The 288358-nt window shown below is 37.1% G+C and overlaps 8 protein-coding genes and 1 long non-coding RNA gene across 11 annotated transcripts in view; 3 read left to right on the top strand and 6 right to left on the bottom strand.

Moving 5' to 3' along the window:
- Positions 1-5312: 5312 nt before the first annotated feature.
- Positions 5313-14510, bottom strand: LOC140161650 (galactose-3-O-sulfotransferase 2-like). The gene is made up of 4 exons (XM_072184950.1): positions 14440-14510; positions 13601-13712; positions 9655-10036; positions 5313-7608 (listed from the first exon to the last, which is right to left on the bottom strand). The coding sequence occupies exons 1-4, from the start codon at positions 14508-14510 to the stop codon at positions 6842-6844; spliced, it is 1332 nt and encodes a 443-aa protein (XP_072041051.1). The 3' UTR covers positions 5313-6841.
- A 1396-nt stretch (positions 14511-15906) lies between these two features.
- LOC140162494 (uncharacterized) lies at positions 15907-26465 on the bottom strand. The gene is made up of 4 exons (XR_011860306.1): positions 26249-26465; positions 25979-26085; positions 21301-21526; positions 15907-15989 (listed from the first exon to the last, which is right to left on the bottom strand). It is a non-coding gene; the product is annotated as an uncharacterized lncRNA (long non-coding RNA).
- On the top strand, positions 26050-137182 carry LOC140162490 (uncharacterized). The gene is made up of 35 exons (XM_072185731.1): positions 26050-26160; positions 40347-40465; positions 48346-48600; positions 51245-51364; positions 57508-57759; positions 58758-58871; positions 59951-60061; positions 60372-60449; positions 100567-100635; positions 103679-103789; positions 105012-105122; positions 105908-105982; positions 106464-106577; positions 108345-108455; positions 108759-108893; positions 112757-112867; positions 113585-113671; positions 114655-114765; positions 116155-116265; positions 116523-116570; positions 116995-117108; positions 119241-119351; positions 121478-121534; positions 121640-121753; positions 122599-122709; positions 124809-124853; positions 126043-126156; positions 126328-126438; positions 127058-127156; positions 127830-127940; positions 130353-130463; positions 130731-130751; positions 132810-132920; positions 134540-134659; positions 135299-137182. Exons 2-35 carry the CDS (start codon positions 40363-40365, stop codon positions 135424-135426), a joined length of 3705 nt encoding a protein of 1234 aa, XP_072041832.1. The 5' UTR covers positions 26050-26160; positions 40347-40362; the 3' UTR covers positions 135427-137182.
- Positions 137183-138731: 1549 nt separating this feature from the next.
- LOC140161652 (uncharacterized) lies at positions 138732-139886 on the bottom strand. Its single transcript, XM_072184951.1, has one exon. It carries the CDS (start codon positions 139884-139886, stop codon positions 138732-138734), a length of 1155 nt encoding a protein of 384 aa, XP_072041052.1.
- A 12106-nt stretch (positions 139887-151992) lies between these two features.
- On the bottom strand, positions 151993-164399 carry LOC140161653 (schlafen-like protein 1). The gene is given in 8 exon segments (XM_072184952.1): positions 151993-154861; positions 155643-155750; positions 155753-155805; positions 157642-157782; positions 158488-158739; positions 159730-159877; positions 161271-161467; positions 164255-164399. Coding segments are annotated over 7 exon segments (969 nt in total). The 5' UTR covers positions 161376-161467; positions 164255-164399; the 3' UTR covers positions 151993-154699.
- A 271-nt stretch (positions 164400-164670) lies between these two features.
- LOC140162489 (phosphatidylinositol 4-kinase beta-like) lies at positions 164671-201436 on the top strand. The gene is made up of 13 exons (XM_072185730.1): positions 164671-164776; positions 177649-178282; positions 178705-178822; positions 181013-181254; positions 182459-182646; positions 182944-183034; positions 183622-183761; positions 185116-185352; positions 186259-186423; positions 189119-189301; positions 189727-189992; positions 197875-198128; positions 198967-201436. Exons 2-13 carry the CDS (start codon positions 177712-177714, stop codon positions 199152-199154), a joined length of 2643 nt encoding a protein of 880 aa, XP_072041831.1. The 5' UTR covers positions 164671-164776; positions 177649-177711; the 3' UTR covers positions 199155-201436.
- An 11009-nt stretch (positions 201437-212445) lies between these two features.
- LOC140162493 (vacuolar protein sorting-associated protein 11 homolog) lies at positions 212446-258253 on the bottom strand. The gene is made up of 26 exons (XM_072185733.1): positions 258189-258253; positions 247159-247233; positions 244978-245151; positions 243482-243532; positions 241810-241979; positions 240801-240945; positions 239242-239331; positions 238420-238556; positions 237720-237781; positions 236373-236452; positions 235697-235779; positions 235122-235275; positions 234533-234679; positions 233801-233845; positions 231609-231755; positions 230482-230587; positions 227388-227527; positions 225852-225992; positions 224920-225008; positions 224092-224166; positions 223640-223817; positions 219927-220048; positions 219491-219586; positions 218703-218829; positions 217367-217432; positions 212446-213629 (listed from the first exon to the last, which is right to left on the bottom strand). Exons 1-26 carry the CDS (start codon positions 258204-258206, stop codon positions 212988-212990), a joined length of 3360 nt encoding a protein of 1119 aa, XP_072041834.1. The 5' UTR covers positions 258207-258253; the 3' UTR covers positions 212446-212987.
- A 151-nt stretch (positions 258254-258404) lies between these two features.
- Positions 258405-280509, top strand: LOC140162491 (FAS-associated factor 2-like). Of its 3 annotated transcripts, XR_011860305.1 has the most exons (12): positions 258405-258509; positions 264702-264770; positions 268129-268250; positions 268817-269063; positions 269637-269722; positions 270583-270674; positions 272726-272985; positions 274175-274264; positions 275470-275613; positions 276193-278092; positions 278258-279826; positions 279862-280509. XR_011860305.1 is itself a non-coding variant. In XM_072185732.1 (10 exons), exons 1-10 carry the CDS (start codon positions 258447-258449, stop codon positions 276370-276372), a joined length of 1353 nt encoding a protein of 450 aa, XP_072041833.1. In that variant the 5' UTR covers positions 258405-258446; the 3' UTR covers positions 276373-280509. The 3 variants fall into 3 exon arrangements, 1 of the variants encoding a protein (XP_072041833.1); XR_011860304.1 differs by having other exon boundaries at positions 278258-280509; XM_072185732.1 differs by having other exon boundaries at positions 276193-280509.
- Positions 280510-287200: 6691 nt separating this feature from the next.
- Positions 287201-288358, bottom strand: part of LOC140161654 (uncharacterized) — a 3506-nt gene continuing 2348 nt past the window's right edge. Inside the window, exon 5 of the mRNA XM_072184954.1 lies at positions 287201-287658. Coding sequence (XP_072041055.1) covers positions 287453-287658 — 206 coding nt within the window. The 3' untranslated portion in view covers positions 287201-287452. The remainder of the gene's footprint in view (positions 287659-288358) is intronic.

Genomic DNA, 288358 nt, shown 5'->3' on the forward strand with positions numbered 1-288358 from the left:
ATTCCCTATTAAGAACTATTGGCAAGTTATACATGTACAATTTAACACATTGGATTGTGGCACAAAATAATTTCTCCAAAGCATATTTGTGAGTAAAATGCCACCACATGTTTTTGAAAATAAAATAAAAACGTAAAACCGTAACATATGGAATGGAAAGCATTTAGTTTATTATCGATTATTATTTTCAAGCGGGATGCCCTAATTCGTTAATTGAACATATGGCATAAGTTATATAGAACTAAGCGATACAAAGTTAATTAACACATGACATAGTGCTGTAAAATATGAATGGCCAAGTGGACCAAAAAACGTGTAAGATTATACGTGTAACCTTACACGTGTAAGATTGCATCTTATACGTGTAAGAAAGCATCTTATACGTGTAAGATCGCATCTTATTCGTGTTAAAATCTAGCGGGATGCTTAAATTGACGAATCATATATATATATAAAGAACCCATATTTAAACCCAAATAACCTATCATCTTACGCGTATTCATATTCGACCAATGAAATCTCGCCATAACATTTCTTAGACGGGTAAAATTGCCTATTAGGGATGGACGGTATTCCAGTGTGACTGGTACATACGACGTCTCAGACTGACACGTAATGTCATGAATGTTGACATGTGAAAGCGGCCAGAATATACATAATAAAAATGAGTCTCAAATTATATTACATGCCATTGTAATTTGTATTGTCAACACTTTTTATAGTATATACATCTGTACGGTACATCACTTCTATCAGTCATGCCTTACCCTTTTCAAGCGGACATAGTATATCGTCGTCCGTATTCCATAGTGGCGTATAGTGGGGCGCCGCGAATAAACAACTTTTCGAGAAAATCGGGTTTGAAGAAATGTCAATTTAAAATCGAGTTGTGTAAATCAGACATTCATTATATTTTGTAAATGATGTGAAATTTCTGTAGTAAACTAAATAGATTTTATTGTTATATATTTTTCAAAAGAAATAAATACATACTATTGCTGGCAAACTGACAATAAAACTATACGTCACTATGGAAAACGAACAAAACGCAATACCCTAACCTTACGTTAACCGTACGCCACCTCGGTCGCCGTGTAATCCCTATGGCGTTACTTTTCGTCGTTCGTATTCCATAGTGGCGTATAGGTCCGATACGCGTACGCCACTATGACATACGATGTTTTTCATTTTTGCCGATATTTCATAATTATAAAATGTGTATAAAAAAGTGGCGTATGGTCGATACGCCACTATGGAATACAAAAAATGGCACTTTGTAACTATACGCCACATTTAATTAATTAATTACTAATTAATTAGCTAATTATGACTGATGAGACTTAGAAAAAATGAAAGAGAACATCATTAAAAACATATGTGCCAATTTTCAAAAAAATGACCAAAAATCACTATACGCCACTATGGAATACAGCCGACGATATATCTTGTACTAACATTTGTTTAAGCTTAAATTACGAGTAGCACTCACACAAGTAAAGAAAAAAGTTCTCGTTTACTATATTACAAGCTCTCCTATATTACAAGCGGTACGCCGCCAATAATATCGCGTATCGTCCATCACTAAAATACAAATCTTACGCGTATAAGAAGTCGTGTATGGCAAGCCAAAAGCCCCATTACGTATTGCGACAACGCGTTGCTTTTGCCAAAGCAACGCGTTGCTTTCGAAAGCAACGCGTTGCTAAACCAGCCAATAGAAATAGAGCTTTTAGCAACGCGTTGCTTTCCCAAATCAACGCGTTGCTTACATACTCAATTCAGGGGCGACCAAGCCGAGTTTTTGATTAGCCAATCATATCGGCGCTTTGAAGAGCTGTTAGTTATGTCCATCCCGCCTTAGTGGTACTAGCTGTTACATGTTTTGTATTTTGCGTGTATCATACTATTATACACTCAATTGTAGACCTAAATGCTCAAAACTGGTCTGAGAAATTCCTTGAGCAACAACATTAATTTGTTCATATCATAAAACGAAATCCATTTCAGGCGTAAATTTTCACAGATATTATGAGAACAATATATAAGCTTATAAAGAGTTTCTTGCATGCTTGTGTGTATCCTGTAAGAGTCGCTGTGATTGGTTCTCGCCACAAGACGTAAAGAATGACAACAACGTGTTATTTGCGAAAGCAACGCGTTTACATATTATTGGTAGAACTTTGTTACGCGTGAGATGATTGACTGTTTGTGATTTTTACTCTATGATTCGTCAATTTGACAATCCCGCTTCAATCTTACACGTATAAGATGCAACCTTACACGTGTAAGATGCAATCTTACACGTGTAAGATGCAATCTTACGCGTATAAGATGCAATCTTACACGTATAACCTTACACGTTTGTCTTACACGTTTCTTGGACCACTTGACCATTCATAGTATTAGACCTATTAGCCTATATCCCGTCACTGGGTATGACGTACATTAACCTCGTACAACTCATCAGCACCAACTGGTCTGAATATAGACATAATGATTCCATTTGGATCATATCAATCGAGGTATCAGTTTGGCCTTTTTGACATCAATTTGTTGCATGTTTATTTATTTATTTATCAGTTGTCTGATGATCGCATTAGCGTGAAACTCAGAGTTACAACTTTCGTTCCACAAGTTCTACTCGTATTATTAGCTCTGCTTTAATGCATCGAGCACTCTGCACGAAGATAGTCACCTTTCTCCAAGTATTTATTTATTTATTTATTTATTTATTTATTTATTTATTTATTTATTTATTTATAGTTGAGTTGCCTGATGAAGACATAGTCGAAAGCTAGCAATTATCAATATCAATAAAGTTACTGCTACGTCCGTCATATCACATTTCTCCCGTGTATTTATTTATTTATTTATTTATTTATTTATTTATTTATTTATTTATTTATTTATTTATTTATTTATTTATTTATTTATTTATTTATTTATTTATTTGTCATTTAACCTGGGGTGACCAATCAATGCACTGGAACTGTTCTCCTTTGGTTCCCAGGTGACATGTTTTGATCCATGGGGGTCAAAGGCGGCATATTTGAAAGTAAGATAAAGGCAAAATGTGGAATGAAAAACACACAATAAAATACATAGGAATATAGATATCACAACTTCAGAATTTTAGAACCAAGTATCTCAACAAACACACAAATGTTCCTAAAACGCATACTGCAGTTACTGTCCGTTTTCCTATACACAATACACAGTGCTCTTTCCCATTGACGCGTGACCTGACAAATAGCCCTACGTTAACAGTATGGGGATATGACTAGTTAACGTCGCTGTGTGAAAAATAACCGGCCAATATTAAAAGTACTCTTCTAAAGTTCTAGAAAATATAGTTTTTAACATGTCCTAAATTTTAGCTAATTTAGATGTTTGGAAATATTCGTACTTTGGTGTTTTAGTTAATGTTATAGGTAATAGTACATTGCCTAGTTAACGTCGCTGTGTGAAAAATAACCGGCCAATATTAAAAGTACTCTTCTAAAATTCTAGACAATATAGTTTTGTAACATGTCCTAAATTTTTAGCTAATTTAGGTGTTTGGAGAGGGTCGTACTTTTGTGTTTTAGGAAGGACATGTAAACGACAGATAACACCAAAAATATGAAGAAATTATTTCCAAACCGCGTTAAGTCAAAAATCATTATGTTGCTCATTTTCAAGAATGCTGGTTTACAAAAAGCACGCCATTGTCTGGTTTCGTGAACAAAGCTACACATAACATTGTTTCCTTTCGTTTCCTTAATAATCGGTTACCCAACTGAAGCTATGAATACCAGCTTTATTGCGATATCGCACATGAAAACAGTCACTTGTGCACAACCAGAGAAGATCCGATTTAATCAGTTGAGCTGTTTCAATGAGTGTTATCTTGGTTTAATAGCTTTTAATGGGGTTAAGTACTGCAAAGGTCGAGATGAATTCTACTGTAGACATGACTGCATCATGGTTTATTTAAAACGATGTTGATTTTAGCAGTGGGTCATATACATGATCTAGGCATCACTTCCGGGTAACGAGGATGCGTCCTTAGCAACCAAGTCTCGCGGGAAAAGCAGTGGACCAGTTCATCTGTGATCAAGCCATCAGCCAAGATGGCGAAAGCTCAGATTCGTGAGTAATTTTTATTTGGATTTGGCTAACAAAAATACCAGTTAATGATTTCAACAATCCTACCAAATGAATCTCTTTACTGATGTATCTGAAATTGTACTATCTGCAAGGATTAGATATTGAATAAATGATTTGAACAAAAATAAAGCAATTTAATTATTTTCAGAAATAGATCTGTAACGATTTCCACATTAATCTTTCAATCAAAATATTTTGTCAACAGTTAAATAATATTCTGTTAGAATGTTTTGCATCACGTTTCAAAAATGTTTTATGAATGCTATTAAAACGTTTTTATACCCCTTATATAACCCGGCTTTTAAACCTTTTCTGAAAAACGTGTGTGTTTGCTGGGATGCTAGACCTTTCGTGTTTTCAATATGATATGATAGCCTAATGTTCGTATAAGGTAATAATATTAACAGAGGAAGAAGCTTACGCATCATACACTGGAACATGGAAACATTCAAACTAGCGCAAGAGATCAAATTAATGATGCTTAATCGTTATTCTTAATATATCAATATACAGGGGAAAGAAGAATTACACATCGCACACTAGCACAATTAAACATAAATTTACAAATGGAAACATAACATGCATAGGCAGATATACCAAAGAAAAAACTCCGGACATACCTGCCTGTGCGGGGACTTGAACCCCAGACCTCTCGCTTGTCGGGCGAGCGCTCTAACCACTGAGCTACACAGACTGTCCCTGATAAACAGGACTCAAGTCTGGTACTTATGGATACGAGCAGTCAAGGGTGAACAGTACAAACAACACATTACACACCAGTGCACGAGATCAATTAATGATGCTTACTCCCCAGCCTAATATAATCATACAAACAGAGGAAGAGGCTTACGCATCATACACTGGAACATGGAAACATTCAAACATTACAACTTCGAACGGAATGAATTCATTCATTAAAACTCATGTTTTGATCGCATACGGCATTTTATCTAAAATATATTTTGCTTAAACACGGTCACTTTACACACCTTTTTACAAGTTTTATTATGTGGGTAGACCGTTATTGCGTCATTCTTGTTATGCATATTATAAATAAATTAGCACGACTAACAACGGTTCTCCTGCAGTGTAGTGGATTCGTTACTGGGACTGTGATCAGGTGGTCTAGAGTTCGATCTCTTTGGTGCCGTTATTTTTTTTCATTTATCCCTTTTGAAATTTCAGATAACACCTACGACGGCAGGTTTATCGATTCTTATTTTTTTAATTATTATCCATTATAAAATCTGTGAGATAAATTAACAATGTCTCACGATACTGGTTATGGCTTACATTTTATATACACCTATTTGAACACAAACAACGTAATGTATGTGTTTTGCGTCAAAACAAAGTAATCATAATAATTTTGTATTAGAAAATGAAGCTCACTTTATTTCAGTGTCAAACAACCATTTGTTTCAGGTTGTTGACAAGTTAAATAGTATTTCTAATTCATTTGGATGAGAACGTTTCATAGAAATGAATTCCTCATTTAAAACAATGTGACAGTTGGTTGACACGTTTTTTACATACCTCCCTGATATGTAAATTTCCACTAGTGTATGTATAGCAACACTTTCCCATGCTTAACTCAATTTGGCCAAAGTATGGACTTGGGTGGCTTTTGTATTAATCATATATTCATATATGTGTATTCGTTTCCGATAATAACGTGTGTTTGAAGGAAATGTTACTAAAAACAGAGTCGATACTCCTCCACTGTTTATCTCTCAGTGGCCCGATCCCGGGGGCCCGATGTCATGGAGGTATTTAATGTATCTTTGATAGTAATAACTGTATAAAGGAATAACTATTATAGGATATAGCAAGCTAACTATTCCTGTTTACGCTGTAAACAGTGCCAAGTCTGGCAGAGCGGAAGTGGAATATCTTCAGGAACTCTCAACAAGAGATAATTTCCATAGCTCATAATCAACCTTTGACCCTTGACCCTAATATATCGCCCAATCATACTGCATTTATTACTGTTCATTTTCCTATACACAATACACAGTGCTCTCACCATTGACCTGTGACCTCTACAAACAGTGTATGTTAGAGGTATGGGGCATTTCCTAGTTAACGTCACTGTGTGAAAAATAACCGGCCAATATTTATTGTGCTCTCTGAAATTCTAGCAAATATAGTTTTGTAACATGTCCTTAAGTTTTAGCTAATTTAGAATATATTGGTGTTTTAGTAAACCTTGGTGTTTTAGTAAGGAAGGCACGGCATGGCCTGCAAAATTCCCTGTGTAAATCGAATGCAACTTTTAGTAACTATCACTCACTTGTTGACCGATCTCATCAGAAGGGCATTAAAGCTAAAGCACTAGACTGATATTTTTGTAATTGCTGTCAATCAAGAATAATGTATACATTACATGTAGGCTAAAAACTGAGTATCTGCAAATGTTCGTACCTCCCTGTTATGTAAATGACAGATAACAGCAAAAACAGCTCCCATATATGTCCATAACTTTGGTCAGTGCAGCGAGTCAGAGGATTTTAAGTGGGTGATTATTGATTGGCAAGAGCCATATTTGGGCATAAGTGCAGTCCACCATTCAATGTGGAGGATAGACTAGACTTTATCGATTGATTTTGCTGGAGTAGTTTCCTGTTAACCAGGTTTAAGTACTGCAAAGGTCGAATAATGTTGCTGTGCAGCATGACTGCACTATGTACGGTCACGTAAGATGGTATTTTGATTTCATTTTCCTTCGCAAGAGACCTGTATAAGGCAACTCGGTTCTTGTCATGGCTACACATTGTGAGTCATTTTGAGCGGCAGGATTCAGTTCAAAGCTTTCCACTTTCACTCCTGGAGGATGCCATACTCTGGCGCTGTTGTCTCTAACCTGAGCGATGCAGTATGTATAAAGCTGCTCATTCCGTTCTATAAGTTCTGTGATTTCTCTATTCATGCGCTCTTCTCCAAAGTCCCGCACTTTTTGCCAGAAAGTTTTGTTGAAATGATCGTATAGTTTGACATCTCCTAAATTCCACCGTCTAATTTGCTCTTTCATTAGAGGAGTGATATCATGTATAACAGAAGCTTTGCTACGGGCATTTAGCGTGAAATACACAATATCATCCATGGTCAAACACATGAGATCTTTAAATAAAATCAAACTTTCATGGAAGTATTCGGTCATCATGACAAGATCAAAACGTTTGTCCAGCTTTTCGATCATGGCATCAATAACAAACTGGTCATCCTTTTGATGGTTTTCCAGACCAAAATCAAACAGCATGGGATTTTTGCCGCGATCTTTTCCATCATATTGGTCGTAATATTTTCGAGGATTCTCCAGAAATTGTTTCAGTGGATTTATTTCATTCAAGTGGTAGATGGTATTGTATTTGATGTAAGTAAATATAGATTCGTACATGGCCACGGGTTCACGTAAGATGCTGACGTAGACAGAGTCTGTGGGCATCACTTCTTCCATACCTACAAAGAGAAACAGTGAAACAGTTCAGTACCTGCCTAGACCATGAGGCGTGGTTTTCTTTTAACAGTGGCCTAGCCAGCTTTTCGAGTGGGGGTGGGGTCACTGAGTATGACTCTTCTGTCTGATGGAATTAGACTTGGGTCTAGGATACTGACTGTGACTCTTCTGTCTGATGGAATTAGACTTGGGTCTAAGATACTGAGTGTGACTCTTCTGTCTGATGGCATTAGACTTGGGTCTAAGATACTGAGTGTGACTCTTCTGTCTGATGGCATTAGACTTGGGTCAAAGATACTGAGTGTGACTCTTCTGTCTGATGGAATTAGATTTGGGTCAAAGATACTGAGTGTGACTCTTCTGTCTGATGGCATTAGACTTGGGTCAAAGATACTGAGTGTGACTCTTCTGTCTGATGGAATTAGACTTGGGTCAAAGATACTGAGTGTGACTCTTCTGTCTGATGGAATTAGACTTGGGTCAAAGATACTGAGTGTGACTCTTCTGTCTGATGGAATTAGACTTGGGTCTAGGATACTGAGTGTGACTCTTCTGTCTGATGACATTAGACTTGGGTCTAGGATACTGAGTGTGACTCTTCTGTCTGATGGAATTAGACTTGGGTCTAGGATACTGAGTGTGACTCTTCTGTCTGATGACATTAGACTTGGGTCTAGGATACTGAGTGTGACTCTTCTGTCTGATGGAATTAGACTTGGGTCTAGGATACTGAGTGTGACTCTTCTGTCTGATGACATTAGACTTGGGTCTAGGATACTGAGTGTGACTCTTCTGTCTGATGGAATTAGACTTGGGTCTAGGATACTGAGTGTGACTCTTCTGTCTGATGACATTAGACTTGGGTCTATGATACTGAGTGTGACTCTTCTGTCTGATGGAATTAGACTTGGGTCTAGGATACTGATAGTCCTGGCCCTGTCCTACAGACCCGTATACAATTGTCAAAGAGGAAAGTTTGAAAGTTGATTCGAGTAGGGTATGCATAGGTCTTCCAAATTCTACTAGGTGGAAAATTCCAAACCCGGGCAAACTCTGTATATGGTCATTTTTCGAATTATTGTCATTTCACCTGGCTAATATGGTGATTTATGGTCGCTTTGGGTGGCCATCTTGGATTTCAGGTGTCCTGGACCTAAGATATCCATGAAACCTCCTTCATTCACTCAGCCAGCCTTGATTTAGTGGGGATAGACACCTCAATGACCCTTGTAGGTCAAGCAGATTCCGAATTATTGTCATTTCACCTGGATAATATGGTGATTTATGGTCGTTTTGGGCGGCCATCTTGGATTTCAGGTGTCCTGGACCTTGTACATCCATGAAACCCCCTTCATTCACTCAGCCAGCCTTGATTTAGTGGGGGTAGACGCCTCAATGACCCTTGTAGGTCAAGCAGATTCCGAATTATTGTCATTTCACCTGGATAATATGGTGATTTATGGTCGTTTTTGGCGGCCATCTTGGATTTCAGGTGTCCTGGACCTTGTACATCCATGAAACCCCCTTCATTCACTCAGCCAGCCTTGATTTAGTGGGGGTAGACGCCTCAATGATCCTTGTAGGTCAAGCAGATTTCGAATTATTGTCATTTCACCTGGCTAATATGATGATTATGGTTGCTACGGGCGGCCATCTTGGATTCCAGGTGTCCTGGACCTCAGACATACATGAAACCCCCTTTATTCAATCAGACAGCTTTGATTTAGTGGGGATAGACACCTCAATCACATCCCTAGGTCACGTAGTTTCAGAGTTATTGTCATTTTACCTGGTTCATAAGTACATTTTGGCGGCCATTTTGAAAAATGGCTATATACAGAGTTTGCCCGGGTTTGGAATTTTCCACCTAGTAGAATTTGGTAGACCTATGCATACCCTACTCGAATCAACTTTCAAACTTTCCTCTTTGAAAAATGTATACGGGTCTGTAGGACAGGGCCTGGACTATGAGTGTGACTCTTCTGTCTGATGGAATTAGACTTGGGTCTAGGATACTGATACTATGATACATGATGTATGGAACCTACCCTTTTCGCTGAATCTTGTATGGTGACACAAGATATTGTACTCCTTTGTCGGTAGCTGTAACATGAACATCTTATTAAAAGGTGATGACTGCCCTAGATGGTCCCCATCAGAAGGTATAACAAAGTCCAGATCATTCTTCTCTCCATATCGAAACAAGATATTCTGTACTGTACTGCTGCTGCATTTGTGCATTTTGAAGAAAACAATATTTTGACGAGGCAAGCACTGCTTGCTTGGTGTTAATGTTTGTGTACTGTGTGGTTGTGATTGTGGTACAGGTGTTTTGGAGACGACGGTCAAAGCGGGTTGGTTCAGATGACCTCCATGGTTCACATTTGTCCAAATGATGTGGTCCGTTGAAATAGTACTTCTGTTGGGTTTCTGTAGAAAGCGATCAAGAAGATGTTTTTATAATAAACAATTTGGAGCTGGTGTATTGAAGGTAAACATGCTTAACTACAGATACATTTACTGAAATATGTTTAAACATGTATTCATTAAGAATATGCCGTGACGAATCGTTATATGTGACCGGACACTACGAATCAGCCGTAAAGTTTTATTTCGTTTATGGAATATATATATCATAAATTAAACTTCAAAATGGTATATCATTTTACTTCAAACGATATCTAGAAGCGGGGTTATGGTTTGTTGAACTCTGCTCCTTAAAGAAAAATGGTACCCTTTTTGGTTCTCTTTTCTATATTGCTGGTAATAAATATTATACAGTTAAAATTGGTGGTCATTTCAAATCATCCCCGAGTCAACGAGGTTCAGGAATGTCCTTTCATTGTTAATTGTTGGTTTACAAAATACAATGCTTTGTAGTCCATCACTTAAACAAGATTTAGCCAATGCAAAGACTGGAGCTATTTAAGGATCCTATAGAAATAGGTAGAGTATTATTATCCTCTTCATCAACAGAATTATTGATTGGTTTAAACGCTATCAAATGAGAAACATATCGCAACATATTGAGGTACCTATGAATATGACCTTCACGCACATTTTACACTATAACTCAGAATACAATTTGCTGACTTTACGGCTCATTCGTAGTGTACGGCCGCATATAAATGGAAGAAGGCGGTATCTTCGTTTTCAACAACTCTTCCTATACCTTTGTACACGAGCCAACCGTTGTTAAACCGTGATGAGCCCACACTTTTACTGTAGCGTATACGCGAATGCGAGCGAGACTACGCGTTACGCGAGAGCCCGTAAAATTCGTCATGCCTGGAACCTTTGTGCGTATGCCAGTTTACAAGTTGAATTCAGTATTTTTCAGGTAGCGGCTAAACATTGCCGTTTTATTCTGTACTTTTATTGCTGATATCAAAAGAGAAATCATCAAAGTTTTTGTCATACTGCAGTTACTGTCCGTTTTCCTATACACAATACACAGTGCTCTCGCCATTGACGCGTGACCTCTACAAATGACGTATGTTGGAAGAATGGGCACTTGGGCATCATCATCATCATCATCATCGACATCATCATCATCATCACTTTCTACATTTTTTCTAAACAACATAGGGCCTACCGTTTTAATAAGATTTTTTTCTTGAAATGCATGTAACTATAATTATTGTTTAGAGCGTGATGAAATAAAACATCACGATTTTCATCACAAAACAAATATAATGCATAAGAAATCGTTTGTTTTAGAGCGTGATGATGAAATAAAACATCACGGTTTTCATCACGAAACAAGTAATACATAAGAAATCAATTTTTCGTGAGTGATGAAATAAAACATCAAAATTGTCATCACGAAACAAAGTAATACATGAGAAATCGTTTGTTTTAAAGCGTGATGAAATAAAACATCACGATTTTCATCACAAAACAAAGTAATAGCCCTACAAAAGAAATACATTTTTCGAGAGTGATTAAATAAAACATCACGATTTTCATCACGGAACAAAGTAATACATAAGACATCGTTTGTTTGATTGCAATCAACCGCGACAGTTCGTCTCACACACATAACAATGCACTGCGATCAAATAGGTTCAAATAAATAAATAAATAAATACCGGTTCAAATAAATAAATAAATAAATAAATAAAAATAAATAGGTTGATGACAACATTTGATTGAATGGACTGCACTGCGCCATGATTACGTGCACCGGTTCAAATCCTTTGTTTGGAGCCAATCAATAATTTCACGTACAGCCTCTATGCAAATTAGAGTTTACACACGCTGCAGCTGGGGTAATCGACCGAAGCTGGTTGCCGTTAGTGATCGAATGCATGAGCTTATTTGCTTTACTGAATCGATTTACTGGATTAATTTCCTGTTAACTGGGTTTAATGCCACAAAGGTCGAATCGGGCTTGCCATGGACCATAAGTGCATCATGTAAGGCTGAGTGGCAATGATTAACTGATATTCCTCGTAAAATAATCGTGAATTATACGATATTTTGCTTCTTTTCGTTGTTGAAAGGGATTCAATCATGTTTCGCCGTTGTTCATCACCGTTTAACAACTCGCGTCCGGCGCGTCTGCGTGGTTTACTTCGCTCGCCCTCGCGAAGTAAACCACGCAGACGACGCGGCCGCATCGTTGTTAAACGGTGATGAACAACGGTGAAACATGATTGAATCCCTAATACATCATTTCGCAGAAGAGGCCCTTTTTGTATTATATGGTGTTTTTGAACGTCAGAAATTGTAATGAACCAGTCAACTCCAAATTCTAAAGTCGTATTTGCACAGATACAGGGTGCCCCCTCCCCCCCCCCAAAAAAAAATGAGGAGCCTTATTACGTCTTCCTTTTCTCCTATTTTAGAAAAGTTGAGCAAATATATTTTGGTATGTAAAGAAACCTGTAATCGTTACCTTTAATGAACCGAAAAAATATTTCAATCCGTATCCGTTTTTCATTCTGTCCACGGATGTGGTTTGGCTAAATCAAGGTGAAAATGAGTACACGTCATCCTTGTGCGCCAGATACTTGCGAATGCAGCAGTATTACGTTTGCGAAAATCTTGGAGGCTAGCCGGTGGTCCTCCTTCATAGACGTCGCTTTGGATTTTGCCTCAAAGGAAGAAATCAAGTGGTGTGAGGGCTGGTGATCTTGCAGGCCACTCTACAGAATGACCCATCTCAACAACTCTTTTTGCATACGTAGACAGAGTTGAGAACGGATACTTTCCTTTAAAAGGTCATATTTTCAAAAGTTGTGAGCCGATTGATATAATTGTTTTTCTTTTATTAAAGGTTTCTTTACATACCAAAATGTATTTGGTCAACTTTTCAGAAATGGGAGAAAAGAGGGCACAATTTATTTTGTGCACTTTAATAAGTTCAGTTATAAAACTATAAAATTCTGAACAAAACATGTGGAGTTAACTACGGTATAGTACTAAAGAGATGATGTATTTCTGTTTAACAAGTAGAATATCCATGTCTTTTTCCTTCTCTGTTTTTGCTTCTAGCCTGCATTTCTTTACTCTTTTTTTTCAAACAACCTGAACTGAAGTGAAATTTTTTCCTTTTCTTTTTTCTTTTGTTTTTCTCTTTTTGTTCCTCCTGCTTTTTCGTTCTGTCTGTCTACAGTTTGAGTCAATGTCATATGCTTAGGCGGTGGAAGCGGGCGTTTTTTAAAAAAAAATTTGTACAACCTAAAATCATGATAGAAGAACAAATCAAGCAATAATTGCCGTTGCATCTTTCCTTTGAACACGCCGTGAAAATGCCGTGTTTTGGGCCCTAATATGGTAATATTGCAATATTTGGCTTGCCTTGTACGCAGTGGCTCATCAAATAACAAAACACTCCTGCATTTAGCCTCAAATAATCTGAAATTGATATTGTAAAACTTGAACTAAAAATATGCTCGTCCCAGACCCCCGCTCTAAATTTGAATGCTTTCGTCGCCATTGGTCACATGTGACATTATTGTAAGTCAGCTCATATCCTTATTCATGTACCTCTTGTGAAGCTGCTGGTTCACCTGCTTTTGAGTCTGTTTGTGTCTGTGGTTGATCGTGTAGTTGCTGAGACAAGAAGGTTCGTATACCCTGATGGGCATTTTCAACATTCCTGCAATTAAACAAAGGTATTTTTCAAGCAGATAAGTAAAAACATTCATAGGGTGTCATCGCTAGCTTTTGCAAGTTTAGTAAACATGACCTACATCACAGATAGATCTGTGTCTACATCAACTATCTGGTTTATCAGGTTTAGTAAACATGGCCTTCATCAACTATCATGTGTGGGAAATGCCATGTGTCAGTACATTTCATGTTATTTGTTAACGAACTCATATTTCTGGTAAGAGCCCGTAAATCGATGTTTGTCCCCGACATGGGACACATTGCAGCTTAAGAAAAATGATGTTTTGGTTTATTACACACTGCATTTATTTGATGCAAACTTTGTTATCAAATACAATACACCTGAAAAGTGACTTGAACGAAATGCGCTTCTAATCTACATATTCTTGGGAAGAATTGCTGACATAAAATTTGGCATGTCATTGGGTAAAATGATTCTTACTGTGAGTACATGCGTAAAAATGTTAGAAAACATTAAAATGCCGGAGATTTGGTCCGGCATTTTATACAAAGTGTAACCGTAAATCATGAAATTAGCTGATAGAAAAACCATACGGAAATAATTGTCTATTCATGTGTATAACAGATGTCCAAACAGCGGTTGTTTATATTTTATAAAAAAATGTGCAAAATATATACCAATTATTCACTAATTTTACCACATTTATAAAAAACTTTCGCGCATCTGCCTAATTACTAGTTTGCACACTTACACATGACAATTAAGCTGTGGATTTCCCACCGGCTGTTCTGTCCTTTGTTCTAATTTTCCCCCACAAATCATACCCTGATATAAAATTTCGTAAATAAATATTATACATGACTTGTATTGTCACCAATCCTACCAGATTAGGTAGTTTTTATTTTCGTTTGTCAACTCTATTTCAACTAGGCAATCTAAAATCCATTTTTATCCCAAAGTAGATTATTAAATCCAACATAATGCTATTTGTATCCGATAACAAATAATATTTATTTATCTTTTTTTGATAATGTTAAAAGGGCATTTCGTGATCCACAGCTTCATCCCCCCCCACTTTTCTCAAAAAAGTTGAGACTTTTATATCACTGGAAACCTCTGGCTACATAATGTTTATGTACAAAATATTTCTTGCAGATAAATTCGTTTAGCAGAGATATCGTTTAATTTGAATTTCGTTCTGGTGCACCAGAACGAAATTACAACGCATTGTCTATGGAGCAGTGTAATACACATAATCATGCATAACTCGCGAACGCAAAATCTGAATCAACTGAAATTTTGGGAATAGGTTTTTTTCGTGGATATCTAATGAAAAATGACATAAATAGAGGATGCTAGGATCACGAAATACTCCTTTAAGGTAATGTTTCACCCACTTTGGTTAGTAGCGACTGTATCCGTATTTTACCCGATTTACACTCTCTACAGGTGTCATTTTTGGGCGGGTGCGGCGTGCCGCACCCGCCCTGTATTCTCTGACTATTGACCTACTTTCTCACATGCCGCAGTGTTGAGAAAATATTCGTGCCGGTTATATCCCAAACACCCACAGAGGTGATAGTTTACGGCTAGTTTTGTAATTATTACTTGATTTTGATATGTAAGTAATACGATAAAGTCGTCATAGGCAGTAATGTGTTTGTATTAAAAGAAATAACAAAAATAATTATTTAAGTAATAGAAATACTATTTGGAATTTGCAGCAAGATTTGCAGATGTTTTTATTTGAACAGTACCAGTTCACCAGTTTTGCTAGTTTTCCTAATCTTTGGGCTAAATTAATAGCATCGTGAAGGTCATATATATCATTTTATACTGATAGCTTCAGCATGTACTTAAATATACAGCTTGTATGTGCATTGTGTTCAGTGTGTACATAAGCTATTTACTTTTCAAATCTTGTGACAAATAGTGCTTGCTAATGCTTGTATAAGGTATTATAGACAAATTATTAGAATGCATTTGCACCAGTAGAAATGGCCCAGGTTGAATAAAATAAATAAACATATGAATGAATATTTTATTCCCTGGATTATTTTTGTTGGGACAAAATAATGATATAGTTTGACGCTTTGAAATACAGTTATGTTAATCATAATAAAGTTACAAAGTTAAAAAATAATATCGAAATATTGTAAAATCAAACTTTTCCCCTCATAAGTTGTATCAAAACAACATATTGAGGAAATTGAGGAAATTGAGTCTGTTTGTGTCTGTGGTTGATCGTGTAGTTGCTGAGACAAGAAGGTTCGTATACCCTGATGGGCATTTTCAACATTCCTGCAATTAAACAAAGGTATTTTTCAAGCAGATAAGTAAAAACATTCATAGGGTGTCATCGCTAGCTTTTGCAAGTTTAGTAAACATGACCTACATCACAGATAGATCTGTGTCTACATCAACTATCTGGTTTATCAGGTTTAGTAAACATGGCCTTCATCAACTATCATGTGTGGGAAATGCCATGTGTCAGTACATTTCATGTTATTTGTTAACGAACTCATATTTCTGGTAAGAGCCCGTAAATCGATGTTTGTCCCCCGACATGGGACACATTGCAGCTTAAGAAAAATGATGTTTTGGTTTATTACACACTGCATTTATTTGATGCAAACTTTGTTATCAAATACAATACACCTGAAAAGTGACTTGAACGAAATGCGCTTCTAATCTACATATTCTTGGGAAGAATTGCTGACATAAAATTTGGCATGTCATTGGGTAAAATGATTCTTACTGTGAGTACATGCGTAAAAATGTTAGAAAACATTAAAATGCCGGAGATTTGGTCCGGCATTTTATACAAAGTGTAACCGTAAATCATGAAATTAGCTGATAGAAAAACCATACGGAAATAATTGTCTATTCATGTGTATAACAGATGTCCAAACAGCGGTTGTTTATATTTTATAAAAAATGTGCAAAATATATACCAATTATTCACTAATTTTACCACATTTATAAAAACTTTCGCGCATCTGCCTAATTACTAGTTTGCACACTTACACATGACAATTAAGCTGTGGATTTCCCACCGGCTGTTCTGTCCTTTGTTCTAATTTTCCCCCACAAATCATACCCTGATATAAAATTTCGTAAATAAATATTATACATGACTTGTATTGTCACCAATCCTACCAGATTAGGTAGTTTTATTTTCGTTTGTCAACTCTATTTCAACTAGGCAATCTAAAATCCATTTTTATCCCAAAGTAGATTATTAAATCCAACATAATGCTATTTGTATCCGATAACAAATAATATTTATTTATCTTTTTTTTTGATAATGTTAAAAGGGCATTTCGTGATCCACAGCCTCATCCCCCCCCACTTTTCTCAAAAAAAGTTGAGACTTTTATATCACTGGAAACCTCTGGCTACATAATGTTTATGTACAAAATATTTCTTGCAGATAAATTCGTTTAGCAGAGATATCGTTTAAGTTGAATTTCGTTCTGGTGCACCAGAACGAAATTACAACGCATTGTCTATGGAGCAGTGTAATACACATAATCATGCATAACTCGCGAACGCAAAATCTGAATCAACTGAAATTTTGGGAATAGGTTTTTTCGTGGATATCTAATGAAAAATGACATAAATAGAGGATGCTAGGATCACGAAATACTCCTTTAAGGTAATGTTTCACCCACTTTGGTTAGTAGCGACTGTATCCGTATTTTACCCGATTTACACTCTCTACAGGTGTCATTTTTGGGCGGGTGCGGCGTGCCGCACCCGCCCTGTATTCTCTGACTATTGACCTACTTTCTCACATGCCGCAGTGTTGAGAAAATATTCGTGCCGGTTATATCCCATGACAGATTTTTAAACTTTGATATGGAAAGATACCACAGCCCTGTTGTCTCACCAGAGAAGATGAGCAGAAGTCTTTCTATCTGATGATAAAAAAAACTCTAGGTATGATTACGAAAATGTTTTAAATAACTATTATCTACAAAAGTTTTATAACAATGTTTCATATAAAATGTTAACATAAAACGTCTTCTGTTATGATGTGAAGGGTTAATATAAAAACAGGGAAAATCTGTTCCAACTGACCAGCAAAATCAAGGAAAATATGACACAACCTCCAATGGGGGAATAACAAACGTATAAACGTATATAGTTAAAAACTCTTTTAACTTTGTTTATACGTTTTGTGTTATTCCCCCATTGGAAATCGATGTTGCGTCATATTTTCTCTGTTTTTAATTGTGAACTTGACTTACTCATTCTTTCATTTCTCTTGACAATTTTTCATTTGCCCGCCCTATTCCTTTTAAAGGAATTTTTATTTAGTTTACGACTCACGCACAACACGCTCATTTCACAATCACAATATATAAATATGTGACGTGCCATATCAGAAGGAGACACTTCTGGACAAAATGATGTTAGTATAATGTTTAAAATATTGTCTGATAGTTTCAGACCAGAATATAACCGACATCTTGTATTTTTGAGACATTTTTCATGGTGATTCCTACTCTCAGGCCGAAATCTTAATTTTCAATTTTATAATACCATAACTTTCGAAGTCAATATTTTCGCTTATGAATGTCCGATTTCATTGGGGAAAACGGCGCTATGGAGCAAAATATCTCTATGTTTAAGATATGTAAAAACCTCAAAATTGATAACCTGCCAAAATGTGACTCTTTTTGACATGGCACGTCACATATTAAATATCACTCCAATTAGAAAGTTGACAGAGTGAAATGCTGCGCTGCTCGTAGGACAATCAATCTCCGTTAGTTTGCAGAAAGAATCAATGAAACGTGCGTTCGGACCCCAATTAATAATTAATTAATAATTAAATTAATTTATTAATCTAGTGCTAATATCTTATATGGCATACTCGACATCTTGTATAATGGATCTACATGTCCTGGTTTCGAACCTACGAGTCTCATCTAAGAAATTTTGCTCATATATGTGGGCAGCATTGTCCCAAACATTAATATCATACTGGAAAGGTTTAATATGCCTGCATCCGTATTTTGCTCGATAGGCAGTCGTAACTGTAAAATCGAAAATAAACTAAGATAATAAACATCAATATTTTAATATCATTTTTAACATTAAATTTAAGGGAACTGAAATAAGCGTTTTGAGCGTTTCGACAGCATTTTTTGTGGAACATGAGAGCACATCAGACCTATCGAATTGCATTCTGAATACGAAGAATGTCTTTTTTAGGAACTTTCACGATATAATACATTTTATGACAAATTATTAAAATTTGATATAAAGTAAATTTTATAAATTTAATGATATAGTCTTAAAGTGTATGTAGCTGGGAGGAAAAGCCGACGATCAATTGAAAATTTTGATCTTTCATATTGAAGATATGGATTTTTTCCCCAAAAATACCTATTTTGTTTTGGTGTTTTGGGAAAAAAATCCATATCTTCAATACGAAAGGTCAAAATTTTCAATTGATCGTCGGCTTTTCATCCCACCTACATACACTTTAGGTAGAAATCATCAGATTTATTAAGTTTACTTCAAGTACTGTTAAATATCAAAAATATCAATTTTTAATGATTTGCCATAAAATATGTATTACATTGCGAATTTCAAAAAATCAAAAATATTTGATATCAGAAGTAGACATGATCACATTTTGAACATGTGAGAGGGCGGGCTTCGTTAAGCTTACTTGTGCACCAAGACCCTGTCTTAACTGTGTAATCCAATAGGAAAATGAAGAAAATTTGGATTTTGACCCTCAAAACTCCAACCTAGCATGATTTTAAAAAATCTGCATTTGAATAATATTTGATGCTATCAAGTAATGAAAGCTACATTTTATGAAACATTAGCACATTTTTGTAAAATGGCCCATCGTGCTCAAAAATTTAGCCATAAAATACATGTACACATGTTAAGACATAAGAAGCCATTGATAATGCTGGGCACACAATTTGGCCCATTTTAGGACATTCAGGCGAGCATACTTTTCCTCATAACATTGCCAATTATAGGCCTACATACATGATTGACCCCTCATTTTTTAAGTTAAACGATTCTCTTTTTCTTTATAATTCTCTTTTTAATGAAAGCAATTTTAGATGAATTTATTAAATTTCAAAATTTTATGAACATGCCTATCAGAAGGACATTCTTCGTATTCAGAATGCAATTCGATATGTCTGATGTGCTCTAATGTCCCACAATAAATACTGTCCAAACGTTCATACCAGCCCTTAAATGAAATTTCTCCACGCTTTATTGAATGGCAAGGTCACTGATAGCGTTCTGCCTATGTTCTTTGTAAAGCTGATATAAGAAAAGATAATTTATTCAAGTACTCTACTTGAATAGAATAAATCATCTTTTGATAAATGATAGTACTTGAATGGGTGTATTTTGTTATAAGATACTAGTATTTACTATAATCATTTAGTAACATTAAACAAAAATATGTGATGCGATCAAGCAAAATCAGTCGGCATTCGAAAATATTTAATTTTCAGTTTGTTATAGGATAGTAAAAAGCATTTACAAATCTGAATTTTGCAGAAAACCCCATTGAAATTAAACAACCAGTTCCAAAGATATGAGCAATTAAAGAGTTCCAAAACAACAGGAAACAAAAGGAAATATTTCCGTTGTATGGCTATATCTCAAAATCAATATTTCCCAGTTCCGACTGATTTTGCTTGATCGCATCGCATATATGGAAGCGAGCAAAGTCTGCGTGAAGTTCATCGTCTCGTTCCTTAATGTTACTCTTGCTTTCTTGCCATCGGTGGCCCTTGTATTGGGGTCTCACTTGAAGTGTTGGTCGTCATATGGGAGTCACCGGCCTTAGACTCACTCTCTAACACTTTTACGTCTTCCAGTCAATCTGGTGCCCTTTGCTCATGTCAATATGTTAGTTGATCATGTTGATCGCCTACTTGGATCTGACGACTTTGGGTTTATGTTTTGGAGTTTGCGTCCAGTTTCATCAATGTATAGGACATCACAGTCTTTGTAAGGGATGCTGTTTTGTCCTTTGGGGAGACAAGAGATCTGCGTAGGGCATTTTGCTGTTTAAAAGCTGTGCTGACACCTGCATTGAAGCGGCCAGTTCCAAGTCAGCGATCAAGGAACATATTGATAAGAGCAAAAGGCACCAGGGCAACTGGGCGAACGTTACAGTGTTAGTCTAAGGACTTCCCTCGTAGGATCTTGGAAACAATCCATATCAGAACTAAAAGACTGAACCGTGACAGATGGTTAGACATTGACCCTGTTTGGGACAACCTCCTGAACCCCCTGGAACCAAGGAGGCCCACAACATCTTCTTGTTTGACGTCATCTACATCTGAATTGTCTCAACAACATAACTAGCATCAACAAATCTTCAGAGCAATAACATCCCCTGAAGACGACGGTTGACCCACGCCATCCTTCAAGAGCAGAATGCATTTACGTCTCTGATGCTTTTCTGTATCCCTTCATTCTTGTTGTTCCTAAGCTGCTGTGAACCACTGATTGTTTTGATACTGCCTATATAGAATTGAGTTCTTGACCTGTGCCACTTCTCATAGGCTTTTGTTTACTCTAGCATGTTATAAAAAAATCTCTAATTCCTTACCTATTTGCATCCCTAGTGAGTATAGGCACATCTCTACGAATCATCTTTATTCCATTAAAGACTATTGCCACCACTGCCAAGACGCACAGTACCAGGAAGCACACTCGCCTGTACCTCATCATAACCATCATCTTTAGTAGCTACCAACTGCTACTAAAACTGCTCATAGTTTCTACAAATCAAAAGTAACCACGGTAACGATGATAAAATTCATATATCAGCGTAACTGGAAGTAGAAACAAGGAAACACGCGTTATTGAAATTTCAAAATATCAGGCCTTGCCGTTTGAGGCAAGCGATGGAGGTTATCCACTTCACTCATGTGTGACTTCTAACAAAAGGCGCTGGTTCCCATAGTAGTCCTCATTCAATCCAATTCAATGCATGACCTCGGAGTTACCTGCACTACTTTGGCTGGCTATTCTGAAACAGTTATGGTACTTCTTTTGAAACTCCTAAACAAGGTATAGTAGTCGCTGATAGGATATGCAGCTTATAGAACTGGGATAACCTATATTGCTCTCGCTCGCCTCCGCTCGCCGAAACATGATTTCTTGAGAGCGATTTTCTACTCGCCATTGACAATTGACACAAAATATCACTCGCTGCAAATCTTCCAAAATCCACTATTGAATCAGTCAATTCAGCGCTTCATCGATTTGGTGCCCCGTTCAAGCAGAGAAAGTAAAAAATTCAAAATGAATGTATAAGTACCCTTTTAACATATGGCGCTGCTTTTGCATGAGGTACTCAACAAAGTGTAAATACCATAGACTAATAAAATTATTTTCCAACAGCCAAAGTCCCCGTGCCGATGCTGTGAATTCTCGCATATTCGTGAGGGCCGATCATTCTATCGTGCGTTTCTAACAATCACGCCAGCATGTAAAAGAAAATGTAAAAGAATGGATCCAAATATTATAAGAATGGATTCAATTTGAGTTAACATGCATGAAAATTTAGAAAAAGAGTAGCAGTTAGTTGCCAGATTTGTTAGTCGTGACTGTAATAATCGAAAGATATACAACATATATCGATATTTTATTATCATTTAAAAGATTAAATTCAAGTCAAGATAAAGTGTACTTTTATTCTACTTGTCTGAAATTATCAGGACTGTTGCTTACTTTTCAGATATAAAACACGAGTGTTTCTTGGAAAAGTTAATAATACATTTTGCCTGACTTCTTCGCTAGGTGATTTGGCCTTGGATCAATCGACCGAAGCTGATGATATCACTCTCTCCCAACCCACGGTCCCAGTCTCAGCTCTCCAGGACTGATAATGCGGCAGCAGACCTTGGACTTATAATCAGTTTACCCAGAACAGAATGTATGACCATCAACTGTCAACCCCAGCCTCCTCTCCAAATGTACGGAACCCACATTAAGCATGTAACCGACTTCAGTTATCCAGGCTTCATGATGAGGACTGGGGTCTACTCCCTATTCCAGAAAAATACGGAACTAATTTTTATCCTGTTTTGCCAAATAAAATATAGCTAAATTATAATCCTTTAGTTTGTCCTAGCTAGCAATAACATGGGTTTTAGGGTGTTTTACGTATGCTGTGACAATCAAGCCAAAAGACCTGTACTAAGACTAATTTAAATTTATGCTTTGTTTTGTTTCATTCATATAACCAACCATTTAATTAAAGTAACACAAAAAAGATTTTGAATGTTTAGACTTGTTCCAAGTCAGTGATTTTTGTGACCCGATTGTCAGAAAACATGCAAAAATGCACGTTTTGGCTCTTTTTAAAAAAAAATTAGTAAAATAGTGAACTTTTTCTTTTATCTCCAGTTAGGACAAAATGAATGATTAAGATCGGGTTATGTTTCATTTGACATAACTTGATAATATTTTTTAGTCCCAAAATATTAGTGCTCTATTTTTCTGGAATGAAAAGTAGTAAGACACGGAAAGCTCTTGCTTGGACAGCCTTGGAAATTAGAGCACCTGTGGAAAAGTCCTACCATCCCGATTTCCACTAAGGTAAAACTGTTTCACACAACCTGCGTCACAGTTTTACTATAAGGCTGTGAGTCGTGGGTTATCTCTAAGGATAAGAAACTAAAATCAACTCACTTAGCACATCCTGCTACCGTATTATGCTGAACATCAAGAGAGTAGACAGAATACCAAATTCTACCATCTACAATCTGATAGAGACAGCACCACTAGTTGAGAAAGCCAGGGGTCGTCAACTGAAATTTGTAGGGCATATATTCCGCTTGCCTGACGATGAACCAGTATACATTGTATACTATGTCCCAACTCATGGCAAGAGGTAACCCGGACGGTAACGAACCTTGTTCTGGAAATACATCCAGTGTTTTTTGGGGGATAGGAACAGCATGCTGAGTCAAGGTCAACTATCAGCAATGGCTCAATACTGATATAGCTGGAGAAAACTTGTAGTTGCCTGATGCGCAGCCGAAGGATGATGATGATGAACAATTTTACGGGCTCATTAATATAATTTAAGGTCAAAGGTCAAACTTTTCAATTGATTTGACGGCTTTTTATCCTAGCTACATTAAGTACATATCATTAGATTTATAAAGTTAACTTCGAGGACAGTTAAATATAAAAATATCAAATTATCAAATTTTAATCATTTTGCCATAAAATTTGTATTACAGTCATGGACAAAAGTTTGGAATATGTTTATTTTTGTATCAAATGCAGTTTTTAATCATAATAGGATCAGGTTTATTGATCTGGTGATCAGCTCAAGGTCACGCGCGCGACGTGGCATTCTCTCGACCAGGTTTGCGACAAGAATGCCTGATGGATCATTGGTCAGGCATAAGAAGCCATCGTGCTATATTATGCAATATGTGACCCGGCAGCACAAACGAGCCGTAAATTCCCTAAATTGTATTCTGAGTTATGGTGTAAAATGTGTACGAAGGTCGTATTCATCGGTCACTTAAGCTGGCGCGACATCCGTCTTATTTTGATAGCCACAACACCAATCAATATTTTTAATCCTATTATTGAAGTGGATAATAAGCTTCTACCTTAGATGGCTATATAACTTTTAATAGCTCTGGTCTTTGTTTGCTTTTGCTAAATCATTTTCAAGTGGTGGGTTATTTGTATAGGTATGCATAACCAACAATTAACAATGAGAGAACACTTCTTAAACCTCGTTGACTCTGGGGATGATTTGAAATGACCGCCAATTATGACTGTTTGATATTTATTGCCGGCAATGTTGAAAAAGAGACACACATAGAAACGAAAAAAGCTATAATTTTGTTGAAGGCGCAAAGTTTAACTAACCATAACTCCGCTTCTGGATATCGTTTGAAGTCAAATGATATACCATTTTTAAGTTTATGATGTTGATTTTTAAACACGAAATAAAACAAAATTGACCGGGGAGGAATTTACGGCTCATTCGCCGTGGACGGTCACATATGTGATATGGAATGGTACCTAAGACCCGTGGTCCATTTTGCTTGGCTGATGGGTCGTTGCTGGTACGAAATCTGCACTTAAAAGCAGGGCTATGCAAAAAATAAAAAAATATTCCAAACTTTTATCCATGACTGTATGTTGCAAATATCAAAATAATCAAAGTTATCAAAGTTTTTGATGGAAGGAAATTAATACTAAGCAGCAGTAATTATTATGCCAATGCAATAAATTGATCATACAATTATACTTGTTTGTATACACTTGTTTCTGTATTTTTTTGCTCAAACCCATAATGTTATGATTTGCTTTATCACGAGTGCCTGCATTATTATTAAGCTGTCAATAAAAGCACTCTATATGCTTGTAGACGAGGTTTTACGGTGCATGCAGGGGTGGGGTGGGTGGGGTTGTGTGGGGGGGTGGTGGTTGTGTGTATGCCCTGACTCATTCTTTTGGGAGGGGGAAAAATTTTTCAATCATCCGTAAGAGGGTCAGTCATTTTCAGATCTCCAACTATCTCCCACCAAAGTATTTATGAACACTTCCTTTCTGCTTGAATCCACATGGGGGAAAGTATTAAGGTGTGTGGCCTTAAAAGTGGCGATTCTCCTCCCAGTATTCGCAGTGAAATTTGCAGTTTAAAAAATAAGGGTTAGCATGAAAGCCACTTTCGGATAATTACTATATCATTATAACAAGTCTGTCACCAATCTAACAATTGTTGTGGAGTCCCAAGTTCATACCCATTTGAGGCTGACGCATTTTTTTACAGACAGTCTGGAATTGCATATTTCGGTTTCAGCTATTTGCCCCGAAAATGTCACTGGTAAAGGGTTCCGATTGGAAAGCATTCCGCTTGGAAAAGCATTCCGCTTGGAATGTAGATAATTATTGTTGTTGTTGTTATATCAACCTTTATTCAGGAATGCAAAATACAAAATATAAGCAATGCAAGAATACAAGGAGGAACAAAAACCCAGGACAAAATCTGGACAAGATGCCCACATTAATGCAGGGTGACATATTATACATTAGCAAAAATACACAAGAATATACAAACAAGCAGAACATATTGTTACAAACGTTGTCGAACTGTCATCCGTTTCAACTCTTCATATTTTGCACTAAAATATTTGTCCTTGACTTTGCAACCTAATGTTAATCTAGTATGGTATTGAAGTATTTGGTTTTCAGGTGATTATCATGACCTAATGGTTAACAACAGTGTTGACTTTTATCCGACTAACCTGCTCAGTGATCCAGGTGGTGCAATCTATAGAAATTACGAATACCCTCTTTGTTACTTGTAATTCAGCAGATCGTATGATAGCTTGATGTATTACGTGGTGTATGTCTGCAATGGTATAATTATATACATATGATATAAGTAAAAAGTACATGTTCCTTCATAAGAGCCGAGAAGACAAAGGTAAGTCTATATAGATTTGCATTTGCAGCTTTATTTTCACAATTATTATATCAATGAAAGTCGATATTTTACATGGTATTTTTCTTACCGCGTTAGTCCTTCTCCTCATAAGTTGATCATGTGCAACTTCCTGCGCGATCACGTGTCCCCCACACGAAGTACTGCACGTCACCGCTTATCAAAGTGTCCATGACTTTCGGCGGCACTTTTCAAAGATGTGGGTGTAGTACGCTTGCATCACATGAAATAAACAAAAAAAAAAAAGGAACTAACCCCCTTAAATAATGACCATTATTCAAAAACGGGTGATTATATTACAAATCTGTAAAATGCGTTGGAAGCAGAATGTACTTATGCACATCTGGTCTTTCTATTTTAGTCATGCGTGTATTTCCCCAATGCGGCCCATACACGATCAAAATATTGACCAGTATTGAGGACCCTAGATGCATGAGTGGATACAAAATCTACCATTGTGCGTGTTCAATGGGTAGATTTTGTATCCATTCTTGTATCTAGGGTCTTTGATATTGATCAATAAGATTGAACGTGTATGTGCGGCATTACATCTCATTCAGGTTGACAATGTATATCAGACGGAGTGAAAATAATTTAGGGTGATACTGTGCTTCACATGCAAAAAATAGTATCCCATGATTCTCCGTAATGATTGTTCTGTTCAGCTACCTGTAGAAAATGTGTCAGCCCCTACCTCCATCAGCATGGATTGGATTCTGCCTTGTTGCAAGAACTCAATCAGGCTTGCATATAATCCATTCTATACTTTGTATGTGTTTTGGGCGACTGGTACCACTGATTGACGGCGCATACTTGGTTAACCTATTCAGTTTACTTGTAAACCGTTGGTAACAGCCTACATGCGTAGATTCTTGTCATTAAGTTGGTCAGGAATGCCATGGCAGATGTATGCCATTCTGTATCGTAATGTACCAGGTTCTTCCAGGCGGCGATCCCACACATTGTGAAGAAATTTGAGCCTTCCATCAGGGTCTGTCTGCCACCGAAGAATCTAAAAGCGCTTTCCTTGATATTGGGTGTATGAATTTTGCACAGTTCTTGTCTCTTTGCTGCTGGTCTAATGCCTGATAAACTCAAATATGTGCGTTTAGTCTGCATGGTCTCATAAAATTGTCATTCTGAGTAGACATAGACCTGAAAAAGATAAGAATCTCACAGGTTAAAACATAATTTAGAATGATGATGTGATAGGCACATATGTTGCAGTTATTTAACGCCAGGCCACATTCGATGCCATGTAGAAGCATTCATTCATTCATTCATTCATTCATTTTCATTCATTCATTCATTTTATTCGGCTGCGAAACAGGCGACTACAAAGCTTGTACCATGTACTTCGATCTGAAGCCAAAGTGGTAATGGCATCTTGCAGTAGAAAGTTGTCGAAATCCCCCAACAGTTTTTGCACATAACACAAGTAGGATATTCTTTGCCTTCCAGGTCTTCATTCCATGTAATGGGGTGTATAGAGCATATCTTTTGTATGGTTCATCTTCATGCATCCTCAAGATATGTCTCAAGCATCGTAGTTGTCGTGGTGTGACAGAGTTGATAAGAGGCACAGTGTTGGTAATGGTAATATAGAAGCATAGAAGTAAAAAATAATTCTAAATGTACAGAAATTCTTCAGGGTACAAACACCTTTACAGTGATGATGTATGGGAAGTACTTAAATCATGCTCTGCTTTAGAACATGTGTAGACAAACTACGGTGAATTATGTGCGATCGGCCTGACTCTCGGAGTTATTTAAAGCCATAATTCGTCGGCTGTATTCCATAGTGGCGTATAGTGATTTTTGGTCATTTTTTGAAAATTGGCACATATGTTTTTAATGATGTTCTCTTTCATTTTTCTAAGTCTCATCAGTCATAATTAGCTAATTAATTAGTAATTAATTAATTAAATGTGACGTTTAGTTACAAATTGACATTTTTGGTATTCCATATTGGCGTATCGACCATACGCCACTTTTTATACATATTTTATAATTATGAAATATCGGCAAAAATGAAAAACATCGTATGTCATAGTGGCGTACGCGTATCGGACCTATACGCCACTATGGAATACGAACGACGAAAAGTAACGCCATAGGGATTACACGGCGACCGAGGTGGCGTACGGTTAACGTAAGGTTAGGGTATTGCGTTTTGTTCGTTTTCCATAGTGACGTATAGTTTTATTGTCAGTTTGCCAGCAATAGTATGTATTTATTTCTTTTGAAAAATATATAACAATAAAACCTATTTAGTTTACTACAGAAATTTCACATCATTTACAAAATATAATGAATGTCTGATTTACACAACTCGATTTTAAATTGGCATTTCTTCAAACCCGATTTTCTCGAAAAGTTGTTTATTCGCGGCGCCCCACTATACGCCACTATGGAATACGGACGACGAATTTCTATTTATCTAGGCTATGTCAATCCTCTGTTGGATGTAGCCCTCCTAATGATTACTTCAGACATTTCTATCTACTGCTACTCTCGCCCATGTTGTGCCAATATATGTTATATAATATCTCCACCTCCTCTTCTCTCTACCTCTTCTTCTTCTATTTCCCATTCTTGGTTGCCTTTCTAATTTTTTTTGTCCATCTGTTATCATTTCTTCTGGCAACATGTCCGGCCCATCTCCTTTTTGATTTTTTGATTTTTCTCTGCAACACCGGTCAGCTGTCTGATGGTTGAGCGCCTTAATTTGTCTAGCAGTGAGATGTGTAACATTTGCCGTTCTATTGCTCGTTGGGCGGATTGTAGTTTAGTTTCTAAATATTTAATTAATGACCCTGTTTCAGAGCCATACATCATTGTTGGACGGACACACTGATTATATACTTTACTTCTGAGTAACATAGGTACAGGGTGAGTCAAAAAAAGTGCAATAGAACAAAGAATCGATATTTATGCAAGAGTCAAGTCGAACTTTCCCATTATTGAAAAAGTCTATAAATGCCACACTCAATAGCCCCCTTCTTTGAAAATATGAAGTGAATCGCGACTACCGTTTAATATTTATGAGTCCTTTTGCTGCGATACCCAATTTCGTTATTTGTCCACGAGGTACCATGTATTTTGAATGAGAGCACACAATGCAAGGTAAAGGCACCAGCTCTGAAACCGACTTTAACTTAAATAAGGTTGATTTTTGCCTTATTTTAATTTCTTTTTTCTGTTCAAACAAACTTTCTAACATTTCTTTAAGTCCTCCATACCTCACTCGACTCCAACTGAAGTGTTTTTATAATCCCAATATGTCCAATTTACTGTATATTTTGTAATTCACTCCACTTCAATTTCATTTTGACATTTGAAAAACCCGCCTAAAAATTTGTATGTTTTTGATAGAGAATAAACATCTTTAAAGTAAAAGTAAATTGAAAATAACAACAAATAATGTTTCTTCTCCTTAAAGTAGACCAAGGGCAATAACACTTTCGGTGTTTCATTTTATTCCAATGCCAATGTGGCAGTTGTTCCATATCTACCTTACACAGAGTGGGCTGACATTCAAATTTTAGATGTCTCTTGGACAAACATTGAAATTGGGTATCACTATAAAACGTGTCATAAAAAGAAAACGGTATGCTGATTCCTTGGTTTTTTCACACAAGGTCACTAATGGATATATCATATATAAATTGTTTTAAAACCTATACGATTCAACTCGGTTCTTAAATAAAAATGGATTCTTTTCTCTATTGCACTTTTTTTGACTCACCCTGTATATTTTTGCTGCATAAGATCTTCCAAATCAGCCCCATGCTGCTTTTATAGTTCTCAATACTTCTTCCTTCGAAAAATCCTAAAATATGTATACTCCTCAACTCTTTCAATTTCCTAGTCTTCAATGATGATATTTTAATCTGTTTTTTTTACTTGGTGCGTTTTCAATCCCACCTTGCTTTCATTATTCAAGTCATAAAGTTGTGTGTTCATGACTGTCACTGTTGAGATAGTAAGGGCAAAGTCATCTGCAAATCGGAGGTCTGTTAATTTTTCTCCATCAACATTGATCCCTGAGGTAGTTTTTGGAAGATAGCCTCCATAGCTTTTGTGAATATCTTTGGTGACAATGTGTCTCCTGGTCTAACTCCTCAGGATATCTTAATTTCAGAAACGTCACTATCCAGATGGATTCGAGATGTTGCATCTGTGTATAATTATATCATCCAGAATACAAACATACCCTTCATTTATACGTATTTCTCTTAGTGCTTGGAAGAGATCCTGATGTTCTATGGAATCAAATGCTTTCTCGTAATCAATGAATCCAATACATAGGTCCAGTTGATATTCGTTTGATTTTTTAATGAGTTGGTTTATTGCAAGTAGGTGGTCTATGGTGGCCTCTAAATCGCGCCTGCTCTGGTGGTTGATGTTCATCCAGTTCTTTCTTTGGTCTACGTTGGAGAATTTTGTGAAAATTTTGTAAAGATGTGAGAGAAGACTAATCGGTCTGTAATTCTTGATGTTTGCTTTGTCTTCCTTCTTGTGAAGAAGGATGATTTTTGCTTCTTTCCAAGATTGTGGGATGCATTTGCGGGTGATAATTTGGTTAGACAGTTTTGCTAGATGGGTTATTACTTCACTTTCTCCCTCCTCGAGAATATCCTTTCTAATCTTGGTGCCTTGTTTTTCTTCATCTCCTTGATTGCTGTTTATACTTCACGAAATGTGATGTCTGGTAATTCTTTTTTTTCTGGTGAAGTTATTTTGGCTTCTTGGCTCTTGGCCTCTGTGTGTGAAATATACAGTTGCTGATAGAAGTCTGAACATATTTTGAGGATTTTATTCCTATTCGAAGTTGGTGAAACATCTTTTTTGCGCAGTTTTTGGATTCTGACCTTCTTTCGACTTTTTTCATTAATTTCTTTGGGACCTTTTCCCATTTCCAGTATGTTTTGAATCTGTTTCTCCTTCCTCTTTCTATTTCTCTGTCTTCGTTTCTTTCTGGTTGTTTTAACAAGTTCAACATATTCTACTTTTTCTCTTGCTGACTTGTTATCTTTTTTCCCTGAGTTGCTTTCTGAGTTAAATTGGTCGATTTCAATATCCTCCTCTGTCTTCTGTTTGGAGTTTTTACTTGGGGATGCTACTCAGATGCTGCCTCTTCTGGGATGATGTTTGTTATCACATCTTTCATATATGTTGAGATGTTCATCTTCCAAGATATGAAATCTATTTGAATTATGAAATTCTTCCTTCCTTTCTCTTTAATAGTTTAAGCAAGTTAACTTTCTTCTTTCTCTGGCTCTTGATGAATTTAAGTCTGGCTAACTTTCTGCTGATGTGAATGCAGGCTCTCACCATTCTGTGGTCACTAGCAATATGTACTCTAGTAATGACTTCACAATTCCTCTCTGATTACTGAGCCATAATTTACGATCTTTTAAAATGAGTTTTAATTAAAGTTATATTAAGGCTTTACATTTTAGTTAAGATAGTGTTAAGAGTGAGTTTTCTTACATTTTACCTGATTAGTTGGGCCTAAAATGAGCAGAAAACTATCCTGATAGTTAATACTACTAGTTATTTACTTATTTACTTATTTATATATTTATTTATTTATTTATTTATTTATTTATTTAGTTAGTTAGTTAGTTAGTTAGTTAGTTAGTTAGTTAGTTAGTTAGTTAGTTAGTTAGTTAGTTAGTTAGTTAGTTAGTTAGTTAGTTAGTTAGTTAGTTAGTTAGTTATTTGGAGCAGAGTGCTCGATGCATTAAAGCAGAGCTAATAATACGAGTAGAACTTGTGGAACGGAAGTTGTAACTCTGAGTTTCACGCTAATGCGATCATCAGACAACTGATGGCTATACGCTACTTACCGTACGCCTTATCCTATTAATGCGGACGTGATAGAGAAATTTGGTCTGTCGTAGAGGGCGACATGAGATGGGTATTGCGGACATGAGAGAAATACTTACGTAATATCTTTGGTGAAATTTGCGAGGGTGAACTTGTTCTGGTGTCGGCACTTTGATACTAATTCCGATCTTCTGTTGAGTAGTTTTCCTTTGTCCCCGTTGATGATGAATAGCTTCTCCGTTAGACATAAGTCGCAGCGTTTGGTGCCATTGTCGTAGGCGCGTGCTTTTGCGGCGATAGACCATGCGATGGTGTATTCCTTCTCCTTCTTCTTCAGATCCCATACATACCGTGATAATTCAGTGCTGTACATGTGCTTCTTGTCCCTGAATGACTGCTGGTGGATATAATGTTTCTTGAAGGTTAGTTCAGTAAGTCCGATGTAGACCTTGGTGTTGTCCTCGTTGGCTGATTTCACTTCTTGTTTGTAGATCTAGATGATGCTAGGGGTCAGACACTTACCTTGTAGGGGACATGTTGTATTCCTGCGGCAATTGCATAACTTACCTGTCTTTCCAATCTGGTCTTCTTTCTTGGATGAAACCGTCTTGTTGTGAGACTTGATAATGCTGGACATACAGCTGTAACTTACCTTAACTGTGTTCCTGTTGAATATTTTGTTGAGCTGGGATCCTTCGGGAAAGTGTTTGTCGGTGAGCTTTAGGAAAGTTTTGCCGATGTTGGTTGCGACATTCTTGCTGTACGGTGGATTAAACCAAATGATGTTGCGTTTCCGGTTTCGCAATTTATTTTGTTTATTTATTTATTTATTTATTTATTTATTTCGACCGTAGCCAGGCTAAGCCCAATAGTGCTCAGAGGCTACTAAATGCAAGGGATGCCATCCGGAAATGACGGGACAGGGTTATGGGAAAAGGTCCGATTTTAGATGTAGGAGGAAAACCGGCGCACCCGGAGAAAAACCTGCGAGGACGAGCATATTGAATAACTTTTGGCATAGAATGAAAGCGTTTATTATGGCTTATATAGGGAAAATTACTATTGCTAAAACGCAAAAGAGCACGGTAAAATAAGCACTGTGCGTACGAGTGTACGTTGCGATTTAACCACAATTTCCTTATTTCAATATCAAATATTTTCTCAGAAAATTCAACTGGCTATGGCCCAGAACAGGAAAATATCTGAATTTCACTGCAATCCATTGACAAATACTATGTCAATTGTTGACGAGAATTGATTTATATGCCGGGATTTATCGGGACAATTCTTTTCAAAGGTTTCCATGGATACTTGATACATGTGACGATACATGAATAATTTCCTTTGTATTTTGCAATAATTTAATGACCCGTAAATTCTGCATAACTAAGAATTACTCCCCATTCCCGAAAAATACAGCACTAATGTTTTGGGATTAAAAAAATATTATCAAGTTATTGCAAATGAAACATAGCTCAATTCTAATCATTCATTTAGTCCTAACTGGAGATAAAAGAAAAAGTTCACTAATTTACTAATTTCTTGAAAAAAGAGCCAAAAACATGCATTTTCGGCATGTATCTGACAATCGAGTCACAAAAATCACAGACTTGAAACAAGTCTAAGCATTCAAAATCTTGAGTATATGCCGAAGTTTTGCTCTATTTTTCACTTTTTTGTATTACTTTATCAAATGGTTAGTTATAAGAATGAAACATGTCCAAAAATTAGAATGCATAAACTGAAATTAGTCTTAGTACAAGATTTTTGTCACAGCATACGAAAAACATCCTAAAAACGCATGTTTTTGGCCCATATTTCAAAAAAATGGCCAAATTTTAAATTTGACATTTATCGCTATTTAGGACTAGCTAAAGTATTAGGATTTAGCTATGTTTCATGTGGCAAAACAGGATAATATTTTTTATTCATAAAAAATAGTTCTGTATTTTTCTGGAATAGGGAGTAAGTTCATTACAGGTAGACTTAGGACTGTTAAATTTAGTTACGATGATAAAAATATGGAATGACTTCCTCTTTCAATTATTTGCAATTAACAAATTTGCAAAATTCATAACCATAGATTTGGGCCAAGGATTATAGACCTAAGCAGACATTCAAATATATACATTAATTTACATAGTTACCAAATAAATTCAGACAAAATAGGTAGGAAATTACTTATTTTTACTTCAAAATCGTCTAGAAGTGCTTTTAATAGTAAACGTTGAAAATAAAATTTGCAGCTCGTGCGGTCTTTCATTGGTTATGTCTAGCACGGTGAAATTTTGTGCCTAATTTTGCATTTTTCTCAAAAAATAACTACACACTGGTAACATAAGTTATGTATATTATAGGGGCAAGGAATCCAATAATACTTCACTGAAATTGCAGTGATGCAAGACAAGTGGTTCATTATATATGTTAAGAAATATTTGTTAAGAAATAGCGGTACTTCTAGCGATATCCCCACACAATAGCTAATTCTTTAATGAATTATTCACCAGTGTTGTTTTCACCTTAGTTGAGAAATTGTCTTCTCCAAAACATCTGTTCACTACCACCTTTACAGTTTTTCAGAATTTTTATCATGACAAATCTACCGGCTCATTTTCCTTGAAGTGTGTTGGTGAAGAGTTTATTGAAAAGGAGCTGCTCAATCTCAACCCAAATAAAAACACTAGGCTTGATAACATTTCATCAAGATATTTAAGGGATGGTGCCTTAGTTGTTAAGGTCCCTATAGCTCATATTGTTAATACATCCATTATGACCAACACGTCCCTACTGAGTAAAAATTGGCTGAGGTTACTCCTCTTTATAACAGAAAGAACAAAAATACAGATGCACGTAATTACAGACCAGTGAGTGTTGTGAGTGTAATATCAAAAATTCTTGAAATATTCGTTTATGTTCAGTTGGGAGATTTTTTAACTTCAATCAACATTCTGTATGAACACCAATTACGTTTTAGAAGTAAGTTTTCAACAGATTCTCATTTATTTGATGGACCATATCAAAACTCAATCTGCCCGTGGTTTATATGCTGGCATGATCAAGGTTGATCTCCAAAAAGCTTTTGACACGGTCAACCATCATGTGAGAAATTAAATGCAATGGGAGTTGCGTCTGTTGACTGGTTTCATAGGCAGCAAATAGTTCATATCAACAATGCTGATTCTCACTCTCTTAATATATCATGTAGTGTGCCCCAAGGTAGTATACTGGGGCCACTCTTATTTTTATGTTACATAAATGGTATGATCATAAGTATAGAGTCAGACTAAAAATTGCTGTTGTATGCTGACGACAGTACATCATATTTTCTCATAAAGATCCTAGTGTCATATCAAAAACATTATGTCAAGTTCTTGAGTCTTGCAGCAATTGGCTGGCAGATAACAAATTGTCTTTACATCTTGGCAAAACGGGAGGGCGAGTTGGCGCAGCGGTAGTTCCCTCGCCTTGCACCACTGAGGTCCCGGGTTCAAGCCCCAGCCGTGCCCAAGTTCAAGTCAAGTTCTTGAGTCTTGCAGCAATTGGCTGGCAGATAACAAATTGTCTTTACATCTTGGCAAAACGGGAGGGCGAGTTGGCGCAGCGGTAGTTGGCTGGCAGATAACAAATAATGGTCTTTACATCTTGGCAAAACGGGAGGGCGAGTTGGCGCAGCGGTAGTTCCCTCGCCTTGCACCACTGAGGTCCCGGGTTCAAGCCCCGGCCGTGCCCAAGGACTGTATGTGCATTTGGTTTATCCCGATTCCATGCTCGCTCTCGCAGATTTTTTCCGGGATATCCGGTTTCCTCCTGCAAAAAAATCGGTGATTAGTTGTTTGGTTATCAAAAACTTCCGTCACCCAATGGAATGTGGGGAGCTGCACAGAAAATTGGTGGATATTATAATCTAAGTGCGGATAGGTCTGCGCCAGGTTCGGCTGCAACTGGCCTAGTTGATGCGATCTGATTGTGATGATTCACCATTGCAGCGACATTACAGCGCTTTGAATCTGTCAAGATCTGGGAAAAAGGCGCTATATAAATCCGAAATTTATTTATTTATTATTATTAATGTATTATCTTTGGCTCCAAAAAGAAAATGAAAAATGTTGAAAATTTCCCTGTTGAATGCTCTGGCCAGATTATCAAAGGCCAGGAGTCTGTGAAATATATGGGTACTTACATTGGCCAATCTGTGTCTGGGGGAGCAATTGCAAACAATATTATTCAAAAGACCAATTCCAGGATGGATTTTGGGCATCACAACGGCAGCTGTCTGAACCAAAATTGTCCCAAAATTCTGTGTTCGGCTTTATTTCAATGCCACTTTGATTATTCTTCATCTTCATGGTATTCTGGTTTTAGCTCAAAAACAAACTTCAAATCACTCAAAATAAAATGGTGCGCTCTATTTTGAACCTGGAATCCCGGACACATATTGGCAAAGCCGAAAGTGATAGTCTAAGTTTTTTAATGTTGGGTATAGAGTAAAACTTTTAAAATTACCTCATGTGCACAAAATTTATTATGGTCTAGTGCCCCCTTCTCGTGTCAGTTTTTTTTATACTAAAACACTGAAATTCACAATTACAATACTAGAAGGCGGCTGTTTAATTTTCACGTGCCCAAAATCAACAGTTCAGCTGACACTACTTTCAATTACTGTGCAATACGTGATAGGAACATACTTCCAAATGATACCAAAAACATCCCCAATTTTAATCAATTCAAGGGTGCAATAAGAAATCATCCCAGTAATTTCCTGTGGGGTCTGTTCTCCAAAGTGTGCTCATTTCTTCTTTTGTTGCTTATTCTGCCATTTCTGTCTGTCTGTGTCTTACTTGAAGGTCGAATGACATTTACGTTAGTGGGAAAACAGAAGAGCCCTCTGACATAATATATTATATATGTCTCACTCTGACCCCATACACGTGACTTACCCGAGAGTCGTATGATTTTTGGTTTTGAAAGCCATTTATTAAAATTCAATGACCCTGATCGATTAAGCTTCACGGTATACTTTGTGAAAGTGCAACATTTTCGCGGTACATTACTTTTCGCGCATTTCACGTGCAACATAGCAACCACGAAAATAAAAACACACGAATATGTTCTTTTTAATATAGGGCCTTCAGGTCTATGTAAGAAAACTCAAAATCGCGAAATTAAAAACAAGCAATGCAGTTCAAAATCGGCACAGCGCGAAAAATTACACGCGGGAAAATCACCACTTTTATAGGCTGTGATAAAGAGTTGCGAAATGCAGTTCAAAAGCGTTAAAGTTCAACCTCTTGAGGTTCCCCATTCAAAACCACTCTGCCATGGAAGTCTCTGGAAGTCAAAGTCAACGTGTAAATCTATAGTACCAGTAAATTATGCGACACCAATAACAATAATAACAATAACAATAATTCAAGGACAATAGTTTCGACATTTCATCATGCACTGCAAAACGTGTTTTGTGAAATGAAATTGCAAATTTGAAGTGGTTTAACAAGGAGTATTTTGAATTAGTCTGGCCGTTGGTAAATATTTCAACCCCTCATGCATTAACACGTTAGTCCTGACTTTGCAACCTAATATCGCGACATGGTTATGAAGTATTTGGATTTTGTTTACTTGTTTATTGTGACTTGACTTTTATCCGAATAACCTTGCGATATTCTCTTCTATTCGACCTCGCGCTAAGACTAAGGTAAGCTTCTGATATGTGAGCTCCCATGTCAAAATTAGACACTTTTGGGCAGGATCATAAGTGGAGAAATAGCCACAAATCTGCCCGGAGTGATTTTTTAACCATTTGGGTTTGTTGCAATTTTGTGATATTATTAATGTTTAAAATAATGTCTGATAGTTTCAGATCGGAACATAACTGGCATCTTGTATTTTTTGAGACATTTTCATGGTAATTCCTACTCTCAACATTGTCAATAATATTTTATTATTAAGGCCGAGTCAATATCTTAATTTCCAATTATTTTATAATACCATAACTTACGAACTCAATATCTTCGCTTGGGAATGTCCGATTTCATTGGGGTAAACGGCGTTGAGCAAAATATCTCTATATTTAAGATATATGTAAAAAAATCAAGCTTGATAACCTGCCCAAAAGTGTCTGGTTTTGACATGTAACGTCTTATAAATAAAATGTTAACACGAACGACATTTGGCTTATAAACATCTACCAAAAAGTAATTATCCTCCTTAAATAATGGCCATTATTCCCTAAACGGTTCATTGTATGCCAAGTTTGAGATAAGCAGTCAAAGCAGAGGTTATTTTTATCAGTGTATCAGAATATCAGTGCCCGTGTTCATTGTTTACTAGTTCAGTGTTTTTGTGACCAAGAAGGTCACAAAAAGTGGAAGACCAATGGTTACATTTGTTGTGAACTCCTCGGTATGAGTAAATTTTGAATCTAACTTTACCACTGAAAGGATAACTTGCAAATGTAGGTCAATTATGACCTTGTTGGTCAAAAACATCTTAATGTTTGAATTTGATATTACGTGAATAACGATCAATGACGTAAAAAATTACGATTGTTATTGATTATCACATGTTTTGATCCACTCCAAATTGATGAAACCAAAAGGATAATCTAATGAGAGCTGAATAGATCTCCTTCAATGGATATACAAGGAAATAGGATTTTGCTGCAACTTTCAAATATTGCGTTTCTTTCATTAAATGTGCGCTACAACATCAATAATGTAGCCACTGCAACAAATAAGGTGTCATAATGTTTCGACTGCATATCCCATTATTTAAGGGGGTAATTACTTTATGGTAGATGTTTTCATGTTTAGATGTGAATGACAGCGTAAAGCATAGAAAAGAAAAACAGTTTCAAATATCCCCCACATTTAGACTACTTTAATTAAAACGATACAAGCATTATGTTGTTTGATAAGAGCAAGGAAACAATTAGGCCTACAGTCTAAATGAATATTGGAAAATTATAGAATACATTTTGAAGTCTGTGCAACTTTAACCAACAATATTGTACATAAAAAGTATATACATCAAATCGCTTAAATTTAGGCGTCATAGTGAAGCAAAATATGCATCTTACCAGGAGCACATCCCCAACTGACACCCCAGCTTCGTTTAAGTCTATTACACTTAACTTTTGAGGTCAATATGGGATTAAAATGTGCACCGACGCGAGTGGCTTCAATGGGTGTTTCAAACCTGTCGTGAAAGTCTATTAGACACACATTTTGAGGTGTGGTTATCTAATAACGGTTTTAATTGGATATTCGTTCTGAAAACAATTTCTGACGGGGATACATAAATCCTTAAACAACCTCACATTCGCATAATAGTAGAGAGGCCACGTTTTGCTGCACAGGGTCCCAGTTTTGGACAAAGGTGCCGGCTTGGTTAGAATTAATCTCTAGCGTCTAACTCAGCTCCCCTTTCTGAAAAGTGACTTGAATTGAGATATTTTGGTTGAAAATATATTTTTGTGACTACCCGCCCCCCCCCCTTAATTTTTGCTCTAAATAAAAGAGGGCATATGAATATTTTATATCTGTGAACAAAAATATTCTGTCATACCAAAATGTAACTTAAAACATGTATATGTTGGGTCTGTGTCCTCGTTGGTGCGTGTATGTTTGTAGGGTGGGTGGGCTGGGACAGCATGTCTACAGTCTTAATATTAATATATTTTGACCATGGGAGGGGGGGTTCCATCCCTTAGCGAATCAACGCATGCTATTTTTTCTGCTTCAATGATCAACATCTTTCAGAACTAGGTAATCCCTTAGCAAATTTTCAAAAAGTTCTAATTGTATTTCAAACAGCATCATGGGGTGACATTATGTTGTCATTATAATATTTTTATTTTCTATTGTAATATTTTACGTGATGCGTTATGACACTTGGGGGAAGCTAAGATCGTTATCAAAATTGAAAACCCGAGCGTAAGAAGACCGTAAATCCACTTGGCCCATCAACGTGTATACACTAAAGTTGCGTATAGTTTCGTATAGTTTGGTAATATTTTATACATGTTCAGGGGCTAAAACAAATCTTTCATAGCCTTTCAGGATGTTTTCACCCTGGAAAATGTATTAAATATTGTAAAACCCTATTAAGAAACTATATACATGTGGGAAGTGGACGTACGGTCTTCTTGCACTCAGGTCGTCAATTGTCAGCAGCAGTGAGACTATTATATAGATATTCTTGTAGTGGTACAAAGTATGTAAATGAGTTAATATTGAAGAGCCAAAGTGATACATTAACGTTCAGAAGGATGTAACTAAGTAAAATAAGCCTATGGTAAAAGTGAGTAACTCCCTCATACGTTCATTTTGTTTTAGCATCATTTCCATTACGATGGGTGGATTACTACGCTCTATAATGCTGGGTTTTCTGTTGTCGAGCTCTCAATACTGGCTTCAAGCAACCGGAGACAATTCCCGTCCAGGAACAGCACCAGGTACTTTCCAGTTTTCACCTAATCTAACTAATCTAATCTAATCTAATCTAACTAATCTAATCTAATCTAATCTAATCTTATCTAATCTAATCTAATCTAATCTAATCTAATCTAATCTAATCTAATCTAATCTAATCTAATCAAATCTAATCGAATCGAATAACTTTTATACAGGTTGTTGCTAGAATGCAACATGAGCTTTTAAGTGCACCTGTAAAGAATCTATACTGCGCCAAAATAGTATCCTTACAATTAGTCCTGGCCCTGTCCTACAGACCCGTATACATTTTTCAAAGAGGAAAGTTTGAAAGTTGATTTGAGTAGGGTATGCATAGGTCTTCCAAATTCTACTAGGTGGAAAATTCCAAACCCGGGCAAACTCTGTATATGGCCATTTTTCAAAATGGCCGCCAAAATGTACTTATGAACCAGGTAAAATGACTATAACTCTGAAACTACTTGACCTAGAGGGGTGATTGAGGTGTCTATCCCCACTAAATCAATGCTGTTTGATTGAATGAAGGGGATTTCATGGATGTCTGAGGTCCAGGACACCTGGAACCAAGATGGCCGCCCGTAGCAACCATAATCATCATATTAGCCAGATGATATGACAATAATTCGGAATCTGCTTGACCTACAAGGATCATTGAGGTGTCTATCCCCACTAAAGCAAGGCTGGCTGAGTGAATGAAGGGGGTTTCGTTGATGTCTGAGGTCCAGGACACCTGAAATCCAAGATGGCCGCCCATAGCAACCATAAATCATCATATTAGCCAGGTGAAATGACAATAATTCGGAATCTGCTTGACCTACAAGGGTCATTGAGGTGTCTATCCTCACTAAATCAAGGCTGGCTGAGTGAATGAAGGGGTTTCATGGATGTCTGAGGTCCAGGACACCTGAAATCCAAGATGGCCGCCCAAAGCGACCATAAATCATCAAATTAGCCAGGTGAAATGACAATAATTCGGAATCTGACTGACCTACAAGGGCCATTGAGGTGTCTATACCCACTTAATCAAAGTTGGTTGAGTGAATGAAGGGGGTTTCATGGATGTCTGAGGTCTAGGACACCTGAAATCCGCCCGTAGTTACCATAATCATCATATTAGCCAGATGAAATGACAATAATTCGGAATCTGCTTGACCTAAAATGGTCATTGAGGTCTCTATCCCTACTAAATTAAGACTGTCTAATTGAATGAAGAGGGTGTCGCGGTTGTCTAATGTCTAGGACACCCACAATCTAAGATGGCCGCCCATAGTAACCATATAATATTCACATTAACCAGGAGAAATGACAATATCTCGGTAACTATTTAATCTAGAAGAGCAATTAAGGTGTGTAACTTCGCTAAATCAAGTCACACCAAATCCAGATGGTAGTCAAAGCAACCACTATAAACCAAATGAAATGTCATCAATTAGAACCTATGAACCTAATCAAGGCTAGTTTCCATTGTTATCTGAGGTCTTGGACACCTAAAATACAAGATGGCTACCCATACCAACCAAATGCATATTTCCACAGTTATAACTCTTGCAAATGATTTGACTCGGGTAGAGGTACATGAAATGTCACCCACTTAACCAATGTTATGTTATTGATTGTTAATTTTGTTTGTTAATGTTACATTTGAGTAGAGATTTACAGACATGACAGAGGAAAAGGAAGAAAGTACATCTGAGATCGATGGACTTAATCTCCTTATTCCCAAGCCTGCTCATGCTCCTCCTGACCATGAAAAATGTATCATTTGTCAAAAGAAGAGCAAGAAATCACAGTCACTTCAGAGTGATGAAACTGGTAGGAAACGTGTACGAGCAGTGACTAGAGGTAGCTGAACTCAAAGATGATGATGTTCACAAAAAGCTTAAGGTTCTTGGACCTGATTATACATTCAAGTACCATAACATAATTGCATGTTATAAAAGGTATATACAAATACACGAAACGTCCACATACCACCAGAGCAACCTCAGGTAGATGAGGGTCCTTAAGCCCACCTCATGCCAGTCACGCGCAGCACCGTCGTTACCTGTGCAGGGCCTAGTAGCCAAACCAAACCTATATATATAACTGTGCGATATGTTGCTCTGATAGGGTACGGGTAAAAGAAACAAGAAAAGAAAAGACACATTTTCAGGGTCTGGAGGAGCATGAGCAGGCTTGGGAATAAGGAGATTAAGTCCATCGATATCAGATGTACTCTCTTCCTTTTCTCTGTCATGTCTGTCAATCTCTACTCACCTATAACATTAACAAACAAAATTAACAACTAACGTAACATTGGTTAAGTGGGCAACATTTCATGTACCTCTACCCCGAGTCAAATCATTTGCAAGAGTTCACGGTTGTTTGATGTATATAGAATTGGCTTCATTATTAAGAAATGCAAACTATAGGTGGCGCTACTTATCAAAAATCGTATTTCTTAATTTGCAAGGGGTAGGTAATCAATACTGCCATTAAAATAGATGGAATAGGTGAAACAATCAACAAAGAAATTTTAATAAACATGTTTCATCAAAAAATAAAAGGAATATTTTGTATTAAAAGCTTGACAGTGTAATTTCCAGTAACTAAATAGCGCCACCAATCTTGTCATAAATAGATTCATTTCATACCCCGAAAAAGCATTAAAAAATACTGTGAAAGTGAATAATATTGCAAATAAAGGGAAATTAAAGTTGAAAATGACTCGGAACCATCTGTATACATTAGCATGATACCGCTTTTAGTTGTTAAAGCCTAAATTGGGTTGTACATGATGTTTTGTTTGAAAAACTAATAAATGGTCACATCAAACAACCGTGAGTTATAACTGTGGAAATATGCATTTGGTTGCTATGGGTAGCCATCTTGTATTTTAGGTGTCCAAGACCTCAGATAACAATGGAAACTAGCCTTGATTAGGTACAGACAACCACGACACCCTCTTCATTCAATTATACAATCTCTTGATTTAGTAGGGATATAGACCTCAATGACCCTTGTATGTCAAGCAGATTCCGAATTATTGTCATTTCATCTGGCTAATATGATGATTATGGTTGCTACGGGCGGCCATCTTGGATTTCAGGTGTCCTAGACCTCAGACATCCATGAAACCCCCTTCATTCACTCAGCCAGCCTTGATTTAGTGGGGATATACACCTCAATGACCCTTGTATGTCAGGCAGATTCCGAATTATTGTCATTTCACCTGGCTAATTTGAAGATTTATGGTCGCTTTGGGCGGCCATCTTGGATTTCAAGTGTCCTGGACCTCAGATATCCATGAAACCCCCTTCATTCACTCAGCCAGCCTTGATTTAGGGGGGGATAGACACCTCAACGACCCTTGTAGGTCAAGCAGATTCCGAATTATTGTCATTTCACCTGGCTAATATGATGATTTATGGTCGCTTTGGGCGGCCATCTTGGATTTCAGGTGTCCTGGACCTCAGACATCCATGAAACCCCTTCATTCACTCAGCCAGCCTTGATTTAGTGGGCATAGACACCTCAACGACCCTTGTAGGTCAGTCAGATTCCGAATTATTGTAATTTCACCTGGCTATTATGATGACTTATGGTTGCTATGGGCGGCCATCTTGGATTACAGGTGTCCTGGACCTCAGACATCCATAAAACCCCCTTCATTCACTCAGCCAGCCTTGATTTAGTGGGGATAGACACCTCAATGACCCTTGTAGGTCAAGCAGATTCCGAATTATTGTCATTTCACCTGGCTAATATGATGATTTCGGTTGCTACGGGCGGCCATCTTGAATTCCAGGTGTCCTGGACCTCAGACATCCATGAAACCCTCTTCATTCAATCAGACAGCTTTGATTTAGTGGGGATAGACCCCTCAATCACCTCCCTAGGTCAAGTAGTTTCAGAGTTATTGTCATTTTACCTGGTTCATAAGTACATTTTGGCGGCCATTTTGAAAAATGGCTATATACAGAGTTTGCCCGGGTTTGGAATTTTCCACCTAGTAGAATTTGGAAGACCTATGCATACCCTACTCGAATCAACTTTCAAACTTTCCTCTTTGAAAAATGTATACGGGTCTGTAGGACAGGGCCTGGACTAAATCACAATTCCAAAACTGAACCATGTTGGAATAAATTTGTTTTTTTAATAGACGCAATCTAATCCTGCAAATTATGACACCACATTGAATCCAATGTGACTTCAAGAAGGAAAGTTACAAGCATATGGATAGACGGAGGTCCAGTTTTAAAAGTGACAACCTGGCCTATACAAGGCGCAAAAAGATTCCAACAAGCGTAACAAAGAGACAACACAGTTTCTACAATGAAGCATTATTTAAAGCAGTTTTTATTTCAGTTTTTACTTCTCTGTACTTTTGATAACTTTAATTTTATTTGTCAGTTCTTTTGTTTCAGTTTTCTTTGGTTCCATTTGATTTAGATTAAAGCCAAACGCATAAATTAGCCATTCACAACTCTCAAACCAGATGTCTAGTCCCTGGAGTTTTGAACAGGCTAGTTTGCCACTTTTAAAACTGGACCTTCGTCTAATCAAATGCTTGTAACTTTGCTTCTTAAAGTCACGTTGGATTCAATGGATTGTCATAACGTGCCGGATGAGATGGTGCATCTATTAAACAAATAAATTTACCCAAATATGGTTTAGTTTTGGATGTGATTATTTTTCCAAGTGTAAAGATACTTTTTGGCGCCGTATACATGTATTAGGGGTATTAAATAGATTACATGGGGATTCTGTTCATAAAATGTCCAATATCTATGATATATTATCTTGACTGGGGACTCCCCACACCCCAACTTAAATGGTGTTTATCAGTCTCTGTCACAGATATGGTTTCATCTATAGAGGTATGTATGATGACGATGTAGGCATATATGCGCCAGAGACGAACAAAATCTGCGTAAGGCCTAAAAATGGTTTGATTGGCGTAACATAACAAATTAGGGTAGGTCAGTCGGGATTTTTTTTTTTACTTTTTAAGCCGTAAATTTCGTATGTCAAAGGCTTTGGAACTTTTTTCTTCTTGTTTTTAAATTTATTTATTCTTTTAATCTATTATTTTTTTATATATTTTCTTTTGCAAAAAAAAAGAAGAAAAAGTCAGAGTAGGGCCTAACTTTAGGGTAGGTCGGGTTATGCCAATCAAGCAATTTTTTAGGCCTAAGATATCTGTGCATTTTTTACAGAGTGATCAATGTGTTGTCATATTCTCAGCATGCCAATGACAGAAATGCTGTTTGCTTACAAATCCTTGTTATTCAAACCCATGTCCCAACATACACACCACCACGACTTACAACCTAATTGGAATCAGTCAAGTTCGTTATCTAGAACAACTTTGATGCTTTATCAAGACATGATCCGCAATAGAACACCACAATTTTAAGCGGTCAAGATAATATTTTTTCTTTCAGTTTACCTCATTATTTATACTTCAAACAACCAGAAAACCTTCCTGACAGTTGTTTATTAATATTATAAATATTTTCATAAAGACAAAAAAAAAAAAAAAAACGCCATCACCATCACAACCGGCTACATTATATTCGTTCATTTTGCAATCTTATTTCAGTGTCTCGCTAAACAATAATCTTTTGTAAACGGTCTGTATGTTCAGTCAACTGAGGTGATATTTCTTTATATATTGAATTGTAAGACAAAATAAACTGATGCCTTATGAAGACATGATCCCCCATACAGGGTGCTTCAAAATGAAGTAAACACGAAATTTAGAAGGAATATCATTGAAAAGGGCAGATTCTGAACGTCTAAATGTGAATAAAACCAACAATATTATTTTTGTAGCTGCACACGGTTTCACTTACCATGCGTGTAGTGTATTGATTGTTGCGGCGCTATATTCAAATGCAAAATGCACGACGGTGCTGCAGTTTGTATGGATACCTCCTCGTATAACCATGATAACTCGTTTAATTGATAGTCTCCAGGATAGTCCGATTGAAACTTGCTTGGGAAATGTTGCTTGTTGGAAGGGTGTTGCGTCTTGAGCTGTGGATCTTTGGGTTTATTTGCATGGCATGCATAACTCCTGCAATGTTTACTTGTGATAAAGCAGTTTGCGGTCTTTCGAACCCTGAAGTTTCAGACTGTCGGATCATTAGAGTCACAAGATTCGAAGCTTATAATTGCTTACTTACATGTACTTGATATCCGATCAGCTGTGGCCCAGTTTCATTAAACTAATTGAAGAGTTTGTACATAATTCCATATCAAACGGATACACTTGTCGGCTGCTACATGTGTCTCTTTTACATAACAGGTAATAAGAAATACCAGATTTATCTCAAGTGCAGGTGGCTTCAAATCGTCCCCAAGTCATGGTTTGGGAATACAGGGAACATTCTTAAACCAGCATGTGACTTGAGGATGATTTTAAGTGATCTTAACATGAGACGAGTCTGGTATTTTATTCCTAGCTATTACGTTAAAAGAGACACATGTAGCAGCCGACAAGTGCATCTTTTTGATATGGATTTACACTATGATGAAATTGGAACTGAAAAATTAAAAAAGTTTTATTCTGCATTTGAATATCGCGCTATACCAGTCAACAGACTACAATGATCATGACTACATGCTTGCGAAGAGAAACCGTGTGCAGCTACAAAAATGGGTAGTTTTAATCAAATGAGTATAACTCCGGGTTAAGCAAATACAAAAATAAGCCCAATCGCCATTATAACTTCCGATTTTTGAGAGCAGTTTTGGGACACATTGACCTCTGACATATCGGGAAAATTGACGTAATTATTATTAATTTTCTTATAATTGTCGTAATGTTGATCATTAAAAATACTAAATAATTAATTTATAAAATACTAATATTTTTTATATTTGTTTTGATTATTGTAAAACATTTTAGATTATATTTTGTACGTACAAAAACCTAATATTTCAGAATTTTCTGAAAGGTCAAAGGACAAAGTGTCCCAAAACTGCAAAAACTGTCCTACAATGCATTGCAAACTTCCAATGCCGATTTGGCTTATTCTTCAACATTTTTTTTTTTTAGTTTAGACGTCCAAAATCTGTTCTTTTCATTAACAGCGGATTTCTTCTAGATTTCGTACAAAGCACCACAAACATGAGTTTACTTCATTTTGAATCACCCTGTATAACACCAAGTTTTAAGCGGTCAAGATAATATTTTTCTCTCATTTCCCTCATTATTTCTATTTCAAATAACCAGAAAACCTTCCTTACAGTTGTTTATCAATATTCGTGATTTTTAAAATGAAAAAAAAAACCCAAAAAAAAAAGCAAAAAAAAAAACAAACAAACAAAAAACAAACAAAAAAACAGTTGATTTCAATTTATATCTTGAACACAAAATGGACGTTTATTGTTCTTAATTTTTCCAAACAGTACCACCAGCATTCAATGGGTTGAAAAAATCAGTTTTTGTAATTGTTTTTACAATTATAATACACTAATAAAAATGTTGAAATATCTTACTCTGCAGCAGCCCCTTCCCTCTCACTTAGATTATTGAGCGCACTGTGCAAAAAATGGGGTCAACAATTTATTCACAACTTCCGACGGTAAAATATATTTCCGTCGATTCATTGACAAGTCCCCCCCCCCCCGTGTTCCGAGAACCAGCCTACGCAACTGGGGCTAGTTAGATTTATGATGACTACACAGATTGTATAGATGGCAGTGATGAAAAATCATGTGGTCATACTACTGCCAAATCTATGATAACAATATACCTATGGAACTATCAACAACCATATCAGCAAATGAAAATATTCAGCTTTAGTATTCTGCATATAATATACGTCAATTTAATTGACTGCCCGTATGACATTATAACATATGTTTAATAGTTATCACTTCTTACTTACAGATGGGTGTCCTGAAAATGAATACATGTGTGCTGATGGACGGACATGTATCCCTGGAAACTGGGAATGTGATTATATCAATGACTGTGGAGACAACAGTGATGAGTTTGATTGTGAGTGTGATCCAAGTATTGGTTTTCAATGTGTCAGTGGAGAGTGTATCGATGCTTTCTGGACATGCGAAGGCCATCCAGATTGTTCTGATGGGAGTGACGAGGCAGCAAACTTATGTGGCTCTACAACTACACATGCTCCAGGTATTTACTTTCAAGTGTTTTGTATCAGAGATATAGTTATATACAGTATAATCTTCGAAAAATTGCTTTTTGGCGTCCAAGTATTTGGCATGTTCCGTGGCATAATAGGTGTGTGACAAGACAAATGCAATCTCGCTGGGCATTATATTTGTCCTGTGTTACTGTGACAATAGTGTGCAAAGCGCCAAAAACTAATTGTACACTTTTTTAAACTCACAATTAAGATGAAATGTCTTGTTAAACAGACCAATTTAAAATTTTGCAAAATTTTTGCCTTACCGTAAAGTCAAATGTTTTTGCTTACGGGACACTTTTCAATTCTACAACAAGGGTGGGCGGGGGTGGCGACGGTTCGCTATCTCTGAGGACCGCTATCTCTAATTACGAAAAAGGTCCACTATACCTAAGGTTCGATATCACTAATTTTGAATACGGTCCGGTATTTCTAAGGTTCAATATCACTAATTTTAAATAAGGTTCGCTATCTCTAATTTTAAATAAGGTCCGCTATCACTAATTTATTGAAGGTTCGCTATCTCTAAGGCTCGCTATCACTAATTTAAAATAAGGTCCGCTATTTCTAATTTTAACAATCCCGGTATCCCTAAGGTTCGTTATCTCTAAGGTTCGCTATCACTAATTTCGAATAAGGTTCGCTATCTCTAATTTTAAATAAGGTTCACTATCTCTAATTTTAAATAAGGTTCGCTATCTCTAATTTAGATAGCGGTCCTTATTTGAAATTAGAGATTGGACCTTATTTAAAATTAAAGATAGTGGACCTTATTTAAAATTAGAGATAGTGGACCTTATTTAAGATTAGTGATAACGAACCTTAGGTATAGCGAACCCTAATCGAAATTAGTGACAGTGGACCTTAGAGACAGCGAACCTGAATTAATTAGGGATAGCGAATCTTAAAACAAAATTAGCGATAGCGAACCTTAGATATATTGGACCTTTATTGCAATTAGTGATAGCGAATCTTAGAGATAGAGAAGCTTCAATAAATTAGTGATAGCGGACCTTATTCAAAATTAGTGATAGCGAACCTTATTTTAAATTAGTGATAGTGAACCTTATTTTAAATTAGTGATATCGAACCTTATAACTAGCGAACCTTATTCTAAATTAGAGATATCGAACCTTAGAAGTAGCGGACCTTTTTTTAGATATAGCGAACCTTTTTCTCTAGAGATAGCGGGATTCTGATCTCCATAGACTTAACACGTTAGTAATAGCGAACCTTAGAGATAGCGAACCTTAGAGGTTAAATACCACTAATTATGTATTACACGGGTTTCAATGGGAAAATGCCTAATTTCGGGTGGAATTTTCTCATATTCAGAACTCTCACAGTTTAATGCCACTAATATCAGGTGAAACTATATGATTTAGATGCCAAATGATCAAAAATTCAACATAGGTTGACCTGAGACTTTTCTTGTTTTAACGCACTGAACCGTAAACACCTTAAAATGACAGTGCGCCCTCGAAGCTGAAAGTTACAATATGATAGGGCGAATATTTACTAAAAACCGAAGCCGTGCGTATGAATTTTGGTACTATTACAACAAAAATGTCATATAATGAGAGAAAATGTACCATTTTGAAGCATCAAACCCTAAAAAGTACTTTTTTGGCTATATAACTTGATCAATTTCAGCGATTTTAATGCAGTCTTTTTGAATGCCATGAAAACAAATAGTTACTCGTCGTATTTCAATGTATCGCCCAGGCCTATTGGTGGTATTTAACCTAGAGATAGCGGTCCTTAGAGATAGCGGAATGTCACGGTGGGGGTAGGGGTTGAAATTAACTTTTGGGAGGTAGGGTAAATAGGTCTAAAATTTTCTTGGGGTTGAGGTAGAAAACCAACTCATTTGGGGCTTGGTGAAAAAATACATTTAAAACTTATTTATGATATATTAGCAGATATAAATGACTGCAGAGAGGTGGTAAGGAGGATACAGAATATAATTTAAAACTCGAATATACATTTCAATTGTCATGTAGACGCAACTGGGGCTAGTTTGATTTGTGATGACTACACAGATTGTATTGATGGCAGTGACTGAAATACCTATAATGACAATACCCATACCAACAGCCATAGCATCAAGTGAAAATGTTCGGCTTTTGTATTCTGCATACTATACGTAAATTTAATTGACCACTGGTCATATCTGGTTACGCCACAACCTGTAATTTTGTTTGTTTGTTTGTTTGTTTATTTCTTCTTTATACTGGGTCCATATTCAGGGGAAAATTTAAGTATTCCCCTGTTCTTCCATATGGCCCAGTTAATTTTAATAGTTGACAATTAATTTCCTGTATACTTAATAATACAGCAATTCCATTCACATGATGGACAAAACTTTATTCCTGAAGACTTGAAATGTGATCAATTTGATACACCAGAAAACCAATCAAATTACGTGAATTCTTTACAAGACGCACACATTGAATAAGAATAATCAATAATTTAATCAATATTTATTTATTTATTTATTTATTTATTTATTTATTTATTTAGTTAGTTAGTTAGTTAGTTAGTTAGTTAGTTAGTTAGTTAGTTAGTTAGTTAGTTAGTTAGTTAGTTAGTTAGTTGGAAAGTCTTTTATTTTTTATTGTTCATTTAAAGATTCAACTACAAGGGAGAGGGGGGTAACGCAGCCTCCATTCACCACTCCTGTCAGCCCTACAACAACAACACGACAAGTGACGACTGAAGCCTTGACCCCATCTGCGCCACCAACACAAGGTACATTCAAACTTTGTAGTATATGGTATTTCTTCAATCATTTTATTTCACTAGATTTGCAGGGAGTATATACAGGGTGTCCCAGAACAAATTATCGTGTGAAAGAATTTGGACGTAAGTTCTGAAATAGGCATCATAATCAGATTCTGCATCTTATACGGTAATTACAAGCCGACGTCTCACAAAAAATGCTACTCCTTCCACAAATTACATGCAATGATCATGTGACGCATGCATATGAATCAACATGTGGCAGTGCTTAAAACTTATAAAAAAAATAGGTCAAAGGTCATTAAGGGGGTCATTTCCGGTCTGAAAGCTAAAAATATTCAAAAAATCACTGTTTTTACAGATTACATAGCAGAGTATTGTCATTAGCACATATGCATTGCTACTAACCAGTGTCTTTGGGGTGTTCACAGGTTTGGGGTCAAAGGTCATTAAGGGGTTACTTCCGGTCAAAAACCAAAAATCATCAAATATGTTCATTTTTTTAAATCTCAAAACGTAACCAGACCAGAGTAACATAAACTTCTTATATGCATTAGTGTTACTCGATGTATGCACGGATTTTTATTTTTTTGGTCAAAGGTCATTTAGACGTCATTTCCGGTTTTAAGCTAAATAACTTTAAGAATTTTTATCTCCATAACTAAGCATAGTAGATTTTTTTATTTAAACTGTAACAATGCATTTTCTCGGTGTATATGAGGTTTTTTTTATATTGGGGTCAAAGGTCATTAAGGAGGTCAAAACGTCAAATTTGCAACAAAAAAATGTTTAAAATTACGGAAAAGTAGCTGTATCTCAACCTACATGCTACAGTGATGCACCATTATTGGTGTGAGATGTCCATAATAGCCTCGACCCAAAAAGTCAAAGTTCAAGGTCAAAGTTCAAAAAGTTGAAAATCCATATACAAGTTCCGATTGAGCTGGAAATCACCAGAAATGTTCCTTATGGCATCCTAAGCATAATGCAAGTGACACAGGGGTCAAGTTATAGGGGTCAAAGTTCAAAAATTTTAATCGACCGACATGCTTGGATGAAGCTGAAAATTAATATAAATGTTCCTTGTGACACTCTGAACACAAGAAACATACATTTAATGACATTCGTGACCGAGGATAGGGGTCAATGGTTATCTAAGGTCATTTCTGACACGGCAAAATTGCGAAAACGAGCTCAAATTCAATAGGAACGATTCCTACGACATTCTAAACATGTTAAAAATATTTATGACACCCAAAGGTCAAAGTTTAGGGGTCGAAGGTCAAATTTTGAAATTGGTCTAAATTGACCCACGTTATTTTCTGTTCGGCGGCTTGTATTCAGATTCTATTGACTCTAGTTTTTATCTGAAATTCGAACCCATAAGCGTCGTAAAATTATGTTTATTTATATAGTTCCCGTCGAACATGCCACTGTTTTTCCATGTATTAATATTTCCTCAGAGGGAGTATGGCAATTTATTTCTCGTATTTACGGCCCTACAACCCAGGAAAAAAAGGTTGGCATAGTTTGCCTGTCTTTTGGTATATCTCTGCCCCCGCTCCCCCAATTCAATGTTGGACCAAGCCATGTTGTCAACAGGTCCAGTGAGACCTCTCCATCATTGAATGATGGGGAGTGGGGAAGGGTGAGATATAGGGGGGAGTCTGTACTACACATATTATTCTTTATTTAGAATATACAGGGGTAAACACAACTGCTACCTTAATTCTTTTGCTTACTGTATTGCATGCATGTTTCCCTCGCCTCCCCAATTTTAATAGGGCACGCATTTCCATTGTTTAGTGCAAGTGTGCCAACTATTAATTTCGCGGGTTGTAGCTTCTATGGGCTATTTGCTGGGAGGAGATCAGTTTAAGTGACCGCTTATGGGTTCGAATTTCTACCAGCCTATTCATGAAGCTCCCGTGGCCCATTGGTTAAGGCGCAGGGCTCGTAAACCTGTGGTCATTCCCAGGCGGGATCACTTTGCCTACTTGTCTCCTTTATTATTTACGACGGCGAACCTGGTGAAAAATTGTGTTTATTTATGTAATTCCCGTCGATCATGCCACTGTTTTACCAGGTATTTTATTGTATTTATTTATTTTATAAATACTATGTTCCGTAGTTATTATCACACGAGTAAACACAAAATGGTGTGCTCACTACATGTGGATGGTCGGGTCTGCAAATAATATTCAGTGTAATGAAATGCTATAATAATATCGAAGTTAAATCGTGATACATTCCTTCTTGTTATGGGCGACAAGTATTAATCCATACGACCACTTTAACGTAAATAGCGCGTAAAAGGAAGGTCGATTCGTCTGGTGGTGATCGGAGAAAAGGAATTGAAGAAAATTTGGTCTTAATAGAAATGAATTTTGGCCATAATTCTTACTAATTTCAAGGTTAAAGGTTAACGTGCGCGCGAAGCGCAAGAAACAATTCCAATTTCAGACAATTTTAGCTCAAAGGTGAATTTTGTCACGTGAAGGCCAGTGCGCGCGAAGCGAGCAAAATTGTGCAATATTACTATATTTTGGTCCAATGGCGTTTTGAGGCTAAAAGGGAACATACATTAGGCAATTTTTGGGGTCGGGTCAATCTGGCCCAATGGTAAATCCAGCCCTGCGTTTGAAACAGTTCAATGGTACATGACTAAATCGGCCAATTTTGTGTTCATACTCGGTTGGTGCCCCACGCAATATACAAGAAACGTGTCGCACACAACCTTTCGACCACCTTTTTCGACTTTCTGGGTTGGCCCTTTTATTGTTTTATTTTTATATATACTAGTCAATCTCTTAAAGGTGCAATTAGCATTTCAACATACAACAGCTTTCTATTTCTTTGCCTTCGAGAAATCAAAAACGATCTTGGGATCTACGGGTAATATTCGTATGGAACTACATATCGCATGGATTCCCTCTCCCCCTTCAAAAATTTTATTTGATAATAAAAACATAGGACAGTAACGGTATGTTCATAAATGAATTGTGGTTACCCAATGTATATGTGGTATTTTTCATTTTGGTTCAATGGTCATTAAGGGGTCACTTCCGGTATAAAGCGAAAACCTTCAGAATGCCCCTGCTGCCACACATAACATGGCAATGTGATGCCACATGCACACTTGCATTGACATTAGCCCATGTCTATGAGGTTTTCATAAATTTTGGGGTCAAAGGTCATTAAAGGGTCACAACACGGCTGTGCTCGTGGTCTTAGACCACAATTAATGCCTAGTTGTTTTTATTTCTGTTTTTGTTTTGTTTTGTTTTGTTTTTCACAGAGCAAATGCTACCTGGCTATTAAACGCTTTCTTTGTCAATATAGAAACAGTTAACCCGACATATTTGAAAGTAAATTAAGCATGAACTTGATACTTGCTATAGATAATACGTGTTACGTCTATATTCAATTTTGATGCAATATTTTGGGGAAAATACATTATTTGGGTGTTTTTGTTCAATTTTGACCAAACTATTTCTAATTTTAAATGAAGAATTGAACTTTTGTTCACAACACATAAAGTTGCTCACCTGAAATTTTCGGTTGTTATTACTACAACCTTCTTCAGCAGAATGATCCAGTTCGTTGATCGATTTGACGACTCTTGACTCTTGACGTCAGAACTGGATCGTAGACTCTTGCTAAGTTGTAGTGCCCCTCGTCCTTATTCAGAGAAGGTTGGTTAGCCCGGCTGTGGATGGCCTCTTTGACTCCTCTTTCGAAGTACCGAGGCTCTCTGTCGAGGATCTGCACTTTCTCTAGGTCCACGTGATGACCTGGGGAATCTATGTTTATATGCTGAGATACCTCGGACGAGGTAGAGCTAGGCCGCCTGTGCTCAAGTAACCGTGTTTTTAGAGACCTGCCAGTCTCTCCTATGTATGATTCCGAGCAGGGGCCCCGGGTGGTCTGACCCTGGCAAGGAATCAGATATACGGGACCCATGACGTCCTTTTTGTCCGTTTTGTCCTTAGGCGCAACTAACAGTTGACGCAGTGTGCGCGTTGGCTTAAAACACACTCTTATGCCATATGAGCTGTGATGAAAATTAAGATGGCCTAATCACTGCGCATTTTCAGCGCTTAATACGTCTGCAGTATTGTTATTGATAGATATTGACTCCGTGGAAAGGCTTGAAAATTAGAGAGTTTCGTAAAATTCTTTTCTTTCAAAAACGGAGCGGTCAATTGTCAAAATTATTTTAAAAAAAGTATGCTGACATATTTCTCAGTATCACAAGTTACTTAGTTACGTTTAGTTTATGCGTTAAAGTACCCACAAAAATCAGTTCCGACGATAGAGTTTTTTTCAGGGACACCCTGTATGCACCCCCCCCCCCCCTTCGGAAAACCTGGTTATGCAACTGGAGCGATTATGTGATGATTGCACAGATTGTATTGATGGCAGTAACGAAGAATTATGTGGTCATACTATATACTATACCGTGGAAACTTGGCATGTTGCCCAAGGGGGTCGACGCTAAGTCAGGTACCGCGTGAGCAAACTCAATAATAGCGCAAGTAGCGCGGGCGTACACAAAAGAAACTTCGCTCGCGCGATGTCACAAGGTCTGAACGCTGTACCGGCGTCAGCTGAATTCGAGTACGCTTAGAGGGCACAGGCATTAGACAGTTGCCTTTTGTATCTCTTTCCTTGTTGGAAAGGTATAACGTTGTGGAGATAGGAACATGTACGACCATCCGGGACCTACTCTGCCATGTTTGGCTGAGTAACGCTACGTTGAACACGGTCTTTTGTGCCTATGTAAATTATCCTCTGACAGGTATTGTGTTGAGAAATGACCTAACGACTTTCACGTGCTTGGAATTGTACCATTGACATTTATCAAATTTTGACGTTCGGACAACGATCGGATCTTTCTATATATGCAGATCATATTCGTTAGCCTGATATCTGGCCTTTAAACTTACCAATATTCTTCAGAAACTTGGTCATACTTCTTTACGGTATGAAATAGACGACATTTGTGTGATATTGGCAATGTCAAAGGTTACGATACTTTGGACTATTCTACTTTACGGGGGAGTCCGAAAATGAACTTTGGCAGGGGCTGAAATGCATTTTTACTAGCGCAATCTCTGTTTGTAACTAAAGCATTTGGAGTTCCAAGACAATCCAGCGTGTATTTTTTATTCCAACGGGCGGCCGGCCGGTCGGACATGCGTGAGTTATTCTCGTTTTATACAGGTGTTTTACGTTTCATGTTAATTTACTATTCCTAGTCCACTACTCCGTCATTTATCCACCCCACAAGTAAAATGGACATGACGACCCCGAGATGTGGCGAGGTCAGATGCGGTTGCATGATGGTAATTGAAGACCGAATTAAAAAGACTAGTTTGCGTCTGACGTCAGGGCAAAGGCGCGACGTGATTGGTTACTGACCTGCGCAGTACGGCATTTTTGGTCTGGTTGACAGGACGTCATACGCAAACTAGTCTTTTCAATTCGGTCTTCAATTATAGGAAGATTTCGCATCAGGTCAAGAGGTCAAATGATGCCAATGATGTAAATAACGGAAGAACTGAACAATTCCCTCCAAGTAAATGCAAGCGTTTTCACGGCAAATCAACAGGGATCGTCGTATTGAAGGTAACACAAATGGGTACAATATGTTGGTCAATATTGAGGTTCATTTAAATAGGTAGGGAAAGTGTGCATAAATATGAAAAATATGTTGTTTCAAATGGAATTTTACAGCTCTTGCGGTGACCCACGAACACAATGAAAAGGTCAATTTTCATCATTTATTTGTTCTGTTGCGTTCAACCATCTCCAACAATTTTTTCAATGTAAGTGCCTCTGGCCCTAGTGGAAGTAAAAACGGATACTATGGCCAGAGTTCTAGGGCTAACAGGCATGGAAAATTCCAATCTGTGTATTAATAATCTAAGCTATATACTAAAATACCATGACAATTATATCATCAAGTGAATATGTCCGGCTTTTGTATTCTGCATATAATATACGTTAATTTACTTGACTACCCGTATGACATCACTTGTATATTTTAACACTTAATTTCCTGTATACTTGATAATACGCAAATTCCATTCGCATCTTTGTGGTGTAAACGGATGGGTTTATTTTAGAGTCTGATTTCTCACTTACAGCTGTGTGTGCTGAAGATGAATACACGTGTGCCAATGGATCATGTATTTTTAAAGACTGGGAATGTGATTATTTCAATGACTGTGGAGACAACAGCGATGAGGCTGATTGTGTTTGTCTTCCAAGTATTGATTTTCAATGTGTCAGTGGAGGTTGCGTCCATGCTACGTCGAAATGCGATGGTGTACTAGATTGTTTTGATGGAAGTGATGAGTCAGCAAACTTATGTAGCTATACAACTACATATGCTCCAGGTAATTTTTGATTTTTGTTTTTGTATTATTAACTAATTAGTATAATATTGTGACCGGTTTAAACTTTTTGTAGCAATAGCAAAAATAATAATGGGATTCCCAGCAAACACAAAAATGTTTATAAAACGTTGTAAACGTACTTTGGGTTTTGGTTCAGATAAAAACGTTTTAATAACATTAATATCGGGTCATATAAAGGTCATTAAAACGTTTTAAAACGTTTTGTATGAAAGCACACTACAACAATTATACCATTCAATTATACTTCTTCTTCTTCTTCTTTGTTTGTTCTATGGTTCACTAATCTGTAAACAGTCACATGTTAAAAGAATCATCATCATCAGTCGGCTGCGGAGCAGGCGACTACAAGCTTTCTCCAACTGTTGCGATCTTGGGCAAACGAAACAATTTTGTTTGCCTGCAGCATCCCTTCAGTATCTCCCAGGAGGTGCTGTACATACTGTAAGTACAGTGTCCGCGGCCGTCCTGGTTTCCTCTTCCCATGTGGTGGAATATAAAGGGCATATTCTTTCACAGGCTCATCATCTTCAAGACGCAGTATATGGCCGAGAAATTTGAGTTGATGAATCTTGACTCTGGCAACCAGTGGAGTGGTGTTGGTCAGATTGTAGATGGTTTCATTTGGGATCCGATCCACACGCTTGATGTTTAACATGACTCTGTAGCAAGATGTTGCAAAGGTATTGATCTTGTTTTCCATGTCCTTGGTGATTACCCATGACTCGCACCCGTACAGAAGGATAGTGACACAAGTTGTCTCAAACAGCTTGATTTTTGTTTCGATTGGCAGGGATGGGCTTCTTCAAAGGTGTTCCAGTTTTCAGAAAGCGGCCCAGGCTAGTGCTTTTCTTCTTTTTAGGTCTCCAACACTAGAGCCCATCTTGGAACCCAAGTACTTGAAGTCTGTGACATGGTTGATGGTACTACCATAGACTTCAAGTGTTGAATAAAATAAACAAATTTCATTTCTATCCTAGGTTCATGCAATGCAGACCAGTTTGCCTGTTCAGATGACGGACCGTGCATTCGCGAAGAATACGTTTGTGACGACATTGTAGACTGCATAGAAACATTAAATGATGAAATAAATTGTGAGTCAAATATTTGTTCCAAGAATGATTACTTGTATTTTGAATAAATAGACCGATTAAAATATGCATTATTAGACCGGGCAGTCTGGGTGCTAGACTAAGAATCTAAAGCTATATAGGTTGCGTTTACAAATTAATGGGGTGAAGATTCGTTGTGTTAACTTAATTGATGACGAACACACTTCAAACAAGTGAAATATGCAATTGTAATAATTAAAATGATTTATAGATATAGTTTCAGACCTCCCTGACCATGAGCACTGATAGTGGAACGAGTGCAATTGGAACAATGGGACCAGGCGCTATACCATCTTATTTGAATTCCATTAGCTGCGTGAAGCTCTCGATAGTCATGATAATTATATTCGGCGAGCTAAATACACGCATTGTAGGCGCTGGAATGGGGAATTTTCAAGTCCAATCCTAAACGCATCATCAGCCCTACTAATCATCTGGCGGTAAAAGTTCATTGACCTGTGAAACAGATGTTGTAGTAGCACAGGTCACTACCTTTGACTTCAACCTGAGAGGTATCTTCCTGCTTTCTCTATCCAAGATTTTAACATCCTTCTCTGTCCAAGATTACCGCCAGATGATCAGTAGGGCTGATGATGCGTTCAGAATTGGACGTGAAAATTTCCACCTCAAATAATAGTAAGTCCAGTTGACTAGATTATAGTTAAATATTAATATTGTTTAATACCTGGATGAATGATAATCGTCACAAACGTACTAATGGTATGTCAGCGTAATTATAAAATTAGAATGATAAAATATGCTGAATCAAGTCCTATATTCCCCGCAAACACAAAACATTTTGCAGAAAACGGTTAATTGTCAGGTTATATAAAATGGGTACAACACGTTTAAATAATCGCCCAAAACATATTAGAAATCTTGCAGTTAAATTCTTTAAAAATAACTGTTAAATAAATGTTGTATTTTTCTATATGAAAGTTTTTTTAAACCAAGATACGTTTATTGGACGTTTGAGCGGTTTTCTTAACATTTTTGTGTTGACTCTTATGCTGTTGTAACAATGACGTCATTGCATGTCATTTCTGCTCCAACCCATACAGGTCCATGTCCAAATATAGACCATTTCCGATGTGCTAACATACGGTGTATTCCTCCTGAACTCAGATGTAATGGAAGAGATGACTGCAGAGATATGTCTGATGAGATAGATTGTAAGATAATCTTATACAAATGACATGTTCTTCGTTTCAATTGTACTTGGATTCAAGAGAAATGTGTATGTTAATGTAGTATACTACATGTAGTAGTAGTACTAGCAGTAGTAGTAAAACCAAACCAAAATTGTAGATAAGAAATTCGTTGATATCTCTCGTTTCGTAAAAGACTAGTGTGACCTTCTCTATCAATAGTCTACCAGCTTTAATAAAATAAGTGACTCGAACAACTCAGCTGGTAAAGGGCTTTTTAAAGAGATGAAAAAGAAAAGGGTAGCTAGTTTAACCGGTTTTTTTTTCAATTTAGGTCCATCCACACCAGTGGCGACCACTGAATCACCTTCTACGATATCAGCTACCACCTATGTCCCAATGACAACTGCAGGTAAGAATTGAATACATGAATACAAAACCCACCCAAGTCCATGGGAAGTGATTTTCAGAAAAAAACCGGTGTATCATTTTAATTCCTTCAGTTATATTTACCTGGTCAATATGGTAAGTTTTACGTGCAAATAAGTGGGTTAAACTGTATTAAGTATAACGATTAGCATTTCAGGGACTTCGTGGGGTTCATTTTAAATTTTGGACTTGGGTGGTTTTATGAATCATATACAAAGACAACATTGTTTGAATGAGATTACCACTAGTAAGATAATGCAAAATAAAGCACACAGGTATGTAAAATGTTGGTAAGCATTCTGCCATGTAATATAAACCACACAGTTTCCTTTATTAAACCCATTTCTTTTTCAAAAGTCAATCTCCAGCAATGAATGTGTTACAAGCGGACTTTTATACATACCGGATTTCAATCAATGTGCTACAAGACTCAAATCATGGACTTGGGTTATTCTTTCATACATGCTATTTTTCACATGCTCAATAGACACAGTGGATGAATTTGAGATGTTTTTTCATACATATGACAGGCCTATGCATAGCAACAAATTCCCATGCTTAACTCAATTTGGCCACAGTATGGACTTGGGTGGTTTTTGTATTCATATATTCAATTATTTGTCTCATTAATGCATTAACCTTTTCTACTGTTAGATGGAATTTCATACTATCGACTCCATTTTTGGATGATATACGTTGTAACAATTCTGCAAGGCAGCACTTCATACTGGCAACCTTGCCTGAAGTTGTTACCCTGGTTGCGCTAGACAATGATTCAAAATATTCGGTAAAGAAGTAGTTTCCCCTCATCTCTATTCATGTTGCCCTCGCCGTCTGATCTCTAATCTGTCGTCTGATCCTGTCGATCTCCCTTGATTTGATATTAGCGGCCTCCCAGGTTATGACAAAAAGGAACAGTTATCAGTCTGAATAAATGCTGTAACAAGGTATGCCATCAAAAATGGATTTTATACTATCAATTCCTATCAGACTGTCATGGAGTCATCATATTAAATAACTTTATGCCGTAAACAGCCTCAAAGCGCTTTACATTTATTCCGCCGTCATTAGAATATGTCGGAACCACGTTTGCAGCCTACAAGTGACGCAGGGTCCATCAGTATAACGACTGTGACTACCCCTAACAGCTTCCCATTGCACCTGGGTGGGATGAGGCAAGCGAGGCAAAGCGCCTTGCCCAAGGGCGCAACACGCTGGTGGGACGGGGAATCGAACCCACGCACGTCGACCAAGCTTTCGGATTATGAGTCCAAGGCCGTAACCACTGAGCCACCGTGCCATCTAACCAATAAGTGACATAACATTGGCAAGCTTGGACTTTAAGCTTTTAGAAAAACAAGTTTAATAATTAATGATGTAAATTTTATGCAAATTAGCTCATGAATAATTAATGAGCTCATAGCCAAATATGATGAAAAAAATATTTTGATTTACATTTTTGAAGTGTATGAGTACATAAAGGTGGCATTTCCATGCAGTTTTAAATATACTGCCATGTTACTACATAAAATAAAAAAGAAATCCGAGTTCATTTGGACTATATTAAAAACGTTTATGGACATTTTTAGGGCAACAACTAAAAATGGTTAATATATGCAAGTTTCCAACATTTTAAACCATTTTATGATGTGTAAATGGTAGTTATATTAGGAAAAAGGGTTTTATGTTGATAGTGAAGTGATAAATTATCAAAAACTGTTCAAAAGATAATACCTTATTTGTGTAAATTACTTTTACATGCATATTAAGCCATTTCGTGCCATATAGCATGAAATTAATGGGGGTAATAGAATAAGTTAAATTAACCCCGTGGACACTACTGCCAAAGACTGGGCTTTTAAATTATTTACGAGTATGATCAAACTTGTATTTGCAGATGTTTTTTTTATTAAAATACCTTCCTTGATTGGTTCAAAATTGGACACTGTATTAATTTTGGACAATCGGCAGGTAGTTCTCATTGGGTTAATTATTGCGATACTGAAAAGGGGTATCATCATCTCTTTCCCTTTTTGGTTTCCTTTTCAGGTCCTACAAAAGCCTAATTTTTGGTAAAACATTTGAATAAATACCATGCAAGCGACATTTCTAGTGTTAAAAATGCAAAAAAACGCGAATAGTAATATCAATAATAACTATCTACATTCCAAGCGGAAACGCTTTTCAAAAACATACCACCTTTTTTCGGGCAATCGCTGAAACCGAAATATGCAATTCCATGCCATCTGTAAAAATGTGTGTGCGTAAATGACTTTGAACTTGGGTCACCGAAACAAATGTTTACATTAGTGCCAAACCTGTTATAATGATACGATAATTAGACCCACAATAGTGGCTTTCATTGTAACCGTGATTTGTTAAACTGAGATTTTTACTTTTTGAGAAATTAATGAATTTATCGAAAAACTTTTCGGAGAACGCTATCTTAATGATCCTATGATATTACTGCATTAGAAGATCTCAAATAACATGTCACTAAGCAGGTCATAAGTGCTGGCCTTGTCCTATTGTACTTGTTCGTTTGTGTATGGTGAGATTCCTTTGAATGGGCACTACTCCATTGGTTTCAGGGGGTAGTTCATTGAACTCAACGGGCCGTTATTTGAAGTGCTTTTTTATTATTACAAAATGGATCGTGACGATATAGTCCCCCCCCCCACCTTCCGAAAACCTGGCTATGCAACTGGGGCGAGATGTGATGACTGCACAGATTGAATTGATTGCAGTGACGAAGAATTATGTGGTCATACTATACTGCGCCAATTAAGTATCCTTACACTTGGAAGGAAAATCCTAATTTTTATCTCATCCGGCACATTATGACATCCCATTGAATTTCAAGAAGCAAAGTTACAAGCGTTTGATTAGATGAAGGTTCAGTTTTAAAAGTGACAAACTGCCCTATTCAAAACTTCACTGACTAGACATCTGGTTTGAGAGTAGTGAATGGCTAATGTATGCGTGCCTTTATTACTTAAAACAAAAGGAACAAAAGAACTGAAAAAAAACCTGACAATTGAAACGAAAGTTATGAAAAGTACAGAGAAGTACTTGTATAGGCCAGTTTGTCACTTTTAAAACATTGAAATTTTAAAAGATGGTCATTAGGTGAGAGCGTGTGTACAGAAGTATTAAAAAGGGGGTCACTGGGTGATGGCAAAACCAAAAAGACGTCATTGGTTGGGAGGGAGTTAAACAATAATGCGTCAATGTGGTCACAAATCCACGTCACCAATTTTCATTGAATGCCCCCACGCCCCCCCCTTCCCTCGTCCATACAACATACTTACATGCATAATCTTCGGACAGATGCAGATATAGGTAGTAAAATAATAGTAGTATATAACTTCCGTCAGTTAAAAAATCAATATATAGTAAACTATTTTTAAAGAAATGAGTGTACACTCAAACTCTTGGATGTTGTTCTAATATTGGTCGTAGGCTTACCTTTTGTACCCCCCCTTCTGGTTGAGAGCATGAGGGGAAAAGTCATAAGTCCCTTTTTTGTCGAAATTTCGTGACCTTCAGCATGTTACGCTAAATTTGGTCATAGCAGGCCACTTTACAAAGTGCCCTTTTTAAAATATAAAGTACTTCTTTTTCTAAAAGTTTAAACTGACATTCAGCACAAAAATCCAACTAACCTTGAATTTTCGATGTGTGACACACATCTTCATCAGAAGAAGTCCTAGGATGTTGTGATGGACTTGCCCTTTTGTTGATCATTGGCGATGATCCTTGATCACGATTTAGTTCTGGCGTTTTCTTCTTGGAATTGCCAACTCTCTACAACGCCCTCATTCGACCAAAAGTCGCCAATGATCAACAAAAGGGCAAGTCCATCACAACATCCTAGGACTTCTTCTGATGAAGATGTGTGTCACACATCGAAAATTCAAGGTTAGTTGATTTTTGTGCTGAATGTCAGTTTAAACTGTTAGAAATTGTTTATCACCAGCACGTATGAACTTACATTCGAGTACTTCTTTTTCCTCTTCTCTTCTTCAACCTTTTCCATGTCATTCCTGTCTTGTACAGAAACACAAAATGATCTGGTAGCTTTGGGATATGTTACACCTAATACTGATTTTGCTGTCATATTCTGGTATTTTAATAACCTCAACAACGATATCTTGGGGTTTATCATCCGCTATAAGCGGCCTTCTGAGGATTGGATGCATATAACAGTGGGACCAGAAGCACGACTGGTAAAAATAACGGGACTGACGCCTGGTGTGCGATACGAATTTGAAGTTCGACTTAATTGTAAGTAATCCATATTTTTTTTATATTGGTAGTTCATAAACGCAAACTGTTAGCAAGTGGGTAACCGGTTAACCGATTTTATTAATCTTCCGGTCGATGCAGTTGACTACCTGAGCTGCAAAATAATAATAATAGTAATTTTTATTTGGTTATTTACAGTTACTTTTAATATTTTCTTCAAAATTATTTGTACATTAATATTGATTGCAAATGTGTTTTTAATTGAAATGAATAGACAACATTTTTTTTTTCAATTTTAATTATGAATTTGGTTTTAAAAAGGTTTGTATCAACATCGGAACTGTAAATAACTCATTTTGCCAAAATGTAATCGGGGCACTTTTGCAGCTCAGGTCTTCAGATAAGGCGACAGAGGTAATCAACCTTCCTCAGTCAAAGGTTTTTAATAGTAAATACGGGATAATTGAGACGTAAGAACCCCGGGATAAGAACACTGTACAAATATAACTAAAGAGATGGAAAGCAACAATTCATTTCCCTTCAACGCATCCAGCCAGCTCCTCCTCGGTATTGGTATTCACATATGACTATAGCTATGTATATTACGCTAGAGCGCCGGAGCATTCAGCTAGAGCATTGCGCTAGAGCTTTCAGTTCAATTTAGCGCATAACCCCGATGTTTGGGTTTTGCGGGCTATTTGAAAATGAGTATTCAAACGAGTATGTTATTTGTCTAAATAACATAAACAGACTTTTGTATTGGATGGTGAAGTAAAGTCAGGCCATGAAAGACTTAGTATTATAGAAGAACTTGTGCAAATCCTACTAATGACATTCTTGCAATGTACTATGATATCAAAACGCAGACTTCAGACGCAAGACATGCCATTGTCCCTGGCTTGCATGTAAACACAGTCAGCTCTTTGGTTTGGTTTCAAAGGCAAAAAAAAAATGAATGATAATTTAAGCTCTTGAGTATTCATAACATGAAGCACATTGCAAAACACAAAAATGCCTCTTTGAAAAAAGAACTGAATACCGTGCTTTCAACTTTGGCATTTATGTATATTTGGTGTTTAAAAAAATTCTGTGTATGTGTAGTAGCCCGCCTGATAAAATCTGATGAATACACTTTTTATAGGTTGTAAACACGTTTTATAGAACTTTTTAGCTTTTCGAAGTAATATAGTTCGTTAATAAAGGATAGGATTTTTCTATCTAACTATCTAACGCACATTATTGTGGGCTATATTTCATAGTTTTGTCAGAATTTACGTTTTGATTTCACCATTCTCTACTTCCGATTGATTTATCGCGGCAAATTTATATATCTATAGGCCGTAGTTTGGCTATCCAAATAATAATAGAATTACAATAAAAGCATTCTCATTCAACTATGTCCTTTTATTTTGTACTGGGCGCAGTGTTTTTTTTCTTCTTCTTTTTTTCCCGTTTTTTTCTTGTCTGATAATAATCAATAGTATATTATGTTCTTGCTATGCATAATATTACATTCAATGTTTTATACACTCCAGATATCGACGAATGCGCAAGTAACCCGTGTATGAGTGGTGGTACATGTACAGATCGATTTAATAGCTACACATGCGAATGTGTACTGGGGTACACAGGGCTCAACTGTGACACAAGTAAGGACACAAACGCAAGTGACAATGCCAAATAATATGTTTTTACGTAACATATCAAAATATTTCATCTCGGCTAATTTATATTTCTATAGGCCGTAGTATGGGTATCCAAATAATAAAGTATTCCCATTTAAAATGTATCGTTTTATTTTGTACTGGGTGCTGTTTTTGTTTGTTTTTGTTTTGTTTTGTTTTGTTTTGTTTTGTTTTGTTTTGTTTTGTTTTGTTTTGTTGTTGTTTTTTTTTGGGGGGGGTTGTCTGATAATAACTTAATAGTAAATAAAAGCGTCCAGAAATAACAAATGATTATTACGTTCTTGCTAAGCATAATATTAGATTCAATGTTTATACACTCCAGATATCGACGAATGCGCAAGTAACCCCTGTATGAGTGGGGGTGCGTGTACAGATGGGGTTAATAGCTACACATGCGAATGTGCACTGGGGTACACAGGGCTCAACTGTGACATAAGTAAGTACACATACGCAAGTAACAATGCCAAATAATATGTTTTACGTAACATATCAAAATATTTCATCGCGGCTAATTTATATTTCTATAGGCCGTGGTTTGGCTATCCAAATAATAAAGTATTCTCATTTAAAATATATCGTTTGCTGGGTTTGTTTTGTTTGTTGTTGTTGTTGTTGTTTTTTGTTTGTTTTTTGTTGCTTGTCTTACAATAACTTAATAGTAAATAAAAGGGTCAAGAAATAACAAAGAAATATTATGTTCTTGCTAAGCATAATATTACATTCAATGTTTATACACTCCAGATATCGACGAATGCGCAGATAACCCGTGTATGAGTGGTGGTACATGTATAGATGGGGTTAATAGCTACACATGCGTATGTGCACCAGGATACACAGGACCCAACTGTGGCACAAGTAAGTACACATACGCAAGTGACAATACCAAATATATGTTTTTACGCAATATAATTATCAAAATATTTCATCGCGGCTAATTTATATGTCTGTAGGCCGTAGTTTGGCTATCCAAATAATAAAGTATTCTTATTTAATATATATCGTTTTATTTTGTACTGGGTGCTGGTTTTTTGTTTGTTTGTTTGTTTGTTTCTTTGTTTGTTTTTTGTTTTGTTTTTAGTCTGATAATAACTTGTAAACAAAAGCGTCAAGAAATAACAAAGAAATATTATGTTCTTGCTAAGCATAATATTAGATTCAATGTTTATACACTCCAGATATCGACGAATGCGCAGATAATCCGTGTATGAATGGTGGTACATGCACAGATGGGGTTAATAGCTACACATGCGAATGTGTACTGGGGTACACAGGGCTCAACTGTGGCATAAGTAAGTACACATACGCAAGTAACAATGCCAAATAATATGTTTTACGTAACATATCAAAACATTTCATCGCGGCTAATTTATATTTCTATAGGCCGTGGTTTGGCTATCCAAATAATAAAGTATTCCCATTTAAAATGTATCGTTTTATTTTGTACTGGGTGCTGTTTTTGTTTGTTTTTGTTTTGTTTTGTTTTGTTTTTTGTGTTTTTTTTTTTTTTTGGGGGGTTGTCTGATAATAACTTAATAGTAAATAAAAGCGTCCAGAAATAACAAATGATTATTACGTTCTTGCTAAGCATAATATTAGATTCAATGTTTATACACTCCAGATATCGACGAATGCGCAAGTAACCCCTGTATGAGTGGGGGTGCGTGTACAGATGGGGTTAATAGCTACACATGCGAATGTGCACTGGGGTACACAGGGCTCAACTGTGATATAAGTAAGTACACATACGCAAGTAACAATGCCAAATAATATGTTTTACGTAACATATCAAAATATTTCATCGCGGCTAATTTATATTTCTATAGGCCGTGGTTTGGCTATCCAAATAATAAAGTATTCTCATTTAAAATATATCGTTTTATTTTGTACTGTGTGCTGTTTTTTGTTGTTGTTGTTGTTGTTGTTGTTTTTTGTTTGTTTTTTGTTGCTTGTCTGACAATAACTTAATTGTAAATAAAAGGGTCAAGAAATAACAAAGAAATATTATGTTCTTGCTAAGCATAATATTAGATTCAATGTTTATACACTCCAGATATCGACGAATGCGCAAGTAACCCGTGTATGAGTGGTGGCATATGTACAGATGGGGTTGATAGCTACACATGCGAATGTGGACTGGGGTACACAGGGCACAACTGTGACATAAGTAAGTACACATACGCAAGTAACAATGCCAAATAATATGTTTTACGTAACATATCAAAAAATATTTCATCGCGGCTAATTTATATTTCTATAGGTCGTGGTTTGGCTATCCAAATAATAAAGTATTCCCATTTAAAATATATTGTTTTATTTTGCACTGGGTGCTGTTTTTGTTTGTTTTTGTTTTGTTTTTTTGTTTGTTTGTTTTTTGTCTGATAATAACTTAATAGTAAATAAAAGCGTCCAGAAATAACAAAGGGTTATTATGTTCTTGCTAAGCATAATATTAGATTCAATGTTTTTACACTCCAGATATCGACGAATGCGCAAGTAACCCGTGTATGAATGGTGGTACATGCACAGATGGGGTTAATAGCTACACATGCGAATGTGTACTGGGGTACACAGGGCTCAACTGTGGCATACGTAAGTACACATACGCAAGTAACAATGCCAAATAATATGTTTTACGTAACATATCAAAACATTTCATCGCGGGCTAATTTATATTTCTATAGGCCGTGGTTTGGCTATCCAAATAATAAAGTATTCCCATTTAAAATGCATCGTTTTATTTTGTACTGGGTGCTGGTTTTTTGTTTGTTTGTTTGTTTGTTTGTTTTTTGTTTTGTTTTTAGTCTGATAATGACTTGTAAACAAAAGCGTCAAGAAATAACAAAGAAATATTATGTTCTTGCTAAACATAATATTAGATTCAATGTTTATACACTCCAGATATCGACGAATGCGCAGATAATCCGTGTATGAATGGTGGTACATGCACAGATGGGGTTAATAGCTACACATGCGAATGTGTACTGGGGTACACAGGGCTCAACTGTGGCATAAGTAAGTACACATACGCAAGTAACAATGCCAAATAATATGTTTTACCTAACATATCAAAATATTTCTTCGCGGCTAATTTATATTTCTATAGGCCTTGGTTTGGCTATCCAAATAATAAAGTATTCCCATTTAAAATGTATCGTTTTATTTTGTACTGGGTGCTGTTTTTGTTTGTTTGTTTTTGTTTTGTTTTTTTTTTTTTTTTTTGGGGGGTTTGTCTGATAATAACTTAATAGTAAATAAAAGCGTCCAGAAATAACAAAGGATTATTATGTTCTTGCTAAGCATAATATTAGATTCAATGTTTATACACTCCAGATATCGACGAATGCGCAGATAATCCGTGTATGAATGGTGGTACATGTACAGATGGGGTTAATAGCTACACATGCGAATGTGTACTGGGGTACACAGGGCTCAACTGTGACACAAGTAAGTACACATACGCAAGTGGCAATGCCAATTACATGTTTTTACGTAACATATCAAAATATTTCACCGCGGCTAATTTATATTTCTATAGGCCGTAGTTTGGCTATCCAAATAATAAAGTATTCTCATTTAAAATGCATCGTTTTATTTTGTATTGGGTTCAGTTTTTTGTTTTGTTTTTGGGTTTCCTGTCTGATAATAACTTGTAAATAAAAACGTCAAGAAATAACAAAGAAATAGTATGTTCTTGCTAAGCATTATATTAGATTCAATATTTTATATACTCCAGATATCGACGAATGCGCAGATAACCCGTGTATGAGTGGTGGTACATGTATAGATGGGGTTGATAGCTACACATGCGAGTGTGTACTGGGGTACACAGGGCCCAACTGTGGCACAAGTAAGTACACGTACGCAAGTGACAATGACAATTACATATTTTTGCGTAACATATCAAAATATTTCATCGCGGCTAATTTATATTTCTATAGGCCGTGGTTTAAGTATTCTGATTTAAAATGCATCGTTTTATTTTGTACTGGTGCAGTTTTTTGTTTTGTTTTTGGGTTTCTTGTCTGATAATAACTTGCAAATAAAAATGACAAGAAATAACAAAGAAATATTATGTTCTTGCTAAGCATTATATTAGATTCAATGTTTTATACACTCCAGATATCGACGAATGCGCAGATAACCCGTGTATGAGTGGTGGTACATGTATAGATGGGGTTGATAGCTACACATGCGAATGTGTACTGGGGTACACAGGGCTCAACTGTGACACAAGTAAGTTCACATACGCAAGTGACAACGCCAATTACATGTTGTTACGTAACGTATCAAAATATTTCATCGCGGCTAATTTATATTTCTATAGGCCGTAGTTTGACTATCCAAATAATAATGGATTTATAATAAAAGTATTCTAATTTAAACTGTATCCTTTTATTTTGTACTGGGTGCAGTGTTTTTGTTTGTTTGTTTGTTTGTTTTTGTTTTGTTTTTGTTTGTTTTGGTTTTTGTTGTTGTTGTTGTTTGTTTGTTTCTTGTCTGATAATAACTTAATTGTAAAAAAAGCGTCAAGAAATAACAAAGAAATATTATGTTCTTGCTAAGCATAATATTAGATTCAATGTTTATACACTCCAGATATCGACGAATGCGCAAGTAACCCGTGTATGGGTGGTGGTATTTGTACAGATGGGGTTAATAGCTTCACGTGCGAATGTGGAATGGGGTACACAGGACCCAACTGTGACATAAGTAAGTACACATACGCAAGTGACAATGCCAATTGCATGTTTTTACGTAGCATATCAAAATATTTCATCGCGGCTAATTTATATTTCTATAGACCGTAGTTTGGCTATCCAAATAATAATGGAATTATAATAAAAGTATTCTCATTTAAACTATATCCTTTTATTTTGTACTGGGTGCAGTGTTTTTTGTTTGTGTGTTTGTTGGTTTTGTTTTGTTTTTGTTTGTTTTGGTTTTTTTGTTGTTGTTGTTGTTGTTGTTGTTGTTGTTGTTGTTGTTGTTGTTTGTTTGTTTCTTGTCTGATAATATTTTTTTGTGTGTGTGTGCTTTTTTCTTTTTTGTTTCTTGTCTGATAATAACTTAATTGTAAAAAAGCGTCAAGAAATAACAAAGAAATATTATGTTCTTGCTAAGCATAATATTTGATTCAATGTTTATACACTCCAGATTTCGACGAATGCGCAAGTAACCCGTGTATGAGTGGTGGTACATGTATAGATGGGGTTAATAGCTACACATGCGAATGTGGAACGGGGTACACAGGGCCCAACTGTGACATAAGTAAGTACACAAAAGCAAGTGACAATGCCAATTACATGTTTTTACGTAGCATATCAAAATATTTCATCGCGGCTAATTTATATTTCTATAGACCGTAGTTTGGCTATCCAAATAATAATGGAATTATAATAAAAGTATTCTCATTTAAACTATATCCTTTTATTTTGTACTGGGTGCAGTGTTTTTGTTTGTGTGTTTGTTTTTTTTTGTTTTGTTTTGGTTTGTTTTGGTTTGTTGTTGTTGTTGTTGTTGTTTGTTTGTTTCTTGTCTGATAATAACTTAATTGTAAAAAAAGCGTCAAGAAATAACAAAGAAATATTATGTTCTTGCTAAGCATAATATTAGATTCAATGTTTATACACTCCAGATATCGACGAATGCGCAAGTAACCCGTGTATGAGTGGTGGTACATGTACAGATGGGGTTAATAGCTACACATGCGAATGTGGAATGGGGTACACAGGGCCCAACTGTGACATAAGTAAGTACACAAAAGCAAGTGACAATGCCAATTACATGCTTTTACGTAACATATCAAAATATTTCATCGCGGCTAATATTTTTATAGGCCGTAGTTTGGCTATCCAAATAATAAAGTATTCTCATTTAAAATATATTGTTTGTGTGTGGGGGGGGGGGGGTTTGTTGTTGTTTAGTTTTGCTTTTTGTCTGATAATAACTATTAAATAAAAACGTCAAGTAATAACAAAGAAATATTATGTTCTTGCTAAGCATAATATTACATTCAATGTTTCTACACTCTAGATATCGACGAATGCGCAAGTAACCCGTGTATGAGTGGTGGTATATGCACAGATGGGATCAGCAAATACACATGTGTATGTGCACCGGGGTACACAGGTCTCAACTGTGACATAAGTAAGTACACAAAAGCAAGGGACCATGCCAAATGTATGGTTTATTGGGGGTTTATCGTATTAAACATATCAAAATATCTAATCGCAGCTCTGGGTTTTCTTTTCATAGGCCGTGGTTGGATTGGAATATCGAAATAATTGTTCTAGTTTTCTCTATTAAAATATACCGTTTTGTTTTGTACTGGGTTCAGTGATTTTGCTTGCTTTTTTGTCGATGTTGTTTCTTTTTTCTTTCAATGTGATTATGTTACCTATACGTCGTAGAATAATTTTTTTAAATTTTTGCCTCAAACGTTGTTCCGTATACCAGTTATTGTATACACGTTTCGGAAGCTGCTACTTAGACATATAAATGTGGAAGATTTTGGAAATATCTTCCACAGGGCTAGTATGAATTTCAAATGGAATTAACACAACAACAACAACAACAACAACAACAACAACAACAACAACAATAACAACAACAATAACAATAATAATAATAATAATAATAATAATAATAATAATAACAACAACAACAACAACAACAACAACAACAACAACAACAACAACAACAATAATAATAATAATAACTAGGCGGTTACCCGTATTTGGCGGTTCTTGGCTGGGCGCGGTTACCTGGCTGATGGTGACTGCACCCACCAAGTTTCATGCCCATCCGTTAATGTTTTACTTATTTGACCTCATATGACCCCTGGTGACCCCTAAATGACCTTCCTAAAATTTGGCTCTAAATGTTGACTGTACCCACCAAGTTTCATGACCATTCGACAATTTTTGCTAAATTGACCTCAGATGACCCCTGGTGACCCCGAAATGACCTTTCAAAAATTTGGCTCTAAAAGTTGACTGTACTCACCAAGTTTCATGCACATACGACAATATTTACTAATTTGACCTTAGCTGACCCCTGGATGACCCTAATATGACCTTCTAAAAATTTGGCTCTAAATGTTGACTGTATCCACCGGGTTTCATGCCCATATGACAGTTTTAAGTTATTTGACCTCAGATGACTTCTGGGTGACCCTGGATGACCCCAAAATGACCTTCCAAAAAATTAGACTCTAAATGTTGACTGTACCCACCACGTTTCATGCCCATACGACAGTTTTAAGTTATTTGACCTCAGATGACCCCTGAGTAACCCTAGATTACCCTAAAATGATCTTCAAAAAAATTGGCTCTAAATGTTTACTGTAAGTTTCATGCCTATATGACAATTTTTGCTGATTTGACCTCAGATGACCCCTAAATGACCTTGGGTGACCTTGACCCACTAACCAATACAAACATGTTCTGCATGGGGTCAAGCTGCACCCACCCACCCAACCACCAAGTTTGAGGAACGTGTGACCCCTAGTCTCCGAGAAAATAGGCGGACAGATACACAGGCAGACAGACAGACAGACAGACACACAGACGTTGCGTATTATTATATTGCTCATTCTATTTGAAATTCATACTCTCCCTGTGGGAGATATTTCCAAAATGTTACACAGGGGTAGTGTGGATTTTAAATGGAATAGGCCAATGTATTCAATACATCATCATTCCATTTCATGTCAGATGTTCAAGACATACTTTGAAAGGACTAGTTTTGGTTATGAACCGATAATCCTAACTTGGGATAAAATATATAGCACAAGAAAATTAAATGTTTTAAAATTAGTGTCCGGTTACCAATGAAGCAAATTTTTTGTTGGTATTGCATATTTCGGATTTCAGGCTTTGGATGAATTTTGTAAACGGCACATATGTCGCTCTACAGGGATTGAATAGACAAAGGTCCTCTACAACGCGCAAAAAGATTCCAACAAGCGCAACAAAGAGACAACACAGTTTCTTCAATGAAGCATTATTTAAAACAGTTTTTATTTCAGTTTTAACTTCTCTCTACTTTTCATAACTTTCATTTTATTAGCCAGTTCTTTTGTTTCAGTTTTACTTTGTTCCTTTTGTTTTAAATTAAAGCCAAACGCATAAATTAGCCATTCATCACTCTCAAACCAGATGCATAGTCTGTGGAGTTTTGAATAGGCCAGTTTGTCACTTTTAAAACTGGACATTCGTCTAATCAAATGCTTGTAACTTTGCTTCTTGAAGTGCATCTATTAAAAAAAAAATTTACCCGAATATTGTTCAGTTTGGAAATTCCATGTATACTTAAGTGCAGTAGTTGTAGTCCTTGCCCCTATAATATACATATCTTACTTTTCACCAATGCGCTATAATTGTTGAGAAAAATGCAAAAATAGGCACAAAATTGGCCAGGGGTGTAGTACCCCCTTAATAATACACAAATTCCATTCATATCTTTGTATTGTAAGCGTGTGATGTTATTTTAGAGTCTGTTTTCCTACTTATAGTTGGGTGTGGTGAAGATGAATACGAATGTGCCAATGGGTCATGTATTCGTGAAGACTTTGAATGTGATCATCACAATGACTGTGGAGACAACAGCGATGAGGCTGATTGTGTTTGTGATCCAAGTATTGATTTTCAATGTGTCAGTGGAGGCTGTATCTATGCTACGTCCATATGTAATGGTTATCCGGATTGTTTTGATGGAAGTGATGAGTCAGATTATTTATGTAGCTATACAACTACACATGCTCCAGGTATTTTCTGTGATACTTTGTATTATTAAATAAAAATGTGACTGTTTGCTGTTTAATAAAATGTCGAAACATGTAGGTAGTCATTTTATAAAGAGAAAAGGTGGGCATTGGATGAGAGCTTTGTACAGAAGTATTCAAAAAGGGATCATTAGATGATGACAAACGTCATTGATTGAGAAAGAGTTAAACAATGGTGTCAATGTGGTCGCAAATCCTAGTCACCAATTGAGTGAGTGTCCCTCCCTCATCCATACAACACACATGCAGAAACAGAACTACTACATGCATACGAGGGTGGCCTGTATATAATGACAGTTGACATTTGACCCCTTATATTGAATATTTAAATGGAATTTCTTGATGATCACATGATAAAGTAGTTATTACAAATGACATTAATAGTTTTCCAAAACGAGGAAAATATAATGACTGGTCTCGTGTGAGAGGTGGTATTCAGGACAATGTTAACTGATGCAAATCAAGCAATAATCTGCGCATGCGTGGGTGGATGAGCGATATAACATGCTAGAAATATACAAAAAATTGTCAGATTATGATGTAGACACAGCTTTGGCTGCCATTGCGTTGCAGGAATGCGTGGAACATGATGCAGTTATGTCTACAGTAGAATTCACCACGACCTTTGCAGGACTTAAACCCCATTAAAAGCTATTAAACCAAGATAACACTCATTGAAAACAGCTCAACTATGTTAAATCAGACCTTCTCTGATTAAATCCACACTACACATGTTTCTGTTTTACCTGTGCGACATTGCAATGAGCTGGTATTATAGTTTCAACTGGGTGAACGATTATAAAGCAAAAGCAAAGTAACAATACTTTGTGGGCCTTTGTTTCCAAAATTAGATAATAGTCTGCATATTGTTAACTAACATTCTTGAAAATGAGAAACATAATGGTTGTAGACTTAACACGGTTTGGAAATAATTTCTTCATTTTTTGGTGTTATCTGCCATTTACATATCAAAGAGGTACGACCATTTGCAGATGCCCAACCTACTCTGTTTTAGCCTACATGTAATGTATTCATTATTCTTGATTGACTTCCAAGTACAAAAAATATCCGTCAAGTGGTTTAGCTTTAATGTCCTTCGCAAGAGAGGAGTAAACAAGTGAGTGATAGTCAGTTAAAGATGCATTCGATTTAAACAGAACATTTTGCAGGCCGTGCCGTGCCCTTCCTTCATAAAACACTGAAGTGCGAATATTTCCAAACACCTAAATTAGCTAGATTAGGACATGTTACAAAATTATATTTTCTAGCATTTCAGAGAGTACTTTAAATATTGGCCGGTTATTTTTCACACAGTGACGTTAACTAGGCAATGCCCTATACCTATAACATACACTCTTTGTAGAGGTCACGCGTCAATGGTGAGAGTACTGTAGCATAGCAAAGGAAGTCCCATCCCACATCAATTTCGCCCAAATTAATGACACTTAACAAAATCCATAGCCCATAAGCCCACCGGTAAAGCCCATTCCCTAAAATAAAGTTGTTATTTTATAAAGTTATCATCGAGGAATGTTTTATATTCATGCATGTTATATGCACTTTTCAATCTTTGAAGTAGCCAAACCTCCTCCATGGACAGAGTGAAAAACGGATACATTTTTTTAAAAGGGCATATCTTCACAAGTTATTAGTTGATTGAAATAATTGTTTCGGTTTATTAAAGCTAACGGGTAAAGGCTTATTTACATACCAACATATACTTTATCAACTTTTCTGAAATAGGAGAAAAAGAGGGCGCAATGAGGGGCCTCTTTTTGTTTGGGACACCCTGTAGTATACGTCAAATTGCCTACCGATACGACATCATAACCTGTACTTTTTAATAGTTGACACTTAATTTCCTGTATACTTGTTAATTCAAAATCTTCGTAGTGTAAACGGATGGTTTTGTTTTAGAGTCTGTTTTCCTACTTACAGATGTGTGTGATGAAGATGAATACATGTGTACTGATGGACAATGTATTCTCAAAGACAGGAATGTGATCATTTCAATGACTGTGGAGACAACAGTGATGAGGCTGATTGTGTTTGTCTTCCAAGTATTGATTTTCAATGTGTCAGTGGAGGTTGCGTCTATGCTACGTCGAAATGCGATGGTGTACTAGATTGTTTTGATGGAAGTGATGAGTCAGCATATTTATGTAGCAATGCAACTACACATGCTCCAGGTATTTTCTGACTTATTTTTAACTAATCAGATATTGTAGTGACCGGTTAAGAATTGTGTAGCCATAGCAAATATGTGACTATTTCCTGTTTAATTCAAAGTTGTTATTTATTTTGAAAGTAAATGAAATAAAATCAGCCAATTATGCAATAATACAATATTTTGGTTAATGCATATTGAACATGTTGAATATACATGTGATAATGTGTTCTCCACAACAAATATGAAGGTCATACTTGAATTAATCTTAATATAGACATTTTTGGTTCACAAAAACAGTAATTCAAAACAAAACACAAAAACTGCATTTTTTAAGTCACTTTTTAGAAATGACAGCCGGGGGCAGTTCAGACTATATAGATAAATTACCCATATGAGGGTAGTGAGGGTGTAACTAAAAGCACTCAAGACATAACATCTGCCATCTGAATGCCCGAACTGTTCTGAATCTCAGGATGCTTCCAGTTTAGGCCATGTATAGTGCCAGCAACCCCCACTGATTGGCCCACGGGGTTGTCTTTTATAGTGCCTATATGCATATAGAGGCCTTCATGTGACGTATCATCCCGTAAATATGGCGGACTACTCAAATGCATTCAACAAAAGCATGATTGCAATCTACCGTGACAGTTCGTCTCACACACATAACCCTGCACTATGATCAAATAGGTTGATGACAACATTTGAATGAATGGACTGCACACCGCATAACTACGGTGAAGGACACCGGTTCAAATCCTTTGTTTGGAGCCAATCGATAAAAGAATGCAGGGCCTCTATATAAGTTCTTGACCTGTGTCACTCCTCATGGGCATTTTATTTAAAAAAAAGCTTTAGCACACAAATAGTAACTATAGACAAATTCGGCCTCCCTACTATTTTGCTTCTCTAAACAAAATATGTTAAATGATATTTGTAAACATCTTGGCAAATATACTTACATTTAATATCTGCTATATCCTGTCTGATACAGAGTGGGCAGTGGGGGCAAGGGCTTGAGCATCCCCTCCCCAGAAATCATAGGCATGATAAAAGTCTAGTCATCAGGCTTTTCTATAGTAATTGTACTCAACTTGCAAACACCAAACGTTCTATAGATCACCTTTAAATGTTATCTTATATTAAGAGTATAAAACGTTTGGAAACAAGCTATTCATTGGTGGTTTGACTATTTGCTCCTATGTTGTCTAAAGAAGTAATTTTCACTTTTCTATCATCTGACAAAACTGCAGTGACAGATAGTACACTTCCGTGCATGAACGGCGGCTTCTCCTCAGATGTGACTGGTATATGCATTTGTCCACCTGGGTTTGGTGGTGACGATTGCAGTGTCATAGACGGAGGTAAGTATAGCAAAAGCAGTGTCCTATAATTGAAGACAGAGATTTAAAAAAAAGACTAAAATGCGTCTGACGTCATCTGTCAATCAAACTCGAGCACGGTTTGTTTGATGAGTTGCTGAACGCGGCGGTAAAGCCGGTCGCCTTATTGTTAATTTTACACCTTCAAACATACAAAACATTTCAAAAGATCTTTAAAGTAGGAATCTTTCTTTCCCGAAGGCACCATGTCAACAATGTCAAGAAAAGTTGCTTTTCGCCTGTTCGCCTTTTGGTCATTTTCTGCTATTCCTTAAGGTTGATATAAATCGACCTTCTATTTACGCGCTAATTAACCAATCAAGGATCGTAGGGAATTTGATTAACAGTGACGTCAGACGCATTTTAGTCTCTCTTTTTTTTTTTATCTCTGTCTTCAATTATAACCCTCGTCCTACCACGAGTGAAAGTAAAGAAGTGAGGTTGCACATCCCACAACAAAAATTGTCGACCAACGTTCGAGTCGGGAAGTTGCTGAGGCAATATGTGCTATTGACTTTAAACTTGATATTTCAAGTTTAGATTTAGAATTTTCTTTCTTATTAAACCATCCGTTGAAAATCAAATGATATTTTCGATATTATCTTAAAACATTCATAGATCACAAACTTACAATAAATAATTTTCACGTAGTTTAACTTACTTTCTGCGTCTCAAAATGATTTTAGAATGATTTTCTAAACCTCTTGAATGAGAAGATGACAGCGGGTGTGTGCTGAATTCATTTGCTAAGATGGTAGAGCAATGGTCCGATGATCCGAAGGTCCTAGGCTCAAATCCTAGGATGGTCAGTGAATTATTTCACTAGCTGTCATTTATGTATGTTGAGATTATTTTCAAAAGCGAGCTTTCATAACTAACTGAAGCTAATGGAATATCTATCTGGTCCTCATTTTAGGGATTAAATATAAACCGTGCAAGGTCTTAGGACTGACGATCAATGTCGATCATGGGGTGATGACCATCATTATGCTCTAAGTAAAATGTGCGAGTTTATTTTGCCCTTTTGAATGTTTTCTAATAGACATGGACTTTAATCTTGGTTTTTAGATTATAATAGACATTCCCATTCATATTTAGTAGATTATTTGTGAATATTACATGTTCGTGTTATATAATGATTCTTGCATTTGTTGCAGATCAGAAATTCACGATAGCCAAAACATTCTTTTAAAAAACAAAAGGAAAAAAACAAAAAAACAAAAAAAACAAGAAACAAGGTATTGGGTATGAGACAGTCCAAATGACTCAACTAGGAACCAAGTATATACCGCTAGCCAGGCAACAATATTCATCATCAGTAAGCTTGCCATCAAGTTTAAAATGCATGTTAAAAGGAACAAAATAACATCAAGGAACTCATATCGGCTGCGAGACAGTCGGTCACAAGCTTTCGCTAGTAAGATCTGCCCTGAGCTGTACTTCTGATTGCAGCTGTGGGAAAGAGTTATATGTACTGGTGGTACAGTATTATGTTTTCCTTGCCTCAGTTTACCAGGTCATATAGGGCATAGAGCATGAACTCATCTATTGGTTTCCGTTGGTTTTATCCGAGCCATATCGGTGTTGAATGAGATGTGAATGTGTTGCTGGTCATCAAGGAACTCCTAGCAAGATTGGAAGAGGAACGGGAACTGTGGTTGAAAAGACCCCTAAACTATCATGCCGCAAAACAGTAGAAATCAAATAAATAAAACACAAAGGCGGATAATGACATCAGACAGTTCAGAAATATGCGAATAGTTTGCAGGGGTCTACCAAGACCTGTACAGTTCAGTTCAACAAAACAAACCAAGAAACCATAATAAAAGTGTTGAAAATAATAGAGGTACGGCAAACAGAGGTTTGTCCTTGAGACAAATACTAGCTACAAAACTGCACGTAACATCATTAAAGTAGAGAAGAGGTAGCAACTGAAAACTCACAATGTCAATTTTAAAAACTCAATCAGTCTTCTATCGCGTGTGTTAACGGTATTTATAACATAACATAACATAACATAACATAACATAACATAACATAACATAACATAACATAACATACTTGAACAGGTATGTTTTCAGATTTGTTTTGAAAAGCTGGAATGTACCAGCTTCCCTGATGTCACGAGGTAGAGAATTCCATACCCGGGGTGCACATGATTCAAATGAATGATCACCAGTACGTGTCTTGGGTTTTGGTTGAGACAGACGTGTATTGTCCTTTGACGAACGAGTGTCATATACAGATGTTTTAACCGAAGTCAGTTCTTGAAAATACAAGGATACATTTGATGCATACGCACCAATATGATCCTCGCGCCAATCGGGCCGGCTTCACGTACCAGAGGTAAAGTATGACATATTCCCGGACATATCGCACGACTCTGGGATATTTGGTTAACAAGATAGAGGGTTAAATGCACAAAGTACAAAAAAGTAACTATATCTCATTAACCAATGATCGTACAGATGCGGTACCACGGACTTGTTTGTTCCTTATGACCAGAGGAAAGGTTTGACATATCGCATGACTCTGTGGTATATTTGGTTAACAAGATAGAGGGTTAAATGCACAAAGTAGAAAAGTGTGACTATAATTATCTCATTAACCAATGATCCTACAGATATGTGAATGCGGCCACTGACTTTTTTGTTCCTTATGACCAGAGGAAAAGTTTGACATATCGCACGACTCTGTGGTATATTTGGCTAAAAAGATAGAGGGTTAAGGTTGGTCTGAACCCTGGAAATATGGAAACTTTCGGGCCTCATAACTTCTAAATTGTTGGTCCAAAGTATATAAAAGTATACATATTTAGAATGGCAAAGACTTGATAAGTTCATCTGTGAGGTCAAATTTGGGCCAAAATGGCACTTTTGGCCCAAAATCCCAAAAATAACGGTTTTTGGCCCACTTCTTTTTTGTGCATCATAACAAAAAAATTCTTGGGCCAAAATTTTTTTTTTATTAATTTTTAAAAACTGGATCAAAATATCTAGGACCCGTTTTTTCATTTTTTTTAATTTCGACCAATTTCACCAAAAATATTTGAAATTTGTACCAAAATCGGGCTTTATTATGATTTTATAAAAAAATCAGCATTTTTGACCATTTTTGGCGCAAATTTCTCAAAGTTGAAACCGTGCCTATATATCACTTAGGGCGATTGCGTCATCACACCACGTGCGATGCATGCACGAACAGCGCATATATCAAGTAGTATTTTGTAGTATTCAGGAGGGTTAGGGTTAAGTGTGCATGTATCTAATGGTACACCCGCCGTATTAACCTCAAACACCCCTATACCTAAATTCATCGAGTCCAAAATGTGTATAACCGATCAGCAGTAAGAAAAATGTCGATATCAATTTGCCCATGACTATCACTGATGGGACACTGGCCTCAATGGTCAGAGTACGCATGTGCAATTCAGCCTCTACACAGCAAACTAAAGTCATAGAACGTCTAAAATACTTCACGTTTATTATATTACACATTATCATCGGTTTGAATATTTGTTTCGATGAAAGTGTCATAAATATTTAAATGAAGGTAAATATAATTGAATGAAGGTAAATATATTTAAATGAAGGTAAATATAATTTAAGTAAAACAGGCTTTTCTTCAATTCTCCACGTTCCGCTCAGAAATAGACACTAATACTCGCGCCTCCCGACAAAGTAGATTGAAACATATCTGATGCAAATCAGTCTAGAGAGGAAAGCCGAGTAATAAAGACACGTTACGTGGTTTTCAAATTTGTCAATACCGCTGTTTTTATATTAATTTTGAAATACCTAATGACAATATTACTGACATAATCCTTTACTTTTAGACAACTTTCCAGGGAGGACTTAATATACTTTTATTAATTAAGTATCTAATACCTTGATCTTTGTGGTGTATATAAATAAACTGAGCGCGATACCTTGAGCACAAAACTGTTCAAAGTGTGTGCCTGAATCATGATTCAATTAACATAATACGAATTTCAAGTTTTATGAGCAATATATAGATAGTAGAATGTGGTAATTATATTATGTGTATGGCAGAATATGTCCTGTGTGATCATGATGAGTTATTGTTTAAACTTATTTTCCTTATGTTTCCTCTTCTACTTCTACCCTCCCGTCTTTTCTCTCCTCTTCCTGGATTTATTTTTGAATTTTCTTTCACGTCTTGTACGGGTTTGTTGCTCTTTTTTTTTTCCTCTTCGTTTTTGCTTCGTTTTTATTCCTCTTTTCGTTCTATATTGTCTTCTTCTATCTTCTTCTTCAATTATTATTCTCCTGTACAGGTCTGATAACTAATGGGACGATAAACCCCAATACTGATTCTTTCATCATATTCTGGGATTGGGATGAAATGTATGAAATTGGGGGATTTACCATCCGATATAAGATAGACGAGTCTGATGATTGGATGAACACGATTACAGCACAACCGGATGACCGAAAGGTAACACTAACCGGACTGATACCTGGTGAAGCCTACATGTTTGAAGTGCAAATTAAAGGTTAGTTGGGGATTCATGAAAGCAAACTGTTCATAAGAATATAAAATCATCGGTCTTAGTAAGATAGTAGTCTTTCTTCAGCTCCCATAGATCTAGAATATTGCGGACATAACAAAATAAACAAGGTTTAAAGTCCATTTATAACAATAATAGTTTCTATCTTTGCGCAAAGGATGTTTACCAGTTTGTTAATGGAAAAGGCTGCTTGAAATAATCTGTTCTCTTCTTTTTTCAGGTCAATGCGAAATGGGTTACCACGCCTGTTCCCGTGATTCATCTTGCATGGAAGAAAGACGTTTTTGTGATGCATATTTAGATTGTGAAAACACAAAGAGAGATGAAATATTTTGTGAGTAATATGTTCAATACAACCTTTTATGTTTATACAACATATATGGAATCTTTGAAACACCACTGATGTAGCGGAGATTTAAATTTAACATCATATTATTCCAATGGCGGCCATTTTGAATTCCAAGATGGCTGCATTTGTATCCGTAGCTTTTTGAAATCAGCATACCTTCAACCCCTATTTTCATGATTTCTGCCAGACGTGAACATTTCATCCAATCTAGGCTATGTCACATATCCGCGTCACTATTTACCCAAGTTCACCAATTAAGAATGTAATTATTGCAAAACATAAGGCAACAAAACTGTTTATTTCTTTTTTTTTCATTCCCCTTTCTTCTTCTTCTCCTCCTCCTCCTCCTCCTCCTTCTTCTCTTCTTCTTCTTCTTCTTCTTCTTCTTCTTCTTCTTCTTCTTCTTCTTCTTCTTCTTCTTCTTCTTCTTCTTCTTCTTCTTCTTCTTCTTCTTCTTCTTCCTCTTCCTCTTCTTCTTCTTCTTCTTCTTCTTCTTCTTCTTCTTCTTCTTCTTCTTATTCTTCGTATTCTTCTTCTTCATCTTCTTCTTGTTTTTCTTCTTCCTCTTCCTCTTCCTCTTCTTCTTCTTCTTCTTCTTCTTCCTCTTCCTCTTCCTCTTCCTCCTCTTCCTCCTCCTCTTCTTCTTCTTCTTCTTCTTCTTCTTCTTCTTCGTATTCTTCTTCTTCGTATTCGTCTTCTTCCTCTTCCCCTTCTTCTTCTTCTTCTTCTTCTTCTTCTTCTGCTTCTTCTTCTTCTTCTTCTTCTTCTTCTTCTTCTTCGTATTCGTATTCTTCGTATTCGTATTCTTCGTATTCTTCGTATTCTTCTTCGTATTCGTATGCAGGTCCGTGCTTTAACGAATCCTACTTCCGTTGTTCCAACTTACGATGTATTGATCCTGACTGGATATGTGATGGGGATGATAACTGTGGAGACAACTCAGATGAGACAGGCTGTATGATTATTTTATTATTTGCTTTTCACTTAAATCAGTCATGAATTAACATAAAAGAATATTTTGTGACTCTATTACCCTCTTAATATTATCAGTACATATTAAAAATAAAAGCTTATTACCAAAATCTCAGTTGATTCTGATTTGGCATTTGCGCGTTAAGCATGAATGCGTGTATTATATTGCCACCTAGGCCTCTATGTTGCAATTTCAACTCTAAGGTTGATTGATAGCCTCATCCCCCCCCCCCACTTTACCTCATCAAAATGCAGATTTTGGTATTGGGTAAAAGCTCTTTTTATTTTTATTAACATATTGTAATTAGGTGTTCCAAATCGGTATATTTACGAAGAAATCCTCAAATATTTGACAAATTAGTCTCGACTGTAGTATACCACGTTTGAGACTAATTCGTTTTTTGATGATATCTTTGGAAATACATCAATTTGGAACTCCTAATTTCAATAATTATGTTAAAGATAACAAGATATTCCTGAAGAAAAATTGGTGTCAGTTCCAATTGACAATGTAATTATTATTATTTTAATGTAATGTTAAAGATGGAACTGCAGCACTGACAGGAACATTTAGTGGTAGTTCATTTATCATTAAATAATTATACACTTACATACGTTTTTTGGAGCAGCGTCAGCCTTCTATTCTTGCTAAAAACGTTTTTAAAAATAAAAAAAATACCCAAATGAGGTAACTAATTTACATATTTTGCGACAAAAATCACAAGGGATCTTAAGACTGCCCCTTACTACTATCCCACCAAGTTACATCTCTATAAACCTTACCAGTTCCGAAAATGCCAAAATGCAAATGAGGTAGTTACTAGTAATTGGCATATTTTGCGACAAAAATCGCATTGGATCCTACAGCTCCCCCTTACCACCACCTCATCAAGTTACATTCCTATATACCTCACCAGTTCTGTGAAATACAAAAAAACGTTTTTTAAAATAAAAAAATATGTAAATGAGGTAGCTAATTTGCATATTTTGCGACAAAAATCACATGGGATCTTAAGACTGCCCTTACCACCATCCCACCAAGTTACATCTCTATAAACTTTACCAGTTCCGAAAAATGGCAAAAGGCGTTTTGAAAAATCAAACAATATGCAAATGAGGTGGTTAATTGGAATATTTTGCGACAAAAATTACATGGGATATTCAGACTGCCCCTAACCACCATCCCACCAAGTTCAATCTCTATACGCCTCACCAGTCCCAAAAAAAGGCAAACAGCCTTTTTAAAAATAAATAAATATGAAAATGAGTGGCTAATTTGAATATTTTACGAAAACAATCACGCGGGATCTTAAGAGTACCCCTTTACCACCACAATACCAAGTTACATCTATATACCCCCTACTAGTTCCGAAAAATGGCAAAAAGCGTTTTTAAAAATAGAAACAAGGTAAATGAGGTGGCTGATTTGCATATTTTGTGACAAAAATAGCATCTGATCTTAAGACTGCTCTTAACCATCACCACACCAAGCTACATTTCTATATGCCTCACCAGTTCCGAAAAATGGCCAAAAGCATTTCGACCAAAAAAAGGCAGATTTGGTGACTAATTTGCATATCTTGCGACAAAAATCGCATCGGATCTTACGATTGCTGCTTACCACCACCTCATCAAGTTACATCCCTATACGCCTCACCAGTTCTTCGAAATGGCAAAAAAGTTAAATATGCAAATTAGCTACCTAATTTGCGTATTTTGCGCCAAAAATTGCATCAAGTTACCACCAGCCTACCAAGTTACACTCCAATACACCTCACCAGCTCCGAGAAACTAACCTGGAAGCCAAAGGCATTTAAAAACAATTCTCACACAATACAAATGTATAAGATCCCCATTATAGCATAAGGCAATTTATAAGTCATTTTAAATGTGACGTATAAAATTTGTCTATAACAAAGAGAGATATAAAATGTTGGGATTTGGGTACTTTTTGTCCAATTTTCACAGAAATTGAAGGATTTTCACCCATGTTTTTTGCTTGTCTGTTTACCCCAGGGTCGCGAAAACAAAGAATTATATTAATTAAATCACCTAATTTCTAATTAATATAGGACAAAGAAAGATAAAAGCAAAAGTATGCTTCATTTAGTAACACCACTGCTGTGTACAAAAAATAACTCTATACGACAATGCAATAAGTAAATTGTATTGAATTACTAGGACCTGCACCAGAGGAGGCTTAAAGGCATTCCTACAATGCACTATGATTGGGAAATTTGATCAATATAACCTAATTTTAAAGGCAAAGTCCCCATTGCCACACACACAAAAATGGTTATTTTAAAACTGCAGCCAACAAGTTAATAGTTGAGACTTATGACTGATATTTGATTTTCTTACAGGAAACATTCATATTGTCCCACTGCATTAATTTTATTCCTAAGTCTCGATGTTTTGAATGTTAAATAATAGGATGAAAACAGCAGATATTTGCACACAAGCCCAATGCAAGGTATGATCAACTGTACTGCATGTGTAAAAAAGCCAGACATACAAGGTCAGAAACCCCATTGGGTTGTGGGAATGTCTTTAAACATCCTCTGGACCTGCACATATCTAATTTGTACGACGTAGACGGTGTTACGGATATGGTGCTTTATTCAAAACTTTGTTCAATCTCTCAACTATTTCCCTTTTAATATAGGCCCTCCAACACCGGCTACTACGATAGATCCAGGTAGGTCGCATTTTATACCACTAATATCTTTTGTTTGTGATGTTAAACTGATTGGTCACTACATTGTTCTCTCAAATGTCATTATTCCAAAACGGCATATTAACCCCCTGAACACTACTGGTCATCTGACAGCATTTCCGATTGGTTGATAACTTGGCATGCTTATTTCAATCGCCAATTATGACTAGGACTTGCAATTGCCGATGATCGTATTGAGACCCTTCTTGATTGGTTCAAAATTTGACACAATATTCATTTTGGCCAATCGGCAGATAGTTCTTGTGAGGTTAACTTGTTTATTTTAATCTTTAGATCAATGTAAGACAGGTGAATTTGCTTGTTCAGATGAGGGTCCATGCATTGAAGAAACATTAGTCTGCGATGATTACGTGGACTGCAATGAAACATGGAATGATGAAGTGGGCTGTGAGTTCATTTTTCTATTTTCAAATTGAGATTGTTGGAAACATAAAGTGTAAGCTGATTCATAGTCATTATGGTGGTGTGACAAGCATTTAGAGAATAAAAGATAGGATTTTGTCTTTTGCCTATCCAGTATCGTGTCATAATGGATGGGCTGGCCAATATTTTTATCGTAGTGGATACCGGCGCATTTATTCTCATTCTTTTTCAGTTTTAATGTAATTTTTGCGAGAAAAACTGCCTTTTTTCAGAAAAAAAGTTACTTCTGCGAGGACATCCCCGTTGTTTTAAATAAACCATCACGAACATCTAAGCCGCCGAATCGCGTTCTTAGTTCTCGCACGTGTATTACGCGAACGCATTATCGCGCGATCATTGAGGAGCAACAAGCGTGCCGCCGTTGCGTGACGGCGCGCGCCCTGACTAATATCACTATCAACTATTGTGAGATATTATACACCAGAAAACCAATCAAATTACGTGAATTCTTTACAAGACGCACCCATTGAATAAGAATGAACAATGTTGCACCCCTCCTGGTTCAGAAAGAGTCAACACGGGGATTACGCTACATTGAAATAACACAATGATGTCAAGATGTATGCTATACACTACAGTGCAACAAGGCATAAATGCCCTAAATTTAAAAGCTATATAATTTATGAACAATATTCACTACACATACAAAATACTACTACAAGGGATTTTCAACATAGGAATCCAAACAATCAAGTACCAACATGCACAGCACAAAATGTTATCAAACCTCTATTGTGATTGGCAGATGCATAAGGCATCTCTTTGATAGCTCTGATAATGCCCAGCCATTCAGCAAGTGGCTAATAACTGACCTTGACAGGCTTGAATGAACACTGTCATCTGCTACAAAACCATCACACTCTAGGACTTGGTCACTCTATAATGCAACAGGGAGCACAGTCCTTTAACAATGGAGTGAAAGACTCATTATTGATTAGGCGCGGATTTTAAAAGTACAGCTCCTGTGCGTGTATAGCAAAAATTTGGAATAGAATGTTTGGAATTTTATAACTAAAATACTAAATGCATTTTGCAAAATGTGCTCTGACCAATTTATAAAGCATTACATTAGCTTTAATTTGACATATTTCTTGACATGTATGGAGTTATAGTAAATCATTGAAAAAATATTTATTAATTAATCAATTATGTCCATTAATTAAAAAATTAATACAAATATGCAGATTTTCTCTGACAGAATTGTAGGATTTGACAAGAGTCAATATTTCTTGTAAGTTTGATTCTTATAACATATTTACTTTTGACGATAAAAAATAAATTCATTTTTGTCATACATTTCTTATTATTATGTTAATTAAATGAAAATGTACGAAAATGTGTGAAATTGTGCAACCTTAGTAAAGATCAGAGGTTGATTAAAAAATGCTGTAAGTGACATCTTTCACTTTAATCTAGATTTTAAATTACGTGTCAATCTGTCCAAAATTGCAGTTTAGGGCATTTATGCCTTGTTGCACTGTAAGCCAAAAAAGAAACTTGTGTCAGTTGAAGAACTGCTTGGTTATTGACATGTGTTTAGAGCTGAGCATTGAAGTAATCATGTGTGTAATTTTGGTTCATTTTGATGAACATGATTTTAAGATTATGACTTTGTGAAAAATTATAAGTTTCTTTTTTTTTTTGGTTTTACTTGGTGTAATACTTTGCGAGAAAAACTGCCTTTTTTCAGAAAAAAAGTTACTTTTGTGAGGACATCCCCGTTGTTTTAAATAAACCATCACGAACATCTAAGCCGCCGAATCGCGTTCTTAGTTCTCGCACGTGTATTACGCGAACGCATTATCGCGCGATCATTGAGGAGCAACAAGCGTGCCGCCGTTGCGTGGCGGCGCGCGCCCTGACTAATATCACTATCAACTATTGTGGAGATATTATACACCAGAAAACCAATCAAATTACGTGAATTCTTTACAAGACGCACCCATTGAATAAGAATGAACAATGTTGCACCCCTCCTGGTTCAGAAAGAGTCAACACGGGGATTACGCTACATTGAAATAACACAATGATGTCAAGATGTATGCTATACACTACAGTGCAACAGGGCATAAATGCCCTAAATTTAAAAGCTATATAATTTATGAACAATATTCACTACACATACAAAATACTACTACAAGGGATTTTCAACATAGGAATCCAAACAATCAAGTACCAACATGCACAGCTTTGTCCTTATATCACTTTTGGGTTTTTAACAAAATGTTATCAAACCTCTATTGTGATTGGCAGATGCATAAGGCATCTCTTTGATAGCTCTGATAATGCCCAGCCATTCAGCGAGTGGCTAATAACTGACCTTGACAGGCTTGAATGAACACTGTCATCTGCTACAAAACCATCACACTCTAGGACTTGGTCACTCTATAATGCAACAGGGAGCACAGTCCTTTAACAATGGAGTGAAAGACTCATTATTGATTAGGCGCGGATTTTAAAAGTACAGCTCCTGTGCGTGTATAGCAAAAATTTGGAATAGAATGTTTGGAATTTTATAACTAAAATACTAAATGCATTTTGCAAAATGTGCTCTGACCAATTTATAAAGCATTACATTAGCTTTAATTTGACATATTTCTTGACATGTATGGAGTTATAGTAAATCATTGAAAAAATATTTATTAATTAATCAATTATGTCCATTAATTAAAAAAATTAATACAAATATGCAGATTTTCTCTGACAGAATTGTAGGATTTGACAAGAGTCAATATTTCTTGTAAGTTTGATTCTTATAACATATTTACTTTTGACGATAAAAAAATAAATTCATTTTTGTCATACATTTCTTATTATTATGTTAATTAAATGAAAATGTACGAAAATGTGTGAAATTTTGCAACCTTAGTAAAGATCAGAGGTTGATTAAAAAATGCTGTAAGTGACATCTTTCACTTTAATCTAGATTTTAAATTACGTGTCAATCTGTCCAAAATTGCAGTTTAGGGCATTTATGCCTTGTTGCACTGTAAGCCAAAAAAGAAACGTGTGTCAGTTGAAGAACTGCTTGGTTATTGACATGTGTTTAGAGCTGAGCATTGAAGTAATCATGTGTGTAATTTTGGTTCATTTTGATGAACATGATTTTAAGATTATGACTTTGTGAAAAATTATAAGTTTCTTTTTTTTCTTTTTTTTTTTTTTTTTTGGTTTTACTTGGTGTAATAATTATCGCCTAGTTAGCGATTAATGAGTCATATAACTTGACATAATAACGTATTTTTGATTAAGTCGATAGAAGACCTAAGACAACCGACTGGACTGTCAAATTTTGTTTAAGGTACAGCTTTATGAGGGAATTACTACATTTCAAATTTGTTCGGATGTATTAAAAACACCATAGCACAGAGGTTTGGCCAATATATTGTACACTTCTTAGAAGAAGCATGATAATTACCACACATGCTACGAGGTCCAATGATAACATTAAAATGAAAGCAATTTTTTGACCCGTAATGACCACTAGAGGTCACGAAAGGTCATATAGGGGAAGATATGCCGGTTTACTGGTTTGATCACAATCATTTTGTTCTACAAATTATCAACTACAATCTAATGTTTAATATGGAATAATTCTTGTAAAAACCTAATATTTAGGTAAAATATTTTAGTGAAAATTGTGTCAATTTTGACACAAGAATCAAGAAATGGTACAGAACTAGTATTCTAAACTTTTTACTTTACTTGGTATGTATAATGGAAGTCAAAGATCAATAATATGGACACAGTACATATGCAAAACTATTATTTTCTGATTCGTGTCAGCTACACGAACAATTTACAACCATTTTTGTCAAAATTACCCAAGTTCAACCAAAAAAGTGACACTTTACCCACAAACGGGGTTATTGTAAGATAACACCATAGCGATAGGTCGTAGATAGCACAAACTATACATTTCATTCCTAGTGATCAGGCAATGTTTACCCCTATTTAACCTTCCGTGACCTCTAGCGGCCACCAGGGGTCAAGTCCAAAATGAATCCATGTCATACAATCAACATTGGACCTTGTACTTCATGTGTGGAAACTCATGCTTCTAACAGAAAGTGCACAATGGTTCCCAGTTTGGGAACTTATCAGCTGAACTACTAAGTAGGTGTAAGTTTGGACATGCGTAACAATTGCGAATAAATCAAAAACAAATCATGTTTGAAAAATTAATAACTTCTTTTAGTTTCAAAGATCACACATTAAGACTAACACAAGGTTAATTTAGCGAAAATAATTATGTCCAGAATGGACGTTTATTGTGTTTACATCTGTAACTACATATAGATTTAATGTTGGCCTGTAATAAACATCTCAAAAAAGTAACCAACCCCCATTAAATAATGGCCATTATTCTAAAACAGGCGATTGTATTACAAATCTGTAAAATGCGTTGGAAGCAGAATTTATTTCTGCGCATTTTGACACCTCATTTGTAGCAATTGTTTAAATATTGTCGTCAGAGCGTACATTTAAATCGATGTGGCTCAAGATTTGAAAGTTACAGTAAATTCTATTGATTTGTATTCACTAATCTGTGTAATGATATCTGTGTTTTTGTATTGTTGTAAGTGCAACTTTCAAATCAAATGAGGTGTCAAAATGCCCAGAAATAAATTCTGATGCCAACGCATTTTACAGATTTGTAATATCGGGTGTCCCAAAAAAAGGTTATTTTGAAAATAATCTAAGTTAATGTTAACAAATATAAATGTCCTTTTCATGACATAATGTATGTACCCTCTACTAGTACCCCTGCGAATATCAAGTTCACAACGTGCGTATTTAGCTCGCATTCCACGCATTCTTGAGCAAGCTGTTTATCATGTTTACGTGACATAATGCAACACGAGGTTCGCTGCCCGCACATGGCACACAGTGCATATGGCGGGTCATTTGAGTAGGTCTAGTCATAGCATGGCAGGCGCAGTATATTATTTTATTGAACAGATAAATAAACTTGTTCAGTTTTACTTCTAGAGTTCGGTCAGAAAATGGACAATATTCTGACAGTATATAACACAAGACTAACACAGCAGCGATTTCAACTAAACAAAACCCAAACAAAGCCTAAATGCAAATTGTTATTAATTTTATTATGTTGATGGTAGGAGATGCAGCGTGCAGAAATGCCTTCACCAAAAAGTGTTCCTCTCTAACCATCTTTATTTTTACTAACAAGAGTCAAGAAGCTCTATAAGATATTTGCAATATTTAATTGTCAATGTGGTTCTTTAGTGCAAAAAGTTTTTCAACCATGAAAAAAAGGGAGAAATAAAAAGTAATTAGAAAAAATAGAGCACAAAGATGTGCTTGTGTTTAACTTTCGTTGTGCGATATTTAGTCACGATTATTAGTGATGATTAGTCACTCTTGACACCCCTGTCATCTTGCGCTCATAAGTTAAGTTGCTTTAAAGATACGGTGTTGAAACTTAGCAGACAATTACAAGAAGGATGAATAAATAATACGTGAAAAAATGGCAGTGTTTCGTTGTACCATCGCAAAATGCAGTTCATTTTCTACATGTAACCTTTTTATGGGACACCTTGTACAATAGCTCGTTTTTGTATAATGGCCATTATTTAAGGAGGCTTAGTTACTTTTTTGAGATGTTTATTACAATTTGTTGTCTTAGCAATAACCACTTAATCCAAAATGATGAACATCCATGCATTGATTATCAAACATATTTCTAGAATCATTCCTATACATACTTTTGAAATCAACCGTTATAGGTCGGTGTCTACAAGAAGATGCATTTCGATGTGCTAATTTACGATGTATTTCTCCTGACCTGAGATGTAATGGGAAAGATGAATGTGACGATAACTCAGATGAGATCAATTGTAAGATTTTTTTAGGTTTATTTTCAGTTAACCCATATGTATATAGCATAATATCATCAACAGGCAAATGATCTTCTTGCCAGCGTTGGACAAATACGAGCCCTCAATACCCGGGTATATGTGCCGCTTCCCTCCTTTGCGATATACGGAAAAGGGTCGTACAAAAACGCAGCTCGCACACACCCAACCGTATATCTCGTCTCACCGCTTTGTGACGTCAGCCGAACCAAGTGTTTGTGTACTGAGAGCCATCTGAGCGCGAGCCGAGCTAAAGCCGCAGCTATACTGGATTTGAAATAAAACCTATTGCGTATGATTACCTTTTTCTTATTTCTCACAAACTTTGATTGCTTACCGTCAATTCTCGTGGACGTCTTGATCAGCCCCAATATCTGACACGTGGGGGCGCTGTTGGCTATTCCGAGTCATTGCGACTGCTTGACTATAAACTAGCAAACACAACACTGTACTTTTTAGACTTTCATTATGCTACGCCAGATATCCATAAAAGTGTTTGTATCTTACGAATTTAATTTATATCAGTTTTAACTTGTGTTTAAATGTTTTTAGGCCCAACACCGCCAGAGTCTACAACGGAACCATACACGACATCGGGTACCACTGATTTATCAACTACCACAGATTTCTCAACTACTCAATGTAGGTTGTTCTTTTAAGCCTATTCAAATGTCTTTCTTTCAATACAATATTATTTTGCAATGCCCAAACACAGTTTCTCGGTTATATCACATACAGTAAGCAAAAGAATTAAGGTATATATGTTCATCCCTGTATATCCTAAACAAAGATAAATATGTCAAAATTAAAACCAGCAGCCAATACCTGTATCCATTAGCTGTTATTTTAGAAATTGGTTGAGAATTAAAGACATGGTGATCACAACACCGGTCTGGTCTGAAGTTGCTGATGCAACTTATCAGCAATAAATGCACCATGGGTAGCAGAACGCATGTAATTAGGAAGATCAGAGGTCAGGCATCTCAACAAATGGAATTGGAATACCATTAGAAAGCCAATTAATAATTTCAAGAGGTGTACCAATGTTGACACATTCATTTAAATGATGAAGTTTTGAGAACTATGAACACGGTATTGGACAGGAAGTCATACAACATAAGCTGTATATTACCCTCAATTTCCATGGCTGCAGCAGGCTTTTTGCAGAGGGAATCGTTTTTTGTCGGCGAACTGGTCAAAAGCATTTGGTGTGCGATAACCTCGATGAGAATAACTGTTTCCACCCTGATAACGTACGGTGTTATTTGGTAGAATGAATTGAGTCGTTGAGTCAACTGCTTAGGAATCACGAAGCAAATAATCCAAAAGTAACGTAATTACCTGCAAACACTAGGAGACACAACATGCTCATCTATCAGGGTTCAGTTCTTTAACCCCAATGCATTCATACATTCATTGAATGTCCTTTGAAACTTTGGGTACAAAAACTCATACTCTGCAACTTGAGGTCAAATTTTGCACTACGATTGTTTAATTGAGGTTATTGAGATGAGGCTACTGTGGTCAAGAGTGCAAGGTCCAAATCATCTACACAAACATTATGTGTATCGATATGGCATCCTTGCGCTCAAGAATCAGTTTTATACTCTACGCCATTTCTATGAATAATTAATTCGCTCGACACATTGATGTTATCAAAAATGAAGAACACAAATCGGTCAAAATCTCGCAAGAATTTACCCAATTTAGCAGACTCTTATTCGTCCATGATCTAATCAGCGATGATTCAACTGGAAAATATGACACTTTCAAAGTGTTCACCGACATTTTAATTGCTTGTAGTGTGTTTTTGATACATTGGCTATAACGTAGGTTTTCCAAAAACTTGGTTTCAGACATGGGTGACAAAATGATTTGTTACCCTCTGTGTACACATTAATATTTCCTGTTTAGTTTTAGATCCATGCATGTCTGGATATTTTGCCTGTTCAGCTGAGGGACCATGTATTGAAGAAAAATATCATTGTGATTCACATCAAGATTGCATGGAAACAAATGAAGATGAAGTGGGATGTAAGTCACTATTATCCATTACAAATAAGATGGGTTTTTACAGAAAGTACACAGTATAGTAAAAGATGATAATTTGTATTGTATCTTCTCTGACGAACACTAAACGTTAAATGCTATTTTCTTCCTGCCCAAAGTCTTCGTCTATCTAAAGAGGTAAAACAAACCGTGTACAACTTACAAGTCAAATAATCGCTCAAATGGCTTTGCCCTAGTTTTAGCTATAAAAAGACTAGATAAAAGGACTAAAATCGCGTCTGACGTCAGGGCAAAGGCGCGCCGTGATTGGTTGCCGACCTGCGCAATACGGCGGTTTCTGTCTAGTTTTCAGAATTTTAGACGCGAACTTGTCTTTTTATCTTTGTCTTTCAGTATAAATAATTCGCCATGAGTAATTATAATGCTTGCATGTTCAAGAATGTATTATGTCAGTCGCACATATGTTACCATTCTAATAATGCTTCTAAAAATCTAATTTAACTCAAACATAAATCATGATATAGGTCGATGTCCAATGAAAGGCTATTTCCGGTGTGCCAACATACGATGTATTGCTCCTGATCTGATGTGTAATGGGGAAGATGATTGTGGCGATAACTCAGATGAGATTAATTGTAAGATTGTCATCATGTCTTTCTTCGGTTTTGATCATTTCTATTATTTCGGGATTAATATTTGTCAAAGTCTTGAATGAAAATTAATGAAAAGGGGTACACGTAAGAAACAAGGGTTAGATAGAAATGATTGTAAAATTGCATAAATGGGTCTAATGGTCCCCAAACTAAATTTATGTAAATTATTATCAAAAACCATCAAACGATATAGAAAATTACCATGATATTCAAAATAGTGTAAAAGGGAAGGGTCAAAATGAACCCTCTTCTACGTTGTTTTTTGGCCTGCACCATCTCATTGTTCAACCGATTTTTCAAAGGTGTCAAAATTATCAGGATGATGAACGGCTTAAAATGATACCCTCCCATAAGTTTTTTGAAACATCGCCTTTTCAGGATGTATAGCCTATGCTTGGTAAATGCTGAATACATTTTGTACACAATATGCTTATGATATTGTGACAAATAATACTGATATATTTTCAATATAGGCCCAACTACGCCAATGACTACGATAGAAACAACTACTGCAGGTACGTAGCGATTTCCAATATTTTGAATAGCTTGTTTCCAAATGGGATTAAATCCAATTTTGGAAAAAAAAGTTATTGTTATAAGTAGATAGTATTTATATATTAGTTTCAAAGAACCAAACTCATTTTTATGCTAGTAATTGCCACTGCACCATCACAGTTCTAGTATTGGTGGTATTGGCATAGGAAGATTTTCAACATGGGGGGGCTGATACTTGAACAAAATGTGGGCCACACTGTGTTTCCCCCCTGTCATCAGAAAATTTTGCAAAATATAAGTCACAAAGACCCATATTCCCTCTATTTGATCAAATTTCACCAATGATTATTTGGGGGGGCTGAAAGGTACTCCAGTCCCCGCACCAAAATCATGTACATTCAATAAGCCTAGAATTAATTTTGTTGGATTTTCTCAGAACTTGTTGACATGGATTTAACTCCTTTTTGAAACAAAATCTTTATTTGTTTTTGTTTTTTTGTCTTGCTGTAAGAATCTTATTTAATGATTGCTTATCATAATTTCTTACTTAACTCCCTCCACGCGGGTGTCATTTGCAGACGACAAATTTAAAAAAAAATCAAAATTTAAAACTTTTAGAATTGTAACTTTCTTTTGCATATTTGGAATCAGCATGAAAAATGCAAGAAAATTAGTACAAACAAGCCTAGTATTGGTTCAGTGGTTCTTTAGATAGCTCTTAATATTGGATTTTTATATATGTTGAAGGCTATGGCTAGCACGCAGAGCATTAATATGAACTTAAAATCCTATTATATAATTCCTCTCTGGCAGGTGTTTGCGATAACGGTTACTTTGCCTGTTCATGTAATGGATCATGCATAGAAGATATACAAGTGTGTGATGGTATTCTAGACTGCATGGAATCAGCTCTAGATGAAATAAACTGTAAGTTGTATATTGGTTTTAAATGAATATTAAATACACAGTCAAAATTGTGATAACCGACCCAAACCTATTGTTTATGAAATGCAGTAGTATAAAACTATTTCCTTGATCTGATGAATATTCACGTATATTCCATATCTTTGGGCGATGTATAAGTAAAGTCGTTCTGTTTATATTTTGTCTGAGTGTACGTTTATGAAATTACAATTACCGCATTACTATAATTCGAATCATGCCATCGTTGGAACAATCAAGCACAATCGTACATTTATCTTAATAATACTTGTACAGACCGGCTCTGTGATCATCAAATGCATGCATATGAATGTATAACATGTAGGCTTATAACTCACATACTTTTACTAAACAAGGTACATGTCCAAAAGAAGGCGATCTCCGGTGTTCTAATTCACGATGTATTGATCCTGAACTGTTCTGCAATGGGAAAGATGAATGTGGCGACAACTCAGATGAGACAAACTGTAAGCTGACTCTATTTGTAGCACTATAAAAACACCCCTGTAAACATATGAAATACAATTTCAAAATAAGTTAATATTAACAATGAATAAAGAGTTTAAGTTCAACACTACATTAGTTTTCACTCACCTAGGACATTTTGCTAGGTCGTATTCAGCAAATGGAGATGCTATAACCAGGGCAGGCCTTTCTGATGATGACGACGTAATCTGATTGCCAGAATGACGTCAAAAAGGGATGTTTTGAAATTATGCTGCCATATTAGGATGTTATTTTAAAGTTTTAACCCTTTTCCTTTGGGGATCAGTATGTTATTCCAATATACACTACTCTAAGAAATTAGAGGAACAAACCTATATTTCATGTTTTCATCAAAGATAAAACTTAAATACATTGAAAAATTGGTTCAACTACATTGCAGACAAATTCCATTGTTTGCTAGACATAATGAAAAAATGTGTTTCTCCAATCAGCTGGTCCTCAGAGTATCGGAGTGTCCAATTGTCAAATTTTGGCATTATTTTTGCTTACAAAAGGTTCTCCAAACTTAAACAGTTTTGAAATCCAAATATCCACAAATCATACTTAAATGGTGCCTCGGGCTGCTATACACTCTTCACAAAGTCGAGGCATGCTCTGGATTAGGGTGCGGAGAGAGTCCTGAGGAATGTTCATCCACTCTTCAATCAGAGCATCTCTTAGTGACTGGACATTGTCTGAAACTTGTTGCCGTTGTCTTACCCGTCTACCAATTCCCTCATTGTCCAGGAAGTTCATCACAACACGAGTGATATGTGGACGGGCGTTATCCTGCTTAAGAATGAAATTTTGACCAATTGCACGAGCAATGGGGATAACAACAGATCTCAGTACCTCATCTCTGTATCTTACACCCGTCAGTGAGCCTCTGTCTATCACAATAAGGCCCGTACGTTCGTTCAAAAAGATCCCTGCCCAGACCATGACGGACCCGCCTCCAAAATGATCAACTTCAACAATGTTACAGTTAGCATATCGTTCTCCTTGAGGTCTCCATACCCTTACACGCCTATCATTGGTGGAAACAGTGAATCTGCTCTCATTTGTGAACAGTACAGGGGTCCAATCACCATCTTGCCAATGTTGGTGATTTCTGGCAAAGTTCAATCTGGCTCTGCAGTGCCGTGGGATCAAAATGAGACCTGTTGCAGGTCTTCTAGCGTTCATTCCGTCTTCATGCAAACGACTCCCTACTGCTTCATACGCATACGGGTTGTGATACGTCTGCGGCCTTGGCCTGGTCTTCTGCCATACAGATCATCTTCCAGGTAGCGATGATATGTACGATTAACGACACTGGGGATACCCCAAGCTGCTCAACTGCATAACGCTGTGTGTGACCTTCTGCAAGCATCTGGACAACCCTAGCAACCTCAACCTCGGTCAATTTGCCATTAACACCATCCCATATGCTCAGAAGACTGAGCGGTACCAGTAGAAATTGGATTAACATGTTGGAATGAATAAATCTGAGAAACGTTTATGGAGTCTGCTTTACACAAAATCAGTGCCTTGAGTGAACACATGGATGTCCAAGGCCGAAAGTCCTTGAAGACATGCATGATTTCACATTTGACTGTCCAGTATTGCTAAGATTACAATAGGCTACACATGACATGTTCTTGATGCATTCTGTTAATGCAATACCCAGTTAAAGTTATTACATAACCTTCTTCCTCTAATTACTTGGAGTAGTGTATATGCTATAATAAATGCTCAAGTAGCCAAAAATATAGAACAGAACACGTACAACAGTTTGGGAATGTTTGTGAAATTGCCTGCGCAGATTGTGATGTCGGTTACATGAGTGAATCAGTCAGATATCTAAAAAAAGCTGGGCAAAAGGCTAAATACAATGTTCTCCGCTGGTGGTTTAAATCTGCCGCCAATGATCATGTTGCAAGTTCAACAAACCTCCAGATTGATTGGAAAAACGTACACGTTTTTTTATAACGCAAGTTTCTTAGTGCGATCCAAATAAGAGCTCCGAAACCAAGACTGAATCGCGACAAAGGATCTAGACCATATTTGTGACAACCTAATAATGTCCAGCAGCGGTGCAACTCCTTCTTTGATGTCAAGCTATCTACCACATGACAACAGCATCAGAAAGGACTATCCCGATTGTAAAGTTGGTATCATAGCATCACGATCTGCTGAAGACGCTGGTCTACATAGGGAAACCTCACTCGTAAATACATGTATCTTTATTTTGAAACAAAGTATTGGCTGTAGGCATTAGTATAATACATCAGTATTTCAAATGCGATAACGTGAATCTTTCAAACTGAATTTAATGTATTGTAAACCAGAGTAACATTCGATTTATTCAATCTAGGTCCGACAACGCCTATATCATCGACAGCGCTACCAAGTACCACGGAGGCGTTCATGACAACTGATCCAGGTAACTTCGAACTTAAAGCTACAATACATTATATAATTTGCTCCACAACAGCGCCCTCAATTTTTCTGGAATTCCTACTTTTTTTCATGACTGCAATGCCCAATGGTGTACTACGTGAAAGACTAAGGCGAGCTAATACACGCATTGTAGGCGTTGGAAGGAAATAGCAATCATCTTCGCTTTATCTCATTTGTTTGGCTCGAAATTTAAAGGGGACAATGTGATCTGTGAAAGCTTACATTTAAGGGTAGACGCGGTATTGTTGGTTAAAGCCGCCAAAATATTGATGTTCATTATCTAAATCAATATATTATCAAAAAATTACACTTTGATGCTTTGCAAATTCTACAAATCATATACTTTGAAAACTTGCTTTGTACGTTTTACAAAATTGTTATTGTTTCAACCCTCTTTACAACTCAAAACCACAGGACCTACAAAAGTATATCTGTGATATTTGAATCCTTCTACGAACTTGCTTTGAAATGATCAATGCAATTTTAGCCAAAGCTCACTACCATTCGCAAGATGCTGTGAACTACCTAATCGCAACAGTTTAAAATAGTTGCTAACTTTAAATAGGGAATCTATTCTATATGTAAATCAAATATTATTGCTTCAGTCAATGAAGACACTTATAAGTACCTTAATTGAATTCACAATGTCTGTGTTCACTTCAATGCCTAATTTTATTTGATTGATTTAATTTCCTTTCTTTTTAGATTTTTGCAGTGGTCAATTTGCATTCAACAACTCTTCCTATACCTTTGTACAGGAGCCAACCGTTGTTAATCCGTGATGAACCAACACTTTTACTGTTGCGTATACGCGAACGCGAGCGAGACTACGCGTTACGCGAGAGCGCGTAAAATTCGTCATGCCTGGAACCTTTGTGCGTATGCCAGCTTACAAGTTGAATTCAGTATTTATCAGGAAGCGGCTAAACATTGCCGTTTTATTCTGTAGTTTTATTGCTGATATCAAAAGAGAAATCATCGAAGTTTTTGTAAGGCTGAGTGGCAATGATGAACTGACATTCCTCGTAAAATAATCGTGAATTATACGTTTTTAGCTTCTTTTCGTTGTTGAAAGGATTCAATCATGTTTCACCGTTGTTCATCACCGATTAACAACTCGCGTCTGGCGCGTCTGCGTGAGTTTACTTCGCTCGGGCAGCTAAAGCTGCCCTCGCGAAGTAAACCACTCAGACGACGCGGACGCATCGTTGTTAATCGGTGATGAACAACGGTGAAACATGATTGAATCCCTAATGCTCCTGGCATGCCTGATGGACAATGCATTGAAAGCATATTTGTTTGTGACGAGTTAATAGATTGCAAAGAAACATATGAAGATGAATTCAATTGTGAGTCAAATATAATGATATTACAAATACCTCAAGACTAAATTTGCCATAACCGGTGCAACCTTTCAAATGAGTTTTAGGGTATGGAAAAATGTTACATTTACCGCTAGTGTTAGGGTGCGACGGGTTCAAAATGTCTGGGGGGTACTCATGTTTCATTTTGGTAGGGTGTGCCGTTGAGAATTTTAAAGTGGACCCTTCAAAATACCAATTTTTCAAGAAATTGGGACCTCTCAATATACCAAAAGTCATAATTTTCAGCTGATTTTGACCCAAATTGTCTTGGTTTTTACCAATTTTTCCCAAAATGTTGGGGAAATTCCGAAACTTTTGCCTAGATTGAGGCAAACTTGGGCCATTTTCCGAAAAAGTCAAGAAACTTTCTAAAAACGGATCCATCCATTTACCAAAATTGGTTTAGAAAAGGGAATCATTGATATACCAAAAGGCCAAAAATGCTACCCATTTTTGCGGGACCTAATATAATTTAATGGCGATGATAAACCCTTTTTCAGTACTGCTGTTTTCTACCATTTTGTCAATGACAAATACCGTTTAAATACAGCTATCCTGCACTTTTATATCACAATTTTGCATATAACACACCACTTACCATTAAAATTTAAGGTGCCTACTCATTTACAAAACAAAGCATGAACAGCGTCGCTGGGCAGGAAAAAAGCATATGTAATTTCAATGGTCAAATGCAAAACCTCATTTGTAAAAAGAGGGCACCAATTACAAAACCTCACATGTCCCAACACACCTTCTGGTGCTTCCCTTTAAACCCTAAACTGCATAATATCTGCAAATAACCTAAAAACAAACACCATTTTCTTGTAAATCCTGTTAATTTTGAACCGTTTTTTGCGTCTCGCACAAAATGGCAAAATCGTTAGACATGAGGTTTTGTAATTGGTGTCCACTTTTTACTTATGAGGTTTTGCATTTGACCTTTAGAATTACATGTGACGACATGTCTATTATCATTTATGGACTTTTTGTCAGGGAATATAAGTACATAACGTTTACGATAATACTACTGATTCTGTTAAACAAAGGTATTAAAAAAGATATTCATGTTATTTCCATACAGGTCAATGTAAAAACGACAGTTACTTCCGGTGTGATAACGTACGATGTATTGCTCCTGACCTGATATGTGATAAGGTTGACGATTGTGGCGATAACTCAGATGAGAGAAATTGTAAGACGGTTGTAAAACTCATTTTTTCTTCATTTCAATTATGCTTGAATATTAGAAAACAAATATGCGTATTATCGATGAAACCGGTGGACTTATCAATGCAAATAGAGAGACAAATGATGGGGTATTTTATTTCAGATATATTTAAACGTGATAGCCGATATTAGTGAACTGCTTTACACAAGGCCCCTTTTCATTAAAAATACCGTTATATTGACAAATTAGCATGATACTATTAATAGGTTTTTTCTAACTATCATTTTTGACAGGACAGGAGATTAGACGGACATTATTTTTTGTGACACTACAGGCTACGACCTAATAGGAAAATAAAATACAAAACCTTTTGGCTTGAATGGTTCAAATGGCCTTTTATCATCACACGACTTCTTCCGACTCCTAAAAACTAATCTGCACTAAACTGTCAAATGTTAAAAGAATAAACTAAACACATTTCATTTTTATCCTAGGTTCATGTGATGCAGACCAGTTTGCCTGTTCAGATGACGGACCGTGCATTTCCAACACTTTCGTTTGTGACGACTTTCCTGATTGCATAAATTTCAAAGATGAAACAGATTGTGAGTCAAATTTCTGTTCCAAGAATGATTTACTAGTATTTTTTCAATTGGATAAACAGACCGATTAAAATAAGAACAGCATAAATTTTAACTTTTCTTTTTCTTTTTTGAAGACATGATGAATTATCTGTGAACAAACATCTGGTCATGAACGTATCAACGTATCAACGTTGATATATGAAATGTCATCGTTTTATCAGTTCTGTTTAAATACTGAGCATGTTCCACTCTATACCCTCCCTCCCTCCGGTCCGTGGATAGACTATGCCAATATTAATCAACCAATACACGGACCCTCAGAGTTTCCCCTTCCACTTCCCATACGTTAATGGGAATTTCTCTTTTACGGATCCTGGGTCAGGCGGGTTTTCGTTATATCAGGTCCATTGTCTCAATGCCTTGCCGTTTGTGTAAGCGGCTACTGAGCCTGAACCAACCAATGCATCTCTCAGCAAGCGGGCGTGGTTATCATTGCTCATTACCAAATGTCAATAGAACTGGGCCATGCATATGTTACGCGCTCACCATATTAGAATTGACAATGGAGTGGGCTATCATAATTGACACAAATATAGTTTTAAAATTTGGAAGGAACTTTTCTTACAAAATCAAACAAAATCTATGTCAGAGCAAGAGTAAATTTTCGCGTTCAATAAAACGAGTAGATTAATGGAGTCTTCGTCAAAACACAGTGCTCCAGGCGCATTGGGGTTCGGGTCATGTTGAGAGGAACATGACAATGGTCGTGGTTTTAGCTCTGAGTATTTAGAAATGTGGGGCAGACTATTTCTACTCCCATACCAATTTTACTTCCACGTGTAATCACTCGTTACAAATTTAGGTAATTTTATACATATGTGATGCGATCAGCAAAATCAGTCGGAACTCGAAATTATTATCAAAACATCAGGAAACAAACCGAAATATTTTCTTTGTTTAGCTATATCTCAAAATCGATATTTCCGAGTTCCGGCTGATTTTGCTTGATCGCATCATTTAGTTATTAAATTTATTTATTTATTTATTTATTTATTTATTTATTTATTTATTTATTTATTTATTTATTTATTTATTTATTTATTTATTTATTTTTCTTTTATTATTATCTTTTTATATGACGTTTATTACACGTTTAAAACGTTTTCTAAACATTTTTGTGTTGAATCTTATGTTGTTGTAACAATGACGTCATTGCCTGTCTTTTCTGCTCCAACCCATGTAGGTCTATGCCCAAATACGAACCATTTCCGATGTGATAACTTACGGTGTATTCCTCCTCCACTCATATGTAATGGAAGAGATAACTGCGGAGATATGTCCGATGAGATAGATTGTAAGATAATCTTATATAAAATGGGGACGGACTGCCGCGGCGGTCTCAGATAGGTCGTCCGAAGATAAGGGTAGTGAACACTGCACATAGTCAATATTCATGTGAAACAATTTTTTTGCATTTTTGTGAAACACTTTTGTTCATTTCCAGCCAATGTTACAAGTTGACGTCAAATGACATTTGACCTCAGTATGTGACCTTGAACACCACCATTACAGCTCCCGTAATTCAGCTTTGGCTCAAATTTGGTTGCAATTGGATGTGAACTGTTCATGTGAGACCAGATTTGGTATTTTCAGCATATTACAAATGACATTTGACCTCAGTATATGACCTTGAACACCACCACTAGATGAGGGATTACATAGTACAGTTATGACCCAAGTTTGGTTGCAATATGATTTGAATTGTTCCTATGAGACCAAAAAACCTATAATAACTATTGTTGAAGGACAACCCCCCTCCCCCGACAGACGGACATCCGACTCGTTATGCAATAAGGTCTTTTCCTTGGGAGGACCTAAAGAATGTGTAGAAAGTACCCTTTACAATGACACCACATTTTGAAACAATCATACCTTTATTCTAACATCTAGTTACCATTTTCACCAAAAGTGGAGCAATTTCACCCCTGTACAAGCAAAATTTCAGATGAGAAATAAGTTGATATCTCTCGTAGATCGTTTCGCAAAAGACACAAGTGCGACTTTCTCTATCAATTTAATATTCTGATAGCCTCAATAAAATGAGTGACTCGAAGTTTAACTTTTCTTTTTTCAATTTAGGTCCATCTACACCAGTGGCGACCACTGAACCACCTTCTACGGTATCAGCTACCACATATCAAATGACAACTACAGGTAAGCATTCTTTTGAAAGAAACAATGTTTCATTGATGCATTAACTATACTAACTGTTAGATGGGAATTCATACTAAAAAAGCGCAGTGATTTATAGTGCGCTACACAACGCCTAGACGTTGATCCACAAGCCTCAGCTCACTTTACAGGTTGTCGCTGACCACTAAGGCCCACATCATTCCATAAACCATTAAACAGCAACACAGGGACTTACAGCTACGAAGCGCACACCCTTGACATTCCACAATAGACTACGTGTAATATTAGCTAGGATCAGCTCCCCAAGTTTCGTACGGGTGTACAACGAGACCAATAGCAGTAAGGTACTTGCCCTGGGGAATTTCACCGCTCCCACTACGGTGCTCCAGGCAGAGCCTTGTTGAAAGGCTACCTTTTCTGTATTTCGTTTCCTAACTCTTAATTATTTTGATATTGAAAAGGAGTATCTTCATCTCTTTCCCATTTTTGTTTTTCTTTTCAGGTCCTTGTGAGATAGATCAATTTGCCTGTTCTCCTATTGGACCATGCATTGAGGGCGGATTTTACTGCGATTCATTTATAGATTGCTCTGATACAAGCAAGGATGAAATGGATTGTGAGTAAATACAGGGTGTCCCAAAAGTTCCTTTGCCAATTTAAAATCCTACATTTTCCTCCACAATATCTAATGAACAATATGAATATATTTTAGCAAAGGGGAAACTTGTACAATTGTTTTGATAACTAACCTTGCCTGTTTACCTGTCAATGTTAGATGCAATACAATATACAAAAGAAAAATTTCATCATTTTTAATACTCTTAAAAATCGCAGTTTGAGTGCAATATTGTATAAATTGACTCGGGAAAAAGAGCAACATTTCATTTCATTTCTTTAAAGAAAGCAACATATCGTCACCCTCACACCAAAACTGCCTAAGTCATTCTTACATGTTTCTCATTTGCGATTTTGATTTTCTGATTAATAAACCCATAATTAATCAAATTTCTAGCCACATTTTTCTTTAACTTGTGGAATAAATCTCTGTGTTTTGTTATGAGGATGTCGATATCATGTACTGAGTAAAAAGTAATTTACTTTGATAGCTTATTCGATGAGTTTTCCTTGGTCTCAGATAAAAAGTTTAACATATAAACTAAATGCAGTTCTTATAACCTTTGGAGTGCATACAAGATGGATTTCCAGCATGAAGTCTATTGCGGCTTTGATGTTGCTATCGCTAGTGACAAAGTTGGTAAACATTCCTGGCTTGAATTTCTAAATGTTTATATCATTGGTCTAACAGGGGCCCTTGAGTTGCAAATTAGCTCAATGAAATACCCAATATTAGAGTTGTTTTCAAATGGTGTGAATGATGTCAACGAAGAAGAAAATTATGTCAAGTTGGTATCTGAATAAGTGTACAGGTGTGCTATTATGTTTGGCCTTTATTTCTTAAAGTTAGCAAAATATTAGAATGTGCGTTTTATTGCTAGAACAGGACTATAATTATGTTTCTAATTACAAACAAATTAGGGCTGCGTTTGTGTAGGTTAAACTGTTGAGGTTGGGCCATGATAAAATAAATGTTTTAAATAGGTCTCTCAACAAAATGTTGGCTTACCTTTATATTTTATCACCACATCCGTGGGACTTCATCAGAATTGTGACATGAGCGGTAAAGCTAATCACGTAACTCATGTGACTCTCTTGTCTTGGTTGAGGTCGGGATCCATTGCTGCAATGTAGCAGGTCTCCTTAATGCCCCGTTGTAACCATCTGGAATCAGTGTCCACAATTTGAAATTGGACTCATCAAACTTGTGTCCTTATGATTTGAGGTGAGTTGATAGGACATTAATGAGGTCTACATCATTGCCACAAAAGATTCCGACTTCATCCAAGACATGGTACGACAGTACTTGCCCCGTCTATAAACAGGTCATCAAGTCACGTGACTCCGGTTTTCATGTGAGTCACGTGATTGGCTTTACCGCTCCTGATGAAGTCCCACAGATGTGGTGATGAAATATAAAAGTAAATCTCTATTTTGTTGAGAGATCTGTTAAAAATTAGGGCTGTATTTTACAGGAATCGGGAGTAGTCGATATTTCCAGTTATTTAATGACTTTTTTGTTTCTAAAACGTTTAAATATAACATTCAAGAAACGTTTTGAAAACATGCAGTAAAACATTTTAAAAATTTAATAGTTTGCTGAAATGCCAATAATATTTTTCAAAATATATATTTTCTTTTAGATATCAAAATCAAAAAACCTACCCGTATAACTGATTTAAAACGTTTTCTAAACATTTTCGTGTGGACTCTAATGTTGTGGTAACACTAACATTATTGTCTGTCGTTTCTGCTCCAACCCATTCAGGTCCATGCCCAAATATAGACCATTTCCGATGTGCTAACACACGGTGTATTGCTCCTCAACTCATATGTAATGGAAGAGATGACTGCAGAGATATGTCTGATGAGATAGATTGTAAGATAATAAATTATAAGATATTAAAAATGTTCTTCGTTTCAATTGCATTTTAATGGAATAATTCAAGAAATAGTAGTATGATGAATATATTAAGGTTAGCAACTATTTTAAACTGTTGCGATTTGGTAGCTCACAGTATCTTACTTAACATTTTCCCTAGTAGTTATTAACTATAGTTTAAGGTAAGATAAAGGATATGGATGCAGTTATATATCTCGAAAGTAGACCACGTAGTGGATTTTGTAAGTAAATCTATTATATTATTAATGGTATTCTTTTGAACGTTATTTGCAATTATAGGTCCAACCACTCCTTCAACAAATCCATGTAATCCAGGTTATTTTGCCTGTTCACCTGAAGGACCATGCTTTGAAGAACGACAATTGTGTGATGCTATAATAGATTGTGAAGACACAATGATGGATGAAATGAATTGTGAGTATTTACCTTAGCCAAATGGCATTTGGCTAAGGGTCTCTTTTTCTGATTACCTAGCGATGTGATTACCTTGTGATGCTATCGGATCTTTCTTCTTTCTTCTTCTGCCAACAAATCGTGACATTTTGCGTGACTTGCCACGTTTTGCCCTAGCTCTCTTATGCTTTGACAGATTTCAAATACACTTGAGCCAAATGACCACTGGACTAGGCCAAACCTTACATTTGACTTTGACCTGACTGTGACCTTTGACCTTGACCTTATGGCCAAAAATGTTGATTTCACAAAAAATGCGACTCCTTCCACAAATTACATGCAATGATCATGTGACTCATGCATATGAATCAACATGTGGCAGTGCTTAAAGGTCATTAAGGGTTCATTAAATAAAAAAAATATTCAAAAAATCACTGTCTTTACAAATTATATAGCATAGCAGAGAGTCGCCATTAGCACACATACATTGCTACTAGCCAGGGTCCTTAGGATGCCTACAGTTTTGGGATCAAAGGTCATTAAGGGGTTACTTCCGGTCAAAAACCAGAATTATCAAAAATGTTCAAAAAATGTTTATCTCAAAATGTAAACAGACCAGAGTAATATAACCATCATACATGAATCAGTGTTACCTGATGTATAGATGGTATTTTTATTTTGGGGATCAAAGGTCATTAAGGGGTCACTTGCTGTTTTTAGCTAAATAACTTCAAGAATTTTTATCTCAACAAATTAAAATGGGAACAATGCATTTTGTCAATGTACATTTTGTTTTTCATTGAGGTCAAAGGTCATTAAGGGGGTCAAAAGGTCAATCAATTTTTTTTTAAAATCAGAATCCATGTATAAGTTCCGATTAAGCTGAAATTCACCAGGAATATTTCTTATATAGATTTGTTTTATTTAAACTGTAACAATGTATTTTCTCGGTGTATATGAAGGTCATTAAGGAGGTCAAAACGTCAAATTTGCAAAAAAAATTAACATTATGGAAACGTAGCTGTATCTCAGCCTATGGAAGACGGATAAAGCCCCTACATACTACAGTGATGCACCATTAATGGTGTGAGATGTCCATAAACTTTAAGACTGGCATTTCCGGCCCCGGCTAGGTCCAGATCTGTAACCAGATCTAGTTCTTTCTTTCTTCTGCCATCGTAGCCATATTCGTTTGTCAATTTTGACTAAATTTGGTTATTATGACCATTGGGGTGCCACAAAATGTCATGTGAAATTGTCTGGCGCAAATGTCTTCTCAAGGTCATTATAGCCCAAAACGTGTTTTTCACTTAAAATGATACTCATTCCCAATATTACCTAGCACCGTGACATCACTTGCACACATGCATCGTCTATAGCCAGTGTCTAAAAGTTGTACACAAAATTGGGGTCAACGGTCATTTAGGAGTCATTTCTGGCATGTAACCAAATACCTTAAATCGGCCATCGTAGCCACATGCTTTTTGCCAAGTTGACCATAGTTGAGCACTAGGACGCAGTATCTGGGTTTAGATGCCTAAAGAATGGATCTGGGATTTAGACTGCCTCATCTAGGGTTTACATCCCTTATTTGGGGTTAAGGCATCTTATATGGGGTTTAAATGCCTTATCTGGGATTTAGACGGTGGTATCCTAGGTTTACGTCCCTCATCTGAAGTTAAGGCACCTTATCTGGGATTTAGATGCCTTATCTGATTCTGGTGTTTACGTTCCTTATGTGGGGTTAAGGCGCCTTATCTGGAGTTTAGACTGCCTTATCTGGGGGTTTCTGTCTCTTATCTGGGGTTAAGGCGCCTTATCTGGCGTTTACGACCCTTATCTGGGGTTTACGACCCTTATCTAGAGTTAAGACACCTTGTAAACGTGGGGTTTAGATGCCTTATTTGTGGTTTATGTTCATTATTTAGGGTTAATGTGCCTTATTTGGGGTTTGGCCTGCTTTATCTGGGGTCTACGTCCCTGAAACTGGATTTACGGCGCCTTATCTGGGGGTTAGATACCTTATCTGGGGTTTAGACTGTGTTATACTAAGGTTAAGGCATCTTAGCCCCAGGTAAGGATCGTAAACCCCGGATAAAGCTGTCTAAACCACAGGAAAGATTGAAGATAATAGCAAAATTCTGCATTTTAGTGGTGGTTATTTTTCACTTTTGGTGGCCATCTTGGAATTTTAAGGTCCTGTGCTGTTCTAGATTATTCTAATGGATTTCTAGACCCTGTAAACATGGGTATAGACACCAGAATCATACTTCTAGGACTTTCTGCACCCGAGATATACCCAAATTAATTTTCACTGGCGGCCATTTTGAAATTTTGGCAGCCATCTTAAAATGATAGGTCCTAGGCTGTTGTAAATGACTCTATTGGATTCCTTGACCCTACAAACGTGGGTATAGACATCAGAATCGTGCTGCTGGATGCTTCTCTGACCAAGTTATGGCGATTTTAAGGGATTTTGGCGGCCATTTTGAAAAAACGCCCTCTAGCGAGAGTTCCCCACACTTTTCGATGGGTCAGATCCCTCTCATTGTATTCGGCGTCCTCAAATCTATAAAAAATACACCTTCAAAACTTCTTGTAGAAAACCCGAGAACGGGACTTCCATTCTGTACCCTACTAATTGGGTGGTGCCACAAATGCCACATGATCATTTGCGGTCAAAGTTCTTCCACTTGCGGACAATGACCAAAAACGTAATTTTCAATATCATTGACTAGGGGGGCTATGACCTCCCATGATAGATTTGCACACAGATATGTCATTCATACGGCAAAGATATATAGTGCCTACAAGCCCATTGTGGTTCAATGAGCCATGTATAATAATAATTGGGCTGATTATTCCTCACTTATGTGTACTTTAAAGTATACATTATAGTAAGAATAGATATGTCCTTGCATGCAAGGCTAATATAGGTAAACAATCTTTACAGAGCCTTCTAAGGGCATATGTGTATTTACCTAGCTACATGTATATAGGTCCTGTTTTTCTATCCGATTCTTCTTCTTTCTTTCTTTACTAAATTCTTTCAAAATGCTGCTGCTCCCGTAAATTACATAGTAGGCCTACAATGTCGTCACCACCATGAACCATAGGCTGGTGGTACAAATGTTGCATGAACATCACTAGGTCAATGGTCATAAAAAGATCAACATCATTGGCTAAGGGCCGTGCTCTGTGCGCACAATGTCTAGTTGTCTTTCTTTTAGTTAGTGTCACTGGTTAGACAAGCATTGCCTAAATCCTCCCACACAAGAACAATCATCATATACATTTATTATAAATATAGATTTCCTTTCTTACATCTCACGGGGTATCTGTTGTTCAGATATTATGTTAATTCATGCGTGATGTCGTTGGAAAACTTTACTATCAGTGTTGTATTCATTATCTATAAAAATGCCATTTATATGGTCCATGTGACTCGGAACTAAAACTGGATGAATTTTATTAATGGCAAATCGGCCCTGACAGAATTCAGACAGAATTTCCACGTACAAAATGTAGCAAGAAGCGACGTGCGTGTATATGTATGTAAATATATATGACAATCAAAAGCTTATGTATGGAAATTAAAGAAACAGGTTTAACGGCAAAACTCCATTAGCAGCTTAACAACGGTTTTTTTAAATAGAAAAATTCCCCAAACCCCGCAAAAATGCAATATTCAAATATTTTTTTCTCATAATTTCAGTATTTTTATTCACAAATGCAAACTTGTTTCTTCTTGACGTAAACGGATTAAAAAAACTATAATGTACATCCATCACCTTGGGACTATCACCTACAGATATCACAGCATCTAGATTAATAGTATTAAATTTGTAACATAAAGCTATTATATTTTTCTCAAACCCATATAGGTACATGTCCAAGGGACGGTGATTGGCGGTGTGCTAACACTCGGTGTATTCCTCCTGACCTGATATGTAATGGGCAAAATAACTGTGAAGACAACTCGGACGAAGAAAATTGTAAGATTGATGACTATTTTATCTTTATCGAAGAGAATACATACATTAATGAAAATGAAATCTCTGGTGACAAAATATTATTACATTAAAAGGCAAAATGTTTTCGACATCATTCGCAAAAGGTTAGAAAAGGTTGCCAGAAAACGTTTAAATAGTTATATTTGAGAACATATATTTACTCTATACGTTTATAAAGTTGTTACTATTGCGGTTTAAAATTTTCTATTGCGGTTTTTATATGTAGCACATTTTGCAGCCTTAGCCGTGATCCTCGGTCACGAATAAATCATAAAACAACAAGAAAAGAATCATCTATGAAACACATTTAGTTTCTGCGCCATGTTGTGTGCGGCGCGGGAACAAGGATAAACATTAATACTTTTAAGCGTCAGGCTGAAAAGAAATAAAACTTCTGGAAAGTTCAACATACCATCACATAATGATTATATGAAAGAAGAACACATTTACGTGTATGCAGCAAATTGGCTGCGACTATGGTGCTGAACCTAATAATGATTGTATATACGATCCCCTCCGTCGAGTAATGTATATTTATTCACTATTCTCATGAGATTTACGGCTCTTTCGCACTCAAGTTGTGAAGAGAAATACCCTGAAGATGTAAACATGTTATGTAACGTATTCGCACTTACTCGTTTGATAATCCTTGTCTGAATTTATGGTTCCTTGCTTTGTTGTGCTTGTTTCCTGATTTAGGTCCAACAACAGAATCATCCACTACAACAGAACAGCTATTCACTACTGATTCATCTACGACAATAGAATTGATGACAACTGAGCAAGGTACAGAATCAAAATCATAAACTCCTCAAAAAAGTTTGGAAATTTCAAAAACGGTTGTATATCAGAAAATTTTGAAATCTATCTCCATATTGTTTCATACCAGTGAAAACGTTGTTCTTTCCTGTCAACAATGACACCTCAGGCCTCATTTGTGACGATAACTTATTCCACGGCTGAATAACTTTCTTTGAAAGACAGAGATGAAAAAGAAAATATGCCAAACTGACCATTATCTGCGTTCATCTTATTGCTCTGAATGAAAAGTTGTTTGCAGCACATCATGTTGAATGAAAAGTGCTAGGATGGGATTATAGCAGTTCTACTACATGTGGATTCAAACGGATCAACGCAAGTCAACCTATTTTGCTGGTCACTTCTTCATAGTGGTCATTTGCAAGAAAGTTCTAATCAAACTGGATAAGGCTCGATCAGGTCAGCTTGAGGGTGGCATACCTCAGAATCACGTTGCGAAAACTTTTGGATTTATGATCTCCAAGCTAAAAGTCAAGTTTCTTCAGACCCGAGATGTCAAAGACAGACCCAGAAATGGCCACCCAATAAAAACAATGGCTGCATAAGACCGGTACATCAGACTGGCAGCACTTTGAAATTGTTTTTAATGAAACAGTGTGATATTCCTTATTCATGTTTCCTGATGCAAATGGCGCAGACAATGACAGATTTGGCACATTTTGTTTGAAACCTCCCTGTCTTTCAAAGACAGTTACTCAAAAATGGAATAAGTTATGGTCACAAATTTGGTGTAATTTTTGACAGGAAAGAATAATACTTGTATTGATATGAAACAATATGGAAATAGATTTCCAATATTTCTGATATAAAGCCGTTTTGGTCTGTTTCCAAACTGTTTTTGAGGAGTGGATCATCCTGATATATTTTGCTTGATGTAATGTTTCATTACTGACTTATTTACTCCGCTTTAATACATTCCTTAGATCTGATGGTTTTTCTTTGCTTTTTAGATGCCTGTCCAGATTCCTTTGCCTGTTCAGCTGACGGCCCATGCATCATGAAAAGCTTTGAATGTGATGGATTTGTAGATTGTCTTGACACCAACAAAGATGAAATTGATTGTGAGTAAAATGTTCACTTCACAATATACATTCTCTAGTGACAACTAGCTGTATGCCGTTATCATTTTCCATTCGTAAAGCGTTGAGAGAGACGATTTGACGATATATATAATACTTTTCGTAAATATTTGTAATATTTGAAGATATGTGAAAATAAAATTGAATTCATGCATGAATATTGTAGAATAAACAAAGAAGTTCTACACCGCACGGTTGTTGGGTGAGATCATGTCTTTTGTTTTTAACTTAACATTGCATAATTTTCAATTCTAGATCTTTACAATACCACTCAGCTATCATAATAATAAACAGATATTGATTAGCTACTTTTTTGTTAGATTTTGTTTCCTTTACCAAACTTTTCTTCTTTTCCTGCCTTTTTGTGGTATTTTTTTCTATAAAAATGCATATTTTTGTGCAAATTGAGGGCACTATATACAAATATTCTAAGTTCAATTTATCCCAATAATACTAGTTATTCCTTGATTTAAAAAAGTAGTTTGGCAATTCCCTTTCTATATGTTACTAATTTTCATGATGTTTTAATGCCATTGCACAAGTATATATCCCTTGTAAAGATGTAAATACGATTTAAGATTAAAAGCGCCATCAGTCTTCAACTTTGCTTTAAAATGAATACATTTTTATATGTCATTAAACAACCGCGACCTCGCATGATAATTATGTATCTAATTATCATATGATATTTTTAAAGGCACTGCTATAAATAGTCTGAATGATCATGCAATGACTTACTCCCTATTCCAGAAAAATACAGCACTAATTTTTTGGGATAAAAAAAAATATTATCCTGTTTTGCTAAATGAAACATAGCTAAATCCTAATCCTTTAGTTAGTCCTAACTGGCAATAAAAGAAAAATTGTAATATTTGGCCAATTTTTGGAATTAAGAGCCAAAAACATGTGTTTTTAGAGTGTTTTTCGTATGCTGTAACAATCAAGCCTAGAGACTTGTACTAAGACTAATTTCAGTTTATGCATTCTAGTTTTTGGAAAAGACATGTTTCATTTTTATAACCAATTATTTAATTATAGTAACACAAAAAAGTGGGAATTAGAGCCAAATTGTGGCATCTACTCTAGATTTTGAATGCTTAGACTTGTTACAAGTCTTTGATTTTTGTGACTTGATTGTCAGAAAACATGCCAAAAATGCATGTTTTTGGCTCTTTTTCAAGCAATTGGCCAAATATTAAAATTTTAAAAATTATTGCCAGTTAGGACTAACTAAAGGATTAGGATTTAGCTATGTTTTATTTTGCAGAACTTGATCATATTTTTTTAATCCCAAAAATTAGTGCTGTATTTATCTGGAATGGGGAGTAATGCTGATGTATGTGTAACTGTGCTATACTTCAATCTATACAGGTCCGTGTCAAACAGAAGGCCATATGAGGTGTGCTAACATACGTTGCATTGATCCTGATGTCATATGTGATGGAATGAATGATTGTGGCGACAACTCCGATGAAACTAATTGTAAATTTCTGCAAAAATATTGATAAATAAATAAATATATAAATAAATAAATAAATAAATAAATAAATAAATAAATAAATAAATAAATAAATAAATAAATAAATAAATTTGGCGATTTGTTTATAGATTTTGACCAAACAAGCCATTGGAAAGAAATGATACATGACCATTTAATTAAATGTAGTAAACATAATTCGTATGCCATGTTTGTTATTGTAATAATATCAGGCGTTTTAACGCGTTTTGTCTCCATTAAGGTCCAACAACAATGGTCACAACCGAATTGCCGATGACAACTGAGTCAGGTATATAACTTCTGTGTATTTTATTTTGCTGCTGTTACTATTACTCGTAGTATTTCTCTGACCTTTAAAAGAATACTGTTCCAAGAGATGCTTATAGTTTGATCAGCTCGTAATAGGCGGGGAATATTAGACTTTTACCACTACACCGACAATAATGATTATAATTACTTTTGTGTATTATATTTCACTGCAATTTGTGTTACTATTACTCGTAATAGGTCTATGAACATTAACAGAATACTGTTCAAAGAGATGCTTATCTATAATTCAAGACCGAATTAAAAAGACTAGTTTGCGTATGACGTCCTGTCAACGAGACCAAAAATGCCGTACTGTGCAGGTCAGCAACCAATCATGCCGCGCCTTTGCCCTGACGTCAGACGCAAACTATTTTTTACGTTTTTAATTATATGTTATTTTCCAGGTCAATGCAAGGAGGGTTATTTCAGATGTTCAGATGAATCGGAATGCATAGAAGACAGATTCATGTGTGATGAATACGTGGATTGCAACGAAACAAAGGTCGATGTGATCGATTGTGAGTAAGATCTTTTGATTGCCAAAATACTAGAAAGCAGTAATTTGGCAGTAAAACAAACATTATGATTAAATCAACATAATGTTAATGAAGGTTATCATTCATCCAGGTATAACTAAATATAAAATTAAACTGACTCTCAAAACTATTCAATTGGACTCATATTTTTGAGAGATACTGAATCGCACCTTATTCTAGGTGCATCTTCAGACCGTCTGTTGATCTGGCTGAAATTGGTCATTGACTAGTGACGAGATGGTGTTGCCAGTGTTAAATGTCTTAGAAATGTTCGTCAAATTGTGACGCAGGCCGCTTCCCCGATTGAGTGAATATTGTTCTTTTTTGACACAAATCGCCTCTGTGACTTTCCTTTCGTACCACCTGCGCTCCCTATCTAATATCACAACGTCCTTGTTGTCAAAGGCATTGTCACTGCATAATCGCCGAAACTGTTGCTAATACGTCTCTGCTGGTCAACTGCTATATACTTTTTACCAATGTCTTGTTTGTTTCACCAATACCGTGTGCGGAAAGTAAATACCCCCTATATATTTAAGGTTAAAAAGTGATAGAAAATCGTAGAAACTTACCAATACTTAAATTTGTTGTGCTTTCAGATCTGATATTGTTGTCCCGATCGTGTTCAAAGGCAACTGTTTCTTTTGTACCCTCTAATATATTAATGCTGTCTTAAAGGCCCATTCAGTGATTTGCTCATCCGGACGATCGTAAAAATCATCAAAATTCAGATTTTGGTACCTTTGTAATTGGCATAGATGTGCTAACATAGCCTGCTAGTGGTTCGGTCGAAAGCCGTGTATTTTAGACAAAATAAAGCATTTGCATGATTCTGGACTTTTGATACTGACAGTACAAAAAGTCCGACTCGAGATCGAAAGAAGCTCACTCTCCACGTACCAACACGCGTTGCGTATTGTTTCTACTACTTATTACATCAGTAGCTACTATTTTAAACAAAATACACAATTTTAACTGTTTTTCATATTTGAATTGACCGTTAGTTTGCCTCGGTGACCTTTAACATGTTTAATTGCTTATTTTGTTTTCTACTACAAAAATTAAGCGTCTGTTTTAAATCAATTTAGACTCTACTTCCCCCGTGTTAGAAACACTGCACTAGGAAGTTTTTCCAGTCGATTGGTGGCGCACTGTACGGAAATCTCGATATTCTCGAGTCGATCTGAGTTGAAGTAGAAAACCTTTCTAAAACTTCTGTTTTTTGACTAATTTGTCGATGTATTCAGGGGAAAAGTGGTTTAATGAAATTCTGTAGACTTATTCTTTATTTCTAAGCAACTCTGACAAATTTCCATTTTTTTTAATGTTCCTGTGAAATCACTGAAAGGGCCTTTAATGTCGCTCTAGACCATTTTTGTCGGGAAAATGCATATTCTTAGCCATTTTGGACCTCATTTTGGAAGCTATTTGCAATACCAATGCATTTTTGTACGGCTTCCAAATACGGCGCTTTTGGTGTTTCAGACTCCCCGAGACCATAATGCGGAAACTATATTGTCCGGTCTGCACTGGTTGCCAGTGAATAACATGATTTTGTTTAAAAACATGCTTTATAAAAAATGATGAACAACCAAGAAGCTCCATCAAACCTCTCTGACGGTTTGTGCGATAATTTACATGGAAGGGAGGGTATGAAATCTGGACAGGGTTCTACACGACTGCATGAGCCGCGAACAAGCGGGTGATTGAACGTCCCAGGTTTTCACTCCGAGGAATGTAATAAACTACCAACCACTATTCATGAAAAATTATGGCTTCCAGTCTAAGGGCAAATTAAAAACCCACCCTTTTCCCACTTTATTAGTTTGTGTGTGACATCACTGCCTCTTTTAAATCTGTTTTTATTTGTTTTTGTTTTAAAATATTTATGTTTATATTTTTGTGTCTTAAACTGTATTCTTGTATGCGCTATGGCAGCTTGAAGTGACACTTAGGGTCAATACGCCTATTCTCGGTCACACGCCTATTCTCGGTCAGTTAGCGTATTGAACAACCGCTGACGATCGTTGCTTTAATTTCAGCCGTGTCTTCCGAACGAATCATCTATGTAATAATACACACATTTTCACACCATTCACCGAAACTTGTAACAGGTCCATGTCCAACGGAAGGCGAATTTCGGTGTACTAATAATCGATGCATTGATCCAGATCTGATCTGTGATGGGAATGATGATTGCGGTGATGATTATGACGAGATCAATTGTAAGAATTATTGTTTACCTTGCTTTCGTTAAGTCGTGAAGAGAAATGCTACGTATATCATAGTAATAAAATGTATATACTCGTATATAAATATCGTTATGAATCCGGCAGAGTGACGAATCGAGAATATTGAGTAAATTGAGTTAATGGAAACTTTGCACGAACGAATCTCCCCAAACTGCGATTAATGAATTTAACAAAAAGACGAATATATTTAGCTATACAAAGTAGGCATATATAGTACAGCTCTTACCTACGTATTTTCTATAAAAATGCCCTATACTGTGGTATTTGACAATAATGTATAGCTATTAGGACTCGTAAAAAAGTTCATCAGGATTGTCAGTAGATATTATTTATAAAATTTCATGTAAACAAATCCAATTGATTATTTGGTAAAATGATGTTAAACATATCTAACAATGACGTTTCGTGCTACATCGTAGCACTTTCTCAAATCGACTGACCAATTCTCCCAGTCCTCCTCGTCTGCTTCCTGTTGGAGCGTGACGTTGGTGGCGCTGTTTTAGGTGGTAAGAATGGCGTGGACAAAAAGAAACCCCCCAAAAAGGAACCGTCACAGTCGGTCACTAGAGGGGCTTTCGCAGCGCGCTAATAAGCATGGCATTCAAACATCATTTAAGCCACACCAGACATTAAGAAACATTCTGGTCCACCCAAAGGACAAACGCGATTCCTTACAAACCGCTGAATGCGTTTACGAAATCCCCTGCCGCAACTGTGAAAAAACCTACATAGGTGAAACCTCTAGAGTTCTAGGTACGCGGCTTAAAGAACACAAAACCGAAGCAGAAAAAGCCTCAACTAAGGCTTATACCAAAGCTCAGAGGAAGGCCTCGGTCACCGGTGAGGTCAACAAATCCGCTATTACTGACCATGTAGCGGAGGATAACCATGTGATCAATTGGGATGACGCGAGCATAAAGGACAGAGAGCAAAACAGAAATAGAAGACACATAAAAGAAGCGATTTGGATACGGAAAAGGGGGCCCAACACACTCAACCGGGATGAAGGAAATCACTTCCTGCCGCACATCTATGACCAACTCCTAAAACCACCTAAAACAGCGCCACCAACGTCACGCTCCAACAGGAAGCAGACGAGGAGGACTGGGAGAATTGGTCAGTCGATTTGAGAAAGTGCTACTATGTAGCACGAAACGTCATTGTTAGGTATGTTTAACATCATTTTACCAAATAGTCAATTGGATTTGTTTACATGAAATTTTATAAATGCTATTAGGACTCATCTATCAAGTGATACCAAAATAAGTACAAATATTTTCCACATAATACCAATACGCATATGAGTGCGCCTTCGCAAAACTGGAGAATCCTAGAAAATTATGCACACAATGCAGACCAAAATTTTGTTTTCTGTTTTAGAACCTTGGAAATATACCATTTCCACGAGTTAACAGGCCATATCCGTAGGAAAATTAGTGATTGCTGCACAAAAACACAGAATCAACGATGAATGCTGGTCTGAATGCGTATTCGGTTGGGCTTTTTAGATTTACCATAAATCCAAATAGCTGTAAATACTCGTTTTCATGACTATTTCAATTTTTTTGGAACACAAAAGTAGTGTAATCAAATACTGCACGTTCACATCTATAATATAAAATTTCAAATGATCGATCATAAATTTTCTCAATTTTTTTCTCAAACGCCATATCCTTTGAACAACGATTTTGAGTAGTTGTCCGCTGAATTCATAACGACTTATGCAATATTCGTTTATTTTATCTTAATTATTCTTACCCCTTTCGCCAACACAGCGCTAATCCACTATAAACATAATTGGTGAAATTACCTATAGGACCCTCCATTAACGGTCATGAAAAAAAAATGACTGGGAATATTTATTGCCAAGCATTCCTAGGAACACGTTTAATATTTGCGGCTACCAATAGGAAGTTGTGTAATCACCCAGCCGAACACAAAAGTCAAGTTAATGAGTACTCCCTATCTGAACGGAGTTTTGAGTATAATGCGACACCTGTATGTATGTCAAACACAAACGGGAATGGTTTAAGTTCTACAGTATATAGTGTCCATGAAATGTGCATATAACATTCTTTTTACATTTTATTTTCAATTAGGTACGACAACAATGAGCCCGGAAGCTACAACAGAATCGCAAATGACAACAGAGAAAGGTACATATTGTTGTAAAGACCGTGCGATGACTTTCAGCCTCATTTCATCCTCGAAAAAATGCCGCAGTTAGAAGTAAAACAGTTATCTGTCTGTTTTTGTTCCAGATATTTGTGAAGCAGACCAGTTCGCCTGTTCACCTGATGGACCATGTATCGATATCAACTTTATGTGCGATGAATTCCCAGATTGCATTGAAACAAGAATGGATGAACTTGGATGTGAGCCAAATATTCTTACCTGTCATCTCTACTATGCAGACTTACTTGTTACTTAAAGGATGACTCCGGAAATCACAACATTATGCCTTACATGTTAGAAAAATAATTATCAAACACGAATCACATAGTCTTATTTAAAATAAAACTCATATTGACCATAAAAATGAAAAGAAAAAAGCAGCCGGGTCTCAACACGCGATATTCAAATTTTCCGCGCCGAAATTGTCCAGTGCAATGAAGTCGTGGTTATTTGTGCCTTCATTGTATTACTGGACGTCATTGCACTTGACAATCTCGGCGCCTGGGAATTTTGAATATCACGTGTTGAATTTACCCTTTACATTGTTGTTTTGTTTTGTTATTTTTTGCTTTGTTTATACATCTGTTATTTGTTATATGACGAAAAAGGAGCAGTTAATATCAGTAAATATTTTTACATTCATGAGCTCTAGAATTGGTGTAAGTTTGGTCGGGCAGATATTTATTTGCAATTGAAAGACAGTGATCCGTTCTTGAAGACTTTCAGTTAAGAGTTTGAGCTGGTGTTAAAATACTCTATCAAGTGAAATCATGCAAAATTGGTTATCTAGTACTTATAAACGTAAATGATTTAATATCGGTTATCCCTTATAGTGCGGTTAATACGTTACCACTCTTAATTTTTTTTAAACTTCAAAATCCAAAATACATTTACAAATACACAGCATTTAACATCTCAGTACAAAATATAGGCAAAGGAATCGTTAAGTATTATGTACAAACGGCTACTTGTTCTGATGTACTACGGGTCATTGTTGTCGTGATATTCATTGTATATAATATAAATTTTACTCACACCCGTGCAGGTCCATGTCGAGGAAACAACACTTTCCGATGTGACAACATACGATGTGTCGCTCTTGACCAGGTGTGTAACGGAGACGACGATTGTGGAGATGACTCCGATGAGACAAATTGTAAGATTTATATTTTGTTCTTCATTAAAGTTGCATTTGCAAGTAGAGTTTAGTTGCATATATCAAAACACTCTATGAGCTTGACATTTAAAAAGAAATGCAGGAAGGAATTTTTTTTTGGTTGCATTAACTTTGGTTCCAAAGCATGTACCGGTAATACCAAAAAGGTTATCAAGCTTGCCTTCATGCAGTTTGCGTTTTGAACCCACTACATTTACAAGACGTGTCCTCGGCCGTTAAAAAGGTGATTGTTTCAAATGTGGTGTCATTGTTTTGAGAATAAATTAACTATCCATTGTTCATACACTCCTAGATAGTAAGAACCAATCAGAGGAAGCGTTAGTAAATTACTAGCCGTGCATAAATATTGTATAATTGCACGGGCGCGCACTCCGCGTAGTACTCGCAGTGCTTTCGGACGCGTTCATTTTTCTTGCGGGTGGATGCATTTATATTTGTTTGCATTTTCCAACATTTTTAGTCACAATTATTTTGTTATAAAAATTGCAAAAATCACGGGATTTTTTAGTCGTGTATGAAATAGGCTAATAAATGCGCATTACTTGTTGCTCGAGAAATTGTACAAATAATGCACTTGTACTGAGATGTTGATGCGTCTAATGCACTCCCCATTCGGGGCTCGTGCATTAGACGCATCAACATCTCAGTACGCGTGCATTAATTTGTACAATTTCACTCTCAAAAAGTAAGAAATAATTTGAAATATATATAGATGCTTAAAATAACTTTTCAATCTTTTGTTGAGGAGTTATATATGCCTGAAAGTAAATATATTTTAAATATTACACCTGAAAAGTTAAATTACGAACATATTTCGACACCCTGCTACGATATCTGCACAAGTCATTTTTTTGTTGTTGTAATTTTAAGACCAAGTATAAGATATGCTATTTAAAGTTCTTTGTCAAGACCGAAGGAAAAACTTTCTGTTTGTCTCGACAAGGAACTTTAAATAGCTGTTTAATCAATAGACTTGATGAACCTCTTCAGTGAAGTACAAGATACGGTATCGTTAAGGCCAAGAAAAGAATGTATGTCTCAGATACCCGCGCGCATTGCTATGTGAAATCCAATTATATTACTATATGTTTCTGTATTGGAATATCAAAAAGTACATAAATATTGTGCCTTGACTGTAAAAAAAATAATAAATAAAAATATATCGCATATCGCATAGCTCATATTCTTAAACAAATAAAAAAAAACCGCATAGCACTTAGCTTTTTTACCAAATGTGTCTGAGACATACTTTCTGTTTTATTTGGCCTAATCATTACTGGTTGTTCCTTTTGGTGACGAATTATGTTTGAAATGCATGATTGTACCATATGTTGTACTTGTTCTCAAAATAACAAAAGAAAAATTACTCAGGCAATTATCGTAGCTGGGTGACGATCTGTGACCATTAATGGGCTGTAACATTGTGTTTTCATTTACGATGTACCAAAAAAACTAATTTTCATTTCACAATCTTAAATGCACAGACACAAGGGCGTCAAATTTGTACTGATGATGTACTGCGAAAATACTTTGAATATCACAACTGAGAAATTAAGAACATTATATTCACACATTGTATACTACATTTAGCTTTGTTAAGGAATCGGATATTTAAAAGGTTTGCACGGTATTTTTGTTGGAGCTGAGACATATCGAATTGCATTCCTAAAACTAATGTACTTATATTGTATGTAGCTGGGATGAAAAGCCGACGACCAATTTGAAATTTTGACCTTTCATATTGAAGATATACATTTTTTCCCATTTTTGGTGTTTTGGGGGATTGATTGATCATCGGCTTTTCATCCGAGCTACATACACTTTAAGTACAAATCATTAGATTTATTAAGTTTACTTCGATGCCTGTTAAATATCAAAAATATCAATTTTTAATCATTTGACATAAAATGTTTATTATATCGCGAATTTCAAACAATCTAAATTATTTGATATCAGAAGGACATTCTCCGTATTCATAATACAATTCAACATATCTGATGTACTCTCATGTCCCACAAAAATACTGTCCAAACGTTACTACCAGAGCCCATAAGTTATATATCTGTTTAATTGTTTAGGTCCAACGGTAACAGTGGCTACAACAGAAGCGTCAACCACGCAAGGTAAAAATATTATACAGATATCTGGTGTTATTGTTTTCGGTTGTGCTATATTGTGCACTTACCTATTACAAAGACTGGGGCTGGCGACCCCATTGTTTTTAGTGGGAGCCCAAATACAATTACAACATAGCCTTTAAATGGTAGTGTATATGTACCAGTGATTTATCTAAGCATGAAGGTAGTAGAGATCTAAGTAGCAGAACAATCGACAAATAATCCTTGCATTGTGGGACATTGTCAGAATACGCGGATTTAGGGTTTCTCTAGCGGAAGTCAATTTGTGCCGAAATTCCTCCCCACAATGCAATAAGCGTATTGCATAACAATATATACAGTTCGGAGGTTAACCCATCTCCTTTGTTATGCAATACGCCTATTGCATTGTGGGAAGGAATTTCGGCACAAATTGACTTCCGGTAGAGAAACCCTAAGTCCACGTATTCGTTGTGTTTCCCGCATACTGATAGGTTGAAGGAATAGCATGAAACTTTTTGTGTTAGCGATCTTGGCGAATCGTCAAAGGTATTTTATTATAGGGGTGGTATTTAGCCATCCGTACAATGCAGACTTTACGACGGGCCTCGAAGTCAAGCCCGTAGCAAAGTGAAGCAGGGTTGTGGCTACTTATTACCGATACTCATTACATGAAAAGGTGAACTTAAAAGGGCATTTCGTGATACACAGCATCCTCCCCCCACTTTCCTCAAATATAGGTGAGATTTTAATACCAATAGAAACCTCTGGCTACATAATGTTTCTGATGTTTATGTACAGAACTTGCTTGCAGATTAATTCGTTTAGCAAAAATATCGTGAAATGTGAATTACGTTCTGGTACACCAGAACGAAATTACAACACAATGTCTACAGAGCAATGTAATACGCATTGCTCGCAAACTCAAAACCGCAATCAACTGAAATTTTGGGAATACGATTTTTTCATGGATATCTAATGAACAATGTCACAAAAGGAGGATGCTAGGATCACGAAATACTCCTGAAGTCTACAATTGTATTTTTGTATTGAGCGAATTCATTTAGTAGGAAAATTGTTCACTTTCTGTAAATTGCACCCTCCCACGGAAAAAAAACAACATCATCCTTCAGGTTTTTCTTCTTCCGGCTTTAAAGCCGCTTTGGTATTTTTATCCATGTACAGTGCTCAGGTGTGTTGTTTCTGTTTTATTAAGGTCTTTGCAGTCCAGGCCAGCTTCCCTGTTCAGCGGAGGGGCCATGTATTCCAGAGGGGTATTTTTGCGATGCAGTTGTGGATTGCATAGACACAGGGGTGGATGAACTTGACTGTGAGTCAACTGTACTAATTTCGAAATCAAGACGATTTTAAATTTCTGAAATCAATCTGTGTGATAAATGTACTTAATTATCGTATACTATCAATTGCAAGGTATTACTTCATGTACGTTCCAGATAATGATGTAATTGTCAAAACTTACTATGAATTATATTATGTACAGGTGCGTGTCCACGAGAAAACGATATGCGGTGTGAAAATACCCGTTGCATTGACTCTGCCAAGATATGTGATGGGAACGACGATTGCATGGACAACTCTGATGAGAAATATTGTAAGATCACTGTATTATCACGCAAATGGTATTCAAAACACAAAACACCCCAGCACAATGATCGACACATGAACTTCCACAGGGCATTTATTTCTTGTATTTTGTATACTATAGTTGTGCTTATATGTTCAATGTTGTCTGTCAAATCCTAGCCCCACGTTCTGTAATTTACATTCTTTTTCACTTAATTTGTCACCCAATATCTTTAGAAAGATGTCTTATCAGAATATAACCAACCGTTGGCTTGGGTACAGTTTTTGAACCTCACTGTATATAATGTAGTAATGCTTCCTACGTGTTTGATACTTTAAAGTCTTTTCTATGATAATGTTGGAGATGGTTATGGGTACAGTCTCTTTAAATTAAAAACAGAATCAGTTGAGAAAACAATTGTATAATTTAACCTGTGTAATCATCTTAAATTATAAGTTTATTATTTGCTTATTTTTGTTTCTAAAGGTATGAAGTTTGGCAATGTCTATTTTTCTATGTATTTTATTGTTTTTTGGGTTTTTTTAATTCCATAGTTTAGCCTTTATCTCAATTTCAAATTTGCCGCCTTTGACCTCCATGGACCAGATCGTGTCACATATTTACTTATTCTTTTCTTAATTATAAGGTTCGACCACAATGAAAATGGAGGAAACAACAGAATCGTCCACAACTGAGTCAATGACAACAGAATCGTCCAGCACAGTAGAAGTAACGACTGAATCGGGTACTTAATTATTTCAAGCATTTTATTTTATTCTAATAATGTAATGTTACTTCTGTGTATCATACCACACACCGACATCGCCCGGTTAATACATTATACAGCAGAGACACTGAAATTAATACCCGGGATCAGTACACGTAAATGTGCTTTGCACGATTGATATTCAGACGAAAATCGTTGGATACCGGGGTAGAAAATGATGAATATCTCCCGTAATTTATTTAGTCTAAAGAAGCCATATTCTGTTCCTTGTACTTGAATATATGTGTTGAACGGATATGATAGTCGTTAGCTTGCGTCTTGAGAAAGAATCGTGCGTCTTGAACTCAAACACTGACAAAAATTTATATGTGCCGAACTATAGCGCAGCGTAGGCTAGCTACATTCACTCGTGGAGGCAGTCTAAAAGACCTCATGGCGTATAAATGCTCACACACACACACACAGAGGTCAATTACCAGGCTATTGTCAGTAGCCTTAATCGGATGTCCCTAGGCTCAATATGCGTCTCAAAGGTCGGAACAAAATGGCCATGCGTGGCTGTGGATTCAACCTACCATGGCGATTTCTGCCATGAAGATATCGGGGCGATGACACTGTGTACCATTGATTTATTATTCTAATATTACTGTTTAGAAACCCTGGCTATTAATTTGTATCTCGTCTCTTTCAGATGGATGCGATAGAGGTGAATTTGCTTGTTCATTTGGAGACTGTATTGACGATATCTTTGTTTGTGATGCATTTATAGATTGCATGGATACTTTGAAAGATGAATTTTATTGTGAGTTTAATTTCAGATTATAAAACAGTGCTAGTAAGGCGAAGCGTCCAATCATATCCGCAAGAAAACCCGCAATAGAAATCAGCAATGCGTTAGGGAAATGAGAACAATATATTGAGGATTTTAGAGGACAATTCTACTTTGAAAATTTGAAATCCTCAAACATTTGGAGATTCAATGATGATTTGATCAGCAAGTCCTCAATCGACAAATTATTGTCACTTGAGAGTGTCCACCATTTGGGAAATGATTAATTACGATCGTTTAAGTGCCGTGCCCTGTCCCGATGCGGGATTAATATCAATTATACTCTCTGGAAGAATTAGAGTAGGCCCTATAAAGGTATTGTTTTTAGCCAATGTCGTACATCTATCGTCGTGTATAACACGGGTGACATCATTAATACAAGTATGTCGCCTTGTTGTTTTACCAAATTAATGATGACGATTAAAAGCGGCTAAAAACAATACCTTTATTTTCATTCTTGAACACTTCAATTAAAATGAAATAAATTAATCATAAGTATACCAAATTGTAATCAAATTAAATTCTACATTTTGCAAGGAATTACCCATGGTTTAGAATCGGTCAGTACCGTTGCTGCTATCTAGAGCGTCAGATCTAGGAATCTCTAGAGCTTTGCTGATTTGCCTGTTGTGATTATGTTGGTTAAAATAGCGCAAACGAGTATTGCGTCGACACGCACGCGCTAAAGTGCATTATATCGTGTCATATTGCACGAGTAAAGGCTCAAGTATACATTGGTTTTCCTTAGGTCCACAAGTGATATAGGTGAGTATTTTGATTGTCGCAGTATCCGATCGCACGCGTAATCATTACTTATGTCATGCGCACAGAGAGTACACGCATGCGTACTAGGGCGGTTTGTCCGAACTCCCGATATTGAGGTGAACCAAAGAATAGCTATTATTCGAATCATTTGAAAGCCAATCCTAAAATCCATAACTTGAAATGTCAGAATGTTGTCTAAGAGGCTACATAATGGGTACTGAAAATGGGTGGAAGGACCTGCAGTATTTGGTGAGGTTAAGTGGGTGTGGAGGTGGCTCAGAAGTGACGGCAATGTTGCAGCAAATCTTGACTGTCCCCACTGAACAATTGATATTCATCTCGCTATATCTGATATGTGTCACCTGTATCGCTAAAGAATTGTGTTAAAATAACACGAATTTAAAAGTAGAAAAATCAATATTTGGCACTCTGACAAACTTATATTTCTTCCTTATGTCCTGTTTTAAATCTCATATGTACATTAGGGTGGGCCAAAAAACACCTTTTTTCTCGGATTGACTTGGAACTCTCGGAGAATTTTACTGGGGTACATAGTAGTATTGTGCTGAAATATCAGTAATATCGGAGCATGTTTCGCCCAGGCAGTAGATTTTCACAAAATCCCTACGTTTTTGCTATTTCTTACTGTATAACTCTATATAGAGAAATCAGTAGAAACAATCTGGGAAAAGTAGGCATTCAGATGCCATCCTAACCAATATTAAACACTTTGGGTAGTTTGTTTGGACCCTCTAGAACATCACCAAATAGCAAGCTGTCTCCAATTGGTTACCATTATTTTTGCTAAAGACACGCATGTAAGTCAAATATTAATGATATTTGAGTTGCTATATTAAGGGGTAGGGGTAGCATTATGGAGAAATTCCCCAGTTCTACTCAGTCAAATTTCCCAAATGCGGTATTGTTGCATAGATATGAACTGCATCATTGTCAAAATAAATGCTATATTATTTTTGGTTATCCATGTTTTGACCAGAGGTCAAAAGGTCACACAGCCTTGAAAATTAATACAAATCAGGCGTCACATGACCCTTTAACCCCTGGTCATGTCAGAGCTGCTCTAAATTCATATCTCATGTATTGTTTGTACTTTCGCAGTTCATATCTACCCAACAAGACCAAGATTGTGAAATTTGACTCAGTAGAACTGGGGAAATGCTCTATAATGCTACCCCTACCCCTTAATTTAGCAACTCAAATATCATCAATATTTAACTAAATACAGGTCTATAACAAAAAATAATGGTAACCAATTGAAGACTGCTTGCTATTTGGTGATGTTCTGAGGGTCTAAACAAACTACCCAAATTGTTTAATATTGGCTATGATGTCATCTCAATGCCTACTTTTCCAGGTTGTTTCTACCGATTTCTATTATAGAGTTATACAGTAAGAAATGGCAAATAAGTAGGGATTTTGTGAAAATCTACTGCCTGGGCGAAACATGCTCCGATCTTACTGATATTTTAGCACAATAGTAGTATGTACCCTAGTAAAATTCTCCGAGAGTTCCAAGTCAATCCGAGAAAAAAGGTGTTTTTTGGCCCACCCTAATGTACATGTAGTAATTTAAAATACAACTTAATTTAATTAATGCAGGTCCATGCCCAAACAAAAACGATTCCCGATGTGATAACCTAAGGTGTATTGCTCCTGACCTGGTTTGTGATGGGCAAGATGATTGTGGGGACAACTCCGATGAGAAAAATTGTAAGTTGATTTCATATTATTACTACATTCATTATTTATCACTTGACACTTTTTGTCGACTCTTTATTTTGATGATTTGAAATGAAATAGTAAAGAAGGTGTGACTGAAAAAGATATAAGGCTTCTTCTTCTTCGTTTATTGAGTATGTATTTAGCCTATGCCCAATTGTGACAAGATGTAAAGACGGCTCTTCTGGGGTTTTTTCCAATTAAGGTAAATTATTATTTATATCGTTTACTTATATATTGTTTGTTTTTTCACTATAGGTCCAGTGGTTACGACAGCAAGTAAGTTATTATTTTATTCCAAGCTTTTTAACGACCTTAAGGTGGTACTACACCCCTGGCTAACTTCTTGTCTTGAGTCACTGAAATTCCAGTGTAGTAACTGGATTCCTTGCCCTATAAATATACATAACTTTTGTTACCAGTGTTTTATTAGTTTTTGAGAAAAAATAGTCACAAATTTATCAATGCATGTATGTATGTATTCATTGATCTTTCGAGGTCGGACTTCAAAATCTTGTGCAATCTATTGAAAATAGATGGGCTTCCCTCACAGACCTCAGACACCCACCTATAATCAGTAGAGATGTGTAAAAACTCACACAAAAAAGAAAACTGGGGATTCTTTCAACAGTAATATAGATTGAATGCCAGAAATTCCTTTCATAATACTATGGACTATTTTTGCGAAGACTTGACACGAACAAATTTAAATCGGAATTTATTTCAAATCATGCTTCAAATCTTAAAATCTAGAATGAATGCTCTTATAGGTATTGGTAGTACACATTATGTGAATGTTTCAAAGTCTTTAACACTCACTTTTATTGGAGAAATCCTCGCCGTCATCAACGGTTGGAACCGGAATGTTGACTAGTTGTTCCTCTACCCGATCTGGACGTTGGTGGTGTCCTAGGTATTTCCAGTAGAGACAGGCGGCATAGGAAGCGCAACACGGACGTACGAGGCTGGCGAAGATACAGGGCTGACAGCCCCATTCACAATACACGGTTAGCGATTATAAATGGACAATTAACATACTTGCAGTGGGGTACTTTGCAGAACCCCAACGGTTTTAGAGTAAGATAATTTTGCTTTGACACCACATAACAAATTTAGAATTGTTTGTGAAGATATCATGATTATGTGTTAATCCAATGGCGACCTCAAAATTGGCGATATCGCTTCCATCACCGCCTGAGTAGAGAATTATAAAATCTTTAAAGTTCACGGCCTGTCCCTATTTAGGGTGGGGTTGGTCTCCTGTTTCATTTGCATTTGTAAAATAAATAACCATTTCTGGCTAGTAAATCGCATATAGATGAGTGATATTTTCGGGTATTTTGTGATGGTGAAGTTGCAGGGTGTAACATTATAACGTCGTATTAAGTTTGTAACCACTTTGGGGCTCCTAGCTATTGGTCATTGGGTCCGCCATGATAACATTCATGTTTTGTATTGCATTTACTGACAAAACTCAATTGGCCAATAGCTTGAAAACAGCCACGCAAACGGTACCGCCATCATCATCATCATCATAAGTGTCCTGGCAGAGGAAGATAGTAGCAAACAAACGGCAGTAATAGCCCAAACAAGCGGCTCTTTTCAGAGCGTCGCTTAGCCATGATTTAAGGTTAACTGAATACATATTTGCTTTCTCGCCCTGCGGGACAACTGATAAATGGGGACTTCAATGTAAATTCATAATACTAGACGGCACTTTTCAGACACACCCGTTATAAAAAAAAAACCCGATATGGTACAATCTTTTCACGGTTTAGAATACTTTAACCAAAAAAAGCCAAGATAAGGGTTGCTGTTAGTATATAATTAAGAATTTCTCAGCAGAAGAATTCCTAATTTAATAGAGCAAGGGTAAATTTTTATGACCAGGTTATTACTGGAAGCAGTTACCATTTGTCTTTGTTTCTGAAGTAATGTTTGTTATATATTTCAGTCAATGCCGTTTCGACTGGTCCTCCATACTCGTTGTTTCGTTTGATTTTGTAATTTGATTATAGAAAAATAAAGGTTAATTGATATCTGAGGAGTGCCTTATTAAATATCTTTCAATGATGACTTACTAAATTATTCCCAACTTTCACTAGCCCCCTGAGCACTACCTGCCGATCTAACATTGACTCTGATTGGTCAATTACGTGATACCTTAACTTTAATCACCAACCAAAATGGAGCTTTGCAAATAATTCACCCCATTTTTTCTGTGTGGTGAAATTATTCTAACAATGTTGCTGATTGGTCCAATTGAAAATGAAAACTTCTTTTTGGTCAATCGGCAGGTAGTTCTCATGAATGTATCGTTTTGTGTTTTCTTCACAGATCCATGTGGAGCAGGTTTATTTCCCTGTTCAGCTGATGAATGCATTGAAGAGAGGCATCGTTGTGATTGGTACCCAGATTGCCAAGACACAAAGAGGGATGAAAAAGGATGTGAGTCGAATAGTGTTAAAATTATATCTTGCAGACAATTGAGAAATGTAACCCAAAGATTCAAAACCATCCTCAAGACTAGTAACTAGTAACTAGAAAAATACAGCACTAATTTTTGGGATTAAAAAATATTATTAAGTTCTGCCAAATGAAACATAGCTCAATCGTAATCATTCATTTTGTAAGTTCACTATTTTACTAATTTTACTGCAAAAAGAGTAAAAAAAACATGCAGTTTCGGCATGATTCCTGACAATTGAGTCACAAAAATCAAAGACATGGAACAAGTCTAAGCATTTAAAATCTTGAGTATGCCAACATTTTGCTCAAATTGTCACTTTTTTGTGTTACAATTAATTGGTTATAAGAATGAAACATTTTTTTTTCCTTCAAATATTAGACAGTGTAAATAATACTTTGTACAAGTCTTTGGACTTTATTGTCACAACACGTGAAAAACACGCTATAAATGCATGTTTGAGGCCCTTAATTCATAAATTTGGCAAAATAGTGAAATTTAATTTTATTGCCAGTTAGAACTAACTAAAGGATATAGGATTTAGCTATGTTTCATTTGGCAAAACAAGATCATATTTTTTTAATTCCAAAATATTAGTTCTGTATTTATCTGGAATGGGTAATAAGTTTGTGCCATAGAGATGTTCAGTTATATCGTTGGGAATAACTTACAATAAAAAAATAAACATGAGTTAATCAACAGCTATACTAGTCCAGTCAAGTAGTCCAAAGGAACTTTGCGGAAACAGCCAATGCCCTATATACATGTACGGGGAGAAAAATAACAAAAAGTAGGTTATAATTGGAAAATTGTATATTTAAGACAAACATTAGATCGTAAAATCATTTGTACATTTTAGTCATAACACTTATTCGCTGTCGTAGTGCACGTTACAATATGACCGTTGCCATATCAACCGGACCACGCTTTCTTTGTTACGAACCACTGATCGAAATGATCACAACACAAAGCCTATGGCATATCAAAATTCGGAACAGGTGTATGAGCCCAGGCTTGGAGCATTATAACCAATAGTTACTAACGTGCACTACGACAGCGAATATAGAGGTTGTGCATATGACGTATCATACCGTAAATATGGTTGACTACTCAAATGCATTCAACAAAAGCATTATTGCAATCTACCGCGACAGTTCGTCTCACACACATAACAAATGCACTACGATAAAAATAGGTTGATAGCAACATTTGATTGAATGGACTGCACTGCGCCATGATTACGGTGAAAGACACCGGTTCAAATCTTTTGTTTGGGGCCAATCGATAAAAGCATTCAGGGCCTCTATTGATATTTTATCATTTGCAATGCACCATTCCATTTTAATTGCAACGCACAAATTCATATGTACTTTCTGCCCTTGAACATGAATGAAGCAAACCATTCAATATAAAGTCTACACCTACAAGGCTTTAGCCATTTGCAAGGGCAAAAAGTAAATAATTATGAGGTGTTTCCTACATGTACTTTCGGCCCTTGAACATGGATGAAGCAATATAAAGTCTAAACCTACATGGTTTTATCCATGTACATATGAGGCTTTTCCCGCCCATCGACGTTGTGTCTCAAATATTGTTATAGGTGATTGTCCAAAGGAAGGCGATTGGCGCTGTGATAACCTCAGGTGCATTAGTTCTGACCTGAGATGTAATGGGGAAGCTTATGACTGCCGTGACGGTGACAATTCCGATGAGGCCGATTGTAAGATTATTTGATTTTTATAATATAAATTGCTCATAATATACGGTATGCCAAAAAGTATTCGATTGGTGAACAACAAAATATCTGGTAAAGGAAAGAAGGAAATGACAGAATACTGAAATGAAAGATTTTATGAAAGAAAAGAGGAAAAAGCTAAAATAATATTTTTTGTTAAAATTATGATGATAATAATAATAAAAGATGATAATAATTACGATGATGATGACGACTATAAAAAGTATGACAACGATAATGACATTCTTAAACGATGGTGATGATGCTGAGGATCATTGCGATGGCGACGACGAAGATGATGATGATGGTGATGATGATGATGATGATGATGATGAAGACGATGACGATGACGATGATGATGATAATGATGATGATTAAGGTAATGATGATGATGATGATGATGATGATGATGACGATGATGACGATGATGATGATGATGATGATGATGATAATGAAGATGAAGATGAAGATGATGATGTTGATGATGAGATGATGATGATGAGGAGGAGGAAGATGAGGAGGAGGAGGAGGAGGATGTTGAAGAGGAGGAGGATGTTGAGGAGGAGGAGGAGGAGGAGGATGTTTTTAACCTTGCTAACTCCAGTCTTCTTTTTTGCTCTACAGGTCCGGAAACTGATGATGATGATGATGATGATGATGATGATGATGATGATGATGATGATGATTCTGATGATTCTGATGATGATGATGATGGTGATGATGATGATGATGATGATGATGATTTAATTTGATTTGATTTAAACTTTGGATCCAAACACAATTTAGTAAAAAACCAATTAATTTAGAGGTTCATGAAAGTTCATGTTGGTATAAATCATGATATTTATTTAAAATTTGATCCAAACGCAATCATTAATTTAGAGGTTTGTAGATGGAATTTTATGGTATGCACCTGTCGTATAAAAGAAGTAATAACAGTTATCAGTATCCAGACATATATAGTATACAGAAGCTTATAATCTGTACATTACCTGAAAAATAACAACCCGAGTATATTCTCACATTTTAAACTGGTATAAGATCACCATGATCACACATACAGGTTTTATTGACGAAGGACACAAGAGGCAGACACACTCAACAAAAACATTACAACAGATAGATTGGTCTGACAGTTGCTTAAACTCCAAATAATGTTTTTGTGGAGGGTGTCTGCCTTTCACATCTTTAGTAAAACATAGAGGCATGTAGATGGAAATCTATAGGCACCTGGTATATGAAAGAAGTAATAACAGTATAAAGTAGTATACAGACATATATAGTATACAGAAGCTTATATCTATACATTAGCTGAAAAATACCGACCCGAATATATTCTCACAAATTTTAAACTGCTATGCGATCACCAAGATCACACATAAAAACAAAATTAGGATAAACTACCTTGAAGCGGAAATATTTGCTAGAAGCGTTAACCTTTTGAAGCAAAGAATATTTAACAAGAAGTGATACTTCGCTAAAACGTTTGTGCAAAGAATTTGCCAAAAACTACACTGAGGATCCAGGCGCTAGGAATGGGAATATGATTGATTTCATGATCACCAGTTGAATTCTTCAAAGTTTTGATTTGAAACAGAAATTAGATTATTATACTCGGGTTAGTACAGTAAAAAGTATAATTGAAGACCGAATTAAAAAGACTAGTTTGCGTATGATGTCCTGTCAACCAGACCAAAATGCCGTACTGCGCAGGTCAGGAACCAATCACGGTGCGCCTTTGACCTGACATCAGACACAAACTAGTCTTTTTAATTCGGTCTACAATTATAGTTGATTAATCGATGTATCTATAACAGAACAGGTCCGTAGAAAACGATAAACTATTTTTACAAATGTCCCTTGGAGTCAACAGGAGTCAATGATTAAACATTAATGTACAACAAGTACTCATTTTGTCATAATGATTCTGTATAATGTATTTGAAATCATCTGCGATGTATTATTCAGGAGTTCAGGAGATATTTGTGACTATTTTTGCATTTTTCTCAAAAACTAATAAAACACGGTTGTTTGATGTTTACAGAATTGGCTTCATTATAAACTAAATGCAAACTATAGATGGCGCTATTTATCCTAAATCATATTTATTTATTTGCAAGGGGTATGTGATTAATACTGCCATTAAAACAGCTGGAATAGGTGAAACAAGCAACAAGGAAATTTAATAAACATTGTATTTTATCAAACAATAAAAGGAATTATTTGTATTAAAAGCTTGAAAGCAGGCCCTGCTTGAAAGAGTAATTTCCAGTAACTAAATAGCGCCACCAATTTCGTCATTAATAGATACATTTTATATCCAAAAAAAGCTATAAAAATGCTATAAAAGTGAATAATTTGGTAAAATAGGGGAAATTAAAGTTGAGAATGACTCACAAGCATCTGTATACATTAGGATGACATCACATTTAGCTGTTTAAGCCTAACATTTTGTAGTACATGTTTTGTTTGAAAAACTAATAAATGATCCCATCAAACAATCGTGAACACTGGTATCAAAAGTTATGCATATTATAGGGGCAAGGAATCCAGTTACTACACTGGAATTTCAGTGACTCTAGACAAGTAGATATTGATGTATTGATCAAATATTGGGTTTCCCTCATTTTTGACTGTAACTCCACAACTGTTGTCTGTTGTTATATCAAACTTTTCTGATTTGCTATTACCAACAGGATTTGCGTGATTTTAGCAAAATCTAAGCTATTTTGAAATTTGAACCCTTTTGTAAAAAAATGCTGACCCCTGTTGACCATTTTGTGCAACATTGGGTTTTTAAATGTTTTTATATATTAAAAAATTAGGTGAATATTGAAACAATATTAGAAACCTTTAATTTTATGTCTTTACTTGATGAAAATAATTGTACTCCAACCATCTTTTTTATGTTGTCACAAAATGTTTGGGGCAAAAAACTTGAATTTGTGTGATTTTTTCAAAACCGGGTAAAAATGAACGTTCCATAGGCAATAACAGGAAAATTGTTCGACCCATTTCCTTCTCAAAAATATATAGTTTTATATATATATAGATATATATATATAGGCGTAAGAAATTTGAATAGACGACAACGTAGCTGTGTAACATTAACTTTTATTCCGAGCTTTCGCCCTCAGGGCTTCATCAAGGCACAGGCAAACTGTTAAATGAATAAACAGAGAGAGGATACATAAATACCAGGCAATAAATCCCTACATTACAAGAAAATATTATACAATCAAAAACCTGAGCAGACCAGAAACAATGTTCATGTACAAAGATTATACAGAAAAGGTATTATATTACAAACTGATGATAGCAAAAAATTGTAAAATTATGATGCTATGGTGTATAGAGTCAACAATAAAAAACATAATGAGTATGGGAATATTATAAAAACCTAAGTAAAACCTTAACTTACCGAGAGAGGAGAAGCAAAGTCTGTGTGCTGGTTACGGAAAGACAATGATCAATATGGAACAAGAACAAAGACAAAAACAGCGCGAAAAAGAAATGAGGGCGTAAACGGCCGAAACCAAAAGTGAGGGCAGAATTACGTAAAAAGTCCGAGGCTGAAAAAAGTGGAGCACTGGAGTACCGACGCGTTATGAAGAACAAAATTAATAGGCCTATATTTAAGATTCGGCGTTGATACCGTGGGGTTTTAAGGTGTGTAGTTTAGCTATCCAGTATGACTCGCGTTTGCGGATTATGTTTTCACGGTGGTTGTGGATAGACTCGATGCCCATGATGGTAACATTGGAGACTGAATGACCGGGTGAGTTAAAATGATGCACATAGGGGAGTTTCTTTTTGTTAAGTCTAATATCAGATTTGGTGCCGGTAAAGCGTGTGTACAACTTGTTGGTGGTCTTGCCGACATATTGAAGTTTACAGTTGTTACAAGTGATGAGATATATGACCCATTCAGACTTACAGTGAATCTTTGTTGTTATGGGGAAAGATTCACCGGTCACAGAACTTGTGAATTTGGTGGCTTCTGTCATGAATGGGCATACGGAGCATCTCTTGGCGGCGCATTTGGTACTGCCGGCGGTTACTTTGTCGTGGGTGGGGCGTAATTTGGATGAAACAGTAAGGTCCCGTAAGTTCCGTGGGCGGCGGAACGCCAAGATGGGGGGAGTGGAAAGATCTGTTTTAATCTGTCATCGGCGTCTAATATGTGGAGGTGGCGGGATATTATGGAGCGAATGTTGTTGAAAGCAGGATTGTAAGTGGTGACTAGTGGAACGCGGTCCATTTTCTTTTTGGGTTTGTACGTGAGAAGTGATTTGCGATCCTGTTGTTTGGCCTTCCCGATTTGTTTGTCGATTGTATTGGGGTCATAAGCGCGTTTAAGAAGGTTGGATCTAAGGTTGTTCAGGTGACGATCTTCTTCTTCAGGATCTGAGCAGATACGACGGACTCTGAGGGCCTGGCTATATGGGATACCGGAGAATGTATGGGGAGGGTGGCAAGATGAAGGGAGAAGATAAGTGTGTTTATCCGTGGGTTTGCTGTAAAGGGAAGTCTGAATATGGCCCTGTTTGAGAATAGTTAAGGTGTCTAGAAAGGGGACTTGGGTGGGCGAGGACTCAAAAGTGAATTTAATCGTTGGGTGGGAGGTGTTGAGGTGAGATTTGAATGCCTCGAGATTGTCCACCCCGGATGTCCATAGGAAGTGGACGTCATCAATGAATCTGACCCACGATCCTTCCAGGGGTTTGGTGGTGGCAGTGTCAAGAAGTCTGGCTTCCAGAGAGCCCATAAATAAGTTGGCCGCTGAGGGCGCTACACAAGTTCCCATCCGTATGCCAAGGATCTGGTTGTAGAATTGACTGTTGAATTCAAAGCTGTTGAGGGTCATCACCAGTTCCAGGAGACGGATTAGGTCTACTGTAGGAGGGGATTTGTTAGGACGGGTACCGAGGTATTGTTGGCAGGCACGAAGAGCTTCATTATGGTTGATGTTTGTGTAAAGAGCTGTGACATCCGCAGAAACTAAAAGGGTGTTGTCTGGGAGGGGAGCATTTTCATTGAGGGTGTTGATGTGTTTAATGAAGTCCGTAGTGTCTTGTATGTATGAGGGAAGAGATTCAACGAGGGGGCGTAAGTGGTAATCGACGAATCTGGAGATTTGTTTGGTGGGACAAGAACATCCACTAACAATCGGGCGACCTGGATTGTTGGCTTTATGAACTTTAGGAAGCATGTAGAATTGAGGGCATTTCACGTTCCTGGAATCCGGAGTAATGACTGCGAGCACTTGATCGTCAAGATCAAGTTTGGAGAGGTGGTCTGGACAGCCTTCGTGTTTTTAAGAGTAGGATCAGATCGGATTTTTTTGTAAGAATTAGTATCATTTAATTGTCGCAAGCCCTCTTCTATATAGGAAGATCTATCGAGAACTACGACTGCCGAACCTTTATCAGCGGGTTTAATGATTACGTTGTTGTTATTACGTAGGTCTCTGAGAGCCTGACGTTCATTTTTTGTGAGGTTGTCGACATATCTGTTCATTTGGATTTTCTTGATATCAGCAGAGACATTGTCCAAGAAACTTTCAAGAAGATGGTTACGTTTAGGAGGATTCCATGTACTCTTGGGCTTAAAGGGATTATCCGACCACTCCGTTTGTTCTTTGTGGTGGGAAAAACTCCTTAAGTCTCATTCTTCTGTTGAAATTGTCAAGGTCTTGGTTTAGTTCGAGGGTGTTGATACAACGAGGAGTTGGGCAGAAACCAAGGCCTTTAGAAAGAAGATCAATCTCTGCTTGGGAGAGCATAACAGAAGAAAGGTTGATAATGGAATCAGACTTGGGGGCCGGAGAGGGGGCACCCATGGAGTTAGGTGAAGTGAAAGTGTCAATCATAGAATTAGGCCTACTGGTGGGGGGTAAAGAATAATTAAGGTGGTCTGCACCTTCATTATCGGCGTTAATCGGTGTGTCGATACCGTCGGTGGCGGTATTGGGTGACTGATAAGTATTCGAGTGACTGATAGTATCAGACATATGAGTATTCGAAACAGCGTCAAAATCAATATATCGTTGGTATGTAACATGCTTGGGTCGGAGTAATCGAACGAATCCGCGTAATGGGTTGTATGTATAGGCGTAGCGTCCTTGGCGACTTGTTTATAGCGACTGCGTCTCTGCGTATATAATAGCTTTCTATATCTCCGATTCGAACTACGCGCATGCGCGGAGGGGCAGAGGAAACAGTATTGGATGAAATAAACGAAACAGACGTCATGTTATTATATGAGTTAGTAGACTGAGTGGAATATCTTAGATTATCAGTACGCATCATTACACTCGACTGATTATTGATACTACAAGCATCAGTACTGGTACTAGATTCTATAGTATTATTGATGGTATCAGAGTCACTTGAGGTCATATCAATTTCAAGATTATTGATTGAGCTATCAGATACATTGGTCTGAACATTAACATGTATATCCCTCTTTTGTATGGAACTACCAGTGGCATTACCTGGGCCAGCAAAAGGAACAACTCTATTGTTAGGATAGTTGTTAGAGCATGTAGGCTCGTTATTTATATATTATTTATATATATATATATGATTTGAATATGATATGATATGATATAAATTACTTGGGACTCTAGGTCGGTAAACATGATGAGTAAGGTTTGATTTTTCCCTAGAGAAATCCTTTTCAGAGGGCTGAGCTTTCGGAACTCTATAGCGAATGCCATCTTCAGAGCTTTGGAAAGACCAAACCTTACTCAACAGATATAAATTTTATATAGTACCAAGAGAAACAAGCCTGTGGGATGTTAATATTGTTGGAACTCTTTATATTATTATATACTTATACTTGTCATACTTATGCGGAAATAATGAGGGCAAAATGAAAGAAAACCTATATACCTACTATCTTGGCCGCTGCGGCCTAACTGGGAGATTTAATGTCGCAATAAAAACATTAATTTCAACTTGTTCTGTTATCCTACAAACACCACACATTTGGCAGTTTGTACATTACGAAGGGTGTCCAATAAGTTCACACAAACATTGTGTGTCTCCATTCAGGCATGACTCAAGTAACATTTATTTACGATAATAATAACTACATACATTTATCTTTCAAAACAACCAAGTCTTACTACTAGATTACCTTTAATTACGTAATCTCATTTGTATAAAGTCATTAGTAACATTGACAACTGTTAACATTAGCGGCAAATTTGAATTTCAGTTAAAGCACGTGTAACAAAAAGATGCAGAAGTAAAACACAGTTTTTAAACTTTAATTTGGTATGAGGTAAACTGAGTATATTCACTTGATTGTGAAAGAGAGGTAAGGCAGTTGTTCAGGATTTGTACGGATTTGTGAAGGTGGGTAGAATGTCGTTGACAGCATTATGATATGATATGATATGATATGATATGATATGATTTTGCATTATACAAGAAATACAACAAATATTATGAAAGAAACCAATTGCCCCGCCAATTGCACACTATAAAGCCAACAAATGAAAAAAGGCAACTTGGCATGGAGGACAGCGAAGAGATGCAAAAGGGCACAAAGAGAAGCCACCTGCACGCAAGCTACAGTAGGCCTACTGCTTATTCAGCAGAATAATGTAGCAGGGAATGGAGCTTTCGGCAAATCTGCTTGTGCGCGCACGCAATTTGGAGATACGGGCTGCATTTCTCAGCTGTCTTCCATGGAATTCACTTCTAGAGCAACATGTTGGTACGTTCTGATTTAGCAAGCGATTGCGCGAACTTAAGGTTTGAAACTATTTTAAATCGCATTGCTCATTTCATAGCGAGTGTGTAGAAGAATTCAAATATCACATTATATAGTGTAGGTCCTGTGGTTCTTGAGATATGTTGTAGGAGGGCTGAAACACCTGCAACACTTACATAAACGTACATAACTCATTAACAACGATAAATCAAGCAAGGTTTGAAAGTATAATAATGTAGAAAAGTGTCTACAAGTTGGGGTGTCTTAATAGCTGCAGTGTGATGCCAGATGTATATGTAAAAGCAAATCAAAATGGCCTAGAAATGATTGAAATGATTTTAAAAAAGAGAATCATTACATAGTCTGACATAATGCATTTGGAAAATTATGGTAAATTACATTTCATCATATGTGTCCGGCTATGTGCTGTGGCTTTTCGCCATGCTTTGACGTATCGAGCTGCAATTTCGCAGTGGCAATTTCGCACAGTTGCGCAAGTGTTTATGGGTACGCAGGCACATGAGCCACCCCTCCCCCGTCATGGGGGAATGCTAATGTACAATGTTTGATACTTTCCCATAATTTTAGTGCTGAAATAATGTTGAATCATATTTGATCTTAAGTAAGTCTATTATGGATTAGCACTATAGTATTCACTATGTGGAAAATACTACATGTAGTTTCAATTGATGGTGCAGTAATGTTGAATACCAAATATATTGTAATACTCTTTTTGAATCCATTTCAATCTGCCCAGCTATTCCTTTCTCCGCGCTTGGACTTATCGAGCTTAAATTACACACGGAGACGGGGAATGTGCGCAAGGGTTGTGCGGGAGGGAAGCATGGTCAGTTCGGGTTGAGGGTTGATGGGGGTTGGAAGTGGTCAAATTTTGAAGACAGTGTCCGATTGGGCTTAAACCTAGTACAAATAACTCTTTATATGCGAGGATCATGAAAAAACTTAAAGTCATCAGAGGTCAAAGGTCAAATGGGGCCAATGTTAAACTTTGGTCAAATGAGGTCAATCAGAATCCGCCGCCTGTATTCGTAGCTCTTGAATCGCAGTAGCTGTAGTCATATTTGTATTAGTACAAAAATGTTCGCCAAAGTTGGACTACAAATTGGCTTTGAAACTAAAGTTTATTCACCTGTACCATAGCAGCAATTTTTGTGGCATATATTATATTTAGCCATATGACATTCAGAAGTTTTAATAGACTATAAGGAGCAATTTAGCACTTTAAGACCTGCATGCTAAATGTCACGAATGTTGGTTAGAAAAACACTATAGCACACAATTAACTGTAGTAAAGTACAACAAATAATTTTCATTGGAAAATAAAAAAGTGGTAATCTCCGTATTAAGGTTTGACACTATTTAAAGTGTTGCGATTTGGTAGTTCACAGCATCTTGCGAATGGTAGTCAGCTTTGGCAAAAACCGCATTGCTCATTTCATAACGAGTGTGTAGAAGAATTCAAATATCACAGATATACTTTTGTAGGTCCCGTGGTTCTTGAGTTATGTTGTAGGATGGCTGAAACACCTGCAACACTTACATAAACGTACATAACTCATTAACAACGATAAATCAAGCAAGGTTTGAAAGTATATGGTTTGTAGAATGAAATTTTGCAAAACATCAAAGTGTTATTTTTCAATAATATATTGATTTACATAATGAAAATTGATATTTTGGCTGCTTCGACCAACAGTACCTTGTCTACCCTTAAAGGGGGGTAACCCTATTGGTTTTGGATATGGATTGTCTTTAAAATTACATAATAATATCAAATATCGCCCCCTTTATGCTGCTTTGTGAGCATTTTCGGCGTAAATGTGAATAAATAGCCAAATTTGCAATCCAATACCTTGGTATACGTGAATTGCATTCTGGGTAGGCAAGCAACAACAACCATTTCCGTTCGTATGACGAATTTAATGCTGACATGCTGTACAATCAATGCCCGGCCCGTATTGAACGAAAAATATTTGTTTTTTCGTACCGTTTCAGAAAAAAGGAAACAAAATATATTTCCCTTGCAATATGTACATTTCAAATGAATATAAAAAAGTTTGGGTTAAAAATGGAGAGGAAAAAAACATTCCGACACCGGATTTTGAACCGGTTACCTCACGGTAGAAACATGAAGCGCGCGCTAACCGACTGAGCTAATCGGCCCGCTGCCTCCATCGTGGAAATTTTATAATTAAATACGGCACACCGTCTGACGCGTCTCCTCAGCAGTTAGTGTGGTTCGCTTTTTTCACAGAATGTGTATGACGCGAAACCAAAGTAGCTGTTGAGGCGACTGATATTACGAGCTATTTCGTTCATAATTCCCGGCCCAGAAATCAAAGTATTTACCATTGTTTACAAACTGGTATACCTGTAAAAGCCGCTGTGTTTCATGATTTCTCCGGAAATACATCGACTTGGAGCGTCAAATTTCAGGATAGTAATGAGAAAAATAGTATCTATTATGTGATACCAAAACCTCATCAACAATGAAAAAAATCGGGGGATGATGCTGTCGATCGGGTTACGGACCTTTAAGCAATACGGAATATTTATTATTCAAGGTTATGTCAATAGAGGTTGTGCATATGACGTATCATCCCGTAAATGTAGCGGACTTCTCAAATGCATTCAACAAAAGCATGATTGCAATCTACCGCGACATTTCGTCTCACACATAACAAATGCACTACGATCAAATAGGTTGATGACAAGATTTGATTGAATGGACTTCACTGCGCCATGATTACGGGGAAGGACACCGGTTCAAATCCTTTGTTTGGAGCCAATCGATAAAAGCATGCAGGGCCTCTATTCTGTCATCGACCTGACAACAGACACGCCCACGGTATACCCCGGTACAAATAGTTGTAAATTGTGAAAAAGCGTGATTATGGCAAAAACATTAAAAAAAATTATACTCTAAGGTATTGTTTGTTAGTTTCTGTATGGCACATCATACATACACATGTGCTGTGGTCAAAAAGGTAACAATATTTATTGACCCCTGACCCACCTGCCATTCCAGACAACCCCTTAACACTCGTCTTCTCGTAATCAATTACAGGTTCCCCATGTAAAGGCCCAGCAAACACAAAAATGTTCTTGAAAATGTTTTCAAAACATTTAAATGTCGTGTTATGTAAATATCTTGAATACGTTTTGTAAAATATTTTGGTCAAACATTTTTGCAAAAAACATTCCGTTAGAGTGTTTTGCTCTAATGTGGTATCCTGGCTAATAAGGGTGAAAAACGGTGACGAAACTGGTTAAAACTATTGTATACAGTGTGTCCCATAACGAGAAGGGTTTTCAATCATCATTTAGTGTTTACATAATGTGAAAGCCACATCTTATAGCTACAATTTGCCAAGTTCGTTTGATAAAACAACCGATACGTCGGAGATCATATCTTCAAAACAATGTTACAAATGAGTTCTAGTTTTCTGCAAATTAGGCCTATAGCTAAAAGATGTGGCTTTTTCAGATACATGTACTACTACATGATTCAAAACGCATCTTAAAATGTGACCGTACACGGCGAATGAACCGAACTTTGCTCCTTCAACAGAATGGTAGCTTTTTTCGTTTGTACGTGTGTCTTTTTCCACATTGCTGGCAATAAATATCAAACAGTCATAATTGGCGGTCATTTCAAATCAGTCAACGAGGTTCAAGAAAGTTCTCTCATTGTTAATTGTTGGTTATACATACCTATACAAAATACAATGCATGGTAACACACCACTTGAACAGGACTTAGCCAAAGCAAACAAAGACCAGAGCTATTAAAAATTCTATAGCCATCTAATGCAGAAGCTTATTATCCTCTTCAACAATAGGATTATTGATTGGTGTTGACTATCAAAATGAGATGTCGCGCCAGCTAGAGGTACCGATGAATATGACCTTCATGCACATTTTACACAGTAGCTCAGAATACAATTTAGGGAATTTACGGCTCATTTGTGCTGTACGTCAAAAATATCACAACATTCATTGGAACCCGTTTTTTATGGGACACCCTGTACAATGTACACTGAGTGTACATTGTCTGAATAATTGACACAGGTACATCTCTATCAATGTGGTATATACCAGTTTCAAAAATGTATTTCACTGTTATTGCACAGAATTATGTTGGAATGATTAAAGCATTATTGACCAATGCAAGAGTTGCATGCTATTGAATACCAATGGGGCTGAATACAGGGCTGTCAACTTTTTGGAATTGCTTGGCGTGAGACAGAGGCGTACCGGGATTTGCCGACTGCAATGTTCATTTTGTACCATCATTATTTGAGCCACGGCGCTCGATAATATAAAGCGGGGGTGGGAGCAAAAATTATTCATGTCGATACGTGAGATTTTACTCATTTTCCAGGTTTTTGCGTCAGCTTTACTACCTAGGCGTGAGATTATACTACCTTGGCGTGAGACCGTGAGAAAGTGACCCAAATGCGTGAGACTCACGGCCAATGCGTGAGAGTTGACAGCCCTGGCTGAATACCAAGGTATTGTCAGTTATATTAATGAGAGTTTGGAAATTCACTATACCTTCATAACCCTGTAGTTGGGATATATTCTATGTGAATGTAAAATAAAGGACGTAAGGAATTGTATCGCTTTCTGTTGAAAAGTAAAACACAGTCTAGCAGTAGTAAATAGGGCATACAATTAAAATAAGAAGTGGACTCAATGACTGGTACAACATTTGTAGTCGACCTTTACCACCACAAAAGATACAAAGATTCTTTGGTTTCAATATAGAATTGTAAATAACCCCTTCGTATATACTGTGGACAATTGTACACGTCAACTTATATTGCGCCCTGTACGCCAGGGGAAGCCTATTACTGCAAAGAAACACCATGTGCACAATTGTGCATTCATGTACTATCCTCCAGTGCAGAGCGCCCTCGCCTAGCTGAATGTCACTTTTCACAATCTAAGAGGGCATCGCCCACTACAGCACGTTGCCAAAAGACTGGTATTAATAATAATAATAATAATGAACATTTCTATCGCGCACAAATCTGCAAAAAGCACTTATGGCGCAACAAAGAGCTCAAGCAAAAATAGCAATGAAACCAAACAACAACAAAAATATTATGAAAACAAGATACAGATAAACAAGAACTTAATCATAAGCAATATTCATAAGATGAGTTTTTAGACATGATTTAAATGATTCAAGTGAAGAGCAAGTACGGATATGAAGAGGTAGATTGTTCCACAGATGAGGAGCTGCCACAGCAAATGATCTGTCCCCCCATGACCGGGATTGTTTTTTGTTCAACAAGAAGATTTTTGTTAGCTGAGCGTAAGCCTGTGCGTGGTGGATTGTATGGATGAATAAGTTCAGTGATGTATGATGGTGCAGATCCATGAACAGCGCGATATGTGAGAAGAAGGAGCTTATACTGGAGTCTCAAATGAACTGGCAGTCAATGTAAATCAGATAAAATTGGGGTTATGTGACTGGATGGTTTGGTGCGTGTGACAAGACGAGCAGCTGTATTTTGAATCAACTGTAAACGATGAATTTGTTCTTTTGGAAGTCCAAGAAGTAACGAATTACCAATGTTCAAACGAGAGGTGATACATGCATGCACTAATTGCTCAGTAGCCTGTTCAGTAAGGAATTTGCGAATTTTACCCAAGTTTCTAATATGATATGAAGCAGATTTGGTAACAGAGATATGTGCGAGGTAAGAGTCATTTGAGCATCCAAGATCACGCCTAGATTGCGAACTTGTTTCACAGGATAAATAGCAGAGTCACCAATTCTAATTTGTAAGTCTGTCATCTTATTGAGTTGTTGTATTGAGCCAAGTAGAATAAACTCAGTCTTGTTGTCATTAAGCTTGAGATAATTATTTTTCATCCATTGACGGATTTCCTCAATACATGACTCCAGAAGATGAATGGATTTTTCAGCTGCGTTCTGTGATGCTTCAAATGAAATATAAATCTGGGTGTCGTCCGCGTAAATGTGATACTGGAGATGGTATTCATGTATAATGTGACGTACCGGAGAGGTGTATATAGAAAACCACTGTGGTCCAAGCACAGACCCCTGCGGCACAGAATAGTTAAGTGCCACAGCTTTAGAAGAAGAGGTGCCGACACGCACACACTGTGATCTGTCAATTAAGTACGATTCACACCATCTCGGTGCTGCACCTGATACCCCGATGTTATTCTCAAGTCTGTGTAAAAGGATGTTGTGATCTACGGTATCAAATGCAGCACTAAGATCAAGTAATACACGAGATGTGATCTGTCCACAATCCATTGCACGCAATATGTCACTATTAACACGCAACAAGGCAGTCTCAATGCTGTGATTGGGTCTGTAGGCAGACTGGAAAAGGTCGTGTAAATTTTGCTCAGAAATGACAGACATAAGCTGAGATGAAACGACACGTTCTATCATCTTTCCTAGAAACTGCAAATTAGCAATCGGCCTGAAGTTCTTAAGGTCCTCTTTATCTAGACCAGACTTTTGACGGTCAAATTCAAGTTTTGACTTTCGCCATTTATGTTCGAGTTCCCTTGTATAACATTTTGCCTCACGAATCTCCCCCATTGAACCACGGTGTATTAGGCCTGACGACACGACGCGTTTTAGCAGGGGCATACTCGTCAAGAAGGGAACTCAGCAAAGATTCATACTTATCAACACAAATATCAACAGTATCATTTTCAAAGTCAATTTGTGAGAGAGTCTTAGATATATCTTGACCAAAAGAATTCAAGCCAATAGCTTTTAGATTACGTGTTGTGAATGTTTTCCACTGAAGAGGTGGTTTTTGTAACATCAAACTACAAGTTACGATAAAATGATCTGAAAGACGGAGAGCAGGATGAACACCTACACTAGACACAAGCACATTCAGTCTCGCGTGTAATTAGTAAGTCTAGAGTGTGGCCAATTATGTGAGTGGGCTCAGTGACATGTTGTTTTAACCCATAAGATAAATTCAGAAACTGCTTAGGGACGCACCATTAGATTCTCAGGGTGGGGTAGGAAGTTTTCATGAGCAAAAAAAACTTTCCCCACCAACACTAAAAAAAAAAAAAAAAAAGCTTCCCCCACCTAACTGTGTATAATGCATGAAATTAAAAAAAAAAACTTGCAGCCTTCAGCGGCAAAAACAAACAAAAAACTTCCTACCCCCTGAGTATCAAATGGTGCGTCCCTTAGATTCGCTGTGGTCAGGATCATCAACCCAGACATTGAAGTCTCCAGTGAAGATTATTTCTGAAGGATTCAACTGGTAATTCTCAACCATGGAGCTGAATTCCTCCAAGAACACCTTGAAAGGTAGCTGATGTCCACTTGTGTCTTTTATTTTTTTCAGGTCTATAAATAGGCATATCACCCCCAAAATAAGCGCAGCAGAAACACGTTATTTAATGTTTCTACATGAATGAGCTTTATTAAAGAATCAAAAATCAAAAAACGGAATTGAAATCGGTCAATGCATTGTGATGTAGTGTCAATTTTAAGATGCTCGTAAATGGAATTAAAACCTGCCACAAATGGCTATAATGACAAAATTGGCACATTTCGAGATTTTGAAGGTTTATTTGGACACTTGCTTGAAAAAGCAGCGTTAATTAAAGTATCACAGGTTAAATGCCTATCTTTCCGTACTTCGTTAAAGAAAACAAAATTTAAAAATCTATCATTGAACAATTATAATAAATTAACCAAATATACCACTTTAGCTATTTCAGCCAATCTGCAGACAAATTAAAGGTGAAAAAATGACTAAGTTCAGCTAATTAATATGCAAAATTGATGCCAATAGAAAACCGTACATGATATCAGGGTGCGGTTTTTTTGCACACATATGTATACAAAGTTATTTCAATTGATAACAAAAAAGTAATTAATTATGCAAATTAGCTAATTACAGCTAATTATGTATTCATGATATTATTATGTAAATTCGGCATGAGTAGTTTTGGGTTTTTTCAATATTTAATGAAAGTCTATCCATTCACCATAAATTTGTCAAGTATGAACCTGTTATGATGTTGAATAAAGAAACTGCAGTTAATTACTTAAATATAATACAAAAAAATACAAAGTTTGACATTTTGACGATGTCTGGAATAGAATTTTCATTTTTTTCTGTAAACATGGTATGTGTCACCATTGCTCAAAGCTAAATCCGAAAAGTAAAAGTAAAAATTCATTTGCAATGAGACTTTAAATTAACATTTTGTTATCTGGATTAACACGGGAAGACAAATGGTAAAAAGAACAGCCATTCTACTGTATCGTGTATACAAAAATAGTATGGCCTTGGGCACACACAATGGCTTAGAGCTATTGTGGTTTGGAAAATTACTCCCTAAAAATTTCTTTGATGTTTTGTTTTTAATTAGTTTTACTCAAGGCAAGGGAAGTGTGTCATTCGTTGTCGACGGAAATAATTTACATGCTAAGAAAGATTAATATTTCAGCTAAATGGTGGTAGGTCCCTTTATATCAATAGGCCTATATTTACTGATTTATGAACAAAAAACAAAATCCATAAAAACAGGCAGTAGCTCTTAAACAAAACAGTATTTAATTTTTGCGGACCCGATGGTAGCCTCGGAAAGTCTTCACACACCATATATTAAAAATTCAAACATTTTGGATAAATGAAGCATTGTGAGGAAATTCATTTTTTGACATGATGTTTTCTAAAATTGGTCAACTTTGAAGCGCGCGCTTGCACTGTTATGCTTGCATGCACAGTGTGGCAGAATTATTGTGCAGCCACTGTGACATACCTACTATAAACCACAACAATTTTCAGTGAACGATAATTATTTGTGATTTCTGCTTGAAGGGACTCAAATGATCTAAATGTCCCCGCATTCTGGACCTTACTAACTGAAAAAGTGGATTTGTATAAGAGCCCTACTCCACCACCAGTTTTGTTTTGACGTCTAATATGAGTCAAGGTATAACCTGCGGGAGTGATGTCTCCAATAACTACATCATCTCCTTCTTTCAGCCAGGTTTCTGTTATTGCAACGATATCATACTTATGTTCCAGCACAAGATTAACAAACTCAGTGGACTTGTTTCTGATGGACTGCGTATTAATGAGACACAATTTTGCTTGAGCTGGGACAAAACATTACGTTCGGTTGTAATTGTGAGCGCTCTTTTACATGCTTACCGGCACGACACCCTCTACGTACAGGGCGTGGGTTTAGATTAAGAGCAGTGATGTTTGACCATGTTTGCAGTGGAAGATGTTGGTTTGGTTTTGTGTTTAGTGGTAGGAGTTGTTCTCTTGAATATTCCTTCTTACAGTTGGTAGGAATAGGGGGGTGAACATTCACTGTTTGGACCTGGATTGGCCTGAATGTCACCACATGCAAATAATTCAGGTTTATAAGTAACAGAGGAGTTTTGATACAGTAGCACTGGTCTTCCAATATACTTATGATGCTGAAGTATAGGCCTACACCAGCCAGTAGATATTGAGTTCAGGAAAGTACATGGTAGCTGATTCTTTAGTCCAGTAAAGAAAATGGTAACAAGTAGATACTTAACAATCATGGTTATTTAGGGAGTGGTACTTCCCCTTTTTAATTTGATATGAAATAACATTGTGGACAAGCTAAATTCTAGTCAGGGGTTAGTGTAAGACCTGTAGAACACATGGAACACTATTTTTGATCAAATGCTTCAAACATGTGTGCTGTAGAATTTTTTTTAAATGGTGTGTACAATTGTACATAGTGTGTCTCACCTTGTAAATATGACTAATATATTGTGTTCAGTTGTACACAGTGTGACTAATCTTATCAATATATAGGAGTTATTTAGTATAGTTTGTACATCATTATAAGTAATTTTTAACTCTTTTGTTAATACTTCAATTCAGTTTATAATTTGCTCTGGATACATTTTTTTGACAATACCACTCTGTAGGCCTATTATTACAGAGATAGTTAAGAGTAACTGGTCGGTGATGGGCCCGAAAATGGATCGTGTAGGGTGCAGTAACAAAATTAGTCTCAGAAATCAAGTTTTTTAAGTGTGATGTCTTTCTCAGTCTCTCCAAAGACAAGAACTATTTGTTAGCATTTTATACCAAATGAATGACAGTTAAGAGACCACAGATACAGGCGTATGAAGACAACAGAAAAAAGAAACAGAGGCTTAAAGTTTGTTGCTTCACACATGTTACCAAGTTTTACTGCCATTACTTAGTCATAATGTGTACAATTGTATCCAAAAAATCAGTGTAAACGTCGTCACTTAGTCACAATGTGTACAATTGTACATAGGCCCTAATTTGCATAATTGATGAGGTAATTATTTTTTCTTTAGTTTTTCACAAATTACTATCCAAAATAGTTATAAGCATAAAAAATATTTTTTTGATCAAGCCATCTTCCTTCGTGTCCGAAGGGGATAATATTATTGCAACTAAACATTTTTTGTTTGAAATATATACACATGAAGAGTTTTGTTTGTTTTGTCAGAAAGAGGTTGAAACTATCCACTATCTTTTCTTGCAATGTAAACATGTGACACTCATTTGGGAAATAATGGTGTCCTGAAACAATAAGGTGGTATTTTGTAACACGGAAACCCCGTCTGACTTATGATCTTGCTTGAATTAGAAGGTGATGAAGTGGTAAACATAATCATTTTACTATTTGGAAAATTTCATACATAGTTATGCTCGGGATGGGGGAGGGGGCTCTTTGAAAAATTTTGTACGGGGATCTGGCAAAAACACTTTCAGATGCTGACTTTCTCAATAACTACTTTTTGCTGTTTTTACCACCCATCAGCTAGTATGCCAATTTTAAACAAAAACCAACCATATTTGCCCTAATTGGGCACTTTTTCAGGGTCACTTTTGATCAAATTGGTTTCCACTGAAAATGTATCCCAAAATGGTGGCCTGATGAATTGCTCTACATAATATAAGATAAACAAATTACACATGTCATCTATGCATTTATGCAAATTATAAGCGATATGGTGCAGAAAATGTGTCGTGACGGACGCTGTTATAATTTTATCTTGCACACTTCATACAGTAATTCGCTGTAGAAGTTGCGATGAAACATGATTACCATAGGTGATTTGTTTTTTGGAATGTATTGCCCTGCACTATAAGCAGGCTACACTCATCACCTGTCATGTCTGTGTATGTGTGCAGTCATAGATTGAATACAATACTGCTCTTTTCGGCGGTAGTAATCCTACAGTTGTGAACCAAACGTACGTGGGCTCTGCATAATGTTAAATTTCGATCCAAGTCTTTATGCCTATTCTTTGAATTGATAATCAATGGTGCTATGCAGAGTTACAGCGTATATTTAGTGCAGGGCAATACATTCAAAAACTGTTTTCACCTATCATTAAGGTAACTAATCCTGTTACATCACTTCTTCTGCATAAATTTGTGACTGATCCTTTCTTATATTCAGGCACCAACAGTATAATTGGACTCTTTCAAAAACTTTCAGTATCATATAATTTAATATATTATGTATAATATAAAATTGTGCATTCTGTTGAGTTAAGGGCTCTGGTATGAACGTTGGGATAGTATTTTTTGTAGGACATGAGAGCATATCAGACATATCAAATTGCATTCTGAATATGAGGAATGTTCTTCTGATATCAAATAATTTTATTTTTTAAATTCCTGACATAATACAAATTTTATGACAAATTACTAAAATTTGATATTTTTCAAATTGTTACTAAAATTTGATATTTTTCAAATTTTTTATATTTAACAGTCTTCAAATCTAATGATACATACTTACAGTGTACTTAAAGTGTATGTAGCTGGGATGAAAAGCCGATGATCAAATTTCGACCTTTCATATTGAAGGTTTTTTGATGTTTTGGGGAAAAAATCTTCAATACGAAAGGTCAAAATGTTCAATTGATCATCGGCTTTTCATCCCAGTTACATACACTTTAAGTATATATCATTAGATTTATAAAGTTTACTTCAAGGACTGTTAAATAGAAAAAAAATCAATTTTTAATCATTTGCCATAAAACATGTAAAAATCAAAATTATTTGATATCAGAAGGACATTCTTTGTATTCAGAATGCAATTCTATATGTCTGACATGCTCTCATGTCCCACAAAAAAAATACTGTCCAAGCGTTCATACCCCAGCCCTTAAGTCTTTTAAAAAAATGTTGTTATTGGCAGAGTCTACATCTTGTCAAATTTGTTCTCAGTTTATATTACTAGACTCTTCCACATTCTCCATGTATCATAAAATTGTGCAAACTGTTGAGTTAGTTCTTTTCACATCATTATTATTGGAAGAGTCTAGTTCTTGTCTATTGGATTCCAGTTTTTGTAGTCTCTCCTGTAAGTTGTCGACTTGATTCTTTAAAGCTGTGTCCTCTGAGTCAGAATTATTGCTGAATTTCTGGAAATAAATTTATGAAAGATCAAGATTAGTATTACAATATCAAAAGTTGTAAGAATACATTGTGTCCCTCAATGGGCTATTCCACTTGAAATCCATACACCCCCTATGGAAGACATGGCCTTAATCTTCCATACAGGGGGTGTAGATAATGGAGTCAGGTAACCCTATTTGAAATTCACACTTCCATGGAAGATTACAGTCATCTCTTTCATAGAGGTGTAGCCTATGGATTTCAAATGGACTACCCAAATTGAGCCAAAATGTGGCCTCAACAAAGAGTGGTATGGTATTCTTTCTGAATATTGTTTTTTTTTTTTTTTTTGGGAGACTGAATTTATGGGGAAGGGAATAAAAAACTACCTAGACATGGCAATTTTTGGCTCCCACACTTATTTTGACTGGGTGGATATAGGCCGGGGGGAACAGGCCCAAGGATTGGTGGGATCTATCCAATTAGGAGCTGTAGGAATTACAGTTAGCTTTGACTGTATTTATAAATATGCACATGACCACCTACGTGCTGCCATTAATACAACTTGTGCTAATGCAGGTATTGACATTGCCGGAATTCAAGAACATTGTCTTATTAGACATGTGTTTTCTTAGAATTTCCCAAAATTGCAAAATATTAAAATTTGACTTTTACTGCCAGTTAGGAGTAACTAAAGGATTTATAGGATTGAGCTATAATTCATTTGGCAAAACAAGATAATACTTTATAAATTCCAAAACAAAATTAGTGCTGCAGTTTTGTGGAATTGGGAGTAGGCCTACTTACCAGGCGACACCATTCTTGTATATCCTTCGGCCTGAGTGGTCCCCTTATACTCCCATCTCGTCTGATGTATACTTCACCACTAGGTGTTTCATAAAGTGTGTCTGGTCTCCTGAATGGTTCACTTGAATTTCTATCACTTTAAGGTTGAGGTCTGCTTCAATTCCTGTTCAGTAAAAAGAGAATCAAAGGATTTGCATTAGATATTAGCCAGCAAATACAAACGTTATACAGAAAATATTTTTGAAAACTTTATACAAAACATTCTAACATAATGCTATTAAAAGGGCATTTTGTGATCCACATCATCATCCCCCACTTTTCTCTAAAAATGTTGAGATTTGTATACCACTGGAAAACTCTGGCTACATAATGTTTATGTACAAACATTTCTTGCACATTATTTCATTTAGCAAAAATATCAAGAAATTTGAATTACATTCTCTGGTACACCAGAACGATATTACAACATATTGTCTATGGAGCAGTGTAATACACATCATGGACTCGCAAACGCAAAATCGGAATCAACTGAAATGTTTGGAATAAGCTTTTTTCGGGGTTATCTACTGACAAATGTCATAAAAAGAGGATGCTAGGATCACAATATACTTATTTAAGGGGGTACTACACCCCTGGCCAATTTTGTGCCTATTTTTGCATTTTTCTCAAAATTATAGTGCATTGGTGACAAGTAATATATGTTATATTAATGGGGCAAGGACTACAACTACTACACTGGAAATTTTATTTCAGCACAGACAACAGTTGTGGAGTTACAGTCAAAAACGAGGGAAACCAATATTTGATCAATAAATCAATAACTACTTCCCTTGAGTTGCTGAATTTTCAGTGCAGTAGTTTTAGTCTTTGCCCCTATAATATACATATATTTTACTTGTCACCATGCACTAATTTTTGATAAATATTCAAAAATAGGCACAAAATTGGCCAGGGGTGTAGTACCCCCTTAAGCTGGTTATTACAATAATGGTGCGTTGATGCTACAAAATCACTTGAATGGATTACCAGTGAAGCACATTTCAATCTTCATTTCTTCTCCTCATCATCCTGTAGGGAATAGTGTACCCACTGAGCATATTCCAAAATATTTTGTGGGTAAAATTTGGTGAATTTCAATGTTTCAAAGTGAATACAGACATGTTTCTGTATTTTTGAATCTTACGATACACACTCCATTATTCTTGTGATACAAGGTATACAGCACTGAAATAAACCAAATTTTACACACAAAACCTATGGGGATGAACTTCACAGGGTTACCCACAATTCTCAGGGGACATGTCACCCTGTATTTTTAAAGTGTGTGGAAATGAAAAAAAAAAGCAATTTGCAAGCACATGATGAAAATGGAGGGAAGTTTATCACTTCAACATGATTTTGTTAAAAAGAGCCACTTTGATGTGACACTTTGAAATCGATATAAGTGCATGTACGGGGGTCCCTGAAAGAACTGTATCGTTGGAAATCGTTTGGTATTTTAATGCCTGGACCAAACAAACATAATTAAATAGCTGATGGGTTTAGGAATCAAAGCACTATCAAATACTATTTGATTTTTGGCAAACTGATATTTAGGAATTCTACAAAAATACCTCATTTTCAAACCATTCCGTGGATTAAAATACCAAACCACATTCCACAGACCGTTGCGTACATTGTACAATGTAGTTGATGGAAGTGGCACATGCCCGGAGGATTTAAACCATAATAAGATCTGGGCGACCAATCATAAGCCAGACCCATTTAAAGATGCATTACATCATGGCCAATTTTAGTAGGCCAGAAATTCATTAATCTCCCCATACATAATATTAAGCATGTTAACCGCAATCCAAAGTAAGTAGTTCACTTGGAAAGCTAACAAACAGAAGGAGATCAAATGTGAAAATCTATCAATTGTACAGAAATTAATACAAATCAGAGTTTCATGCGATGGGCAAGTGGACTACGGAAAAGTCTAACCCTCACACAGCCTTACCAGATTCATCCCTGACAGGAGTAAATTGCACTTGATACATCTGAGGTAGTACTGGTGGGTCAAACTGATGAATGATGTCATCTATGTTAATACGGGTTTGGTCTTCCTGTGCTCGATCACAATGCACTCCTTGAACAAAACCTGATGAGTTAAGGTCAGAGGTCTTTCAGCCAAGAAAAGAAAATGGGCAGACATAATTCACCTACATTAACTGCAACCAAATTTATTGTAAATATAGGTTTATTAATGGGTTGTGTATACACTAGTTAAATGGGTGAAAATCCAAAGATTGTCTGTCAAAATGCAGCATTTTTTTATGACTAAACCGTTAAGGTACCACAAGCAAATTTTTTTGAACTTTGGATCGACCGTCAATGCTTGAAACTAATAAACTATCAACTAGTTTTTAACAGAATTACTGGTAAATTGCTTTTTATCATGTTGCCGGTTAAAACATCGGGCTTGCTTGTTACAAGTTGTAACAACATCGGGCTTGCTTGCTTGCTGGCAATGGGCACTTATTATTATTATTGTATTGGTCAATATCATTACATGCACAGATTGATATGTAATCACAATCAACCGGCTCATCGCGTCACATGATTCTAGCCCTAACGGGCTAGGTCATGTGACCCCTCCAACTTCCCAGTAACATCAGTTGGCACGAAGGTCGATGGATGTGCGGCCGCAGGCCACCACAACTAAACAAGTAAGTCTTGAGAAATTGGTTAAACTTTTCTTTCATTCAACAATTTAGTCAATTAATTGATTTTATAAATAATAAGAATTGACCAAGTATTGATGATCGATCTAAAGATCAAACTAATTTGGTTCTAGTGCCCATACCTGTGTCGTCAACACCAATCATCAGAGTGCCACCTTGACTATTGAGAAAGGCACATGTATACTTGGCAAGATGCTTCTTCAATTGTTTCCTGAGGTCACCACCACCTCGTTTGAACTCCAAGATGCGGGTCTCATTGCCAAGTTGTTGGCCCTTGAAGAAAGAGTCTCCATTGGTGAAGTTGACCTGTTGAGGCTGGGAGAATTTGGGCTTGTAAATGTCTACTTTGAGTTTGCGGCCAGGTTTGACTAGTCCTGCAGAGCAACCAAAGAGATACATGTATGACATATCCAGTAACAATGATTTTACGCATCAACATTTAGGGTATTGTTTCTCTCCCACCCGTCTCCCTTACTTCCCTCCCTCGCTGTGTCCCTTTTCTCTCTCTCTCTTCTTTCTTCCCTTTTGAAGTTTTGAACTCTCTCTTTTAAAAATCTCTCTCTCAATATTATTTTGACATCAACATACACATTTTAAATTTAAACTTGCACTTGTATATTGCTGGTGTATTCCAATTAAAGAAAGGTTGGCTAGCTAAGGTACAACATCTGTTTTGGTCCTATCTCGCTATCACTGCCCGAAGAGGTACCGATGGCACTTTTTATCGTACCCTGTACATTTGCACAGTGCATTCGTTTTTTATTTAAATGAAAAACAATAACACTATGCAAATGTTAATTATTATGCTTGATACAATAATGTATTATATATCTAGGGAGTGACGTTAAGAGTCACTTATACCGATTGGCACCAATAGTTCTATAGGACCAAATTGGATGTGGTGCCTTAACCACTTGCATTAAACTTATTCATAGGCCATCTTAATTTAATTGTTTGTCTCAAAGCCCTTCCCAAGTTGAAAACCTAATGAGGAATGTAGTATTTTGTAGAGTTTTATTTTACTTTAATTATTTTATCAAACAGTGGGATGAGCTTTTGACAAGAAAACGCTAGGGAATACACACACATAGTTTCACTGGGTTCAAGATGACAACGTTTATTGAGATTTACAACTTATTTCTAAGTCTGACGATGTCAGAAGTGAGATTTTTGTGTTGTGGAGTTTGGAGAAGAAAAAAAAACAGCCAAAAAATGAAATGTATTCAATCCAGCAGGAATAACATGCAAAAAGCGGATGATTCTACTACGGATGCAGGAGTTTTGAGACAAATTATTAAATTAAGATGGCCTTAGCTAAACCACTTACAAACTTATTCCTTCTTCAGTTTCTTATTTTAACATACCTTGTGGAATAACAGGGATGTTACTCAATGTCTGTAATGTTCTGCGTTGATCCACCTGACTAGAGAAGTTCACAAATGCTGTCAAACATCTGGAGGGTCTTGAATGCTTCACACGGATGGCTGCTAATTCAACTGTGAGTCCAGATGCCTAGTTAGGTCAAAATAAAACATTTTAGTATAAACATAACTTACTTGAAATCTGCCCCAGAAGAATAACATCATACGTGTACAGAGAATTAAAAAATTTAGCATGGAAAAATGGTTGAAAGTGAATTGTGCATGACCGACTCCCTCAGTTGTTCAACATTTGTGGCATTGGTTGACAACTGAAAACTGTAATTTTCTTACCAGAGCTCCTGGAATCAGGGTTTCCACCCACAATATGTGAAATGGATATTTCTTTTAATGTGTCAGAAATTTGAAAATGTAATTTACAACATTCAGCATATGCTCCTGCAGAAGGGGAAACTATTTTTCTTACCCTTCCCAGAATCCTTTGCAACATGATGCATCACCTCATTACATCAAATGACACTCCTTAAATTACTTTGTGCAGGTTCCCTTTGTTCTCATGTTGAGAATAGACTGGCTATAAACATGGGTCGATAGTCAAGAAATAAATATATTTTGAAAGATCTGGATGGTCTGTCCATTACATTAACCCTAACACCAGTAAAAACCACAAAATACCACGATGAAAAATTCTGCGCATGCATGCATCCCAGGGTCTGCGATATGACGCAATCACCCCAAGTGTGATATGTTCACGGAATTGCTGGCCAGGCAGCAATAACCCGATGCAGCTACCGGTCCGCGATCGTGTGCTTGGCATCTTGGGGTCAAAGGTTCGAATCCAGGGGTGCCATTTAAGTTGAAAATTCTTCTTCTTCTTGAAAAATTCGGATCTTCTTTGACTTCCGATATCAAAAAGCATGGGTCAGTGTTAGGGTTAGGTAAGATGTATTTTCCAGATTAGAGTGTCTTCTAACCCTAACACCAGTAAAAATCACAAAATACCACGATGAAAAATTCTGCGCATGCATGGTCTGCGATGACGCAATCACTCCAAGTGTGATATGCTCACGGAATTGCTGGCCGGGCAGCAACCCATGCAGCTCCCAGTCCGCGATCGCGTGCTTGGCATGCGGGGGGTCAAAGTTCGAATCCCGGGGGTGCCAAGTCGAAAATTCTTCTTCTTCGTGAACAATTTGGATCTTCTTTGACTTCCGATATCAAAAAGCATGGGTCAGTGTTAGGGTTAAAAGAAATGCATTGTGGGAAGTGTAATCTTCTCAGCACTAACTGACGCTATATACCTCAGAAAAAGTGATGGAAAACATTGGGCTATTCCAGTTGAAACCTATATACCCCCTATGGATGACAAGGTCTTAATCTCCCACACAGGGGGCGTAGATAGATATGGCAAATAGTGTCACCTATTCAGGTTATTTAACCCATCTGCAATTCACATTCGGTGTGGCATAATTAAGGTCATATCTTCTACAGGAGGTGCATGGATTTCATCTGGAATAGCCCATTACCTGCAGAATGAGTCTTTTTATCATGGCTGCTACATCTTCCTTGGGGACACTGTCGTCTAGATTCCCCAAGAAAACAGCATGCTGCTCTTTTAGAGCGGATGCCATTTTCCTTTGTTCTTCATCGTTAGTACTAATGGGCCATGTGCTTTTTTGTATTAACCATCAGTGATGTTGAGTGGAGGTCGACTGTTAAGCTCCTGTACATAATAAAAACATCAATTATTATCTCTCTCCATGTGGGTGTCAACTGCAAAATTTTTTTGTTGAAAAATTACAAAATTCCGAATTGTATACATTTTCATAAAAGGTGGTACTACACCCCTTGATAAATTTGTGAATATTTTTGCATTTTTCTCAAAAAATAAACACTTTGTTAACAAAAGTTATGTATATAGGAAAGGAATCCAGTACACCGGAATTTCATTGACTCAAGACAAGCGGTATGTTACATGTAGGGCCTACTTATGATGAGAAAAGAGGTACAACAGTTACTACTGTACCTAATTTTATAATGAACCACTTGTCTTTAGAATCACTGAAATTTCAGTGAAGTAATTGGATTCCTTGAAAATATCTCATAATTTGAAAGTGCACTGATGTCAGATGTACTCCATCTGGTAGGCTTTTCTGATGTGGCATTGATTTTTGACCTGGGTAAGTCGGGTGGAAACTAAAAATAATTGAATATCCAAAGCTACGGTAATGGTAAATAGGGTGCCTCCACCTACATGTAATGTTGGACCAGTGGACCAATAATGTGTAGGCGCTATGCATGCATTCACTGCAAAAGTGGGAAGAAATGGAATTATAAACAAATTAAAATGTGAAAATATTGTTAAATATTGTTAGTCTGTATCTGGTGGTGCTATTGCTAGTGGTATTGTCATTGGTGCCATTGTCGGGTGGCACTATTGCTAGTGGTATTGTCATTGGCACCATTGTCGGGTTGGTCACTCTCGATATATTCTGTGTCATCTGCCTGCTTTTCGACTTTAAATGAAAAATGATGCTTTAAAACTTGCTTTTTTGTACACCAAGTCATTGTTCGGCATTGTCAATGATGGCCGCAGATTAGCGCACAGACATTTGCCCATAACTTAATTTTATTAACTGATTTTTAACTTACAGACTCATTTTTTAAGAACACCTTTTTTTAAAAACAAAATAATTTCCATGTGAAATATCCTACTTTAAAATTTTGTGATCATGCCTATCGATCTGTGAGCTTAAAGGAGTATTTTGTGATCCTAGCATCCTCTTTTTATGACCTTTTTCAGTAGATATCCACGAAAAAAGCTTATTCCCAAAATTTCAGTTGCTTCCGATTTTGCGTTTGTGAGTTATGCATGATTATGTGTATTACACTGCTCCATAGACAATGTGTTGTAATTTCGTTCTGGTATACGGTATACCAGAACGAAATTCAAATTTCACGATATCTTTGCTAAACGAATTAATCTGCAAGAAATTTTTTGTACATAAACATTACGTAGCCAGAGGTTTCCAGTGATATAAAAATCTCAACTTTTTTTGAGAAAAGTGGGGGGATGATGCTGTGGATCACGAAATGCCCTTTTAAGTGATTTGATATCATTTTAAACTTATTTTTATGCTCTTTTATGTTATGGTACAACTTGCGAGAACATTGTCAAAAAAATCTAAATTTTTTGTCACGTACCTACAGTCCTACACTATTATACAGTGGAAATTTCAACTGAATGAACACAGCCTGGGCGCATATGACGCATGATGTACACCAGCGTGTGGGCGTTGAAAGCTGCGTTCATTCAATTGGAATCCCACTGTAGTGTATTATTAGTATATAATATTCCCTTCTTGAAATGACATTTGCTTTGCAAATTTTCCACTATCATAGTATGATACTGCGCTCCAGGCTTCCCGTTAGTGTGCGTCATTGCGTCCAGACGCGTATTTTACAAATTTGGACGCAAGTTCACATGGCTAATCAAGTATTTTGCGTCCATATCACATGCATTTAGACGCAGACAAAACTTCTAAATTTAATCATTAATTGATGATAAAAACAAGACATTTTTATTCTTTTATATTTTTAAGATAATAAAAGCCCCAAAATTTTGACCCACCTGCTTAAGAATTGTAGTAAATTCTGCAATATTTGTAAATGCAACGTCAGGAAATCGTGCACTTTTGCAAGCTTTCCGTGCGATCGTTGTTTGATGGGAAAGTCCCCATGCTTTGTTTACAAAGCTTGCTGGAGTGATGACATGCGGCTACCGTGCAGTTGCTGTTTATTTAATTATTTATCACAAGCTGACAATATTCAGTTTTTAATGTTTTAAGTTTATTTTCTCATAAATAATCTACGTTTCCTTTATTAGTATTATTGTTACGATGAATAAAAGCAATTTTAAAGACAAAATCCAAATGATAACCTTTTTTTTATTTTTTGCGGTAGCGCGTGTTTTAGCTTTTATAGCATCAACAACACGTTTTAAAATTAAAGAAACCCGGAAGTAAGAGTACGAAAATTTGCGAATGTTTTTGCAGCTGTTTCTGACCACGTTTCCGACCAAAACTGACACAGAAATGAGAAAAATTATCATAGCGACTGGAGATGGAATATCACGGCGAAAATGCACTTTTATTTTATTTTAACAATCATCATTTGATGAAGTGTAGACCCGGGGTACGGGTACGTGTGTTAGCAACAAGGGGATGCCGTTCTGATCATGAAATTCCGCGGCGTTTCCCGGTATGATTGATCGTGAATTTCAGATGGACGCACAAAAATAGGTCTGGACGCAAGTTTTTTCAACCTTGTCAGCAAACTTGCGTCACACATGACGCACATTTTAAAATCCTTAACGGGAACCCTGCTGCGCTCATGATTTGGTACAACACTCTATCTATCAATCATGTCTTTCATGAGTCAGTAGAGTCAGCATCATGGACAGTGACTTATTCATAATATTGAAGTTGAAATCCGAGAAATAGAAACTCACCTTACGTCAGATATGAGACACAACACTCAATACTATCTACTGGAATATTCACCAGTGAGGTGAAATTCCCCCAAACGGGAATTTCCCGTGTTTTTCTTTGATTGCAGAACCCTGTGGATCAATCGTGTGTTGTTGTTTACATTCACCAGGCAATTATTGACCTCAATTTGACCCTATAGTGACCTTCTTCTGACCTCATGGTTACCTAAAATAGTTTTGTTCCACATTGTTTTATATAAAAAGCAATTTTATTGTACATTTTGAAATTAACGAAAATATTTTCTTTGTTAATAAAATTATTTTGATAGTAATTTTGTAACAAAATGCTTATTTTGTTAAGTTATTTTCAATGAAAAATGACTTTGCGTCGTGAATAATGACGTCATTGACAATCTCAATTTCCAAAGCGAGGCTGAGTCACTGAAGTCCGAAAAGTTCACGGGAAAGGCGAAATGTCAACGAAATTTTATGGATTTTGACCCATATCCTCACACCGAGGATTGGTGATCAAGCGATATAATGGTAAGTTGCAATTAATTTTACTTCAATAATTTTTAATTAGCTCATAGGTCGCCTCTGAAATGAAATAAACTCATTTGTAAAATCTTGACTACCGTAAATAATTCACAGTCACGCATGTACGGAGTGACTGATAGACGGCGATCGATGAATACGGAACGGTAAAACATTATTTTGGCTTTTCTTGTCAAGTTCCTGGTTCATTAAAAAGCACATTTCGCAATGAGTAGGATGATTTACAGAAATACCAATAAATCTAGGATGTGCACACTTTGCATGTGAGCGGAAAGAAGAAATCTTGGTACGTTATATTGCTTGTAACATTTATAAACATGATGATTTGAAAAGGGATGGGCTGTGGTTGTTGACAAGTTTAGCTTGATTTAAAATGTGTCATGTGTGTGCTGACTGACTGTGTTTACAAATGTATTTGTGTAGGAGGGTCCTAGCCTAGGAGCATGAGAGGCTGATGTTGAACGAAATGACGATTGTTGAGAATATGTCGTAAATTCCCCACACTGGAATCAACATAAATAATTTTATCTAGCCATTTTTTCTCACAATTCATTAGCCCAGGGCAGCCAATGCTGAATGCACCATTCATTTTTAGGGGCCAGGGTCATGATGACAATTATTTGAGGAATTCAGTCAAATAGTATTAGCGTGACTGTCAGCTGACTCATGGTTAGTGGTAGGCATGTAGGGGTTTTGTGTTGTATTATTTTTATTTTGTTGAGTCATGAAAGTGAAAGCTATATAAATGATCATGTAATACTATTGAAATTGAATTGAACACCAAGTTCAACATACAATGAAAATCGGCAAATTGTATTCTAGTGTAGGTATGCCAGGCAAACCTTAATCACATGCTAGTCAGCCAAATTCGCCTAGAACACAATACATATATTTACATAGAAATATAAAAGAACTGGCCGGTCAAGGAAACCTACATAAATATGTTGTCTACATTGTACTTCACTTAACCCAAATTTTTGTGGTGAAATGAAACAAAAACCAACATTCAACTTGTCAATGTACCTGTTGTCGTAGACATAATATCCTGTGTGACTCCAGCAGGTAAAATGTAATTAATAGGCCTGCATTGTACACTCTAATTCCAATTTCGACACTTTTCGGTACGAAAATGACACTTTTGTGATCATGTCATCTTCGCAGCCAGTACAATGTATAATTCTTAGTCAGTGGGAGTGGTCTAGTTCGTAGACACATTTTTGATTGGACAATCGCAAGATTTCGGGTGCCGTTTATCATGCCGTAGACGACCCCACGTCATCATGCGTCTTGATAATGCCTTACACGCTTGTAGAGGTGCGGCGTATGTATTGCGCTGTAATGCGTGACTAGTGCGGAATACGCGACGCGCTAGCAGTACGCGCAACAGAATACGTGAAGTTGTAAACAAGTTTCGTTCATTTTATAATGAGGGGAGTTTTTATGACGGTAACTTAGTTTTTGCTTTAAAAAATTGTTTACAGTTATTAAAATAATATTTAACTGACTAAGAATGAGAATAAGCGATAGGAATTTTTTTTGCCTATCCTCTACCTATGATAGAGCGACAGGCAGGTCCAATATTTTTTTCGTAGTGGATACCGGCTGCGCGGCATCCACTACTCAAAATATTGGACCTGCCTGTCGCCTATCACACGGTAGAGGATAGGCAAAATAAAATTCCTATCGCTTATTCTCTAAGTAGGGAGATTGGGGTTAGTTGAAACATTTTTCACAAAATCGTCTTTTTAACGCAAACCGATTACTTTCAAGAAACACTAACCATATCAGTATAAACATATACATGTTATACATGCTACAAATAGAGCCTTAAACGTTATTGGACCTGCTTATGATTATTCATATAGACATGTCCACATTGCTTATTCACTGTAAAAGGAAACTACTCGTATTGGACAAACCACCTCGTTTTAAAGTGCCCATGAACAATGGTGGATTAGCTTTGTTATCCTGGCAATACAAGTAGCAAAACAAGGTAGAAAACAAGTACTTATTCCACCCAAAGTAGCAAAACAAGGTACAAAACGAGTACTTATTACACCCAATGTGAAGTGTTTTGCCACCCAGCATAAACAAATCAATAAACAAGACAATGCTCCATACAAATAGTGACCAGAAGATCTCGAATTAGTTCTCATAATTAGTACTCGTTTTGAAGTGGAATGTCAAGAGCTGGTCTTGAATTGCTACTCGTTTTGAAGTGGATTGTGTAACCAATACAAAGGGGAGACAAAAGGTAATTCCTCATTGTTACAGGGAATTAAAAACGAGGTAGTTTGTCCAATACGAGTTACTTTTTTTTCACAGTGATTATAGAGGGCGACATTCAATCCAAAAAGTTTGGACCACGTCCACAGTAGCTCACAGTCAATGGCTTAACGGTATAATCCTGGATAGGGAAATACAAAAATTTGAAATTTGGACACCAGAAACTTGGAGACGTAGTCTAAAAAGTGCTGGTACTTTATCCTTGATACAGAAGTCAGCATGTAGTGAAAGTTAGATTTCATAAAAAAAAAATCGCCTTTGTGTAAAATGGATCATCGTGGTAAAAAATGATGCATTACATGCTTCTTTTGTACAGTAAGTCATTGTAAGGCAGTGTAAATGATGGCCGCAGAAAAGTGCAGTTTTTTAAAAACAGACATTTGCCCATAACTTCGCTAGATTTTGAGCTACAGACATGGTTGACCCCTCATTTTTTAAGTTAAATAATCACCTTTTTAAACAAAATAATTTCCATGTGAAATATCCTACTTGAAAATTTTGTGAACATGCCTATCATATAATCCAATTTGAAAATTTGAAAAAAAGTGTTTCAACTAACCCCACCCCTGGGGTAAGTTGAAACATAGGGTGGGGTTAGTTGAAACACTGCTTGTAAAAATGTCAAAATATTATTATTGTGTTGTTAGGGTTATACTTCCCTTGAAGGTACCCTTTAACATACAATCAGTGTGAAAAAATGAATAAATAAATATGTGGGAGTGCGGGTCAATACTTTGGACACAAGGTGACGAGTGTCACCATGGACCAAAATATGAGAAGCCTAAAATATTATAAAATGTACTTTCTGTGTGCCCTTTTTGCTTGTATTATTGCTTTTTAACCATTTAGCAATATTGAAGAAATGGAAAACATGTTACAAATTTTAAAAAGTCAAATTTTAAGGGGTACTACACCCTGTTCAATTTTGTGCCCATTTTGCATTTTTCTCAAAATTATAGACCATTGGTGACAAGTAAGATATGTATATTATAGGGGCAAGGACTACAACTACTGCACTGGAAATTTTATTTCAGCACAGACAACAGTTGTGGAGTTACAGTCAAAAATGAGGAAAACCAATATTTGATCAATAAATCAATAACTACTTGCCCTGAGTTGCTGAATTTCCAGTGCAGTAGTTGTAATCCTTGCCCCTATAATATATCTTACTTGACACCAATGCGCTATAATTTTTGAGATAAATGCAAAAATAGGCACAAAATTGGACAAGGGTGTAGTACCCCCTTAACCATATTTTTCTATGCGATTTTCACGTGTCAACTAACCCCACCTCAAAAGTTTCAACTAACCCCGATGCCTATTTTTACATTTCAAAGTTCATTACACAAAATAAGAAATACAATAAAACTTTTATTTAACATTATTCTGGGACTTACTACTAGTGCTTATACTCAAAAAATAATCCCCTGAATCTTCAAACAACATGGAGATAACGCATCTTTTCTGAGGGGTATAAAAATTAGTCAGTAAGTCAAAAAGCAGATATTCCTTTCCCAAGCCAACACTGGTGGGGCATCAGTGCTGTTGCTAATTTGGTGGATGACCCTTACTAATACCTATTACTAGGTGCCAGTATTTTACCAAATTAATTTTTTGTGTCAGAAAAAAATACAATGTTTCAACTTACCCTGCGTTCCAACTAACCCCAGTCTCCCTTACGGAGTTTCCACTGGTATGAATTCAAAAAGGTACTAGCTGAATTGAAGCAGTATTTTTTTAACACATTAAAAAAAATATTGAAAAATGAGAGAGTGCCGGCCAAAAAACTAAGCGTAAGGGGGTTTACTCGGGCCCTCCTTTTCACTATTTTGAAAATTACTTTGTTGTTTTTGGATTCTTAATTATTTCAAGGCCCTACAATCTACATGGTTTTGGGACGCCGGGATGTGTCATGCAATTCTTACTGATATTTTTAGTGGAATCTTGTAATGGCAATTTGTTTGGGCCCCACTATTTAAATTGACCAAATTCTTGGTACATGCAATTTAGCCTGACTGGTGGACTCCAGTGCTATGATTTTTAGCTGAGTGACGGGCTCCAAAACTGAGAGGTGGGCTCCTTACCACTGTTCGCTGAATAGCTAATTTAACCATTGAAATGGATCTGCCCCTACAGATTATAATAAAAAATCCCATTAAAAAAAGCTGTGGACATCGCTCGGCATGTGTGGTAGCCCTGGGGGCTGCTAGGAATTCGTATTGCGTTATTTCACTTATTTGCGGCACAATTTGCGTATTTTGGCTCCTTAAATAACCAACAAAAAACAAACATAACTTGTGTTCACAGATTTTTGTGTTTTTTCGGAAAATGTGCATTTTTTATGGCCTCCAAAATTGCGTATTCTCAGCCCTAGAATTATATTGTACGGTACAAAACACCGTACCTATAAAATTTGTATGTGTCTAGCAGGGCCACATACATTGTAGACACGCACAAATCTTGATCTAATTATATGCACACCTTGAGCTTTGGTTTAATTGGATTATCAAAATAAAAGAAAATAATTTCCTCAAGGATTCAAGTGTGGGAGTATTTGTGTGAATAGTAATTTGATTAATTATACTGGTAAACTTGTGTTATGATAGGTGATTAATGGTTGTGAAAGTTGTTATTGTTTAAATGAAGTCAGTGACTCAAAAATTGCAGACGTGTACTTGTAACCAATGCGCTGTAATTTTTGAGAAAAATGCAAAAATTGGCACAAAATTGGACAGGGGTGTAGTAGGCCCCTACCCCCCTTAAATTGCATGCATGGGTTGGGTGATGGGTTAAGGTTTGTGTTGGGTTAGTCAACTGGGAGCACTTGGGTTTCACAATCGACAATCTAAGGGACCATTTGGGTGTGACAATATACACAAAAAAAACAAAGATAAAATTAAACAACCCCGAAAAAAACACAGATTTTTTCAATGGATTCTGGTTTTTTTTGGTTGTTATAAAATTGGCCAAAAATACTTAACTGTTGTACAAGCCAATAGAGGTAGTCATTGTGACGTCAATGCTGCTCTTGTGGGTACGAGTGCCTTGTTGCTAAGATCACCGCGTTGATGCGTGACTGAAGAAGTGCGTCACATGCTGCGACTTCCGCGTATAATGTCTAACAACGGCAGTACCCACAAGATGTCGGATCCCGCGGAAAAGGCTGACGGCCTCTATGGGGTTTGGAGACAGTGCATATGGTGCGACCATTTTCAGTGGTGTACCGTGGCCGCTCCTACCCCGCGAGGGGCGGTGAAAACATTTTCTTTAGCTTACATGGACAAATTTTTCAAAATTGAGGTAGGATATTGAATTTTTGCTTGCTATCTCCTTACTCATGAAGATTAACAATGGCCATAATTAAAATCTGAAAGTAAATAGGAACAAGAAATGTCTTTAAAAAGACAACGCCATGGATGAAGATCATGTTTCATAATTTTGCATTGCAAGTACTTGGAAAGCTAGTAAATTTGAATGTTTGGCACAACGAACCGGGTGCGAAATATTGGCATTTATTGGTAAATACCACCAATGACATACTAGGAAATACTCAAAATTTTCATGTCGAAAGCTGAATTGGAAAATGTGTGCTAAATTGGTCTACATTTAATTCATAATAATTCATACTTGTAACAAACGGCTCAATTGAAATCACATCCTCTGAGGTTTACAACAATCCAACAATCTATATTCAGATGACCTTAAGAATGTTTGCTGCTTAATTAAGGGATTTCATATCAACCACATTTCATGACAATCCAATTATCTATATCAGTAACTGTTAACCTTGATATTGAAGCATGGTAATTAATTTTAGATAATTATTCGCAATGTATAGTTTACTGGTAGTTACAATCACATCATAAGGCCACTAACAGTCAATTTTGAGTTTCCCGTCACATAATTTCTGAAAACAAGTGAGGTAACTTTTTCATTATTCATTATTTTTCTGCCTTTCGTTATATGACTAACACGAATGTAAAATGTGTTGTTATTTGCCACTCACTCACTTGAAGATGGATGTTTAGCCCTAATGAGATTCAAAAGTATATTAAAAATAGTCACAATAATGAATTCAAATGAGGGTCAGAAAATGAAGTGAGGGCGGTGACGGGAAACTCAAAATCGACTTTCATTGGCCTAATCAAAAAGACTGATTACTCAATCCCAGGGATTCCCGGTTGCTCTACACGTACCAAAAATGTAAAAAACCAAAGCCACTATCTTGGTGTTGGTAGTAGTGCACTATTTATACCCAGCTCTGGTCAGATCAGGGAATGGTCAGATAATGCTCATTATTATTGTTTAATTAGTGGTCACACTTTACTTGTCACTGCTTGTTGACAGCTTATCAGTAGTCAGATCAGCAGGGGTGCAATTGTATCCTTTTTCATAGAGCAAAATTGTTCAAAATGTTCTAAAAACCTTATTTGTGAACGGATTTTAAACGTTAACAAAGCAAAATGTATGTTTAATATATTAATTATTTCATTAATAGCAATTTCCTAAGTTTCCATCCATAAATAACCACAGAGCATTATCTGTTTACAAAATAAGTGTTTATTTTCAATTAGCCATCTTATCAGTAAAACCATGGAAGTAATGGTAAAACTGATAGGAGGCCAAATTATAGTCAAATCAATTAGCCATCTTATCAGTAAAACCATGGTAAAACTGATAGGAGGCCAAATTATAGTAAAAAAACAGATTCTTTGTCTGGTAGTCCCGGCAACCCAGTCTATATGTGGCTCAGTTGTAAACATACACAACACAAACCGACTGTGAAGGAGCCTATATGCACGTAAACAACTTTCTAGTACATGTATAATAAAATCCGCTTTTGAGTATAATAAAGAAAGTCATGCATTGGCAACATGAAGGAAATACCTATTGCTAACTTGGTAAAATGCATACTCGTCGCCCAATCTTGTACATCATAGCACCCAGTTTGGGTTTGTAGTTTCAAATGTTGCAATTAAACATTAGTTCTTTCAAATATGAAACGCTAAAACACAAATCTAGAACAAACAATCATTATATTTAAGATATAGCAAACTTTCCATGATAGAGATTGGACCCAAGACAAAGTACACCCAAATTAGGTGACAATTCGGAATTAAGCCATGGCTGGAAAAAAAGATTAGGGCAAAATAACCAAAAAAGGTCTCATTACTGTGGAGTGTGGAAACACCCACATGCATGTACCTAGTAATTTTAGGTGTGTAAAACACATGACCGGTACATGCATGTACCTAGTAAAATATCACAGTATATTTTGACTCTTAGTCTTAAATCCATTATTATTTTTGATTATAAAACGTATATTATAAAATTGTATTTTATAATAAAATTAGCGATTAAATTATACTTTTTGAAAACAGTACAACCATATTGCAGTGCCAACATGTGTTCTAAATTATAGTAAATCTGAGAGAAACCATTTTAAATGTTTTGTCAAGGCCAAAAATAGCGAGGCCTTGGCCTTGTCAATACACAAGACTATAACATTTAGGTGAACCAAATTATAATTTATTTTGTAATAAACATTGTTGAACAAAAATGCGGGATATGGTTCTCTGTTTACAGGTGCTGGTACACAGATTTCATGTGTCTGTCTTTTGTCATTTGATAAATTGTACAAACTTTTTACGACCTGCCTGTACAATAGGGTGGTTCTTAATTTTCAAAAGTCTGAAATACCTTGCTCCCACCCCTTCAAATGGTGATCCTGGATGAAAAACTTATTCTCTGAAATTTTCAGAAATATTGAATATGATTTAGAGGTAGCTCAAGAGCCCGCAATGTAGCCGCGACTTAGCCGAATTTTAGTTGTCGGACATTTTTGAGCAAGTTTACAAGGGTCTATTTTCAAAATAAAGTGTTTCTTGATACCCAGTCTTTGTAATTGCATTAACAATAACTAGTTTAACATACAAATAGCAAAAGATGTCTTGTATTTACATCCATTGTGATTATAAACCAGACCAAAAATGGCATTTCGCGCCACGCAATGCTAAAATACTGCCCGTCAGCCTTTTTGGGCAATTTTGAGAGCCACTAGTTTTAAAAAAGAGAATATCATGATGCTCAAAACTTTGTAATTGCATTAACATTAACTACTTAAACATATAAATAACAAAAAATATCTTGTATTGTCATTCATTATTGTTTTAAACTCAACCAAATATAGTACTTTGTGACATGAATACCCCAAAAATACTATGTATCGGCCATTTCGGGCAATTTTACAAGGGTCTATTTTCAAAACGCAGTGTCTCTTGGTACTGAATCTTTGTAATTGCATAAAACAATAAGTAGTTCAACACATATATAGCTCTAGATGTCTTGTTATTACTTCCATTATTGTTTTAAGATAAACCAAATATGGTACTTTGTGCCATTTGACCCCGAAATAATGTGTGTCAGCTCAGTCGGCCATTTTGTGCAATTTTAAAAGGGTCTATTTTCAAAACACAGTGTCTCCTGATACTAAATCTTTGTATTTGCATGATTCAGTAACTAGTTGAACACATATTATAGATGTCTTGTATTTACTTCCATTATTGTTTTCAAATGTGGTACATGTACTTTGTGACATTGCATGTCAGTTGGCCATTTTGAGCAATTTTACATGGGCCTATTTTCAAAACAGAGTGTCTCTTGATATTAAATGTTTGTAATTGCATTGAGAGAAACAGTTCCACATATTTTTTAACAAAATATGCCTTGTAAAGTTGTATTGACTGCCATTGCTGTTTTATTCTAATTCTAAATTTATTAATTGTTGTGGTCGTTGCGATAGATAGGTTGTATGTTAGCTTATGTTTACAGGTAAGTTCTAGGCACTGGAGAGCTTTTTTATTGTCATTCCCTTCTTACCATGCTTACAAAGCAAAGGTTATTACCCCTCATCACCGCAAGTTACTTGAGGTCTCTATCATCTTCCTTGGAGGCTTTCCCCCTCATGATACCCACTTCATGAAACCGGGTCCCTTGAATCACGCACATTCGATGGCCAAGATCATTTTACTCATTGGATGTTCCAAGGGCAACACTATGACATGTATGAGGAGAAAGGCATTCAGGAGTTTTTCCTATTTTCTGTGACTCTAAGTATGGTTCACTGCACCCCTAGCAGCCTGTGCTCCACATAATGATATCCAGCTAATTGCAGGCTTATGAAGACAACCATCATGTTTTTACGAACACATAGCACACAATCTGACATAATGAAGTCCAGCTGCAGTTCCTGCTTCAAGTTGTATCTGAGCATTGGCACCAATTTGCTAGTCAACCTTGGCAGATTCTTAGTTTAATGAAAGCAACTAAGGGGAATCTTTTGTTATAAATATGTTGAACAAGTTGCTGCTAATGCAATTACAAAGATTTATTATCAGGAGACACTCTGTTTTGAAAATAGGCCCCATTGTGTAAAGCTCCGGCAAAATGGCTAGCTATTATTGACAAACAGTTTTTGGGCCATGGCACAAAGAATCATATTTGGTTGATCTTAAAACAATAATGGAAGTAAATACAAGACATCTAGTACTATAAAATGTGTTCAACTAGTTACTGTAAATGCAAATACAAAGATTTAGTATCAGGAGACACTGTGTTTTGAAAGTAGACCCTTGTAAAATTGCTCGATACGCCCGATTGACACGCAGTATTTCGGGGTCAAATGGCACAATGTACCATATTTGGTTGATTTTAAAACAATAATGGAAGTAAAAACAAGGTATCTAATGCTATATATGTGTTAAACTACTTAATGTTAATGCAATCACACAGATTCAGTACCAAGAGACACTGTGTTTTGAAAATAGACCCTTATAAAATTGCCCAAAATGGCGATACACAGTATTTTCGGGTATTCATGTCACAAAGTACTATATTTGGTTAAGTTTAAAACAATAATGAATGACAATACAAGATATTTTATGTTATTTATATGTTTAAGTAGTTAATGTTAATGCAATTACAAAGTTTTGAGCATCATGATATTCTCTTTTTTAAACTAGTGGCCCTCATAATTGCTCAAAAAGGCTGACGAGCAGTATTTTAGCAGTGCGTGGCATGAAATGCCATTTTTGGTCTGGTTTATAATCACAATGGAAGTAAATACACGACATCTTTTGCTATTGGTATGTTAAACTAGTTATTGTTAATGCAATTACAAAGACTGAGTATCAAGAAACACATGATTTTGAAAATAGACCCTTGCAAACTTGCTAAAAAATGTCCAGCGACTAAATTTCGGCCAAATCGCGGCCACATTGCGGGCTCTTGAGCTACCTCTAAATCATATTCAATATTTCTGAAAATTTCAGAGAATAAGTTTTTCATCCAGGATCACCATTTGAAGGGGTGGGAGCAAGGTATTTCAGACTTTTGAAAATTAAGAACCACCCTACTGTACAAGAACAATGGTCACTGTTGACTTGATGATAATATGATTACTCATGATTTATTGAGGGCTTTTAAACTTTAGAACCAATGACAGTGTTATCAATTGTGTACTATTAGTTGGTCATTTAAACTTTTGACTGATAGCAAGTTGAACTTTTGTCACATGAGATAGGGATGTCATGTATTCAGATCATGTGTAAATCATAGTTCATACCATTGAATCATTGATCATGTTGATAGCGTAATTTTAGTTATAGCTGCTGGGTATCAACATAAGTTAATATTACATTGAATCTGGACCAGTGGCGTAACCAGGGGGGCTGGGAGGCAAACTCCCCTCCCCCTGGACACAAAAAACTGGGAAGAAGAGCAAAAAATAAGGAAAAATAGGCTCGCACATAAATACTGCAACTTTTGAACAGAAATTATCACCATCCCCCCCAAGGCCAGGTCTGGTTACACCACTGATCTGGACAGCTTGTGTGAACATTAAAAAGAAAAAGTTATTTTGGAATGTTTCCCAATTCCCAAAAGTACAGTACATAGGTTGACCATTTTGGAACCTTCATGTACTAGCCCTCCATAGGTCCTTGTGGATCATACTGCCCCAAATTTATAGAATTTAAAATGCAATCCAGGGTTGTATGTTTATTATATTTTATGGGGAAACCCTTTTCTTCTCATGTTCAGTTTACAGGTGCATGTAGGTTGTAGGTGGCATATTTGTAGCAGTGAGCATGCACTGGCAGCCTTTGGAATTGCAATACTCAATGTATTATGATAGTGTTTGTTGATATTGTGGCAGGTATTGCCACACACTATAAAAATGTGAAATCTTTCACCTTAGTGGACCCTGTAATGATTAGAGTGTCTATTAATTACATTTTACCTGTTGGATTACACAGGATATTATGACGCGTTTACATATGTATGTATACATGTATACGACAACAGGTAGGCCTAGTGCCAAAAATCAATCTGACATTTGACAATCACACCCACATCCTTAATCAGAGAAAATATTAGGGGAAAAGGAATTGAGTTTTAAGTTACCATGGCAGCAGGAAATGTGTAACTAGTGTATGAGGTGAGTGTGTGGTGTACTCATGAATTGCGCATGAAGAACTGGCTTGTCAAATTTGTCAATAATGATCGTACATGTATGAACTGTGGATGCATGTGACTGTCAATGCTATGTTATAAATGCTTGCCAGGAGAATAGTGTGGACTGTGTACAGGTGGACATGAAAAATGTAAGTGGGTTTAAATGTGTTTGTTTGTTTGTTTTCTCTGCAACCTTTTCAAAGAGTTTCATTTGGTAAATAACTTGTGATGCAGTACATCAAAATGGAGGACTTTGCAGGTGGAGTCAATTTTAAAGCACTTTACCCCAAAGTTCCCCCTTTTGATGTGCTATCACATTTTAAATAATGTTTTGTTTCATACTGCTTATGCTGGATTCTGTAGAATAAGTTTTCCGTGATATGGAAAACGGACGGATTTCATGGAATTGGGAGGTAGGAAATGGAAAACAGGATTTCATGTAGTTGGAAAAATAAAATTGAAATAATTCTGTCATGAATAAAATACAAACAAATGTGTCTATTGTACGTTGTTTTCAATATAAACTTGAAAAAGGTGTATTCATCAATACCCCTATACCAAGCTCCACATAGCTGCCCAAGCACATCCAACATTGCATAATTTCACACACAGTTTGTAATAGCTTTGTTTACTTCTTGCAAAACAGACAAAACACAGAAAGTCCAAAGGGAAAAACAAAATTTATAAACCATGGAAAGTGACATATTTTATAAAACTTTACTTTTAGAAGTGAGCGGAGTCTTTCAAATTGTATCAAATGATTTATTTGATTTGAAGTCTTGTCTTTTAAAGAAGCATCATGGCAACTGCAAGAATAAAATTTATGCAGATGTGCATAATAAAGCCGGCAACCCGGTCCTCAAGGGTCTGGTGGCCGACGTACAGGTACTCGAAAGTAGCAGCACTGCTACTCTCACAAGAATCCTGTTGTGTATGCATGATTCATCCAGTGAAATGCGCACTGACGTCAGTGATTCAACAAGAGTAAAAATAAGAAGTAATTCCAGTTGACTTTTTTTTCATTCTAACGTTTTGTTTGCATCTTTTTTTCTCTTTCTCAGAAAATGACAGACTTACCGGTAATATGATAGTGGTGTAGTTGATCAACCCTATAGATGTTTTAAATGAAGTTAAACACAATGGAAAAAATAGAGGAGGTCGCTCAACAGAAACCAGCTTTCCATGATAACTCTACACCCACAACAAATGGCGGTGGCATGAACGGGCTACATGTAGGGGAGGAAGAAGATGAAACGGGAGAGGGCAAAAGTCATCATCACCCTTGTCGGTCAAAGGTCATGGTGAACGGACATAAGGAAGATAACGTGGAGGGTAGACTCCAGCAACTTACAATGCAATGTAAAGACAGTAATGACCATTCAGTGCAATGCTCATCAAGTAGGTCTCAGACGGGGACGGACGCGGAAGCAATACCCCCGCTGGTGAACGGTGACCTGTGCCTCAACTTGCCAGTGACTACTCTTATAGCTGAAGAGGATGATGAACAAAGAACTAGTGATAAAGTAGCGGAGGTGTTACAACCCCGCCGTGGTAGTAAGGCGATTTTCAAAGACAAGTTGCCACCGCCTAAAGAGTCTTTATTGTTGAGATTATTTGAATCAAAACTGTTGGATGCCTCTATTGCGATTACGCATCTGTATAAATCCAAGGAACCCGGTGTGCAAACCTATATTGGTAAGTTGTGTTCACTGAGGGAAGGAAGGGGCACTAATCTTTCATTTCGTTTAGGCGTGTTTATGCACCAAGTAAATAGAGAGCCTTAACTTATTGGAGTAGTGGACTGGGATTCTTGAGAACATATTTATAGAAACAGGTTACTTGATTTGAAAGCAATGAGATCAGACTTGCATGTAAAGAGGTCGGAATCCGTCATGTTTGCGAGTAGACCTGAGATGTCTGAGATTTGACGGCATGCCGACTTGCAGTCAGTCCGCAGTAACAATGTTCGCTAAACAATGTGCGCATCGGTATGATGCGGGATAATGTCAAACAACAACATCTCAGGTCTACTCACAAAGGCGTATGGGATTTACCAAAAAGATCATTTGAGTTATGAAATAATAATTTCTATGCTTTATCCACCGTTCATTTTGCAGGTAACAAGTTATTTGCATTAGACCACTCTGATTTTGACTTTTATCTGCCACAAGTGCTCTACATGTACATTCACATTCATGAACTCTCTGATGTTCTAAAGCCCTACATAATTCACAGGTAAGAATAAATTTGGTAAAAAACCCCACAGATTTAAAGCACAAATACATTAAGATTATAAAGTCGCTGTCCATTAGTAATTTCCTTGCCCAGGGGAATTTCTATCTAGCTCCTGAATGAAGTCCATGCGAATGAAAATTTACAGAGGGCTCAAATTTGTACCGTCACCCACCAGTGTGTAATGCCATCGATTTTCTGCTGAGCAGTGCAAATGCATGAGCAATCGGGACAAGTAATATGCAGAATGTTAACAGTTGAACTTACCCTATGTTGCAAAGTGTGCACCTTTCAAACAAATCAATTTGTTAAAATGCCCAAGTTACTTGATTATCGCCAGATGAGTTTGTGAGAATTTAGACCATTTAGCAGCATACAAGGATGCAGCTCTATACAGGTGTAGAACCCTAATCCACCTGCATGTAATAACCATCGCAGCCAGGACCAGATTCCTGAGTGTGGGTAGATTGTCCATTCGCAGTAAGTTCCTTGCCAAGGGGAATTTCAATCTACAGTAAAATAAAATATTTCTTGCCTAAACTGGAACACTATAAACGCTAGTGGCTCCGCGATAAACACACGCTAATATAGCGTGGTACAGAAGAAAGCATACGACGTACCTTAATTTGCATACACTTTTAGTACGCTATATGGACGCAACGTGCATGGTCCAGTTTGGCCAAGAAATAATGTACTTAATTTTACTGTAGCTCCTGATGGAAGTACATTCGAACGGAAATACAGAGGGCTCAAACTTTTCCTGTCACCCACCAAAGTCTAGTGCCTTATTGTTTTTCTGCTGAGCAGTGCAAATGCACGAGCAATCGGGACAAGTAATATGCAGAATGTTAACAGTTGAACTTACCCTATGTTGCAAAGTGTGCACCTTTCAAACAAATCAATTTGTTAAAATGCCCAAATTACTTGATTATCGCCAGATGAGTTTGAGAGAATCAATTTTGATTCACAACTTTTAGAGCACGGTTCCTGATTGATTTGAAGTTTTGGGTCTATTGGGCTATTCCATATACACCCTTCTACACAGAATGTATTAATTTCAAATGTTACCTGAATGGCTGACTCCATTTGAAGTTCATACCCTATGTGTGGGAGATTAAGGTCAGGTCTCCCATAGGATGTGTATGGATTTAGATTTTTTCACAGTTACTTGATGTGAATCAAATCAATCCCAGTTTTCAACTTCTGAATTTGGGAATTCTTTTAGAATAATTATGTTATACCACAGAGCCTTCTATCCAGGATCTATCACCCCACTATCAAGCTTCAAAATAACCAGGCACCCAGGAGCAATTAACCAAATGGTCATAACATTTTGGCTCCTGGTTCACACCAAAATCATATGAACCAGGCTCTACATTTTTTTTAAATAGAGCCTGGTAGTTAAGGGATCCAAAATGAGCGTTTATTGCGTTTCGACAGTATTTTTTGTGGAACATGAGAGCACCTCAGACCTATCGAATTGCATTCTGAATACGAAGCATGTCTTTCTGATATCAATTTTTTCAAAATCACAATATAATACAAATTTTATGACAAATTATAAAAATTTGATGTTTTTCACATTTTTGATATATATAACAGTCCTCGAAGTAAATTATATAAATCTAATGATATATTCTTAAAGTGTATGTAGCAGGGAGGAAAAGCAGGCGGTCAATTGAAAATTTTGACCTTTCATATTGAAGATATGGATTTTTTCCCAAAAGACCTGATTTTTGTTTGGTGTTTTGGGGAAAAAAATCCATATCTTCAATACGAAAGGTCAACATTTTGAATTGATCGTCGGCTTTTTATCCCACCTACATACACTTTAAGTATAAATCATCAGATTTATAAAGTTTACTTCAAGTACTGTTAAATATCAAAAATATAAATTTTAATGATTTGCCATAAAATGTGTATTAAATTGCGAATTTCAAAAATCAAAATTATTTGATATCAGAATGACATTCTTCGTATTCAGAATGCAATTCGATATGTCTGATGTGCTCTAATGTCCCAAAATAAATACTGTCCAAACGTTCATACCCCACCCTTAAAGCAGGTTTTGTATTTAATGTGTACACTTGAAATTTAAATGACTCTTAGCTCTTTAAAATTGGCTCCTGGTTCACACCAACTACATTATATGATAAAAATTAACCTGGATTTGACGTATATCCTCCCTGACAGATGTAAAGGTAGCATAGATTTCTCATTGGAAGTAGCCTGGTTACTGGATGCGTACACCAACGACTGCAGTCTACCGTCACGCAAACAATCCAGAGGTACCAAATTACGCAAGATGATTCTGTCAGAAGAGCTTCGTCCAGCCAAGTCAAAGAAAGAGGCAACAAGTCCAAACCCGCCGCTCAGTCCGGTGATGTCGCCAACGAAAAAGACTCACTCGAGGTCACGATCGGATGCAACTGGAGGTGAGTGGTTTTCTGTGACCCCAAACCCTAGTCATGATAGTACTAACCCTAGTCATGATATTACTAACCCTAGTCATGATATTACTAACCCTAGTCATGATAGTACTAATCCTAGTCATGATTGTACTAACCCTAGTCATGATAGTACTAACCCTAGTCATTCTATCCCTTACCATAGTCATGATAGTACTAACCCTATTCCATACTCTCCCAGTCTCCTAAAGCACTATATAGGCAGGCATATCTTTAGGTATGCATGGAGAATAACTGGTTGCTTACATAAAGATTATGCTGACTATTGTGGTCACCTCATTAGAAGAGATTTTTTGGTTTTTTAGTCCCCCGCCAAGAATTGGTGGAGGGTAAAGAAATGCTAGGCGTTGTGTGTGTGCATCCATCGGTGCGTCAATTACCTTTTCAAGAGTAGGGGTATCGTACCCGTTAGGTGATCTGGCATGAGAGCCTTAATTTCCATCACCACGACAGGTGGGGCATTTAGTGGTTTGCAAACTGCCTTGGTTTAAAAAGAAATAAAATAAAATGTTACTAAACATAATTAATTGTTTGCTTAGAGCTCCTGTGTACATAGTTGAAAAGGCACATGTAATTATTTTTCAGAAGAAAATTGACTTTATAGGGGAAACACTTCACTACTAGCATGATAGCTTTCACAAATCGCATTGAGTTGGTATCAGTGTCAAAATACTAACAACTGGAATTAAATTCTCAAAAATAGAAATATAAGCCCGCATGCAGCATTAAATTTTTAGGATCAAGTGAGACAATTTAATTTTGTTTGGTCTAATGAATATTCACAAAGGTAAAAAAAAGTAAGAATGTTTGATTCATTCATGAGCTCTACCCCAAATAAACTAACACACTAAACCAACTTTGTTTTTTTACTCACTCACTTAACACTCACTCGCTCACTGATCACTTGGACGCACATACTTATTCACTCCTGACTCGTGTTACTCACTCCTGACTTTGTGTTACTCACTCCCAACTCGTGTTACTCACTCCTGACTCGTGTTACTCACTCCTGACTCGTGTTACTCACTCCTGACTCGTGTTACTCACTCCTGACTCGTGTTACTCACTCCCAACTCGTGTTACTCACTCCCAACTTGTGGTACTCATTCCTGGTGCTTCACATCCTTCACAAACTCAGACCTTCCAATTATTTTCACATGTTATCATACAGCTCTGGCTCAGAATATTGCACAGGAAACCAGCTTAAGGCGAGTCAACAGCCACGCGGTGGACCTTTCCATGGGTGACCTGACTTCAGGGAGGGCGTTCTCTAACGGGTGTACATGCTTTGATACAACTGCCAATAAACTTAACCAGATGACAGGGAGGATGCATAGGACAACAGAGTGTACCTGCTCGGTATGTGTGCTAAAATTGTAGCTTTACCTTGATGTAAACAACTTGAAATCTTATAAAAGTTGTACCTGCTCGGTATGTGTGCTAAAATTGTAGCGTTACCTTGATATAAACAACTTGAAATCTTATTAAGTTTGTGTGTCTTGTCAAAAATACAAGCAATTTGATTGGTTTTCACCTAAGATACATTATGACACGAAAGTGGATTCATCACCAATTATCAAAAGTTGGGTCTTGGACAAAGGTGTAGGAAAAGTTGTTAAATAATATTGTGTATGTTGTTACTATATTTAATCACAGGCCCCGAGATTATCGCCAGAGCTGGAATTCTTAGATGCATTGATGGCCATCGGGAAAAGATTACAGGGTCTTCCTACAAGAGAAATGAGAAGTAAATGGTTTTCTTGTTTGTTAACTTGGCCTGATTTTACAAAATACATGCAATTGTCCTAACCCAACAAAAAGTCCTCTGAACCTTCTGTGGATTTGGAGACATTATACAGATTTGTACAATCTGAATTTGTTTGAAATATGTACGATATCTTCTTTATCGTATGATTGAGTTATTTGAAATCTGTTTGAAATCAAGCCTGAAACAATTACCCTATTGCAGTGTGGTCTTGGGGGGGAGGGGGTGATGTTAAACCACCCAAATGAGTTGGTTTGTCAACTCAACCGCCCTCGTGAAAATTTCAACACCTTGAAAAAAACATTTCAGGTCTATCCACAAAGGCTTATGGAATTTACCGATTGATAAGGTAAATAGGCAAAGAGCAAAAAGGTGATCCTCATTTAGTTGTGGCCCTTTGAACATGTTTAAAAACAGAGGCCAAAGAAACAGGCTTTCAACAACAATCAAAGTCACATCGCATGGCTAGGTTTTTCCCGCACAATTATCAAGGTGCATGTCAGTGATTACAAAAGGGCTTTGTCAGTGCCTGCAATAATGTTCTTTCTTTCTTTCATCTCTGATATTAGCATCAAGATTATTTGCAGAGCTGCAAATGATGAACATGAATTTACCAGCCAGGATATGGTTGCCTACTAATTCAGAGGAGGAATATCACATTGTCAGAATCCCTCATGTCGCTTCTGTTGTACTCAACTCAAAAGATAAGGTGAGTAGTGATATTCTGGTTGGGATGGGTGTAATTCACCAGCCAGGATATGGTTGCCTACTAACTCAGAGGAGGAATATCACATTGTCAGAATCCCTCATGTTGCTTCTGTTGTACTCAACTCAAAAGATAAGGTGAGTATTTATGTTCTGGTTGGGATGGGTGTAATTTACCAGCCAGGATATGGTTGCCTACTAACTCAGAGGAGGAATATCACATTGTAAGAATCCCTCATGTTGCTTCTGTTGTACTCAACTCAAAAGATAAGGTGAGTAGTGATATTCTGGTTGGGATGGGTGTAATTCACCAGCCAGGATATGGTTGCCTACTAACTCAGAGGAGGAATATCACATTGTCAGAATCCCTCATGTTGCTTCTGTTGTACTCAACTCAAAAGATAAGGTGAGTATTTATGTTCTGGTTGGGATGGGTGTAATTTACCAGCCAGGATATGGTTGCCTACTAACTCAGAGGAGGAATATCACATTGTAAGAATCCCTCATGTTGCTTCTGTCGTACTCAACTCAAAAGATAAGGTGAGTAGTGATATTCTGGTTGGGAATTAGGGCTCAACAGATATGGCATTTGTCTACATATCCGATATTGATTTTATAATATTGGCCGATATCCATCACCAGTGGACAGTGGGCCATTATGTTTCAGATCATGATCCAGATTTGTATGGTCAGTTAATGATATCACAGTTTGCTTGCTGTAAAGTCATTGGGTGGGCGCTTATAGGGTCATGGACAGTTAATGGAATAAATACTGTAATTTATAACCCTGGAGTCCTTAGTAATAATTGCAACTTGGCTCAAAATTATATTCAGTCTGTACTTGCATATGATTGTGGATACACATTTTATATGTATCATCAGGGATCATATTTACAATGAGAGCATATCTCAATAGAAATAATTTCCAGTCCACATGATGCTTTTAGCAGGACAAAGGTCAGCATACGATTTACCTGGTGTAGCACAGCAAAATGCTCCCCATTTTGGACAACTTGCTACATAAATTTCAGCTTGTATAGCAATTTTTACAATGTAAACATATGCTAATATCATAAGAACATCACCTAAATTATGATTTCCCTAAAAATTGCTATGCAAATTTTTCAAAGTAAATCGAACCCTGATAAAGGTTCACTAGAAAAATTGTTGATGCTCAATGGAAGTAAGCCGTTGGGTGCTTATGAAATATGTGACCATCCACCACAACTGAGCCTGGATGTCTCCAGTGCCACTATTGAGTGCTTATGAAATATTGTTATCACATGTGCCATCTGTTCTACCATAAAAATGTTTTTTTTTGTACTCATGAATTCCCTCATACTTGTCTCCCCTACCAGGCGCCATACTTGATTTATGTAGAAGCCTTGCTCTGCGACAACAAACACACCTCCCCATTACCAAGCAAGATCTTAGAGAACACACTTCGCTACACTAAATCAGAAGAGAATCTCCAGGATTACTTCCGTCACGAGGCTAACAACACAGCGCACACGCCACCAGGAGGGTTTTCTGTTTACCATCAGAATGATTCAGATCATGATTGCTGGTCACAGGAGGATGATGACATCTTGCAAGTAAGTTAACCTCTGATTGGCTCAATATATGATGTAGCCCTCTTTGAAACCAATCAATATAGATCTTAGAGGCTGGTTGGTATGCCCCTTCAGCCCTACTGGCCTTTCTTACCATATCTCTGATTGGCTCAATACAAGATATAGCCCTCATTGTAACCAATCAAAATAATTCTTATGATTGGCTCACCAATGCTTTGCATGCTAGCCATAGGCTACAACATTAAAAGGTCAAAGTTTTAAGATATTTTCTCAAAATATCAAGAGCTATCTTCAGAACCACTGAAAAAATACTAGGCTTGTTTGTACTCATTTTGGTGCATTTTTAATGCTGCTTCCAAATATGGTCATGACAATTTACTGTATTCTGCCATTTTTGAATTAAAAAACAAAACAAATTGCAACTTGTCGTGTGCAGTTGACACCTACATAGAGAGTGTTAACCTTCATAGTCTGCCGAAATCCACTACAAATATTGCACCTGACTTTCATGACATGATAGTTGATACTAAAATGACATTCTTGTATTCTTCTAATATGAAGAGGGCACACCTCTAACTTAATACCCCATTAAACTAACCTGTAAAGAGGCTATCTTCAGGCCTAATTTTGAGCCTGATGTGCAGTACTTTAGATAAGAAGCTTGGTATCTATGTACAACTTTAATATTTGCTGCAATATCTGGAATTGACCCACTTTTTTAGCTATTTTGCATCAAAGAAGAAAGGTTAAAATTGAACCTTTACTTTGAAAATTACTACATTTATATTTATGCATTGTTTATTTATTGTCTGCTTTGTATTTTGCACAGTGCACTGTTTTTTTTAAGTGTGCTATATAAATCTTCATTAGTAGTACTAGTAGTTGTATTATTATATAGTTGCAAACTGTTTTTCTCTCCTCTTACAGCAATATACTATGATGAACCAGAAGTGCAATTCCAGTGACACCATATCACAAATGTCTCATGATAGCATCACTAGCACAGATAGTAAAGAACCTGTATATATCGCAGCAGGTGATATTAGGAGAAGACTCACAGAATACCTCACTACTCCTAATACATCATTTCAGGTGAGTGTTTGGTAGGGTTAGTGACACCATATCACAAATGTCTCATGACAGCATCACTAGCACAGACAGTAAAGAACCTGTATATATCGCAGCAGGTGATATCAGGAGAAGACTCACAGAATACCTCACTACTCCTAATACATCATTTCAGGTGAGTGTTTGGTAGGGTTAGTGACACCATGTCACAAATGTCTCATGATAGCATCACTAGCACAGACAGTAAAGAACCTGTATATATCGCAGCAGGTGATATTAGGAGAAGACTCACAGAATACCTCACTACTCCTAACACATCAGTTCAGGTGAGTGTTTGGTAGGGTTAGTGACACCATGTCACAAATGTCTCATGATAGCATCACTAGCACAGACAGTAAAGAACCTGTATATATCGCAGCAGGGTGATATTAGGAGAAGACTCACAGAATACCTCACTACTCCTAATACATCATTTCAGGTGAGTGTTTGGTAGGGTTAGTGACACCATGTCACAAATGTCTCATGATAGCATCACTAGCACAGACAGTAAAGAACCTGTATATATCGCAGCAGGTGATATCAGGAGAAGACTCACAGAATACCTCACTACTCCTAATACATCATTTCAGGTGAGTGTTTGGTAGGGTTAGTGACACCATATCACAAATGTCTCATGATAGCATCACTAGTACAGACAGTAAAGAACCTGTATATATCGCAGCAGGTGATATTAGGAGAAGACTCACAGAATACCTCACTACTCCTAATACATCATTTCAGGTGAGTGTTTGGTAGGGTTAGTGACACCATATCACAAATGTCTCATGACAGCATCACTAGCACAGACAGTAAAGAACCTGTATATATCGCAGCAGGTGATATCAGGAGAAGACTCACAGAATACCTCACTACTCCTAATACATCATTTCAGGTGAGTGTTTGGTAGGGTTAGTGACACCATATCACAAATGTCTCATGACAGCATCACTAGCACAGACAGTAAAGAACCTGTATATATCGCAGCAGGTGATATCAGGAGAAGACTCACAGAATACCTCACTACTCCTAATACATCATTTCAGGTGAGTGTTTGATAGGGTTAGTGACACCATATCACAAATGTCTCATGACAGCATCACTAGCACAGACAGTAAAGAACCTGTATATATCGCAGCAGGTGATATCAGGAGAAGACTCACAGAATACCTCACTACTCCTAATACATCATTTCAGGTGAGTGTTTGGTAGGGTTAGTGACACCATATCACAAATGTCTCATGACAGCATCACTAGTACAGACAGTAAAGAACCTGTATATATCGCAGCAGGTGATATCAGGAGAAGACTCACAGAATACCTCACTACTCCTAATACATCATTTCAGGTGAGTGTTTGGTAGGGTTAGTGACACCATATCACAAATGTCTCATGACAGCATCACTAGCACAGACAGTAAAGAACCTGTATATATCGCAGCAGGTGATATCAGGAGAAGACTCACAGAATACCTCACTACTCCTAATACATCATTTCAGGTGAGTGTTTGGTAGGGTTAGTGACACCATATCACAAATGTCTCATGACAGCATCACTAGCACAGACAGTAAAGAACCTGTATATATCGCAGCAGGTGATATCAGGAGAAGACTCACAGAATACCTCACTACTCCTAATACATCATTTCAGGTGAGTGTTTGATAGGGTTAGTGACACCATATCACAAATGTCTCATGACAGCATCACTAGTACAGACAGTAAAGAACCTGTATATATCGCAGCAGGTGATATCAGGAGAAGACTCACAGAATACCTCACTACTCCTAATACATCATTTCAGGTGAGTGTTTGATAGGGTTAGTGACACCATGTCACAAATGTCTCATGACAGCATCACTAGCACAGACAGTAAAGAACCTGTATATATCGCAGCAGGTGATATCAGGAGAAGACTCACAGAATACCTCACTACTCCTAATACATCATTTCAGGTGAGTGTTTGGTAGGGTTAGTGACACCATATCACAAATGTCTCATGACAGCATCACTAGTACAGACAGTAAAGAACCTGTATATATCGCAGCAGGTGATATCAGGAGAAGACTCACAGAATACCTCACTACTCCTAATACATCATTTCAGGTGAGTGTTTGGTAGGGTTAGTGACACCATATCACAAATGTCTCATGACAGCATCACTAGCACAGACAGTAAAGAACCTGTATATATCGCAGCAGGTGATATCAGGAGAAGACTCACAGAATACCTCACTACTCCTAATACATCATTTCAGGTGAGTGTTTGGTAGGGTTAGTGACACCATATCACAAATGTCTCATGACAGCATCACTAGCACAGACAGTAAAGAACCTGTATATATCGCAGCAGGTGATATCAGGAGAAGACTCACAGAATACCTCACTACTCCTAATACATCATTTCAGGTAATGTAGTAGGGTGCTGTGTAGTAGGGTGCGAGAAGTTGTGGGTTTGAGCCCTGGTGGTGGTTTATTACGCTCTTGTGGAAAAGTAGTGTTGGCTTGAAATTCCCCAACAAGGAACTGACTACTACTTGTCTCATTGTAACCCGTGCAAAACACGGGGAGCTGATCCTGGCTGCTGAGGTCAATTGTGGAATGTCTAGGGTGTGCGCTGCTAAAGTCAAAATTTGCTAGTTAGTAAGTTGTTAACATTTTCTTTGTATTTCTTGAATTGTTTTTAGAGAGATCCCGAGGATCCATCAGCGGCTGCCCTCAAGGAACCATGGGAAGAGAAGGTGAAACGCATACAAGAGAGCTCCCCCTATGGTCACCTACCTAACTGGCGATTGAGGTCTGTGATCGTCAAGTGTGGTGATGACCTAAGGCAGGAGTTACTGGCGTATCAACTCCTAAAGCAACTCCAGGTAAGCCATTAATAGCTGCCTGATGTTATATTGATTGGTTTAGATGTGTACAATATCGTATGGTTTTAGGTGTGTATAGTATTCAATTGTAGAAATCGTCAAATGTTTATATGGCAGTTAATAGCTGCCTTGTATGCATTGACAATGCTCGCATACATGAGGGATGATATCGTTTGCAAAATATATCATAACAGGCACGGATAGGCAAAGCATTTCTATCTCTCACACTTCATGGAACAATTGGCCCTCATTAACAAATGATGCTGGACTTTGCTACTCGTTGCACCGTCTGTTTATATTACTAACCTTTGACTTGCACATTAAAACAGGTCTTTTGAACATTAAAACAGGTCTTTAAATCTATCAATATAAACATTTGTAAATAACAATTATCAATGATTTCTGATGATAATTTTCCTCCACAGAATATCTGGAAGCAAGAGCGAGTTCCACTCTTTGTGCGTCCGTACAGGATAGTAGTGACGTCCAATAACAGCGGTCTGATTGACCCCATCATCAACGCTGTCTCCTTGCATCAGATCAAGAAGAATAGTAAGGTGTCGCTACTCAATTATTTTTTCAAAGAGTTTGGTGGTCCCCACACGGAAGGGTTCCTGACAGCGCAGAAGAATTTTGTTCAGAGTTGTGCCGCTTACTGCCTGGTGTCTTATTTAATACAAGTCAAAGACAGGTGAGTCTGTAGTTATTATTATTTTTATTATTAAAGCACATTTCTATAGCGCTCTAAAAATAACACAGCGCTTTTGCTTCCAAACAAACATGACAAAATACATATGGAAACAACAACAATAAATTACACATTAGGAAAAAGGTATGTCTTCAGAAGCCGCTTAAAAGCAGCAACAGACTGCTTCTCTAACAGTAACAGGCAGCTTGTTACAGAGCTGGGGCCCGAAAACGGTGAAACATCAGACTCAGTACACCGGTCGATCTTACCGTTTCCGATGTTGATTAAGATACTTCTTGCATCGATCCCGAGATGCGGAAAAAACCAATAGTCATTTTGTCCCACATAAATGAATAAATAACAAAACCCCCGATCCCCGAGTGGACTCACCCATTCGGTGACGTCACCTACGATAATCACCCCTTATCCTCCTTGGTTTCTAGATGAGATAGACGTGTGGATTTTTCTTTACCAACGCTAAGTATCATTACGAACCAAAGGACGAGATATACAGTTTGTTTGTTACACTGAGGTAAAAACCAGCCAGTATAGTCGCTAGGGAGATAGTTTTGACGACATTTTTCGGCTAGAAAAGTGACAAAAACGATCCAAAAACTTAGCTTGTATGTGTGTTTCCGTTCATATACGGGACACACGTTTTCAAAATAGCCGCCTTTAGGGCGCCATTTTATTTTTTTGTTCTCACGTAAAACAACTATAACAGACTAGTAAGTTACAATAGATGTTTGTACAGTACTGTGTATACATGTATGGTGAGTGATTATCGCTATGTTTATGGTGTGCTCTATCGTTATATCTTTCAGTACGCGTCTGATGACGCCTTGAGTTACTGCTAAGAGTTCGGTGGGTTTCGAAGGACCAGCCTGACAAATCTTCCCCAAAAGGTTTTCAGTTTTCATCCCTTTGTATATATATTTTATATCATACCACTACATCAGCGTCAGCCACTGTGCGTGTGGGTCTGTTTATTGGGCTTGAGCTTGTGTTCGGGGGTAGTGCTGTACGCTCCCGATTACTACAATGTCTAGGCCTTGTCAATCATGCCCTTCCCTTGTACCAGAGTGGGACCCGCATCCACTCTGCTACTCCCACAGGGATTGCTCTAAATCAAATAAGTGTGCTTCCTTTTGCATAGGCTTATCGGACATCCACTTGAGGATTTAGAAAGTAGCGCTGTTTAGGTCTTCGACACAGACAGAAGACGAAGACTAAGAAACAGAGGCCTACAGGTAAGATTGATATGGTAGGTACTAGCGAGGCAGGCAAGGGCCACGCTAAGGTAACCTCTGGGGCTCCGGTCCCGGGCAAGCAGGCGGACCCTCCGGGACTGCTAGCGAGCCCGAAGGCCTAGCAGCCAGCGAAAGCACTGACTTTACGTCTAAGCTAGTAGCAGGCAGCAGGGCGGTACTTGCCCTAACAGGCGAGTACCAGTCTACCAGTGAGATCTCTAGCGAGCTTCTTGCAGGTGGACACCCGTCTATTGCTGGCGAACGAGCGGGTCTAGCACCCATGAAGTAGCCGGCGACGGACAGTATGCCAAGGGTACCCGGGCTTGCCTGGGTTGAATCTAGCATACAGCGTGCAGCGGACTTGCCTCGGCGGTCTGTAGCGCGCAGCGTGCCAGTGGAACCCGGCTTGCCTGGGTTGATCCACGACACGCAGCACGCCTTTCGTTCCCGCAAGGGTCGAATGAAAACGTGCATGGGTTTAGCAGAGACGATACCGGGGCTAACGCTTCAGGCGTAGCCTTCGCCGAACCAACTGGGGTCGTCCCCCGCCAGCGCCCCATGGTGGGACCGCCGAGTGATTCCCTGGGCCTTGGAATGGCTGCCGGCTGTCCTCCGGGACTGGCTAGCGGCTATACCGGGGTTGGGCTCGCAGTCTCTCACGGGACAGCGACCCAAGTGCAAACAGTGGCAGCTACCGAGACGAGCTACGGCTTGACTTCAGTGGTAGCCACTATGCACGCGCCCATAGCTGCCGTGAGTGGTCCGCCACACACAGCGACCTTGGGCGAGGCTCAAGAGGTTAGGGTAGGTAGTTTGAACAGCCTGGCTGATCAACAACCCACTTATGTCCTCGAGAGCCAGCAGAGCGTGGGTGATCCATTACAGTCAATGGGTCAATTACCCTCTTATGATCGATCACTATCTATTCAGCGGAGCATGGCTCCATTGATTGATACTGCCTATTCAGGTAGCGAGGTGACTGATCGAGGGTATACACGCTCAGCTACCCGTGATACTAGGCAAGCTCCTTTTAGCCAAGGGACAGCCAGTATGGCGGGGTACCCATACACACGGCTTGATCCTCTAGCGGGGAACGCTGTGAGGCATGGGTACAGTGGTACGCAGCCGGGAGCCCTACCGGGCACCTACGCTACAACCACGCAGGTACCGCAGTACTTGCGTCCTGGTTACCACAGTCTCTGTGGCAACAGGGGAGGCGGTACTGGTACTGCTGCTCCATGGGGTTTCCCTGGTGGCGGATCCTTTCAGGGTCAGCTACCAACAGGGTATGCCCGTGGTATCCGCCGCAGGGTGGTTTCTTCCACGGTCTTCCACCGTGGCAAGTGCCGCCTAGCGTTGGGCAAGCAGTACCACCAGTTGTTACCCAACCCGGCGGCGGTGGCTAACCCTGATACAGCTCAGGGGAGGCCGCACACTGCTATGGCTAGGGCGACAGCAGCGAGAGCGTGCAGATCCCGGGGTGCTATAGCCAGCACTCGGGGTCTAGCGGGACTACCCCCGCGTCTGCCGGTCCGTTCAGTTGGCTAGCCACACGGTGGCGACACCGCCCTGTCCACCTTCAGATGCCCGTCGTCAGACCTCTTCCTCATCAGAGAGTGAGTCAGAGTCTGAAGGCGAGGGAAAGGAGTCGGAAGATGAAACCAGTAGCGACTCACAGTCTGTTGAGACTGTGCAGCTAGCTTCAGGTATCCTTCCCCGCTTCCCGTGAGGAACTCGCTAGCAATGGTCTGCCTGCGGACACCGCTGAGGTGATGAGCCGTGTGGCCCAAGGTTTGGGCCTGGCTTTCTCTCAGGAGGAGTCCGTTCAGGAGGACCAGGGCATCTTTCAGTAGGATGCCCAGCTAAGCGGCGTCCACACAAGGGTCGCCTCGCACTTGCATTCCCGGGCGGACCTCAAGGGTAGGTTTCAGTAGGGCTGTCAGGCTCGCTGGAGCTTCGACGCCGCGTGGTTGCACGCTTCCACTGCGTGTTTCGCAGGAGGACGACGAAGCCTACCTCAGGGTCCCTGACATGGATCCAGACGTTGCCAAGCGCCTGCCGCTAGCGGCCAAGGCGCGCGGTCGTTCTCCCCCAGTGGGAGGAGGAGCTAAAGCTCATCGATAAGCGAAGCACGCCGCTTATCAGAGTCTCTAAGCCGCTACCACGCTTGCCGAGCACCTCGGTAGGAAGGTAGCGAGCGACCACGGGCAACGTCGGAACTCTTCCATGAGGTTAATCTGTTAGCGGTGCTAACAGCTAACCTCAACGAGAGTTCTATGGGCCTAGCCCATAGGATGTCATCTCGCCGCCGGAGAATGCCTGTCTGTCCCTCCAGTCAACTTACGGCTCCGACTTTGCTGATGCAATGAAGAAGTCAGACTCGGTGGGACAGGGGCTACTCTTTGGACAGGCCTTTGCGCTACGGTTGAGGACCGGGCAAAGAAGGCCACCAATGAGAGCACTCTGAAGAAGTCGGAGGCTGCCCTGACCAAGGGAAGGGCAGTAAGGCGAAGAAGAAGCACAAGAAGAAGAAGTCTTCTAAGCGTTCTTCAGCGCCAGCTCCGGCTTCAGCAGGACGCCAGCACCACAGACTACACCCGAGCCCGAGGCTACTCCAGCACCTCCCAAAAGACTGGGAAGCGCAAGAGTAGTGCTGGACCAGATGGCAAGCCCCCCTAAGAAGAGCCGTTCTTCTAAGGGTGGCAAACCAGATCGGTCCTGAGGGCACGGCGGTCGACAGTCCATGCCGGCAGGCCTTGGACTTCCACAGGGGATTCCCCTGTGGGCGGACCGCTGTGCATTACGCCCCAGAGATGGCATGCCAACTCACCGGGCGCCTGGGTATTGTCAGTGGTCAGTGGGGTTACAGGCTGGAATTTACCAGCCACCCCTCGTGCGCCTGCACAATTCAGAGGTCCACGGTAGTGCCGCCAGACGGCCCCCAGCGTCGGGCACTACTGTCAGAGGTCACTCAGCTTCTCACGAAGCAAGCGATTGTCCCGGTCTACCCCCTTTCACCAAGGGTTTTTGGAGCACGCTTTTTCTGGCTCCAAAGAAGACCGGCGCCTGGAGGCCCAGATTGAACCTCAAGCCCTTGAACGAGTTCATCAGGCCCAAGAGGTTCAGAATGGAGACTCTCGCTTCGGTGCTAGCCTGCCCCATCAAGGGTATGTGGGCGGCATCGCTAGATCTCTCGGACGCATATCTGCATGTTCCGATCGCACCTCAGGATCAGAGGTTTCTACGCTTCAAGGTACAGGGTCAAACTTACCAGTTTCGATGCCTGCCATTCGGCTTGTCCACCTCCCCCAGAGTGTTTACACTCCTGGTCAGGGCGGTGGCAGCGTACCCGAAGCGCAGGGGAGTCAACATGTGTTGCTACCTGGACGATTGGTTCATTTACGGACGCACCCCACTGGAGACACAGTGTCTCGTGGAGTTAGTAGTCCGTGCGGTGCGGACCTGGGATTTCTGATCAACGTCAAGAAATCCAATTTGGTCCCGACGCGAGACACCACTATTCTTAGGGGCCCAGATCAACCTCAAGGAGGGGATCGCGCCCTCACCCGAGAGGGTGACGAACATGGCGAGGTGTGCCCGACTCTTGGCCGAGTCAGAGGGAGCACCCGCTGTGGCATGGATGAAGGTTTTGGGCCTTATGGCCAGTATGGTAGACCTCACCGTACTGCCGCTTTCACATGAGGCCTATACAACTACACCTTCTAGCCTTTTACAGGCCCAGTCGTCACCCAATATCCCTCGCGGTTCCGATGTCGGAGATCGCGCGAGAGGAACTCTGGTGGTGGACCCATCAGCCCAATTTGACTCAAGGTGTCAGGTTCCTGCACCAGCGGTGCGTCCACGTGGTGACGACCGACGCCAAAAGCGGGGCTGGGGGCCACATCCACGGGACTCAGTCTCGGGCCTATGGTCGGCCACGGAGACGGAGTTCCATATCAACCTTCTCGAACTTTGGGCAGTGGAGAGAACTCTCCAGCATTTCGAGAAGGTGATCGTGAGATCTCATATCGTTGTCCAAGCGGACAACACAACCGTGGTGGCCTACCTCAACAGACAAGGGGCACAAGGTCACCACGGTTGTGCCTGCACGCCCTGCGCCTGATAGGGTGGTGCAAGGCCAGGCAGATTACGTTGAGAGCGATGCACATAGCGGAGTCACCAACATCCTCGCGGACGATCTGTCACGAGGAAAGGTGTCGGGACCTACAGAATGGGCCCTTGCTCCGCAGGTCGCCCAGAGCGATCTTCGGTGATGTACCACCCTCGATAGATTTGTTCGCATCTCATCGCAATCATCAGCTGCCGGTGTACTGCTCGAGGGTCGCAGACCCACAGGCATTCGCCGTGGGCGCTCTGTCCGTGAGACTGGGAGGAATGACTGCTTACGCTTTCCCCGATCTCGCTACTCGCAAGGGTGGTGACCAAGATCGGGAGGAGGATTGCAACGTCATTCTGATAGCACCGTTCTGGCGAAACACCTGTGGTTTCGACCGATGGTGGATCTACTAGCGGCACAGCCGCGAGTACTCCCCGAGTTACCAAATCTACTCCGGATGCCCGGGAGAGGTACCAAGTCTACCACTAGAGCACCTGCAGTTAGCTGCATGGCCCTTATCAGGGAACGTCTTGCGGCGGAGGGAGGCTTTTCATCAGAAGCTGCTTCTCTCATCGCCGGGGTAGACGAGTCTACCCTCCGTGCGTATAGTCAGCGTTTGGCTCCCTACTACGCATGGTGCGATGAGAGAAATACATCTCCCACTAGAGCCTCTGTGCCTCTAGTGGCAGATTTTCTGACAGAAAAGTTCAGGTCAGGACTTCAGCAGGCAACGATAGCCAACTATAAGTCAGCCATTCTCTCGATTCATCGAGGATTCAAGACGGGTCGACTATCAATTCAGATGGGTCCCTAAGTCTTCTTCTCGACGGTATGTTCAACGGCGCCGCCGGAAAGGAAGGTGGTCCCTCCATGGGACCTCAACACAGTCTTGGAGTATATTAAGGGTCCCCTTTTGAGCCCCTGTCAAAAGCGACCCTTAAATACGCCACTCTTAAGCGGCCTTTCTTCTGGCGTTGGCTTGGACGGCGCTGCTCAGAGTTGCACGCAGTCTCAAGTCAGCCTCCGTGATTACTAACAACGGGCGACGCTGTTTCTTCGCCTCGGATTTCCTTGCAAAAATGAGCGAAGTACATTCCGACACTCGCCCTCTTCCTCCCCAGTATTGGGCAGGGTTAAATCAATAGCCGAAGACAGGTTGTGGTGCCCGGTGAGGCGCTACAGCACTACCTTGGCCGAACACAAACCTTAAGAGGGCCTCATGACCGCTTATTTATCACTCACGCAGAACCGCACGGGCCAGCCGCTAAACAGACTCGGGCACGGTGGCTGGTCCAGGTGTTGGTGGACTCGGGCGGCAAAAGACGCCGCCCCAAGGCCCACTCAACCAGATCTATCTCATCTTCGTGGGCCTACCATAGGGGGTCCCCATAGAAGAGATTTGTCAGGCTGTGTCTTGGAAGAACCCGTCGTCCTTTTCCACGGTTTACTACAAAAACGTAAACCAACGACCAGGCGATAAGTTCTCCAGGGCCATTCTCATGGAGATAATATGGTGGTTGGGTATCAGGTGTTTTATGGACAATCAGAATTCCAACATGGTAAGAACCAGTGTTTCTATTCTTAACCACTGAACTTTCAGTTCAGGGGTTTTTAATCTGTTCACGTAGTCTTTCTGTTTCCGGCCGTGAGGGGGGGGGAAATAGTTTGACCTCGCGATTACCATGCTACCCACTCTCCCGATCCTTATCAGATGCTGGCCAATCTTGTACCTCCATCCGTCGGTTACTTGCTAGATCGATCTTTCAGATGTTGATGCAAGAAGTATCTTAATCAACATCGGAAGCGGTAAGATCGACCGGTGTACTGAGTCTAGTCCCAAACAAAAATGTTTGGTAGACTCATAACCGTGCGATCTTACCTTTCCGATGTTGATTATCCCGACTCCCGCCGCCCCTACAAGTTTGGCCGAGTAGGGGCTGCCCAAGTCGGATAAGGGGTGATTATCGTGTGTGACGTCACCGAATGGGTGAGTCCACTCGGGGATCGGGGGTTTTGTTATTTATTCATTTATGTGGGACAAAATGACTATTGGTTTTTCCGCATCTCGGGATCGATGCAAGAAGTATCTTAATCAACATCGGAAAGGTAAGATCGCACCGTTATGAGTCTACCAAACATTTTGTTTGGGACTAATTCAGCTCTCTTCTATTGGAGCGAACTGTATATAGCCTTGTTTTGTCCGATGATGAGCAAAGCCTGCGACTGCTTCTAGATGCATCTTTAAAGTGTGACAGAGTTCTCTATCTTAAAGTTCTCTATCTTAAAGTTCTCTATCTTAAAGTTCTCTATTTAAGATATTTTACCCAAGTTTTGACCTGGGATTTGACCCCTATGCTACAAAAGCTACATGCTGTAGTTCAAATTCAAACAAGTGACAAGTTGAAATTGAACCCAGTAGCAATCAAGACAACAAGCTCAGAGTAATATAAGCTATATGTCTTCACACAATCAAAACAAAGTGAACTAAATTTGTCATATTTATTTCTCCTGTAAACAGGCACAATGGCAATATTCTGCTGGACCCTGACGGTCACATCATCCACATTGATTTCGGGTTCATCCTCTCCGCATCACCACGCAACCTGGGCTTTGAAGCCTCACATTTCAAACTGACACCAGAGTTTGTTGAGGTAATGGGTGGACTTGGCAGTGACATGTTTGAATACTTCAAGATTCTGATGCTGCAGGGTCTCATAGCTGCCAGGAAACATCAGGATAAGTTGGTACAGCTGGTGGAGATTATGCAATCATGTAAGTATTAGACCCAGGTTAGTTTGGAAGGGGTGGGGGAGATTATGCAATCATGTAAGTACCAGACAAAGATCCACAATATGTGACACGATCAAGGGAAATGAGTCGGATGTCGCTAATATTGATTTTGAGATATTGGCAAAGAAAGTGTTAAAATTCTTTTGTTTTATATTGTTTTCAGCGATTGATAAATTGGCGTAACTTCAGAAAGAAAAATTGTATCAACATGGGGTTTTCAGTATCTGAAAGCTCTAAATGTCCTCTTAAGAAACATGTGTAAAACTCATTTTCGACCAGGGCCGACATGTGACTCATTCCCCTTGATCATGTCACATATGTTCATCTATCAGGGCACAGTTCTTTAACCCCAATACGTATGTACATTCATTGAATGACTTGTGAAAATTTGGGTACAAAAACTCATACTCTGCAACTTGAGGTCAAATTTTACACTGCAAGTGTTTAATTGAGGTTATTGAACTATGCCATCAGGATGAGGCCATTGATTGGGTTCTTGATTTTGCACTGGGTGTCTTGGATTATGAATACTTCACCCGAAAATACACCAAATTTGACAAAACAAGAGATCCACAAATATGCTAATTTTCTGAATTTTGAAATGATTTCTGAAATGATCAACTCATAACACTGATTTAGCTAACACTGGCATGTGTAAGTACCCATTTAATTTGGTAAAATTAAATGAGAACATACTCATAATTTATGTTTTTTTATGATCTGTAATTTAAAAAAAAATAAGGGTCATTAAATTTAAAACTATAGTTGTGGATAACTGCTAAGAAATAATGAATTTGTCTGTTTTCTTCCAATCAATTAGCCTCACAACTGCCGTGTTTCAAACAAGGAGCCAGCACTGTCAAGAACCTCAAAGAACGCTTTCACATGAACCTTACTGAGGAACAACTCCAATTATGGGTGCAGAACATGGTGGAATCAAGCATGCATTCTCTCACCACAAAACTCTATGATGGTTTCCAGTATCTTACAAACGGTATATTCATTTGAAGCTCAAATGCAGAGATATAGACAAATTGGAGTCACTTACCAGTGTGAACCGTTACAGGAGAATTATGATGGTTTCCAGTATCTTTTAAACGGTATAATCACATGAAGCTCAAATGCTGAGAGGTTGACACATTGAAGTGTGCATCACCATTGGGAACCGTTGCAAGATAATTCAACGATACCCTACTTCTGGTATCTAATAAATGGTATGTTCATACGAGGCTCAAGTGCTGCTGAGATGTTTACTAATTGGAGTCTGTCATCAGTAGGAACAGTTGCAGGAGAAAGATACCCTAAGATGGTTTAAGAGTATCTTACAAAATCGTGGTATGTTCATATGAAGCTCAAATGCTGAGGAGTTTACAAATTGGTGCCTGTGACACCAGCATTAATTGCTGGATTGGAGGTTTCAAGTTACAATGGTTTCTATCATGTTTCAAACAGTATGAAGCTGAAATGCTGAGATTTGTTTACAAATAGGATCCTCTGATTGACCATCATTATACAGAAGGTGATGGTTGGTTTCACTATTGGAAATTTTCACAGTGATTTAGATGAAAGGAATCAATGGTTATTTGACCCGCCATTGGTGTTGGAAATATTTAGCATCCTCTTGGTTTTAGGAACATGTCAGATGCAATTTACATTTGTTTGGTTATTAATAGCTTTCATGTACTTTTTGAATTTTGAAAATTGACTGTAATATGATTTTTACAAAAGTAGCACATTTTCGATCTTTCCACGGATTCAAATATCAATCAATGATCTGTATGTGGAGTACCAAGCACTGAGTATGTGGCATCTATAAATGTCATGATTGTATAATATAGTTTATGTGCGACTCCGCACAATGGATTTAAAAGATTGTTATAATCCAAGGGTAAATTGTCAAAATACAAAAAGTATGTGACAGCTTATTGATTTTCTGTTTGGTTCAGGCATTACAATACCCAATGACTGAGTACAGAATAAATTGCACATTTCAGGGGCTAAGCTGAGATCCAGTGTTGGACCCTGGCCCCAACTCTTTTGCAGCCAGACAAGTCACGCGTTGAATCTGCATTAAGTACTACACAATTTACTTGATAATCAAGTGTAAGTGAATGAACTGTTAAAGAGGCTTTTTATACTATCAAATCCATGTTTAAATGGATATCAGTGTATAAATTTTACATCAATGTTAATAATGTTATGAATATTCATAGCATTGTGTCAATTATACATCAATGTTATGAATATGCATAGAAAATGTAATGAATATTCATACATGTATAAAGTGCCCCATAAGCTGGCATCCAAATATCTAGGTGAAGTATGAAATCATAAAATGCTACCATAAGGTACTAGAAACAAATTAGTTTGATCTTTCGATCGATCTTCGATGCTTGATCAATCCTTATTACTTTTATGAAATCAATTAATTTACTGTTGTTTATTGCGATAACATGGTAATTTAGTGATATTGACAAATAAAAATTTAGCATTAATTCTGGTTAGTTGATAGTTCATAAAATAACAAGCATCAAAGCAGCATCGTCGGTTGATCCAAAGATTGAACAAGTTTGTCTCTGGTGCCCAAGTCAAGGTATGATTTGTTATAAAAAATCAAGTTGAAAGATACTGGAAAAGTGTGAATTTTGCAGAACATTAATTTTTCATACTTTTCACAATCAACACATCTACTACTGTAATAATTTTTAAAAACCACATCGTCGTTGGGCAGGAAAAACTGTGGCCCCTGAACATGTAAAAAACAAAACTGCCAACAGGTTACATAGGTTTTGCTTTAAACATGTTCAGGGGCCAATGACACATTTTTCCTGTATGCCCAGCAACCCCATGTGAAAATGTTCTTTTATGCAGAGGTCTATGTACAAAAACTCCAAATTCTCGAATTTATAACATGTAGTTCAAAATTGTCAAAGTGTGAAAAAAAGTTTCAGACACAAAATTTCCACTTTTCCTGTATTTGAGAAAACCAGCAAAGCAAACAGGGTTTAGTAATTGTTTATATTGTGTGTGTGGGATTGGGGCAAAATGGGCCGGCATTTGACTTAACTATATAAGAAAATACCGTATCGTTCCTAATAAACGCACACCATATTTTTTTTTCAATGAAGATGTGACTGAAATGCAGACATTTCCATGTTATATCAAGTTAGTAAGCTTAAAACTGCTTTACTGCATGTCTGATATACACATTGTGAAACTGCATGCACAAAACCTAAATTTTCATCCAGTTCATTGCCAAATTACTGCAGAATGTTCAATTTTAAATTACTGCAGAATGTTCTATTTTAAACAACTAAGTAAATTACATTCTTGTATAAAAAGACACATAATTATGTCCAGAAGTAATAAAGTAGTGTTCACAGATAACATGCTGTTTGTCATAGATTGGAATCGGGAAGAAAGATGTATTTTGCCATTTTCGGCCTGATTTTTAGGATTTTTCATATAAAACAGTTTGCCCCTAATAAATGTCCCCTTTTGTAAAATTTCATGCCCAGGGGTGTTTATTAGGAACAAAGCGATAAGACCTGAGTTTGCTAAAAGGCTAATTCATATTTAATAGATGGATCAGCAATTTCTGCCCACTTGGACATGATGCAGGAATGCAGCACTGTACTTTTTAAATGTTTAAAACTTTTCATGGGGAGAATACTTCACTGTCAATCAGAACTATGTTTATTACCGTAGTTTATTTTGCATTGTATACAAGTTATTATAGGAAAACATTCTTGCAGATGATGTGTATCAACTCTAGAAATACTGCAAAAATTCTTGCCACAAAATAGAATTTGTACTTTTTTTTTTTTTTTGTGGGTATGGTTTAGTGGAATATGTTTGCATCATGATTGTTAAAGTTAAACATCCAACTGCCATGGTTTGTGACCAGATCTGATGCAATCAGGTCTGTTAGCTATCTATCTGGGGATGTTATTTGGAAGATGGGATTTTATGGCATCATCTGGTGAAAGCCTTTACCTTATGTAGGATACTTTCATCTAAGGCATCACATTCAGTTTGGTCCTAATGCTACCGGTGCCTTGATGGGTGCCATACTACCAATGGCTCTTTTCATCATACCCTGGACACCTGCATTGGAGCCTTGATGGGTGCCAATTGTCTTTGTTATATCCCAATGTATGATAGCTGATAGAAAGAGCCACCGGGACACATAGCACCACAAGAGTAGACCAAACTAAATGTGTTATAATTAAAGACAGAGATAAAATGAATTTATCGCGTCTGATGTCACTGTCAATTACGATCCTTGATTGGTTTACACAGGTTAATAAACGCGTAAAAGGAAGACCGATCTATCTGGTGCTGATCGTGCTGAAGGAATAGCAGCAAATGGCGAAAAATTACGTACTTTTACAAGGCAAAAAACAGCTTTTCTAGGCATTGTGGACATGGTGCCTTCGGTTAAGAAAGTTTCCTACTATTTTTACCTAACTTTTGAGATGGTTTGCATGTCGAAAGGTGCAAAATTAACAATAAGGCGCCCGGTTATAAATCCGCGTTCATCATCACGACACTTGTTAACAAACCGTGCTCGAGTTTGATTGACAGATGACGTCAGACGCGATAAATTCTCTTAAAATCCTAAGTAAGCCCAGTGTAATTTGAGCATTTTGGGTGGTTGTGGGTTCAAGGCAATGTGCACTTACACACCCTAAATATATGATGTAGTCTATTATTTAACATGACTGTCAGTAATGATTCAGTTTGCATGTGTACTGAAAAAATAGAAAGTACTTACTTATACTGTAAATTGGAAGGTCGGCCATTTGGCCTGAAAGTGGCCTCGGAGAAATCTTAAATTATTGATGATACAATTATTCTATGACAATTAGCTAGTCTTTGGCATGATCCATTTTTATGATTATAATTATTTTTTTCAAATCTGGTGATGAAGTAAGCTATTTGGATGAATGTGTGGATATTTATGTTCTAAGGCAGAACACCCTTGTGTGTTCCACCTATCATCAGGTCGAACACTTCGTGTGTTCCACCGTTCACGAGGTGGAACACCACAGGTGTGTACATTTGTGTGTGGAAGGGAACCTGATTTATATATAAAAAGGAATTTTGATTAGCTTGGAGAAAAAGAATTTGCAAATTTGGGCTATTCCAGTAGAAATCCATCCACCCCGTTTGGAAGACATGACTGTAATCTCCCACACAAAAGGTGTAGATTTCAAACAGAGTTGCCCATTCAGGTATCCTCATTTGAAATTCACACTTCCTGTTTGGATGATTCATGTCTTCCATAGGGGTGTATGGATTCCAACTGGAATAGTATTATATGAGAAGCTAATTTCTCTTTCATGTGCAGATCAAAAATGAGTTGAAAAACATGAAGTCCAACAATTTCTAATAATGATGACTTGGACTTGGTCTTCTATAAACTCTCTTGGTCTTAAGCTTAGTTCTTCTTATGCTTGGGCTAGTGGTTCTTATGCTTGGGCAAGTGGTTCTTATGCTTGGGCTAGTGGCTCTTAAGCTTGGGCTAGTGGTTCTTATGCTTGGGCTAGTGGTTCTTATGCATGGGCTAGTGGCTCTTATGCTTGGGCTAGTGGTTCTTATGCTTGGGCTAGTGGCTCTTATGCTTGGGCTAGTGGTTCTTATGCATGGGCTAGTGGCTCTTATGCTTGGGCTAGTGGTTCTTATGCTTGGGCTAGTGGTTCTTATGCATGGGCTAGTGGTGCTTATGCTTGGGCTAGTGGTTTGTGTAAAGCAATTCTGTAGCTGAAATGATTGTGAATAAGATGAATGAAATAGTGATTGAAAAATCTATATTTCCGATTATTTTTGTTATTAATATATTAATTTAGTATTTAGTAAAGCCGCCTATATGTATAAATTAATGCTTGTGCATGCTGCATGTTACTATACCCTTTTTGCACCAGTCAACAAGCTAGGTTGAAGTGCGAAAGTACTCTGATGAGAATTGTAATTTTAATCATTTTTGGCAAGGTGTGTATATTGCCTAACCTTTGGTTTGTTATAGCTTTTAATTGGGTATATACATGTACATGTATGTAATTTGGTTCACCTGAAGTTTGGTAGTGACGTCGATGCTTTTTAATGGTTGCGCCGAAAGCATGCCAACAAACCGCCCCTGTACGCGTGTGTACACTCAGCGCGTTTAACTTTATGGGCACGATTAACACTTTGGCGAGCAAATACGCACATACATCACTACCGAGCTTGAGGTGAACCAAATTATAGTTTATCGCATCATCATGTAGCTTATCCAAGTCAGCCAAAATGTGTCAAACAGATCAAAAGGTGTGACAATTCCCAGGATTAAAGTAATATTGAACGGAATTCCATGAAAGGGAGTAAGGGAGGCAGATGTAGGATGTATACCAGCATTTCTTATGTGAATGATAGTAATACTCTGTAATTTTTACCTCAATAATTTATGACATCCCCATTTTTTTCCCTTCATATTTTGCAAAATTTCATTCCAATAACTTATTTGGTTAGGTCAAGTCATGGACAAAAGAGATAACAGACCGCGTACCACCAGTCAAAGTCTCCGCATCATCCGATAACGAGGGCCGATTGTTCCATGAAATGCGACAGGCGAGACTGCTAGGCAATTACCGCGTATTTTCACGGTCTATCGCGAAAGCACGCAACGCTCTATCGCGTATACGCGAAGGCACGCAGCACTGGCGTGGTTGCTAGACACGGCACGATCGAACAATCGGCCCTCATGAATATGCGAGAACTTATATCATTAATACATGGGGACTTTGACTGGTGGTACATACTCTGTAGTACTCTGTGGGTCAGGTATGGTTAGCCATTTAGCAAAAATAATAAGCATAACTTGTTGGTTGAACTGGGTTTGGAGCGCAAAAAGGTTAGCAGCTGAGGCTGCTTGGAGCGCAAAAAGGATAACAGCTGAGGTTGTTTGGGAGTGCACAAAGATTAAGCGCCATTTTACTTCAGTTAAACTTATTGTACACCAAGCAGTCAATATGAACATGTACCTTGAATACACCAAGGTTCCTAGTGCAAATGATCCAATCACTATTTCAACATCATTCATTTCGTCTGAAATTTTACATCCTTGTTATTCAGTTGTATTATGCTTATGAAATAGTATGCTTATTATCTTTGTTTAAAATGCATACATTGTAAGATTACAAGCGGATTTTTGTTGTGTGTGATTGGGAATTGAAATTACAAATTTTGGAAAGAAAATGGTGGATAGAAACTGATTATGTTAGTGTGGGTCTGTAAAAGAACAAGAAAAAATAGTTTAAATTGAGAGAATCTTGTAAGATTGAAATGAAATTGCTTAGTTACCACGCTATAATGATCACTTTGACAGTGATTTTGAGGTGTCAGAACAATATTTTTGTGGCACAAATTTTTGCAATTAGCAAGGAACAATAATTTCTTGCATACATTTACTTAAAGCCTGTAGGAAAAAAGAAATATTTGCAAGCATGACAGTCTCATGCATGCAAACATTTCATCCTTTGAATATTGGCAGTAAAAATAGAAATGCTATTTTGCAAAAATCTTGCCTCACCTTTATGAGATGTACATGCATTTTGTTATTATTGCAAATTGGCTATTCTGGTAATAAAATCCATATACCCGTATGGAAGACATGACCTCAATCTCCCACTCAAGGGGTGTAGATTTCAAATGTATTCACCCATTCAGGTAATGCCATTTGAAATTCACTGTTATGAGAAACAAAGGTATTGTCAGGGTGTGAGAGTTCAGATTAAAATCTGAATTCAGACATTTTGATCTTGATTTTTATCTGCACTTCTTCTGTACAAAAGTATAGAAGCTTTCCAAATTTCAGACTTTTGTATCTGTGGTCACTCACACCCCTGTAAAAATGTCTTCAATAGGGGTTATAAGGACAACTTGAATAGCCCATTTTATGATTCTAAATGATTTCCTCTGCTTTTAAGTTATAGAACCAATATTTCTGTTTATGCTTTATGTGCCTTGCAAGCAATGCAAAGAGGTGTAGGAATGAATAACAATAAGTAATAGTAGGAAGGTCTCTTGCTATAATAGTTGTAGTACATTTGGCTTCCTCAATGCAGTGCAGTGATGTCAATACTTTATTGCAGTTACTTCGCGTATGTATAAAAACACTGCCTTTATGGCGTGTAGCGTGTAAGCACACCAGTTGTTTAGAGTACTGCGGCCACTGGAGCACATACTGACGTCACTGCCTCAAGAAAGCCAAATGGACAGACGACAAATGTAATGGTTCCATGCAAGCTAAGGTCTATGTGTATTGGTGTAATTTATGACTAGTTACACTGTGGTGCAGTGTGTTGATTTGACAATATTTTTATACTACAACTTGTTGCAAGTCATCGCACCTTATATTACTGCAATCGGCAGACAGTGAGCTGAAATTGATCAGTATTCATTTTTGGATAATTACAACAAAACTGAAAGAATTTTACTGTTGATTTTAGACAATGCGGCACAAACTTGGTTAAGTCTGAACGGGCCTTTACACCCTTGTAAAGTATGAACTGGTCTTTACATCCTTGTTGCTATGACCAAAGCTCTAGGTTTCTTGCATTGCTTTATATTTGCATTCCTGCCTTCTGCAATGATAATGGGCTATTCTATTTTAAATACATACACTCCTAAGCACATGGAAGACATGACCTTAATCTTCCACACACTGAGTAGGTGACTCAATTTGAAGGCCATGTCTTCCATAGGGGTGTATGGTTTTCAACTGGAATAGCCCATTGTATTAGCTATTATATGTAAAAGTATTTATTTTTTATTATAATTATTGTATAAGTATTATTTAATCTAGTGCTTCATGCTATAATCATCTTATCCTAATGCTTCAAGTATGCAATATTTCTGATCTGTACTGCATTTGATCCGATTGGAAGTCTTTGAGCTATTTCAGTTCTGAGAACTGAAAAAAAGGAAGTCTCCCTCATGATACACAGAAGGTAAACATGCGGTGTTTGATGCACTACGTCATGGTTTGGTATGTTGATATTTTATAAATGAAACTTGTGATCACTTTGTCCCAGGAACTATGAAAATGATTTTGTGGTTTTTCATAAGTATAATTATTTAACGTCTGTCAGCAGGTTATAGCAGACATCATAGAGAGAATAAAAGATGCAATTTATGTTTTGTTCCTACAAATAAAAGTTAAATAAAAATTAGAATCAGAATAACATCCAGAGTAAATGTCTGAATTGTTCGGAGTACTGGGTGTGCTCTTGTGATCATCGAGCATGTAGAAAGGGTTCCTTTTATGTACTCGATTAGTGGTGGTCAAACGGTTTGTTGTCATAATTGTCAATCGGGGCCATTGTTTATCACTTCTGTGTTCATACTCGAATGGAGGTTATTCAACCTTCTTGTGGGTACAAAATCAATTTGGTGTTCATGTGCAGAGGGCATCTCACAACTGTTATGTATGTAAGCATGGTGTTTTGTGCAATTCAGTGCTGAAGCACCCAAAAAAGCATGCAACTACAAGATGGCAGCCACATCGATTACCACTGTACACTTGACGTACAGCATATATAACTCAGAACTGTTAGGGCATTTATAGTATGCACATAATAATGGTGATGAACCTGTTATAGTCTGCGAAATACTCTCATAATATGAGTTGTTAATAAGAAGATTGCACATTATTTTTGTAAGAATTGGCATTAACATTCAGTGTTTTCAACTAAATGTTATTGGTTCTGTCCATGTCTTGGGGTTCATCACAGAAATGATGTTAAATATGTAACAATGACCAGATTTATATCAAAGTTGTTGCATGTAGAAAATTGGACAATTTTAAGAAATTATTAAGGGCAGAATTAGTTTTGCCTTATTTGTATACTCTCCCTCTTGAACAAAGTTTGTTAATGTTTTTTGCTGATATCATTATATGTTTTGTATTAAAATCCACTAGGAAAATGCACTTTGAGGAAGAAAACCCAACAGATTGATACCTATTCGCTGACGTAGTGAACATTAGTAACCATTGTTTACTGGTTCAAGTCTGGGCTCATATACTTGTTCCGAATTATGATATGCCATAGGCTTTGTGTTGTCATCATTTCGATCAGTGGCTCGTAACAAAGAAAGTGCGAGGCCGTTGACCTAGCAATGGTCATATTCTAATTTGCACTACGCTAGCGAATTACCATTTCTGTTACAAATGGGGGAGGGATTGGGGAGCAGCTTTAAATGAAACTGATTACATTTTGGGGATTTATGGCAAGAAGGTCCTATCTGCAATAGCTGGCAGATGTCATAGTTTTAGATGTGTACAATATAGAATGCAGAAATTAATGTCTTTGGGGCAGCTATTGCAGATAGGGACTTCAGGGTCTTAGCTAGAAATTGAGGTTTGCCCGTCATTTGAATAAATGTGCCTGTCCCAATATTACCTTTAAAACATTTACCAGATTTCTACAGCCCATTGGGGGTTCAAAGAGTTCAAATATGTGCTGCTATAGCCTTGTTTTGCAAAGCTGGATTACTAAAAAGGTCAACAGACTTTCTAAACACCTACAATTATAATGTAGCATCTGTCAAAGGCATTAATTTTGCCCGTCCCAGGAGCAAATTCCCCGTCTAAAATGACAGCCAGACGGGTGGCTAGCTAAGACACTGAGGGACTCCTAGTCCTAAACCTTCGATTTTTAGGGATTCATTGATCTTTTGGTTTGTTTGTTCCCTCATTTCAATTTGCACCATAGCGAAATGTGACATAATTATTTTTATTTTTTATAGATATATCGCAAGTTGTGTGTAAGAAAAGATATCAAGACCTGCACTGTGTGGCAATCAGTAGTTTTATAAAGGGGAAATATTTTCTTAAAATACTAGTAATTTTATTTGTATTCAGTGGCACATTTTAAATGAAATAGTTGGTGCATTAATTAGGGTTACCATGGTTACCTAGAATGTAATATTAAAATCTATTCAGACAGCCAATTGCAGAGATTGTGAAATGTAAAAATATCAATTGCGAACAGCTTAACCCATGGGTACTACTGATCAAATTGTTGGTTACAAAGAGGCTGGGGTATAGTATTTAATGAGTCAATCAAAGATATAGTAAGAAGACTCAGTAAGGTTGAAGGAGATTAAACTTAAAATTGCTAAGAGTTGTTAGTTGTAAAAGCTCAACTTTGACTGGTTACTCAGATGATTATATTAGTAATTATCCATATCAGGGGTACTCTTATGTTCAATCGTTGTATTTTAAAAAGGATATAAATACCCATCCAATTAAAAAGTTCACAAATGATCTGGATATACATTGCCAAAGCTAACATCAAGCCACATTGCAATTTGCACTCGCACCCAGTGGTTTACAAAATGTTTTGATTTGTTTAAAATTTCTTTCTTTCATTGTATCCAAACTTCAGTTGTGTCATAGGTTCTAGGTTGTCAATACATTGATTCATCTGCTATCCAGACATTTTAAAATGCATTCTAAAAAGCTTTTATTAGAAGCAAGTCTAAATGGGATTAAATTGCATTGAGCTATTTCGGTTGAATTCTGTGCAACCCCTATGGAAGACATGATCCACACAGGGAGTGTGAATTTCAGTTGGGATAACCTGAATGGGTGACTCCATTTGAAATTGACACCGTGAGTAGGATATTAAGGTCATGTGTTCCATAGGGAAGGTATGGATTTCAATTGGAGTAGCCCATTACATTGTCTATTTACCCTGACATGTTGCTAGATATGTGGCAACTAATATTTGCAGGTATACCATTGTGACATATGCAAGTGTCTAAATTATCAAAAGTATTATTATGATTAAGGACAAGTTCCTGTAACGTAACATGATGTAATAAACATGTCTTTAAATTATGTGTCAAATGATGAAATAAACATGACATTTGTAGAAATTGTTTTGTTTGGTTGATTTATTTGTTGTAAAAGAAGTTTGTAATTCAATATTAGTGAAATAGTTGAAGGAAAAAGTCTCTGTAGGCCGCACACAATGTTATTACGTACCAAAATATCATCCAATTCCAGAAAATATCCATAATTCTGTTATTTATGACCCCATAAATATCTGATTAATGATACCAGTATATATATCGTTGGTACTCAATTTTTATTATGCAATTTAAAATCTGATTTCAGTTTTATGATCATGAAAAACAAGTTTCATATCCCTGGACCTATAAACAGATCTGCACAGATAACAGCAAATGCAAATAAAACAGCAAGTAAAACTTGCAAACCCCCCTGGCAAATTTTGATTAAGGGTAGGGCAGTTCTTGCACCGCAAATCACCCTGGGGCTAGGAATGGCTTTTGCTGTTCTTTAGCATATTTTGTGTTGGAAAATCTAATCAGGTTGAGAATCTCTGGCCCTTCTAACCCCAACCAAGTTGCATCACTGATCGTTAGATCTCCAGATATTGGGAAGTGAACAATCTAACCTTATAATAAATACACTGTGAGACAACCCCCCCCCCCCAGAACCCCCCCGGTCACACACATAAGGAATATTAACACCATCGCAATATCTCCCTTCATGACTAAAGCCAGGGGGATAATAACAAAATGTTTTGAGAAATTTACTTTACAAAGGCTGCAGTTCCAACATCCAATAAAAAACTGAAAGAGAATCGTTGAGTTCAATATTCAATTCAGATTTATTTCTTTACATTAACAATTTAGTGACATATTTTCATGCATATAGCATGGAATTGTCGAACATTAACATACATATATTTGTACTTGAAATATGGGAGGGGAAACAGGTTTCGGATTATGGGGAGGGGGAGAGGTTTAGGATTACAGACAAATTGTCTTATATTGATGAACATTGTTTTTGAGGTAACAGAAAAAAATGTTTCTTTTTATCAATGGCATGAGTTGACATACATTTATCTACAAGAACCATAAAATATAATTTGCTGTTTTTGTCTTTCTCTGTATGAAATGTAATAATACAAGAATATTTTTGTTAATTCATTTTTACACAGTAAATATATGGCCAAAATAATATATAACATTATTTTTCATCTTAGCTCATAATTATTAAAATAAAAGGTCACAATAAAGAGTCATATTTGGGATGGCCATACCTGGCTCTTCATCCATAACTTTCTTTTTCCTTTTTGATGCATTTTATAGAGTTATGAAAATACATTAAGTTCCAAGTTCTACTAGATGAACATCAATGGTAGATGCTACAATCAGAGAATCGCATTTAACCTAATTTAGTGCCCCTTTGCTATTACCAAGACTTTGTTTCACCCACAGAATTAGAGAAGGAGAACCGGGACTCCCTATACCGCTACCTACAATTGCATCGTCAGCTGTGGGGAGAAAATTGGGAGAATTCAGGTCCAATATAATTCTGCGTCTCATCTTAAGGTTGGTCTAAACCCTGGAATTATGAAAACTTTCGGGCCTCATAACTGCTAAATTATTAGTCTAAAGAATATAAAAGTATACATTTTTAGAATGGAAATGACTTGATGAATTCATCTGTGAGGTCCAATTTGGGCCAACATTTTTTTACTAATTTTTAAAAACTAGATAAAAATATCTAGGGACCGCTTTTTCATTTTTTTGAATTTTGACCAACTTCACGAAAATCAGGCTTTTTATTATTTTTTGAAAATTTTATGCTTTTTGACCATTTTGGTCAAAATTCAAAAAAATAAAAAAACGGTTTTATCTAGTTTTTAAAAATTAATAAAAATTTTTTTGGCCAAACAATTTTTTTGTTACGTTGCACGAAAAAATTTGGGCCAAAAAACCTGTTTTTGGGGATTTTCTCCAAAAATGAGCATTTTGGCCCAAATTGGACCTCACAGATGAATTCAGCAAGTCATTTCCAGTCTAAAATGTATACTTTTATATTCTTTAGACTAATAATTTAGCAGTTATGAAGCCCGAAAGTTTCCATAATTCCAGGGTTAAGACCACCCTTAAGCATTTTGGTATTGTGTGCAGGTCACATCAAGTTCCTCTCTCAAATGCGCCCGTCATACAACAAATGTCTCAAGCGCAATCCGAGGGAAACTGAATACCCCCAATGTTGGCTCCATGTATGTGTCAAGATAGCGGTCAAGTCCTGGTTCCCCTTCTCTAATTCTGTGGTTCACCTCAAGTTTGGTAGTGCTTTTATGTGGTTACCTTGCAAGCTTGCTAACAAAATGTGCTTGCTTCTGCAGTATAATGTGCAAACTCCTATATGTGTCAAGAACTTTGTGGGATCAGTTAAGTGTGTGTGAACAGTAGTGCTGTCAGCGAAAAAAAACTTGCAGATGTCGACATAAAATTTGGATTACAACATTTATCGATCTTGTTTATGACACATTTCCTTATAATTACACAATTGTGGTAAAATTTGTGATTATTATAAAGATGTGACTGTTTTTCATCGTACTTCTTATTCACGTCTTGGTTATATATTTTTCATTCGAGATCGTTGTTTAATAACAGTCGGTCACATTTACTGTGGTATATATGACTGTTTATTCAACGTCATTGACATTGACCAAGTCATGAGCGTACTTTTATGTCGACAAATTTTTCCGACATGTCGACAAGAAAAAAAAACATTTTAATGACAGCACTAGTTAACAGATATTGCGACAAACAAAATGTGCACCTACGCCACTACCAAAGGGGAGGTGAGACAAAGTGTACCAGCCCTGTTGACTTTCCAACTTCAGCTTTCATATGATATGTTTAATTGCACTGCATATAGCATGATTATGTTTATATATCTCTTTATTTTAAAAGTGCAATCTTACAATGTCTATTCACAAATTTCAGATTTCATGAAATTATCCATGATTAGTTGAAAAACGGATTATAACTCCCATCATCCTCCTCTTCTGCTTCGTCACCGAACGGATTGGTACCAGCAGGGGGCGCTTCTTCAAATGGATTCTTACCAGCGGCCTCTGTTGGTGAATATGGTCTGCCAGTAAAGGGATTCATTGTGCCACCACCCACAGCTGGTTTAGATGCCTTACCAGTGCCCCCTTCTGCAAAGGGATTCAAAGAGTCGCTATAGTCCGGTTTCGGGGATGCTCCTCTCTGTGGGGTACCGGGAAGGGAAGATTGCGGAGTTGTCGAAGTGGGAGTTCGTCTCGGGCTTGATTTTGACGAGTCTGGTGTAGAAGGTCTCTGCATTGAAGTTTGCGGCACTCTCTGCTGTGGTGGAGTTATACGTGGTACAGGTTGCGATGCTCGTGCTGGTGCTTGAGTTGGTGCTGAGTATGGTGCAGCAGCTGCTCTTGTGGGTATCCCTGGCGTAGTGTATGCTCGTTGGGGTTGCGGCTGTGCTGGGGTGATTTGTGGTTGGACTGACGCTGGTATTCTGGTTGATGGGGGTGGTTTGGATATTGGTTGAGGGGTGGTTACTGGTCTTGATGCAGGGGATGATTGCTGTCTTGCTGGTGAGCTTTTGTTGGAATCTGTCAGTAATGTCACCTGATATGCAAAATATAAAACAAAAAGTTGTGTTATTTTCAAATGTTTTTTATTTTTCAAAACAAGAATATATCATTGCTAATGTTGTGAGCAACATTATTTTTTCAAATTAATCTAAACGGGAACTAAACTTAGTAATTCACTTCGCTACATGAACAACAATATTGTGGATGCATTTATGTTTCATAAAGGTGTATCCACCATTTGTCAGTGGTTAAGAAACATTTGGCATTATTTTTCCATTTCTGGTATGACAGGTTTTATTCATTTTGCTAGAAGTTACATACATATAAATTTGGACTTGAAACATGTGACTTATCATTCAAATGGTACTGCTGTGTGGAGTGGTATGAAAACCATAGTGTACAATACATTAGTTTGTAAATTAAATCTAATACTAGAACTAATTTGCAACTCACTTTGCTACGTTGCGTCCGAAAACATCGGACTTCGTCAGGCATCTGAATAATCTACACCAAGATACATAGTGTACAATCTTACAACTTTTGTGTTTTCAGTATATGATAACCTAATATTTATATGGTCGAATCCAACGAAAAGTGTACACGGCATGTTCAGGGCCATAACTTAAAAGTATTAATCAATTGGCATTCGTTTTTGTATCACCTTGATCATACGCTTCACGCCATATATAATAAGACCCCTTCTGTGAAAAACTTAGACACAGAGACCCCATAACATGCTATTTTTACCCATTTTTTCAAAATATTTCTTAAAGTATTTTTAAAAACATCTAAATCAGTTATGAAAAGAAGTCATTGGATTGAATCTAAATTGATTTCCTGAAAGGTGTGTATTCAAAGATTGCCTGCTCAATTTTTCACATATTTGTACATAATTATGAATTTTTTGTGATAATTTTTTGAGTGGTATTTTTTTACATTACCTACTGAATACAATTTTTCATAGCACTAGATATATCTTTAAAAATGGAAATCACTAATAAATGCATAATTGATACAAGCTTTGATATGTCCAATACTGAAATGCATTGCATTCGGACATCTTTATTATTGTGTTTAGCTGCCAGAAATTCTAAATGGCACAAAATTAAGGTAGGTTTGGTAAAAAATATGCATTACCTCCAAATACATGTTAAAAGCTGTGTCATTTCTACAAACTGAGAGAATAGTAAACAATAGTTAAGCAATACAAACTGAGAGAATAGTAAACAATAGTTAAGCAATAGGTGCAGAGTAATACACTCTTTATTTCTACCAAGTTTCAATAGACTGCGTTTAAATATTTCTGAGATGTCAACAATAAAAGCAAGTATTCGTAGGTAAATTTCGGTAACCGAATGTTACCTACGAATACAATTTGACATCATGACAGTATTGTGAAACACCACCATTCATGCCAATGCCCATATTGGTACATAACGAAGGCCTGTATGTTAGCTATCAAATCATGTCAATGAAAGTTGCGAATTCACATACATGCCCACCAGGCAAAACTGAATACGGCTTAATTGTTGAAAAATATGTACTGAAATAGACGACGGTCTGCTCATTTGAAAGAAAAATCAGATTCAAGAAGATTAGATGGGGATAAATACTTGGATTTGTCAACTGTCATGTGTGCTTCATTTTAAACGTTTACCGACCTTCTGGTTTCTGAGTAATTTGTGTCCAAATTGGTTTATTCGAAGGTAACTTTTGACGTTTTCGCTAAGTTTACCTACGAATACCATGGACAAAAACGACTTTTCTCATTGTCTCATGATCTAGACAACACAGTGGTGGACCCTAGTTTGCCCTCAAACGAAAGGCCACAAGACGTAACTGACTCCAAGATGGACTTCACAAGTCTGCAATAATGGTTTTAAGCGATTTGTGTGCAATTAATTAAGCAAATTAAAGTCACTTGTGCCTTTGTTTCTTACTTCAATCCTCTTTCAACCACTGTGAACCGACATTAGATATACATGATAGGGTCTCAAGTATCAATAAATGCACATAAAGAAAATAATACATTCAAAGTGCTTTATAAAATGAAGATTTGATTGCGATATCCGCTAAAAGTCTAATTCTTACCTACAAATACTGAAATGTTACTTACGAATACAGCATAATACATGACATGTGTAATGAAGTGTCCCTACCAATGGAAATTAATTGTCAAAAACTTTAAGCGGTACCCGGACAATATTATTACCCATATACGGATTCATTCAATAATTATTTATTATGTAAATTTGCTGTTTAACTACTTGTATATCAAAATGAAGTGTTCAAAATCTTGCTATAAGCATCAAAAATGTTTGATCTAAGGTAAAAGCACTTATTCATTTGGACGTACCATCTGAAAGAGATCTAAAAGCTACAATTTTATTCATTTATTATCATAATAGCAAAATTTGAACCTCTAAACTCAATATAGAAATGGTTAAATCGCTCAGGTTACCTACGAATACCCGGGGTTCTTCACCTATCATTTTATAAAGCATTAGGTGTATGCGTATAATTCCTAATATTCCTGAAAACAGATATCCCACTCGTTCTTATACAATATGTAAATTTATTCATACTCATTTGATAAATAAAATACAGAAACTAACCTAAACTTCATTTTCAAAAATATTGATCATATTGATCGCGTTATAAAAATAAAAACAAATATTTTCTGGTTGAGCTAGCATTTTCCTGACACCCCGTGGTCTACATTACACAAAAAAAGTGTTAATGGGAATATTCCATTTGTTTTAGGTTGATTAGTATTGCGATAGTGAAAGCATCCTAGTGGTATTCGTAGGTAACATTAGGTTTTGATGTCACATTTACTATCACACGTCCTGGCTTTATTTTTCAAGATTAGTGATGGCACTTTTGGTTCCTATAAGGCCAACATGCCATCAATCAATGGGCAAAAGGAAAAAATTGTGGAGACATTTTTATTTTGGACTTTTATTTTTGGCCGTGGACACTTTTGGTTGGATTCAACCATATAAGCATGCATTTTTAGCAATTGAGTTACTATATTGATTACCTTATACAAAAATTGGGCTATCGTACTGAAAACACAAAAGTTTAGCATACTTAGTTCTCAAATTATGAGGTTTTGTGATGTGTATTTTCTTACTCCATATTTTTGCCTTTATCTCAATTTCAAATTTGCCACCTTTGGTCCCCATGGACCAGATTGCGTCACAATGGAATCAGCCAATTTGTTGTGTTCGTCAGGTCATCAGAGCAATTTTGATATAATGTCGCATTCAAACATTAAGTCCCCCATAGAACTCCACATTAAATGGCCAAAATAGCCAGTGTGGCTTCTTTCACTTTACTTCAGTTTAGAGCTGAATGGTTGCAGTAGTATTGGAGTCATATGTTCATATGCATTAGGCATGTTCATCGCCACTTTTTCAATATTGTATATCGCCAGCGAAATTTATCGCGATTAATCGATAATGGCGATAATGAAGGAAGCTTCAAAGCATTTTATTTGACCAAGTTTCTGTTTCGAAAATACGTGAAAATATTGTTAAATATTGTTAGTCTGTATCCGGTGGTTCTATTGCTGGTATATGCCATTGGCACCATTATCTGGTTGGTCACTCTCGGTATCCTCTTCTTTGTCAAATTGAAGTCAAACTATTATCGCGATCGTGACAATGAAATTTATCGCGATAGACGATAGTAACATTATCGTGAACATGCCTAGTATGCATGACACATGTACTGCCAAAATAACAAAAATAATTCTATATGTCTAACCTTATTAAACACTCCCCTGCCAAAATATTCAGCAACTACGGAAAAACCATCTTGAGATTTCTCAAGCTGAAAAAGAATAATAAATATAAAGTAACATTACATGTAGCTATTACAATAACTGAATATCTGAATAAAGACACAACCCAAGTCCTCGGTTAGTGACTTTGAGATAACACCACGCTTTACAGTAATCTATACAAAGCATTTAAATTAAATTACAAATGGCTTATTCCAGTTGAAATCCAAACACCCCCGCTGGACGACATGACCTTAATCTCTCACACAGGGGGTGTAGATTTCAAATGGAATCAACCATTCAGGTAACCCCATTTGAAATTCATACTCCCTGGATGATTAAGGTCATGTCTTCCATAGGGGTTCATTTTGGCATTTGCGAGGGCAACCAGGCAATTTCTGCTAAGGCCTGCTAGGGCACCAAGGCAATCACATGCTAAAGAATACATCCAAAGTTACACATTTTGAGGGGCACCAAGGCAAAGGCATAGGGCACCCAAGGCATCTGCCTTCGGTGCTTTCAATTACATGCTAAAGAATACATCCAAAGTTACACATTTTGAGGGGCATCAAGGCAAGGCATAGGGCACCCAAGGCATCTGCCTTCGGTGCTTTCAATTACATGCTAAAGAATACATCCAAAGTTACACATTTTGAGGGGCATCAAGGCAAGGCATAGGACACCCAAGGCATCTGCCTTCGGTGCTTTGAATTACATGCTAAAGAATACATCCAAAGTTACACATTTTGAGGGGCATCAAGGCAAAGGCATAGGACACCCAAGGCATCTGCCTTCGGTGCTTTCAATTACATGTTAAAGAATACATCCAAAGTTACACATTTTGAGGGGCATCAAGGCAAAGGCATAGGGCACCCAAGGCATCTGCCTTCGGTGCTTTCAATTACATGCTAAAGAATACATCCAAAGTTACACATTTTGAGGGGCATCAAGGCAAAGGCATAGGGCACCCAAGGCATCTGCCTTCGGTGCTTTCAATTACATGCTAAAGAATACATCCAAAGTTACACATTTTGAGGGGCATCAAGGCAAAGGCATAGGGCACCCAAGGCATCTGCCTCCGGTGCTTTCAATTACATGCTAAAGAATACATCCAAAGTTACACATTTTGAGGGGCATCAAGGCAAAGGCATAGGGCACCCAAGGCATCTGCCTTCGGTGCTTTCAATTACATGCTAAAGAATACATCCAAAGTTACACATTTTGAAGGGCACTAAGGTAAAGGCATGGGGAACCCAAGGCAATTGCCTTTGATTATTCTTTCCCCTGCAAATGTATATTTTACAAGTGTTTAGTACTGACCTGTCGATGGAATTGTTCATGTAGATCTCTGCCTTGTTCCTGAGCCTTAATGATATCTAATACTTTGTGATTCTCCGGGGCACAGGCTGGGCATTCCTGATCATTATCTGCATAGCTATCAAAACAACTGAAATAGAAAACAAAATAAATAGCACGGTGTGAAACAAATTGGATTTACTGTATTTGTTCAACTTAACTAGCATTCGCTATGGACGGGCTATTCCAGTTGAAATCCACACACCCCAATGGAAGATATGACCTTGATCTCTCACTCAGGCAGTCTTCCATAGGGGGTGTATGGATAGTACACAGTAAAGGATAGTAAAACCCATAATTCCTATCGTTTATTCTCATTCTTAGTCATTTAAATATTATTTTTATAACTAAATATTGTTTTATTTAGCAAAAATTAAGTTATCCGTCATGAAAACTCCCTTTTTCTGAAATGAACAAAACTTGTTCACCCGTTTAATTGCGCATACTGCTATCTCGTTTGCGTATTATTATAGAACGCGCTACATACACACGCTTCGACAAGCGTGACACAGTTGCTGTGATCGACGGCATGCAGAAGCCAATGAAATTCAGGGCTAACAAGCTAAGCCACAGCCACTGACTGAGAAATGACTTTAATCTAGCTATCTCCAACACACAGGGGGTGAATTTTTCAAATGGAGTCACCCATTCAGGTGATTCAGGAACTTCACACTCCTAGTGTGGAAGATTAAGACCATGTCTTCCAAAGGGGGTGCATGGATTTTAACTAGAATGGCCTATTCTTAACTTACTGTTGATGATAGGAATGTTGACAAAGGAAGTGGACAGATGGAAGCTCCAACTTGTGATTGCACACACTACACTTAGAAACCTGGAATATCTTGGCACTGAAAAATAAAAACAAACAGAAATTCAGATTGGATCAGTCATGTTAATTATCATAATGCAAAATATGTTTACTAATACTAGACCTAACTTTTATAGCAATTTGTTTGAAGGTGAACACCTAACCTGGCATGCTGCTTTTCCATTGCATTCAGAAATTTCAATCATCACAAATATCGTTAACAAACCATCTTGGAGTTTGATTGACACATCACGTCAGACACACATTATAGTGTGTCTCGTCTCAAGTTGAGAGTAACACCATGTTGGCTTTTGCTTGTGATGAGTTTACGCAGTTCATGAACAAATCACCCTTTCTTCCTGGTACTGTTTGACACTTACTTTGTTTTCATTTCTTCAATTTGCGTTCTCATTTTCTCTGTTTCTTCCCGGTACTGTTTAATAAGTCTCTCGTCGTCTGCTATCTGATCATTTTCCTGCTGTAACCTTCTGATGATGTAGTCCTATTTAAAAAAAACCAAATGTGTAAGAAGGGGTTTTGTTGCATTTTGAAGTCGGTGAAATGGGCTTCAGCTAGGGGGTTTTACTCTGTACCATATTCATTGCATTTTAATCACATTTTAAGGTTATTCATTTAGAGTTCATTGACAAATCTGAACCTGTGTGCTTGCAGTATTTCATTATGGAGATTATCATCATACTGCAGCAATCTAAGAAGTAACATGTTGAATGGCTCAATTCAGTGTATTTCATAACTACTTCCTCTGTTTGTCTGTTGAAGCTGTATATGTAAGGCCTATTCATAATGCCCGTTTCATGGGGACAAACACTTTACTTACATGGTGAAATTATTCTAACAATATTGCTAATTGGTCCAATTGAAAATGAAAACTTCTTTTTGACCAATATGCAGGTAGTTCTCATGGGGTTAATTTGGGTGTCTAATTAGGACTTATACTCACCTTAACCACCGAGAGAGTAGCAGTAGAGTTGTGTGCCAAAGTCTCGATGACTATTAACGGTGGCAACAGATTACGCCTATCAATCTGTGATAACACCTCTACAATGTATTGCTTACCTTAACAACTGAGAGAGTAGCAGTAGAGTTGTGTGCCAAGGTCTCGATGACTATTAACGGTGGCAACAGATTACGCCTATCAATCTGTGATAACACCTCTACAATGTATTGCTTACCTTAACAACTGAGAGAGTAGCAGTAGAGTTGTGTGCCAAGGTCTCGATGACTATTAACGGTGGCAACAGATTACGTCTATCAATCTGTGATAACACCTCTACAATGTATTGCTTACCTTAACAACTGAGAGAGTAGCAGTAGAGTTGTGTGCCAAGGTCTCGATGACTATTAATGGTGGCAACAGATTACGCCTATCAATCTGTGATAACACCTCTACAATGTATTGCTTACCTTAACAACCGAGAGAGTAGCAGTAGAGTTGTGTGCCAAGGTCTCGATGACTATTAACGGTGGCAACAGATTACGCCTATCAATCTGTGATAACACCTCTACAATGTATTGCTTACCTTAACAACTGAGAGAGTAGCAGTAGAGTTGTGTGCCAAGGTCTCAATGACTATTAACGGTGGCAACAGATTACGCCTATCAATCTGTGATAACACCTCTACAATGTATTGCTTACCTTAACAACTGAGAGAGTAGCAGTAGAGTTGTGTGCCAAGGTCTCAATGACTATTAACGGTGGCAACAGATTACGCCTATCAATCTGTGATAACACCTCTACAATGTATTGCTTACCTTAACAACCGAGAGAGTAGCAGTAGAGTTGTGTGCCAAGGTCTCGATGACTATTAACGGTGGCAACAGATTACGCCTATCAATCTGTGATAACACCTCTACAATGTATTGCTTACCTTAACAACTGAGAGAGTAGCTGTAGAGTTGTGTGCCAAGGTCTCGATGACTATTAACGGTGGCAACAGATTACGCCTATCAATCTGTGATAACACCTCTACAATGTATTGCTTACCTTAACAACCGAGAGAGTAGCAGTAGAGTTGTGTGCCAAAGTCTCAATGACTATTAACGGTGGCAACAGATTACGCCTATCAATCTGTGATAACACCTCTACAATGTATTGCTTACCTTAACAACCGAGAGAGTAGCAGTAGAGTTGTGTGCCAAGGTCTCGATGACTATTAACGGTGGCAACAGATTACGCCTATCAATCTGTGATAACACCTCTACAATGTATTGCTTACCTTAACAACTGAGAGAGTAGCAGTAGAGTTGTGTGCCAAGGTCTCGATGACTATTAATGGTGGCAACAGATTACGCCTATCAATCTGTGATAACACCTCTACAATGTATTGCTTACCTTAACAACCGAGAGAGTAGCAGTAGAGTTGTGTGCCAAGGTCTCGATGACTATTAATGGTGGCAACAGATTACGCCTATCAATCTGTGATAACACCTCTACAATGTATTGCTTACCTTAACAACTGAGAGAGTAGCAGTAGAGTTGTGTGCCAAGGTCTCAATGACTATTAACGGTGGCAACAGATTACGCCTATCAATCTGTGATAACACCTCTACAATGTATTGCTTACCTTAACAACTGAGAGAGTAGCAGTAGAGTTGTGTGCCAAGGTCTCGATGACTATTAACGGTGGCAACAGATTACGCCTATCAATCTGTGATAACACCTCTACAATGTATTGCTTACCTTAACAACTGAGAGAGTAGCAGTAGAGTTGTGTGCCAAGGTCTCGATGACTATTAATGGTGGCAACAGATTACGCCTATCAATCTGTGATAACACCTCTACAATGTATTGCTTACCTTAACAACTGAGAGAGTAGCAGTAGAGTTGTGTGCCAAGGTCTCGATGACTATTAATGGTGGCAACAGATTACGCCTATCAATCTGTGATAACACCTCTACAATGTATTGCTTACCTTAACCACCGAGAGAGTAGCAGTAGAGTTGTGTGCCAAGGTCTCGATGACTATTAACGGTGGCAACAGATTACGCCTATCAATCTGTGATAACACCTCTACAATGTATTGCTTACCTTAACAACTGAGAGAGTAGCAGTAGAGTTGTGTGCCAAGGTCTCGATGACTATTAATGGTGGCAACAGATTACGCCTATCAATCTGTGATAACACCTCTACAATGTATTGCTTACCTTAACAACTGAGAGAGTAGCAGTAGAGTTGTGTGCCAAGGTCTCGATGACTATTAACGGTGGCAACAGATTACGCCTATCAATCTGTGATAACACCTCTACAATGTATTGCTTACCTTAACAACTGAGAGAGTAGCAGTAGAGTTGTGTGCCAAGGTCTCGATGACTATTAACGGTGGCAACAGATTACGCCTATCAATCTGTGATAACACCTCTACAATGTATTGCTTACCTTAACCACCGAGAGAGTAGCAGTAGAGTTGTGTGCCAAGGTCTCGATGACTATTAACGGTGGCAACAGATTACGCCTATCAATCTGTGATAACACCTCTACAATGTATTGCTTACCTTAACCACAGAGAGAGTAGCAGTAGAGTTGTGTGCCAAGGTCTCGATGACTATTAACGGTGGCAACAGATTACGCCTATCAATCTGTGATAACACCTCTACAATGTATTGCTTACCTTAACAACTGAGAGAGTAGCAGTAGAGTTGTGTGCCAAGGTCTCGATGACTATTAATGGTGGCAACAGATTACGTCTATCAATCTGTGATAACACCTCTACAATGTATTGCTTACCTTAACAACTGAGAGAGTAGCAGTAGAGTTGTGTGCCAAGGTCTCGATGACTATTAACGGTGGCAACAGATTACGCCTATCAATCTGTGATAACACCTCTACAATGTATTGCTTACCTTAACAACTGAGAGAGTAGCAGTAGAGTTGTGTGCCAAGGTCTCGATGACTATTAACGGTGGCAACAGATTACGCCTATCAATCTGTGATAACACCTCTACAATGTATTGCTTACCTTAACCACCGAGAGAGTAGCAGTAGAGTTGTGTGCCAAGGTCTCGATGACTATTAATGGTGGCAACAGATTACGCCTATCAATCTGTGATAACACCTCTACAATGTATTGCTTACCTTAACAACTGAGAGAGTAGCTGTAGAGTTGTGTGCCAAGGTCTCGATGACTATTAACGGTGGCAACAGATTACGCCTATCAATCTGTGATAACACCTCTACAATGTACTGCTTACAGTTGTCTTCTCTGCCGGCAAAGTATGATAACGCTTGCACCCACAGATTAGAATCTTGTGTTCTATATAGGAAAAAAAATGTAATAAAATAGTAATAAGAATAATTATAATAATACATGGCCATGGGTTCATATCTGGAAAGGAGATGAGAGATTTATTCCGATAATTTTTAAGCAGCCCTTCAGTAAACCTATGACAATGCTCATCCCTCCAGTCAGATAACAAAAGAGAGCAATGTTTGCAATCAGTTTAACATTAATCAAAAGATCCACCAAGGATTATTCTACAAGCTCTTCAATGTCCTTAGATTGTTTTACAGAAACTTGATGGACTTACCCGTATCTTTTGCAGGCATCAATAATTTGGTCGTATTCATCATGCTCCATGTGATAGTGAAGGATCTGCTGATATCTGCAGAAAATCATCGTTTTTGTGAATATATTGTTAGCTCATAAATCCCATTGTCCATGGAAATGGAGATAATTCCAAAAGCAATGAAATGCTTGCTTTGTTCCACTCAATCCTAATTTGGTCCAGCAACACTAGTGGTGTTTCTAGAAGCTCTTCCACAGAGAAAACAAAAGTTATCCCAGATGGATAAGAGAATCCATATGGATTTGTCGCAGGGGAGACAAAGCAATGAACAACCAAGAAGGCACAGCATTCAACCTCAGTCACATTTATGACCATTTGATCCTGAACAATTCTAGAAACACTACATCTTCTAGAAACACCACCAGTGTTGCTGGGCCAAGCAAACCAGACAAGAAGGTTTGAAACATTGAGTCTCCATAAAATCCTGAGTACTTTGTACATGAATGTGTTTTATAGACCTTAAACCACAAATTGTTATTAGCATACCGTAAAGTCCCATCTACAAGCATATAGAGTGCTTCTGATTAAAGCTAAATTATTCCAGGTGCCATTATGGAGTTTGAACAAATAAATTACAGATCCAAGCATATAAAAACAAGTATTATTGTAAGACCAATCTATTGTATTGGTATATATACGCCTGATTAGTATTGGTTAATCTTTCATCAAAAACCCCAAATATGCTTGTAGACAAGGTTTTATGGTAGTACAATTACACTCTAGAGATAGGATAGAGGTACAGGATTTTGCACCAATGTATTGAGGAATATCAAGGACCACAATACTTACAATTTGCCTTTTTCATACAAAAAGAGAATCCCTTTCTTGAAGTTATGCATCTGACAGAGGATAAGTGCTTGGTCAATGTCATAATGTGACTGAAAAAAGATAAATACAAAAACATATTACTCCTTGTCCATAATTTTGGTAACAGACAAACTACTCCTATATTTGTACCCACCCCACATTCACAACACAAAAAAAACCAATCAAACAAAAACAAAAACAACCCTTGTTTCACAGGACCATTCTCAGCTTTGGTTTCACAACCTACCAAGGACCAAGATAAAGGCTAAAAGTACATCTGTAGTGTAACTTTCCTTGCTTAAAACTTTGGGCCTCTGCCAATCGATGACATGATTTGTTGGACTGAATGATTGGCTATCAGACTGTTTTCTAGTCTGACGGGTGTAGTTCTTTTTCAAACTGATCACTTTGTCCGTGATGTGCTAGTTCACTATAATCAAATTAAGTATTTCTTGGCCAAACTGGAACACTGTGAACACTAGTGGCTCCGCGATAAACACACGCGAATATAGCGCGGTACAGAAGAAAGTATACACGCGCCTTACACTGCGTACACGCTTAGTACACTAAATGGACGCAACGCGCATGTTCCAGTTTGGCCAAGAAATGCTTAATTTGATTAGAAGTCTAGTGGAGATATGAATGCTCAGTTTGAACAGGGGATTACGTACACACAGTCTGTTGTTTGTGGAGTCCGATTCCATCTTGTCCAAAACGTTCAAAATTGTCAGGTTAGTCACGATTAACTACTTTGGTTTTGACAAAATTAACATTATAATCTGATTTTCTGCAAACCTGATGAATCTATTTATTGGCCCCTTATTTACTATTACATTGTATTTATTATAATCAACATGGATATTTTTCAATAAAGAGGGACTCTAGTATTAGAATTATGTACTTGTCCTACTTACATCACTGGTCTGCAGCAGGTCCATGGCTTTGCGTTCCAACTCTTTCTTTGTTGCTTTCTCTTTAATTTCTACATGGGCTAAATCATGGAGGTACAGCTCTAGTAATGTGTTGTATATAAGGCTGGGTGAGTCTTGCTGTACCTGAGTGGGGAAAAGTAACATTCGGTCAGATTTAAGAAATCATATGATGCATGTTGGTGGACAAGACAAGACAAGAAAGAAAGATTGATTGAGAGATGTACAAGACAGCGATGGGGGTGGGGGGGGGGGGGGTTGGAGGGGTCGAGGGGCAGAACTAGAAAGAGAAAGCTATTTCTTTGTGGCTTTCTCATTAATTTCTACATGGGCGCACAGTTCCAGTAACGTGTTGTATAATCATTGATACACATACAGGGTGTCCCAAAAAAAGGAGGCCCCTCATTGTGCCCTCTTTTTCTCTTTTTTCTGAAAGATTGATAAAATATATTTTGATATGTAAAGAAACCTTTAATCGTTAGCTTTAATAAACCAAAACAATTATTTCAATCGGTTCACAACTTTTGAAGATATGCCCTTTTGAATAAAAGTACCCGTTTATCACTCTGTCCACGGATAGCAAACAGAGTGGTTGTGATGGCTCATGCTGTGGAGTGGCCTGCACGACCCCAGACCTCACACCACTTGATTTTGTTCCTTTGTGGCAAAATCCAAGATCGTCGCAAACGTATTACTGAATGCATTCGCAAGTATCCGGCGCACAAGGATGGTACGCAACGCAATTGATGCAATGAGGACCAGGGCTAAAACCTGTATTCGCTAAGGAGGCAACCAGGTAGAGGCCAGAGCAGCACAGTAAACTCACTTCAGAAGAACCAAAGACAAACCAAACAGCTTTTTAGGGCTAAAAAGAGAAATGACTGATGTTGTAAAAAAAAAGAAGCAAGAAACAACAAAGTAAGAAACATAAATAAACAAAAAGGCATAAATAACCTAGAAAAATAAGTAATTGCAAGTAAAGCAAAAGAAGTCATCCATTTTACCCACATATTAATGACACTATTAACAAAATCCATTGCCCATAAACCCACCGGTAAAGCCCATTCCATAAGTAAGTTATTTTATAAAGTTATCATTGAGGAATGTTTGATATTCATGCATGGTATGTGTACTCCTTTTAATCTTTAAAGTAGCCAAACCTTCTCCGTGGACAGAGTGAAAAACGGGTACATTTCTTTAAAAGAGCATATCTTCAAAAGTTACGAGCCGATTGATATAATTATTTTGGTTTATTACAGCTAACAATTCAAGGTTTCTTTACATACCAAAATATATTTGATCAACTTTTCAGAAATAGGAGAACAAGAGGGCGCAATGAGGGGCCTCTTTTTTTTGGGACACCCTGTAGTTATATGAACAAGTAAACTGTGTATCTCAACCCCATTCGCTCAGTTAGTAAAGCGCCAGACTTTGATACAATTTCATGTTTTCAAAAGCGCTCGATACTAAGCAAATATGCTAAGTTGCTAACTATCGAGTTTTTACGATATGATGACTTACCTTTGTCATATGTTCCAAGAATTCCATGAGTTGGCTAGAGTTGTTGACAAATATGTGAATGAATTCTTCAGCAGGTGCTTTATGTACTAGTGGTGGTACGATGACATCACCTGACAGAGAGGCTGGGTCTACTAATGGTTCTAGGATTGCAAAAGGATACATAGAAATAATTCATTATATCACGGGAAGCAACATCGGATGCAAACATGCAAATAGTAATTATTAAACTTTGCTTTGGGAAATCATGTACATACATGTATATATTCTATTGTTTTTAAAAGAGGTTCAAATGGGCAAGAAAGCCCCTCAATCCTTGCCACACTATCATCATCAGAGACGAAGGTGAAGGAGTGAAGGAATGGCATCATAAGGTATCTATATCTCAAAACATGCTCTCTATTTTTGTTGCACAAGCATATTGAGTTGTTTTTCACTGTTTTATCGCTTTGAATTTGGTAGTGAAATCACTGAGTGTTTTAGGTTACGTAGCCATGTAACGTGTGTGCCATTCTTGGAATCGCTGCATAATACGCTCGCGTAATTAAACAGGCAGAACAATTGAAATGCTCTCTCAACAATTGAAATGCTCTCTCAAAATACAGAGCCAAATTTTGATATCACTTCAAACTTAAAGTATAGCAGTACATAATGCAACAATTATTTTAGTCATTTTTTTCTGAGTCATTTATAACAGATTCATATACTCCTAAAAATTAATTTTGATGTAAGTAAGACTATTCACTGAAAAACAGACAGTACATGCAATTTTGAGAATTTGTTTTGACGTCACAAAATACACATGCAAAACATAATGCCTGTGAGGAAACAATTCACAAGTTTTATAGGTAAAATATCTAATTCTCGATCATGAGAGTATGTATCTTCTGCATACTGTTGCATCAGCGTACTTTTTGTGGAACAACATGATCACATGCCCAAAGACTGTGATTGGTCAATTCTCAAAAGATGTGCTTATGCAATAAGTATGTGGTCCTTATTGCGTAGTAGGCTCAATGCAAATATCTGTAGGTTTGAAGCTGGCTCTCATGATCGGGAATTCAATAATTTTCCTATAGTCGATGGACCTTCATCATGCCGTTTCATTGAAACACACATTTCAACTCATGCATCACAATCTTCTCAGTGCAATACGGGGACTTTATTCATTCCAGGCGGGCATCAAACAACGTGACTTCAAAACACAAGAGCAAGAAAGTTATAACTGATTACCATTCAAGCCTCACAGAATTTTAAAATTTCTACTTTTCTACATTTATAATGTGACTAGGGGTGTAAATTAACGGTTATTTGACTAACTGTTTAAATTAACCACAATCTGGTCGGTTAACCGTGCAAAATGATGTAAAAAAAAAGGGGTAAAGGTTGAAATTTTATTTAGGGGGTTGGTTTTAGAGGGGTTTGAAACTTTGTTTTGGGAAGCTGAGTTAGCAAATCACCTCATTTGGGGGGTTCAATTCCCCTAACCATCTGTAAAGACCTCACAAGATAATTATCATGCTTCAAGCTACTTGTTATTATGATGGTAATCTTATAAATAAAATCTGCAGTTTGGTTTAGTATCAAAACTGTACAAAACTCTGTATTTATTCATCACAAAGATCTAAAATATCATGCACAATCAGCAAGACAAGACAGCAAAGAGTCACACAAGTTCATTTTTACCCTCTTCATCTTTGCCTTCAGGTTCATCTACAAGCCCTGCGACAGAAAGAAGTTTATAAAGATGCAACATGTATAACAAAGCACACAAATATTAGCATGCTAACATGACCACCACATTATAGCATCATTAAAGGTGGAAAAAGTGTTGGCTTAATTCACATGTTTAAAATTGTCCATCCATCATACAGTTTTCATTCATTTTATGTTATATTTATTGCTCCACATATTTCCAAAAGAATTACATTATAGAGACATACTCCACAAAACAGAGAGATGAAAATATCTTTGAGGTTTTTAAAGCAACGAATCATAAACTATAAACTGGCCCTATGCCAAATGATGAGGGCGACATTTCTTGCTATTCTACAATACAAAGCTGTGTGCCATTGGGCTATTCCATTTGAAATCCAAACCCCTTTGGAGGACATAATTCCGGTAACCTTAATTTTCCACACAGGGGATGTAGATTTCAGAAGCAGTCACCCTTTCAGGTAGCACAATTTGAAATTCACACTTCCTGTGTAGAAGATTAACGCCATGCGGTGTGTGGATTTCACCTCGAATAGCCCAATACCATTCAAAGGGAAAAGTTTCATTGCGCCGATCGAGGAAACAAAAGCATGATGGACAACGCATAAATATCAAAAAAAGTAGGATTCAAAAATTGAGGATTTACAGCACATAATGGGAAAAAGAATGTGAATATCAAAGACATGATGGAGACAGATCATAATATTAATATCGTCACTTCTACAAAGTACAAACATAGCAGTGTGTGCAAAAGCTGCAGATCTCAAACCAGTAAATAAAAAATCTAGACAAGCCCTTTCTGGCAGTTGTGTTCCATTTCTAAAGCAAAATGGTCAGTGCTGAAAAGAGTAGAATTTTGCATGATTTTGGATAACATATGAATCAGTCCTGCTCTTTCCCGTCCAACAGTCATCATACTACAACAGATGATAGATTTTGAGTGTGTTTTAAGGCCCGATTTTCTTCTATTTCCTGCCTGGAAGGTCTAAGGGTATTTATGTGAGCCCAAGCCAGTATAGACTAATGGGCTATGAAAAAAACTGACAGTCCATCAATTCTTTTTCCAGTCAAATGGATCAGGCAAAGGCTGACATTGGTTTTTTATGCCAATATTGTACACCATTTGTCAAAATTCAAAAAGTATGATGATAGCCGATTTATTCCTCAACCACATCAGTTATTAGTTATGTTTGGTTTAGGCATTAAAATACTCCCAAAAATAAGTTTTCGATGATACAGTTCATTCAGGGAGACCCTGTATCAGTTATGTGTAAAAAAAATCATGCTGTTGCCAACGACTGCATCCTTTCAGTTTGCTAGTTCAAATTTTAGCTGGAGAAAGGGAACTTAACATATGCAGATCAAACAAGGGTCAACTTACTGTCGCTAGGTTTGTAATCTGTGCACAACAATTTTAGCAGGTCTGTTGTCTGTGTAGGCACTTCACTCATTAACATCTTGCCATATTTCTTCATGTTATCCATGGCCTGCAAAATAATTCAAGAACATATTGAAATCTAATGTATTGATTAAATATGCTAGTAGACCTGGGGGACTCGGGGGACACAGCCCAGGGGGACTCAGGGGACTCAGGGGACACAGCCCAAGTTATAAATGCAACATACAAATCAGCCTATATATTAAGATTTAACCATAAGGCTACTAGACCATACAAAACAATACAGCATGAAGTGACTGCAAGACCATGCATCCCACATGATCTGATTGCGCTATCCTGCCAAACTACATAATATGCATGAAAATATTTCAGAACTTTTTATGTTGAAGCCTTTGGTCAGCACACAGAGAACCACTCAGCACCAGGAGGAAGGCTAGAAGACTCTGCGTATTTCAGCAAGCAAGACTAGGCGACCTGTCCCTGCCCATCGGAAACCTTCTACAGCCCGTCCAGCGCCAGTCGCGGCATCATCATCCAGAATCTTATTCAATGCATATCAGCCAATAAAGATTGTTACAAAAACTCATTTATACCAAAGACAATATGTGATTGGAACTCTCTTCCACCACACCTAATCAGCATCACAAAACCGGAAACCTTCAAAACTGCAGTAACCAAGTATCTAAGCAACCAAGACTAAGCAAGAATTTCAAAAACCACAGCGCAGATCACACATCCTGGCTGTTTGTCTCCATTCTGGAGTGTTGGACAGTACCAAACTCAAGACTCAAGACAGAGCATTAACTGATGACACAATGGGCTATTCAATTTAAAATCCACGCTCCCCATGTCGAAGATTTTGGAAATATCTTCAACAGGGGGAGTATGAATTTCAAATGGAACGATCATATTATGCTGCTCCATTTGAGTTTCAAACACCCTCTGAGAAAGATTCAACCTGAATATTTTACTGAGGGAGGGTGAGTTTCAAATGGAGCTGCTAATGTGTTAATTCCATTTGAAATTCATACTCACCCTGTGGAAGATATTTCCAAAATCTTCCATAGGGGTAGTGTGGATTTTAAATGGAATAAATCAATTTTGCTTACCTCTTCAAAGTCCAGCTTAGCGATATATGTGAGTGCTTTCTGGTAATCTTTGATGTCCTCTAGTTGTATCTTCAGGTAGAGATTGTGTTGATTATGCTTCTCTGCCAAGAACAGTGCATGCTCATAGTATCCTGCTTGCCTACATACCTGCAAATACAAACAGGTGTAATCCAACTTGATTTGTACTAGAACACCAGGTATACACTAATCCGACAAGCGAAGTGATGGTCAGAATTCATTCCGCCATTAATGGAGGCCATCCACACCAAACTGGTGTTGTAATTGCCCAATTTGGTGGGAAAGCACTGTTTCAAATCAATCTTATATTGTATTGCATTGTAAACTTTCAGCATCCTTTTGTCACACGGGTGATGGAACACAGTTTCAAATTCCCACAAAGCCTGCATCATTTCACACTTCAGGTGGGATGGCCCCCTTCATTGGCTGTCATTGAGGTGTAGGAATGTTTGGAATAGGAATTGTCTATATTCTTAAAAATATGAATGATGGAAAATTAACTGGTGCAATTTTCCTTGACCTCAAGAAGGCTTTTGATACCATCAATCATAGTCTTCTAATTAACAAATTAAAGCAATGTGGTATTTCTGGCTCATGTCTAAAATGGTTTATATCTTATCTTAGTAATAGGTCACAAGTTGTTAATATTTCTTCTACTATGTCTGACTTTAAAGATGTGAATATTGGTATTCCGCAAGGTACAATCTTAGGACCGCTATTGTTTATCATTTTTGTAAATTCACTTCCAAACTCTGTTAACTGTAAAACTATAATGTATGCAGATGACACAACTCTTATATGTAGTTCTAATGATGCATCAATTCTTCAAGCAGAATTAAATGATAATTTGTCTAATGTTGCCTCTTGGTTGAATGAAAACAATCTCACATTGAATATCAAGAAAACAAAACTCATGATTTTTGGCACAAGTTATATGGTGAATACATTTGATGATATTGATGTTTCATACAATGGTAGTAATATTGAAAGAGTTGATAAATTCAAGTATCTTGGTGTTGTATTTGATGAATTATTATCTTGGAATGAACACGTAAGCCATATTTCTTCTAATATCTCAAAGCGCATTGGCATAATCCGTAGACTTAGGTATTATCTTCCAAATGATACCCTTAAAATGCTTGCCAATGCCCTTGTCATGCCACACTTTGACTATTGTAGTCCTGTTTGGTCAAATTGCATAAACACCCTTTTAACTTCACTTCAAGTGCACCATAATAGACTTGCTCGTACTCTTTTGTCAGCAGATATAAGAACTCCTATTAATGATATGATGGAGTCTCTTAACTGGGATAAACTACATACAAGATGGGAAAAACAACTTCTGATAATTGTGTTCAAGTGTCTTACCCATAATGCACCATCTTACTTATCCTCTCAATTTATTTATATGCAATCTCTTCATACTCATGGTACCAGAAGCCAAACTTTCAATTCTCTTGCCATTCCAAAATGGAACATAAATCCTGGCAAGAGAACTTTTCACTACAGATCATGTTATGCTTGGAATGAACTCCCTCAAGACATCCGTAGAAACTTTTCTTCCATGACCCTTAATACTTTTAAAAACTGTATTTCAGATTTGTGATTAAAATTTTATCCAATTTCCACAAATTTATTCAACTTTTTGTCTTTTCTTTATATCTGATTGCCAAACATGTACATTGTTATAATATTATTAGTATTTAATCATGTAACTATTTGTGTTACCAGACCTGATGTAAAAATGAACCTGATGTACAATGTAAATAATGTATCATGTAACTTTTGATTCCATGCATTGCTTTTAATTTAATTTATATTAACCTCTGTCATGAAATTGTACAATGTATATGTATATTGTGAATTGTCACTCAGGGCCCCCTTGGAGATCAGTACTAGTTACTGAAGGGGCTACCCTGGTTAAAGAAAGATTAAATAAATAAATAAATAAATAAATAGACCATTCCTATAATTGGCACATTTCTGGTGTTGGTGGGGTGAACATTGATATCACATTCGCGATGACCATATAGGTTAATGCGTGTGATATATTGCTCATTTAAAATCACTTTGAGTGAACGATGGCAAGTGAAGAATGAGAGATGGGCTCAAACATTTATCATTATCATTGTTATTACAAAATAAATGCCAGAGTCAATTTACACAATACTCACTTTAATAGCAGTTTCAACATCAAAAGTCACTTCCTTGTCTTTTGTCTGCCAAGGTTAAAAAGAACAAAAAAAAATGGTTTATTGTGTGTTTCCTTATTTTAAATATCTCAAAGCGATATAATGAGTCCTAACTCCAGCAATAAAGGTCATCCGCAATTCCAGCCTATTGACCATGATATGTTTTGCGATGTTTCCAAGGTAACAAAACATCCTGGATGGTGATAAAAATTTCTTATTTAACTTGTTTTACATGTTGAGCAGTTTGAGCCAATTTTCATTAAAATCAGAGCATTTTTAATTTTTGATCCCGTGTATCACAAACAAAAAATTACCAGCCCCAGCTTTGACTTTTTTACTTATAATGAGTCAAGAAGGGTATGTCACAGGTAGGTCAAACTATACTTAATCCGAATCCTTGAGATGACTTTGGCATGGATTCTAACAAGTTTGAAATTTGACCCCTGTGTTGACCTTTGAATGACATTTACAATCTCTCGAAACACTTTTTTAATTTTTGGAACATGACAAATCTGGTAAGACACCCTTAGCACTTCAGAAAATAATGATCATTTAATCCCTGAGGGGGTGCCAACGTTAGGCCCTGTCATGTCCCCAACTATTACAACCTTAAGTGCCCTAATCCTTAACTTTAATGCTTTTTGTACTGACTCTTTGACCTATTGGGCTCAGTGCTCCTTCATTAACAAACTTACTACATTAAGGAACACTTACCATGATGAACTCATCCAGTTTACTGTTGTCCTTCAGTTTTGTGTAGCAATTCAGTAATAGTGTGGTGTGATCCTCGTTGGCAAGGGTCTCTTTGTGTAATGCTTGCAAATACGCTGTCAAGTTATGGATACGTTGGGCATCCAGGAACTACAATGGTACACAAAAATAGACCAACTTGATGTTAAAAAATTACTTTGATTCATTATTTTATGTACATGTATTGGAAGTTCCAATAGTCCAAGGAAGCCTAATATGAAAATGTAAAGTGGTTTTACTGACGATGAGCCAGTAAAAGAGCATGCATTGTATGTCTCAACTCATGGCAAGAGGAAACCTGGACGGCAACAAATCTTTTTCATCCAGTCTCTTTAGGGGGATATGGACAGCATGCTGAGTCAAGGTCAACTATCACCAATGGCTCAAGACCAATAGCTAGAGGAAACTTGTAGTCTCCTGCTCCGCAGCCGATGGATGATGATAATGAAAGTGGTTTACAACCTACACCTCCTGTGGAAGATGACACTGCTACCACAATTCATACATGTACCCCACGCTTGATCAGATCTTTCATGCAGATAACTAATATTACCTTTCTGATAACGTAAGATGGTTCAAGCCTGCCTATAGTCCTGATGTATTGTGCTATAGCCCCATCATGATCCCCTTTACTGTATAAATGGTCACCATACTGTGTGAAGATATCGATGAGACCATCATAGTCATAATGCTGGCTTTTAGCAAGACTGTCAAACAAAACAAAAAAACAGGTAATAACAGTTGTAAAATGTCAGAGTTCATAAATAAATTGATATAGACTATAACCACAACAATTATACTCCATATATCAAGCATGCCTGCTTGTAAAGTTCTATTTCAAAATGATCGGTTTGTTATGATTTCCATTTTTTCTTTAGTTTTTGCTTTTATTTTACGTATATAGTTCCTATTTAAATCAGATCATGGAACACAATCATAAAAAATGTAAAGTAACAAACAAATGAACATAATGAAAAAAAATATATATTTAACACCCCCCCCCCCCCAAAAAATACAAAGAAACCAAGTAACCAAACAAAAATAAACAAAATACTTCATCACAAACCTTACAAGTAGCCTAGCAATGTGCATTATTGCATATATTGGGCAAGAATATTTATTTAAGGCTTACTTGATGGCGGTATATACAGGTTTTTCTTGAAGAGAATCTCCAGTTTGGTCTGTGTGTCTTTTTCTTGTAGGTGATAAAGCTGAAATACAAGCGAGCATAAACAAACAATAAAGGAATGGAACCAAATTGGTTGGATATTTTGATCCACCGTTGATACTTGGTAGGTTACATACATACATACATAAAGGTGATTTAAGGCGCTTATGCAAATATTTGATCTAAACGCACAGAACTACAATACCAACAACAAACAATAACCAGCCAGTGGAAAACAAGAAAAGTCAATGTAAAGACAAAATGAAAATTACTAAAAATTGTGCAAGTGAGTTTTCAGCAGCTTTTTGAATTGTGTGAGAGAAGAAGCTTCCCGTATGTTCCGTGGCAGGCTGTTCCAGATGGACGGTCCAGCAGCTGTAAATGACTTATCACCACAGGTTAACTTGGTTCACCAACAGAGGGCACTCCGACTCTAGCCCAGAAGAGGATCGTATATGTCGCTCTGACAAAACTGTCAGGTGAGTAAATAACTTTTGGTTTTGACAAGATGAGTATATTACAAGTTTCTACAAACTTAATGAGTTATGATCTTGGTTCATTCTTTGGTAACAACCGCTGCAAAGCGATGACTGAAATGAATAGATTTTAATTTTTCCATGACACTATTAGATTCACCTTTCTATCTCCTCCTAGTATATATATTGATCCCCATTCCTGGATGACATCAAGAACTTCAGGTACAGGGGCTGAGTAGGCTGAAATAACACAAGAATATACCACAAGAATTATATCAGATGCAGCTGAAGTGCTCTATGCAATTGCAGAGCGTATTACAACATAAAGTGATCTTTATTATGCTACCATTGCGTGCCGATCATCAGGCAAAATCATCAGGCCTGATGTGAAAGCAATAGTAGCAAAATACACCCAAATGTCTCACAAATACACCCAAATATCTGACAAATACACCCAAATGTCTCACAAATACACCCAGATGTCTCACAAATACACCCAGATGTCTCACAAATAAACCCAGATGTCTCACAAATACACCCAGATGTCTCACAAATAAACCAAAATGTCTCACAAATACACCCAAATGTCTCACAAATACACCCAAATATCTGACAAATACACCAAAATGTCTCACAAATACACCCAAATGTCTCACAAATACACCCAGATGTCTCACAAATACACCCAGATGTCTCACAAATAAACCCAGATGTCTCACAAATAAACCCAGATGTCTCACAAATACACCAAAATGTCTCACAAATACACCCAAATGTCTCACAAATACACCCAGATGTCTCACAAATACACCCAGATGTCTCACAAATACACCCAGATGTTTCACAAATACACCAAAATGTCTCACAAATACACCCAAATGTCTCACAAATACACCCAGATGTCTCACAAATACACCCAGATGTCTCACAGATACACCCAGATGTCTCACAAATACACCCAAATGTCTCACAAATACACCCAAATGTCTCACAAATACACCCAAATGTCTCACAAATACACCCAAATGTCTCACAAATACACCCAGATGTCTCACAAATACACCAAAATGTCTCACAAATACACCCAAATGTCTCACAAATACACCCAAATGTCTCACAAATACACCCAGATGTCTCACAAATACACCCAGATGTCTCACAAATACACCCAGATGTCTCACAAATACACCCAGATGTCTCACAAATAAACCCAGATGTCTCACAAATACACCAAAATGTCTCACAAATACACCCAAATGTCTCACAAATACACCCAGATGTCTCACAAATACACCCAGATGTCTCACAAATACACCCAAATGTCTCACAAATACACCCAGATGTCTCACAAATACACCCAAATGTCTCACAAATACACCCAGATGTCTCACAAATACACCCAGATGTCTCACAAATACACCCAGATGTCTCACAAATACACCCAAATGTCTCACAAATACACCAAAATGTCTCACAAATACACCAAAATGTCAAAAATTCAACTCACCGATAAACTTGTTCTGAATGTCATAAACAGTGACAATATCCATGATTCTGGGAGGTCCTTCCCTGTGAATATAAGTGAAAATTACATGGTTAGATGCGGGGTATCTGGCTTCACTTCATTAAATACAGTGAAGCACTCAAAGTTGAGTATTGCTGTACCTTGAATATTAACATGGAGAGACAAACAAAAGGGCTAGAGATGAATTTGTGGTACATAGAACTGAGGGTGGGCACAAGAGCTTTCAAATGTCCTATAGTATTTGTATGTTTACAAACAAAATTTTTAACACATCAACTTGAGGCACTTGCCGCTGGCTTTTCTGTGTATTTATTTTATAACATCTATGAAAAGGGTATTCAAGCCCCCTTACCCAAATTATTGGGGCATACATGTATGATGACCCCCAACAAACCTTGCCACAGATCGTAGTACTATAGTCTATAATAATCTACCTCAATTAAGTTCAGCGTGTGCTGCGTTGGCTTAGCGTGGTTTCTTGCGCACGTAAAAGTATGTACACGCACCAAGTAACGCAAAGCTAACACAGAACACACTGAACTTCAAAGCCAGTGCCGGTGACTCAAGGTATGATATTTAGACTATATAGTCTTGTTGTCTTTAGTGACATCTAGGCCTACCAGTAACCTCAAAACTAGTGCATAATTGTCTCCTGATATGTCAACGGTCTGACCTGACTTACCCTGCCACAGATCTAGGTAATGTCTTGCTGTCTTTGGTAACTACTACTAAGTAACCTCTGAACCAGTGCAGAATTGTCTTCTGACCTTCAAATGCTAGGCAAGGTCCTCGACCATCTGGCTGGTAGAAATATACAGCCTGAGCAGAAAAACAAAATTGAATAAAAAAATGAAATATAATAGGAAAAATATTGCTATTGGTTATACTCTGATGATTATATCATGTAATTAACCAACCAGGGCGTTGTAAGAAAGGGAGTAGTAATGATAGTTTAATTTTGCCACATTGGGCTATTCCAGTTGAAATCCATACACCCCCTATGGAAGACATGACCTTAATCTTCCACACAGGGAGTGTGAATTTCAAATGGGGTTACCTGAATGGGTAATACAATTTGAAATTTACACCCCCTGTGTGAGAGATTAAGGTCATGTCTTCCATAAGGTGTATGAATTCAAAAGATCAATCAGAAGTGTTGATTCAATTGGGGTTTATGTGTGATAAATCAGGGGCGGATTTAGAGGGGGGCGGATTTAGAGGGGGGGGGCACACCCGGCGCGCACCCCCTCTATTTTTTTGCAGATCAGCGCCTGACTCTGTGTATTTTTGCAGAGCGGCGCCCGACTGTGTGGGCGCCGAGCCGCGGTGGCGTGGGCGGTGGCTCGGCGCCCCCTCTATTGAAAATTCCTGGATCCGCCCCTGTAAATCAATCGTATCATACAGCTTTGTGCAATGGGGAGCTCCTGATCACATAAATAATACATGTATAAAATTGTACAATGAATATACTGTTACAACTACAAGGTTGCACTCTGGTACTTACATCTGATCTTCCAATAAGAAACTGGTTATCTTGTGTTGCATCACTCATGACTGAACAATGGAATGGACACCCATGCAGATCTAGTACCTCCTGCAAAATAAATGGATAAAATGTAAATAGCTTCCATCAAAGGTCTGCACTCTTTAATGCCAATCCATGGCATTCTGGGGGTGATGTCCATTAGTGAATAAGGTGTATGGGAGCACATGGGTCTTACTGGGCCTACTTGCTAAATTTACATGGCAGAAAATTTAAACCAAACATTTGCTATTGATGTGGTTCCTAAAGGCCAAGATTCACCTTCATACCATATATGTGACACAATCTGGTCCATGGGGGTCAAAGGCAGCAAATTTGAAACTGAGATAAAAGCAAAAATATGAAGTAAAATACAATGAAATACATAAGAAAATACACATCAAAAAACTTCATAACTTTAGAACCAAGTATGCTAGAGTTTTGGTATTTTCAGTAAATGATAGTCTATTGTATGTATAATGTAATAATTACAGTAACTCAATTGTCAAAAATGCCTCCTTTGGCCCCCATGGACCAGATCGTGTCACATATGGGCTTAAGAGCAAAATTGCATATTTTCACCTACTGTGTTCCAGTTTTTTATTGTGGGTGCAGATCAGTAGAATAGAGTAAACCACCCCTGGACCTTATAGCTGCCCCCGCACCTCACCTGCCAGAAGAGACCATCTTAATAAGCCCAATCGCCATTCTAACTTCCGGTTTTTGAGAGCAGTTTTAGGACACTTTGACCTCTGACATATCGGGAAAATTGACGTAATTATTATTAATTTTCTTATTATTGTCACAATTTTGATCATTAAAAATACCAAATAATTTTATAAAATTTATAAAATACTAATATTTTTTATATTTGTTTTAAATATTGTAAAACATTTTATATTATATTTTGTACGTACAAAAACCCAATATTTCTGAATTTTCTGAAAGGTCAAAGGACAAAGTGTCCTAAAACTGCAAAAACTGTCCTACAATGCATTGCAATCTCCCAATGCCGATTGGGCTTATTCTCTATGCCTGGACTTAAAGAACTTTGTGTAAATCCAATAGAGACCCACAGAAGATATCTTACACTTCCCACAATGCATTTCTTCCATTTCAATTTTCTGTACTGATTTGTTATCTAGTGCAGCATGGGTCGATAGTGACGAGTACCTCAATGAACAAAGCAGATCAAGACCTTACAAAATATGTTTATTTCTTGATTATCAACACATTAGTCAGTCTATTTTTAACATAATAAACAAAGGGAACCTGTACAAAGTAATAGGAGTATCATTTGATGTAATTAGGTAATGTATCATGTTGCAAAGGATTCTGGGAAGGGTAAGATATATCTACTCTGATCTCAAAGACAGATGTAACATTTTGGTTTTCTTATTTTTGTTGCTATTTGGGTGTTTTCAGAATTTGTCACCCATTTTTATGCAACTTTACAGATTTTTATGGTCCTTGGCATATCTCTGAAAATCTCTTAATTTCATCCATCTGTGATGTACAGTAACCCACAGTATTTTCTTTACCTTTCTTGGTTCTTTGCCCGTTAGATTGAAAGACAGTGTGCATGTCTCTGTAACGACATACAGGAATGTGTTGCGCTGTGAGTGTCTGAATGCCAGGCCTGTGACGGGTGTCTTGTCTTGATGAATAGTACGTGATTTGCTGTGCCTGAAATGATATTAAGAAATCACACAAAAATTATAAAAAATATGCTATTTATTGTACTTTTCTAATGTGCCAATAAATGCAAAACAGCAAAAGTCCTCACTCCAATGGCCCATCACAAATCTAAACCTGATACAATTTCATTGATAAGATTGTATACAGAATCTTCCAATTTAATACAACATTAAATGCTACCAAAACCTCTAAATTGACAAAAAATTGATTTGACAGTATTTGAAATTTGGTGCATTTGCAAAGTTGCATGTCAAATGATAGCACGATTGAAATTACTAGGCATGGTAAAGCTTGTTTGCCCACTATGAACCACTGTGTACTATCCCAATTGCCCGTAGAAAGCATATTCATTGCTCATTTGAAACAAAAGATTAACCCAACATTTCTTGGAAGCGGGCACGCAGCCTCATTACCTACTTTACGTATATTATACTGGGAAAACGATTAAGCATCAGTAATGATCTCCTTCACTTGTGTACTTGCGTAATATTTGTTTGAGTGCATTGTATACCCCGACTACTAACATTAGACCCAGTTTTAACCACCTTTTATCAGTGGAAACTGGTATCTTAATGAATAAGAGCGTCCATCTAGTGTTCGGAATGCCAGCACATTCCCTTTCTTTTTCCAAGTTGGGTTGTGTGCCGGTCAGGATTTGTGTTTAAATGTTGTCTTGTTTGATTGTAACACTTTGGATTGGTAAACAGTTCTTGCTTTCTCAATTTCCTCTTGTAGCGAGCAATCGTTCCCCATTGTGTTTATATGTTCTTGTGCAGGATGCATAGCCCCATTACCTACTTTACAGGCTTTGTAATTATACCAAATAATGATATTTAACCTTTGACCTCTTACCTCTCTCTCGTTACATCCCCTCTGATGAGGGTGACACTCCCGTCCATAAATCCAATAGCCATCATATTCAAGTTCTCGCTGACCGTCAGACTTGACACCTGTGATGGGTTGTTGCTACCAGGGATGGCTCTAGTGTACCGGGTACATGTAGGATTATTTGTCTTATCTTTCTGCAAATATATATAAAAAACACCCACATTTATAAAGTGAATTAAGGGATCTGGAATAAGCGTTTTGAGCGTTTCGACAGTATTTTTGTGGGACATGAGAGCACATCAGACATATCGAATTGCATTCTGAATACGAAGAATGTCTTTCTGATATCAAATAATTTTCATTTTTGAAATTCACGATATTATACAAATTTTATGACAAATTAGTAAAATTTGATATTTTTCACATTTTTGATATATAACAGTCCTCGAAGTATATTTTATAAATCTAATGACATATTCTTAAAGTGTATGTAGCTGGGATGAAAAGCCGATAATCAATTGAAAATTTAGACCTTTACGTATTGAAGATATGGATTTTTTCTCAAAAGACCCTTTTTTGGGGGTGTTTTGGGGAAAAATCCATATCTTCAATACTGAAAGGTCAAAATTTTCAATTGATCGTCGGCTTTTCATCCCACCTACATACACTTTAAGTATAAATCATCAGATTTATAAAGTTTACTTCGAGTACTGTTAAATATCAAAAATATCAATTTTAATTATTTGCCATAAAATGTGTATAACATTGCGAATTTCAAAAAATCTAAATTATTTGATATCAGTAGGACATTCTTCGTATTCAGAATGCAATTCGATATGTCTGATGTGCTCTAATGTCCCACAATAAATACTGTCCAAACGTTCATACCCCAGCCCTTAAGATTACTACTTCCACTGAAGGAAGGAAGCAGTATTATAGAGAAATTAAAGACTAAATATATGTTGAGACCATTTCATGGTACAGCTAAAAACCCTACAGTATCACAAAAAGACTTGAAAGTGATCCTAGCTTGTTCTTGTTCTCTAATATTTACTTATCTGCAAATTCTGCATCAACTTTTCCTAATGCATTAAGGTGGTACTACACCCCTGGCAAATTTTGTGCCTATTTTTGCATTTTTCTCAACAATTATAGCGTATTGGTGACAAGTCAGATATATTATAGGGCAAGGACTACAACTACTGCACTGGAAATTTTATTTCAGCACAGACAACAGTTGTGGAGTTACAGTCAAAAATGAGGGAACACCAATATTTGATCAATAAAGCAATAACTATTTGCCTTGAGTTGCTGAATTTCCAGTGCAGTAGTTGTAGTCCTTGCCCCTATAATATACATATTTTACTTGTCGCCAACACGCTATAATTTTTGAGAAAAATGCAAAAAAAGGCAAAAAATTTGCTAGGGGTGTAGTACCACCTTAAAACAATCTGACCAATCCCAGAAATTGAGAGGGAGGGGTGAGAACCAAAGAAATATTTTTTTCTTCAGAAGTTCAAGATTTTTTGTCATTTGTCAAAACCTACTATGTAGACTGACTTACCTTCTCCAGGTTCCATACTTTTAACTGGATTAATACCAGATTAAACCTGATTAAACCTAGACTGACTTACCTTCTCCAGGTTCCATACTTTTATAACTGGATTAATACCAGATTAAACCTAGACTGACTTACCTTGTCCAGGTTCCATACTTTTATAACTGGGTTAATTCCAGATTCATCTTGCTGTGGAGAGGAATAAAAATAAAAATACAGAATTACATTGGTATGGCACCACACTTGTGTTCAAAAGTCAAAAACTTACACCATATTTTCTCATCAAAATGGAGATTTTAGAGGAACCAATATTGGGCTATTCCATTTAAAGGAAGTGTACTGCAATCACAACATTCTCTTTCAAAGAAATGGTGATCGATAGGAAGGAACAAAATCAAAAGTTGTACTTTTGTAATATTCTAATCAATGGAAACCACTGCGCTAGTTTTCTTGTTCGAGAACGCTTTGTGTACAAATCAAATTAGGCATCCAATGGGCAATCTGCAACTAATGAATTTGCATAGACTTCCTTGGGATTTTGGATCATCATGTCTTTAATTCTCAACCGACTTCAATGAATGAGGTCTTAAATCCAAGCTAAAAGATGCAGCTATTGGCTGCTGGTTCTAATTGTGACATGTGTGTATCAGTCTTTGCTATACAGGGGTTTAAATAACCCTTAAAGGTCAGGTCTATAGCAAAAACAACATCATATCATTGACAAGCTAATATTATGAGGACAATGAAAATGACTCCTTTTTTGAGAAAATAAGACGTTTAAAATTGATATTCCGCAAAAACCATCTTAAGCGGTGAGTTCCTTCGAACGAGACAGATTTGGCCTAGAAAACCGGTGACGTCATGAAATGAGATGTGCCCACTGTGAGGAAAGGAACTATAAATGCTCTCAATGAACAGAACGTATACTGTTGCTGTTCACAGAAAAAAATTCCAAATTAAGTATTACAAATTTCATGGTTTTTAAACATATGGATAAAATCAGCTGCTTCTTTCTTATATATTAGACAATTGTGATATTACAATTCATATGTATATCAATATCATGAGAAATATTAGGCCTAAAAATAAATACATAATTTGAGCTTAGAATTTCATCTGAGACTAGCATATAAACCGTGTTAGTCCACAAACTCATGTATCTGATTTCCCTGTATATTGCAATGCTATAGTTTCAGTTGGATGAAATATTACAAAGCAAACGCTTAGTAACAATTACTGTGTGGGCTTTGTTCCCGAAAGAGACCAATAGCGTGCGTATTGTTATGCAGCATTGTTATGGTAAGTGATAGTACAACGCATTGTTGCTAATGTCAAACTTGTCAAAGTGATTGTGATTGTATGATGAGAGCACGATAAAGTGTCCGCTTCATTTACCTACGTCATAAGTCAAACGGGGGAGAACACGTACGCTTCAAACGGGGGAATCGAAGAACATGTACGAGGCTGAACTTTAACCACACAATTTCTCCTTTTTCAGGAAAAATACGCACAAAAAAATTGCAACAAGTGTCAACTTGTAATGTAATAATTATTCTCTTCGAATAGAGATAAACTTGTTTTTGCTATAGACCTGCCCTTTAACTTAATTCTTTTGCTGTCTGTAGTTTACTTACTCCAATTGACACAAGAATATTATGTTGTTTGAGCTGATGTAGATGAGTAACTCTCTCCTCATACGCCTTGAAGTCTGTTAGTTGCATGCTACGATCCAGAAAGTACAGAATACCTCTGGTATCGCCAAAGATGATTTGACCACGCCCACTGGCACATGTTGTGATGTCAATATCCTAATAATTAAGAAAAAAACACATGGACAGAAATTTGAAAACAAAGCAAAATGTTTATTTTGAAATACCAATAAGGGTATTCCAGATCTTCCATAATCAAGTTTTGCATAATTAGGCTATCTATATTCAGTTGAAATCCATACACCCCTTGACAAATCTCCAATACAGGGAGGGGTGCAGCTTTCAAATGTATCACCCATTAAGGTAACACCATATGAAATTTACATTCCCTGTGTAGGAGATTTAAGGTCATGTCCTCCATAAGGGGTGTATGGATTTCAACTGGAATAGCCCATCTCAGGTCTTTCAAGTTCAACTAATTTGTGTCCACATGCAACACTCTGTTACACTCGGCATGCACACATTTTCCCAGCCAACAACACATAATGTGGACAGTACAGCTGGAATTTTGCAGAACAGACTAATTGCTAAAGTTTGTTCGGCGTATAAAATTGGCAAAAATTATTTGGTCTACTGTCAGATATACATGCACATAATCAAAGCATGTTTTAAGCCTGGACTGGTGCAATACGATGAAGTAATAACGAATAATGAAAAGGGGTCTCATCCTTTTTTCTAGTTGTGCAATTGGAGGGTTCTTTGAGGTTTCAGGGTTCTTTACCACCTCCTTATAATTGCAGACTAATGATGCCTATTTCCATTAATTAGTCTTACCTGTATCTTATTGAAGATCTCAGAGGTTTGTGGGTTCTTTACCACCTCCTTACAACTGAAGACTAATGATGCCTATTTCCATTAATTAGTCTTACCTGTATCTTATTGAAGATCTGAGGTTTGAGGGTTCTTTACCACCTCCTTACAACTGAAGACTAATGATGCCTATTTCCATTAATTAGTCTTACCTGTATCTTATTGAAGATCTCAGAGGTTTGAGGGTTCTTTACCACCTCCTTACAACTGAAGACTAATGATCCCTATTTCCATTAATTAGTCTTACCTGTATCTTATTGAAGATCTCAAGAGGTTTGAGGGTTCTTTACCACCTCCTTACAACTGAAGACTAATGATCCCTATTTCCATTAATTAGTCTTACCTGTATCTTATTGAAGATCTCAGAGGTTTGAGGGTTCTTTACCACCTCCTTACAACTGAAGACTAATGATCCCTATTTCCATTAATTAGTCTTACCTGTATCTTATTGAAGATCTCAAGAGGTTTGAGGGTTCTTTACCACCTCCTTACAACTGAAGACTAATGATGCCTATTTCCATTAATTAGTCTTACCTGTATCTTATTGAAGATCTCAGAGGTTTGAGGGTTCTTTACCACCTCCTTACAACTGAAGACTAATGATCCCTATTTCCATTAATTAGTCTTACCTGTATCTTATTGAAGATCTCAGAGGTTTCAGGGTTCTTTACCACCTCCTTACAACTGAAGACTAATGATCCCTATTTCCATTAATTAGTCTTACCTGTATCTTATTGAAGATCTCAGAGGTTTGTGGGTTCTTTACCACCTCCTTACAACTGAAGACTAATGATCCCTATTTCCATTAATTAGTCTTACCTGTATCTTATTGAAGATCTCAAGAGGTTTGAGGGTTCTTTACCACCTCCTTATAATTGCAGACTAATTATCCATATTTCCATTAATTAGTCTTACCTGTATCTTATTGAAGATCTCAGAGGTTTGAGGGTTCTTTACCACCTCCTTACAACTGAAGACTAATGATCCCTATTTCCATTAATTAGTCTTACCTGTATCTTATTGAAGATCTCAAGAGGTTTGAGGGTTCTTTACCACCTCCTTATAATTGCAGACTAATTATCCATATTTCCATTAATTAGTCTTACCTGTATCTTATTGAAGATCTCAGAGGTTTGAGGGTTCTTTACCACCTCCTTACAACTGAAGACTAATGATCCCTATTTCCATTAATTAGACTTACCTGTATCTTATTGAAGATCTCAGAGGTTTGAGGGTTCTTTACCACCTCCTTACAACTGAAGACTAATGATCCCTATTTCCATTAATTAGTCTTACCTGTATCTTATTGAAGATCTCAGAGGTTTGAGGGTTCTTTACCACTTCTTTATCAAAGAAATTGAAACGCCTCCACTGAAACAAGAAAATCAACAGTCAAGTTTATGTACATGTGTTCAAATCAATTTATTGCATTGTAAATTTCTCCTTTTTATATCTTCGTTAGTATCTAATGTCCCTATTTTTCAGTCTGATGGACCATCTTTGTGTACTTTGTATTGTTCTGTTTTGTCTTGATTTATTGTTAGATTTCTCTTTTTTAGTTTTGGACAGGGGGGGTCTGAGGGGGTCTGAAAACTGTTATTTTGTTTACTTTTTGTCGATACATACAAAGCTCTTGTCAACAATCGGCAAAAGTGCTTTTGTCGACAATTTATCGACAAAGCCTTGTCGATACCGGCACTATCAATCTGTAAGGCATTTGCGAGGGCAGCCAGGAAATTCTGCTACTTAACTTAAAGCCATGTACAATCTTATAATATATAATTGGTTAATTTTTTTCAAACCTGATTTTTTTGCATATTTGTAATGTTTACACATTATGTCCCAACTTGCGCCTAAATGGAATCGGCCAAACTTGTTGTCTTTGTAGGTCAACAGAGCAAAGTTCGACATATTATCATAATTTAAAAATTATGATAATATGTCCTCCCATAGAACTGCGTGGAATGGCCAAAATAACCAGTGGGGTTTCTTTCACTTTACCTTGTTATTTCAACCTAAAGTGGACAGCAACCCTTCCCGTCAGTTATTACTAATATTATTTCAACATTTTGAATAAAGTCTAAAGAATAACAAACAAGTATCTTTAACGCTGAAAACAAAGGATATTCACGCAGGGACAGGCCAAAAACCTTACCTCGATCGTAAAATCCAGCCCATGCATGTCATAAATAATTCATTATTTCATTGTGTAAATGTCAGTGATTGTGTCCATGTATTGTTATTGCACCTGCGAGTGCAGTTGTCACGCTGAATTTATACTCGATCGCTGGATCACCATGTGAATTCGCCTCTCGAAAACCTCTACGAGGCTGTTAAGCATCGAGCACGCTGACTGGCTTAGCAATTATCAAAGTAGTTTTGTAAACCAATCAGATTGGACGTACTTTACTGGCAGGTCACATTAATTAAGGCCGTCGCGTTCATTGATTGGATTACGATTGCAATGAATGGTTTTTGCAACCAATCACAAAACGGATTATATATGGCGCACGGCCGTCGAAAATTTGACAGCGCATTTGACAGCTAAAAATGAAATTTGCAATTCTGATCAACGGGATTCCATGAAATTGGTGATTATGTAAGTTATTCTGCAGGATCGGTAATAATTAACAGCTGGTCTGCTTTATTTGAAGTGCAGTGCCGTACTATTACGCTGACTTTCGTATTCGGCGAGGAGGACGATTTCGACCTCCTGGTTTGTTTACAAACAGAGAGGTAGACAAAAGACCGTTCCGCTTGTCCAAACACTCAAGTATCAGAAGGATGGTCCACAATAGCGTGATTCACGTAACATGAATAGGGATTAAAAAGCTGTCACGTAGAACCATGTGCTTCTATTGTCCAATTTGCCAATCAAGATTTCATATTTCAGACCCAGAACTATAATACCTGATCTCATGTAGCAATACCTTGTGTATTGCTACATGATTCGGCGAGTATATATCAGCAATAGCGAATAAATGGTTGTTTTTTACTCTGTTCAAAACGTCACATGTACACCAAATACAGCCCCCGAAATGGTCTACTTTTAGCGTGCCTTAACTCCGAAACAGTTTAGTCAAAGTTAAAAATGCGATCCCCAACCCTTTGCTTACCTTTGGACGAATTTGTTGTAATTTCCGCTAGCTCCGTGTTGAAAAATGTCCGGTACTTGCCCGGTACAAACATAGAAATTGAGGACAGCGTGAGCTCTTACCTGCGTAAAAGTCTGTTCGACAAAGGGGATTGTGAATCAGCCATATTAGGCTGTTGTTGTGCACACGTCACGCTATATTACGGCATGGCAGCAGGCAGGTTGCGCTGTCCTCTGACCTTGACTGTTCGTCACAGACAGACCGTGACCTTGGTACACGTACAAAGTAGGCGATGCGACTGCGAGCCGCCATTTGGACATGTGGTATCTACATGTACTCTTCAGAAAAATTACTTTTGTTGACGTTTTATATCAAACAATTTTCGATAACGGTTTCTACTAGGATTTCAATTTTTATTAATGAAGGTGCATGTAGTTTTGAGGAATAACACGGGATGTTTTGAGTTTTATTTCAACTGGTGGTGTAGGAAGGTGAGTGAATTCATGAATGAGGCCAGGGAATGAGATTTTCTTGTTTCAACAATCCGATAGTAGGATACGAAACGTAGGCTAAAAATGTCTAATGACGTCATTCATTCGCCATGTTTACATGAAAACATTAGCTGCTGCGAGGTCAGTGTCGTTCAATTCATTACCTACATGTAAATTCCTTTCAGGATATTCTGATTTCACTTATTTATAATGTGTACGGACGTGCTCCATACAAACTCAAAAGTATGAATGCAAGGTGTTATTGCTGACAATAGAAACATTGTTGCAACCATGGATCTATTATAAGATGGAGAGGAAATAGATTACGTAACGCATTGAAACCTTGTGCCGATTTGAAATCTGACAAGTTATTCATCGAAAGGTACCTTTTGTTTGGGACAAAGGGCTTCCACCATTAAATCGGTAAGCTGACCCGACAGTGTATTAACACTTTACCTAGCAGGCTACTGTCAATAAGTGATCAAATGCAAGTCGCGTGAAAGCGCTTAATGGAATGAAAAGTACCTATTGTTATACATAAACCCAAGGGTGTGATTGAGTAGCCGTAAGCACAAAAGGCACACATTAGCCGCTAATGCATAGTTCGTTGTCACCCCACTGACATTAGGTGCTTCATTTAAATAAATTGAATGCGCCTGCTGAATGATTACACATCATGGCTGCCATGTCTATAATGGTATTAAATAGCTACGTCCCGGGAGCTACGTATACATGTAACATATAATAAGTATACCGGTATAGGCCTATATAAAAGTTGTTTTACAAATTGAGATTTTATTTTATTTTATTTTAAGAAGTGATAATCCATAATAGTAATTGTTTGGATATCAGTAACTACTGTTGTTCTACTTTTCATTTAACATTTACATATGTTTCTTTGTTATTATGGTGCCCCTGTTTGCAATACAGTTTTCAATAAAAGCGCGGATGACCGAAGCGTTGTCATTCCGTGGAAACATTTTTGCTTCACTGTGCTACAAAGTAGTTCACTTTGGTTATGATCCCATTATCATCTCCTTTTGGTTTTGCATCCTAATTTTAACCTTTGGAGTACAGTGCTGCAATCTCATATTCCTTCCCCTCACTTCTTTTTTTTTTAATGCTGTTTGCATAATGCTAAGTATATTGTGTATTTTCATTTAACATGCATACTTACCTTACAAAATTTTGTTTTAATCTGAATTATATTTTGTTTTGCAATATGATATGTAATTACCATCAATACACATACCAAAGTCGTTATTTGTCAATATAACTTAATCCAATGCTACTGGTGTCTTGTGTGATAAGCTCATAATTAGTTCATTCTATAATTGGATATCTTGTTTTGCTTTTGTCATCTGAGCTGAAGATAATCTAATATGGCACGTGTTATATAGGCCTTTATGTTATTATTATCTGAAGTCTGAAAAACATCATTTTAACTTTTTAACTCAGTGACCGGGATTGGATTTTGAATGGCCTCTTTACAACTGAAATCAATTGCTCTCTGTTTATCATTTTTTTAAATTTTGTTGTTACTTATTTAATTTCCTGATACTTACTATACCCATATTGAGTTACCATACTGTTTTAATTCATTCTTGGTTAATTATTATTGTTTAAATTATAATTTGCTTGTCGGAGACAAAAAAGATGTCTCCACAAAATTTACTTTTTGTTGTACTTTAATATTGATTGTTGTTTTTATTTTTTTTTTGTAACATTTTTGGTGAAACAATAGTATCTGTATATTTTTTTCCTTATGACAAGTGCACACAATTCTTGTATTATTTGTTCCAACTGTGTTAATATAAATGATGTGAGTTTTTCTTGTATAATATGTAACTGCTTTATGCATGATGTATGTATAAGAAGTGGTAGCCAAGGCTTTGCTTCAAATAATTGGAATTGTAGGGAACGTATCATTCGAGCAAGCTTCCCATTCAATCATTTCAATAATGATGATGACTTCAATAATGCTATTCAAGGCTTTGATTCAATTGGTGAACATGATCAAGTGGATATTGATATCACTAATAGTTTTGATCACCTCTGCTTTAATCCACTTCGTCAAGATGATGATTTTAATGCGGCTAGTTGTGATATAGATTATGTTTGTAAAATGTAAGTACTTTACATCTGACAGCTTTAACACAAATGTAAATAACAACTTGGTTAATAATGGTTTATCAATGTTCCAGTTGAACATCAATAGCATGAACAAAAATTTTGATGAATTGAAATCACTATTGCAAGTATGTAAACATCGTTTCTCAATAATTGCTGTGACTGAAACATACTTTAAATGTACCCCACCTGAATACTATAAGCTTCCTGGTTATCAATTTGTTTATAAAAACAGAGAAGGTATGCGCAAAGGAGGTGTAGGTATGTATGTGAGTAATGATATCAAATATAAGATCAGATCTGATTTAAATGAAATTCATTCATCATCATTTGAATCATTCTTTGTTGAAATTGACAATGAAAAGAGTAAGAACATCATTGTGGGAGTAATCTATAGACCACCAACATCAGGAAATAGTATTGAGCTTTTTAACTCTGAGTTTGATTATGTTCTAAACAAACTCAGCTCAGCTGAGAACAAAATCAGCTATCTCTTGGGTGATTATAATATTGATTTGCTTAAAGAAAAGAGCAATAAACATATTAGTGATTACTTGAGTACAATCTATTCTTATGGTTTTTACCCAACAATTGATAAACCAACTCAGTATTACCAGAACATCTGCAACTATTATTGACAATATTATTACGAATAATTGTTGTGCCAATCACCAATCTGGAATCTTTGTAGTAGATATCAGTGATCATTTTCCCATTTTTACTAACACTAATATAAAAATAGATGGAAATAATGCTACACCTAGTAAAACTCAAACTGAATATAAAAGACAAGTTACGGATGATAATATAAATTTGTTATTAAAAAGACTTTCATTAATTAATTGGAATGACGTTCTAACCGAAGAGGTGGATACAATGTATACTAATTTCATATCTAAATTCAATGACTTGTATGATGAATGCGTACCTAATAAAAAAATTAATCGTAAAAATAATCAAGAACCACATTCTCCATGGATAACAAAAGGACTCTTAAAATCAATTAACCATAAAAATAAATTGTATAAATCTTTTTGAAACATCGCACGACTGCCAGGCAAGATCGGTATAAAATATACAGAAATAAATTAAACTCACTCCTCAGGAAAGCCAAAAAAAGTTACTTTACAAATAAACTAAATAAATACAGAAACAATATGAGGAACACCTGGAAAATACTTAAAAATATACTGAATAAAAACAAAAGTTCAAACTTCACCACCAAATTTCGTGATAATGATAAAGTATACACAGATCCAAATGACATTGCAAATGGCTTCAATAATTACTTTGTTAACATAGGTCCAAATTTGGCTTCATCAATTGAATGTATTCCAGGTATTGATTATTCGCATTATCTGTCAAAGAGTAAGATCAGTCATAACAACAGCATGTTTTTTACACCTATCACTGAGCACGAAATCCTAAAAATAATCAATGGATTGGACTCCAACAAAAGTCCAGGGTACATGTATGATGGACTTGGTTCATTTATAATAAAAAAAGTTGCTCCAATGATAGTAAAACCACTTCAGATAATTTTTAACGAGTCTATTTGTACTGGTAAAATACCTGACAGTTTTAAAGTAGCGAAGGTAATTCCACTGTATAAGAAGGATGATAATGATTTGTTTTCAAATTATCGCCCAGTATCTGTTTTACCAATTTTCTCAAAGATTCTGGAACGGCTTGTATTTAACAGATGCATGTCATATTTAGATCACCATCGCATTTTATATAAACGTCAGTATGGTTTTAGAAAAAACCACAGCACATATATGGTCATTTTCACGGTAAAGGGTGTAACTTTTGATTTTTAGGGTCAAAATTTCAAACCACTTAAATATGTTTCTGTTTACTGTAATCATGCATAGAAGCAACTTAAATTCCAGTAAAATAGTGTTTCAAGGCTTAAACCTTTTGATTTCTGATAAAAATTTGACATTTCCATAACATTTTGGTTAAAATCTAAGAAAAATGTATTTTACATAAGCTCAGAAAATTATGACATGAAAGCTGGAATACATGTGAAATCCCATTCCAAAGTAAGTCAACAGATATAAGTTAAATTTTATACCATGTTTTGCTATGTTTGTAATTGCAATTTTGAAAATTTTTAACATCAAGGGTCATTTGCAATGGAAATTTCCCAACCTTAAACATATTTTTTAAGTTTTAATTGGGTTCCTAAAATAATTTAAATGTCTAACTTCATGTACAAATACTACTTGATGAAAGGAACCTCCCAGCCAAGTTTCACAGAAATTGGAGTTATTTTTTAGAATTGGCAATTCAAGCGATTTGTGTTTCGGAGGCTTCAGTTAACAACACAGGTGATCATAAAAGTAAAATATTTGGCTAACTACTACAAGTTGACATAAAAAAATAGGTAAAAAATATCACAATTACCAATTTTCATGCTTTGCTTCTAAGTATTGAATTTCAGTTGTGACAAAAATTATATTATCACAGCAAGTCATTTTTTTTGTTTCGGAGGCTTCATGTTTACAATGGTTAAACATGGCAGAAGTAGTTTTTTGAAAACAACACTGTTGGGATCATCTAAGCTGTTATTTTCTTGTGTGTATTGAATCAATGATTCTATGCGGCAGATATTGCAGATTTATAACATGATAATTTTTTCACCCATTTGTTAAGTATGGTGTTATTTGCATGTGAAGCCTCCGAAACGGGCTTTCTTGGATATCAGTATATTTTTCAAGCATTAACCATAATATCAATTTTTTTTAAATTTATGACATTCTGCACATATCATGCAACAATTACAATGCAGATATCAATATGGAACATACCAATTTAGATATGCATAGATGATAATTAAGTTTACTGTTGTTTCGGAGGCTTCATTTGTTTCGGAGGCTTCAATTGTTAACGGAAAGTTTGTATTGGGTCCCATTTTCAAACGGTGATATATATCTCCATGATTTAAAAACAAGTGACTTGAGGATCTACTTTGCTACATTTTGATAAATAGATTGGATGAGCTCTTTTATTTATATTTGCCCAAGCTTGCTGAACAGTTTGTTTCGGAGGCTTCAAAAAGTTAACGGAAAATCGGCTCTTTGAAGTCAAGATTTTATAAAAATTTTAAAAGCTTGCAAATCAACTAATTTTTGTTACCCATTTCAAGTTAAGATATCAACTGTTATGAATCAAGAAGAAGTGAAGAAATAACCAAGAATTATGAACCAAAGCTATACCCACAAAGTTTGTTAACAATTGTTAACGGAAAATGAAGCCTCGAAGCGACAAAATATCGAAGTCCGGTTCTCAAAAATACAGGGCTGTTCACAATTAAATCTAATGTGGCAGTGTTTACTGAACATATGACCGTACTTTCAGGATAAGAAAAATTATCCATGAACTAACTGAAGAAAACACAGGGTTTTACAAAATGTTACTGTTTTTACAGTTTTTCAAAATGGCAATATTAGGTACATTTAAGCCTGCTAAAACTGAACGCAGTAACTCCCGAAGATGATTATGCTACCCAAGGTAGCTGCTAACTAGATGACTTATGTGGCCAAAAATCATGGAATTCTGTGGCTTTATTAGAAAACTACGGATCAAAATGTTAAAAATCCAAAGTTACACCCTTTACCGTGAAAATGACCATATGGCAGTGATTGACTTGGTTAACAAAATTACTGAAGCTGTTGACAATGACAATTTTACAGCAGGTGTGTTTTTAGATTTATCAAAAGCATTTGATACTATAGACCATACAATATTGCTTGATAAACTCTATCACTATGGTTTTAGAGGTATTACACACAGATGGTTTGAAGATTATTTGAGTAATAGAAAACAATATGTTTATTATAATGGTGTTCCATCTCAACAGCAAAATCTTACTTGCGGTGTGCCTCAAGGTTCAATACTGGGTCCACTACTTTTCATTATATATGTTAACGATATTCACTTAATTACTGAGTCACTTGATGTGATTTCATTTGCTGATGACACCAATTTATTTTACTCTCACAATCAGTTTAATGTTATTGAGGAGGTCTTCAACAAAGAGCTTATTAATGTGAATAGATGGTTCCAGGTAAATAAATTATCTGTCAATGCTAAAAAAGCGAATTATATGTTACTCGGTACCAAGAAGAACACAAAACCTGAGTACAATTTGCAATTGTTTCTTGACTCTGACAGGCACTCAAGAACACCGCTTGAAAAAGTGCCAAGCACTAAGTTTCTAGGTCTACAAATTGACCAGAATATCACTTGGAAAGAACATATTGATAATATTGTAAAAACATGTTCAAGAAATGTCGGTATCATTAATAAATTAAAAACTTCCTCCCACATGAGGCGTTATATACATTGTATTGCTCTTTGATATTACCGTATATCAATTATGGTATCTTAGCTTGGGGATGTGCATGTTCATCATACATAAATGATCTTCTTTTAAAATTCAAAAGAGGGCACTTCAGTATTATAAGTGCAAGTGATTATAGAAGTAGCACAAATCCCTTACTGATTAGGTATAATACTTTAAGTGTCAGGGATATGTATACATTTGAACTTGGTTTATTTATGTACAAACATGATAATGGACTTTTACCGAGTGTTTTTGATGATTTATTTGTAAAACAGTCTAAGATCCATGACTTGAATACCAGATATAAAGATCGTCTGAGGCTTCCATTTATCAAAAGAGCTTTCTGTGAAAAATCTATTAAATATGCAGCTACTAAGTTATGGAATAATGTTGATAACAGTATTAAAAGTTCATCATCGATTAATCAATTCCGCCATGTATTTAAAAAACATCTCATGCAAAGTTACTGTTAATTCCTATTGTATCTGATTTATGTGACCACATTGGATATTTATATTTTATATTACTTATTGTTGTGCATTTTCTTATTTACTATTGTTTACTGTTATTTTTCATGTATTTAGGTTAATTCATATCAAGATATGACAGCTTACTGTTGCTTCTTCATTGAAATGACAATCTGCTGCCATGTCTAATGATGAATTAACCAATCAACGGATCACAGACTTTCAGGCCTCTTCTTGGCCTTTCCTGTGATTCCTTCACTCTCACTTGTATTATGATTTTGTATGTATCCTATGTATATTTGCTATTTGATGAGTGAAAAAAATAAATGAATGAATGAATGAATTGCTATTTGATGAGTGAAAAAAAATAAATGAATGAATGAATGAATGAGAATGTCATAATCAGTGGCGTACTGAAGGGGGGCAGCTCTTCTGTGAGAGGTCTTGGGAGGGATGAGGTTGAAGGAGGGATATGAAGAATGAGAGGGGACTGGAGGAAGAGAGAAAGAGGAAGAAATAAAGAGAAATAAATAAATAGACGTAAATAAATAGAAAGGTAAGGAAAATGATAGGAATGAGAGGGGACAAAACGTAAGAGGGGGTGGAGAAGGGAAGGGAGATAAGAAGAGGGAGTGATACTTTAGCAAGTATTGAGAAAGGAAAAGAAATGAATGACAAATAAATGTAGGCCTTATAATAATTATTATAGAAACTAAACACAGCCCACACACACACACACACACACACACACCCACCCATAGGCCTAACACTAACAGCACTACAATGTATAGGCAGCCATTCGATGATGCCAATGCCTTTATGCGTTACGTATTTAAAACGCCCAGTCAGATGTATTTTACACCTGCCAAGCACAAGTCACCCAATTTCGAAAATTGGATGTTGAATGTACACTCTCATGAATATTGATTGGCAACATTTTCCAATATGTCAGCGCTCAAATCGGACACAATAGAACAATAGACCATTCAGTGCGTTGGTTGCAACGTCATTAAAAACAGGTATGTACTACAGACGTTCTTTCGCTGAAACGTGATACAGGCTAGTAAGGCAGTCTGACCCAGAACAGGATCATGTCAGAAATTAATATTTTGTTCTGGGTCTGATTATTCGGACTATTTGAAGTGCATATTGAAGTTTGTAAGTTTGTGACTTCGTATGTCATGTGCAATTGATATTACAGGAAGCTTAAATTGGCACGCTTTCCTGCAATTTGTCTGTCGCTTCCGAGAATTATTTGGAGTTCTGGGCATGTTACACCGGAAGTGTGACGTGACCTCGCTGGGCATACCGCTGCCGTTCCGCTTGCAGAAAAGTACAAGTGGCATGATGAAGCTGAGCGGCAAGCGGTAGAAAGTATGAAACCAGCATAACCCTAAACATTTTTATTTTACAAAATTTATATGACAAAATTGAGCTATTTAAATTTAAGTGATAATCAATCCCATTCCCATGTATTATTTTAAATTTGGTTTAGTTTAGTAATTTCTCAATTTTCTGAACATAGTATCTCCTGAGCTCATGTAATTATTTTTTTCTTTAATAAACAGGGAAGTGGGAGCAGCTAAAATGGGATCAAAATTCAGCAGCCAGCCTGGCTGTGATTGTTACGCCCCTCTAAATTTAACAGCAATTTATTGACTTATCTCAGGGCTATATATTATTTTGATAATTTTTGATGATTACTTAGAAATTCATGAAATAAACTGACCAGTTAAAATCATCTTTCAGACAAGGAAAATGGTGAAAAACACCAATTTAAATATGTGTTTACCTGCTGTAAAAATGCCATTTCTGCTCTTCACTTCTTCAATGAGGTCAAAGTTCAGACGGCCTTGATCATGAACAGTCCTTTTTAGTTTGTTTGTTTTTACTTATATATAAAACCAAGATAAAATATTTAATTTACCAACTGTTCAATAATTGATTTAATAATTTTTTGTTAACATATTTGTTAATTTATTGACCATTCAATTCAATTTTGTCTATAAAATAATAAAAATATCCGCAATTTCACCATCGGAAAGCAATCATGGCGGAAAATAACGCTGGCGATCTTTCTCCGGAACAGACTGAAAAATTGATCCAATTCCAGGTAAAATGAAACTGATTTATTTATTTTTTGCTTATTGATCAACTGTAACTGTTATTCTTTGATCTCGAGAGTATTTGGGTGAATCAGAATCAATTTAAATGTGAAAGGTGTGGCGTAATCCGACTCCGGTATTTTTTCGCAATGCAAGCTCATTTGATGAGCTGAGCTGGAGTATCCTGAAAGAATGTACATGGATCGAATCCATGGATTCCTACAGCCACCCATGGAAAACAGGGTACTGAAAACCAGTACACCATGTTCATATGGGCCAGGGTTCCCGTTAAGGTTTTAAAAATGTGTATCCGTAGTGACACAAGTTCGCTGACAAGGTTGCAAAAACTTGCGTCCCAGGAGACAGATTTTTGTGCGTCCATCTGAAATTCACGATGTACACACGTACCCACCCCGGGGCCAGGTCTACATGGTCTACACCTCATCAAATGTTGATTGTTTTAAATAAAATAATAGTGCATTTTCGCCGTGATATTCCATCTCCATTCGCTATAGACTTAGACTTAGACTTAGACTTAGGTTGATGGGCAATAATAGTTAGGTTAATTAGCCTTTATGACCCCATATGACCAAATTCGTGCTGCCAATAGGTATCTATCTTATTCTTGAATTCATTTACAGATTTTGCCATCACAACATTTCCTGGGAGACTGTTCCAGTGGTTGACAACTCTTATGGAGAAGAACTTGCTCCTACAGTTCAGCCCTTTCTTCAGTGCTGGTTTAAACAGCTTGTCACTGTGTCCCCGCAGATGATTCTCGTCTCTTGTGAACATAGTCTGCTCCTGAATGCCCTCCAGACCGCTTAAGATTTTGAAAGTCTCAATCAGGTCACCTCTCAATCGTCTCCATTCTAGACTGTACAACTTCAACTCTTTCAGCCTTTGGGTGTATTCTTTGGATCTCAGACTTGGAATCAGCTTTGTTGCCCTGCGCTGTACTTTCTCAATCATGTCTATATCCTTCCTGTAGTTTGGGCACCAGGCTTGAACGCAATACTCTAGGTGGGGACGGATGTACGTCTTGTAGAGCAGACTAAAGCTCTCCTTGTTGAAATACTTAAAGCTCCTCTTGATTATTGAGTTATGTACGTCATCCACCAGTGGAGCTCCTGCGCCCCTCCGCAGAACTTCCGGTAGTGGATGTTCTGCGCTCGGGGGCGCAGAACATCCACTATCGGAGTTGATGCTACCGGGCGCAGTCCCTTATATGTAACGGTGGATCATTGCTGCGCTCGGCGCAGAACATCCACTGTCGGAGTTACTGCGCCGGAAGTAAAATAATAGATTTTCGTATTATAATAACGGTGGATCATTTCTGCGCCGAGCGCAGAACATCCACTGTCGGAGTTCATCGCCCGGGCGCAGTCCCTTATATGTAACGGTGGATCATTGCTGCGCCGAGCGCAGAACATCCACTGTTGGAGTAACTGCGCTCGGAAGCAATATAATACATTTTCTTATTATAATACTGGTGGATCATTTCTGCGCTCGGGGGCAGAACATCCACTGTCGGAGTTGATGCGCTCGGAAGCAAAATAATATACATTTTCGATTAGGCCTATATTAATAAATATACATGCGTATAATAACTAGTATTAGGCCTATTATAACTCCAAATTGAAAGCAAAATAATACATTTTCTTATTGAAATTACGGCGGATCATTGCTGCGCTCGGGCGCAGAAAATCCACTGTCGGAGCTTCTGCGCCGGAAGTCAAATAAATTATTTTCTTATTTTATTAATAAAATATAATTATGCATGCGTATAATAACTAAACTCCGAGAAGTTTATTGCTATTAGTATAACCGAATTGACAGCAAAATAATAGATTTTCATATTATAATAACGGTGGATCATTGCTGCGCTCGGGGCGCAGAGAATCCACTGTCGGAGTTGATGCGCTCGGAAGCAAAATAATACATTTTCTTATCAGGCCTATAAATTATTAATAAATATGCATGCGTATAATAACTAGTATTAGGCCTTTTATAATAGGCATGTGTATAATAACTATAACTCCAAATTGACAGCAAAATAATGCATTTTCTTATTGAAATTACGGCGGATCATTGCTGCGCTCGGGCGCAGAAAATCCACTGTCGGAGCTTCTGCGCTCGGAAGTCAAATAAATTATTTTCTTATTTTATTAATAAAATACAATATGCATGCGTATAATAGGCCTAACTAATATTTTCTTATTATATTAATAAAAAATAATCAAAATAGTAGATTTTCTTATTATAATAACGGTCAATAATTGTGTTATAATTTTGTTTATATATAATGTATATATTTGTTGTTTTTGAACGCACCGCTGGTTAGGCGTGTGCCACTGATACAAAAGTGTATGTTCCAATGAATAAATAAAATAAATATACTAATAGCAATAAACTTCTCGGAGTTAAGTTATTATACGCATGCATATTATATTTTATTAACATAATAAGAAAATAGCGTTTGTGATTTCCTGGATTCGTCTATATATCGTAGGCCTTGGTGTAGCCTAGATGCCGGCGACATGAAACCACTCATTGATCTTCGCTTATGCTAATTTTTGGACCCCCTCCGCTTATCTGAAATAGCATTTGCGGTTACATGAAAAGTACCGACAAGGAAACGTGAACGGCAAAAAAAAGAAGGAAAAAAAAGACAAAAGAAGAAAAGAATGTATATAGATCATGAGATGGAAGAAAACAGAAAATAAATGTAAAATGAGAAAAAAACAAAGCAAAACTAAAAAACATATTATATTATATTAGACTCTAGACTCTTTTTTTTTTACTTCTGAGCGCAGTTACTCCAACAGTGGATGTTCTGCGCCGAGCGCAACAATGATCCACCGTTATTATAATAAGAAAATCTATTATTTTGATTATTTTTATTAATATAATAAGAAAATATTAGTTATTATACGCATGCATATTGTATTTTATTAATAAAATAAGAAAACAATTTATTTGACTTCCGAGCGCAGAAGCTCCGACAGTGGATTTTCTGCGCCCGAGCGCAGCAATGATCCGCCGTAATTTCAATAAGAAAATGCATTATTTTGCTGTCAATTTGGAGTTATAGTTATTATAATAGACAAGCATCACAGAACCACATTATGTTCTCACGATTTTTCTTTGTAAGTGCCTTGTATTCTGTAAGGTTGACATTTGAACATGTCTGGTGTATCCATCTTTCACATTTACTGCAAATCAACGCATTCTCATCATCATTCACTACTTTCCTGCATGATAATGCTACACATCTACATGGTGTCTCACTCTCATCATCCACATCATCATCTACTCCAACCTTGTTTACATGCAAGTCTGATCTCATGTCATGCATGTTAAGCTTACTGCCACTGGTACTACTTGTAAGCTTACCATTTTTCACTAACTTTGGTGAACTCTGGTGGTCATCAGGTCTTAGTGGTAACTTCCGTTGACCAATGCTACTATTCAAGGGACTCTGCATGTCTTTGTTAACACTTTGAGTCCTAGTCTTTGATTTAGAAGTACCATTCCGCCACTGTCATGTTGGCGGCCATCTTGGGTTTTGGACCTCTTCTTGGACTTGGCCATACCCTCACTTTCACTGGTTGTTGAAAGTGATCTAGAAGCTCTAACCATAATAAAATTGGATAGGGGTCAGGCTAAACCTTAATACTACCACACCAAACCTGTTTGGGTCCTCTTCTTTTCAGCAAACTCTGCAAATTTAGTTGAAAAATGGGAGCTCACTGCATACACGTCTGAACTCACTGACAGCACAATATATTTCCGCTATGATAATTTTTCTCTTTTCTGTGTCAGTTTTGGTCAGAAACATGGTCAGAAACAGCTGCAAAAACATGCGCAAAGTCTGTCAATCTTCAGCAAATTTTCGTACTTTTACTTCCGCATTTCTTTTTTTTTTTTTTAATTAACGTGTTGTTGATGCTATAAAGTAGGTATGCCAGGCAAACACATTTTGCTAGTCAGCCAAATTCGCCGAAAATGTCAATGCATTTTTACATAGAAATTTAAAACAACTGGCTGAAGAAGGAAACCTACAAAAATTTTATATGTTTTCTATACTTCACTTGACCCAAATATATGATTTTTTATGGTGATAAGACACTTGCTCATGGAATTTTAGAGGGATTTTGATAGCAGTTCCATTAAAAAAAGCTGCTATCATAATTAATGAGACAAAAGATCTAGAAACACCCCCGAAATGCCGTTTGGGGGAATTTTGCTACCTGAATCTTTTTGACATTGTTTGATGAAAGTCAATCTTTGACAAGGTAACTTTGCTACGGAAAGTGCTATGAAAAAAGGGTTTTCAGTTTTGGCTTTGTTTACTCAAGGGCTTTAATTTGATAAAATGATGCAGTTTGATGGCAAATTTGAATTCACCTAGCATACATAAAGCTAAAACACGCGCTGCCACATTGTATTGTATTGTATTTGGGAAATCCCGCCTATTTTCAGGCGCACCACTGACTGAGTAAGCAGTGTACTTTTTAACATCTATCTATATCACCATTTCACGACATTACATTAACACTACTACAATCACTGTATTCACAACTACTACTGCCCTGGAACCTAGGGAGGGTGCAGGTAACAAGCCCGGGGATGATCCCCCTACTCTTTTCGATAAGGCCTCCAACTTTTTACGTGCTCAGGTTTGACTCGACTGACACACGGAACCGCCATTTTACGTGACCATTCGAACCATGTGACGCCGGGCACCCACCGTGTACACCTGCACATTCTACACGGTGGATGGGAACGAGGAGAAATATCACAATTATATTCTACTAGACTGAAAGAGCTTATGATTATGATATTTCCGACCTATTGCAAAAAAAAGGTTATCATTTAGATTTTGTCTTTAAAATTGCTTTTATTCATCATAAACGATATTAATACTAATAAAGGAAACGTCTATAATGAGAAAATAAACTTGTCTTAAAACATTAAAAATAGAATATTGTCAGGTTGTGATAAATAATTAAATAACATTAATTGCCAGTCCAGCATGCTTGCTTGTAAACAAATCAATCGGGACTTCCCCATCAAACAGCGATCGTTACGGAAAGCATGCAAAAAGTGCACGGTTTCCTGATGTTGCATTTACAAATATTGCAGAATTTACTTCAATTAGCAGGTGGGTCAAAATTTTGGGGCTTTTATTATCTTAAAAATATAAAAGAATAAAGATTTCTTATTTTTATCATCAATTAATGATTAAATTTTGAAGTTTTGTCTGCGTCCACAACATGCATGTGACATGGACGCAAAATGCTTGATTAGCCATGTGAACTTACGTCCAAATTTGTAAAATATGCGTCTGGACGCAATGACGCACAATAACGGGAAGCCTGATATGGGCCATGAGTTAGTTTGTTTTTTCATCAAGGTTTAATATTCTAAATTTCTAACATGCTTTTAAAAACTTAAAGTTTCATCTAAGGAGTCAAGCTTTAAACTATTAAGCAAAAATATCCAACAAGCTAAAAACGATTTTTTACCGTTTTTTAACAAGCTAAAACCAATTTTTGAAAAGAAGCTTAAATTAAAACATCAATTTTTTCATTGTAAAAATCATCTAAAAAATCTTTAAAAATACAATGACCTACCTAATATTACTAATCCATGTTTCCGATGATATACAAGAAGCTAAAATATTGTGAAAGAGGGCAGGACTTTGAGTAATGAGGGAAATTACTGCCCCGTAAAATAATTTTCAACAAATATTTTTGGCCAGAAAAGCAAGTTATAGGCCCAAAATTACTTGTTATTCAAGGTTGGAAACCAGGGAAATACTGCTGTGTACGGTAAGTTTAAAAAAAATGGATACAGTTGTATATTTTAATTACTTTTGCTTCTATTGAACAGCTAGCAATGCATACTAATTTCAATGTGTCCCTGACTGTTCAAAAGTCAGGATCGCCTGATTGCTGTTTGTTTCATCAAATATTTAGAAATACCACTTCAGAGTGATCATGAATGATTCCTGATCATGGGAATTGAAATATTTCTGAGGAAGTACATGTACCAGAATAATTGGATCTGGAAAAGAACCTTTTTTTACCAAAATGAACTACCGGGTATTCATTGATCCTGATGAATTTGTTTCAAGTGCTATGGTTATGGTACCAGTTTATCAGATAATTATTGATTTGTTTCTATTATTACAGGATCTAACTGGGATTGATGATATGGACAGATGTAGGACTATTATGGAAAGGCACAACTGGAATATAGAGGTAATCAAATCTCACAGCAATTATGGCTTGCTGCAAGCTTGCTAAATTTTCATGAATCCTCAAATTCATCAAGATTGCATTAGAATGCAAACATTTTCGTAAAGAGATTTGTAGAATCAAGTTAATTCTCAATTCTCATGTCTAACTTTTGAGGGCAGTGCTGTACAGGCCTAGATATGTTTTAGGAGAATCAAATGAGGGCAGTGCCATAGACCTCTAGAGATTCAATTCTGATCATGGAAATTCTTTGTGAGATTTGCAACATACATGTAAGACAATTCCAGTTGAAATCCATACGACACGGTTTCAGATTTGAAGCAGGTTTGACTGCCAAAAATGGCAAAATATAAAGTTTCAAAAAATATTGTTTTAAATATGTTTTCTAGACTGAAATTTTGTGCAGAATTCATTTCTGAAGTCAGAAATGCACAATCTGTCATTGTTTTCCTGATATGAGCATTGCAGTAGAAGCATGCTTTTGACGGAAATAAAAATATGAGATCCATAAGTGACAACATCATCACAACATATTTGAACTCTATTGGCACACTTATAAAGGCTCTGCAAGGCTCACATCATGTTGTAGTGCAAGTCTGACATCTGATTGGTGCACACACATTGAATATAGGTCACATGCTTGCGCAATATTACAGGTACTAATTGTTCCCGATTTTGCTTAAAAATGGGGTGGCGAGTCAATTCGATTAAAAAAATAAGAACTCCAAAAATATGCATTTTAGCACAAGTTTGATACTATATCCCTGTAGTACTGTATCATGGGAATAACTGATTAGTTTTTCTGAAGTCAGAAATGCAAAATCTGTCATTGTTTTCCTGATATGAGCATTACAGTAGAGGCATATGTTCTTGACGGAAATAAAAATATGAGATCCGTAAGTGACAACATCATCACAACATATTTGAACTCTATTGGCACACTTATAAAGGCTCTGCAGGGCTCACATCATGTTGTAGTACAAGTCTGACATCTGATTGGTGCACACACATTGAATATAGGTCACATGATTGAGCAATATTACAGGTACTAATTGTTCCTGATTTTGCTCAAAAATGGGGTGGCGAGTCAATTTGATAAAAAAATTAGAACTCAAAAAATATGCATTTTAGCACAAGTTTGGTACTATATCCCTGTAGTTCTGTATCATGGGAATAACTGATTAGTTTTTTAAACATGTCGCCTCATATTTTTTTTTTTTTTTTTTTTTCGAAATGTCAAATGCCAAATTTTACGTAATTTACAGATGTCACAAATTGATAAAAAAATTAGAAAAGAAAATTGAGAAGGAATGGAAAGATATTAATGTTATACCCAAGTAGGAACTTATACTGTGCATAACTGATTAGTTTTTCAAGCCTATAGCTCTTGTAGTTTTCTTGTAATCCCGATTTTTATAAATGGCGGAATTTTTACACACATCAAAATTTTAAGGGTAGGGGAAACATTTTTACATTTTGCAAGTCTTTTCCTTAGTTAAAATGAACAAAGTTAGGTATCAAATGAAAGCCCATTCAATACTGCATAGACTGGTAGGTCAACCATCACTGTAGCACCTTCCTATCAAGAGTTATGATTTTTCAAATCAATTTTTTGCCGCGGCTTATTTTGGCATGTCAATTGTCACGAGGCATGTCATATTTGAATGATTCTGGCGTGCAAATGATTAAGTCAATCACAAAACAAATACCTGAATGCATCAAATAGTACCCTCAGCTGATATGTTAACATTTTAAAGGGCCATATCTATGTATATTGTAGACTCTATGAGTATGCAAAGTTGGCATGTGAAAATTTTTGTCACCCAAAAAGTGCGTTTTTCGGGCAAAATCGGCCACAAATCAACATTTTGTAGCAAAACGATGTACGATGCACGCGTTTTGACAAAAAAATCATGTTCTACAAACAATTTTACCCTAGAAAAGACACCTTAGAAATTAAACATAGCTATTTTCACTCTGGGGTGAATTTTTACACACTTTGGCAGTGAAACCTGCTTCAAATCTGAGACCATGTCATACACCCCTATGAAAGAAAAGACCAACTTTCAAATGAGATATTACTATTACAGTTAACACCATTTGAAATCTACACCCCCTGTTATGGAGATAAGGCAAAAAAAATTATGGTTTGTCTCAAAGCTCATGAGTGGTTTGAAAACAAATGCGAATTTTTTTTTCCCGACTTTTTTCATGGTATTTGGAGAAAAAATCTGATTTTCACGAATTTTTCTGGAAAAACAAAAAAATTTTTTTGTAAATCAAATAAGAAAAAATTCGCATTTCTTTTTTTATCAAATCGTGCGATTTTGAGACAAACCTTTTTTTTTTTTTTTGCCTAATGGTCACATGTTTTTCATTACATGGGTTTATGGATTTCAACTGGAGTTTGAGCCCATTGAGTACGGTACGGTATGTTATCTGACATTGGAGAGCAAAATGCAACCTTTGTATTATTTAAAAGATATCCTCCGTTTAATTCTTCTCTCACTAGGGCAGCTTGTTTGTAAACTCTTAGGTCCCTATGCACAAAAGATTTAGACCGAGTCTAAACCTGGTCTATACTCTGATCATCGTGGATTGATATACATGTAGAATGGTGCACACGCAGCTGGGCGCTGCACCTACGCAAACTGCGCTTTGCGTATTGTGTGACTGATGCTCGCTTTTGTGAATTCACGGTGGCATAAGTTGGAACTTTATTGACTCATGCAGTAACAAAAACCAAATAATTCTCGCCTATTACGAGCTAATCATGTAGCATTGTGGAATTAAGGCTAGGCTCAGGAGAAATTTGCATTTTCCTTTGCTTAAAAGTTATTTTGTATTATTTTTGAACTTTGCATTAAAATCTTCAGAATTTGCTAGCTACTATTGGAAGGATATAAGTAAAGGACCATTCTGGATGGAACTACATTCCACTTAGACCAGGTCTAACTTTAGACCTGGTCTGACTCTTTTGTACATAAGCACCTTAGTAAAATTATGAAATGGAAGTCAAAATTGGGAATTTAGATCTTTTATAAAAAATACAGTCAAATCGGTGCTTATTTAGAAAACTTCCATACCGTTAATAGACAGTTGTGAACATGTCGCTTGTCAACTTCCATGCAGCATGCTTATATTAGGGGAGGGTGCTAATTAAATGTAGTTTAAATATGGTACGTAATGTTACTTATGACAGCTTGATCCACAACTAGTTTTACACCATGTTCATTAGTGACATGAGATGGTACAAGCTCCCTCAAACCTTTCAAATACTATGAACGCTAAAAATATAGCACAACATAATTTGTAGAGGGAATTAGTTAATAATTTAGACTCATTTGACATCTTTTCACAGGCAGCAGTTCAAGACAGATTGAATGAATCAGAAGGGAGACCAACAGTGTTTGGATCCGGGGGTAGAGATGGCCGACCAGAGCCAAGGCCACCAGCTGTCAACACCCATCCGCGTGACCAAAGGTAAGACATTTAACTGGTGTATATACAGTAAAGAGGTTAGCCAGCCAGCCGTGCAGGCTGTGATTTACGCAGCCACAATCGAAATAACAAGGCCAATTTTCAAGGCCTACCTACCAACTGGCCGGCCATGCAATGAAATTAAAAGTGGAAGAAACAGTTTGCATGTTTACGACTTTGCATTGCATTATTTTGATAAAAATATGAAATTATAAGTTGTAAAATTGAGTTCTAACCTCTGTATTTCGTTTCTGTATCGCGGGGAATTCCAAAACACACACGTAAACAATGGTAACTTCCGGGCTTGCGCTGGCTTCCAAATTGTGTATCATTTTAGCGTGTGTGTGATACGTGAATATAGCAACCCGGGAACCACTTTTCCACGAAGGAAGATGCACCCAATCAGGGATGCCAAAAAATTACAGTCCAAATCGCAAGTCAAATAATCAAAAATATTCTCAACCTTTCAGAATCTACACAGTGTCCAGGAGGCACCCTCAAGGCTGGTTTCAGTGGAGTTATATGGTGCTAATATATTCTATGTGCCTTTTTTATCCTCAACCTTTCAGAATCTACACAGTGTCCAGGAGGCACCCTCAAGGCTGGTTTCAGTGGAGTTACATGGTGCTACTGTTCCCTTTCCGCTTTGTCTACGTCACTATATTTGACATCTTCCACTGGGTGGTAAGGCTATTCCAACCGGACCCCAGACGGATTGTGACAGACCCTGTTGGCGATGTTATGTCCTTTATAAGGAAGTTTGAAGAGTTGTATGGAAGTGCTCATCCCACATTTTACCAGGGTACATATAGTCAGGTGAGTGGGTTATTCCATTTAAAATGAACACTCCCCTGTGGAAAATTTAGCTGAAGTCTCCCACAGAGGGAGTATAAGTTTTGAATAGAATAGACAATTGGGTAACTTCCATTTGAAGTCCGCACTACCCCTGTGGAAGATTTAGCTAAAGTCTTCCACAGAGGGAGTATAAGTTTTGAATAGAATAGACAATTCGGTAGCTTCCATTTGAAATACTTACTCCAGTTGTAGAAGATATAGGTAAAGCCATAATACAGGGGGAGTATGTGTTTCAAAATGATAAGCCCTGACCAATTACATTTGAAAAACATACTCCTCCTGTGGAAGATATTTCTAAAATCTTCAACAGGGGTAGTGTGGATTTCAACTGGAATAGCCCATTGGTCTAAACAGAGGAGTCTTGGGAACAAACCAAACTAAATACAATAAGCCATTTTGTTCGGACGAGAAGGGGACTATGTTTCTCAATATGTTATTTGGTACTCACTACTGAGGAAGGAGAAATCCCGCTTTTTTACTAAACCTAGACAGTTATAGGGAGTCATTATTATCATATATTTTGCCTTACTGCAGGTCCTGACTGATGCCAAAAGAGAGCTCAAGTTTCTGCTAGTATATCTCCATGGCGATGACCACCAAGATGTACCATCATTTTGTAGGTAAGCTTGCACTTTACACCAGATTGGCTAATTCAGTCGCATCATGAAATATTGGAACCTCATTCTACAGTTTGCCCACTCTGAAGTACAAAGTGACAATGCTCGCGTATACAGCGCGTAAACAGTGCGCAGTGTTGCGTCTCTGCTGAAGTATGTGTGCCTTCAAAGTCAGCACAAATGTGTTTTCCGTTTCGGTACTTTGTACTTCAGAGTAGACTGGCTGTAGCATGACGCTTTGGATTTAACCAATACGGATTGGGACAGTAACAGCTTGCTCTTTTGGAAATTTATTGCAAGTGCAATATATTACATGTATAATCGGCATGACTCGCAGAACCGATGACGTAACATCCCCTCCAATTGACGGAGAACTCTTATGGTTCATTGACCCAATTCTAAAGTAACCATGGGGAGTGCAGAAGTCTGAATTTAATCTACAGATTTTCAATTTAAATTCGGACTTGTCTTGATCACCCGTGTTTCAGGCTCCACTGCTGTTCCCATTCCTTATTTGGTGATCTTTTAGTTCCTTTACACTACATTTTGCAGTCTCCTTGAAAAAGTTACAATTTTGGCTACAATTCGGCTCCAAATACCATACCGTAGAAGCAGTTTATCGATTCCCAAGACCCAATTATTGTATAAAATGGTAAGAATTCTTAACTCTCTCCACGCGGGTGTCAACTGCAAACGACAAGTTTCAAGAAAAATTTTAAAATTCAAAAATTTCAGAATTGTAAATTTTAATGACCATATTTGGAATGAGCAGTATTTGTTCAGTGGTTCTTATAAGATACATGTAGCTCTTGTTTGTCATGATAAATCTTCATATTTTGGTGTGTGTGTTTATTTTCACTCAGAGAGACTTTAGGCAGCCTAGATGTTTGTGAATTCATCAATACTAGGATGTTATTTTGGGCAGCATCAACTAATACACCAGAAGGTTATAGAGGTGAGAACATCATCACATGTAGTGCAAGAAAGGGCTATCTGCAGTAGCTGCCCTATAGACATTTGGATAATTTCTGCATTCTATGTTGTATACATCTTACTGTATGACACCTGGCAGCTATTGCATATAGGGCTTTTTTGCCCTAAATCCCAATGCCTACATAATATTTTATGCTAAAAATACATAATGAAGGTTTAGGTTGTAGAGATGGCATAATTCAAATGTCCCCGGCTGTCAAGAGGGTGTATACATTTACACGATTGTATGTTTTAAGCAAGTTTTCAGTGTTTTTGCTGACAAATTGACACACAAATGTCCCCAATTGACACACAAATGTCCCCAATACAAATGTCCCCAATTGACACACAAATGTCCCCAATTGACACACAAATGTCCCAAATTGACACACAAATGTCCCCAATTGACACACAAATGTCCCCAATTGACATACAAATGTCCCCAATTGACACACAAATGTCCCCAATTGACACACAAATGTCCCCAATTGACATACAAATGTCCCCAATTGATGCACAAATGTCCCCAATTGACACACAAATGTCCCCAATTGACACACAAATGTCTCAAATTTGTGGATTTCAGGCTAGAATTGACCAAAGTTCATCTAGGGGTCACTTGAGGTCATTTTGCAAATATGTTTTTTTTTAATCAATCACTAAGCCCTGAGAACCACCCTTTTGGCGGACACATTTTATGCACCATGTTATTTATCTATGCCCGTGCAACGGGGCATAGATATTGTATTTGTTATGTTTAGTCTTCGGCTTCTCCTTCTCCGTCTTCTCCTTCTTCTTCTCACGCTTCCTTTGCGCTCCTCTAGCTCAATAACTAAAGTATCCTCTGGGCCCATACTTGGTATAATGATGGCCCATGACCCCAAGAAATTTCCTAGCGTGGCCCCGACCCCAGAGGTCAAAGGTCATGGGCTGTAGGGGGCAATATGTGTAAAATTTGAAGCATCTCTAGTCCAAGAACTATAGCGCCCTCAGAGTTCATACTTAGTATAATGATGGCCCATGACCCCTAGAATTAACTTATGGTAGCCACGACCCCAGAGGTCAAAGGTCACAGGCTACAGGGGGCAATATGTGTAAATTTTTAAAACCAATTTAGCTCAAGAACTATAGCGCCCTCGGGGTTCTTGCTTGGTACACTGATGACCCTGAGATATTTCCTGCAGTAACATTGACCCTAGAGGTCAAAGGTCATGGGCTACAGTGAGCAATATGTGTAAAATTTCAAACAGCTCTAGCTCAAGAACTACATCACCCTCAGGGTTCATACTTGGTACAATGATGACCCATGGCTCTTGATGTATTCTATATCAGCCGCATCCCCAGAGGTCAAAGTCTAAAGGCTTTAAAAGCAAAATAGGTACGACCTATTAACACAGTGTAGCGCAATAGGTACCGGTAGTATTTTGTTAGCTCCCTGTGTTTGCAATGATAAAGGTCTGAATCGTCCGTCAAGGAAACTGATCACTTGACAAAAACTCCCTTAAAAGGGAATGTGTGGGCATTTTGATTTTGGTTCCTTGGACCACCTCAAAAGGTTGTCATGATGGGACAAGGGGTGTGGTTGGTTAAGGGGTGGGGTATTAGAGAGAGTGTGGTCCAGTCTGGTGGTGTTTTAAAGAGAGTGAGGGTCTGATCGTATCATGGGGTATAAGAGAGAGTGAAGGCTTGGTAGGGTATTAGAGAGAGTGTGGGCCAGTCCAGTGTTATGAGGATTACATGTATATCTAATGAAAGCTTAAAACAAGCGCTTTCACATGGTGCTCACCAAGTTTTCGTTTGTGAATAGGGGAAGGGGGTTAGGTGTGGTCACGGGCATAGATATTCGTGTTTGGTAAAACACATTACTGTGGCATCTAGTTACTAATTTGTTATTATTAGAAGCATTTATATTACACTTTCCAAATTTGTCAAAGCACTGTTAAAACAATAAAAGTAAAAGGAGTGGACACTTCAACACCCCAGCTGAATGCTGTTATTTCTAATGACACATTGTTTCTTCTGTTTGTTTTTCAGTATCACTAGCATTACGCGAATCGACGTATCCATTTTTAGCACTTATTGTATTAAGAGATAACAAAATGACTGTTGTGCAGAGAATAGAAGGGCCAGTGCAACCAGTAGACTTCATAGAGAGGTTAACACGTGTCATGAACGACACTGAAGCTTATCTAGTAACAATGAGACATGAGAGGGAACAGCGTAGTCAGACGAACACGCTAAGGCAGCAGCAAGATGTGGCGTATGAAGAGTCTCTAAGGCAAGATCAGGAAAAGGTTAGTATTGGTTTTGGTATCAGTATTAATAGCAATATCAGAATGATTAAAGAATTTAAACAATTGAATGAAATGTGGTTTGATTTTAAAAGTTGCAGCATATATGTACATGTACTACTTGTAACAAGAATTCCAATTGAATGCACCCAGCTTTCAACAGCTGTACTCAATCTAACCATGATCGTATATCGCATATTTCACACTACAACAAATCACAAGAGCGTTGGCATGGTTGGATTCACTTCCGCGTCACCCCCGCACAGCCACACACTGCTGTACATCAAGAAGTGAACACAAAAGATAGTCACGCTGTATTCATTAAATTGGAATTTCCACTGTAGTGTAACATCATATACTAGTGTAAAAGGGTAGTACTTGTAAGCAGAGGAGATCTTAAACTTACCACAATGCATTTCTTCTATTTCCATTTTCTGTAGGGGTGTTTGGATTTTAAATGGCATAGCCCATTTGTGTCATCAAACTGCATATAACATCGCTGTAATGACAAAACTTTGTATCTCAAAAAAGTGGAATGTTCAGGAGGGCAAAAAAGCATTGCTGTCATTTCATTTCATTTTATTCGCCAGTACACATACAAAATACATATATTTCACATTCAAAATCACTACATCAAAAATACATTCATATATTTAAAAACAAATACATTCAAATATTTAAAAACATTTATGATTAGATTTTTTGCCCTCCTGAACATTTCACTTTTTTGTATTGAAATTTTAGCACCAGTGGCTGCATTCCTTTGTCAAGAAACAATGTTTTGTATGTGCTTTGATACAATCATGACTATATAACTCCAAACACGAAGAAAGACACAAAAATGGAGTTTGTGGTTTTGATGTTTGGAGATACTAGGTTTTCAGTTTGCACAATAACATTCATTTCGCTATTGGATGAAACGTGCAATGACAAAAGCTTGTAACTTCGTACTATATCTTATCTTATCCATTATATTAGATACAAGGTTTTGTCACTTCAATTTTGAAAATGAGGTGACTGGGTTTATTGTTACAGATAGACATACAAGGTTTTGCCAGTATAAAGCCTGGTTGCTATCAACAAAATCTTAATTTCACAAAAAAGTGGTGTACGAAGTTATGTCATTACAGCGGCAAATTAAACTTTGGGATAGTTTTTGATATTCTCTTGTTTTTTCTTTTTTTTTCAACAGGAAAAGAGGAAAAGAGAAGAACGAGAACAACGGGAGAGAGAAGAACAAGAAGCAAGAGATAGAGAATTAGAGCAACAAAGATTAATAGAGGTAAATATGGTACCGCAGCTAAATTTGTTCCATTCTGGGATTGACTGTAGATGACTGCGCATCAGATGTTTTGAGGGTATTGTGAAATATCTAAATACTCAACCCATCAATAGAGTAGGGCTCAATCGAATTTGGCTACCGATCCGATGTCCGATATCGATTTGTTTTCCAAGGTTTTCGGAGGCTTTGGAGAACTAATGGACCTATTCTGAAGTGCTAGGATCATTCACAGTTGAGGGGGAAAATCGATAAAAAATGATTTAGAAAATTGCAGTTTGTTATAAACCTTAATATGCAAACCATTAATAATCACTGAACTATAAATGGACCTCAAAATACTGTTATCCGATTTAGTTGACAAGAGGTACTTTCAAGGACTTTTGCTGGCAATGTTATCACTCATGATGTAATTACTTTGATGCATATGTGAATGCAAGTTAACGAATATGTGTTACATATGAGCGGGTAAAATTAGTCAAGCCTGGAACTTGTGTGTGTATACACGCTTGTCGCTTACTGGCAACTTGTTGAAATCAGTATTTATGAAGTAGCAACTAAACATTGCCATTTTATTCTGTATAGTTTTATTGCTGATATTAACAGAGAAATCATCACTCTTCTTGAAAGGTTGAGTGGCAATGACTTAACTGACGTTCCTCATGAAATAATAATGTGAATTAGACGATTTTTAGCTTGTTCCCATTGTTGAAAGGGATTCAGTCATGTTTTGCCATTGGTCATCACCGTATATCAACTCACATCTGGCTCATCTGCCTGGTTTACTTCGCAGGGGCTGCTGCCCTCGTGATGTAAACCACACAGACAACGCAGATGCATCATTGTTTACTTTGAAACGGTGATGAACAACAGTGAAACATGATTATTTTTATTATTATTATTCATTCCCTAAATTAAGTTTGTTTCAGGGGGAAACCTGTAAAACATAGTTATTGTTATTGTTTTTACAATCTGTTATCAAATGAAAGGCAATTTGGCTATTCCAGTTATATTCCATACACCTGTATGATCATCTTTCACACAGGGAGTGAGATTTAAAATGTGGTTTCCCAGATGGAAATCTACACCCCTGTGTGGGGAGATTAAGGTCATGTCTTCCACATGGGAGTGTATGGATTTCAACTGGAATAGCCCATTTTCACTACACCTGATAAAGATTTCTTTGCCCATCTTTGTTGGTATCTTAGGAAAAAGAACGTCTCAAAATAGAGAAAGCTGCTAACCTCCCTGAAGAGCCAGATCCAAAAGATCCTGACGCAATCAGAATAGTTCTTAAGTTACCTAATGGCATCCGCCTGGAGAGGTGCTTCCTGAAATCACATTCATTAGAGGTAAGTCATAGGTCATATAATGCAATCAAATTGGCCCTCATTTTATAAATAAGATGTTTTGTGTAAATTCTGTGTAAGAAGACTGTTCTTGAAATAGCAACTGGCAGACAGTCAAAATATGCCCTTTTTGGTACTTTTGCCACCATCCGATATTTTTTCATTGGGGGTATTTGTAAAAGAAGGCTTCAAAATCCTAAACTTGTGTGGCAAGAATAACAATTGATTACTCCAAATATCATGTCCATTATGTATAGAGTACAGTACACAGAATGGACATGATTCTTGGAGTAATCAATTGTGATTCTTGTTACGGTGAACAACTTGCATGTATCTGGCCTATGAGTTTGTGAGAATCAATTTTGATTCATGCAAAAGAGAATATTATTGAGCCCGTTTCACTTGACATATTTTGAGCTTTTATGTTCTTCCCTATTTGACCTGTTAGTACATTATGTGATCCATTACAACAACAAGAGTCTCATTTACTAGTTTGGGTCTGATGTTATAATGCCAATGTAATTGGAATGTGGTTATCCAGGCTCTATGTAATTAATCTTTCCCTCTGTTTATATTCTGCAGGTTGTATATGACTATGTATTTATTCAAGAAGATGCTCCTGATGAATTTCAGCTATTAACCAATTATCCACGTCGTGTCTTGCCGTGTCGACCTGGTGATGACTCTCCAACAGTACCCAGTATTACAGAGGCAGGACTTGGCCAAAAAGAAATGATTTATGTACAAGATGTTAGCGATTGATGATAGGTGTGCCACAGGGTCCTGTTACAGGCCCCAGGTGTGTCACAGGGTTCTGTTCCAGGCCCATGTTTTTTAATGTCATTACAACTGAGCTTAGAAGTTTGAACCTGCAGAAGGCTATTGCTGAAAAGACGATGCAGAGATGATTTATGTGCAAGATCTTAACTTTTGATAATAAGTTTGACACAGTTCTGCGCAAGGCCCCATGTTTTTTAATGTCATTACAACTGGGCTTAGAAGTTTGAACCTGCAGAAGGCTATTTCGGAAAAGATGATGCAGAGACGATTTATGTACAAGATCTTAGCTTTTAACGATGGGTGTGCCACAGTTCTGTTCCAGGCCTCATGAATGTTTTTTAAATGGTATTACAACTGAACTCAGAAATTTGAACTTGCAGAAGGCTGTTGCTGAAATTGTATGCAGAAGTGATCTATGAGCAAGATGTTGGCAATTGATTATTAGTGTTCCACAGGGTTCTGTTCCAAGCCCCGTGTGTGTTTGTTTTTAACATCATTACATCTGAGCTAAGAAATTTGACACTGCAGAAAGCCTTTGCTGAAACGGTATGCAGAGATGATATATTGATGATAGATATACCACAGGGTTCAGTTTGAGGCCCCACATTTTTTTTTAAATGATGGCATAACATCTGAGCTACATAAATTTGAAATTGCAAATTTGAAACTGAAAAGATTCACTGATCAAATGTGCAAAATGTTAGTGTTTGGTAATGGATGTACCACTGGCTACAGTTCTTGCCCAAGATTTCATTATTGCCTCAAATTGAGATTGGACTTTAGAAACTACCTGTTAGGACAATAATTGCATTATGTTTTGATGAATTCAAGTGTGTGAAAATATTGGATTCAACACATAATAATGATAAAATTGGATGCTTCACGCCCAATATTTATTGGTCTCGCTATGAGTTTTAAAATATTGGACTCGAATACGTCTTGTCCAATACTTTAAAAGTCATAGTTCGACCAATAAATATGGACTCAATAGATCCAATTTTATATCAAACTTGGGCCATAACTGCACTATGAGAATTCGCATGTAATGGTGGTTCAAGGTCACAGGTCATTTGAGGTCAACTTATAAAACCGATTGAAAATGATTATAAAAAAAAACCAATTACTGCTGTGGTGTTTGTTCATTACCATATCTTCGGACAAGCTATTTGGGATCGCCATCTCTATTAAAATGTTTGCAGTTTGCATTGCAAAGTGATTTTAAAATTTGAGACTATACTATTTTTCACCCTGATGTGGCAGTGACGTCAGTGCACATTTCATTGGTCGCAGTTTCAAATCACTAGCGTTTACTTAAAGCGCTGGCGTAAACATGCATGGGCTTAAAGACACTGCATATAGATGCATGCGCTGATCAGGTGTCTCAATGCATTGACATCACTGCAACATCATGTGAAAAATGGTATATAGTAGACTGCCTAACAGTACCAAATTGTGCAGATACAGAACTGAGGAGAAAATGACTATTTGTTTGTGCAAGAGTTTGCGATTACTCGTCATCTAATCCCAGGTGTCCATACCAACAAACATTTTATGCCGTAACACATGGATCAATATATAATGTGTCCTTAACATTGTTATATTTGTTGTTTGAGAAAAAAAAACAATGTTGCAATTCAATATAAGCACCACTTATTCAAGTTCCTACCAGGGTTGGAAGTTGTCAGCCATTTGCCTGATTCAGGCATTCAGGGTCCGCATTAAGCAATTTTATTTGTGTAGCTCACCAAATTTGGGAGCGAATGCTTATGAATGGTACAAAATTGCTACACATTCCAAAATTGTGTAGCAAATGATGAAAATTGTGTAGCATTTTGCTACTGCTACGCACTTATTGCAGACACTGCAGGCATTTTGTTACTCCAAATTTCTGTACTTTTATTAATTTTTAGCCCATTCTTAGGCCAAATTTACACACTTCCTGCAAAGGTACTTCAGGCTGCTTACATCCTATCCTATAAAATTTTGCTGTTTTTAAATTTATATTTTCTTGTAATGGTTGATGTTTGTGGTTATGAAAGGTTCATTTGATTTGATTAATGTCAGAGAAGATATCCTACACTTCCCACAATGCATTTCTACCCTGTACTGATTTATTATTCAGTGCAACATGTGATAGTGACAAAAGGTACGTCAATGAACAGAGCAAATTATGTTTATTTCATGACTATCGACCCATATTTAGCCAGTCTATTCTCAACATGAACACATACAAAGAAATAGGAGTTTCATTTGATGTATCATGTTGTAAAGGATTCTGGGAAGGGTAAGATATCTTTGGATAAATGTTATGTTCAACTGCCATAGGTAAACAAATTTGACTGCTCAGTGCCAGAAGTGGGTAAGTGCAACAGCTTTATTCTGTTAGCTGTGAAATCCATGTCTATAAGTCTAATTCTGAGTTTGCTTTCATGAAGGTAATACCGAACTATCCAAGAAACAGTAGGTAATGGATTTTAGAAATTGTATTTTGCAGTTGATTTTTGTTTTGTATTTCTTTTGAATTATATCAGATGCACAAAGCAAGGTCAAAGCAACCTATAATTCTTCAAACCCCCAATGGGCTGTAAAAATCTGATTAATGTTTTAACAAATTCAAATTAGGGCAGGCAATTTTATTCAAATGACGGGCAAATCTCAATTTCTTGGATCCACATCCATGGGTACAGGTGGGTTTAGGGAGAGGGGTAAATCTCCAGCCCCTTCCCCCATGTCAGAGGGCCAAACGATTGTCCGTTTGCCTTTGAGGCAGTGATTTAGATTTTTTTTATCGTATCTCGAAACGTAATGATAAGTAGATGAAAGTATACATTGCACAAAGAAAATGATGCTATGAATACAAGTAGTATAACATATTCCTGGAAAAATTAGCAGTTTTTGAAAAAATCGCAAAATTTGATTTTACTTTTCTGCCTCAAGGAAGGAAATGGACTATACCATTTACCACTTTTTACATTGGCTTTTTATTTCCTTAACTTCTTGTTGGGTGCATGTGATGTAACTTAATTTAACCATCAAGAAAAACAGTTATGCTAGTTGATTGTATCATTTTCTTTTGTAATTATATTTTCTGGGTTAACACAATTCGTTCTGTTTTCAATTTATATTTCCAGTGTGTTCCTATTGTTTGTTTTTGTGGGTTAATTTTTCAAGACAAATAAAAAGTGAAAAAAAATGCCCTTAATTTTACACTTGTTTCAAGGGTTCAGATTTTTCCATGAGAAATTTGGTTGTATTTTTTTCTAAGATGTGTTTCAAATACGATTATACGACAACTCATTGTATCAGTATTGAACAAAATATGTAAACAAAGGTTTATTATAGCACTGAAATCCAATCCATACACCCCATTGAAGACATGACCTTAATCTTCCACATATGGAGTCTGAATTTCAAACAAGGTTACCTGATTTCATGGGTGATACCATTTGAAATCTGCACTCCCTATAGGAGGTTTAGGTCATGTCTTCCATAGCGGCATATGGATTTCCACTGGAATAGCCTACCTAACATTTAATTGTAAAGAAAGAGTAAGCTACATGTAAGTGTGAAACATGTGTTCTGAAAAATGCAGAAAGCAAAAGTTTCTGATGGTACAGTTCTTTCAGGGACACCCTGTACACAAGGATGCTTAGTTAGGACATTAAAAACTCTTTGCACAGACCACCATCTTGCTACCAAAACAAGGTTTTTGCAAAGCGTACGCAGCAATTAGAGCACAGGTGTATGCACACACAACACGCACTCTGCGGGTGGAACCTCGTTTTGAGATGACAGTGCAATCGGCAAATATTTCATCACTATGAGAATAAACAGCCTCAATGCTAAATACACAGTTCCTTAACTCTCTCCACACGGGTGTCGACTGCAGACAAGTTTCATTTTTTTATTCAAAAATCACAGAATTGTAAATTTTCATCATATTATTTGGAATCCACATGAAAAATGCATTAAAATTAGTACAAACAAGTCAGTATTGGTTCAGTGGTTCTTGAGATAGCTGTTAATATTTTGAGAAAATATCTTAAAACTTGGGACTTTTAATGTTGAAACCTATAGCAGAGCATTAATTTCCATTCAGTGATCATAATGTGACCGGCCTAGTCTTTGTCAAAGACCTCGCGATCCTGGGGGGGGGGGGGGCGGGAGCCGCGAACTGAGCGACAGAGCGGCGAAGCCAGTTCAGTGGAATATTATAGGTGGCGCTCCCACTACGGTGGTCCAGGCAGAGCCTTGTTTTTGCCTTCAGTGGAATATTATAGGTGGCGCTCCCACTACGGTGGTCCAGGCAGAGCCTTGTTGAAAGGCTATGACCTGCCAAAACAAATGAGTATAAAGTCGCAAGTTGGTACTTTTGAGACATCCAGGCCGACTGAATTGATGGCTTTGTTTGCTGCGTACCTGTTCAAGCCAGAAGTATGTCTGTATGTCCTTGCGTGACTCAGTAGCCAGGGTGTTTCGAAACTACCAACTTGCAACTTTACGCTCATTTCGTGGTGGCAGGTCACATATCTCAAATATTTGACATCTATTGGAGTATGAAGGTCATTCTGTGAATGTATACAAACATATTGTCATTGGGCAGGAAAAACCCCATTGGCCCCTGAACATGATTTTAAGCAAAACCTCCTATTTAACCTCTTGGCAGTTTTGTTTTAAACATGTTCAAGGGCCACAAGTACATACGACGTTATGGGGTTAAAGAACAGTGTCCTGTAAGTACAGATGAGCACAGGGTAGCCAAACCTGCGATTTGGTAGCCCAATTGGGGGACCTTTCAAGATTTCCTGTCCTAAAGAAACCATTGGTTAGTAAAAAATGGTCAAATGGAGCAACTTTTCCACTTTGGCTTGCGCGACTTCCGGTAGTTTCCTGTCCCATTGAAACCAATGGTTAAGAGGAAAAATTGGGTGACTTTTTTATTATTTAGGCTGTGATTTGGGCTGAAATGTTTGGCATCCCTAATGTAAACCTGTAATTTTGGACCGAGTTTGTGCAAGATGTTAAAACTTTTGAAAATGAGTACTATAGGTAATGTTAATGTTTGAAAGGATTGTTTGTGAACAGATTCTGATATGAAAAGCCTCAGTTATTGTTAATAAACATATTGCATAATATACATGCGTGTGTGTGAAAACCATTTTGACTTGCTTTCATTTTAAGCCAAAATTGTTTGGTTGTCTGTAGCCTTTCTGAAAGGTCTGTTGCTTATTTTCCCACAAAAATAATGTATTGGTAAAATATCCAGTAGTTTGAGTAGTGCTGTCGTGACAGGGAGCTGGCCAACAGAGACTTCGCGTGGAGCAGCTCATTCTCATCGCGAATACTCGCTGTCTCGTCTTCTCTCTGCAGCCCCCTCCCATCTGGGCAAATTGTGTGAATCGTCTTTGACAAAACTATTTGTCCATAGATCCTTACCAAGGGTTACAATAGTAGTTCTGAAGGATTTTTAATATAAATTTTCGACAATTAGGGTCAGTATTCTTTTGTTGGATTCGAGGACAATAATTTGTTTGCCTTATAGAGCTCTCCTACACGAGGTCAGGGCTTTATAAAAAGGAGCCCATGGTAAGGTTGCACCAAGTCAAAACAAATTTTTTTTTTGTTTTTTTAATGAATGAATCTTTATTCCCATAATAAAAAACAACAAAATACAAAGAAATTCAACATCAAAAAAATAAAACAAGACAATTGAATATATGAAATACAAAACCCACCCAAGTCCGTACTGTGGCCAAATTGAGTTAAGCATGGGAAATTGTTGCTATACATAGGCCTGTCATATGTATGAAAAAACAACTCAAATTCTTCCTCTGTGTCTATTGAGCATGTGAAAAATAACATGTATGAAAGAACCACTCAAGTCCATGATTTGAATCTTGTAACATATTGATTGAAATCCAGTATGTATAAAAGTCTGCTTGTAACACATTCATTGCTGGAGAGTGACTTTTGAAGAAAAAATGGGTTTAATAAAGGAAAGTGTGTGGTTTATATTACATGGCAGAATGCTTATCAACATTATACATACCTGTGTGCTTAATTTTGTATTATCTTACTAGTGGTAATCTCATTCCAACATTGTTGTCTTTGTACATGATTCAAAAAACCACCCAAGTCCAGAATTTAAAATGAACCCCACGAAGTCCCTGAAATGCTAATCGTCATACTTAATACAGTTTAACCCACTCATTTGCAAGTAAAACTTACCATATTGACCAGGTAAATAAAACTGAAGGAATTAAAATGATACATACAGGGTGTCCCAGAATGATTTATACCGTGTTTGAACAAAATATCAAAAATATATAGTCAACAGTGTATCTAATTTTAGTAAGTGCAATACAATACCACACATGTCTCCTACTTATTCTGTGACTTTCATGGAAATAGCTTGATTCGTTTGGGCGTGACATTGCTATTACTGAAAATGGACGAAAACGGCATGTGTGTAATTTACAGTGCAAAGGCATCATAACACATTAGTCCTTTATCACCATCGTCCAGCCGCACTGTGCAATATATTGGAGAAATCCTACATTCTTTTATAGGAAATACACCAAATTTGGCACAGATGTAGAGCTTACAATGCTAAATAATTCTTGATATAGGATTAAGTGAAACATTTCAATGTGACATCAGATATTTAGGTTCAAAAACATACTTTTTATGTGATTTTTACCACAATTTTTACCCAAAAATGTCATTATTACAGAGGATATAACTTTCTCAAGGATCCTCCGCAGTAAGTTTTAATCTTCTTTGTCACGTAGCTGTGGGTTTGCCCATAAACTGCAGACATAAATGTATGCTGTGACACTAAGGACGAACCTTCTCTATACTTTTATGAAAAATCCATCTCTGTCAGCATTTCAAATGATGAAACTTACACACCTCAATAATTGAATATATTAATACAAAAGCCACCCAAGTCCATACTTTGGCCAAATTGAGTTAAGCATGGGAAAGTGTTGCTATACATAGGCTTGTCATATGTTTGAAAGAACAACTCAAATTCATCCTCTGTGGCTATTGAGCATGTGAAAAATAGCATGTATGAAAGAATCAACCCAAGTCCATGATTTGAGTCTTGTAACACATTGATTGAAATCCAGTATGTATAAAAGTCCACTTGTAACATCTTTATTGCTGGAGAGTGACTTTTGAAAAAAAAATGGGTTTAATCAAGGAAAGTGTGTGGTTTATATTACATGGCAGAATGCTTATCAACATTATACATAACTGTGTGCTTTATTTTGTATTATCTTACTAGTGGTAATATCATTCCAACATTATTGGCTTTGTATATGATTCAAAAAACCACCCAAGTCCAGTATTTAAAATGAACGCCTCGAAGTCCCTAAAATGCTAATCGTCATACCTAATACAGTTTAACCCACCCATTTGCACGTACAACTTACCATATTGACCAGGTAAATCTAACTGAAGGAATTAAAATGATACACCGGTTTTTTTCTCAAAATCACTTCCCATGGACTTAGGTGGGTTTTGGATTCATGTATTCAATTGTCTTCAAAACTGTCGCCAAATAAAGAATAGTTTAAGGTCACTCAAGCGTAGCAAATGCTTTATTCCATACAATGATTGCTTCGTAACATCATAAATAAACGATATATTCGACTATTTAGTAGATGTAAGAACAGGGCACAGCAATATACTGCATAGCATTACTTTGTGCTGAACGGTTAGTAATTTTACAGATTTTCAAAATAGGTTGCTTTGTCAAAACTTGGAATTCACCATTTTTACGCAATCCTCTCTAACTTCTACTAGAAACGTCCAATTTTTTAAATCTAAAAAATCTGAGAAACCTAAATATATGTAGAACTTACGATGCAAAACAATATGACCAATAGAAATGCCATTCATACCTAAAAAATTCCATCTTTCTCGGTATAAATCATTCTGGGACACCCTGTAGGTTTTTCTTTCAAAATCACTTCCCATGGACTTGGGTGGGTTTTGTATTCATGTATTCAATGGAGGAGATGATCGAAAGGCCAATAAGGCCAGCATTGACCATCCCCTTACAGAACCAATGAAATCATGTGAGTGCTAGAGCAAATATTATAAGTGTACATAAAATAGAATCGATAATGACAGGATAATGGAAAACATGCTATCAAATGAAGAAATACACACACTTAGAAACAATTGACCATTTGATTGAATGCATTAATGCTTTATTACCGACATGCCGGCAATGTGAAGTCAACTGATTTATTCACACAAGGTAACAATGTTTATAGATTCCCTGTCAATTTTAGTACCACAACCAAATAAACCTAGATACCCCCACTTTATATGGCCTGTATGGCAAGCCAAGTAAACCTAAATACCCCTACTATGCCCTGTATGGCAAGCCACACTTTATTATGCCCTGTATGGCAAGCCACACTTTATATGCCCTGTACATGGCAAGCCACACTTTGGCTCGTTTTATCTTTTCAGTTCCGTAAGTCTATTGTTCAGATACGAAAACGCAAGGGATTTAGTAAGTTTACTTTAACATGACTTCATTGTTAACTTTGAAGTACCAATCAGCTTATTTCAAAAGAGGCAGTTGCTTATGTCAATAAAAGCGGGAGAGATAACACCGCTGTTTTTAATGGCCTAGCGCCCTCTCGTCTTTGATGCATGCCAATCCGAATGACAAAGTCCACTTTTTTCTGTAAAAACGTTGAAAATAAGCTCTAAAATCACAAAAGGCCCGCTTATGAGCATATCGCACCCCAATGCACTTGTGCAGGGCCACAGTGTCGCCCTTCCCTCGTATCAATGTCTATCTCCCTATTTTGCTTCCTCCTGCCCCCCCCCATGATCAGTCTCCCCACTCCCTCCCCGTCCCCCGGTCCCTACTCTCTCCTCTCGAGTTCTTCTCTTTCTAGTCTTTCCGTCTCTCCCTCTCCTCTCTTTCTTCCTCACCCCCTCCCACTCTCGCTTGTTCAGTCTCAACCTAAGTATCTCCCTCCCTCCCTCCCTCCCCCTCGCGAAATTTATCAGTATGATCCATGACTGAAAATAAGCTCTGCAAAAATAAACATTTAAAATAAACCCGAGCCTTGCATATAGGCCCAACCAATTATCAGATTAGCTTGTCATGAATAGAATACATTATCTTTGCTCAAATTCTTTTGTATTGCATTTCAATATAAAACATGATTACCAAATCACCACTTGTACGCGCCTCATTGGGAGATATTTGACTATTTTAGACGCTCGTTTCATCGCCAATATGAAAGACTCATTGCTTATAACTTGGCAACATGGTTAGTATATATTTCAATGCAAGACTTTTTTTTACGAGCCACTTACGTCTAGGCGTAAGTGCATATACACCAAACACAAGTCAATTGAAGCCGTACATTTAGGACCGTAAAATTTAGACTCTTCTTTTGTGTAGATTGGCACCCAACCGCACATCTCAAGGTTTTATGTAAAAAATCAATATAACTTACCAAAACGAAAACTGAAATTCACGAGCTTCAAATTTTCAGTAACTAACAAAAGGCTAGAATAAAAGATTGGTCATACCTGGGAGACTACCACTTCAGAATAACAATGACTTACAAAAACTATTACGGATACGGAAACAGAAACTGAAAAGATAAAACGACGGTTTATATGCCCAGTATGGCAAGCCACACTTTATATGCCCTGTATGGCAAGCCACACTTTATATGCCCTGTATGGCAAGCCACACTTTATATGCCCAGTATGGCAAGCCACACTTTATATGCCCTGTATGGCAAGCCACACTTTATATGCCTTGTATGGCAAGCCAGAGACCACACTTATTATATATACCTTGTATGGCCAGCAAAGTGTTTGCAAATTCGAAATTTGTTTACCAAACCTAAGCAGGGGCGTAGCAAACAGGTAGACGAAGTCCAGGGGTCCCCGGCGAAATTGAAAATGAAATAAGGGGGGAAAGGTGATGTTAAAAAGGGCCCGCACTACTCCTTGTCCATGGGCCCCCGAGGCTCTTGCTACGCCCCTGAACCTAAGCTACAGGGTGAGTAAAAAAAAGTGCAATAGAGAAAAGAATCCATTTTTATTTAAGAACATTTTATCCATTAGTGATCTTGTGTGAAAAAATCAAGGTATTAGTATTTACCGTTTTGTTTTTATGACACATTTTATAGCGGTACCCAATTTTAATGTTTGTCCAAGATACATCTAAAATTTGAATGTCAGCCCACTCTGTGTAAGGTAGGTTTGGAACCACTGCCATTTTCTTAACCTCATTGGCATTGAAATAAAATGGAGCACCCAAAGTGTTATTTCCCTTGGTCTTGTCGAAATGAAATGCGCGCAAATTGAAGTGGAGTGAATTTCAAAATATCCAGTAAGTTGGACATATTGGGATTTAAAAAACAAACTGGTGTTGGACTCTTTCTTTGCTCTATTGCACTTTTTTTGACTCACCCTGTATATAAACTTATCAACTGAAAAACTGAGTTTGTGTGAAACACCAAGAGTAAAAGAATCCACTTACATCAGGACAAGCAAAATTGATTTGAACAAGGACCAGGCCCGCCATAAACTTATGACATATGACGGTTCTGCGGTCTCTAACAGTTACAGGCATCTTTCACCAGCCCATCAACTGAGTGAAGAAGAAATAGTGCTACAATCCGAAAGCTCTCATGTGAGCTAATACTATTAATAGTATCCGCTTTGGCAAATATTGCATTGATCATTTCATAGCGAGTGTGTAGAAGAATTCAAATATCACAGATATACTTTTGTAGGTCCTGTGGTTCTTGAATTATGTTGTAAAGAGGGCTGAAACAACAACACTTTTGTAAAACGTAGGCCCTACATAACTCATTAACAACAAAAAATCAAGCAAGTTTTCAGAGTATATGATTTGTAGAATGAATTGTAGAATGAACACATCAGTGTTATTTTTCAATAATTTACTGATTAAGATAATGAAAATCGATATTTTGTCTGCTTCGACCAACAATACCGCGTCTACCCTTAATGGGCAACATTGAAAGGTGTTACCAACTTTACTCTACAGGTTATCAAGACAAGTCTTAACCTTATTCCAATACTGCAAAGTGCCGTCATTCAGATGTCCATTAGGTCCGCCGTTGTGGATACGGGCAAAGTCCTCGCAGGTCGGAGCGTGACCCAAGCGTGACGAGGTGGCGTAGCGTTTCATGTAGGCGTGTACTGCTTGTTCGCTACAATGGAAGACTGATGTGCAAGAATGGTAGTCTATTGGAAGGATAAAATAATAAGGAAACACACTCAAATTATTTTTTCGGCATTACTAAAAAACGTTGAGGTATCTTGTTGCCTTAAGATATTGCAGTAAGGGGCTGTGCAATAATTATCAGCCTGGGGTGCCAAAATTGTTTGCTCTCCCTATCTCGTGCCAAAAATTGCTTGGCCCTACTCCGGCTTCCCACAAAATTCTTACACCCCCCCACCATATTATTCTCCCCAGGTCTCATTTAGTTGCAGTGATATGAACCCGTGCGCGTTCGACAATTATTTCGATCATAATAAGTAAACGACCTACTAATTTTTATTCAAAATCGCAGATTTTGTCACAACTATAGTACATAAAGCTTTGTTTTTTTGCAGGGTATGTTAGTTAATAAAAGTACATTACAATCGTGACAAAACCTGAAGGCATCCTCCTCAGCAAATCTTAGAATAGGCCTATAGCTTGAACTAGATGCTCATCTGGAGATCCTTGCTATTTTCATAATCAACACAAACAATCATAAAATTATTATTCTTAGTTCTCTGGGTTGATAGGATGAACAAAATCTTTTACCATGAACAGAGACGAGGGGCACGATATCTTAGTCACGTATACGATCCTCTTCTGTGCGCTAGAACGCCATTGGTTGGTGTGCAGAAGTTGGATCGAAAAAATCACTCTGAAGATGGCCATCGCGCTAGATGG

Source organism: Amphiura filiformis, chromosome 10 (genome assembly GCF_039555335.1).
Source record: "Amphiura filiformis chromosome 10, Afil_fr2py, whole genome shotgun sequence".
NCBI lineage: Eukaryota > Metazoa > Echinodermata > Ophiuroidea > Amphilepidida > Amphiuridae > Amphiura > Amphiura filiformis.

What these genes read in the sequence shown, in the direction of transcription:
- LOC140161652 (XM_072184951.1), bottom strand. Translation starts at nt 139,886, where the DNA reads ATGCTTCCTAAAGTTCATAAAGCCAACAATCCAGGTCGCCCGATTGTT.
- LOC140162489 (XM_072185730.1), top strand. Translation starts at nt 177,712, where the DNA reads ATGAAGTTAAACACAATGGAAAAAATAGAGGAGGTCGCTCAACAGAAA. An exon ending in CTCCTAATACATCATTTCAG is followed by an intron (nt 186,424 to 189,118) that starts GTGAGTGTTTGG and finishes AATTGTTTTTAG; the next exon opens with AGAGATCCCGAGGATCCATC. An exon ending in AACTCCTAAAGCAACTCCAG is followed by an intron (nt 189,302 to 189,726) that starts GTAAGCCATTAA and finishes TTTCCTCCACAG; the next exon opens with AATATCTGGAAGCAAGAGCG.
- LOC140161650 (XM_072184950.1), bottom strand. Translation starts at nt 14,510, where the DNA reads ATGATTTGTGGGGGAAAATTAGAACAAAGGACAGAACAGCCGGTGGGA. An exon ending in AACCAGCAGCTTCACAAGAG is followed by an intron (nt 10,037 to 13,600) that starts GTACATGAATAA and finishes CGCTTTCTACAG; the next exon opens with AAACCCAACAGAAGTACTAT. An exon ending in TACAAGATTCAGCGAAAAGG is followed by an intron (nt 7,609 to 9,654) that starts GTAGGTTCCATA and finishes TTCTCTTTGTAG; the next exon opens with GTATGGAAGAAGTGATGCCC.
- LOC140162491 (XM_072185732.1), top strand. Translation starts at nt 258,447, where the DNA reads ATGGCGGAAAATAACGCTGGCGATCTTTCTCCGGAACAGACTGAAAAA. An exon ending in ACCAGGGTACATATAGTCAG is followed by an intron (nt 269,064 to 269,636) that starts GTGAGTGGGTTA and finishes GCCTTACTGCAG; the next exon opens with GTCCTGACTGATGCCAAAAG. An exon ending in GATGTACCATCATTTTGTAG is followed by an intron (nt 269,723 to 270,582) that starts GTAAGCTTGCAC and finishes ATTTTCACTCAG; the next exon opens with AGAGACTTTAGGCAGCCTAG.
- LOC140162490 (XM_072185731.1), top strand. Translation starts at nt 40,363, where the DNA reads ATGGGTGGATTACTACGCTCTATAATGCTGGGTTTTCTGTTGTCGAGC. An exon ending in TGTCCCAATGACAACTGCAG is followed by an intron (nt 60,450 to 100,566) that starts GTAAGAATTGAA and finishes TATTCAATCTAG; the next exon opens with GTCCGACAACGCCTATATCA. An exon ending in AGAAGTAACGACTGAATCGG is followed by an intron (nt 127,157 to 127,829) that starts GTACTTAATTAT and finishes CGTCTCTTTCAG; the next exon opens with ATGGATGCGATAGAGGTGAA.
- LOC140162493 (XM_072185733.1), bottom strand. An exon ending in GGGGATGTAACGAGAGAGAG is followed by an intron (nt 240,946 to 241,809) that starts GTAAGAGGTCAA and finishes ATATCATTTCAG; the next exon opens with GCACAGCAAATCACGTACTA. An exon ending in ACCTGCTGCAGACCAGTGAT is followed by an intron (nt 225,009 to 225,851) that starts GTAAGTAGGACA and finishes ATCTTTTTTCAG; the next exon opens with TCACATTATGACATTGACCA.